Here is a 288,358-nt window from a genome sequence, read left to right as displayed (position 1 = left end):
GCTTCATGCTCTCTTGATTTCACTTGCCATAGTTACAGAAAATGTACCATATAAATTTCCTGAGAGCCACTTATAACAAAGAATATATTCCTTTCTCTCTTCACTGTTTCCCAAATCCCTTCTCTAAGTGCAGTGAATTTGGAGCTGTGGTATTTTACATCTTGTGAGGGCTTCTGTCATAGGACCTCCAATGCTCTGATTTCTGTCCTCCTTAAAGGTCAAAACACTGAACAACTAAGTTTTGAATTCTACCTAGATAACTCCTGTAAGTTGCAATAACCAGGAATATAGATTCATGTAGCATAAGCACATTTGAACTGAAAACCAGAGCCAAAATGATGTTACTTTAGTCCACATAGAAGCATTGTGCACTTTCAGCAGCAGAGATTACCTATAATATTGTCTTATATATATATATATATTTTTTTTTTAAATTTTTTTTTTTTTTTCAAGCATTACCTAATAAACATAAGAAAGAATAAAACAGATCTTTCATTGCCCATACAACTGTACTGATCCTGGTTAACCTTCTCTATAATTTCCTTTTGCTAGAAGCACCTTGAGAAATTATTTTTAACAAGTTTTATATCATATACTAAGTGATATGAATACAAAAAAATACACAAGTTCTTAATTCCCAAAAGAACAACTCTGTACTTCACTGCATGACAGGCAGAACTCAGAATAAGGAGACATAGACTCATAGAGTCACTGTCATTGGATAATGTTATCAAGATCAGAAGTCCAGCCATCAACTTAACACTAAAAAAGTCCACCACTAAGCTAGGTTTCTAAGTGCCAAACTCATACAATTCTTAATTGTGATGATGTCTCCACCACCTCTCTGTTCAAATGCTTAACCATCAATTACATTGAAGAAACTCTTCCTGACAACCAGTCAGAATCTTCTTTGGTGCAGTTTGAAGCTTTTGCTTTGCATCCTGAGAATAGAGACTTACCCTCCTCACTGCAACATCCCTAGAGGTAGTTAATGGCAGATTAACTAATGCAATATACATTACTTATAATGGCAGACCATCTGAGCCAGTTCAAAGAAAATCTATACATAAATATTCAAACATATACAAAACATGTATAAAAGCATCTTTGCCCTTTCAGTACCTCATTTGATTAATATTTGTCCATTCATTTATTTATTTATTTTTAAGGAAAAGAACATTCTTGGTAAACATAAGACTTGTCAAACTTTAAAATCTCCTAAATTTGATCTCCTTTATGTGTCCTTCCCTCAGGCAATGTTTACTTTCAGTCTCTGCTGTGCAGCTCTGACATCTATGGAGCTGGGCAAAAAAACATTTAACTAAAAGATACATGGCTTCCAATGCTGGTCCTGCAATAGTCTTACTGTAGAACACATTAGGCCTCCATGTCTAACTCCAGCTCTGTTCTTTCAGACACCTCAACATCTTCATCGGGTCTATGATGGAGAAGAAGCAGCTAAAGAATTTTAGATTTTAGCAGGATAATACACTCAGACCAAGAAAACAGTCACATCTTTTCAAAGGAAGAATCAACATTTTTTGGACAAAAATCTGGAGCATTTTGCAGAAACTATTATAACAAGGTGATTGTGGCTTTGTATTCTCCCCATTTCTTACAACATCATCCTAAGTGAATTATTGTTGAGTGACAAAAATGTAATTAAAGTCCAGAAGTCATGTACTTTATCTGAAATCTTGATAGAAATATAAATTTAAGGACATTTTGCAGGCTCTCTTTTATTTCACATAGTGTTTATCTCAAAAGGTGTTCATTATAGCAGTGCTTCCTGTTCTGGCCCCAGGTCCCTGAGGAACTCATCAGTGGTCCTTCAAGAATCAATAGGAAACTTTTACTTGACCATGAAACTGAGATACAAATTATAAACTGGGGTCCTTGTAGGACAGTGGAGGTCATTTCTGGGGAGTTTTGATGTGGAAAGAAGGAAATCAATATGTAGTTTTAAAAATAACTTTGTTCAGAGGAGAAAGATAGCAGTCATACAATGGAGAATTTTATAATTGTTTACTTGTGCAGTACATCCAAAGGCACAGAAGACTTTTCAATGTTTTTTTGTTTGTTTGTTTGTTTGTTTTTTGTTTTTTTCCTTTTTTCCCCAATTGAAACTACATAGATTGCTCATTTCTGTGGAAATACATGGAGTACAATAACACTGTTTGATATAGCAAATTCCCAGCTACAAAACACTACTTTTCAACACAGTCACACCAACAAGCACTTTCACCAATGATTAACAAGAGTCTGCATGATACGCTCATAAATATCTGAACCAGCAGAGGTGATTCACTGTCACCATCGCCACTGCTCAAACTAACCTCCCACTGTCTCACTGTACTCACATCCATTGTTTGGTCTCCATAAATGTTCAGCAAGTGTTGATGAATATCAGCAGGTACCTTTTTTTTTCTACACAGAGAAATTCAGTGACACATCTTTGCTTCACACACACTTTCATGACCATTCTGCCAGACTGCCCCTCTGCTGCCATCTGTCGCATGGCAACAACATGTAATGATGTACTGGTGGTAAAGGTACAACTTCTACTGCCATAGCACCAACAACTATCCCTGTGATTGTAGACCCTCATAATAAAATAGGAGTCATTACATTTGGAGCAGTCTTTATAATACTTATAGTTGCTATACTAATTTATAATGTATTTCAGATACAATATATTACTTAAGAGAAAAAGAAGCATCTAACAAACATGGAAAGGAAATGCAAAATGACATGCCATTACAAGCTCTGGTTTCAAACACTGCTCCTTCTACTGAGATCTCTTATAACTACTTTTCTTCACTGGACAGAGGGCTGCCTCTCAAGTTTACAAGGGAGAAATGTGTGTCCTACAACATGAAGACTATACCAATTAACACCGGATTTTCATAGATTAACCACCTCTCACTTGGTCATGTAAGTTTTGACAAGTGTTTAATATTTCAGAGCTCTAATTTTGGAAAATAAAGTCCTCTCCATTTCCAGTTCCCTGAAATTTAAAAATCCATTGTTAGATGCTAATCAGTGCCAAAGCTCTTTTGAAAATCTGCCCCGACCACTGTTCAAATCACAGTAGCGTGCCTATAATCTGTTACACAGACATTCACAGGCAGAACATTTATTAAAAAACTAATTTAGTTTTGAAATCTTTGCAGAGAGTAGCGCTTTCAGGGGAGAGGGGGATCAAATCTCTTAAACTGTGTGGTCAGTGGAAGCCTCTGTTACAAAGATCCTTGCAATGACTCCTTCATCTAGGCTGGGCAAAGATCCCCAAACCATTGTTGCTGGTCTTAATGTTACCAAACTAGCACATTCACAATCCATGGAAATTGGCTGTGTTAAACTACATTAAAAACACCTCTAACACACAAAATTCCTACATGACCTTTTCTGCATCCGCAGGAACAGTTTTTATTAAGTTGTTAAATTTCATCAATTTTGCATCAGGAACTACCTGGGGAGACTTTTTAGAAAGAAGATGCACATTCTTCACCATGGATGTTAATCACATTTAAGCACACAAAGTAGACCAGTGACCAGTATGAATAGTTCTGTGGTTTTCTTTCTTTTTTTTTTTTTTTTTTTTTCCAAGCTCTTCATTAAATTTAATTATTTGAAACATTTATCAAAGCATCATTTGAATAGAGCTGTTGAGAAGCACCTGTCTGAGCAATACAGTGCATGTTTTGTCAAAAAGTATGCAGCCAGGAAATGTTAGGAAACCTAAGATACCCGTTGAATTCAGGGAGGCATACTTAGACACATATAAACTCCTCAACTTATGCATCACATCAACCAGCTTCAATTCACCACATCATGGGAATTACACTCATGCATTAATACTGTTTAGCAACAGCTAATATTATAGAATCATAGAATGTCTTGGGTTGGAAGGGACCTCAAGAATCATCAATTTCCAACCCCTCTGTCACAGGCAGGGTTGCCAGTCACTAGATCAAGCACTAGACCAGTTGCCCAGGGCCCCATCCAACATGGCCTTGAACACCTCCAGGGATGGGGCATCCACAAACTCTCTGGGTGGCTTGTGCCAGCACCTCAGTAAAAAACTTCCTCCTGATTTATAATCTGAATCTCCCCTCCTTTAATTTAAAACCATTCCCCCCTATCCTACCACTACCTATGTAAAAAGTTGATTTCCCTCATGTTTATAAACTCCACTGAAATAATTGAAACCTTCAACAAGGCCTCCCCACAGCTTTCTTTTTTCCAGGTGGAACAAGCCTAGCTCTTTCAGCCTGTTTTCACAGGAGAGGTGCTCTCCTATGCCATCTCTGTGGCCCTCTTCTGGACCTTCTCCCAGCAGCTCCACATCTTTACTGCATTAGGGGCCACAGACTTGGATGTAGTACTCTAGCTGGCACCTCAGAGTAGAGGGGGACAGTTGCCTCCCTTGCCCTTCTGGCTATGGTATACCAGAGGAGAGCAACTGTATGGGTTTTTAGATTGAATAATGTCTGCATGCAGTTAAAGGGGACAAGGATTGTCTATGCAGGAGTAGACACTCTCTGTGAACACTGGAAAAAGTCATTCTTAAGGCTGAATTCAGTAAGCTTCATGTTTCTGAACTGGGATGAATTTTCATAAGTAGTTTATGCTAATCTAGGCTCATGCCACTAGAGAAAATGAAAACTAAAAACTTTACCCTAGGTATGTTCCTGTCCTTTCTACTTTGGTCAACACTGCCCCTGTGTGAAGCCAAGTTGTGGGCAGGACTGAATATAAATACTCATCTAATGGATCCAATTTTGCTTAAAGTAATGGTCTAGTGGGATTTTTAACACAACTACAAGAGAGTCCCTGAAAACCTCATCAGGTAATACATGGTATAACGGAGACCAAATCTGAAAGCAGAACAGAAGAAAAAGATAAGGATAGAAGGGAATATGGACGATTGCAGAATAGAAGTGTAACAGAAAACTAGAAGAAATTATGCAAGGAGTTTGTCTTCTCTTGCAGCCAGGTGAAAATATACTTTTTGGCTTTTTACAATGACCTTTTGGAGAACCAAAATCTGTGTAGAAGCCTACAGCAAAATGAAAGATATCAAAACCAGTTATCAGTTTAACCCATAAGTTTCAAATATATGACTCCCTGAAAGAGAATTTTTTTTCTTGAAACTGAACAATTTCATCTGGGAACACCAAGATGGGAAGAAACATGTGGAAGAAACCTGTGAAGCCTTTACAACAAATCTGAAGCTCAGTCCAACTCCTGTTGAATAGAAATCCCTGAAAAATCTGAACTTAAACAGTAATAGCTTTAAAATCCAGGCCAATTAGTAAGGTTACTAGAAACAGATATATTAATAAATTACTTAAAGAATTGATTACATAATAAAATAAAGCAGTATCAGAAAGAATAAAGTGAAACTGACAAGTGGAAACTAACTGATGGACAGAAAACAAAGCAGTGTCTCTAGTTAGTAAACATTAGGGGTTAAGGAACGTGAAAAAATAAAACAGCTGAAGGTTAAAAGGACATACCTGCAAAGTTTTATTGAAATTAATTGATGTAAGATGGCACTAAACGTAACTCAAAATTCTGAAGATGACACAAACCCTTAGCAGCATTTTGTGCTTAAATAAGGTCATTACACGGTTGCAGAAGCCTGCATTCAAAGAACTGAAGCTACCTAAAGAGAAACAAAATATGAATCAAATGCACGTTGAACAAAGAACTAAATTTTATTACAGGAGCTGCTCAAGATAAGGCTACACTGAGAGTCTTTCTATATCACCTCAAATATGAAAGGTGCTCTACGACTTACAATTTAGACACTGATACATAATTTAATATAATCTCTTGTGTTTCCTTAAATCATGTTGATAAAAAGACAGTCATATTGAACGCAGAGAGATAAAACTCAGCTTGCATAGTGGTAAAAACACTCCTATTGTAAATGAACATATGTATTTTGTAGAACAAAATCTTAAAAAGGTGGTTTGTATTGTTTCAGGAAACGGTACATATACCTGGATAGAAAACACAGAAAAGTCTACAGCTCACTGAAATAAATACTTTGGAATTAAAAATGGTAGCCAAAGTGCATTTTAAGAAAACAAGCTTCAGCTACATATATTCTACAAATCTATAGAAATGAAAGAATTAAGGAATTTGGAAAAGACCTTCAAGAACATTTAGTTCAACTGTCAGGCTGACCTAATCAGCCATATGACTAAACCATGTCCCTGCCTGCTGCCAGTATCAGTATGGCAAAGATCAGACTTTTGTTTGGCACCATGTAATTGGCATCCTCAAGATGAGAGTAGCTTCTTGATATTGAGTAACTGTCCAATAGAACTCTTAACGGGAGACAACCTGATTATACAATAGCAAACAATATATTTTTAGAAACGCTATGCCCACAAAAAAGAGCAGGAAAAAAAGTACTTTTGATAACCAACTGCCTGAGTTAGATTTTGCAGCCACAAGAAAATTCATACAATACATACTCAGAGCAGCTAAATCGGAAACAGATGGAAAGACTACTTCTTGTCAAGTCGCACCTGACTTCTACACAGAACAGAGAAACCACTTTCAGCTTCTTCAGAGGAAAAAGATGGAAAAATAAATGGGTATTCAGAACTGATGCTGAGTGCTCAGGGGAGGAGACGCTGCAGAAAACAGACAGGAGAGTGTTTTAGCACCTAAGATAGTTTGTATGCTGCCTGACAGGGTCATTTTAAAGACTGGCTGCAACACCTTGATGTGAGGCTCAGGATACCAGACCTAGCTGACTTTCTCTTTTATGTGCCACCCTGAGATGCAGTCTCCCATGTGTCCAGCCTCATCCACTGAAGGTCAGACCATGTCACTGCTTCCCTACAACTCCTGCTTCTTTCTGACTGCTCTCCTTCCTTGCTTCAGGTGTAGCAGTTTGGCTTTCTTCAAGGAGGAAGATCTGTCAGAAAATATGTTGTCTGAGTCTGTTTAGTAGCAAATCAAAGAGCCAGCTGGACAATCTCAGGCCTACAGGACCCTACTGTTTAACTAATCTGATCTATTCAATGTGATTTGAGAATGATCTCCACATAAGCATATATGGCTTACTGGTTTTGTACTCAGACTATATCACTGGAAAATCTATAACAAGGTCTTTATCTAAAGGGAAAAATAGTCACTCACCAAGAAGGAAGAAGGGGTAGAGGGGAATAAAAGAAAACTAAAAATGTAAGGAAACACAAATCTGTTGACTGAAATTTCAATCACTGATTTCAATGGCTGAGATTTCTCTAAAGAGTTCAGCACTGGCATTGCTCCTTTCTTCACTAAAAACTCCTGTCAGGGTATTTAATAAATAAAATTTACCCTGGCACAAGAAAAGGTGAGCAGTAATAAGTAAGCAGCATGCATATTTTGGAGAAATTGAGAATAAGCATACCAACACACAGTTTATTAGAAATTGGTTTATCCAAACGCAGTCACCTAAGCAACTTAATTATGCTGTGCATGCAATCTGCTTCCATTGAATGTTCAATACTGATTATTTTATGCAATCACTGTAAACAGAGACATAGACAATACCTGGTGTCTGGATGTGTGCCATGTCTTTCTAAGATAGATGAAGTTTACTATTATTCTATGCAGGAGAATAAAAAATTATGAGTAACTCACATTCTCTCATTTACCACTTTGATCCTGTATACTTTCTTCCCAATGGCTATGTAGAGAATATAATTACAACCTGTCATATTATTTTTTTTTCAGCTACGAAAAATGCAATTTGGTTGAAGCAAAATGTTTTGTGAAAATGAATCAATTTCAATTAAACATTTGCTAGGATTAATTCTTATGCAGAGAAGGCTTCAAGGGAGAGCTAGAAAAGGCGAGGCTGTGGAAAGAATCTGTCAGATCCAAAATAACAATTGTTCAAATGTAAATAGAGAAAAAGTAACAAAAACCCTTTTATTCCTAAAGAAGAATAGTAAAGAATCTAGTCCAGCCATCTTCTGGCTGAACTTCCTGCTCTAAATGCTCAGCAGTAGATTCTTCTGTGAAAACACAATCTCACAATCATTTTACTGTAAAATTAAATGAACTTTGAACCTTCAATATATCATAAAATGAATTGCTTTTCTGCTTTAATTAAAATAGTGTCTTACTTAGAATGTTGGCCAGCTTTGTGTCACCACAGAACCATGTTTCAATGGTCCTTCTCCCTGTATGCCAATTGGAAAGATGTAGGCCTCAATAAGCCTCTGTTGAGTCAATCAACAAAAGAAAATCTGTGCATGCACAGTAACATTTCTGCTTGCAGTGACATTCCTAATATTTTATTTATTTGAAGAAATGACTGATCAAAGAATAATGATGAACTTCGTAGATGAGCAGAGATGTTCCTAAAGAAAGGAAGGAAAGGTAGAATGGTGAATAAATCAGGTGAGACAGAAACCTTCTCCAGTGAGCTAGAATAAATATATTCCATTTTTAAGACACAAGATCCAGTTCCACACTGTTTCAGCTAGCTAGTAGTTGCTTTAATACCCACTAGGTCAGATAAAAATCTAATTAGCATCAGCCCACTGCTTGATATGACTGTGACTAAAGTCCTGTAGTCCAAGTTAGGAATTCCAACCTAGAAATGTCAATGTAGCTGATAATGTTTATTAACATTTGCTCTATACACATTTATAGTAAATTTCAGTTCTTACCACTATTGTGAAGTTAGAAGAGAAGATAAATTAATCTAAATCGATGCCTTCTCTAACTCAGTCCTCTCAGTGTTTATCAGAAAAATATTATTTTGATCATCTTTGCTTTATGAAAACACACACACACACACACAAAAAGCACTACTGCATAATCCCACTATCTGGTAGTACATTACCTACTAGTAATGTAAAAGGATCTGTGAAACATTCAAATATTTAATACAAAAATTTCTGTAATAATATGCTTTTAAAATAAAATAAATTTAGTAATGTGAATAAATAATGTCACTTCTCTTTGAAAGTCAGTGCCAGGCAAATGATTTAGTCTAGTATGAGTGCTGGAAAAGTTTGTGAAGAGACAGAAAGAACCATCCATATGAATACCTAGTAAAATGTGGAAACAATTGATTTTGTCCTTTCGCTGGTTACACTTCAGCAAACTTTTGCATTTGACCATCACTGTAAGTCCATATGAGCTATGAATTCATATAGCATATTTCATTATCAGATTGATCACACAGTAAAAACTGTGTGGTTATACACTTTAAATGACACAAGATACAGCTATGTATGTAATTCCTCCTTGTGCCAGCTCAGTGTGCTATAGTACAGGCAATGCACATCCCACTATTCACTCTAAGTTGCATATATGTATATACACACACATGTATACATATATGTCCACACAGCTCCTCAAATGATACAAAAAGATATTGTTTAATTGTTCTCTCTCGGTAGAGGAGCAGAGGAAACATTATCTAAGAGACCCACAAATAATCCTGAGAAGCACATCCTACGCATACTCATGCACCGCATTCCTCTGTGCTCCTGGGGTCACAAGTAAGCTCTCCAGCCCAGGTGCAGCAGTGACACACTAGCAGGTAGCAGTACCTCAAGCCTTCCCACCACACTTTCTGTGTAGTGTTCCCCCTCACCCTGCTCACCACCTACCCCCTTTATTTAATCACTAAGTCTGTAATACATACCCATATCTTTGAGGCAAGGCAGTGTCTCACTCCAACTTACAGGAGGGAGAGGAGGTTCTTTGATATATGTACATCCGGCATAAGATTAAGAAGCAACGGTTCAAATGTTGGTCTGACCACTTTAATAAAAAACTTAATCAGGAAGATGGGGAAGCGGATGACAGCCACTATTATAATTAAAGGTGATGGGGAAGGGAAGGTTGACAATAAAAAAGATAGAAAGAGGCAAGAATTGTGAAAAGTGGGGATAATCACCTCCAGGATCCAGCAGCAGTCCCGTTGCACGAAGTTCCAGTAGTCCAGGGCAAATGTGCAGGGGGAGAGCAGCAGCAGAGTGGCCGGCCTTAGGCAGCAGCCAGGTAGCAGGAGGAAGCCACAGGGTAAGTCTGTGAGGGAGAGGCAGGTTGTGGGCTTCACATGTCAGCAACCTTTTTGTTCTTCAGCATGTAGGGCTCAGGTCATGAGGAATCTGTTGCCAGAAACCTAACTAACTTCATGGTTGCTAATCCCTCTTTTATCCTTCTTTTTTCCTGCCTATGTGACATCCCTGGGTGCTTGGGTAAGAGTCATGTGCAGCATCCACTGAGATGGCCACCTTCTTTGAGATAAGCCCACACAAAAGACTGCTTCCCAACCACGAAGCTGCAATTTACTTGTCTCTCATTGCCCCTGGCCTTGTCCTTCTGTGTCCTGCAGACAGGATTTCTCAGCCCTTGTCTAGGACTTGCTTGGACTAGTTCATCTGTGTCCTTCAGCAAGATTTGAGACAACAGTATAAAAGAGTAATCTATTACAGGCAGAATATCAAGCTGTTCCCCGTGATCATTCCTTTTATATCAAATCTATGAGTTTTAGCAGAATATACAAACTATGCAAGACCAGTGTATATTTACCCTATTTCCACCATGCGTGAAGATGTTTCATCCTTTTTTTCTGCAACATGCTGATGCTTCTGAGCAATGTTTCCTATTTCCAGACGCTGCTCTGTTCATATCCAAAACAGTAATCATGAAGTGTAGCATGTGCTGTGTCCTGATTGAGAGAGTGGAAATGTTAGTAAAGCTTGCATTTGTACATGCATCTGGGGAATTAATGAGTAGCATCACACATGAAATACAAATAAAACATCATACTAGCTTGATACTAAGTCAGATCTAATCAAAGGTCCGTATGGTTCAGTATTCTGCCTCAAGATAGGCCAAAAGAAAGGTAGTTAGAGAACACAAGACCAAAACAAGTGCACAGCAATGCATACCCAAAATGTCATGGCATGATTATAGATTGGGTTACAAATCTACACTGTTTGTGTAGATTGTATGTGGTGATTTAATTTTATGTCCCCATGTACTGGGTGCCCAGTCCTTGGGGACGTTCAAGGTCAGGCTATACAGGGCTCTGAGCACTCTTAATCTATCCCCTGTTCATTGCAGAGGAGTTGGGCTAGATGACCTTTAAAAGTCCCTTCCCACTCAAAGGATTCTATGATTCTATATTGCCATACTAAAGAAGGTGGCAAACATTTTCAGTCATCTCCCATCCATTCATCAGTGCACAGTGCACAGGTCTTTGCCATATTCTGGCAGGCCCTTCACTGTAAGTTTCCCAGAATTAAGAAAAGATACATTTTCATGCCATCTGTTGAAGTTCTATAAGTAGCTGGGATGTTATACATGGCCCTTAATAGCAAATTCCTAACAAGCTCCATACATCCCCAAAGTGGGTCAAAGCTCCTCAACATTTTTTTGGATGGATGCTAAGCTTTAGCCAAGATATATCATACACACAAGTAAACTGACAAGAAATACACTGAATGCAAATTTCTCAGTATTCCAGAATGAAGAAAAGTTGTTGGACAGCCGTTCAGTAGCACAGTCATTTTGCTGAAGAGGGAAATTACCTAACTCATCTAAGTACTTACAGGTATTTGGTAAAATTAGAAAACTTAAAAAAGAAACAATAGAAATTTAATGTTAATTGTCACAAGTAGCATCTTGGCATTAGCAGAAATTGAACTTCCAAGATACAAAAATATCTGCTTCAGTCAACAATATCCCACTAAAAATACTGAAGAGGTCAAAATATTGCTATCAACTACCTGTTTTTCCTAGCATTATGTAAACAGTAAAAAAAAGATTAAGATATAAAAGATGTTTAGACTTCCATCTTTATACGCTATCAGTGGAATTTAGACATCTAGGTATTTTTTACAGATCTGCCTACAAGTGTTTATATTAAGAATTTTTAAAAAATTAAATAAAGATCTAGAATAGTTTTCACAGCTTTGAGGCTCTTTTATCTGCTACCTAGAAATGCTCACTCTTTTTCTGAATATATAGAAAGAAAATATAATTTTATGTCATAATTTGTTACCTTTGAGTTATAAAAAACTTTTTGTTTCAAAGACATTTTAAGTCATGAGGAGATCTAAAATAATTGGCAAAGATATCAATCTTTTCTCTGTCCCTAGTGAGTGATATAAGGGCTGCAAAATAAGGAGAAAATTGCACGATAATTGAAATGAAATGTCAACCAGAGCATTTATAGAGGACACTGTTTTCATTCTGACTAAGAATTTAAAAGGAAAACGTTGCCTTTCTTGAACTTATAAATCAGTATATAACAGTGTAAATAAAATAAGTAAGCCACGCTATGAATTATCTTCTCTGTGATCAAATACATCATCTGTTCAGGGACTTCCTTCCTTGCTAGGTCACTGAAATCATGAGATTCAAAACCATATCTTTATGATGATGAGGTAATAGAAGAGAAATCAAACAGAGGTTGCTGTTTGCCTCCACCCAGACACAGATGATCACACGCATCTGGTCTTTCCATTTTCAACTTGCTCTTAGAAGAGTATAAACTGCACTATAATAAGCTTTACTAGATGACTCCAGGTCATGAGAAATCAGGTTCACCAAGCTATAGTAATAAAAATTGTTGAAGAGTGGAAATTAAAATAATAGAACATTCCAGTTAAATCATAAGTCTTCATGAATAAAGAACATAATATTATATAGATGAGTTATTCAGAAATGTAAATATCTCATGACTCAGAAATGCTCAATACTTTGATTACAAATTGGCAAAAAATAAAATAAAATTCAGAAAAGGAGTTAGCGGCAGTTTCAGACAGATATAACTTTCCAGTTGTCAACAGTTTACGGGCTAGTTCGGCTCAGTTCCGTGACTAGTGGGGCAGAGGGATCTGTAGATCCATGCCTCTAGAAAAGGGAAAAAAGGGACCTCAAATAATTAAAAACAGCAGCAACGGTCTAAGGAGAAACAAACTGATTTACTAAATATGGTATCAGAAGATGACACACTATAATACAGTATAATTAGAAATGAAGCTAATAAATCAAATATAATGAGAGAGAATATCTAAAAGGTGGAAAGGCCTCACCATAATGCTGAGGTGAGATGGGCAGTCAGGTTGAGAAGCAGAGAGGAGAGCACAAAAAGGAAAGGAATGGTCAGGTGATCTACAAAAGCTTGTATCCCCTCTCTGAATGCAAAGTGTTCCAGGGTATGTAGTTCTTCTTCTCTTCCAGACAGGTGCTCAGAACTGGAGCATTAACTTTTTAACTCCCAGTGCACTACGTGATGTTATGATGTGGAATACCAGTAACCAAAAATCATAAAACTGTGACATCAGTATTGAATTCTGCACAGGACAGAAAAAATCACTTGACCCCTATTTCTCTAAGGTATGAGAGATTTTTTTTTATTTTTTTTTTAAAAAGCCAACAATAATAGCAATGAAATGGATAAAAATGACATTAATATAAACTGCAGCTTTACATAATGCTTTCTAAGTCATTGCTCAAAGAGTAATAATTTCTAACATCATTTCTAAACCATGCAGACATTCAGTACTGACCCAGGTGATGTAGTTCTTTGCTACTGTTGTGCACCAAAATATTTTGTAGGAGATCCGTATCCAAATTCTTCTCAGGCCCCTCCTCTGCTGAAGGTCTCATTTCTCATGAGATCACTCAGTTCATGAAGTATGACAAAGAACAGTATGGATTTCTCTCTAAGCTTCTCTTCAAACTGTGAGCTGTCAATCTCTGAAAGAAAGAGCAAGCAAGTGAGGGAGGTAGAGGGAAAGGGGGAAAAAGGCATGCACGTTTGCACATATGAAGGAGATAGAAAGCATTACTGATGATGGATACATAAGACACTGCATTCTGAAATCAAATCCCCAAATTCACCCTCCCCCTTTTCATCTGTCTTTTATTTATGTACAGTTTGTCATATTCTGTTTTCCCATCTGGTGGCAGTTATGTGTGTCTGATGAATCCTCCAAAAGTTTCAACTTTATATTCTTTACTTTCTTAGTGCATTTATGGATAACTTCCTGAAAGCTTTTCTCAAAAGCAGTCACTTGGGTAACATGCTTCTACTTCGCAGGTATTACTGCTACCTTGTGTGTTGCCTGCCCTGTTTTGAGGGCCATTTTTATAGCTCTGTGATTACAACAATAGGTATACATTATATGAAATAATATTCACAAATGACCACATTGTTCAGTATACTGCATCCCATATGTTTACTTGTGGCAATAAATCCAATCACATTACTTCAGCTACAGCAGATTTATATCTGCTTCCTTTCAGTCAATGCATTGACTTTAAAATTTTGTTGGGAGTTTTTCATTACCTGTCTGAAACATCCCTTTCATACCTATCAAAACTGATCTCCATTTATACATACCCTCAGTCCCTACTTTCTAATAATAAATCTCAAATTCATCAGCCCAGTTGTCAGGTCTCTCATCTGTGGGTAGCAGAGCATTCGCCTGTTACGCCCCTGAGCTGTGGGATTCGCTGAACTGGTCTCATCTCCAAGTCCCCTGAGCTCTTCTAATCCCTCTTTGATTCCCACTTATTAAAAATTACTTTTAATATTTGATCCACTACTGACACATTCTGTAGTCTTTACTGACAAGAAAATATTTCTGTGTTCTTTACAGAGGATGCTGTGACACTTTCAAGACTAAAAATGCAATTATTTTTTGAATTCCACATGGATTACAAGTCTTGCTTTTCTCTGCCTTTCATTTCTGAAGTTAAACATCAGTTCATCTGCGTAGGCTGTGGTCTCCAGACCCCAGATCTAAAACAAACAAACAAATGAACAAAGTGCTGTTGCTTTTAGTAACCTACCAGGAATGAAATACTGAGTACTGAGAAGGCACATTGCCAAAGCTCTCCTAATTTGTAGTAAAGATGCTTTATAAAATATCTTTTAATGAAATCCGAGTATTTTTTCTGGCCTAATCAAGTACTGTACTCAAGGAAATGGAAACAAAGGGGACATGTTGAAAACTACACCAGACCTTTTGTAGAAGATCCCTGATGCTCCAGTGTCCAGACTCTGCTTTCTCAGCAGCACATAACTGTGTCTTTCCTGCCTATGTTCACTTTGTCTCAGTCTGCATTTTATCATTTGTGGAAAGATTTCTTATTTCAGGAGCATTACGTGGGAGCAGTAAAGTGAAGTACACACAACTCTGAAGCAAACTAGGACTGTAATTCCTGAAGGTGGATGCACAGAATCCTAGTGACCTAAGCTTCATCTCGCCCCTTCAGGGTATAACAAGTGATAGCTTCAAAACCCAAGCAAAAGCTGAAAAGAAAGCATATTTATAATTTGAGTATTTACTGTTTGTTTTTTTCTAATCCTTCCAAGTATGTTTAATCCCACATATAAATTTGTATACATGATCACGCACACTCTAATGCTGCAGAATTGATGCTGTATCGCTAATAGCCCATTTAAGAATTGCTTGGAGAAGTCAGTAGGGCATTATCTGACAGTTTGTGTAAGCCCAGTGGGGATCAAATATAAAAGCACATTTGTGGTATGTGAACATAAGAGGGGGATTTCTTTTCTGATCACGAGAAATGGCTGCACTTCTGATTATACCTATTCCCTGACTAAGTTTCATAGAAATCTTAATAAAATGCAAAGATGTCTCCTACTTTGCATACCCTACTGAACATCACGCATTAGGGCATTTCTGAGCTCTGGCTACAGTGAGTGCAAGCAGATTTTCTCCCTGCAGCCTCACAGAAGAGCCATGAGTGATGGGAAACATTGTCATGTACTTCTTGTTGCTGTCCTAACAGCATTAGGCCAAGAAAGAATCCAGGCAGAACAAAGCACCAAATGATGATGATTTCAAGTGTACGTTTACATCCCCCATACACAGTTAAACGGTTTATCACAGTAGGCTACATATATTTACTGATTTGAGTTCCATAACAGCCTTTCTGAGTTTTGGCGCAAGATTAATGTCAGGTTGCCAACTAGACTTATTGCAATATATTTTAGCTCATAAATTATTGGTACATTGAATTTGTTTCAGTACTCTGGAACTTCTTCATTGTTCCATAGTTTATTTAAAATCAACATTAATGGTTCAGAGAGTTTCACAGTGAGCTCTTTTAATACTCTTGGGTGCAAGTTATCAGGCCCTGTCAATTAAAAAAAAAGTTTAGCTCTGACAGTTGCTGTTTAACACCCTCCCAGTTTATTGATTGAATAGGAAGTAGTTCTTATCACTGTCAGATATGAGTATATCAAAATGCTTTGTTCCAAATCGGCATAGAAATATATAGTGAGTCCTTCTACCTTTTCTGTGCTATGGTTGATACATTTACTATCCTTATCTAGTATCAGCTATACACCATTGGTAGAATTCCATCTTTCTGCAATACTGAAATTATTTCTTCCTCTTCATCCCACATTGTGTTATCCTTAACTATTCATATGTATCTGTATTTCCTAATTAACGGTGTATGTTCCTTCAACAGTTTTCTGTTTTTCCAAATGTTTTACACTAGCTTTAATGAGGACTAATTTTCCCTTCCTAGCACCATTTTGGAGTAAGAAGCTTTTGAAGCTTTCTTATACCTTTTTGGAAATGTATGTGTGTTGCTCTGAAGGTAATGCCTCCTATTTATTTCCATAGAATCTTCAACAGAAACAAAGAGTACAATAACACTCTTTGATGAAAAAAAAATTCTCAGCTACAAAACACTATTTTCCACCATTAGCTATGCATTTTCATCAGGAATGAACAAGAGTATACATGCTGCTCTTGTAAAAATCTGCACCAGCAGAAGTGATCCACTGCTACTATTACCACTGCTGAAACACATCACCCACTACCTCATGGGGTTCACATCCACTCCTTGGTCTCCATCAACATTCAGCAAGCACTGATAAATGTCAGTGGGTGCTGGTCACATTAGTTACTCTCCTGGAGTATGTCTATTATAAATACTTTCAGAAATAAATATATATATATATATATATATATATATCTTCTAACATTTTTAGTAAAGAAAATTAGGTTATTACAAAATAACTAACTTTTAAACAAACTTTACTTTTTCTTTAATAAGAGTGAAGCATGTTAATTTTACCACCCCTCCCTTCCCTTTTCATCCTCTCCCATCCTATACCCTCCCTTCCCCTCTCCTCATCCTCTTCTCCCTTTCCTTTTTCCATCTTTTCCCAAATCTAACAGAGCTCTTTTGTACCTTGGCAGAGAATATGGTTAAAGACTTCCTCTGTGCTTGCTCTGAAAGCACTTTAATGGAGAATGGTCACAGCCAGTAGTAAGTAGCTTGGCTCTTCCTGCCCCAGCTTCCACAGCACTCTCACCTGGCACTTGCTTGTGAAACAGATGGGAACTGCAGGCTTTTAATTTCCTCAAGCTATTCGGTCTCACCTCAACTTACTCAGCTTAGGGAGAACGCTGATAGGTAAAACTAGCCAGAGAAAGGTGTCATTTTTACAAGGCTAGGCAGTATTTCAATAAGTGTGAGATGTCACATGTTTATCTTGCCTCTACCTTAATATGCTGCCTCCTCCTCACAGAGTCCACTCCTTTCCCCTTTCTTTCTATTTGTTCCTCATAAAATTTACTCCTTTTTTTTTTTTTTTTTTTTTTTTTTTTCTTCCTAAAATGCCCTGAATTCAGAAACCATCTTGCTGTTCACTACTTCAGCAAGTCATTTTTTTTTCTTTTTCTGTAGTGTTTATTTAAAATGTATAGGAGGGAGCTGTCTCTATCTTATCACTTTATTATATCTACCAAAATAAGCCAATATTTTGTTTTCTTTTCAGTTGGATCAATTAGAAGTTGTCATACAGAAGGAAAAAGAAGCAATATATCTATTTTCTTCCTTTTTAAATGAAAATGGTAAAGCATTGATCAAGTACACACCACTCATCACAAAGGCCTGTTGAAGAAACTCCTTTATGCACTGAGCAGAGATACATGCTTTAAATTGATAGTACAATGTGCCATAAGATGATTAGTAACTTATCATTGTGGTCTCTTCAGTTACCTACCGCACCAGCCCCCAGGGTTTGGTATGATAAATGCCCACCATGAGTTACAGAGCTTCAGGGAGCTAGTTACTTATGCTAGGGACAGTAAGCGAGGGACAACAACAATATTTCGGGCTTTGAACTCAGAATTTAGAAAGAGGAAAAGTGGAAAGTGCCTGTTTAGTTTAAGTTTCTGGCTGGAGAAGCTCCTCCAAGCATGACAGGCAGCACAGGAGTACATACAGAAGTGGCTGTTTAAAAATTTAACGAGTAGGCAGTGGAGGCTGCTGTAATAGGTTGATCAAAGGCAAGAGTCAGCATCTTGACAGTGAATGAGTAGTAATAGCTACAGCAAGGTTGGACTCTAAAGAACCTGGAAGGCAAAAGCAGTTATTTCTGATGCAATATAGAAAAAGGAAAGCTGTGAGAGAGGGATACCAAAAGAGAGTGATCTTTTCAGCAGTATCCTTCATGGCTACAAGTGGAGCAGAACGCTATTTGTCAAGGCCAGGGTGAAGGATGTTGCTGTAGCTGAGATAAAAGAAGAGGCTGAATGAGCTGGATAGAAAATCTTCTGTATGGAAATATTTTCAGAAGTGCTGCAAAGGAAGAAATGGTAAGGCTGAGACACTGTCCAGAAGCCTCACTAGTCAAAATGAGCAGACCCCAGGCCAGACTGACAAGTACAAGTGGGCAGTGGGCAATGAGCTCTGCAGTTGTACTGAGCCTGCCTAATGGCTACCTATATCAATGCAGTAAAGGCAGTAAAACAGGCTAGTTAAAGTTAAATATATTACTAAGTAAATGAGAGGAAAGGGAACTAAACTAGTGTTTGCAGAAGGCATTATTCAGAGAAATGGAGACAGAGAGATGAGACAAATGAGAGCTTCTGGTAAGCAGCTACAAAAAAACAGGAAGGGGTTAGTTGAGTTAGATCTGTTTGTCAGTGAGTTTGGCCCTGATTATTGAAAGCCCCATCAGTTCAATTACTTAATTCCTTTGGCATTCACTCATACTATACAGGCCTGCAGTGGAACAGTCATCTCGTGGCAGGGAGCACCAGAACCTTTTTCTGCCAGGCTCAAGTGGGGCTACCAAAGCAGGCAAGAAACAACACACTGGAAGAGCTAAGTCCATCATCTGCATTCATTTGGCCAAGCAATCACCATAGCTTAGAAAAAAACAATCTGCAAAATGGAGAGAATCTGTGAGTCTTCTCTGAAATGTAACCTACTGCCTTTTGTTTTTAATGCACCATTCTTCTTCTTTGCCTATTTTGCTTAGTCATTCTAAAATGTTCCCCATCTGTTTAGTTATACACCACATGGCACAGTGGGAGTACTGTCTGGTTAGAGACTAATTCTAAAAGCAATTTAAATCAATGTGAGTGTAATTTACCATGTATAAGTCTCTGACATTCCCCTGTCAGTTTTACCCTTTATTGAAATCAGGGAAGCATTCTGTTGCAGTTCCCTGTTTTTCCACACATTACTATTTTAAAATAATATCCTTATCCTCTGAATGCATATTAGAAGTACATATGATTCTTTCAGAAAACTAATCCACTTACATCTCTAAGATTCATCCCGTGAACGCGGTAAGCTTAACTTAGCTTAAGTTTTTGGCTCTATTCTTTCTTACTTGCATTTACTACAAAAATTATACTGCCAAGAGGGAAGATGAGGAAAATGATTCCCTATATTTTTTTGTACTCTGAAAGAAAACCTCAGAGGACAATCTGTTAAGAACCAAAGAAAGAAAGTCTCTGAAAGAAGAAATCCCAGGACAAGTATGGATGAAACTATGAAAGGCAGTTAGTAGTTCAAGAAATATATTTGGGCTACAGTCTGCAAAGGATTGAAGCTAAATTTTAGAAGAGCTAGAATGAAAACACAGTTGATATACCCCAGACGGAATCAAATGGGACACCTGAATTAATTTAGAATAGGAAGAAATTAAGCAAAGGAAGATGAGGATGAAATACCAATGAATGAATCAAGAAAAACAAAAAGAAAAAAAAAAAAAAAAAAAAAAGAAAAGTAAACCAATGAAACAACCAAAAGCACTGAAGGAGAACAAACCAGAGGGACCAGAAAGACAGTAAGGTCACTTCTGTCAGTCTTTACATAGAATAACTGTTCAAGAACCTTTGAAGAGGGAGGGGATGAGTCAAGTTTTGAGACTGCAGCTGCAAATTACCACCCTACCACTGAATTAGAAAATTTGGCAGAAATGGGAAAGTAATCAGAGAAAACAGTTTGATGCTGGAAGAGGATTGCTACCTGTGATTGCTATAGAACTAGACAGTACTGCGTTATTTAAATAACATCGCTCCAGTTTTTTTCTGAAATTATTAGCAAATTTAACACAAAAATACCAAATACCAAAAGAGAGGGCAAGATGTAGAACAGAATCTAAAAATATTCCACTCTTCTTTTGTATAGAGATACAAAGTGTTCCTAGGACACTTTCATGATTTCCCAAAGAAAGCTGCTGCTTCATTTGCATAATATCCATTCATTTCTACTGCATTAAATTCATAGCTAAAGACAAAAACAATATATATTTCTCCTACCTCAAATGTGCATAATATACTTAGAAAGAACATTCCCAGGCCTTTGGATCTCTCAGGCTTTAGCTTTAGTATTCATTGCCTCTTTTGTCCCTCTGGAAATAGTCTGACCTCCAGATCCTGTTGGTAACTAGAAGGTAGGACTAGGAATTATTGTCATATATGCAGTTACTTCTTATCAGAGAAAAAGAATGGGCTAAATTTATCCTCTCTTGTATCTTCACTGAAGGTCAATGCAGCACCACACAACAGAGCAGAGCAATCCCTACTAATCCACTTTTCCACTTTAAGCCAACCAACAGAAGAATGCTTTTCTGTTCTAACCTAGAAGTTTAGAAAAGACAGGAAAAGCATTTCCTGGAAAACTACGAGCAATTAAGTGCATTTCAGTATCAGGCACTATATGTGGGGGAAAAAAGAAAAAAGAAAAAAGAAAAAAGAAAAAAAAAAAAAAAAGAAAGAAAAGGAAGGAATGTACAGAAGTTAAATGAGGCATTTATCTCAAGAGGTCCCACATTTGTTTCTCTCACCTTTTCTATCATAAAATGTCAGATTACACCTTTCATTACCACTTCCAAGAACTATTACAGAACATAATTGCATAGAATATGGATTGATGCTTTGGATTGCTAGTTTTTAGCAAAACAGTTTCTAACAGAAAACATCAAAGAATTTCATAGGGAGATTGGATTCCTAGTCAGAAGAAGAGAGCATAAGCCCAGTGCTGAGCTTTGTGACCAGAGCTAACTACAGGATGGCAGATACAGGATCTGAGCCCAGTTCAGAGAAGAAATCTGAAAGTGTTCATCTCATCTGCAACCTCTAACTAGCAGGAGATCTGCATACAGCAGGGCAAAACAGAAGAGGAGGAAAAAGTGATTCTGTCTTTTGCAGCTTGTCTCTACTATGCACACCATGCCAGCACCTCAAAAAGCAAAACCCCTGAAAGTCAAACCTTCTCATTCAAGTACACAGGCTCACAAGCACATTAAACAACAGTAAGCTCTGTCTTTTGATCACAGGTCATCACAAAGTGCATGCCAATAAGCTTCCCCTTTTGTAGTGGATCATGATATTCCATTCTTTAAACTTTTCAAAGCTTTCTCAAAAATTGCCAGCCAGAAACATAACCAGAGGAAAGAGCAGAGTGTTCTTTTAACCAGGAGCATCCTGCTGTCCTTTGTTATATGCATACTTAAAAACAGTGCTGATTCTTTTGCTCAGCTGCAGGTATTACCCAGCGTACAGAAATATGTTCCACGTGTTTCATTAATGTCAATTATATAGCAGCAAATTTTCCCACTAGGTACAGGCATTTGATCTTACTTGCAGGAATGCACATATAAAGACAGCTTTATCGGTTCAAGTGCACTGCTAGAAAGACCTGAGCTCATGTCTTCAGACGTCATTGAAAAGAGCAGACAAATAATGATTGCAGAGGTTATCCAATTTGAACGCAATGTGTGTGTCACCCAGCGTCACTTATATAAAGCACAGGAAGCATTTATTCCCCACAAACCTGTTTTCAAAATGTGTCTGTGGCACAAGATTAAAAGAAAAAGAAATCAGAGCAAGAACTCAATAAGGCATGAGAAATGGTACTCCAAAGTTAAACAGAAAAGGAGATTTTGTGTGATTCAGACATTTTATTATTTTTTTTTTAACCAAGATCCTATTCATTACATGCCATAGAGTTGTAAGGAATACAGCTTTCACAGAAATTGTTTCCAATTTCCACTGTCTTCTCTTCCAAAAGAGATGCCAATGTTTTATGTCAAGAAAGCAACCAAGCTTTTTTGTTTCACTGAAAGAAAATGGTAGATGAAATGGAGCACAGTGAGAATCAGAGAAACAGCTATTTCCAGTTCTAGCACTGAGAGTGCCAGTGCAACCCTACCGTACTCTTTCCGTACTCTCAAAGAAAGCCTCTTGATCGCAGCCATTTCAAGCAGGGAGCTGAAAATAAGCAAAGAAATGCAGGATATTTAAGGAGAAAAGAGTAGGTTATAGTAAAGCCACAGAAATTTTTGAGCCAATCTTTTGCTATCAAGCAGTAATGATATTTCCTCATCTCTGAGTGGTAGCACAACTCTCTGTAACAAGTGGTACAATACAGAAGAAGCAGCCAGTGCGTGCCAGATCAAGGAATACCTCCAGAGCTGACATTCATACACAGAAATAAAACAATGAGCACTTGGGTGACGCACACCAGGCTCCAGGAATTTAACTTGATGCCTGTTCATCAAACAGTTTGAATAATGCTTCTTTAGACTTGTAGATTGCTTCTCAAAAAGGAGATATATATATATTGCCATATGCATATAAGTGTATATATATATATATTTTTTTTTCCTTTTCATGCCATGAGAAGTGAAAGTGCACTTTAATATCTGATTTCAATTATTTTCTTAGTTTAGTTACAGCAGGCAAATAGATAACACCCTAAATTATCCAAACTCTTATCATTGCTTTGTAAGGAAAAACTTTCTCAAGTTATCTCAGGTCATCCATCGTCTTTGTATTTTGGAAGGTACTGAGATTTTTGGGGGCTCTTTTTTACCTCGTTTCTTTCCCTTAGAATGAACAACAGCATAACAACAATCATACCAGCAAACAAGCCTTTCCACAACTATCAACACAGAATGAAAATAGCACATTTCTATAGAGGAAGATACTGAAAAATAATCTGTTTACTTGTATACAAAGCAATATAATTAACAAAAGACAACTTACATGACAATATGGGTACCCTGTTTTGTTTTCACATTCCTCCTGGAACTTACATCTTTAAAAGATACCTCTGAATCACCATCAAATGATGAAGTAGCCTCCCTTTCTCATGTCCAGGGAAGAACTTTTAGCTGAAAGAAGGAGAAATGGATAGATAAATAAGTAAATAAATAAATAAATAAAATAAAAATCTTGATTAAAAAAATGAATTCTAGAAACTTTTTGTCCATTCTGGAAACTTTGTGTCCTTATGGCTATTTTAATAATTTATCTGGAGAGACAATGATTTGCTTGAATGTGTGTTAATTACTGAAAAGAACACTAAGGCAGTATAAAATAAATTTGTATGGTAGGAATTCACACCCTTTGTATGTTTTCAGGCCTACTGAAATAGAAGGGAAAAATGTCTTATGAACAATAAAGTAGTGCAAGGTTGCAACTTTGAAGGTGCAGATAGAAAACATTGCTTATTTCCATTAGAATTAGTATTGTCTTTAAGCCTCAAAATTACCATTACCACTACAAAATGGAAAGCTGTAGGGTTTTTACAGTAAACTAAAAGTGTTGCAGAAATTTAAATGTCCTTAAGCTCGTGTAGAGGTTTCAGAAAGTCCTTGATTTGAAGTGGTTCTTCCATACTAGCTAATTAAACTAACTGTTCTCAAGGTTTAGCTAATTACTAGCCATGTACTTTTTTTTTTTTTTTTTTTTTTTTTTTTGTGCAGCTCAGATAACTTTGGAGGATGTTGAATTTAGGCCAACTTCCCTCTCTTAAGAAGTCTGAAAGAAGAACTGAAATTAGAACCAAACTTTACTAAGTATGAATCTCAAAGTGAAACTTGGAATTTTCACACATATCAACTGAAAACTCTACTAGAACTGAAGACAGTAAGGGATGAAAAAGTAAAAATAAAAATAAATGAAAAACAAAGTAACAACTGTAGAGCAAATAGGAAGAAAATCACTGTGAACCCAGTAAAGAACACATTAAATGATGTGAGACTCCTCTGCACCTATGGATCATAACCCACCATCACCAGCTTGGTTTCCCATGCACAGTTGCAGTGAGCTCCTGCAGTTCTTCCTGCTCCCTTGCTAGAGCAGCCCACCACATACCTCCTCCCCTCCAAGATGAGCCATGTACAGGACAGGACATAGCACCCTCAGTGCCAGAGGTGCTTTATACCTGGGCAGCCAAGCAGAGCAGGTAGTCACCAAGCCACATTGCAGCATTTCTGTCTTAGAGGATGTGAAATGCAAGTCACCAAGGTGACTTTGAAACATATGAATAAGAACATGGTGCTCCCAAACCTGTTGCCTGCATGCAAAGATCTATCACAAACAGAGAGGTGGAGAGACTGACACAGAAAACCTGCACATTTTGTTGTCATGAGGAAAAAAATAAAAATAAAAATGCTTAGAGGGGAAAATTACCAAGTTTCTCACATTTTTCAGTCTTACAATATATTTCTCTCCACTTTCAGCTATCAGTTCATTATTTCAAGTCCAGCACTACCTGCCATGTTATTCAAGTACCATACAGTAAATTCATGCTGGGTAGTTTCTCTGTACTCTGCTATTCATATTTCCTAAGGAGACAGCACAGTTCTTGCAAGAACAGGCATTTAATTCACAGCCCTGCCATGGGCTCCCTGCCTGACCACAGACAAGCCACTTAACCTTTCAGTGCTGTGGTTTTCTCAGCTCTAAAAAGGGAAGAATAACGATTCATTTCTTGCTTTTTATTCATTTTGTCTGCTTAGACTGTGTGCTCTTTAGGGTGGAGGTTATCTGCATGAAGTTATAGTACTGCAGTATTTATCAGTATAAGATATCAATTGCCCACATAAAATAGTTCAGAATTTATTCTTTTTATGTGAATTGAAGTTCATCACTATTAGAGGGAGCACAAAAGGTTCAAACGCTTTTAAAAAGCAAGCAAATTTCTCCACATTGTCTGTATTTATAGATACTGTGCTGTCAGCCTCTGAAGTTAAAGCAGCATTGCACATTTATCCTTGGTTTCTGACAACTGGGAATCCTACAGCTGGAAAAGGGATTAGGATCTGCCTTGACACTGAGCTCCCCAGCTTTCTTGTTCAGCACATAGTAACTGCAATTTTAATGTAGATTTACCACTATTTTTTTTCTGTTTGTTAGAAGTGGTGATAATATGCATAGTGGCCAAGACACACATATATTCCCGTTTTCAGACCATAATGGGTAATAATATTATCATTTACACTGTTAGACTGCTAACTTGTTAATCTAGCCACCTACTTTTGTATGACAAAGAAAAAGAAAAAGCATGTGTATCTGCTTGCAGAGATTCCTAACTCTGTATTGAGAAAAATCTAGAACCAAGCATAGATACTACACCTTCAGTGAGATAATTTATGACACTTTTTGAGGGTGAGTGAAATGGACACATGTTGAGACACAACATGGAAGACAGAAGAACTACCTGATAACCTTATGGTAATGGAATTACATTTGTTTCTATACCATCAGTGACATAGTTTGGCCTACAGGCTTTATTTACTTAAGATGTCATAGATAGTGAGGTTTTGTTCATCACTGGGAAAGTCCTATCCCTCCATTTAATGGAATTCAGCAAGGCTGATTTACCCTTTCTAGAAAATGATAATAAAAATCCTGGGGAAAGCAAGAGGAGAAAGTGAGTGTGGAGGCTGCGATGAAGAAAGGAATTTCTTCAAACCACCTACACTATTAATGAAGTGCTTCCAAAGAAAAAAGCATTGCTAATTTGCTATGTCACTGCTATGAAAACTTTTTTTTTTGTGCTATTCTTAGGGCATATGGGATCTTCATAAGGTTGAAGTTTTTAAAAAAGATCTCGAACTATCCTAAGATATTTTCCTGATTTTTTTACTTTTTTTTTTTTTTTAAACTTGCACATTCAGATGTACTCAAAATACAGATTTACTGGTACAATCTGAAATCTGTGTCTGAGGTTATGTCTTACATTTGTAGAAATAACAAAGTTTCAAATCACAGTTTAGATTTATCTTAATACTACCTACTGCTGATTGCTCAGGTGTGTCAGATACTTTTTTGTCAGACTTCCCTTCTTCTGTCATCTGTAGCATGACAACAAAATGTGCTAATATTGGTGGGAAGGTTCAGTTTCTACTGCCATATCACCAACATCCACCTCTGACACTGTAGACCAACATAATGAAATAGAAGGCAGTACTTTTGGAGCATCCCTCATATGTATGCATATATTTACATATGTATATGGTAGCATGATGGCTTGATATACTAATTATAGCAGAGGTTTTCTACCTGCTAAAAAGTTGAAAAAGCAAACATTTTGTAGAAAGAGTACATGCACGCATTCACACATGGTGTATTTCCATCACAAAAATATGTTACTCAGTATTGCAGATAATGTTAACCTGATGTCCTGCCTTTGTGATGTATCCTAGAAACTGTAGGCATAACAGAAAGATCTTTTTCTGTTAAATGGGAAAATAAATGAATAAGGTATTATGAGTTTTCTTCTCAATGGAACAGCATCGTTAATACTGTGTTACTTCAGACATAATTCCTAAAGAAACCCTTGAGTTTTATATGCACCAGAACCACAACCAAGGCCATTTTCTATCAAAACAAAACAAGAACAACAACAAACATAAGGCAAACATATATTTCTGAATATTTAATTCAAACCACAAATTATCAAAGGAAAACTACTTGAGCAGTAAGAGAAAAGCTGTTCATTTAGTAAACAACTGTAGATAGTAAAATGTAATTATCACAAAAGCAAACTTTGCTAAGGGGATAACGGTGAAAGCTGTTACAGTAAAAGGTCTCTTTATATTTCTATATTAGCGGCATGAGATCTCTCTGGAGAAAACTTCTTAATAAAACCATACATGCAGAAGACCTTTTCAGTCCTTGCTCTCCACTGCACCTTTGCTTATAAAACAAATTAAGCTCATTTGTTTGCAGTAATGACCACATGCAGAAAATGAACAAAAGACTTTCTCAGTATTTCTTGGCAAAATAGTGTAATCAGATTTTAGGTACTAAATCACTCTTGACTTACAGGATGAATGATTAATCTGAGCTCCAATTTTAGTTTCAGGCTTTCATTTGATAAATCTCTAAACTCACTTTTTGGAACTAATCAAGAGGAGAAGTTAAAATCAGGTTTCTTTTGAGATCAGTTTTCTAACCTTAAGGATAGGGGTAAGATACAATTAGATAAAGTCAACAGTAGACTCTAATAGCAGCCATACACATACAGTTTCTTCTTATATTGTCCCTCTTGAGTCATTTTCTAAGGAGTATATTCAACACTGTAAATAGTATAAGTGTTCATTTTAGCAGGGAAAACTAGTCTCCAAATTCTATTCTTTAATATATTTTCAATTATTATTAATTTAACCATACTTATCTCCAGCGCTGACATACTACTTTCTAAACTAATTTTGACAGATGCTAATTGGCTTTTTTTTACTTCTTAATCTTCAAAAATACATCATATGTAAAATTTTGTCCAATAAAGAAACAAATGGTGAACAAAAGTCTACATCCAGGATGCTCTTGGCTTATGCCCCTTGCCTTAGGGTGAAGATATTCTGAAAAATGTGAGGAGACACACAGATATGAAGGATCAGAACTACAGATTGCAAAAAGACAAAACAAACAAACAAACAAACAAACATACAAAAAACAACAGCTGATAGTTGATAAGAAATATTAGAAACACTTGTTTTGTTTTTTGTTGTTTTTTTGTTTTTTTTTTAGCTTGCCCAAAAGAATTAAAGTGCAATATTTGAGGACTAGGATGTTTGGATAACAAGAAGGAATCTATACTTCCACTTCCTTACTTCCCTGGGGAATAATTCTGTAAATCCCTGCCATGCATGTCAAAGCCCAGTCAGCTTTTTGAAGGTCTAAAAGGTCTTCTGAGAAAGAAGGTTATCTGGTTATCGTTTCATCAGTTTAGTCTGTTTGTTCGTGAACATGCAGCTTGTTGCTCTGAACATTCATTTCTTGCTTTCCCAGTCCCCAAGGACCAAAAGCTCTTTGAACCAAGAAATCAGTGATGTTGCCTGTGTAGTTTACTTAAAGACCAATCTTCTCTTGGTGAGTGACCTTAGTTCAGCACAAATGTTTGATTAATAATTCTGATGACATCGCTCCACGTTTTGTACTTGATTCTACTCTACCTTTTCAGGCAGAGCTCACACTGAAATCAAAAGGAATTACACTGTGGTAAAGATGGCTGCTTTCAAAGTAGCACGTTTCTTTGCATGCATATTAGTAGTTTGTTTGTGATATCTTAATCACCCTCTCCATATGATTAAGGAGCACCCATTTTCTTACGTTTCACGGCTATACCATCGCATTGATTTTTAAGCAAAATCCTCATTGATTTCAGTAGGAAGTTCTGTCTTGAAAAGGAAATAAATAAATAAATAAATTAAATCAAAGATATGTCTCTTAGAAGGTAAATAGTCTACGGGAAATCATTTGAAGATGTTTCAGGCATTGGAAAGGGAGTTTGTTTCAGAACATGAAGAAATGAAACTGGTGCATTGTCTGAATTTTCTTATTGATCTCTAAGAACAGAGAATTTATAAAGAACACATACTCAATGTTCATACCTGTCTCATGGAAAAATACATTCAACCTACAAAAATTATGGTGCTGATCATGTCCAGAGCATGACTATAACAACAGTTGCTTGATGAAGAGCTCTGCAAAAGAAAAAAGTGACTATAGTTTCCCTCATGTAATTTATTTCTCAGCTAGACATGAACAAAGAAAATGTCTTTCTTCTAACCTACAACCACTGGATTTTTTTTATTTTTTTTTAATTTAATAAAAATTGCCACTCGTACAAAAATTTAGGTCCAGAGCATATTTGTTTTAGCAAAATTAGGGAAGTAAACATAGAAAATACAGAGAAAATATTCTGCTTCTATAATTTCAAGATTTTTCAGGAATAAACAAACAAACAAACAAACAAACAAAAAAAGCCAACAAGGCAAAGAACAGAAAAAAATCAAATCAAAACAAAACAAAAACCCAGTTGTTCACTGAAAAGACCTCACAAGGTGATCCTGCAGTTTCATTTCTTGCTGGACCCTTGAGAGATCACTGAGTCTCTAGAAGAGGTTGTTTCTCTACTACAACAGCATTTCCAATGGTTTCTTTCTCCACACCTGACAAAACTTTATGGCACATTAGTCTGTCAAAAAAAATCTCTGAAACAAAAATCTCTTCATTCCTTGTTCACTTAGCTTCACTACAAAATAGCTGTCCTCATTAGGTTATTCCTCACTCCAGTGTATGTAATTTATTGTGATTACTTATCCTCTAAAACTATCAGCCAAATGGTTTATAGATATTGATACCACCCAGCAAGAGCAGACTTGTACCTAACTAAGCACACAGAATGAGAAGAGGCAGCTTGAATCCACCTGCAGCCAGCCATGCATGCTGTATCAAATAGCAGTTAGATGCACTACCAATCTCGTCCTGATACCTTCTTCCTCCATTTGCTGCTATTTCCATTACAACAAAGAGTGAAAAAAGGGGCGTAGTTGAGCAATATGCAAGTCCTTCTTTGCACAGTCTATAGCATGAATAAACACATTTAATCCCTTGCATATAGACTGAGGTCACAGCTGTCAAAGTACAGTTGTATTTGTAAAGCTGAAAATTTAAGTTGCTACTGTCCAAAACAAAGAAATAAAGTCTCTAGATGGGACTATAATAGACACACTCTGTATATTGACATGGATAGATCTCTAACATATGCTCAGCAATAGGTTACATGTCACCACTGACATGGTCAAACACAATTATTCTCTCCACTTCCCCTTCTTTATCTGTGCTAGGATACAAGATATTTGATCTTACTTCCTTAGGAAGATCTTCCTTCCTTAGGAAGATCAAATTCACATTCAAATTACAGCAAGAGGAAAAAGATTCTATCCTCCTTTGGTATGGTAGAAGCAGCCAGAACCAGGAAGGAAAAGATTTCTCTCTCTCCAGAATTCCCTAATTACCTTTCACCTCTATGCTTGTGGCAAAAAGTTACTGAAATTTAAAAATGTGTAGACTGTACAAAATAAGATGTTAAATAATATATAAAGCTATTAGTTATTTTGTCATTTTGTCAACAATTCAACAAATAAATTAAGATTTTTCTTAATGCATAAATGTAGCGAAACAATAAATGAATCTAAACAAATGTCCAACTGATTAAAAAGAAAATATATGCAATCAACTTCACCCCATGGAGATATTTGAATGCCTTTGTGATAATTTTTCTCCCTGTCCCAAGGGAGAAATCATTGATTTCGATATCAAACTTTTTCTCCCTTCTAATCAGCTGCTGTGATTCTCCTAGCTGCCAAACAAGAGGCAGTCCCCACACACACATACATGACTTCCATGGGCCACCTTTTGTAAGAAAGAATACGATCCCCAAAATGGGAGAGAGGCAGAAATTACTTTGCTAACAGAATGGCGATAAAGCTACCTCAACAGACCTTTCTTCAAATGGTATGCACTGACTATTCAAGGGGAAAAATAAAAATGATTGAGATGTTATTTTTTTCTCAAAGTGAGTCTGAAAATGCAGTACCATCTCCTATAAAACACTCAAGGGGATTTTCAGCTTGCAGTCTTAGCACACATTGATGACAGATGAATAATCCATGGCTCCCAAGGTCTTTACAAATCCATGGACATGCTATTCCAAGGCTTCTCAAAATTAAAAATAATAATAATAATAAAAAAATAAATAAATAAAGCAGAAAGAAGTTTTCATTACTTACCGTGTTATTAGCTTATAATGTACCTTTTGAATGATCTTTTAATGGCAGATATACATAACAGATCATAACAGTTCCTAAAATGCAGGCTAGTCAGACAGGTAAAGAGAATACACATAATACATATTTTAGGACTTACATATCAGTTTTGCATTCACCTGAGAGATTCAAATGGTTCCTACAGAGCAATTATGACCATCTAGAATCATAGCACAGTCTGGGACAATACTATGCTAAGAAAAAATGGAAATATTCAGAGCACTGTTCACACCACAAGAACCTAATTCAGAATTCAGGTTGAAGCTGTGTCCTGAATGCACTGCACTGGGAGATCAGCCTTTCCTGCTGGTCAGAGACCAGCTGAAAGCAAATCATAGCATGTGATCCTAGGGGAAGAGGAAATTTTATATACACTTGTTATTCAAAACAGAATTCCCCTGAAACTGTCACTGTAAAGTGACCCCTTGAAACTCTTTAAATTTCAAATGTATCTCCTTTCTCAAGTAGTAGCTTAGTACTTAATAAGAGGAAGAAAAAAGTGATTCTATTTTTAAAAATACTTACAGTATAGGTGGTGAATTTCAAAGCACTTTATATTTCTCTACTATTATCTAGAGTGCAAATGTCACAGAATAATTCTGCTGTTATTTTTCCACATTATTTCTTGAGTTAAAAGACCTGACTGCTATATACAGTCCAGGGTTGCTGATTTCCATTGCAATTCCTCTACTTTCAAGCTTACATAATTTATACTGCTTTGTCTGCTACCTTCATGCTCAGCTGCTGTCTACTTAAGTATTCAAGGAATATGGGGTGCATTAAAAAGAGAGTGGCCAGCAGGTCGAGGGAGGTGATCCTCCCCCTTTACTCTGCCCTGGTGAGGCCTCATCTGGAATACTGTGTCCAGTTCTGGGCTCCCCAGTACAAAAAAGACAGGGATCTCTTGGAAAGAGTCCAGCGGAGGGCCACAAAGATGGTGAAGGGCCTGGAGCATCTCCCCTATGAGGAGAGACTTAGGGAACTGGGTCTGTTTAGCCTTGACAAAAGAAGGCTGAGAGGGGACTTGATCCAGGTTTATAAATACCTGAGGTGTGGGAGCCATAGTGGCGAGGCTGGTCTGTTTTCAGTAGTGCATGGGGACAGGACTAGGGGAAATGGGCTGAAACTTCAGCATAGGAAGTTCCACAAGAATGTGCGCAAGAACTTCTTTACAGTGAGGGTGACAGAGCACTGGAACAGGCTGCCCAGGGAGGTGGTGGAGTCTCCTTCTCTGGAGATATTCAAGACCCACCTGGACACCTACCTGTGCAATGTGGTGTAGGGAGCCTGCTTTGGCAGTGGGGTTGGACTCGATGATCTCTGAAGGTCCTTTCCAACCCCTATAATTCTGTGATTCTGTGATTCTGTGAATATAAGCAACTTTTAGGCTTGCTTTATACTAAAAACAGTACAGCATGGCAGAAAAAAAAAAAAAAAAAAGACCTTGTTGTCAAGACTAAAAATCAACCATTTTACTTATTTCATTTCTGTTTGGGTCTAAGATAAAGTACCCTGGCATATATTCCATTGTACTGTTTGCATTTGAAAATCACAGAGAAGCATTATCAAATGGCTCTGTAGTCATACAAGATGATCTAACTGAAAGAGAGATCATGTAAGCTATTGTTAGAAGCAAAGGACAGGTTAGCAGAACATGATAAAACAAATGAACAAGCGAGGCAGCAAATGAATCAGAAGAATTACCCCATCATAGCGTGTCTGTCACTGAACTAAGGTTACATAGCAACAACAGAACTGTCTTCAAATAATCCGCCTTGCTAACATTGATTCTTCAAAAAGATGCTGCTCTTTGGGGACTATATATAAGTGCTGGTGTTCAGAGCATCAAAGCTGTTTGCTTCAGAAAGGATTGCTCAGGTGGGTTAAACAATTCCAAGACCTTCTCAAAAGACTTTCTGGCCTGTTAAGGAGCTGGTTGGTATTTGCCGTGCAGTACAGGGATTTGCGAAGGAATCTCCCTTGAGATTATCACAACAGGAGCTTTTGACTGATGATAGACCTGACTGGGGCCTGGCACCTGGGTCCAGGACAGAATAAGGAATCTTTGCAGTGCAGAACATTAGTTGGCACCAAAGACAGATAAAGTGGCAAAGAGGCACTTGCAACAAGAAAGAGACTTTACAGAATATGAGGTCATGCTTCTAAAGGAGAAGTGACAGTTCTCCTGCTCTCATCAAGGCTCTGTCCACTTAAAACAACTTCTGGCTGAAAATAACAGAGATTAGGTTTACTCTGCACCAGCTTCTATAATTCATGATGGGTATAAGTAGAATACTAGAATCTGAAGGTGTGTTAGCCTTTTTTTTAGCTGCAGTTTAAACAAAGTTTTGTTTAGATTTCAGTATCTCTGGAGTAGGAAAATCTACACAACAATTAACTCACAAAGAAAATTAGACAAAGAATGGAAAGTTCATTGGAACCTTTCTTTGAAAAGGGTGATCCTCTCAGAGTTGGATGTTTGATTTGGATACATGTGCAATGAATAACAAGCAAAGCTTACCATTTCTTCGATCTCACATACGAATCCCTCTGATTTTTCTAAAAGAGAGCTTGGTATTGTAGAAATGGAAATCTTGATTTTTTTTAGTTGTTATTTGTTACAAGAGAGAGGGAAGGACTTTCAGTCAGTTTCTTTGGATTTCAAATAACATAGAAGAGAAAGATGAGATCTGGAAGCTAATTTCTACCAATGTCTATTACTTGATTTTTTTTCCGTTTAGTTGATAATTAGGAGAAAACATAATCAGGTCTTATCGACGGTGTCTAATTAATAGTTATATTCCTCTTCCCTGTCTGTTCAGTGTCTAACTGTTGCTGTGCACATGCATGGAAATGGAGAGAGATGGTATAAACAATGTCCACCTTAAAATATGAAGGGCATTTATTTTTATTCTCAATTAGTATGTCCATCAGCAAACAGGACCAACGGAAAATTATTTTTATGGCAGCCTCCTAGTTCAAGATTTAATGGAGAAAGAGGAGCAGAAAAAACTATTTTTCTTCAAAAGGAAAGAAATGTACACCTGGGACAGTCATGTTTCTAACACAAACAATAAGCATTCAGATTCAATTATGGCATAGTAACACTTTTAATAGGAATGGATCGCATTTCAAGTCTGCAGCACTGCTGACGGGACTAGCCTCTTCTTTCAAAACAAGTTTTAAAACAAGTGAAGAAAGCGGCATATTTTGAAATGCTAGCTATTTCATAAAAGAAAATCTGAATAGAACAGCTGTGGCAAGGCTAACTTCTCACAGTTATACAGCATCACAAAGCCCCTTGGGATACTTATTCCATTATATTTTATCGTTCCTGAGTTCAGTGAAATTCTTTACAGAAAGCATTTTCCTAATCAAGCTAACAGCAGTTCTGAAAATGTTGCAGTAATCTGTATTCTTTATTAAGCATATATTTGCTGACTAAACAAATGACTCTTGTTTACTTCCATGAGATAATAGCTCTCATGCTATGTTTTCCTGCAAGTCTAATATATGATTTGCTGTCACAAAAAAAGGAGAATTTTAGCAATGAACATGATCCAACTGCTGAACAAAAACTTGTTTTTGTAAAACTCACCTGATCACATCCATAAAATGGTAATATTCTGGTGCTCTGTGTTAACAAGACTGAGCATTTAAGTCTATTAAGATGCATTTCATTACCTCTGCCAAATGCAAATGACTTTCAACCTTTTCACAGCAGTAAAGATTTATTGTACAGTTTAAAGAACGATTATGCCTTTCTTCTTATACAAACAGGATTTGTTTTCATGACTATGTTCCCAGCAATTTAGTAGCTATAATTCATTGGGCTTGATATTCTTCTGTAAATGTTTGTTAAGGAATTTGAGTAACAGCCCAGGCACATCCAAACTGATTTATTGAGAGATACTTGCAGGAATGCTGCCACGTATCACAGTATAGTTAGCATTGTCACTAGTGGAATATTTACTCAGTTATCAAATACCACACAATACAGAGATAAATACAGTCTGTAACTCCTCTTAGAAATAAGATGTATATTTTTATAATAAGACACAGGATGAGGGTTATGGTAGAAGGTAATCTTTATGAATACATTTTCAACCTCAGACTTTGATGTTTATATATCAAAATAAGTAGGTTATAGAATTAATGAGCTTAGCGTAAACATATGAATATGTCCTAGAATATGTAGATCAGGAAGGAAATGAAAGTTCCTGTTCAACCAAGTTCAGCATACATGAAATTATTTGTAGGACTTTGGCCTGAAATGTTTATTTCCACATTTAAATGGAAAATTGTGTGTACTACTAAGGCAACAAAGCTTTCCTCAAAACCCAGAAAACACCACACTACTATAATCAGTTCTGCTCAACACCTTCTGTTCCTTGTTCTGTCATGCACCATTACAATGGCAAGCATCACAATGCTGCAGTTGCAGCTTCTTCCATCCATCACCTCACTGTCACTGACAAACAACAGGGTAGATGAGTAAATACTCGAGTACAAAATAGATACTTATTACCAAACACTGACACAGGTGTTCCTCAGTTACTACTTGGGTGAATGAGTAGTAATCCAGTGATATAACAATGTGCATATGTATATAGAAGACCATGATGCTGATCTCACAAGTTCAGCATTATTTTTCCCACATGTAGTTACCCAAAATGATATTAAGCCTTTAGTAATACTTCTTCAAAAAGGAAATTCTTTTTGTATTAAAGTAGAGCCCAGATCGGTGTACAATTATCTGATCTTCCAAACTACATCTTTTATTTTTTGTTGGCCTCAACTCAGAACAATACGTGAGGTCCTAAAAAAGCAGTCTTTTGAAATGAATAAGGCTCTGCTTGTATTGGAAAATAATCATTTTCACATAAAGGTCTCTGACTAGGTTTGAAGCAGTAATTTTAAGTAATATGAAGGTAGATGAGTAATATGAAGAAATACCTGGAGGTAGTTCTACTTATCAGTGGCCTGTCAAAGTTGTTAATTTATTTTGTTTCCTCGATCATAGAATCATAGAATTGCTCAGGTTGGAAAAGATGAGATCATCAAGTCCAACAGCAGCCTAACCATTCTACCCTAACTCTAACAACCCACTGCTAAATCATGCCCCTGAGCACCACATCCAAATGGTTTTTAAACATTTTGGGATGATGATTCAAACAAAAGAGCTTAGAACACAGTTTGCAAGCCTAGAGGACAAATTGTGTGTGCAGTGTCATCTTAATTACTATGAAACTGTTCAAAGATGTTAGCATGGGAATTATTTGAAGTTAGTTGCACAAAACAAAGAAGAATTGGGCATTAAAAGGAGTTAAACCAACACTTCAGCACCAGGAAGACTACAATTACTAAGCACAGGTTTGGGAAAAATCTGTTTCTTTTTTAATATCAACTTTCTAGAATTGCTATGGTAAAATTCCACTTGAAAATAAATCTGATCACCCACTTAGAATCCAGTTCAGTAGTAGAAAGGCTGTGGACTCAGAAGGCATACAGTTTTAATACATAAGAGTTAGTTACATTGACAGTTAAGTCAATAATTACTTCCCTGATAAGCTCTCCTGGCTTCAGATTACCTTTTTCAAAATACCTTCAGCTCTTTTTTTTTTTTTTTTCCCACTATAATGAGATGCCTGGGGCAAAAACATATTGCTTAGTTTGAGAAGCAAATGGCAGCATAGATCTGTCTGGTTTTCAGGAGGATCGAGGAGGTTTGGGTCATCAAAAAGTAGCCCAGCCGCTTTCCACTAAAACCAAGGATAAGGCAATTCCTTTTTCATCCTCACTGTTGGATTCTTCACATTTGGTAGCTTTCTGGAAAGACCTGCAGTTACCCCAGGTCCTGAGCAGCACCCAAAACTGGTGATGTTTAGAGGCACAGATGGACCCTGCAGACAAGCCCCACATCCTTTCATGTGCTCTGCCTTTTGGCTGCAGATAAAACCATCAGTTAGCAGGGGACATTCTGAGTCCTCAGCTCACCGGTAGGAAACAAATTCTCCTTCCACTGAGAGGAATGCTTTCATGTATTGGTAGAAACCTGATTTTCAGAGAGTTTAAGTTCCTATTGGTGTAACTGCAGTACCAGTTAGTGTACCTCTGAGAAGATCAGTCACTAAAGCTTTCTGGGAACCCCACAGCCACCTCTGCCAATGAGATCTGAAGCAGAGACTTCAAGATATGCTTCTGATATATTCTAGCCAGAACATAAAACTGTCGATAAATGTTACACAGTTAACGTGTGGAACTTTGGAATGATAAGAAAAATTTAGATTTCTTGAAGGGACAAAAAACAATGAACTTTTTCCTGAGAAACAGCGAACAATAGGATTTCTCTGTGGATGCATAATCTTTTAACCCAAACTACATTACAGTTTTTATAAGAAAAACTCACACAACTCACTGCCTCTATGAAGCCATCTTTTGCTGGATCAGACTGCAATAATTGCCAGGTACACTATGCTTGGGTAGCAATTATGTGAATAGAAATTTAGGCTATTAAGGTAAATGCTCACAATAGAGAATTCTACAAGAGAGCACTACTTGTATGTCCAGCCACCTTCATTATGTTCTGGCTTTAACCTGAAAGTGATATTCTTTCTTGGAATTGATGTTTTTCTTTCTTTTTGCTAGTGAAAGATTGCTGATATGTATGTATGTGTTTCTTTTTTTCCTATACTTGATATGTAAGTATACTTTACACAGTGAAATTAAGCTGGTAAATATAAAATACACATATTTACAATGTGATATACAAAAGTTTTGAATAATCTCTCCTTTAAATAAAAGGATTCCAGGACAGAATGAATTTGAGTGAAAAAATCTGAACACTGCACTTTGTTAAGAAGAAACAATTTACATGCTGTTTAAAAGTGGACATGAATACATGTAATGGATTTTTCCCCTTTTCTATTTGAGACACTCTTTTTCTGGCTATTCAAATTATTGTTCTATTTTTGTAATACTAACTACCTGTAATTTATAACTGTACGATACTTTTTATAATAAAATAATCTATGGTCACTAACAATATAAATACTATTACAACTTGAGTTGTGTATGCACTAGACATCACAAATCACAAAAGGAAAGAGAAAGGGGCAGGGAAAGGAAAGAAAAAAATGAATGAAATTTACAAGTTCAGCACCACTTCACAAGGTTTCCTAAGTCATGTATTTACATCAGAACATGCTGAGCTGGAGATAAAGCAGCTCATATTCATTCTGTAATAAAGACACTCACCTGAAGTGCGTCCTCTACCCTGCAATCTCATTCTCATCCTAGAAGCATATTTTTTAAGTTCAGTAAAAATTTTCTGGAAAAGCTTTCAGAGATCTGCTTTAACTTACCACATACTTCCAGAGTAGACATTGTCTTAATATGGTTAATAAAAGAGAAATTATGACCATAACAAAAAAAGACTCTTTTGCACTCTGCCTCTGGGGAGTTTCAAGTGTTGACACCAGATTTATGTAATTCTCTGTGAATTTACAAATTTCAAAATACTTATAAATTGGAACAGTTAAGTCCAAGTTAAACAGAGACTTTTGGTTTGTAACACATATACGACGTGAAAGCAAAAGTGAATTTGTGAAACTATATTTTATATTCCATGAATTTCAGAATCTGAATGTAAGATTTTAAATATACAGGTTAATCTTAGTTATAGTTTTTACATTCTAAGCAACAGAACTGGCCAGTAGATATCAATGCATATTGCCAGATGGAGATTTTTACATATCTGCATAAAAGCACTGGAAAGACATACAGTTCTCCATCCAAGCTGTTCCACATACTGACTCCAGCACAAACTTTTACTGAGGAAAATGTAAGAGGTTGTGAAAATGAGGTGCTTGAATCTCTTAAAGGGAGTCAGAGATAATTTGGAGACCTGCAATATGTCAGAGGTGCAAAGTTTCACTCCTAGAAAAATGAGGCATGAAGCCCATTTCTTGATCATCATGAGGATGCTTGGCTAGATTATGATGAGAATGTAAGAGCAGAAGTGTAACTCAGTGACAAAATAAGAATCCAAAGTTTTCTAATTTGTTAGTAATGTCACATTATTTCCTTTTTATCTAAATGCAATCATAGCCCTGCTCCTTGTTCTCCACCAATGAAAAATGTAAAATAGTTTTACTTTCAAATTAAAGTATGATTATTCATTATCAAATTATCAAAACACAAATGACATACGGTATTCCATGTATTTCATGACAGATGCCTGGATTAAAATTTCCTCATGTAACCATATTAATTCTCCTGGCACTCAAAACTCAGAAATAGAACAAACTGAATGCCATTACTTCGGAAGTTATTCAAAACCATGCAAACCAGATACTGTCTTCTCAATCCAGCAAGCAAAAATGGTACAAAATAGGTGCATTTGGAATGACAGAACAAGACTGTATCTTTTAACTTTGCAAAACATAGGATTCTAATAGGTATCACAAGAAGTACATTCTTGTATAATATTCAGATAAATAACATGAGGCACACATCAGTTCAGCTTAATATGTTTGCTATTTGAGGGAAACAGACTACAAACCCTCACAGAATTAAATAGTGTTAAAAAAAACTTGGCTAAGATTCAGAAAGATAGGTCTTACAAAGCAAAGCAAAACAAACCCCACAAAAAACAACCAGAGCCTTAGTTCAGTCAAACACTTCACTATAAAGATAGATATAATAAAATGCATAGTGATGGTTAACAAAACTCTTCTGAACCAAGAAGCTTGCCACAACAAAACATTGTGCTCTTTTCAACAAGAATGTAGTTAGATTGACCAGGAGAGGGGAGAAAAGGGAAGAAGGGAAGTGCAATTTCCTAGTAAAGCATTCAAAACAAAGACATTGCTATCTTGTACCTATCATTTACATTTTAATGCAGGGAATGCAGTTCTTAGTTTGAAGCTACTAAATTTAGTTCATTATCACTTCACTATCATAAAAGAACTAAAATGAATGCTTAAAAATTTTTATGCAGACTGATTAGCATTAATCCAGTTCAATGAGCTCAAATGAAACAGTAAAGGAAATTCTTACCTTTTCCAACTTGGTTCTGACTGAGGCAATTGGAGAGTATCACTCAGAAAACACTGAAGAAAGCAGGGACCCAAAGCAGGCATAATCCAATCAAAACGTATACTTTTTCTCAAAGTTTCTATATCATGGTACTGCACAAGTTTAATATATATATATATATATATTAAATTTTTCTGCTGTACTACAGAAAATCAGAAGGAATAATAGGATGATGATATAACACAACAGTCCATGGATTTTAACTTTCCATAAGACAGCATTTCTTACACATTATTCTTACACCACATTCTGTTCCTTTTCTACCTGCCTGTTAGAGAACTTCTAATTAGAGAGCTCCATATTCCTCTGAGGCATAAGTAGTCTGTGATACACCAGCCCTGCCATGATGGCCAAACACATCACAATGATGGGACTTCATCAGACTCAGGATCTCAGCATCCCCTGATTTGGCCTTCTGTTTTCAGATAGGTAGTTGTGCTCAGACCATGCCAATGCTGCCACTACTCCCATGCTGTTGCAAGGTCCGGAAAAGTAAAGTCATGAGTTTCCTCTGCTTCTGTCTCGCTCCAATTTGTAGGAGGGAGGCAAGGTTCTTTGATATGTGTATACCCAGCGTGAGATTAAGAAGCAACGGTTCAAATGTTGGTCCAACCAGTTTGTTAAAGTCCTAGCTGTTTTAGGGAGATGGGGAAGGGAAGGTGGGCGATAGGAAAAGTAGGAAAAATAAGCAAGGAGTCTGTAGAGGGCAAAAGAGATAGTCACCACCGTGGGTCCAGCGAGGTACACAGTAGGTCCGTTGATTTCAGGGACTCGTCTGATCACCGCAGGGGATGGGAGAAAGTCAGGAAGCTCTGCAGCAAGCCGGCCTTCCGAAGAGGTTTTCCCCTCAGGGAATTCTCCGTCAAAGGTGTCTTTGGGAGTTCGTCTCCAAAGTCCGCAGTTTAGTGAGGGCCTTTTATCCCCCATTTCGGTTGGGTTGTTTTTCTTTCTTCTTTGAAGTTTGAGGATTACAGCTCAGCATTTTTGGGAATGTATCTCGAACAAACACTGAACGTCTAAACAAGCATCTTCTGATGGCAAACACTCTTTGTAAAATGGTTTAAAACCAGCTTTTCTGACATTCCTGGCCCACAGATAAACCAGCAAGGAGGGGTGCCTCTGTTTGTCAGACACAAGCATTATCACCTTCTGCAGTGGTCAGCTCCTTCAAGCAGCACCCCTGAAAAAGACTGCTTGTCCTGTCTCTGCTTATCTTTGCAATCATAAGCAGAGATGGCACAGTAACAGCCACCATTCACCCTCCTAGATAGTTAGCAGTCGCCAGTCAGAGTCTTATAATCAGAAAAGTCTCACAAAGCAATCTTTAAGACAATAAAAGAAAACCAGTTCTGTCCTTCACAGCTTCTGGTTTGTATTGTCTGTACTTTCTGCCAAAGCTTTACGAGCACTACCTCACCTTCTAACCGCAGTCTATCCACATCAACAAAACCCTGATCAACAAGTCCTCAGCAAAGAAAAAGAGAGATTTTTCTTCTTTCACACATATGTTGCCATTTAAAAGCCACTAACTTAAAACTTTAATTTAGGAATACCATCATAATGGAGTTTACCAGAAACTGCTTTAGAAGAATTCATCAGTACTGGTTGATCCTTACCTAGACTTGTTTCTGAGATGTCTGGACTGCCTAGTTACATAAAGGAAATAATTATTTATCACCATTAAAGGGTTATGCTGTCAAAACCTTAAAAATATATTGTATCAGACAAATGAATCAGAGTAGACTTGGTCATTCCTGTATACAACAGCTTCCTTGAAAGCTAAATTTTCATATTTGCAACAATTGAATTGATTCATTGTTCATTTGTTAATTTTTAAAATATGTTCCATGTTCATGTTTTTATTCTTCACATCCTACAAAGTCTTAGAAAGCATATTTTGTCTGGTTTCTGTGTGATGATGTAGAAACTGTTGCTGAAGTTTTAAAATATATTATTTCATTTATCACAAACATTATCACCCACTGGCAATACCACACAGGTTATTGGACTCTGCAGGGCAGAGGGTAAATCTTTCTGGATTTCATCAAATGATCTGCCAACATGGAGCTGACGGCAGCTGATCTGTTGCTGAAGGTCCTGTGACAGCCAGAACCAGTCCCCAAGCAAGAACTCTCTCCACTGCACCAACAAAACATTCCAAGCCTAACATCATAAGCTTAGGGAAAGCTGAAGGACACTGTTCTTCTTTTTGTGAGACCATACAGCCAATGCTTTGCAAATTCATTTTACTGTGAAGTTATTCAAGATACATGACAGAACAAACAAGCTTGCCTTTCTCAGACCTCACCAAAGATGCAAAGATTGCTTTTCTACCACAAAGAAAGCTAATTCTCTCCCCAGCCCATGTTCAAATACCTTTGTAATTATACTAATCATATATGTAAGCCAGCGTGGCTTAGAGAAGGACTTAGGGTACCTAGTCCTGTCCTTTGTGTTCATAACAAAGCTTCAATCAATGAATAACTGCTCACTTTTATCATTAAAAATAATGGAATACAAAGACTTAATTTCTTTAATCCTACAGGAATTCTTCAAAGTATGGTTGTCTAGCATATCATACAATGATTTTTAACCCAACAAACGCTCTTTCCCTACTGTTTTGGGATTCTTTTTTCTTTGCCAAAAAAACAATACTTGATAACTGCATAATTCCTGATGGAACTGAACATAGTTTCCTCATGTGATACTGTGTGTGACCCAGATATGTAGCTTACTGCTTTGCAAAGCACATTCTCCTATACTGACAGATAAATCAGTTCCTTGTGGCTGCTTAAAAATAGCATCTAGCTGTTGGAGAAGTTCTCTGCAAGTACAGTTGAAAGAGGAAATTGCAAGAGTAATCTTCCACACTCTTGACAAGCCCAAGGAGAGCCTGATTCATGCTATCGCGAGCCCCACATGCAACCCCACTGGCAAAGTGACAAAGCTGAAAAACCCTCACAGTACAGTGAAGACTGTCAACAGAGTTAATATGATTAGTTCAGGGGATCTGCTTGTTTTCCTCACACAGATGTGATGTGCTAATGTGGTTAAACTTAGGCACTCTAGTTAACTAGGTCATCCCTGCTGTAGGCCCTAAGTAGACATAAAAGCCATCAATCCATGCTGACACTGTCAAAGCTAGCCTGTCACTTTTCCTCAGGTGTCTGAGCTTGACCAAGAGGTAACTCAACTATCTGTGTATATACCATAGCTTTTAGCCAAGTGCACTTCACCATTATGCCATCTTCCACTACAGACAAGCTCCCACATTAGTCCTGAATGGTAAAAAACAAAACAAATTAACAAACAAAACACACGCACACACGCACACACAAATTGTCTCAATTATATTTTTCCACACTTGGAATATTAAAGACTAAACAGAGTGTCATGGTTTTATGATTTTTGGTTACTGGTATTCCACATCATAACATCATGTAGTACACTAGGACTTAAAGTGTTAAAGCTCCAGTACCTGTCCAGAAGAGAAGAAGAACTACATTACCCAGGGGGCTTTGCGGTCAGAAAGGAGATAGAACTCCTGGCAAGGTCACCTGATCGGGCTTTTCTCTTCATCGCTCTTTTCCTTCATCTCTCCTCGCTGCTGTCTGTCCCAACTGTGCACATCACTTCAGTATTACTGTTAGGCCTGCGGCTTTCAGGTACTCTTTCATTATATTTGATTTATTAGCTTCAATTCTAATTATATTGTATTATAGTGTGTTATCTTGTATTATGATACCATATTTAGTAAATTAGTTTGTTTCTCCTCAGATCATTGCCACTGTTTTTAATTATTTTGGGGTCCTGTTTCCTTTTTCCAGAGGCACTGATTTCACTAAATCCCTCCACCCCACTAGTCACGGAACCAGGCCAGACCAGCCCGTAAACCACTGACAGAATGCTAAGCAGTCAAGAAGAAAATAATGTCCTCCTCCCACATCTGACTTAAGATAGCATTTCTTCACAGATGTTCCCTAAAATGTTTTTCAGTTAGGAAATTCTAAAATATAATGATCTAAATAAAATCTTAAAAGAACAAGTAGTAGTAGAATTGGCTTCAGAAACTGATCGAGTGAGAGGATCTCAGCTGCAATTTGTCATCTAGTCAATATATTTCATCTATGCCACCTGTAAAATTATTATTCTCTGCTTGATTTTAATTCCATGAAACAAGAAGGAAAAAGTAAAAGAAAGATATTGGTAATGATGACTTCCTTACCCTCTTTTTCATGCCAAAAATTAGTATTTGGTTATGCATTTTATGCATGAAGGCTGCTCTAGAAGTAATGTCTCCTATTTTCTTACGTTGGCCTGTGATATCAGAGGTAGATGTTGGTGGTATGGTAACAGAGGTTGAATCTTTCCACCAATATTCCATTATATTTTGTTGCTATGTGACAAATGGCAGAGAGGGGCAGTCTGACAAAAAGGCATCCAACATGGAAGTGTCATTGACATGGTATTGAATTCCTCCATGCAGAAAAAAAACAGCAATCACTGCCATTCAGCAGTACTTCTTGAATGTTTCTGGAGACTAAACAGTGGATGTGTGCATGGTGAGGCAGTAAGTGGTGCATTTCAGCAGTGGTGACAGCAATACGAATGGCAAGCCATGTTCTAGACAGCCATGTACATTTTTGTTAAGTTTGGCATGCAGACAACTGTTCATTGCAAGCAATGCATAGCTAATGGTGGTAACTACATTGAAAAATAACATTTTGTAGTTTGGAATTTTCTCTACCAAAGAGTGTTATTATGCTTTTTAATCTGTTGTAGTTTCCATGGAAATAAATAGAAGGCACTAATTTCAGAGCGACCTATATAGATTTCATGTCTTTGAAGAGAATGAGTCTCATGATAGATGTGTTTGACCTGTATGAGTCTCAAGTGAAAAACCCAAGATAAGCAAAATAAACATATTTGGAATGGTGAATTTTTTCACTGTAGTAATTATGGTGAATTTTTTCACTGTAGTAATTAGGTCAGCATGAGCCATTCTCGAGATGTTCTTAAACACATAGGATGAGTGTGAAGAATATGTACTAAAGAACAACAATGCTATGTTGATTGATTCTACTGAAAATATCACATTAGACTCAGACTAATTAACCATCTGACTTGATGGATATGGTTTCTAAATTAGAGCATATTTTCCTGCAGCCTCACATATCTTGAATATTCACATTAAGCTGGTCAAGGAGATCTGAATACAGTGAGATGAAAATATAATCTTCTTAGAGTTTTGTGATATATGTTGTAGACAGGAGATCTAGCTCTGATCAGAATGGTCTACTCTGACCTTAAGAGCCTTTTCACATACATGTGAAAATACTGGCATGCCTAGGTTTTTATCCAAACTGAATGCTGTCTGTAGTGAAAACTTTCATATGACTCTCCAACTACCAGGAGCAAGATTTTCGGCTACTTGCCTGTCCAGTCTTTTTTTTTTTTTTTTTTTTTTTTTTTTTTTTTTTTTTTTTTTTTTTTTTTTTTTTAAATAAAAAAAGACTTAAAAATGAGTTAAAAATAAATTAAATTAATGTTGTCCAATGCACTTCATAAAACAGCAAAAAGAAAAAAAAATCTCAATTACAGCATATACAATTTTATGAAAAATGACAGAAGATAAATATTTCTTCTCTGCTGGTTTTCATTGAAAACGCCCTTGTTCTTTAATTGCTTTGAAGCTTTTTACACTACATATATTTTACACTGCACATTATTTTACTCTGACCAATGAGATCAGTCAGCAGAACTCATTTCCCCATGGGAACTAATTCTAACAGTATATTCTCGAAATCAATTAGAAGCAAGCCAGATTTGACCAGGAAGCTGCAGTCTTGTGAAGTTTGATTCAAACTGAAATGTGCTGTTTCTCATCCAGTTTGTGGCAAGGCCACCCCTGTACACATATAACGGTACAGAGTCTGGGCATGAGCTGAACGGATGCATGACTGCCTCTGCACAGGGATATGAACTCACTGAAAATGATGCTGAAGCAGTACAAAGGCTGAATATTTGTAGCCTACTTATAAGTCAGTTTTGCTCAATAGGACTGGCATCCTTAGATGTCTCTACAAATACTCCTTTCTGCAGCTCTAGCCTTAAAAGTCTCCCTCCCTTCTATGTTCATATAACTAACTTTCTTGCTCCAGTAGTTTCCCCATGTCAATAATCAGTTGGATTTGTGGGAGTCATACAGAAAGCTTCTAATTAAACTGATACTGCTACTGCAACACTGGTGCAAAGGTGGCCTTAGTGGTATCCAAGCAATAAACTAAAAAGGAGGAAGAGTAATTGCTGAAATTAATTGGTGCTTTAAAATGGGAAAGGAGGAGGGGGGCGGGGGGTGTATAAAAGTGCACTTATTCCTGCTATACTGCGAATACCAACTAATGTTACCAGCTAACTTCAGTCCTTGTCAGAGCTGTCTCTGAACTCAATAAAAGCAGGTATAGACCTTTTGAATGCAGGCAATCACTTTCATGATGAGAATCATCATCTCCAATATCATCATTAAGATGATTAATGGGAATAGCTTTGTTGCTAGCATCTCACTTCATTTGTAGCAGCATCCAGAGCACAGTGCTACTTAAGATAACTCCATTTCTTGGTCACTGCATGATGGGATTTGCCTTTAACTTACTGTTCTGATTTCTGTTGAGACAGTGCTAATAGCACACTGATATTTTGGTTGTTGCTGAGAGATGGGAGCAGGGCCATTCTGCTTTCCTGTCTTAGTAAATAGTTTTTATCTCAACCCACAAGTTATATTTTGTTTCCAGTTCTCTTTCTCATAGAATCATAGAATTACCCAGATTGGAAAAGTCCAACCACAGCCTAACCATAGTACCCTAACAACCCTCTGAGCACCACATCCAAATGGCTGTTAAACACATCCAGGGACTATGACTCAACCACCTCCCTCAGAGAGCCTATTCCAGTGTTTAACTACCCTTTCTATAAAGAAGTGTTTCCTAACGTCCAACCTAAAATTACCTTGGTGCAACTTGAGGCCATTTCCCCTTGTCCTGTCATTTGTCACCAGTGAGAAGACTTGACTCTCACCTTTCAGATACTGGAAGAGAGCAATAAGGTCTCCCCTCAGCCTCCTTTTACCCAGACTAAACAGCCCCAGCTCCCTGGGAGGGAGAGGAGAGGGGAGGGGAGGGGAGGGGAAGGGGAAGGGGAAGGGGAAGGGGAAGGGGAAGGGGAAGGGGAAGGGGAAGGGGAAGGGGAAGGGGAAGGGGAAGGGGAAGGGGAAGTAAAGCAAAAAGAGCATTCAAAAAAAAAAATAATAATAATAACAAATTCAGCACACAGGCAAAATGTGCAACTTACTTTGGAACCATCTGCTTTGATGCTCTCCAATGACTCACTGGAGTGGCCAGAGTTTCCAGAAAGGGAAAAAAATATCAAAGTCTTGCACCTGTTGGAGAGGTACTTACATTCATACTGCACTAAAGGAAAGAAAGAGAGGAGAAAATTAAGTGCTGTGTTTAGATATGTAGTAGATGATTTATATAGTAACTCAAAGTTGTGTAAAAAATCCCCAAATCTTAAAAACTGTGACAAATTAGGCTAATTTTATCTCCGAAATTTGTATCTAATAGAAAATGTAGCAACCATATCAGTCAGTTTAAAACTAATCGCTTTAGGGAGTGATCATATATTTTATTTTTCTGCAGCTCTGGAAATACACATTAACTTCACAACTCCATTGACTGCACAACTGCACTGTTGTTCTCCAATGTTAAACATGCCTACAGCAAGACAGATCTCAACTTATTAGCATAGATTTTAATCAGTTCCTCCTCTATTTTCTCTCTCTCTCTCTTTTTTTTTTTTTTTTCTTTTAAATTATTACTTTAAAAGTGCTTTGTTTTTGTTGTTGCTTTTGCATAAAATTTAAGTTGATGCAATACATAAAAACCTGCGCTATACCAACTGGCAATAAATACATTTATCTTACAGACTTGTTTCTTTACTAACCATGTGTTCTTCCCAAGTTACACTCCAAGGTTTATTGTAATACATCTGGCTAAACAATCTTGGTTTATTTTTCAGTAAAAATATGGATTCTTGCTGACAGTGAAATTTTACTGCAGAACTATTGGAAAGTAATATCTGTTCACTATAACAAGATCCCCTGAATCTGTGCTATCAACCAGAAACCTGTTATGGGCCATTTGTTCTCTTTTTACTTCCTCTCTCTCTTAAGCAAGTGTAATTGGAGCAGGAACAAAAAATGTAACCTTGAAGGACAGATCTCAAATGGTCAGCCTTCAAAAGCATTAAGCAGTATACATTGCCTCTTCGGATGCAATCAGTCAGCACACCTCAATTCCCACTCATATGAGAAGACTGCCTGTCTTGCATTTCTATTGCATTTTGACAGCTTGAGTTTCCTTTTAGGTCAGTGAAATGAGAATGTTCCATGACCCAATACACGTACCTTGCATTAACAAACTGATACACACACACACACAAAAACAAAAACAAACAAACAAACAAAAATAATAACCCACCAAACACACACTAAAAACACAATATATTTGAGCAAGAAATTCTTGTTTACCAAGACAAGTCATCCTTCTTGCACAGAAAACACAGTCTAGATAGAACTGATAAGCATCAAATTTTAGAGAAATACACTGGTTCAAATTCTTTCTTACATGTGACAAATTTTGTATGGAAGGGACATATATTCCTTACTGAGCAGACTGAAATACATATTTAACTGATCTAAACTACCATCACAGTGAGAGTTGGGAGCCAAAAGAAAAAGTGAGTGAAGTAAGTCAGGAATGGAGGAGGGATTAAATACTCATTGTATTTAATGTAATTGTAGCAGTACTTAAAAGATCAGCAGCAGAAATTTAAAGAGGAAAGTTCTGTCATAAACAGGTTAGCTGCTTAATATCCCCTAACATCAGTAAGATAAATTTGCCCCAAGAACCTCTGGAGAGATGATCATTGGCCTTAACTGAAACAATAAATAGCAATATGAGTTGGCAAGTGGTTCGTCTTGTCTGGAGACAGGAAGAACAGAACTTCCTCCACTAAAAAACATACAGACAAACAAACAGAAAAAAAAACCAACAGCAACCCCTGCTCCCCCCAGCATGTATACAAAAAGTAAAACCATAAGAAAAAGCACCAGGGTTTTCAGACCAGCTAAAGCCACCAGCGACTGAATAAATGAGGGAAGTCTAAGTGGCCCACTGGACTGACATTACCTTATACATAGCTGACTAATCACTCTAGGACAGCTAAGCATTAGTTCTTAATCTGATTCAACAATACACTCAAGTGCATTTCTTTTTGTCTTACATAAATGACAAAGTAAGAGAAACAATAAGATGAAAAAGAAGATGCCTGTGAGCTTATGGAGAATATTTGGGAAGAAATCTCATAAGATTTAAGAATAACTCCTTGGACTGTAACAATGATGCTTATTGGTAGTAGTCTTATGCTCCAAGACAAATCTGTCTTAGTATTCATTTTACAACTCCTCTGCCCCACTGGCAGGGCTGATAGGGGTTGAGGTTTAATAATATTACAATGACTGGCATTTTCCTACACAGATATTGTTCTTTTTGACACATTAAGCGATTTTACTTCCCTTGCATCTTTTAAATGCATACGATTACTATAAGAGATAAAAGCTCATTCTCAGACAAATTCAGCAAATTCAGGAGTTGAAATCCTCCCCACTCAAAGTGGTTGACAGTTGTACTGGCTGTAAAGAATGTTTAAAATACATCTTTAGAGTGTGCCCAGGAATCAAAACACAACAAAGTACTACTAGGAAGAAAGTTGACTGTTTGTCATCACCTACTTATAAACCGTATTTGTTTTCTAAACATTGTTCCTCCTTTAAGTATTTAAAATTAATGTGCTGTTACAATGTCAACAAGCGAAAGCTGCCCTTCCCTTTTCACACTCTTAGGAATGAGAGGAGTTACAGCGATGCCTTTACTCCAGCAAATATATCAGGCATGAGGCCATTGGCAGGGGCCCGTGAGCTCAGCTCTGAGTGGCTCTTGAATGTCCATATGACCTTGATAGTCATCCTAAAACAGATCCCTAAGATTATACATTGTTCAGAAATTGCATGAATGGCATGCATTTGTCCAATACCTACCAAAACTGAGCTCATCACTGTCAAGGCCTTCGGTCATGAACTGAATACAAATAAAATAACTGCAGAATATGCTGCAGGAACTTGACTCTGCTGTTACAGCTTGGGCAATTATAGCCCTCTGTACTTAGCAGCACTTCACCATATTCCGAGTATTCAGCCTTCTGTTCTTTGAGACTCTCTCCTTGCTTTGTCCCTCATTTTGGTCTCCCCAGTTGGTTACTCTCTCTACGCACTTAATGTTTCATATAGGGGAGGGTAGAAGACCTTACAGCAACATGGTGCTTCGTGGATATTTTGGTCAGAGGTGACTGATTGTAATTAAAAAAAAATAAATAAATAAAAAAAAATCCAGATATTCTGCAAATATCTGCAGTAGTGATTGAAGATGTGTTACACAGTGATGATGTATGGCATGTATAAATACTCATGAAACACACGTATTTATCTATCAGAGATAACTGTTTCTTCAAAGAAATATAGATGTGACAAGTTGATTGTGACATCTGTGGAATCAAAGAGAAAAACAGAAAATGCTGAAGAATAAATTTCTTTCAAAGAGGCTTTGTGTACTTTGTCTCCAATCTTATTGTAGCATAACAGATATGCATCACTGGGAATCTAGATACAGAGCCTTTTTATATGCAGTTACAGATATTACTCAGACAGACTATTAAAGCAAATTTTTGTTGTTCTTGAACATGCTTTCATCAGTTTGAATTCATGCACTGTCATGACTTGCTTCAGAATCCTAGAACTATTTTCCCCATGTTTAAGGTCAGTATACCAGAGTCAGAACTTATTATGAAGAGTCTCGTTTTGTCAAATATTCGCATTAGAGGAGATGATGAATCCAGAGCAACACTGATACATTCTTTAAAGCCTTCAGAAGCATTGATCATGCGGAGTTCAGGATGAAGATCCACATAGAAAAGTGAAAATAATGACAAAACCGGGACAGTAATCTTGATACAGTAGGGGTAAAGTGCCTCACTGAAAAGCAAGATTACTTTTTATCTAAGGAATAAACATGCCAAGAAAAATTTTAGGCTGATATTTAAAACTAAAAGGAGACTCCCAGATATCAGCATGATTATACAAGAAAGTCAAGTTATTTTTTTCATGAGATATGATAAAAACAAAATGATTCAGATATCTCCTTGGATTGGTTTTTATACCTGAGAATATAGATCACGTAGAGGTCAAAATGTCATCTGACATCCTCATCCCCATTTGTTCAATTTTGCTTGGGAATTTCATAATGAGCTTCTAATTTACTTCAACCTGATATAGCTAAAATGTCAAAGATTTGTCTTAATATATATTTTAGCCTGTACAAATACGAAAGGCAAATGTACTGGATTATGAGTGTCAGAACAGTCAGACTAAACCCAGAATACCTTCTACACTATAAACAACATAGGATATGCCACTGACCTTTTTCTCTCATGCTGCTTTACTCTGCAGTCAAAGGGGAGCAGCACACTTGAAGGCCAGTTTCATCAGATTCAGAATGCTGGCCATTAAAGCAGCATCACATTCAGGAAATCCACCTCTAAATCAGGATCTGTTTGTTGATACAGAAAATATGTATTTTTGAATTGCAGATATCTACTTTAATGCTTACCAGCCAAGCCTAAGATGGAACTGATGTTCTACTGCAGTATACAAGCATCCACTCACTCTAATGGGGAAGAATTTAAGGCACTGAAAATCTGATACTTATCCACTGGTCTGGATCTACTTGCTAAGAGAAAAGTCCAATGCACCCCTGCAAATATAACTAGAAAATCAGGTTGATAAATCTTTCCTGTATGAATTCTAACTCATTCTAACAGAACAGGGAGCAATGGATTCTTTTGAACTGAATCCTAAATGCTGTTGACTAAATCTGAATTCTGAAGAGGACTGTAAAAAGTGGTAATTTATTTCCAAGTTGCTTAAGAGACCCTTAATTTCAAAGATTCTAAACAAAATTTCTGGAGAGTTTCTTGCTGATACTGTACATATTCCAGATTATGACACCAAAACAAAACAAACAAACAAACAAAAAAACCTACAAAAATCTACAAGATTTATTAACTCTAATATTGATCTATGCTCAGACAGTTAAAGGCCTGCCATTCATCCTCATTAAGCCTAAGAAAACAACATTTGTATCTTTGTATCTCTTAGCATAGGTATAGAATCCCCCACTCCTAAATACTTTTAATTTGTAAAAACCATTTATGAATTAATTAAATATTTGAAGGCAAGGTATTTGCTCTTTAATAGCAGAACGTTTATACATAATACAACAGATGTTACTTACGTAAACTGTCCAGACAGTATCTGTTTCCTCTTATCACACAATGAGAGTTATTTGAAAGTTCCCCTCTAGTCCTAAAGACAGTATCAGTATTATCCAAAGGTCCAAGCTTTTCTGAGAAGTGGCCCTTCATCATCTTCAGTCTTTCAACATAAGTCTATTTCAAAGTCTCAAGGCTTGCAGTCTTACACATTCAAATATTATTTTACGCACCAAGAAGTGCTTCGCATGGGGAAAAAAAAAAAAAAAAATGCACATGGAAAATAATTTGCAGCCTGTCTGCTGTCAGCATTCTTTTCCTAACATTATAAAAAGAAAAGAAAGGTGGTGTGACTTTAATGTCATAGCTGTTTGAAACATTCACTTTTCACAGATGGCAAGGCATTGCTGTTAATAATTTTACAGCATGATTAATATCTTACATTAAATTTGACCTAAATGACTAAATCAATGCTCTTTAAAATCAGGGTGATGCCTTGATCTGGCACTTGATGAAGTCACACACCTAATTTCATGGTGGTGACTCATCCTCTCCTTTGCAGTGAGGCTGAGTCTACAAAGAGCACTGCGGTAGTATGGTTGAGACACCGAGTTCATTGCTAGCACAGCACACACCTGTATAGAACTCTTGCATGTCAAAATCTTTGCAGCTGTGTTAGAAAAGCATCACAGTTTGCTGAATGGAGGCACCACTTCGAGTTCTCAAAGGAGAATACCAACACTGCTGCAGGGAGGTGATGCACTTTGCTGGGGAATTTATTAAGGGACCTAAGTAACAAAAATCTGATGTTGTTCACATTTTCATTTAAAAGTCCCGTCTGAAATGGAAAGTGACATCATACTAGTATATGACTTGAGGAGTACTGTTAATTAGAAGAGCTTTAAATGAACCATTTCCCTGTGGATTGCTAAATTTAGCAACTTTTCAGATGGTCATGCTTAATTCAAGGTTAGTCTTTGTTAACACTAAGTATAATCTCACAAGAGATTTTTGTTTTTTGATTTTTGTTTTTTTCAAAAGAAAGGCACTTACTGTCTTAAAAAGTTCTGACTAACCCATGATATATTCTTAGCAAAAACAAATAAGTGCTTCTTTGACTACAGGTCATTAGGCCAAGGTACACTGTAGTCTTCATCCCAATGTTTACCTGAGCCTAATACTAAAATGACAGCTTTTACTAAGATTTCTCTTGTGTTATTTACTCTATTATATAAGGTCTATCAAAGCCTTTTTTTCTACTGTGGGTTTGCTCTGTGTATTCAGTTCCAACTAATACTGTCTTTGTTTACTCAAACAAAGTGGCTGCTTTAGCATCAAATGATTTTCACTAAAGGGCACGAGCACTGGGCAGGTCCCACACACTGCCTACTCCTCCAGCTCAGCAATGAATGCAAGAGCAGAAGCCTCGGCAATGGCTAGCAGATAAAAAGCTGCATCAAGTTCTGCACGGGGTTGTAGATTTCATACTATGCACAAGGCATGGAAACTAAACAAGAAAAAATCTTATTCGAAGCAAGAAAGAATAGAACAAACTAGCAAACAAAAATTCCTTTAAATTTTTAGCCCTATTTGTCCATTCTGTATGTAAAACTATCTGTAGACCTAACACCTAAAAGTCCAGCTTTAGGGTTGTTTTGTGTTCAGCCTTCCAGAATACGATAGTGTGCATTTATATGTAGATTCAATAGCAGTGAAAATCAGGACAAGATGCTGCTATTCAGATGGCTGACAGAGCCAGCCCAATGTAATTATAAATAGAATTAGGAAGAGTAATCTAATTCTTCCCATTTATTCTGGGATTTTATTAGGGGAAAAAAATAAATGCTAAGGAAGGTAAAAAGCATGCTGAGGGTCTCTGTGAGGCATTTCTTCAAGTGTTTTACACTGCAACCTATTTTTAAAGGTTCTCTTTCAAAACTGCCTGCCTGCAATAACTTATTCTCTTAAAAACAATTGTGTATACTTAGGACCTAAAGAGGTAGAAAAGCCAAACCATAAATTATAGAGAAATGAGCTATTTACTACAACACAGTAATGGGTAGACTGAGGTTTCTCAGTGTTACCACTTCATGCACATATGATGATCCCAGAAGAACAGCCTATATTTTCCAACACCACACAAAGCAAATTTCCAGCAGGGCTACACAAAGATTGAAAAAAATCACCTTGCAACACAGTTCACTTTATTTTTAAAAGCTCACCAAGGTCACGAGCCCAAGGAAAGCTTAATTAAAGTCGATGGAAGATGCAGAAGTGAGGCGGAAAGAATAAGATGGCTAGAAAAATCATTTTTTAAAACATATTAGATTATGTGAAGCCAGAGAGGCTTGACACCATCGATTTCAGAAATGGGTTAAAGATAAGGAACTGAGTATTGTAGGAATTACAATGAGGTAAAGCAGGCTGGGAACATCTGCTACACACATCACTTTCTAATTCCAAAAGATAAAATGAAGGCTAAGACTTAAGGGTGCCTAAACCCAGCAGGCTTTCATTAGGAGTTGTGCACTTAACTCCTTAGAATCAAACAACAAACAAACAAACAAAAATCCTAGTAAAAATAAATATACAAAACCAACCAACCAACCAAACAAACCACAAACTAGACCATGGCAGACCAGTCATATCACATTTTCAGTCTTTCTTGTTGTTCACTGCTTTTAAAGTAACAAAACATTTTCCCTTCATAGATCATGCTATCTCAGTGTTTTATCCTGTTCCACCTTGTCCATAAGTCCTGGAAATGATGTAAGTAAAATTATTTCCCATCCAAGAAAACTAATAAAGTTTCCCAGCAAGGCCGCTTGCTCAGGAAAAAATAGAAAATGAATCAACCCACAAGCTGAACTGGCACTTATTATGCATAAAAATATTGGCAATACATAAACTTTCATGAAACTTTCTCATCATTGTGCAGCATTAAAAAACAAAACAAAACAACAACAAACAAACAAACAAAAACAAACAAAAAAAACAGAACAACGACAACACAGGTAATACAGAGATATGAAGCTATGTTTAAGGCTGTCTTTTCTACAGCTGCATCCTAAACTGACTTAGATGAATATCTCATTCATAAGGCCAGTGCCCAAAATTGTACTTCTCTTCAACAGAGAATTTCATTACCTGAGAGAAGATTTTGCATCTTAACCTTAAGTCACTCAGACCCTCTTAGCAAAAACATGGCAGTTGGGAGCCCATGCATTTCTGGACTCTGGGGCCGGGTGCATTTGTAGAGCTGAGACTGAGAGAGGTTCTTACCCAAGGAACTCCAGAATAATTCTCAGGAATTTTTCAGAATAAAGACGAATTAGGACAATTCCTTTGGTCTTCCACACAGCACAACACTCATAGCTTGTTTTTGCAAAGCATTTAAAAATGCACTTCAGTATTTCATAACACAGAGTTAGAGATGCTAGAGATGCTGCTAGAAGAGCTGTCTGATTCTAACACATTAACTGCTTTTTACCTCGAGGCAGTGCTGACTACAGGAATATTAGATTTGCAATCAATTTGGCTAGCCCCTCTCTTGTTTTCCAGATGTGCATATTAAATGTTATTTGAATAAAGAAACAGTTTGAATAATGTAGGTGTAGTTAGGAGTTATACAGACTTTTAATTGTTTTGGGTTTGTTTATTTTAAATGTGTATTATCTAAAGTATTTTAGGTATATCAAAATCTATGACACCTGTTACAATGCCATTTGCCTGCAGGAGACTGCAACATTTGCTGGATAGCCCCATGAAGCAAAAACAATAGAAAAATTACACTCAACTGAGCATACTAGAGGACTTTCAAATGACGTGATTTCAGAATTATATGCCTGATTATTGGTGTCAAGGAAAGAATTCAGTGAAATACAAATATTGTATTAGCTGTAGAATTTAGCAAAACATTAACATTGTAATGGATTTAATACTGCTAAATTTATGAAAAAAAACATTCTCATGCTTAGCTTAGGCATACTGTTTTATCATGTTCGCCACCATTCAAGGTCTTCACATTACTACTGAAAGCATGTATCTGCTTCTAAGTAAAAAAAGCTATACATTTCCTAATACCACTTGTCCCACATACAGGCTATATGAAGCAAACAATTAAGAAAATGAATTGTTCACAAACATACTTTTATTTTTATGAATCTGACTGCAGCCTATAATTATTTGGAGATCTTATGTCAGTAACATTTGGCCTATGACATGCTTGCAAATTGTGTTTAGAGAATTAATGTGGCTGTTTGTATTGGGTCACCTTGGGATGTTTTTCTGCTCTTCCTTTTCTCAGTGATACACTTCATTATATTTAAGTGCATTCACAGAGGAAAGAGAGTGAAGCAAAGGCAATTAAAGGACTGAGGTTAATGAATTAAAAAGATACAGATGGGAGGGTTCTCCTTTCAAAATGTACCCAAGGTATATCTTTCTGGGTTTCTGAAATATCAATTGACAGAAATTTTGGATTATTCTAAGTAAATTTGAATCCATAAAGGAAACACTTAGCTTTCTTTTGTTGCAAGGGTATGTGGTTATGTCACTTAGAGGCCAGTCTCCCTCAGAGCTTTCTCCTCCAGCTTCTGAGAAGCTGAAGGAAAGCATCCATAGGTATTACAAGAATATCTTTTTATAGAACTTCTGGCAAAGTTCATTTCAATTATACTTTGCTTGGTTCTGAGCAGCACTGTTTTGCTTCATATCTCTAAGTCACTGGCACACAGATATCATCTGCATGCAAAATGACAGGAAGCAGGAAGGACAGGGAAATATGTGGCAAATAGGGAAGAATTTCATTAAACAGATCCTTCTAGACATTTTACAAATATTCAAGATAAAGGTTCAAATTGTAATCAACACCATGTCTCTCTGTCCATCAAGAAAGCTCTGACTGGGAAGAGGCATATCAAAGACAGTCTGAAAGAAACAGAGATACTGTGGATTAAACACAATCAAGGTAGATCACAATCAACCTAGGAAAGGTTACCAAAGCCTTTTTACAATGGGATTGTTAAAAAACAAACAAACAAACAAACAAAAACAAACAAACAAAAAACAAAACAAAACCCTCTGAGTTATATGGAATTTCCTGCGATTATTCTAAAAGGAAAATATTATGGATGTTTTTACTTCATTACTGGAAACATATATTTGCTATATGGAGTATTGATTGAGTGGGTACATGGAAGCATGCAATGGCAGTGCTTGGGAAAGCATGGAACTGGGCTTCATGGACCTTATTTATTCTGTATTCTACCTAAGGAAGAGAGACAGAGAGTAGGGGAAGACAGAAAAGACTCTTCTGACAAATTGAATCAGAAAACCAAATAATTTAATTCCATTTCATCCAAAATAGATTTGGTTTACTATGAAACAGATTTCAACTTCCAGTTCTCATAAACATTTGTACAAACAAGATTTTACTCGCTGAAACACAAATATTTGAGAAGAGATGGACGTGAAAAGAAGTAAAACATGGCCAGCTGTTCCACTTTATGGATCATCCCAAATATTCATTATTTTTGTTACTATTTGCCCAGCTTTAAGTTAAACTCAAAGTCTAACTATTCACCTTAGGGGAAAACACAAATATTCTTGATTTGGGTCTACAGCAATGCCCTTAGTTTAGTTCACAACAAAGAACCTTTACGGTTTAATTGGCTGAGCTCTCTAATCATTTACTAAAGTCTGGATACAGCACCTTGATTAAAATATATAACCTTTTAATGACACTGTGGTTTAGTTTATAAATAGTAGGCTGCCACAGAAGACAGATAACTTTGCTTCTTATGCTTCTTACATGACACTTTATATAAAATCTCTCAAGTCAGGCTCAGGCAGTTCTTGCGGTACTGTGTAATGTGAAGATTTGCCACTGGGCACTGCCCTTACAACTGTGACTCTTATCAGTGATGATTAGATGAGGAGAGAGAAATTACACATTTACTTGGTCTTAGTTTTGATAGGGTAATGGATTCAGTATAATCTTAGTGAAAACCAGAGATTCAAAACAAGGTTTGATCCTGAAAGTCATTCCAGTGCCGGAAACAGATGCTTTTTGGAATAATGCCCAGTGAACTGCAACTTTCATAAAGTCGAGTCTGTCCTATTAAATCTAAAAGGTTGGTTTGGCTGGTATACAGTAGATATTAAACTAACTACAAAAGTCAGGCTGACTTATTGAGACATTTAGCTGCTGGAAAGATTGTTCACCTTTCATTTGCTTCTGCTGAACTACCTCGCTTCTAATCAGATCCATATGCCTATGGAAGTAAAAGAGTGCCACGAGGCAACATACATCCCAAGATGCATGACAGAATTATTAACATTTATTTTTCCCTATCTAGGAACTAAAAACACATGCAACATTTAAACACTTGACTGACAGGACTGTTCCTTTCTTTTCAGAACTTACTCTTATTCTGTGTGACCATTGTGATCAATTCCTCTCTCTGGCACAAAGTTTCCTGCATTGTTACCCACACTGAATCATGGGGAAGAAAGCAGAAAATGATTAAATTCTACCAAAAACACTATATGTTTCAGAGAGAAAAGGGGTTGCTATGAGGCAAGTTACTTTTTGTTTGTGCACATCTGTAGAGAACTTAGCCCATTCCAGGATGCTGTTTCATTGGCTCCCCTCAAATAGAATTTTATACTCTATAACATTGTAATCCTTTTCTGAAATGAAGAAGGACACATACATCAACTTCTTTCTCCAGCCCTCTCCTATTTCTGCAGAAAAGAAATCTTGCAAATCATACAAGAGACATATAAGAGCTGAGGTGGTGATAGAGGTTACAGGTTGCACTGTAGAGTGTGCTCGAAGTTCATATTTGACAAAAATTATTGGACTTGGTCTTATCCTCTGTGCCAGACACAAAGACATATTATTCGTCCTCCTAGGCTAGCACCTCACAAAAATAATTGTTGCAGAGCCAGGTATTGCCCTTACTTAGTAGTCAGAAGAATACTAAAATTCATTTGATTTCACAGATATTGGAGATGCCACTTGATCCTCTCCATCCCCACTTTCCTTCAGTCTCGAACTGAAAATGAGAATGAAACTGAAAGAGAAAATTAGCTCTTTGGTCACATGTATAGACATGTGAATGGAATCTGCATCACCAGTGCAGTTTATTTTAGCTCAGCCTTAAAAGCAGTCAAGAAAAGTAGCCCCACATTCACAAACTTTGTTCTTAGTTTTAACGAGTAAGAGAGAACAACACTGAAAGGACTTGTACATTTCAAATCACAAAAAATCAGGCTGTCAGAAACACTGGAATGTTACATTGGAATGTTTAGTCTTTTTAACTCACCATAACACAGTCAGTACAATTACAGTGATGCAGCAAAATGGGGGAAAACATATCAAGACTAAATTAGTGCATCAGAGCTATAAAATCTACATTACATGTTGTTCCATTTCCTATTAAAATTAAAGGATTATTATGGAATAATTAAATAAGGATGTGATTTTATTTTATTTTTATTATATCTTAAGAAGCTCATTTCTTTTGTCTTGAAGCAGTGCAAATACTTTAGTGCACTCATGACCACATGCAATACTATCAGCAACAGGGAAAAAATACAGGAACCCAGGTTAGACCTGTAATTTTAAAACCAACATGTAACAACAAACAAATCTGATGGAAAAAGCCATTAATACTGATCTTTTTGCTTGCAATAGATATGATGGTAGGAAAAAACACTGGATACAATTAAAAAGGTGAAAACACATATGCATCTCATAAGTGCTGATTATACCCATGACTAAAAATAATGAACAGTATATAAATTGAAAAATCTTACCTCCTTCCAGTTTCCAGGCTGAATTCATCTGCCTCAGCCTAATCAGAGTGGCTCAAATGCCCCATGCAGTTTTTGGATATTCAATCACCGACAGCTCTCTGTCATACTAAAGATACAAACCTAAAGGAACATGTTAAAACACAGAAGTAAAAGAGTAAGACCATATTTGTCCTCATCATTACTGTCAAGAGGAGAAAATATTAGAAAAACAGGTAGAGATGACGTATTTGGAGGTTTTTCTAAAATTAATCTGTTGAGAAATAATATATGTTGTATATTTGACAGAAACTCTATTGTTGAATTGGAGCTTGACATCTTTTTATCTGTAGGCTTTTCATTCTTTTGGAAGCTGTAAAATGGGACACTGGTGGAGGGTGAAACCTTAAACACAGTTTACAGTTCACAAATATGTCTCCTAATGATTGGTGTAATATGTAAGTATATGCATAACATTTTAAAAATAATTAAAAACAACATCAGTAACCAAAACCAGACTTATTTCTGTCAAGGTAATAAAATAAATTATTTCTAAATTCATTTGTCCAAAGTTTAAAAAGTTTAAACCTGAGAACCTGAGATAAGTGGGGGTTTTTTGTGTTTTTTTTTTTTTGTTTGTTTGTTTGTTTGTTTGTCTACATTTTGATCCTGAAGGATTTTGCAATGAGCAATGGGTTCTGATCTGCTGACCATTCCTCATGGCTGTGTTCTCCTGCAGCTCTAGAACACATTAAGTAACTCAGTATCTGGAAACATATTACTGCCTTAAGTGTTGGTTTGGTTTGGAGTGTGGTTCCCCTTATTTTCAGTCTAATGGATTAGGTGTGAATCCACATAAATGCATCCAGCTGCAAAAACTTACCTTCTGATAGTGTTTTTGTAGCTCCAGTGATTTAAGGATGCAAGAAAGACAAAGCTTTTAAGATTGATGTTATATTTTATTAGGCTAGTATTTACCTATACATCATTCTTTCCAGACAGAGAAATTGGTGCTAGATTTGGATCCACAACTCAGAGCTTCTTCTGTTGGTATATAATTGGAGGTCTTTCTCTCTGGTAAATCAAAAACACTTTCTTCCTAGAACTTGAACAAAGATACAATTAGCTATTATCAACAAACACAAATGTTGACTGAATCAAGGAAACTTGCTCTTTGCTACCATAAACAATGAAGTAGTTGCATGCAGTTGTATATCCCCATTCCTGGAGGTGAAGACAGGAAGTATCTCACCTGACTCCCTTCAAGGTCTTATCTCACCATGGTTTCATCACCACAAAAATACATGGAGTGTAGGAAAGCTCATGCAGAGTGTCACCCTTCAAAGACTTTGCATGAGACTGAGGCACATGATCCAGGAGCTGAGCTCTCCTGGTGCCACACTGTGGATGAATCTGTTTCCACATGTATCAATTTCAAAACTGAATTGAATGAACATTGTTTGCATGGATGAACTCTGCAGAGAGAGGTACTTGTGTGCCACTGTAATGGAAGCCACAAAATTAGCTAAAAACAGTTGCTCATACAGGACATACAGGAGCATTATTCACATGGGTATAAAATAACCGAGTCATGGTTTTTGTACATTTCCTTTTAGGATGTTTAAAATAGCTTTTGTTAGCTCTGTCTGATACCCTCCTGTTCAAAAATGTATATCCCAGTCAGATAAAGCGTCTGTTTCTGAGCAATTATATCCCTGCCCATGTTAGTGAAGGCATTGGTGAACTCCTTTCAAGGAGCTGCCTTCAACATCACATTTGATCAATTTTATGTACACCATGTTTGAAAAGCAAATTCAGTCTGAGGTGGATAAAACTTTTTTTGTAGATACTGCTAACAGCATTCCATTCCAACTGAGAAAGATCATATTCTTTCTGAAGTATTTTTCTCCTTTTTTGGTTATTAGCTATAGAACGAAGTAAAGTGCATGATGTACCAAAATAAGAACACTAAGAGGTTTACAAGTCTTAGTAATTAATGAGTATTTTTATCACAGAGAATATAGACTACCTTCTTATATCTATCTGAACCTCAATATAAGCCTCTATAAGCTTCTAGGCTGCATAATTGGTGCATTAGGGCCGAAAATCAGATGGAGGATATAATACAGCTCAAGTAATCTTGTATTTAGCTGAAATTGAACAGTGAAGAATCTAAGCATCCAGAAATGTTGTTTTCATTAAGATTTAAAGCCAGTCAGCTGTTACCTTATTTAGTGTACTTTAATTATTTAAAATAACACAACTGTATATTTTTTATCTCTAGTAAATTAAGTAACTTCCATGCTCTTCCACATTTTTCATAAAAGTTCACTCCAGAAATTACTTCGGTTTATAACAGCCTGGAAATGAAGAAATTGCTTATACCTTCTCTACGCAGTAGTTGTAAGAAATAAATTCTTTTGAAAATCCTAATGGGTTTATAAAGGATTTAGAGAACAGGAACACTGGAAAAGTTTATGTAGCAGTTACAATTTAAGATTGTAAGGCAGTGCTTGATATACAGAGAAATGATGCAATCTGTGTGGTTGGGATTTACTATCCAGAAACTATACCTCAGATTTTTAAAAAATAAATAAAAATAAATAAAAATGTATAAAATGAAAGTAAGACATCAACCTCATCTTCTCTTTTCTTTACACTTTCTGTTGAAGACAAGATTAGAGCAGACTGATGAGGACAATGACTTCATTATTTTATTTCTTTATGTCAGTTATTGGTCAATGATACACATAACATACTGTGTATCATTGGAAACGAATCCAGTGTATGGTGTTCTGGCTGAAATATGGACATTTATTTTGTTTTTCTTTGATTTTTACTTTTTCTTGGCTTCTCATAAATTTACAGCAGATGCAGTGCAGTCTGTTACTCATGCTTTTGGATAATGAATATCTATTATTATTATTATTATTATTATTATTATTATTATTGTGTGCAAGGAGCCCAGCAGAGATGAGCCCTGAGACACCACTGTAAAACAGTCACTGAAATTTTTGGCAAGGAAGAAGAAATCCAAGTAATTATGGTACATCTTGTATCCTTGATTCACTTTCAACCTAGAGTCCAGGTCTTGGTCTGTTGGAACTTCACCTGATTACAACAGAAAAATCTCATTAATGTTTCTGCCATTGCCACAGACTTACTGTGTGTGCCCTTGGGACAGTTAAGCTACCATGTTCTCCTTTATCATCTGCTTCTCTAAAATAAGAACATGGATTTTCTATATCAGGTAAATGTTGTATGCTTTTACTAAATATACATTTTGACACTGTTGGACTTAAAATGATGTGGAACGATAGAGTATTTTTATTACTCTTTAACGTAGTTGAACAATACTTTCTATCTTCTTTCTTCATGACTCCTATTCTGAAAGTGCAATCATTTCTTATAACAGAGAGCTGGTAGTCAATTTTTAGGCAATGTTCTTCATCCAAACAGGCAATAAGCTCTCACAACCCATTGGCCACAATGAACCTTCTTCTAAGAAAATTGCTCTCATGCTCCAAAACATCCTCCATTATCACCTGCAAAGACCCTGACATTTTGCATACTTTTGATTTTGGCCCAGGCAAAACATCAGTCAAACTTAGGAAAATTTAGTTTCAAAATAGCAAATATGGTGAGGCATCTCAGCTTTTGTTGATGAACAGAATGGCCTTTCTTTGATATTTGGATGTACTTTCACCCATGACAAAACATGGATGTCAGAAGGACATCAATGCTCTTATATTCATCTCCTATGTGTATTATATTTTTTATGTCTTGTTTAGAAGAGTTCAAGGATCATGCAGTCCAACTGCCTGACTACTTCAGTGTTAGCCAAAAGTTAAAGCACATTAATGGGGGCATTATCCAAATGACTTCAATACTGAGGGATGGGACATCAATCACCTTGCTAGGAAGACTGTTCTAGTGTTTGAAGACTCTCGTGGCAAACAAAGATCTATGTCCAGTCTGAACACAGGACACACTGGGAGCTCATGTTGAGATTCTGCTGAGCTACTCCATCCGCTTTTCTCCCAGTCTGTACCTTTTTCCCAAATTACTCCATTCCTTCGTTGATTTTAACATCATTGGTAATTGCCCAGTGCTTCAATCTATCTACGATCCTCAGCAAGACGTCTTTTCACCTCAGTGAAAAAACAGTCCCTTCCAGTTTAGTATCATCAAACTTGCTAAGGATGCTTTTTACCCTTGTATCTAGATCACTGACAAAAATGTTGAACAGAACTGGCTATAGAAATGGGAATAGCACTAGTGAATACCATCAAACAGATAGATGTAGCCCTATTCCCTGCAATCCTTTGAATCCTGTTAAACCACTTAATTGCCCAGCAATGCATAAATATGTTTATCTCAGAGGTGGACAAATTTTCCAGAAGGGATTCATGAGGGATGGTACCAAAGGCCTTACCAAAAACTAGGAAAATTAGGTCCACCACTTCTCCTTCATTCACCAAGTGAGTGATCTTGTTATAGAGTTATATACCAAATTACTAAAACAGGATTTTCACTGGATGAAGCCTTTTTGACTGTACCTGCTAACGGCTTTTTTCTTTGATTGCCTTTCAGTATCACCCAGGACAATCTTCTCCACGACTTCTCCTGGGACTGAGGTTAGATTAAAAGGTGTAGCTTCCTGGATCTTCTTACATGCAGATTGGTATAACACTGGCTAGCTTGCAGTCGGCACAAACCCCCACCATACTTCTGCAACCTTTGTTACATAAATTGTTGAGAGGTGTCCAACTAGAACATCTGCTAATTCCATAAGGTCCTATGGACTTACAAATGTTGAGCAGAGAAATTTTTCCTTTACAGTTTCAGTGACTACAGATGCAAAATCACTTCTCCCAGTGGTCTGCCAACTCTAAGGTCTAAGGCAACTTGAAATTTATCATTATGCTTGAAAACTGAGCAAAAAAGAAAAGGCATCAAATGGCCCCATCTTATTGTTCTTGTTAGGATTGTTTTGCTTTTGTAAATTACACTACAGAAGAACTGTTACATATTACTCAAAAAGATAGTATGAAATGTTTGGGTAAAACTAGTTTATCACATTTACATTTAATCAGTGGTACTGAATAATTTTTAGTATTCATTGGGGCATAAATAAATGCTTTTCCTTTTTATTTTAAAATTTTACATTTGTCCATCATCAGTTTATAACTGCTTTGCCTGACTGCTTTCTTCAACCCTCCAATAAAGTAGGAGTAGGGGAAATTTTGTTAAGATGGTGATTTTCTGAACCTCAAATTATTTTATTTGATACACAATGCCTATTTGACCATATGAAGCATTTCCTCCAGGAATTTCAGACCACTGTTCTTGTGAGGAAACTCTACTTGTAAGAAACAGGTTTGTGAGTTACAGAAAGTTTTAATGATATTTCAGGAGCTATAGGTAACCAAGGGAATAGAGATTTGGTTAAAGGAAATACAGTATTTCCACAGAAAGTCTTCAATTATAAATAAATAAATGAATACATAAGAAGAAGGATTTAACAATCACTAACAGAACAAGTGATAGAGCTGTTTAATCTCTTTAAATTACTCATCAGAATTTTCATTTTATTGTTAAAGTCACCTCTATTTGGCTCTGTAGTTCTTTATATGCTTTCAATTTTCTATTTGAATATTCTCCTTTTTACAATCATCTCTTTCTTAAGAACTCTTATAGAAATTGTCTTCTCCAGATCACATAATTTATTTTTCCATTTCATTCTCATTATTTTCATTTTGTTTCCTCTTTATATTAAATGTTTTTAAGAACAGTTCTCTTGTAGTGTCAACATTATAGCTAACAGTCGTAGGAGGATGCACAAGAACCTTTAGCACTGTCATATTGATGCTGACCATGTATGATGATATTTCTGCCTGCTTATATATACATGAGGCTAATGGTTTTTAACATGTCCCACATTCTAACGTGGAATGTTGGCCCATTATTCACATCTGATAGCATATAGAAAGAATGCTTATTACATCCAAAGTTGTTGCAGGAGATCTTGTCTTTCAAAGCACTTTTCTTAAGTCTGTTTTATAGACTTCAGCTCACAGTTAAATGTAGAGTTCATAAACCTTAATAATACAGAATCCTGAACCAGGTTATCTATTTCTTAATGTCATGCTACATTTTGGAAATTGTGCCACCTGCCCACAAGATAATGTGTACCTGCATTTTGAAGCAGACTGCTTGCAGACCAGTGTCACCAAAGACATGTTTCTCACATCAGGGTGGAGCTATGGAGAAGAAAAATACAGGAAAAAAACATAAAAGATTTGCAATCAGGAAGTAATAATGGAAGGATATATGTTATTAAAGTCATAGTTGCGGTATCTGATAAGTCTATGGTCTGAAGAGGTGCCAGCATGTGAATCTGATTAGATCTGTGCTTGAAACTGACCTTAGAGGCACAAAAAGATGGATGCTCAGGGGAAATCAACAAATTTGTTTTCCAGCTTAGTGCATTCAGTCTCCTGCAATCTTATAAACTTCCTCTGTCATACTGCAGGATAATGAGGACTCGAGCTGCAACTACTTTAACATTAGTATGTCTGTGACATAAAATCTGGCCTACAGGAGTGGCAGTCCAGGTGGGCGTTAATAAACCTGCCATTGTTTATTACCACATGTACTGTTCCGTGGCAGGAAAAGCAAGGAAACACTATGCCCCTAAGGAGCCAATACTCCTATGCTTAGCAGGAGTGATGCAGAAACCAGTAGGGAGCTAGTGCACATTCCCCAGAAAAAAGGCAAGTTAATTTGCTTTGGGGAGGCTATAGCTTTCTGAAATCATGCAGTCACTGAGGTTGAAAAAGACCTTCAAGACCACCAAGACCAACCATCAAACTGACCAAACCCCTCAATAAACTATATCCCTTACTGCCATATCCAAACCTCTCTTAAAATTCCTCCAGGGATTTGGAATCTGTCTTCTCCCTGGGCAACCCCTGCTAATGCTTTATCATCCACTCCATAAAGGAATTATGCCTAATTTCCAATCCAATCATCCCCTTATACAACTTGAGAAGGTTTCCTCATCTGTCACTTTCTCACCTGAAAAAGGAGACCAATACTCTCCTCATCACAACATTCATTCAGGTGTTCAAGTCATTTTAGAGGGTGATGACTCTTCTTTTCTGTACTAACCAGCCCACGTATCCTCAGCCACTCCTCATACATCTTGTTTACTAGTCACTTCTCCAGCTTCATTGCTCTTTTTTGCACCTGCTTGAGCAAGTCAGTATCCTTGTGCACTGAGACATTCTTCTTATTTTGTCTGTTTTGCCCAAGAATGGTGCTTCTGAATAGCCTGAACTGGAAAAACTGACTTCTGTGATATCAGTGTTTCAGACCGGAGAGAACAGATCTTTGATCAGAGGGAGGATGGAATCAGGGAGCCAGCAATGGAGCAATCATTACCTGGATGACAAAGGGCAGCAGCTTTCCCCCCCACAGTAAGTGCTGTGAGGTAGGCCTACGTGCTTCTGGGCAGCAGGTCTGCTTACTGCAAGCAAAATGACAGAAGGAAAAAAAAAAAAAAAAAAAAAAAAAAAAGGGTAAAAAATAGAGTAAACAACCAGTATTTATTTGTGTAATTAAAGGAGTCTAAAATGCAATAGAAATATCTAATCTCCACAAGAAATCCCATAACCAATTTCCAACATGATTAAACTCTCATTGTTGTGAAATGAAACAATCTAATCAACCTTCTGTGTTCTAATTATGTCTACCTGATCTTGAAATATTTCTGAGCTTGTTTATATCCCCAGGCCCTTTTATCTTGATGTATTGTAAAATCATTTCTAAAATGAATGGAGTAGCGCGTTTTTCTTTCTGTGGCAGGTACCGCATGGTGAGCGCAGGGAAGTTCAGAGCCTGCTGCTATGTGATGATTGAAAATCTCAGGCAAGGAGGGAGCAGTGGAGAGAGAAAGGGAAGAGCTCAAGGGGAAGAAATGTGTTTAGCACTGGTATAGAAGAAAAAAAATCACTGTATACAAATGAGGGTATAGCAGACAGACTGTTAGGATGAGTAGGAGCTGTGCAGAGCAGAATGAGAAGGAAGAGCAGGAAGATTAAGGCAATATAGTCAGTCAGAGGCACCTGTAAAATAGAATAGACATGATAGAGAATTCATGACTCTTTTCAAGTTACTATCAATTAAAAAGTCTCACTTCTAACTTTTCCTCACACTCCGCTGTTTTATTCCTTTGAACACTTCCCCAAACCTGATTTTTACTCTCATAACTGTAAGAGCTCAAGAGGTAAATAACAGTTGTTAGAGGGAGAGATGAATGAGAGGTGATACATGAAAACAGTACAATTGTGAATACTGTAAAACATAAATTACATTACCTCTAAAAGGTAGAGAAGGACAGGAATTTTGGTGAGTGGGAAGAGAAAAAACATGTCTTCTTATTTCACAGCGTAGCAAAGTGCATTACAAGGTTTTGATCCCGAAATAGGCTTCTGGAGGCCACTGCAACATACAAAATTGACAGAGTTGCTATGGCAGTAGGAAAAGTGAACACTCCTTAAATTATAAAGACTGGATTTGGGAGCCCTAGGAGTTTAACCAGTAGATTAACCACACAAATGATGAGAGGGAAAAAGAAATGCAAACTTTCAAATTGTCTTAGTATTTCTTTTTATTATAAATTCTTATCAAAATCAAATTTCTTAAAAAACATTTCTCTGCACACATACACATTTTAATTCCAAGGAGATCATTTAAGTTAAGGAAAGTTTCTTCTTGAAGTTTGGAAAATCAAGTAGATGGGCAGAGTCCCAATTAGAAAAGCTCCCATCAGAACACTACACACCAATGCCCATCATTTCTCTAGTAATAGGGGCTTACCCCAGGTATGAAAAGAGTTTGTTACTTTTAATCAACATGACAACAGCAAGACCATTTGGACAGGGCAAAAGGCACTGAAGATACTTTTTCACTAATGATTATGAAATGTTCTGCCCTTCTTGTAAAGGTGAGCACTCCTATGTTTTCAAAACAATCATAAGCACTTCAGAGGTTCACTGTGAAACACCTCTGGTTTCTTGGTTCTTTGGGTACTCAGAAGCAGATACAGTGGGAGATTTTTTTCTTTAACATTTCTGGAATAAAATTCACTGCATGAAATGTTTCTAGCTTTAGAGCCTCAAGATTACACGTCTTTATTATCAGTAGTCATTGTTAATGATAACAAGACTTTGTTACTTGATCAATACCAAGGAGAGCGGTCTGCCCTCAAGGAGAAGATGCAGAGTTCTGAAATTTTGGCAGGCTTCCTCTGAAACACATCTAGTGGCCTCCCAGTGCAAATAGGTATTCAAAGACGCAGCACCAGCTGAAAAACTGAAAAGACAACAATTATAATTTTGATAGTGATCACTATGTCAGGACTAAAGAGAAAAACAAACAAACAAACAAAAACAACACGTTTCCAGTTTTCTCTCTCTCTGTGGTGTCACAGAAAAGCCTCATGCAAGCGGCTTCAGAGGTAAAACAGAGGAAAGGCCTAGTTCACACCTTCATATTTACTTTGCCCCAATCAGAGCCATGTAGTAAGATTAAAACAACTTCCTGCATAAACTAATTAGCTGCATTACAAACACGCTGAGTTTGTAATGTACTGTATAACACATAAGTTCCATGGGAGATTTTCCTAAGGAATGAAATACCCAAGGTGCCTGATCCAAGGGGAAGGGCAGGAAGGAACTCAGAAAGCACATCCTTATGGGAGAATGTGAACAGCAGTGGAACAAAGATGTTCTCATGAACAGATGAAAGAGAGAAATAAAATGGAACAATATATATAAACACAAATAAATAAACTTTATATAAGTTTCTTATATATGTATATATAACATATATATATACTTTATATATATACATATAAATATATATTGTGACATTAAACAAACAAACAAACAACAAAAAAACCTGCAGTTCTGGTACAAGGTTAGTAATTTCCAAAAGTGCTTACATGACCTATATATCTTTCATTAAATATACCGTTGTCCATAATACAGTGTAGAGATCAGAATACCTTTGAAATATGGTATGTTTGATCACAGATAAAACCCTAATTGTGACTACACAGAGCTCAACGTCTAGCCTTTTCTTCTTTTTTTACACATCTCCTCTGACTGTAATGTACGTATTACTTGAAGTATCTAAATCTCATTTATTTCTGTCCTCCATCTTTAAGAAGCTTTCTGAACTTACAAGGCTTTGCAGTTTCTGGTAACAGATAGACAGAAGAAACAGGCTGATTATAAACTACCAATTATGCAAAAAGTTGGTGTGGTAGCTGATGATTTATATGTTGCTTCATCTTTTATAGGTCATCTTATAAGTTAACATTTAAATTATTTGAGAAATTCTGACTCTTAAATTGACTGTTCTAATAACATCATTGCCGCTGACTCCCCTGAGTGTTTCTGCTTTTACTTTCCTGATTTTAATTATTAATTCACCACCACATGTTGCATTTCTCTGAAGCAACAGAAAAGTTAATATTCATAACTGATATTCTAGGTTATTTTTAAGGGTAGGTGAGGAACAGTGGAGGGAAAGGTGGAGAGAGGGGGAGAGGGAATCAATTTTTAATTACTGGTTAATATTACTATCTAGGTTATGGAGCTGATTGCAGCTCTGCTTCTTTCCAGCTCCTTATGTGCACACAAGATGTGCAGTTCCAACAGAGGCTTAACACAGTTCTCTGCTATTTCTACCATTTGCACATAACCTCTGCACCAGTTGCTCCTACAGGCTTGTGACCAGCAGCTTTTGTAAGACCAATCTGCTGAAGTGATAAATGAAGCAAAACATCAGAGAATGATTTCATAAAGGAAGCACATACGTGCAATATCACCTTATGCTTCATCATCACATAAACAAGGCTGACTGGCTTATTTCTTATTTTGGAAGGGCTAAATCCAGCTTCCACTTCTAGAAAGCCACTGGAAACCCAGTCTTCTCTCCAATTTATTCATTAGTGTCTGTAAAAATGATTTTTTATCCTGAGATTTTTTAAGATGCTGGTATTTGCCGTACACCTGCATTCAAAAAGTCAGTTTTTTCTGTGTTCTACCTCAAAAAGATGAACCAAATAAAAGCTGAAAGTCTTGCAATATATATAGAAGATAACAATTCTGAACTATAAACTGCAAGTTCATTTTAAACTGCTTTTTCGGAGCAGAAAAATTATGAAACTAACCTCAGTTTATGCCTTGCCACCAATCAAAACATACACATGCTCACAGTTTCATGCAGAAAGGTGAGTTTCAACTAGAATCCTGTACAGCTGAGACAAAAGACAGAGTGATGCTACTGTGGCATTTCTCTGAAGACCCTGAACTGTTATTTTTGCTCTTTCAAAGACCTCTAGATGGCATACTTTAGTAAACTTTAATGGTCACAGACATTTTGGCCTCAGTAAACAGTTTACAGTGTTCTCACCAATGCTTTTGAATTAATCTACTGTAATGACCATCAGTTTAATGAGTTATTAAAAGATATTCACGCTTTTGTAGTGTAAAGTGTAGAGAAAATAGAATAAATAACATTTCATTTATTACAAAAGTTCCTAGAATAAAATATTTTTCTCTGTCTGAACTGCACTGCAGACATTAGGGGGAATAAAAGCAACAGTATTTTCAGACAATAAATTATTTTTCCAGAACAGGACATGGGCATGCAAAAGTTATTATAATCAATTTTCCTTTTGAAGTAATTAAATTTTTTCAGAACTTTAATAAATTTGATTGGCTTATCAAGTAGAGATCTGAATATTTTTACAAGCAGAACAACTAATAACAGAAATGAAAACTTAGTTCTAGGATCCCTGTACATTAATCTACCTGAATATTGCATTACTTTCAAGTAGATTCCCAAATACAGGTATAACTAAATCAAAAGATACAGATTTCTGTATAATACAAGGTGTCTGTTACTGCTACTTGGAGCCCATTAATTTGCATTTAGATACAACCTACCTTTCAGTGCTATGCATTTTACAGAATCAGATCCTAGCAGTAAGGCTGTCTGTCTTGACAAAGATAAGCCAATATGTTGCTGAATGTCACAGCCATCAGACAAGCTACAGTCTCCCACTCCAAGTTCTTGTATGTATACATGATCCAAGACATTTTTGTGCTAATTCAGCATCAGAACTGGACACAATGTGATTACTACATGGTTCTTCTTCCTTTCATCCTACATTATATCTGGAGCTTTCTGAGTCGAAGAAAATCAATGCAAGCACAAGAACTGTTTACAGATGATCTCTAGAGGTCCCTTCCAACCCCTATAATTCTGTGATTCTGTGAACTCTAGGGCACATGACCTGGTACATGGGGTCAGCTTATGCCAATCCAGATCTCTTACTGAATAGTCTGGGCTGGTTCCTGTATGCCTGCATTGCTTTCAGACCCTCACTAGTGAAGATGGACTGAAGAGGATGCACATGATCTCTTTCTGACTGTTTCCAGACCATAAGCACACAACTTGCTTTTTCTGCAGGTCCACAACTCTACACACTTTATTTTAGGAATATAGTTGTGAGATTGGTAGATTTGAAAACCAGCCCCACAAGACTGAATCATTGGTTAATTATGTTTGATCCAGTATAGGTGTTAAGTTTTTTTAACCACCTCAAACTAAGCCCTGCATGTTCTCTCTGTATATACTCTAGTGGGTGGATGATACTGCATATTTTATTCAGTATACCATTGGAGAAGGGAGAAGAACAAATGCTATTCAAACCAAGAACAAGCAGAAAGTACCCTGGGGTTATTGTAAACTCCAGCAAATTTTTTGCAGGTGTTCTAGTCTTCAACAGCACAGTGAGACTTTTTCATTCATGTTTTGCCTGCTTCCTGGAAAACCGTGCTGATGTGAATATCCAAGCTAAAGAAAACAAAGCCCAATGTAAATTTCAAAAAAAGAACTGGCTTTATATCCCACAGATTATTATATAGCTGTGTTCACAAGCTGTGCCCAGGCATCACAGGCATGTTGAACTATTCAAGAATAAACAGAGCCAAGATTATTTATAGTTCTTTTGTGTCATACTGGATGAGGCTGTTTTGCAATTGGATAAATAATAGGGCCCAAGGTGACACATACTATAGTATTGGTAGAGGGGAAGAGGGGGAAATAATGAAACTGAAGTGCTAGAAAGTCTACAAACTATAGCAAGAGCAACCAATGTCATGAGAAAGTCATTCCTCTCTCACATCACGTGGTTTTGGGTTCCTTTTAATCATTTTGTCTAGCTGTGTACTCTGTTTTATGATGGTTTAATTGTAGCTGTACTTCAAATGTGGTACGCTGATGGGGGACAGCAGGGGAGCATTAGGCATAAAATTTAACTGCAAAGCTCAATGCAATCCTAATTATGGTGCTGCTATGACACCTCCATAATTACTCTTTCTTATCCACTGGCTCTACTAAAATAATTCACAAGACAAAAAGCAAGCTGAGAATGCCAGCATTGTCACTACAATCCAAATCTAGACAGGACTAAAGTATGGTGATGGCTGGCTTTTTGACATGCACATCCCTCCACAGAATTTACAAAAGATTTATTTTAAGCAGCCAGTTTCCATATAATCCAAAAGACATCTAAACCAGCTGGAAGGAAATGCAGATGAGAAGTGCCTAAAATCTCATATTTCTCAGGCTACTCTATGCAATTTGAGTTAGTAGTTTTTTTCTGAAATCAGGATCTACAGTACTGCAGGATGTAGGAACTTTCTGAGCACATGCAGACTGCCAACACTTTTCCTCTTAAAAACAGCAAGAAATAGGAGTGGAACTTGTACCATTATTTTTCTTTCTTATAGCAACCTAAAAGCAGTGCATTTCATTCATGGACAAAATGAATAAGTATCACTGTGCTTTACTCCCTCTCTAGATCAGGAGCGCAGTGACAGGGCTGGCATTCTCAGCTTGCTGCTTGTCTTGTGAAACACTCAGTGAAGACAGTACATGGGGATGATTAATGATAAATGTGTCATAGCGGCACAGTAATTAGGATTGCCCTGAGCTTTGAACTAGATTTGGGAAGCATAAATCAATCTTCAGTCCTCCCTTTGCCTTATTGCAGGACTATGGAAGCATATTCCTCTTGCAGACTCTTCTTTTGGACCCATTAATTCTCTGTTTTTAAAGACTATTCAATCTAGTCCCTCACTTTTCACTTCAAATGCTCTCATAAGGAAGGGTGAATGAGAGTCTGCATTTTTGAGCAGAGGATCAATTCAAGCTCTGACCTTTGCATTATAATGCAGCGGGTACCAGGCATGAAGAACCCTCTTAGTACTTCTCCCTCTTCCTCTGGCCCCAGTTGCAATACAAAGAAATCTAATCAAGCCTAGGTAACCAAATACTTTTACCAAGAGAGCAGTAAATTTTACCATTCTCAATGACAAAACCTGCAGCTACCTTGAATAGTCCACTATGAAAACGCAGGTGCACATTCACAGGCCTTTCAGTCTCAAGACTGCCATTCTGTGCTCATCACTCTTGTATTTGGGTTCCACTTTGCCTGTCTTTGTGTCTTACAGTTTATATCTCAAAGTGTAACCAGAGCTGGAGGATCGTTGTGACTCCAAATAACCTGTAACACAGTGGTGGTACAACAGTATCAATCACATTATCATAGTAAGATTAAACAACTTTTGCTTTTTGGCTCTACTTAGGAGGTTGAGCAGAACTGCCAAAATTATCATTGCTGTACTTCTGTCTTTCAGTCCTTCTAATTTGAGAGCAGTTTACATAGGATACAAAACCATTCAGTGGACTGTGAAGGATGGGATCCTTACATTTGAGAAGGGTATCAACACTGATACAGTTTTCCTCCAGTCCTTCCGTACTGATAATTCCAAATCATCTTGAAATCATAGAGCTTGGTTTGAAATAATAAGCTTTAAAAATATCCTGAATATGATGCAAATATTTTAATGATGTTTTCCCTCTTGAAGAGCAAAGAATACAAATTTTAAAAAAACAAAAACACCCCACGTAAAGATTCTTAAGCACCAACATGCAACTATGAAACTAGAATGAGACATCACATGCTGCAGGAATTTCAAATAATTGAGTCTGCAGCATTGTCCCTGCTCAGCTAATGCATTTCGAGACTGCAGGGTTAGGTGACAGATACTGACAGCAAAGGTTAGATCAACTTCCCAATCTGCTTAGGAGGGTGCTTAAAGGATTACTGCTGAGGGACTTAATGCTATTGAAAGTACTTGATTCTCTTTGCTACTTCTAGCTTATTAGGAGGAACTTCTTTCCTCTGCCTAAACAACAGCAAAACATCTCATCAAAGCTAAAACCAGGCACAGTTATTTCACTTACCTTCATGGCTTATTTCTGAAGACTAAGAAGACCCATTTCCCTTCATCAAATCTGTGAATCAATCTCCATAGTGCGCAACTGCCAATCAACACGTTGGAACCTGAGGCCAACTTACACATTAGAAGAGAAATTGTTGACTCTAAATGTGGTTATATTGAAACAAATGCACACATATTTATAAAGTAAACAAAACATTTCTGAAAAATAATAATAACATCTAGACCCAGGATTTAGTATGTATGCATGTACATATATGCATAAGCATATACGTATTTACACATAAATATACAAACACACATGCATGCATATATGAATCCTTAGTGTTAACTGAAGTTGTATTGGACTTATGTGACAAGGTTTTTATAGCTGGGGAGATGCAGCTGGTGATCTCTGTGAGCAGTGATCAGCTCTGCCCCACGTCAGAGGAGTATGGACAGTTTCAGCTGCTCCAACATGCACTTGCTGCTGTCAGAGCAGAGCTATGAACAATGCTGGGCGTGCTCATGGCAAACCAAGAAAGGCAACTGACATAATCTACCTGGACTTCTGCAAAGCCCTTGACAAGGTCCTCCACCACATCCTTATTTCTAAATTGGAGAGAGATGGATTTGAATGGTGGAATATTCAGTGGATAAGGAATTAGTTGGAAGGCTGTAGCCAGAGGGTTGTGATCAATGGCTCTACATCCAAGTGGAGGCTGGTGACGAGTGGTGTGCCCCAGGGATTTGTCTTGAGCTGGTACTCTTTAATATCTTTATCAGTGACATAGATGATGTGATCAACTGCCCCCCAGCAAGTTTGCTGATGACACCGAATGGTGCAGTTGATTCAACAGAAGGAAGGAATGCCATCCAGAGAGACCTCTATAAACACAAAATGTGGGCCCAGGTGAATCTAAAGAGGTTCAGCAAAGTAAAGTGCAAGATTCTATGCTCAAATCAAGGTAATCCCAGGTATGTACCCAGGTTAGGAGAAGAAGAACTTGAGAGTAACCCTGCTAAGAAGGATTTAGGTGTCCTCATAGATAAAAAACTTAACACAAGCCAGCAGATCACACAACTGCAGGCTGGAAGGTCAATGGTATCCTGGGCTGCATCAGAAGAGGGGTGTACCAGCAAGCTGAGGGAGATGCTTGTCCCTCTCTACTCTATCTTTGTGAGGGTCTACCTGAAGTATCATGTCCAGGTCTCAGGTGCTCAACACAGGAAGAATGTTGAGATTTTGGAAAGAGTACAGAGGAGGGTCTCAAAGACTATCAGAGGGCTGAAGCATCTCTCCTATAAAGACATGCTGAAAGAACTGGGCTTATTTAGCCTGGAGAAGAAAAAGTGACAGGAAGACCTCACGGTAGTTTTCCAGTAATTAAAGGGAGATTATAAACAGGAGGAAAATCAACTTGTTTACATGAGTATTTAGTGACAGGACAAGGGAACATGGCTTTAAGCTAAAGAAGAGGAGGACTACATGTCAGTAGTATCACTCAGAGGACGGTGAGGTGCTGAAACAGGTTGCCCATAGAGTCTGTGCATGCCCCATCCTGGGAGGCACTTAAGGCCAGGTGGAGTGGAGCCCTGGGCAAACTGATCTAGTACTAGATCCATTGATTGAGGTCCCTTCCAACCCAAGACACTGTGTGATGACTCTATTAAGGAGCAGAGTTAAGGAAATGAAAAACTGCAACAGCAGCTGGAAGAGAGGACTGAGAAACATGAGAGAAACAACCCTCCAGACACCAAGGTCAATGCAGAAATAGGGCAGGAGGTACACCAGGTGCTGAGCAGAAGCTCCCTGCAGTGCAAAAGACATCCATGAAGGAGCAGGCTGTTCCCAAAGTAGATCTTCATGTGCAGTCATGGAAGAACCCACAGTGCAGCAGTAGCTGAGGCTTGAAGGAGCTGCAGCCTGCAGAGAGGAAACCAAGGTAGGACAGGAGGTCCTGAGTGAGGGAGTAGTATGGTGGAACTGAGCTAGATGCTGGTATAAAACATCCAGAAGTGTTTTCCTAACATGAACTAAAATGCAAAGACTTTTTTTAATGCATATTGACAAAGTGAGGCACAGGCAGCATCAGTGCTTCTTTCCCTGAAGTCAGACTGAGTCATCTGATTATTTGCAGACATCTATAACTTTGTCAGCTTGACTTTTATTATAGTGAGCACTGCAATTTAGGTTTATCCAGAATATAATTGATCTCAGTTGAAGGAAGATTAAAAATCTAGATTAAAAATCTGGTAAGAAAAATATTTTTCTAGACTACTTGAAAATTCACTTCACAATATGAGAAAATAGCAGCAAGTTTGCATTAAGTAACAAGAAAACAAGTGAAAATCAAATATGTTCAAAACTAAAAGTATGAAATTCAAATCTCATTTGCTTTTTCTTAAGATCTAAAAATTGAGTACTAAGTCATCCATTAAGTGACATCTTGACAGGTCTCCAGATTTAAAACATATGTAGAAATCCAAAAGTTGACTGACTAAATTTTATTTACTCTCAGAAATGTCATTTCTGATCTGAAGCCAACCATGGAATACATTAAAGAGAAAGAGATCTGGCTGAGGAAGCTGTGGACAATTGAGGTGAGAGTGGTTAATGGAACACAGACTTGAATACATTTATTCTGCATCAGCACAAACTTAAAGAAAGCTTTCTAAAAGTATAAAATGGGAGGGGAAAATAGCTAAAACAAACAAACAAACATATATATATATATATATATATGTATATATATATATAGGTTTTTTTTTCCCCCTCCCCTCCTCTCTGAGAACATGTGAAATACCCACTTAGTGACTGTTATCTCCTGCAAGTATAACAGGGCAGGACTGGATGACTGAACACACCCGTAGCAAAGAGGATCACAAGGAAGAGCTTACAGATTCATGCGGATACCTTCAGAACGAGATCATGCAGAAATACAACATAAAATTACTAGAATTATGTTTTTCCTACAAAATAAGTTATGTGATGTCAGTGATTTGTTAAGGGTGTTTTACTTCATTAATAGTTTATCAGATAAAAGATAATGTGCACGGAAGAAAGATCTTAAAGGTCAGTAGTTTTGGTAATGTAGAACAAAAGTTCACGTCTAAGTCTCCATATGTCATTTATTTAGTGGAGAAAGGCTTCATGCATGATGTAAAAATATTTATAAATACATAGAGGGAAGTAACAATTATTTTTGTGACCTCTGCTATTCATCTAAAAGGAAAAATTAGATGCATAATAAACATATAATTTTTGTCTCTTCTATAGGAACAAATTATTCTACTTGCCCTTTAACAATACATTGCAACTCTTTTACCATCAGCTTATGCAAACAGCTGAGGGAATTTTTCTAATTAACTGCAAATTATGAACTGCACAATTCAGCTGTCAGCTTGCTTCTTCTTTAAAACAAAGAAATACATCAGAACGTTCAAATCCTCCTGTTGACTTTATCTTGTATTTCTTAAGGAAAACTGAGGTATTTAAGATCCAGAATAAATATTGATAGTACCAGCTTCTAAAAGCTAATGGTTGATGCAGCCCCATGATGCTGGAAGTGAATGCCAGAATACTCCAGCAAACTAGGCCATTAGATTTCCTATCCTCTACACTGCCAATAACACAAACGCAGTGATTTCATTTATATAAATAACTGCTGCTGTTCACAGATAATGGAAGCTTAAGCTACTCAGTGTGCAGTAGGCCACTTGAAGAAGTGAAATAAAAATAAATCACACTGTAGAAGTACGGAAGAGCTGTGCAATCACATGGTTACCTTTACAAAGAGAGGGGCTGTGATTTCTGGCTACTGGAACAAGCACAAAGATGAACAGATAACTACATGGATAAACAAATGTTCTAATATAATTAGGACACAGGCAACTAGCCCACAAAACAGATCTGCACAACCTTGAATATAACAGGTTTTCTTTTTTTGTTATTTTTTTACTTTACTTTCAATGGCTGCATGTACTAGATAAACTCATGCTACTCACAGGCAGTGACTAGAACAAACGAGCTGGTTCAAAGGGCCATTGTGAGGCTCTCAGTTATTTATACAGGAGTACCATTTTTCCTTTGTATGCTGAATTCCATCTCTAATCCAAAGCAATTGCTCTGAGGTGCCAGATTTACATGCATCACGACAGCCAGCAACAGCAAATAACAGCAGTGCCTGCTTCCTCCAGATACTAAATGCTGCTGGACAGAAAGCTCACTGTATTCTGCCTGTGGTCCACCATTCCAGCAGCAGTCATAACCTCAGACTCTGCTCCTCAAAGAACCACAGTGATTCTCTAAGAAAAAGGGCAGTAAGGAGACAAAAGTAATGCAGATTAATTCAAAACAGAATGTAACATTAGGGAGTTTACGTCTACAGTTTTGGACAGTTCTGAATACTGAATTTTTGCCCTGCCATCACATCAAAGATTTAACAGATGTTAAAGCACTCCGTGAACCACCACAGTTTGCAGTGCAGAGTAAGTGGCATCAGACAGTGAAGTTATTCACACTCTGCAGTTGAGGGTGGTTATATCCTCGGCCATCTCACACTACTCATCCTCTAGTAAACATCCAGGGGACAGGATGAAAGGAAATATGAACTGGTAATATTTTCAGAATCTGCTGTTTGTCAGGGGATCATAGGACATGTCACACTTTTAAAGAAGCCAAAATACTAAGAAAACAGTGAATGAATCATCAATTTCTGTGACTGCATGTCTGTAGCATCACTAGTGTTTAACCATGGTTAGAAGTATTAAATATTGGAAACCATTTAAGATTCAAAACTGCATTTGGAAAAATGGCTGCATTGGTACCCAGCTTATTGTAGTACCACAAATGAAACAACCCCTAGGAGCCTGTAAAGAAATCTCCAATTTAGGATTATCAATACTCTCATAATGCACAGAGGGACAAAAGCGAGTCATGAAGTTATCTATGAAATGTTCAATACTGCCAGTGAACTACTATCTCACAGGAAGGCATTACCACTTAAGAACAAGGAAGTGTTCTTGACCTCCTGAAATTTTATCATTTTCTCCCAATAAATATATATATCTCAAACATACAAAGACACCTTAGATTAATCAGACCTCAGAGACTTCTTTCACATAAACATAAGAAAGAATAGTCCATCTCCAGGCAGAGATGGAGATGAGCACAAGACTTGTTGCAGCATCTCCTTATCAGAGAAATCAGGGGCATTAGGGCACCTGTCTGCACAGCCCAACCTAGGCATCTCTCTTGATAATGCACAATTCTGGAAACTGAGTCAAACTGGTTGAAAATTAGCACAGCAGCACCAGGTATGCTGCAGTTATGCTCTCAGTAAAGGTGCTCTTCCCAAATCTTGAACATTTTTGAACTAGAGAGACCAGCCATGCCATCATACCAGTTAAAGCAACAAGAAACAGTTGGGCTCACATGATCTTAACATGGGAGGAAGATTCCAGAAGCCAGCATCAGCAATCAAAGCACAACTGCTTATTTGTTCAGTAAAAGTTCTTGGGTTTTGGTCATTTATTTGAAGCACTGCCATTGGTTGTGACTGAGGAAGAGTCACTTCTTTGCTTCATACCTTTGTCTTCCCACCTGTGAAACATCTTGAGAGCTGCTGCTTATCTCCACCTGCTATCTAAAGACTACATATCATTACTGTATCCTTCAGTCTTTTGTAATTAAGTGCGATGAATGTAAATTTGATTTAAGACACTGTGTTTTAAGTCTAGCACATATCTCAACAGAAGCATAGCATTTATTTTTAAGAAACACTTCAGTCCTTTTCTGTTAATCATACAAGATGTAACTGCTCCCCATTAATGTCTTTGTGGTGTAGAATTTACTTCCTACCATTTTCCTTTTAATTATTGCAAGACATCTATGCAATAAACTGAAGCAACGTATTGATGGGACAAGCCCTTTAAATGATGAGACATAAGAATTATTAATTACAACTTAAAAGTCCCCAGGATAACTTATTTGCTATAAATACCGTCTGACTTCAAAAGCTGAACAAAGGCTAGTATTATGCAACAGTCAATTAATTACACATATACACAGATACTGTTGTTAATGAATTTGCCTGTGAATATAGCAACTCTCAGATTGAAATACTGACTCAAGTGTTAGCATCCATATATTTTTCCAGGGATGAATATATTAGCTCACACAAGCCACCTAATTACATCACAAATTATTATTTTTCTCTGATATAGCATTAAGTACTTTATATGTTGAGTTCACATTTTTACACTTTTACAAACTGTGCTTAGCTATGTGGCACAACTTTAAATCCTCCATAAAGGCAAATATCTTTTCTCAGTTTTCTGCATAACACAACAAATTTTATTGTTAGCTTGAGCAGGACTGTAAAATAGCATGCCTGTCATGAGTAAATCAACAGAGCACCCTTCTTATAGCATGCTATGAAAATGCTCAGCAAACCTCTGTCTTAATTTCAAGTGCTTTTGGGAACACGTAATTCATTTTCCAAAGAAATTATTCCAAAGGTAAAGAAGTTTTTGCCAGTTTTGTGAAAGAGATTTTAATTACCTTCCTTTAATCAATTCTTGTACATACACATTGCAAAGCAATTTATGAGGTTTATGGAGCCTGCAGCACAGCTCACAAAATAAATCATTCCTTTTGCAAGATACTTACCCTGCCTACTACTGACTTGGAGCAATGATTTCCTGCATTGTTTTTATTTATATATTTGAAATAAAAACAAAAAGTACAGAGAAATGGTCTTATGGTACCAATGACATCAGTATGGGACAGGGTTTAGTGCATGTGGTCAGAAGAGGACAACTGGGTTTTCTTCCCAGATGCACCAGGTAAGCAGTAGGAGACAGACCAGTCTCATAGCTTGTCATTCAGAATTCACATTGATGTGTGAATTAGGTCCTTTTCCATTTCCATTATTTATTATTTAAGAACAGGAAAAACAAAAACTGCCAGTTCGGAACAAAATGTTGGGTGACTGCTTTGTAGAGGGCCAAACACTGCCCTGTGCTATGGCAATATTAAAAATGCTTTTTCTAGTTTGCTACTATCTGCACATCAAAACTAGCAAAATCCAGCAGTTTCCAACCATGGTTGTAACTTTTTGCAGAGCGAATGGGAAGGAAAGACAAGTGACTAAATCTGTGTGGAAAAAATGAATATGTTTGAATTACAGTTGCACTTATACCTCCCTGGAAATATCAGTAGAAAACTCCCAGTGTTCTGATGTGTTTCTTGGATGGGTAGGATTGGGGAAAAATAAAAAATAAAAAGAATAGTTCTAGGACTGTTTAGCTTATCACTGTTCTTAGCTGTCTCTTTGTTTTTAAACCAGACATTAAGGCCATTTTGTGGACAATAAGTTCATAAAATACATTAAATTTAAAGTGTTAATCATACTGAAGGGACAGCTGCTCCTGTGGGCTCCTAAAATTTCATGTCCTAGAAGGATGACACAGCAGTAAGGAGGTTTTGTACCATGTTGTTACCTCACTCAGTGTGTACTAGAATGAATAACTCTAGGAACATTTGCAGTACTAACTGTAAAACAAACTGATGACTTCTAGCACTGTGAGCAAAGCAATGGAAGACATTGACTGTATGTTCCTGGATGATGTATGTCCTCCTGATACTTTGCTCATGACCCTGTGAAATTCCTATGCAAGTGAAGATTAGAATAGGTATAAATATAACAAGTGAAAGGAAAATTATCAACAAAGCTGGTACAAGACTGTGGTATAAACTGTACAGCTATGCACACCTCCCAAAGAATTGCATACTAAGAACGGTGCTAACTCTTTCTGAAAACTTCAAGGCATTCCCACTGAAAAAAAAAAAAAAAAAAAAAAAAAAAAAAATCCAGAGACAGAAAGACTCCTAAAGACATTTCTTCATAGTTCATCTCACTAGCACTAATTAGTGGGAGATATTTGCATTGAAACAATCCTTTTTTCTTCTTCATTCATTTGATCAGTTGCTTATCCCTCACCTGGAGCCATAATCTCTTGTCTGTTGCTTCATAATCTTCTGCACTGCTAAAAGGATTAGGTATCCAGGTGAAGCATAAACAGCAGGAACAGATGATCACATAAGAAACAAAAACTATTCTGACTTTTCACATGCCAATTTCCCCAGTGGTAATTAAAAATGAAGTAAAGAGGAATCCTAACCATCACCATCTCTCAGGAAGTTAAGCAGCAACCTTAGGATACAACTTTTTAACTAACTCTCATCAGGATTAAAGCTGCATGAAACTACAAAATTAGTGGTAGAGAAAGAGAATGTATAAGAAGATTAAAGAAGAGAGACAGAGACGATTCTAACGTTTTATCAAAATTGCTGCAAACCTTTATAGTACAAATATTCTCTATCTTTAACATACATATATATATGTATATATATATTTGTCTTAGCTTTCTAAAAACGAATAGTGAGGTTGAACTAGTGCTGGGAAGATTGCACTTTTAATCTACAGTTTTCAGTGAGTAAAACTGAAAATGGCTATTTACAAACCATACTTATTTCTTTCATAAAATTATACCACTTTCCATGCAGAAAAGTTCTTTAAGCCAGCACAACTACTGAATAGTATGCCATACATTTCCACTGTGATTGAAAAAGACCCTGATTAGTTGCAGTAATGAAAAAATACAGAGATAAATATTTCCAAAATTCAATTTGCTTTTTAAAAGATTAGGGTTCTAACCTAGCTGATTCATGCTGTTTTGACCCACCCACTTTACCTGATATATATATATCTTTTGTTTTGTCCTTTCCTGTTATAATGTTTTCCTTCTACTAGACTTCTGACATTAAGCTCAAGCAGGGCCACTGCTAACACACCGCACAACTGGGAATCTTTCAGGAATTGAATTGCATACAATTGTGAGAAAAGAATACAATGCAATCACAGATGAAAATGGCTTTCTGATTATTCAGTTGTTCTTTGTTGTGAGAATGGAGTAATCTCCCTCCTAAGTGGACAGATTCACCCAGTAGAAACAGCCACTGGAGAAGCATAAAGGAAAGTCAAGCTGCTCAAAAACATATACATCTTCATATCTCCCTTCTTCCCTTCCAGTTACCACCAGGTTCTGTTTATTTATTTACCAATATTATTTGAGGGTTAGCAAAGCATTGGTTCATTCCCAATCAGTTTAGTGGGCAATACATCTTCTTTTCTCCATTAGTAACGTATGGAGATTTACAGTAAGTAAAGCAAGAATACAAAAAAAAAAAAAAAAAAAAAATCTACTCTCAAGAAGTTTACCTTCCCTTCCATCAATTAAAGTAGATTTTAGTAAGAGAATGGATGTAATAGATAGCATAACATTAAAGGTTTTAAAACATTAAGGTTTTAAGGTCTGCAAAAAATTCCTGTCAAATATATATAAAATTTATGTGTTTGTTTGTTTTTCCTGTGGACAATGTGTAGGCAGCATCTAGAGAGCTGCCAACAGGCTCTAGCTGACAAACTGTAATGAACCCCTGAGCCATGGGAGCCAATGTTTGCCTACATCTACATTTATTCTTAATGGGTTTGTTAAAAACCTACCATTTAGCAAAACCCACAGAGACTGAATACTCAAAATGATGACAATTCAAACTTTATCTGGTACTCCCCTTTACTATACTGTACAATACATGTTCAAGCACTCATGTTCAAGCATGGATATACCAGGACATGAAATTGGCAGTAAAAGTTCAAAATGAACACTCTAGAAAAGTTCAGGCAAGACAGAATATGCATACTGAAGATACAGCAAGGATTGCACCTGGTACTTCAGTTTAAGGGTAAGCAGATTTCAACACAATAAATCTGCAACAAAATAAATTGAATGATGAAGATAATGCAAAAAGACATCCACTACGGGGAATTTTTCAGCCGTGAAAATGACACCAGGCTCCCAGGAGTTACAATCACTCCTTGGAGGTGTACATGGAAAGTTACCCTACCAAGTAAATTTTTTGGCATGTAAAACATCCTCCAACTACAACTGCAGTCATGAATTTGGGAAAAGCTGTGAGTAGTGTTTGTCACATGGGCATCTCCAGTTCTGGTCTTATCTCCCCTCCTTCTCTGGAGCAACCCCAGGTCACTGACTTCAGGAGCAAGCTGAAAAGATTGTCTTTTCCCCTGAGCAGCAGAAATGGACAAATGATATGAAATACAGGAGCTGGGACTGAAAAAAACTGTGATACATAATGGGCTACTCTCTTTTACATTTATATTCATTACTTTAATCACAGGGTGCATCAGAAAAGCCCAGTATCTAAGACAGATGTGTTGAATTTCATATATAACTCCAGCCAAATAAATATTTCAGAAAATTGGAACATCAGTGATTGCTCAGGAAGCAATTAACAAGGAAGGTCAAAAAATGACTGAAAATGTGCTATTTGGACAAGAACTGACTGAAAAGAAAGCCATTGAGAAGATAGTAGATGTGTGCTAATGGAATTATGAACAAACATTTCTAGGGAACAAGCATCTAGGAAGAACACCATTATGCTTTCTCAGATTGACTCCAATAACAATAGACGTGACAAATTTAGATATCATTATCAATTAAAAACTTTTGTTTTTGAGCAGTAGAGCTTTAAGATATTCTTCCATAAACACCAAAGAATTAAGGTATGAGAGCATAGAAAAGAACTTATTTAAAATTGAGTTTTATATTAATATAATATTGCCCTTTAAACATCTTTGTTGATGAGATAGATCATGGGATCAAGAGCAACCTTAACATTTTTGCAGACAACACTAAGCTGAGCGGTACAGCTGATATGACAGAAGGAAGGGATGCCACTCAAAGGTAACAGGACAAGTTTCAAAAGAAGGCCCATGGGAAGATAATAAGGTTCAACAAGGTCAGCTGCAAGATCTGGCCTAGGGCAGATGTCCCCCCCATGGAGGATTTAGGGGGGTTTGGGTAGACAAAAAAGCCCTCCATGAACCAGCAGTGTGCTCTTGCAGCCCAGAAGGCAAGTTGTATCCTGGGCTGCATCAAAAGAGAGGTGGCCAACAGAATGAGGGGGGGAGGAAGGGGACTGTCCCCATCCACTCTGTTCCTGTGAGGCTTCACCTGGAATACTGAATCCAGGCCTGGGGCCCCCAGCACAAGAAAGTTGTGGAGGGGGTCCTCCAGGGGAGGACCACAAGGATGATCAGAGGGCTGTAGCAGCTCTCCTATGAAGAAAGGTTGAGAAAGTTGGGGTTGTTCAGCTTGGAAAAAGAGATGGCTTTGGAAACACCTCATTGCAACCTTCTAGTACTTGATAGGAGCTCAGAAGGGGGAGTGATTTTTATGCAGGTAGATAACGTAAGGAAAAGAGGAAATGGTTTTAAACTAAATCAGGAGATTTAGATTAGTTATTAGAAAGAAATTCTTTACTCAGCGTGTCAAGGCATGGACACAGGCTGCCCAGAGAACCTGTGGTACCCCATCCCTGAAGGTGCTCAAAGCAAGGTTGGATGGGGCACTGAGCATCCTGAGCTGGTGGGCGCAGCCCTATCCATGGCAGGGGCTTGGAACTAAATGGTCTTAAAAGTGAATTCCAACCCAAGCCATTCTATGGTAAAAGAAGAAATTGAAGTTATAGATGAACCATTTGACTTGAATATTCAATACTTGCACAAGATAAATAGAATTTATCAGATTTATGTTGCTAGAGAGCAGATAGTATTATTGAGCATCAGAAGATCTTTCTTAGTAAAGAAGAAACAGTTTCCTTATTGAATCTCAACTGACTTGTGCTATTTTGCTGCCAACACAGACACAAACAACAGATTAGTAAAAGGAAGAATGCCTCTTTTATATATCTCAGGAAAAAATGTGATCTATCATCCATGAACACGCTCTCTGCATCTTAGTTAAGATTGCCTCTTGCAACCATCTGGTACAGAATGTTTCCAGTTTTTGTGTCTCACTGGACACTCTGACACTTATTAGAGCTGTCTGGGCTTTTCTTCGTGCACAGTGAAGAAAATTTGGCTCAGCTTTAAGTGAAAACAGAGAAACGCACGTGCACAGAGATGTATAAGAAATGAATAGTGGATGGAAATTATTGAAGAAAGAATGGAACATGCAGCGCATGGAGTTATGCTTCTCATTCTTTTTTGTTTGATTTTAACCTTGACAAACGTCATGACAGAAGATTTTACCATTTAATTTGGGGAGGTTCAATTTCTGACATGTTACCTTTGGTCAGATGACTCAAAAGTTATCCTACTTTCATACATCAGTCACAGTCCTAACCAAGCAGTCCAAAGTTTCATCAGAATGTTCCTGTCTAGGTTGCACAGAAGCACTAACCTACCAAAATATAAGGCAAGGCACTCAGGGTCTTGACACCAGAAAAATGATTAGTTGTCATTTAATCTGTTTCATAAAGTCATTAAAATAATAAAAGTACTGCCTTGACTGGATATTAAATAACATAACTAACATTATATAAAATAGCTAACATTAAATAACAAATGTCTACTCTTTAAGAATTACTAATTCTGACCAGTATAACTTATTCTGAGAGTACACTAACATACTGAAAATAAGAACGTATACAGAGAATGCATTGATAGTTTGTAATAACAGTAACAGCTTTATATGCAGAGTCTTTTACCAAGGATTTAGGAAGATGTACTAACATTTGAGGAAAGAACTAAACAATTCTGAAAAATACTCTAGAAGTTGGTGTAGCAAGAAACCTTAAAGTCAACATTTTGTGTCAGCCTATAAGTGGTATCTCCAGGAAAACAGTGAAAAGTACCAACATTTAATCCAGTCTAAAGACCCTGCAAATCATAAAAACAAAACAAAAACCCAAACCAAAAAACAAACAAACAGAAAAAACCACAACACTTTCTACATTTTGAAACTATACTGGCCTAATAGGGGCATGGAGCAGATGAAGTAAATCTATTTCCAACATCTTAGATCAAGGCACTAGAAAGCTCAATTTCTAGTTTGTTATGTGAAATTGTCACTTACTAGCTCAAATATTTAAGCTCTTTTTTTCCTCTCAGTTCAGAAATGTTAAATTTTGTAGTCCATCAAACCAACTATCTCAGAGTTGCTACAGAAGCTAGAGGACCTTAGGAAGGAAGGGGAAAAATTAAAATGAAATTAATGCAGGAAGATGAGATAAATCAAGTAGCAAAGTCAAGAGTAAATTATTCTAAGATCTTTTATCAAAAAAGAATAAATTTTTCTACTTCAAGAGGAACCTATTAATTTTATTCCCCCACACCCCATTCCTTGACATGATTGTAGTTCTAGCAGCATAATATGAAAATAGACTTATTAAGATTTGAAATGTGTTTAACTCATCATAAGCACCGCAGTGCTTCAAAAATTAATTTAAAAATATATATAAATCAAGAGAACATAAAAGGGTTTGCACTTGGCAGTATTTGAGGGGGAAAAAAAAAAAAAAAAACAAAAAACATTTTTAAGTAAAATGGAGCCAGGAAATAAATGGCACGGGCTGGATTTGACAATCACTGACAGCACTGCAGCTGCTTTCATTGACTTTAAATGAGGCTTGGGGGTGTTCCCTATGGAGTAAGTCTATGTTTTTCAAAAGACAAGATATAGGAGGTCCAGCATGATTTAACACAAGTAAAGAAGAGAGATTCTTTGAATATCCATACCCCAGTTCTGTATGAAAGTGAACTCTCCAGTCCTGGTAAAAAAAGGAAAATAAAATGAGAAGCATACAGCATATACTCAAGTTTAAGGCTTTTATCTCACTAGCATCCCTCATTTACTACAAATTAAGCAAAATGCTATAATTGCTTTCTAGATTTGCCAAGGCGAAGCCAGGGGACATGGAACCACCTACTGGTGGTATGTAGTACATGAATCATTTTATAGTGGCATGTACCACATGTAGACTTCTTAAATCTGGTTATTCATTGAAACACCATTCTGTGCAACAATCTCCCCATCTTCCTTTTCTGAACTAATTCCTAAATGAGAGGCCAATTAAAATGTCCTCGCAGTAAGGCTCTCTCTTGCTAAAATTAACTTGCAAGGAATCAGGAATATCTGCATATATGTGAAAATACAGAACCAAAGACTGCTACAATAAGGACAGACTTCAGGAAGTTAACAAACTGTAGTAGTTAACAAACACCCCATGCTAACAGGCATAACACTGGCAGTGACTTCTGTGGACAGAGCTTCTTGAAACCACTTGCAATAAAATAATTAGATAACTCCCAACTCAACAGACTGATGATACGAGAACAGTCCTAGGAATGGTGATGCCGAAGTAATCTAATTAAAAATGTAAGATCTGATAATGAGAAAATTATCAGGAGATATATATTAATTGGTTGACTGATATATAACTCAGGATATAGAGAAACAAATTCAATTTCATAATTCATATGCAGTTTGATGAGGTAGGCAGAACCTTTTGAGGTCAGAATACTGAAAAAAACCTGACTGCTCAGCCTAGATAACACCAAACACGGGCATGGCATGCAGGTAGTACCTGGGGGCAGCCCTGGGGTTGGAACAGCAGATGCAAAGGCACCACAGGTGCGGAGTCTACAAGTGCAGTGCTGAGGTGGCAGGACAAATTGGGTGCTTTGGTATCCCGTGCATTACTAGGGCAGAGAATCATGACATTTTTCTGAGCCAATCCACATTTGAGTATTTCGTATCATCCTCATCAGACTGGAGCCTGTATCACATTAACACAAATATCTCTAGCTGAAAAACTCTTCTTTTCCTAACACAATTCAGATCTGACCCTTGGCAGAACTCATCCATCAGTTCTATTCTGTTCTTCATCTGTTCCCAAATTAATCTTGTTATTTTAAGTCAAAGGAAGCATTTCTAGTACTACAAAACACTAAGATTTACTTCAATAACAAGTGATAAAAACTGCTAATATAATCTTTAAACATTTGTACTTTATTGGTGTGCTGAATGAGGCAATAAATTCAATTATTCACCCAGAAAGGAGGCACTGAGCTCTACTTAGGAAAAAAAAAAAACATTTTAGTTATTATAGGATTTTTATGAAAACTGAAGGATGACTTTTCCCTGGAGGACTAGAGTGAGAATGACAGCTTTAATACATTTGCTTAACCCTCTTAAAGTTTCTTCAAGATAAATTTTTTAAGCTTTAATGGGAGTTAAAATGTATTTATAAATAATATTCTTTCTGTGGTAGCAACTGAATACATAAGCAGGGATTACTCTATAAGCAACAAATATATTTAAAGTCAGTATTTCCTACTAAGTTGCAATCTGTACTCAGCAAGGTCAGAACACACTACTGTACCGGAGAAGTTTGTCTCAGATTCCTTACAGTAAGTGTGAATTACCGCAGTGCTATTATTCAGCCAATGTACCTCTAAAAAATTCAATGTAATGGGACTACTTCAACTGTCAAAGTACTGAATTCTATGTGAGACCTTCCAGTGAAAAGAATAACATTTCCACCCCAAACTCTTCTATAATGTTGCACCTACTACCTGGTACAGCACTCCTACCGTATATATGTGCTTCAGATTAACATAGATGTAAATTTTCATCTAGGTTACCTAGATATTTAAAAGAAATTAAATTTTTGTTCATGATGACTAATATTGGCCATGCAGGTATATTTGGTTTCAGTATAGTGTATAGATATCCACAGTAGCTATATTTGGTCTATTTACACAGAAAATAAATAAATAAATAAAAATGTTAATGCTGCATAAATTAATCAAGGTCTCATACACAGTGCTAGAGAAAACATTATCTGCACATCCTTGTATATACAACTTATGCCTATTTGAATTGAAAGTTTTGTGCTTAGTGACATGCATCACAATTTCCCTGATGTTACTGAAGATCCTACATGTCAGTAAAATAGAACTTTGCACTAGTGCAAGCTGCTCCAACAAAAGGCTGTGCAACAGCAGGAGAAAACTTATCTGCATGATGCCACAATTGCCCACTCCTCTGCAATGGCACATCTGCTTCCAGGACATTGGGACAGCATTGCCCATGCAGTCCTGTTGAAACCACTGTAGGACTCAGCTAAACCCCATGGGCACAGGGCACATCCTGTATGTGACTTTTACAGCTGAGCTCCATGCTGATGACACTATCTTCCTCTCAAGCACTTAAAAACTGACAGGATATCACAGCACAGAAAAGCATATCCACATTTAATCTCCTCAGGTGTCAGGCAGCAGCTCCAGCAAGTCTTAAGGAAAATATCTGTTCCTCCCATGAATCCAGAGCAGTTCTCCCACACACTTTGTAGGATGACCCACATCCCTTAGCCCCCTGGTGCCTAGGTGATGTATGCTAACATGGAATGAGCACAGGGAACACCAAGAAGTCTCATTTTTCTGCTCATATCTATGGGAATTATGGGATCAAAGAGAGGTTGTGCATGACAGAAAAGAACAGCTGAGTCCAAAACTTCACTGAGGAGCTGCTGGGAAGCTCTAAGAAGGGCTGACGTGGTAAATACCACCATACAATCATTTACATACATCAAACGCAGAAATTGGTCTCTCTAAAGCAATGATAAAAGTACAGGAGAACATACACAAAATAAAGCATATGTAGAGCACCAAGGGCAGTATTTGGCCCATTTAACCCACAGGTAAGCTCTTCCTCAGTGCAATTAAGTAAGGAAGAACTTAGTAAGAGAAGAGCATTGAAAGACCTGGAAGAAGCGAACCCTTGTATTACCAAAGCACCACCAAAGTATGTCATGAAATACAAGTTCTGAGTGACAGATCCTTGCCTGTAAAATGGGACATACCACTTTTATTTCCCTTGTGCTAATCCTCATGTGAACATTTGCTATTTCTTTGTGCTACAAACCAATCTCAAACAGGACTGAGATTCAGTACCAGATATCGGATTTGAGTTTACAAATGTACAAATGGGAACGGTAACCCCTAAAGGCACTGAGATGGAGGAAAGAACTGACCTCCACTATGTGCTTCTAAATTAAACAAAACAACAACCAAAAAAAGCTATATAAGTTCTTATCTTAAAAATCTGCTGGCGCATGAAGACAAATTAGGATCAGTTAGAAAAAAAAAAGAAACAAAACTACAAGACCAAACTACAACTGCCAACCAAATGTCTCATTGGTAATAATTCTGTGCACTGAAATATTACATATACTGCTTCAATTTATAAATCTGCATTTCAGATGAAAAAGTGCAAAATAAGCTTCAGCAAATTAAAGATTTTGCTATGCACTCTGGTTTCTGTTATATTAGACAAGAACAGTGTCTGCCTTAGCGGGCTGAAGAGCAATGACTAAAGGCCGTTGTTATGCCAGAATAGCTGCATTAAGATAAGTGTAGAAATAACCATAGATTCACATCATCAGTTCTGTGTAAGCATTTTCTAAAATGTATCTGTATCTTTGTTTTGCAGTGCTACATAAAAAAAACAATGCTTAAGCCATGGAACATGGAATGACAATAGTAAAGTCTTGTAAACTTAGGCCAGTACCATTCTTCTATTAAGCTACATCTGCCTTAGCAAATATGTTAGGAAGAGAAGATCTAAGTGGCTAATGCCAAGCTCTTCACATTGCTACTACTTATGATACTCCACCTGTAATTTGAAGCCTTTTGGCAGGGACACACATGAGATGTCAGTGGGAAGTCCTTGCAGAAGGAAGGGACCACGCACAGGCATATTAGGATCTCAACAAATCACACACCCAATAGGCATTTGGAGTGCTTTTGGAGAATAAACTGCTGTTTAGTTCAATTTCTAAGGAACAAACATTGTTTGCTCCCCAAAAAGCGCTCAGAACCAAGTTAGCACACAGTAACTGGAGTTCCTCAGGGTACTTGCCTCAGAATTATTACCTCTCTGTTTCAAATCATGGTTATAGACTCAGCCTTACAAACAAACACAAAATCATTTGTAGTACAGCTCAGAAAGATAAATATGCTATCACTTTTTGTTATCGTTTCTAAGACGCTCAGGTCTTTCAGGATGTACATTTAGAAGGGTGTCATGTAGTGTTATTACATATCACTTGATTAAGCAGTATCACTTGTAGAAGTCCTGTGCAGCAGTGGGCTGCTGGTGCTAATGATGTGACCTAGAGATGTCGAAAAGATACAAAGATACAAAAATATTGCTGAATGAATGTTTAAAGAATAGAGCTCAACTTTTCAAGTTTCTGTAACCACGAGATATATTAACAGAAGATACAAAAGCAACAGCAGCTTCATTGCAGATATCTACCTGGTATATTTGGATACTTGCTCCCTTACCACAGCTCCTTCTCTGCACAGATCCATATCATGTCCATCACCAAGCAAACCTAGCCCTCCCTTTATGCAGGATTATCACTTAAATACCTACTACCGCCTCCTTGCATTTTTTGCCAGCAGAGATCACTGCGAAAGGATGAACACCTGTTTGATCTTAGTAAGAACCATCTGCGTGATGCGCTTTAGGTTGCATACCCTTATTCACATTGGCCTTTCTGTTGTCAGAGTTCCTGCCATTGCACTTGTAATTGCTTAACCATACGGAACATCTGTGTACTGATATGGGTACAATGGAACCTCCTTGGATGGTAAGAGGGTTTATATGATTATCTCAAACCAGCAGGTTGTGAGATTCTCTCATCCTGAGTAAGTCATCCGCCACACTGGCTTTTCAGAGCAGAGGTGTATGGGACACAAAATGGCGCCAATCTCCCCTAAATATATGCAAGAGTGTGCTCAGACCTAGAATTTTTGCTCACAGGGAAAATTCCCTACCATCAACATGCAACCACTACTCAGCAGATGACACAGAAAAGTAAGTTTAAGAAGTTGAAGAAATGGTTAATTTGCACATCTCTGATTGAAGTTTACATCTGTGCTGTTACAATAATTGCTGTGAGCACAATAGCAGAAACACTGCTATGAAGCTTTTCAGCTCAGGCAGACCTGAAAGGGGGAGGGGGGTCACCAAACTAGAGTGACAGAACTCATAGAACCTGGGGAAGTTTAGAATTTTAGAAGTTTAGAGTTAGGAGCTGGGTCCCCTCGAGACCTTTAAAGATAGGGTGAAATGGGGGCCAGTGCATTTATCTCTGCTGTAATCCTCTCTGCCTCTGAGCACCTGAGATATTTGGCTCTGGCAGAACTTTCAATGGGTCAAAAAGCCTTGCAAGAACTTTACCAACATAGCCTTGCTAGGCAGTGGGGATTAGGGACAGGACACAAGGGCTGCTCAGCATGCAACTAAAAACTTCCAAGACTAAGCAAGGAAAAGTCCTGCAGGGTGTCAGAACACTTTAAGGGTCACAAGCCCACTAGGCACCAGCCCACATAATCCAAAATAAACAGAAAAGTTCACAAGCTCTAGTCTGAAAAAAGCAAATGCAAACAAGACAGGCTGAAAGCTGTATCTAGCATCAAAGCATGATGGCTTGACACCCATCAAGGCTGTTAATACAAAAGGTCAGTGTATTTAATTATTCAAAGGAATGAATACGTATGAGTTACCTCCAACAAAACATCAGCAACTATCTTTCATGTTTAAATATCCTTGTAGTATTCTACATAACATGCTGTGTATCACCACTCAAGTTTAAATTGGGCTATTACAATCAGCCTACATAAAAAGTACACAATGCAAGACAAGAATTTCCTGAAAAGAGATTCTTTACCAGTACCAGATTTATAACTCAGGGATATTTGCTCCTGTCATGTTTCATACCAGAAATAACATGAAGATTTCTGAAAAAAGCAACCCTGTTTGTGTAGTGATGGAAGATTAGGACTCTCCTCCACTATACCAGTACTTCAAGCCAACAGCTAACTGGTTAATTTGATAGGAGAATAGCTTTCCTTACTTAATTGCTAGTTGTGTATCAATACAGCTTTGCATTCCTTTTAATATGTGTGCTTGGTGATAGCATTTCTAGGAATGCATTAACCACTGATATCCTGTGCCAATTCTGTCAACAGGTAGAAGGAAAAAGCTAATAATGCACTAAATGAACACAATTTCTCCATTATCACTTCCAACCAGGTACCCCTATCTGAGCAGCTCATGCTCAATTTGCTTAAAAATACTTAATTATGCTACTAACTGATTTCTTAGGGTCATTGTTATGAAGGACACCCAGTTACTGTGTTAATCCATGCATATACATCGCATTACACTAGTTGTCCTGAGGAACAAGGACAGGTTTCTCTAGGTTATTGAAAATTAGAAGGAAGAGTTCTGTGTCACAGCAGTTAGTGACACGGGACAACTAGAAAAAAACAAACAAACAAACATACACATACATATTGGATATCACATTGTCACCCCCCAACAAGATGCAGAATGACTGAGACACCTATAGCAAGGAGCCCATTTTCAAACTTTGGTTACATAAAACAACAGCTAGGCCCCAACTCGTGACCAAAAATAAATAAATCATAATTGGCTGAAAAATTAACTAGCATTCAGATAGGCTGTGGAATGCAGAAACATTTAAAGAAAGTGTTGTGTTTGGTTGAATACTACTGCAGTGAACAAAACAAGAAAACACCACAATAAAAGCAACAGCCAATACATGAAAGGAACTTCCTACAAAAATAGTGATTAGAATTTCATGCATTCTACAGAACAGATTCTCACCTTAGTTCATTTTCCATATCCCTGCAAAGTATAGTCATTTGATATAATATTTGCGTCTAACAAAGAATATACTTTTACAAAGCAATTTACATTAAAAACAACTTTTTCGAGTAGAAAAGTTTTTCTTTACTTTTTTAAACAAACCTCTTCAATAAGAATAGTAACGTGCCAGCAAGTTGAGATCTATACGAAGAACTGGTCCAATAATTTTTACCATTAAATAGTCTGGATACATCAACTTTGTCTGGTCACTCACAAAGATGGCACTTTAACAGCAGGATAAATAAAGTACCCCAGTTATCTTGCACTATAACTAAAGTTAACACAGAACACATTGAGTGCTTTTTGAAAGGCAGCTAAGGTTGAGTTTTACCCCCTCCAATTTCCTTCAATGAATTTTAAGTGACTTCACCTAATTTCAAATTGCCAGCTAGCTTAACAGGGAAAGTGAAAGCTGTGTACACAAGCTAAATGGGAAAAGCAATTTATTCATGACTTGACATCAGGAAGATGTCCAGACACTTCCTGGTTTGCCTTTGGGCAGTTCTGTGTCAGCTCTCCTGGCCATCCTCCCACTTGCTGGGGTGGATGAAGGCAGGGAAGAAAACAAAATCTTGACATTGTGCAAGCACTGCTCAGTAGTAGTCAAAGCACTGATAATGTTATAAACACCATTTTAGCCTCAAATCTAAAACACAGTACTATATGGCTGCTATGAAGAAAGTGAACACCATCCCAGCCAGACCCAGAGCACTAAGACAGCTAGCTGCACATACCCAATTCCTTCTCAACCATAAAAAGAGTAGAAAACACAACAAAGCCATTTTCTTCACTACAAAACACTCAAGCAGACCACTGGGAAGTGGAATAATAAAAAACTACTGTGGAGAAAACAGTATAATATCATAGCATTTACCATTTAGTTTCTTCAGTGTTTACAGACATAACTATTCTTCCAAAATGCACTCTATTTTCTTTCATAAAGATCATACTTATCCTGAACAAAGATTGAATATTCAACCAATTAAATTAACATAATCTTATAGACTACGCTCACTCTATACATTTAAACTGAGTTTTGTGAGGCACAGTCAGAAAAAGTAAGCTTAGAGGGAGTTCCCTGAATTTTTAGCAACACTGAAAATCACCTTGGAGTCAAATGGCACGAGCAATTAGTGTTGCATCAATTTTAATACTCTCCTAACTCCAAGAAATGATTGTCTTTGTCTTTCGAAGACAGGTTTCAGAAAAAGTTCAATTAAACTTGGATCACTTCCAGGGCTCAGAATAGCTTTATAAAAATGCAGAAATACCAGCTAAGCTGAGATCTATTATTTCAATGCCTGTAAATTCTTACATTTTCTCTTAATTCATTTTAAGCTTTAATTTACCATGAACATCCACGAGTTATTTATATTTACAGGGTACATATTGTACTCACAGGCATGAAAAATATAATTTGTCTCATCTAATGACTCATAATTAACTTTTGTTTTTACCTTTCCATAAGCAGAATAGTTTCAATATATTCAACTGGAGTTATTTTTATGCCAAGATTTATATAGGCCTTTTTAATAAGACAGTCACATGTCAGACTCTCATTATTACTGCAACTTGTTTTCAGATAAAGCAGAAATGAAAAAGCCCACATAAAAGAAACACTGCATGAAGAAAAAAGTATTTCTCTAAACCAAGTAAACAAGACCAGAAGAGTTATGGATTTTTTAATTTTCATTGAATGCTTATGAAACTTTTGGAAAGGTGCAGTTTCTTTCCTCAAGAACTTTAGTAACACTCTAAGCAATCTGGAAGCTCAAAGAATTAAGAATTTTCCATCCTAAGAGACAGCATCCCATTACAGTAAATAACTTCCACTCCCCCTTTCAAAACACTTGCAGCATTTACTATGAGGTCTGAAAACATACACATGCACAAAGTTAGCCTTGGCAGAAAACTTTCTGTTAACCCCAAGGAAGGTGCCACTTTCAGAATGAATACATAAAACTGAGATCCTACTTCAGGGACTGTGAGAACATGCAATGGCAGATATAGATGCCTTAAACCAGTTTCAGATCACCTTAAAAAAGCAGAGGCCACGATCCAACAATAAAGAAGGAATCACTTACCCCTTTCCCAGGGTCAGGGCTCACCAAATGCTCTGAAGAAAGCAACCCGAGAGTAGCAATGTTTCCTTTGCACCTGTCAGCCCTTAAATGAGGGTAGGGAGGGATGGAGACAGTGTGCTCCCCTTCTTCTCACACAGGTGAATTGCTTCCACCTATGTTCCCAGTGTTGGCTGTGTCCCTTCACCAGGTGCTCAATCACTGTTTCATGCTGTGACCTAATAGTTCCCATACAGGGACTAAATAAGAAAATATGTAAAACTGCTTTGGCTTATTAGCAGTTGACCTAGAATGGCAAAGAGTTAGGAAACGTTAGTCAATGAAGAAACTTTTAAACACCATATATTTAAATTAATCAAAATCAAATTATGGAGGAGAACAATCACAGACTTTCATGTGTCTGGAACAGAATAGCTATATTTTATTAGGTTAAAGGAAAGGTTTCTGTTGTTCATTCAGATAACTCTCCCTTTTCACTACCTAATTAATTAAGCTATTTCTGTCTATGAAAATCAAGACTTTTAAATAAATAGGAACTTTATTTCTTCATCCATTGATGAGAAGTTGAGAAGAACTTGGACTCATGAAAAATTGAGGCAACTACAACTTATTCAGCTGCTTAATCTTAATTTGGAAGCTGAATTGTGACTGACATAGTTATACAGAAAGTATCACCTTACATTATGTTCAAGTACCACACAACAACTTACCTACTGTTTTCTTACTGTTTTTACAGCTGTTTATACCTGTTAATAAAGGACTCCCACTTTCAGAGGATTAGCTACAATGCATTCCAATCTTTCAGAAAGCTTGGTTAACAAACTCTTTACTAAATTGAATATAATGTGCAAGACAAATTTCATAGGAGAAAAACAAATGGAAAGGTCAAACAGATTTTCCATGATGATCTGTTTTTTAGAAATACTGACCAAGTTGATATAAGTACTCCACTCATTATCTTCAAAATAAAGTTCAGGACAAGGCTTGAGTTTGTCAAAGAAGGAAGAAAAAGCAACAAAATTAAAAGTAACTGCTCTGAGAATATACCAGTCAAATGGATACCTCCCTGTCATTGTAAGAATCACCTGAGATGAAGAAGAGAGAAGAGAGGTTATCTTTAAAGGTAGTTCCTCCACAATGCCTAAATCTCTGTGGAAAGCTATTTACCCACAAATGAATGACCATGGACAACTTAATTTATTTCAGTGACAGAGATGAGCTATCAAATTTGACTGAAGAGTGCTGATTAGAGGTGTACCCTCAAGGTAAACCAGTCCAATCATCAGCCCAGAAACACTATGCCCACTGACTCATGACCTTCTGTCCCACATCTACATGGTTCTTGAACATGGTGACTTTGTCACCCCTTCCTGGACAGCCTATTCAAATGCATAATCACTCTTTCTGAGATTTTTTTCTTAATATCCAACCAGAACCCCCCACGGTGCAACCTAAGGCTATTCTGTTTAATCCTATCACTACAACCTGTGAGAAGAGGCCAATCTTCACCTTAACACAACCTTCTTTCAGATAACTTGAGGGAGCAATGAAATCTCCTAAATCTCCTCCATATTAAACAATCCCAGTTCCTTCAGCCACTCCTTCAAAGACTTGTGCTCCAGACCCCTCACCAGTTTCATTGCCCTTCTCTGAACATGTTTCAGGACCTCAATGCCTTTCTTGTAGTGAGGGGCCCAAAACTGAACACAGTACTTGAGGAACAGCCTCACCAGGGCTGAGTACAGGGGGATGATCACTTCCCTGCTCCTGCTGGCCATGCTATTTCTCATACAAGCCAGGATACCACTGGCCTTCTTGGACCCCTGGGCACGCTGCTGGCTCATGTTTAGGTGAACTTCAACCAACATCCCCAGATATTTTTCTTCTGCATAGCTTTCCAGCCACTTTGCCCCAAACCTGTAGTATTGCTTTGGGTTACTGCAACCAAAGTGCAGGACTTGATCTTGTTGGACTTAATCTCACTGGTCTCAGTCCATCTATCCAGCCTGCCTAGATCCCTCTATACAGACTTCAGACTCTCAAGCAGATCAACACTTCCTGCCTGCTTGGTTTAATCTGCAAACCTATTGAGGATATTCTCAATCCCCTCATCCACATCATCAATAAAGATATTAAAAAGGGCCAGCACTAGTACAGAACCCTGAGGAGCACCACTCTTGACTAGTTGCCAGCTGGATTTTATTCCATTAAAACACAATTTCCTGAGCTCAGCCATCCAGCTTGTTGTTTAATCAGGGAAGAGGAAACCTGTGAAAGCCATGGGCTGCCAGCTTCTCCATGTGAATGCTATGGGAGACAGAGTCAAAAGCTTTATTAAAGTCTAGGAAGATTACATCCTCCAACAAGCCGGTCACCTGGTCACAGAAGGATATTAGGCTGGTCAAGCAACACCCGTGTTTCATTAACTAATGCTGACTGGGCCTGGTCTACTGGTTGTCTTGCACATGACCTGTGATCACATTCATTAAGTTTTGCTCCATAACCTTTCCCAATACTGAGGTCAGGCTGACAGGCCTGCAGTTCCTCCCTCCAACCCTTCTTGTAGATGAGTCACATTTGCAAGTTTCCAGTCATGTGGGACCTCCCTGGTTGACCAGGACCACAAATAAATTATGGAAATCTGCTTAGTAATCACTTCTGCCATCTCCCTCAGTAATTTTGGGTGGATCCTGTTCCACAGACTTATGACAGTCCAAGTGAAGTAGCATGTTACTAACTGGCTCCTCCTGAATTGCAGGAGGGTTTATTCTGCTCCCCATTTCTGTCTCATATCTCAGGGGGCTGAATGTACATAATGACTCCAAAAAATTTCCTAATTATTATGCTTCTTATATTTACATGCTTACCTTGCAAATCTTGTAATTTGCTTTTATTAGTCTACTACTGCAGAAGAGTGATATGCGTATGTCAAACAATACACCATTCTCCACAGATTGTTTCTGATCAAGACAATTAACTGATTCCAGGACAGTTTTTGTTATTGGTCTATCCAGTGTTAAGACTACCACACATTCTTTTCACAGTACAAGCAATGAAACATATACACATTTGTATTATTCTCCTCAGTTTATTTGCACGTAATTTTACAGTTTTTTCCTTCACGTCACACTTTTATTCCTTCTCTTGCAAAAGGTTTTGACAAGGGGATTTGCCTTCCATTACTTTCAGAAACCTGGAGCTGGTGTAAATAAAAACAAGAAAGCAAAACCCCACCTACTGAACACCTACTAAATAAAATAATGTAAATATAGCATACACATTAGAATTTCCTAATTGTTTCAATACCAGGAAAACAATTTGGAAGAAAAAAATAACAAGCACATCAGTTCCAGTTGCTAAAATAGTTCAGTGTATTTTCTTTCAAAGACTTTATTTCAAAATTTCAGTATAGAAATGCTTTTACTTCCTCACTACCAAGCAGATCAAACTGGTATAGTGGAAAAGGAAGCATGATAGCCGATAACATTGTAGTACTCCACCACAATACAGAATTCTCTTTCACAATGAATATAACAGACTAGGGATGTTCATAAAATCCCTTCATTGTGAACACTACCAAAAGACTGTTCTCCATCATGCCACAAGATTCCATCATGTATCTTACTTAGCTTAAGAAGTAAGCTATATAGAAGTACAAGTAAGCATTTCAAGACCTGTGAACAGATTTTCAGTGTTGGCACAGTTTTTCAGTAATTTACACAATGATTCATGAAGTAAGCTGGGTAAAAAACAAGAAACAAAGAAAAAAAAAAACAACAAACCTTTCTGAAATGGTTATGGGCATCTTTCTCTTTGGCTAATTTAAAGTCGCAAAATTTAAACTTGTATAAATGAGACATTAACTTCATTCCTAATTCTAATATGCCTTTGAGCATATTAGTGGAACAAAATAAAGTACATTTCATTAATTCAGGATTAATTTTTCAGAGTATTCCTCAATACATTCTCAAATATAAAGAATCTTAATTGTTACAAAAAGAAAGTTCCACTTACTAATAATTCTCTTGAACAACCTTAGCAGCATTCCAATAATTAACTGTCTTGATTTTATCAAAAACACCAAGAACAACAACAAACCTTGATTACTGTACTTTGAGACAGCTTTTTCTTAAAACATAAACATTTTAGAAGTTACAAAAGTGCAAGAAGAAGCTCACATTCCAAGCTGAAAGGCAGCTTCTGGAAATGGTGAAATCAGTATTACAAAGTCCTAACATCACTGAAATTAAAGCACTAAGATGAATTATGTATTTAGAACATTTTCCAGTGTAACGTTCTTCTTAGTGAAGACCTTAGAAGTGTAAATACAACAGTAAAGTTTTGTTTTGTTTTCAGCTGTAGTAAGTGAGGTGCACAGACTAAGTGATTTGACAGAGAGCAAGTAAGCAACCCAGCAGCATCAGCACATCGGCAGCCTGTTGTCTGCCCACTTGGTTCTTAAGCACCTTTTTGCAATTTTAATCAAATTAAAAAATGGCAGAGTACAACACTCTTAAGGATCTTCTCATTAATTTGGATGAATGTCTTGAATTGCATGTTAGAACTCATTGTAGAAGAGGAGCCTCCAATTAGGTCCCACGAATCCTTAAGGCTGCCTTTCAGCCAAAAATCTTTTGTTTTATTTAAGCAAACCACTATTAATAAGCAGCATTTACATATAATGAGCATTTTAACTCACTTTTTGAAAAAGAAGATTTCAAGAAATTACAAACATAGGAGCAGGATCACTTTTGGTAAGAATGTTATTCCTCATAAAATTCTGTAAACAACATTTTAATTGAGAATACTTGCTGTTTTGAAGTATTGTTAGCAAAAAGTTTTGTTACCAAAATGACAACATTCTTTCTCTTCCTTAAAGTTTCCTCAAAATTGATTCTAGCAAGCACAGACCTTTGAAGTTGCATGTGAATATTAATCTTGTGTCTTAAAAACATTAATATTACTAGATTCAGCTTCAGAAAGATTCATCAGAGCTAGTTTTGTTACACTTAGTAGTAGTACAGTGTATCAGCACTTCTATCACTTGCTTCTTCAGTGATAGAGATCTTCACTGTGGGACATCCATATTCTGAAGCACAATTGCCACTCTGCTTGGAATGTACACCTAGTAAAAAGATGATAAGAACAAGGAAAAATCCATGAACATCACAAGATTCATTTTCTAAAAAACAGTATCTGAAACAACATACATCATACTTAGCCATTCAATATTTCTTATTTTTGCGATCTTGCAGGTTATTCTAATTGTATTTTAAATGTGACTGGCTGCTTAGTTCCCAGCACTTGAGTTATACAAGATAATCTATAAGTTTAAAAGATATCTTAATTCCAATTTCTTCTCTTTTCTCTTTGTATAAATATTGCTTTGAAAGATTTAAAGTGGCTACCAGTAGAGGGCCTCATATGACTTCCAAAGTCTGATTTATAATATTTGAGGACATCTAGGTCAATAGGCTATGTAATGATAAATGAGAAAGTTTTACAACAGCATTTGAACACTCCTCTGCTGTGAAGTGGCCTCAAGGCATTTGATATCATTTCATAGAGGTAAGTACCAGCATTACGACACAGCTTTGCATTCTTCTCAGTCTTGGCATCTATGGAATTTCAGTGCCAGTTGCTAAAAATTACTCTAAAACCTAGATATAGATTCATATTAATCATTACACTATTGCATTTTGCTTTTCCCTTTTTTATCTGATTACCATGAGAAAGATATGCAAATAATCAAAAGACTTCTCATAGATCACAAAAGAGCTTGTGGCAATATATTTTACATGACATTCCTTCTAAGCAAAGTAGAATCACAATCTGAAAACGAGACTGATATGCACTACCTACCAATTACCTTGATATATGGTACTCCATCAATTGTCAAGTGTATGAATGTGTTTGCTGAACAAGTCAATAAAAATGCAATTATAAAAGGTAACACAAGATTGAAGATTATCGGCTTCATTCTGACAACATCCTCCTTTAGACTACTCTCCATCCCTGTGGAATATCTAATATCCCACAATTTCAACTATGTTATCTGCAAACTAGAGCTTGATGGCATGAAAGGCTTTCATAGTTTTCAAAACAGAATGAAGGAACAGAGCAAAGAGCTTTAAGAAAAGGAGAAAAAAGAAAAGAATAGCTGATCTTCATTGAATCAGACAGAGCCATGTCCAATGCTTCTTGAAAGGCAGTGAACATAATGATTTCCCCTAAGGTTTCAGTGATAAATAGCTCCACTTTTCAGGGGAGGAAATACTTAATGAACTAGCTCAGAATGTATAGATAATGCAGAGATTTTTAAATTGTGTATTGAGAAATTCAGCACTCCTAGCTGATATGATGAAAATGGAAAGGAGCTAAAGGGAATCATTTTTTCTAAGAAAATATTCATAAAAAGTTACTTTGGTTAAGGCAACAAAGATCGACATTAACAGAGGATATATCAATTCTGTTATAGCCAGGTCAATAATATATCAGACCTTATGAGAAATGTATTATCTCTGTTCCACTGGTACAAGTCAACTTGAATCTGAGAGCATTGTGGAAGAACTCCACCAGTACAATGTCAATCAAAATTTTAGAATTGGTTTTAGGTACAATTTTGGAATTTGTGTAAAATATAATAATATAATTATTAAATAAAAATATATATTATAATAACATATATTATCTTTTGATTGATTTTCTGCTTGAAAGAGATTCAACTGCAAGTTTATTACATTAGTCACACATTTCTTTCCATACCTTGGAAAATTAAACATACGTTCTAGTGTTTACTGACTTGGTGGGCTTTTTACTGAAACACAGAAAAGTCAGCTATGACATTGCTTCCTAATCTGATCAACTTATGTCATTTATCAGTTTAAGCACCTCTAAAGGCCTACATAAAAGTACAAGAAATATCAAAACTGCTAGGGCATGAGCAAGGAATACTTTCAATTGAAGGTTAAATATTTCTTTCACTGGTATGAATGCATTATTATTATTTTTTAATAGCAATATTACACAAGCATTAGATAATTCCTGTTACTTTGTTTAAAAAGAATTCAGAACATCTGGGTGAAGGAGAGGTTAGAAAAAATGTGAGCGAAGAGGTTGGAAAGATTGCCCACCTTTCATGAGGTGAGATCTGGAAGACTATTCACTCAAGATCCAACAAAATTTTCAGCCTTCCCAGACCAAATTTCTAACATTTACTCTTCCTGCTTCTGGCACTCAAAATCCAAAGCTTCCCCAGCCTTTTCCAGTCTTTTATCACATTTAAGTACCACTTGTGTAAAAATACATCCCCACACATTTCAGTTTATTTTCTCTATTCTTTTCCTGTTTTTCTCCTAGTCATAGACATTCCTCCTCCGTCCAGACTAATGGCCATCCTACTTGTAATTACTGAACTCTTCTGGCAGCCTGGCAGTAGTGGTGTATTGGTTAGATTACACACCACCTGTGTTTTGAAGAAAACAAAACAGAAGAAAAACAGAAGCCAAATTTTTGAAGTGGCCTTTACAAATTCTGAGATTACATATCATCTGTTGCAACTAGCAAATCCAGAGACAACAAGGAACAAACAGTTGGCATTTCAACTTCCTCCAAGAAATTCTTAATCATATTGAAAACAAGTGAGCAGCATAAATCTGTATTACAGAAAGATATGCTCTCTCAGAGTGAACTAAATTTATTATACTAAACCCCTGACATCAAGCTGACATCAAGATTTGAAAGAGGCTGTATTTGTATGAACTGCTCTCTTGTGCTTCAAGTTGACCAGAACAGTCAATACTGTTTTATCGAGCTAACGTTCTTTTGTTTGAACAGTCGCTTCAAGGGGTGTGAACTCATCAAGGATAGTCCATAAACAGCATATTATAAATTTATTTTTGGCTAGATGCTGTTGATTATTTGATACAATGTTCCCTTCTGTTTGCACTATTGCAGTGAAATACTCTTCAGCATGTAATTATCGTCTTTTAGAAAATATAGCTTAGTAAAGAAGGCAGCTATTAGAACAACATGAAAATACAATATGAACTCAATTCACATACTTTCTTCCAACAGTTAATAAGTTTACATCTTCAGATTGTTCAATGCTTCATAGACTACTTCATGTATTTTCTGAACTTACTGGAAATTCTTGACTGCTTTGTCAAAACTATAAAACGACACTGAATAGCAAAGTGTATTTACAATGAAGACATTAAGCGGGATGGGTCTAAAGTTGGGGGACTGTGCAATTTCATTTTTCAATTCAATTTTTCACCCGCAGAAATATGAGCTGCATTTATTTCTTAGCCTTTGTCAGAATATAGTTTGGATCTCTCCTTTGAAGAGGGGAAGTGGAAAATTTCAAACCAAGTATTATTGCTGTTTTGAAAGATTCATTTATGAAGGGTAAGAATTTTAAGTACACTATCAAGTTACTCTGTCTTTCACACCTACCTCTAGGTGGATCACAGCATCCTGCCTAATTAGTGATTATAAAAACTCTTGAACCTTAAATAATTCTATAAAATCATGATGTAGAAAAAAACCAACAGCAACAAAAAAACAACAAAAAACACATAAGAACTATGGTAGAAATAGTGATATATTTGAATTAAAAATCAGTGCAGTTGGAAAAGCTGACACAAAACTTAAATTATCTAGATTATTGGTCTCTTAGTAATTTACTACAACCCTGCTCCCTCTTGAATTTGTAATTCATATAACTCAATAATATTTAATAGGAGATAGCATGCAGCATATTTTCTGCTCGTGCTAGAATTTCTGATCGAGTGATACAGTTAAAAGAATAAAAGTAATAAAAAAGAAAGAAATCCATTAGTAACAAGTTAAATTGAAATGCAAACATCTGATTGTATTTAAGTCCATATACATTTGAATATATAAAGAATAGATAAATCATAGCTATAAGCAAATAAAAGCATGCCTTAATTAGTGACTAAACATATATTTTAATTTCTCAATCCAATTTAATTAAGAACTGTTTGCTTATTGTATTTTAATCCATTCATCTGATCATATCAAAACAAAAAGGTATCTATAGTACTCAGTATTGTAGAAAAAATAAATTTACAATAGCATACAATAAAGGGACAGCATTCCCAGACAGACACATCTATGCTTATACTGTATTACTCAGTTCTATCTTCTTTAAATTCTGGGGAAAAAAATGGCAACCATGGTTCTTTTTGCATTTCCTAAGTAAGCCACTATATGTGTTTTTTGTCTTGTTCACTTATTTTTAAGAAAGTCTGTGTTGTATTATTTTAACAATCACTCCAACACACTAAAATGCATTAATGAAGATGTGTTCTAACACTGTATGGTAAGTGTCTGTGACAAACTCCTCTCAATTCAATCTGGTATCCAGCATAACCACCAGTTCTTTTTATGAGGTCTCCTACTCAGCATAATGGTTTTCTAATCTTTATTAGTACATGGGATTCTTCTCCTGACTTCTCCTCATTGATTTCTCTATTGGCTAAATCCTCAGATTTATTAAGATGCATCTGGATTGTATCTCTAACATTCAATCTATCAATGACTGACCCTAATTCAGCATCATCTACAAATCTGCTGGGGGTGTGTTTTATGTCATTATTTCAGTTACTGCTAAAGACTCCAACAAACAGCATCAGCCCTGACAGCTATTCATACAGCAGTCTTCTTCATATCAGTCAACACCCAGATACTGAACCTCCAACTACTAAAACTGCAACACTCCACGAGTTTTCAGTGTGTGTAACAGTCTTCCCATCCAGCTTGTACTTTCAGTTGCAGGAGACAAAGCTTCAAGCTTAAACTACACTGATTGTAGTTCCCTCATGCACATACCTAGACATTTCATCAGAGAAAGCAAACAGGTTATCAGGTACGTTTTGCATTTACTAAATCTGGGTTGTCTTTCTGATCAATTCATACCTATCTCTTTAGATATGAATTCCAAGGGGATAAGGTTCATGAGCTCCCAAGAGACTGAGCAGGTAAGGCTCACTGCCCTACAAATCCCTTGGGTTTCTTTTTTTGCTTTTACTACAAGCCTTTCTTCAGTTGCCAAAATTTTACCCTGGACACGATGATTTTTCACAGATGTTTTCAGCCTTGCAACCATTCCAAAAATCTTTCCAAATCCCTGGATATATCCCATTTATCCAGCTTCTACAAGGTGTCCCTAACCTATTGCTCTGTTGCTGCTAGATTCTTTTTGATAGTGTACTGGCATACAAAGAGCTGGAAAGCAGTTTTTGCCCTCAGAGGCTGAGGTTTAAAAACAAAAAATCAAACATATTTAACTCCTCCTTTTCTCAAGGATCTTGCATTTTTTCTTGAGCTCTTCTGATATTTGTACACTTTCTGCATGCTTGTAGAACTCTTTTCTTGCCATCCTTTATATCTCTAACTAGTTTTTAACTCAAACTAGGTTTTGACCTCTCTGATTTTACTCTTGATAGTCTACACCTTGCTTTAATATTTCTTCATTACCTGCCTTATTCCCTCATTTTACATATGTAATTAAGTTTGCCAAGTAGCTTCTCATTTTTTTATTGCTGTGTTCAGCATACATGTTCTTGTCATTTATGACTTTACATAGAACAGTTATTGAGGTGTTGACTTTCAATTAACAATTATGACAATAAAACGTCACTTAAGAAGTGATAACTGACTTATCCTCAAAGGATGTTCTAAGAAAAAAACAAACAAACAAAAAAAACAACCTCAAGACAGACAATTTAAAGTGTTATTACACTACACTAACTCAGATACTTAACCTTTGTTTAGCCATAGAAATAATAATAATAAAAAGATTTAACAAGAACCGTTTTTTTCCCCATTTTAGCTCAGTACAAATATCTTAGCAGCAATATCCATGTTTTCCCTCTTTTCCCTCTTATTATTCTTCATGATGCTGGTCACAGCAGTTAAAAACTTGATATTTTTCCAGGCTTTCTTACCCTAAGCGAATCTCTTGAAAGCCAGGTGATGTAGACACTGAGAAATTAATTCTGGAAGCATTTCTTAAGATGTTCACCTCCTTGTGCACCAATTGTTGACTTCAAAATGTCTGTCTAGCTCAGATCATGTAACAGTATATAAAAGCATCTTGATTCGAAGCACACCAGGAAGTCCAGACATTTATCATCAAAAGAAATTACAGATAAATGCCTTTTTTCCTGATTTTCTATACATCATTGAGGAGAGTTACATAAGTATTTTCTAGTCTTGCTTTTCCTTTCATATACTTGTGCTGAATTATATAGTTTCAATTAACAGCTTCAGTTTGGTTTACATCATTATATCTTATATCCTGCCTTTCTGATCACAGATTTTATTTCATTCATGTCTTCATAATTTCAAACTATAGAATATTAAGGAGAATACATTCATAGCAAATCAACTTCCTGACTATCTTTCAATCATATCATTCTCTCAATGTTGTTTCAAGCATTCTGTGCTCATCCTGCAGGGCCTTCTAACTCCTTCCTCCCCTTCAATATTACAAACTTATTCACACTGGAATGGGCCTCTAGAGGCAGGGCCAGCTATGAGGTCAAACCAGGTTAGTCAAGGCCTTAGATATCTCAATGAATTGAACCTTCGTTTTCTACACCAACTGCTTACTTATGACCTCCTACCCACTGTGTTGTCACACTAACTGCTATTTTCAGAAGCCATCAAAAAACACGTCAGGATGGAGGGAGTGGAATATGCAGAAGGGAGAACATCATAACCTCTGGGGATAGTTAGAGTAACTCAGCTGTGAAAAAAAAAAAAAAAAAAAAAAAAAAAGTTTTTTTTGACAAAGTTAATTTTCAGATGTTTAGTCATCAAGTTATTGAAAGTCTTTTTATTCCCAATGGAGTATTCAGTGGGAATAAAGTGGAATAGTTGTGGTTGGCTTCACCAGCAGTATAGCTAACAAAGATGATGACTGAGGACAGAAACGTTTGTAAGTCAAATACATAGAACATGTTTTTCATTATCTCCTCTTTGACCTTCTCATACGACTTGTCAATTAAAAATGCCACAGTGGCAGTCACAATGTTTGCAATTAGGCAAATTTCACAGATCAGAGTTTCTAGCACTAACATAGTATAGCCAATATAACACTCACTTGAAAGCATTTCTTACAAGCAACCTGTTTTCCACCTGCATACATGGTGCTCTATCAAGATCATATTCTGTTTATGTGGGCTATTGTGGAAACAAGGAAAAGAAACTGGTCTTGCAACCATTTGACAGGAATATGTAAAATGCTTTTCAGTATTCAAATACTTATTTCAAGAAACAAGAGAAGAAAAAAGTAAAGAATACAGAAATACAAAATACAGGAGTATTTGTGAACAGCAGCAGTTGTAAGTATGAAGCTCACCTTAGGTATCTTAGGAGGGTTGATCTATATAGCAATCTCTAAATATATATTAAAACAAATAAATAAAAACAAAACCAAAAACAACAAACAAACAAGCCATGAGCAATAAATGTTACAAACTACACTTCTACTTTCAAATCCATCAAAACAGATTCAGTACCAGGTGCAAGCACAACTGAAATTGGCTGGAACCATAATGAACTACCCTTCATCCTACTTTGAGTGTTGGAAAACATCAAGTCCTAAAAATCATTTCAAGGTCATTTTGCAGCAGATGGAAGAATTACTGGAACTCAGAGCTAGATCAGGCACTGCAGAAAAATATTTGATAGTGCATATTGCAGCTGGTGGATGCAGAAGGCAATATCACAGGAATCTGTGCCAACAATTTTCCCAAACTTTTAATTAAAATGAGGGCTTTGGACAATCTCATGTCCCTGTATCACTACTAATTGTCAGACACTGAGACTATTCTGAGAATATAATTAACCATCAGTGAATAAGATACGATAGCTTTTACTTCCTGACTGTAACTTGTTATAAAGAACTTCGTATTTCAGATTTTATTTTGCAAGATATTGCATATGAAAAATAAGGTATGCTTACAATAATATGTAGCACTGCCTTCCAATTTGTTTTTCAATTTACAGCTGTAAAGCATGAATATGCAGAAAATCATTTCTCTGACTGTCTTGCTTCATTTATGCAAAAGATCTCCAGATCTCTATCTCAACATTTCTATTATCTTTTGCACTCTTCCTTAAAAAAAGGTTACTTCAAAAAGACAACAAACTCAAACATGCAGTCCAAAAAAATGAGACTGAATGAAAGTGGATAACAGACAAACTTTTGAATCGTTATACTTGTTTCTGAGTTACTGTTTGTTGAAAAATTAAACTGATTAATGAATACAAGCAAACTAATTTATCAATTTATTGTTAATTTATATTTATCAACAAAAGGCAAGATCTTGCTGCTATCTGAACTTCCTAGTTAGAACAGTCAATTTTCTAACCACAGATGTTCTGTCACATATTGTGTATATGTGTGCATGTTAAGGGAGAAAATAGTTAAAGATTACATCATTCTTTTAAAATTCAATACATAAATCCTTATCCTGAAAGTTTTCCAAATTACTATTTTCAAAGCTAAGGTCACTAAAAGCTTTTAGATCATTTCAGTTTATGTGAATATTTTTAATTTGTCAATAGACTCACGGAGACATGAAGTTGCACTTTGACACTGAATATTATACATTAAGGTCAAGGTTAAAAGGCCCAACTCAGCAATAAGGATATTCTTAGAATACACTATACAATTTCGATTTGATGTAATGAAAGGGAGAAGGAGTATTTCAGCTTCCACTTATAGTTTAGCTAATTGAACTGATGAGAACTACAGGAAAAGTAAATCTATAAAAACTGAAATATGTTAAACAATTGCACTTCTCATTAACTGCATACTGTTTTGCCAATGACACAACACTCTGCAACTTTAGACTGCTTATTACTCAGTTCTGTTGGTTCAACAAGTATAGAACACAGTGCTTCCATACAAATCCTTAATTATGGTGTATTAAGAAAATATAATATGACACACTTTTATATCTAATTACCTTTTCAATAAAAACCAATCAAGTCAAATGCTTGATAAAACATTTGGAATGATGAATGGGGCAGGTCTCTTCTCACTAGTGACAAGTGACAGGACGAGGGGAAATGGCCTTAAGTTGCGCCAGGGCAAGTTCAGGTTGGATATTAGGAAGAACTTCTTTACAGAAAGGGTGGTTAGGTACTGGAATAGGCTCCCCAGGGAGGTGGTTGAATCGCCATCCCTGGATGTGTTTAAGAGCCGTCTGGATGTGGTACTCAGGGATATGATTTAGTAGAGGTTTTTTTGTTTTTTTTTTTAGAGATGGGGTACTGGTTAGGCTGCGGTTGGACTTGATGATCTTCAAGGTCTTTTCCAACCTGGGTAATTCTATGATTCTATGATTCTGTGAATGTTATTAGAAACAGACTTTTTTTCCCCCACCCTCTTCTTGCCCCAAATCTAAGTTTCACATCCAGCTACAATAATCAGGTAAGGTACAAACATAAAGGAGCACTAAGATCTTAAAGGAGTTGAAACATGTCTGCAGCATGTAATTTGAAATGTGAAGACATATAAAACTAGAAGGTTATGCAAGCATTGAAAAAAGCATGCATGTTTCATAAAACATAGAATGTCTTGAGTTGGAAGGGACCTTAAAGACCACCTAGCACCAACTCCCTAACATGGACCAGGTTGCAGCCCATGAGATCAAGCTGCCCAGGGCTCCATCCAATCTGAGCTTAAACACCTTCAGAAATAAGGAAGGTATCCACAACAAACATAGCTCAAAAAGGAATATTAAGGCCTCTTTTTCATGGCAGCAATACAAACAAAAATGTGACAGTTTAGAAGTCCATTTGTACAATGACAAACAGGTTAACAGCTTGTTTTAAGAAGGTTTGATCACATGAAAAGTTATGTATATTTCATGTATTTGTTAACAACCCACAGCAGAGCAAGCAGCGAAATGGAAAAATGACATTATTTACACAGAATACTTTTGATATATTTTTCTACAGAATTTTCAAGGCATGCATGATGATCTTGAAATCTGGCCTTTTACAGAACCTGAATTACCATATATTCATCAGAAAAAATTCACTGTATCAAGTAGTGTTTACAAAGTTTACTCTTCATCCAGTTTTCTTCACTCCAGGTATTTCACATTTCTTCTCATTTTGCAATGTCACTTTGAATATTTCTTTTATTAGGTGATGCTTCTAGAATAAATTATGTCACGTCGAATCTCCTACTTCTATAACATGTTTGTGCACTATTTAAGCTTGACTTGAGCAGCAGAATTATTGCATGTAATTTCATTTTGTCATAGTCCTGTGGGCATGTTTTACTGCCAGTGTTTATCTAGCACACCTTAAGGGAGGTGCATCTTTCACTATAAAAAAAAGTATTTGTGGTTAATTTTGAAACTAGACACTTAAGTCACATGCAGTACACAAGTATAATAAGATAATTACAAGAAAAATCCTTTTCTGAATTCACTAGGGTGGTGTCACTGAAAAGAAAAATTAAGGGGAAGAAATCTGTTTGGATTTCTTAGTGTTAAACCAGGACTAAAGTAATTTTCAAGGATGATGGATTATCAAAGAACTGGAATCTAAATTTCTATCCATGATAAAACATTTCTGTTTTGTTGTAATATACCAGCTGCTCATATTCACTGCAACTTTTGTTCTTTCTTACTTGCCGCTGTATCTTGCTGGATTTGGTCTGAATCTCCACAATTTTTCCCCCCAGTTACTTTTCCTTTGTGTCCTCTTACTACCATTTTACCTTTATGAGGTGCTTGTGGCATCTTCTGGAGTGTTGGCTGAGGCTGGTCTGTGAATTGGACTGCTGAAGGACATAAAGGAAAGTTGTCATGACCCACTCTGATGGGTGTCTATCTGACTCTGAAGTGCCATTGCCATGCCACAGCTTATGCTGCAAAAATGCATTTGCTACTTTGCTTGTCACATGCTTCATCTTCCACATGCTCCTAATTAAGACGCATCTTCACGTTTTGTTGTATTTTTTCCATCCTGAATGATTTGCACTTGTCATCTAAAAGCCCTAATATGAAATATACACTCTAAATTACAGTTAATTGGCTTGCAAAAGTTAAGTTAGTGGCAGACAATTAAAATGCTCTCTAATCACTAAAGCATCATACTTGAATTGGACACAGGAAGCAAGAATTCTGGGAGCATTAATTTGCTGTATAACCTTCAGGAATAAACTTTTAGTTCTTCAGTTTCTTAGTGTGCTTATGATAATAGATACTTACCTATACTCTATGGGCACTGTCACATTCAAACACTTAAAAAAACAAAAACCAACATTCCCAAGATCCTTTAGGCCAAGCACAACAAAAGCATAATGTAACAAAACCGTTTTAAAACATGCCAACAAAAGAATTGTCAATACTCTGAATATAACAAAAGAAGGTATAAGAGAAAGCATGAGAGACAGAGATTAGAGCACATGGTAATTCACAGGAATTTGGATCTCACAAGAAATGTGAAAGTAGAAGATCATTTATTCATTCTGTCACAGAAGAAGAATGTCATATACATACTGGAATAGATACTCCATATCTGTAGTCTGTTACATTGAAAAACAATACACTTTAAATGTTTCTGTATACAGATATACCTGTGTATAGAGATGCACCTTTTCACACACATAGATGGTTTAGATATAAAAATGTCTTAGTATCTGTTGAACTTGTGAAAATACATACATGTGTGTAATACACACACACATACACACACATATATATTATATGCACACATGTATATGTATACATATAAAAAGAATGGGAAATGATAGATTTATACATTAATTGTGGTAAGAGATTATGATTTCAAGAGTAATGACAATAGGCACTATTTTGGTTTTGATTAGTCACCACCTCAGCTAACAGAAATTGTACATAGAGCAATACAAGAAAAGTAATTAGAAGTTGATCTGAAGTGATTTGAGGGAAGGTCTTTGTTCACTGTTTGTAACAATTAGGACCAACCATTTTTGATGTGAACAGAGAAAGTCTGTTCTATGTTTTTTCTGTAATCTGAGGAGGATAAAGCCAGCTGGCTTTGTGAAGTTAAGCAAATGATTTTAAGAAAGCAATGAAGAATTAGTTTCTATAGCTTTATTCACAAATAAAGCATGAAGATGGAGTTTTTCATTCATGAAAACAAAGCTTTACATTAAAAGTGGCAATTCAAAAGTACATTAGAAGGTTTTCATGCATATCATGTGGCAAGACAGTGCAGGATGACATGCAAATGAAAAGTTAATGTCAAAAGAAAATCAGTTAATATAATTAGACATCATAAAATAGTAACATTCCCTCTGATGTATTTATACACAAGCTAACTTCAGACAGTAAAAAAACCAAACAAACAAAACCACAACAGAAATACTCCTAGAATAGTCTTCATATTTGTATGAAGACTTTTAAAATTGTTCAATTATTCAGATTAAAAATAGAACATCTTTCTTACCATAACTGAATTAGGTCGATAATTGTGAGGATATTCTTCAGAGAAGTACTCTGTATTGTGGTCCAACCTTTGGTGCCCTCCATATTCTGAAGCATCAGAATCCATAAGGATTTTATACGTAAAAAGACTGTTAAGGTATTATGTGAAAATTATGTTAACTGGAAAGTAAATGAAAACGGAAATTCTGAAAGAACTGCTATAACATATTTAATGCCAACATACTCAATATATAGGGAATTTAAATATATATACATAAGTATGTATTCCTGTGAGTGAGAAAATATACACAACCTATAAAAACTGTATCTCTTCTTGGCATGTTGACTCTAGTAAATAAAGGAGCTTCCCACCTTTTCTGCAATTTTCAATAAATTATAAGTTTACTGTATTACAGTAGATATACACAGCAATTTTTGCAGTGATCTAGACTAAGGATACAACAGTAAACAAAGTAAGTGACTTTGATGTGAACTGCATTTATAAGAAATAATACAATTATGAACAATCATCAAAATTACAACTAATGTTTAACTGCCAAAGAGTCTGATCAAGTGTTAAAGAAAGAAAGTATATATATTTATAGGAATAAAACCTTATAATTCCTTTCAAAGTTCATAGAAGAACAAAAGAAAAGTTATATTTAATAGAAGATAAGAATTATTCTGACTGCAGTTGCTAAAATGGGGATGTTACATCACATTTTAGCAATGAGTTGGAATACCTGTATGGATGCATATAAGAAATTTAAAACAAACAAACAAACAAAAAAAAGTAAACTCCAAAAACAAGTGATAAAATAATTCTGAAGGAAGAAAATTAAAAAAAATAAAAATAAAAAATGAGGGAGGAAATAAAGAGCTAATGCTTATTCTAAAGTACAGTTCTTGTTTGGGACAAGAACAAATGGAGTACTTTATTATTTTTTGGCATCACTTCAGGTTTAGATGTTTATTACACAAGCTATTTAGAACCCTTGAATTTCAATAGGTTTTAATTTCTTGTTCTGGTATAAATAGAAAACCTTTTACCTCTTGAAGTTACAACAGAAAGCCTCAGTCTATACCCCTTATCTCCCTCTCACAAAAAGAAAACAAACAAACAATAAAACAAAACAAAACCCAAACACATACAGAGAAATAAATGAATGTTCTATAATCACAAACTGCCTTCTTAATTTAAAATCACAAAAGAAGCTTATTCTGACAGAGTGTGTATTTGTTAGGATTAGGGAAGAATGAAACAACATGTTATGCACTCAGGGGTTCTTCAACTGCTCTTGGACTTCTGTATTTGCTCACTCTTGAAAACAGGACTGATTAAAATCTGGGGATTTGGTATTTACAGAATTGTTTTTCTTACATTTCTCTATTTGTAACAGTTGCTGATGAACTTAGAAAAATTCCTGACTGCCACAGTCCTATCAGTTTAAAACCCCAACAACAAGAAAGACTGCTCGTTTGAAGCCTGACATAACACAAAAGATGTCTTCACAGTATCACAGTATCGTGCGAGTTGGAAGGGACCTTAGAGATCATCGAGTCCAACTCCCGGGATTCGAGCGCTCTGTGTAACAGAGCAGCATTTCTGCCACTTACGCCACAGGGGGGATTCGAACCCCAGGCCTCTGGAGTTGCAAGCAGCAACTTATACCACTGCGCCACCGGAGGCACACAAACTAAAAGTAAACACAAATTTATTCTGTGCTAGTTTAGAAGACCGGCAAATTGCACAGGTTTTGGGACAGAAGGTAGGAAAGAAGAAATACAGATGCAGATGAGGGAGAAAAACCAAAGCTGTCAATTAGCTGTTGAATGACTAATGTTATGTAATGTCTTCCCCAGAAGTATTTGCAGCAAAAGAAACCAATGTCCTAGCTGCTGTGCTAGCTTTTAATTTCTATAGGGTAGGTAATGAAGAGAAAAATGCTACACTGTCCAGCAATATTCTTGTTTGTTGCTTTTCTTGTTTCTCTATTAAGAAAATATTAGGAAAATTTTATTTCTTTAATTCTCAATGCCTTATGTGTTCACTATATATTCCCTCCCCTTTATTTTAAAAACACGACCAAATTGTCAGCCATTTCTTGCCATGCACAACATATCTCCAAATTAAAGTTCCAACTTTTCCAAAGCTGGTATCAACAAGGGCTGCTACTGTTCCATTGTATGTTTTATGAACATGGCAGGGGAATGTCTCCCTCAAGCACTTCACTCACTGCTACTATGATCTATATTATACATTAAATTTAATAATTTATCAAGTTTGCTGAGAGGCCTGACATCTCTAATGGTTCCTTTAAAACTATTTACAGCAAATGCAATTGTTATGGCTATACTAATCAGAAACAAATTATCCAGTGTCCTTAATCTACACTATCAAAGTATGACAAGCAGTGTTCTATAGCAATCACTGCTTCTCCACACCTTGCAACACAGCTTATTTGGAAGAACTACTGTTAACCAGATCCTGAAAAATGGGGACAGAAGCATTCTAAGATCTTCATAAATTAGAAGGAAAAAGACTTAGTTTGGTAAAAAAGACCATTTCCCTTCCAACTTTAACCTCATAAAGAAGTTGCATTCTCATTTGTGAATTTTATGAGCATTTAAGTTTTAGAATGCTACCTTCATAGAAACATGAAACAACAGTTTTGCATTTTAATTAAGCACATAATATAAATATTGTATTTTGCAGCGGATACTCTTGTTTCACTGACAGAATGCTGGAAATACTACCGCGATTCAAAAAAACACCAATTTCTGTTCAGTTTGATTCTCTGAATGTATATTTCTTAACTACTACAGTGGAGTAGAGCAGTAAAAGCAATGAACTCTTGTACAGATCAAGCTGGAAATGGAAAGTCTGTCATTATATACCACATTAATTACCGAATTGCCATGCTTTTCTAATATTTTGAAATACATACTTTAACACAGATTTTTAATTTAATCTTTTGCATGCTTAATGACACATAAAGCACCACCAAGCAAAGGCATGCTATAAAATGAAATAATTTGTATTTTATTCCTCAACCTCTAGTATTGAAAAAAGAATACCAGTATTAATTGTGGGTTTGATGGCTCTGCATAATTAGAAACTTTGCAGAAGAGCAGACAGGAATTTCTACTGGAAAATGATGTAAAACTTACTGAATGTGTTTCATCTATGATAGATGTTTAAGTAAAGTTGGGTCCTACATATTATACATAACAGTCTTATTAGAGTGATAACTTACACAACAGATTACTTGACCCATCATGTTAGAAAGTCTGATTATGACTGATTAAGACTGGAAATATAGGAAGGATAATTAAACATATGAAGAGACTATGCCATCCTGACAGTTGTGCCTCCACCTTTCATTATGTGTTTTAAAATTAGGATCAGGCACTGTTATAATTTTGATGTTATCATACTATTAAATGTTTAAGTGCCCACACTTCTGTTTCTGTGATGTTTTCCAGACAAGTACCTACAGCTTGAATGTACACATAAATATTTTTCAGATGTCTTGTTATGCTTCTCAAAATATGTAAAAAATATCTTGACAAGATTTCATTTTTATCCTTTGCTACCATTTCTTAGCCAAAAAGAAAAGGATATGGCTCTGACAATCCCTGTAGGACAAAGATAAGTACAGATAAGAAAGGATCAAAAACTACTTGAAACACTTACTTCATGGTTGTATATAGGAACTTTCAGAAAATGAATTTAGAAAGAAAGAAGGTTATGGAGAACAGACACAGGAACATTTGAAGAAGCCTTTGATCCTTTAAACAGTCCTGTGATCAATTGAGTCTGTTATAGAGACAACAGTAACACTGGCATGGCTGCACACTTAATTAATCTGTAAATTGTAATGTTATTACAAGATCAGATTTACTCATTCTCATTACATGCATACATATTGGAAGATTTACTCAAAAGAAACAGCTAAGGTACACTCTCCTATTTGGGATGTCCAAAGAAAAATTTCACAGAGAATCACAGAATCATAGAGGTTGGAAGGGACTTAAACCGAACTGGTAAAATTTTAAATTAACACATCTTCCTAGGTAATAATGCTGGTGAATGCTGCATGTTTACAGATGTTGCCATGTGCAAGAACATTAAGAAGTAGTGGTGGGAAGGAGAACACAGAAATAAAATGCTGAGACTTCCAGGAACTGTAATTTTAATATTACAGAAAGGCTAGAAGTACTGGATACTGTAGTACTCCTGTTAGGCAGCAACAAATTGACAGAATTTCTGTACATGTTTATCTAATGCACTTTGACTGAAAAGACAGAGAATTTAGGTCTTACTCAAGTTGGATGTACTGAAGTTTTTAATGAACATGCATTTAGCACCGTAAAAATCATCCTTAAGTGTAGTAGATGGAAATCAAGGCTGACTCTGTCTAATGCAAAGCATTAAACCGCTTTTTAGTACAATTAGTTTATTAGCTATATACAATGTGATTGCATAAGATTAAAAAAAAAAGAAATCCAAATAAAACCTTCAATAAGTTGGAAATATTACGACCAATCTAACCTTCAGACTATGGTAAAATATTTTTGCCCATCTGAAATAGGAATCAAAAGTCACATTCAAGTGTTGTACCAGCATTTCTCTTCTGTCTTGTTTTAGAAACTAGCATACAAGCAGCCTACATTTGAACTAAATTCAATATTGTAATAAGAGGATGATTAGAGGTCAGATTGAATATCTAGTGAAGTAGTAGGATGACTCAGCATTTAAAAGCTGAGTATACAAGTCTTTCCAACTTTGCTCATTAAAGAAAAAAAGTCACTCTAAGTCAGCAGCATAGAAATGACTAAGGGTCAACCACTGTAAGTGTGGATTAGAAATCTGCCATGAATGCACCAACATTCCCTTTCACTATTTTAAATTAAACACAAAAAATAGCGTATCCTGCTTTTTCAGTACTCTATTCAAAATTGAAAACTACAAGAGGCAAAATATGAAGTTCACAGATTTCACATTTCATTTGAAGCCTTCACAGATACCAATCACTACCATGAAGGTCATATGTCCTTAAATGTACCATTATCTGAAATAACTTTTTTCCTTACTTCAATACATTTTTCTCTTCTTTAGATACACCCAGTGGTTCAGATATTAAGACATCATGCAAATTACTACTTAAAGCTCCCAAGAGGTAGAAGTGAAACACTCCCTGTGTTTACTGTGAGAACAGGTAGTTCTGTATGTACCTGTTTACTAAACCTGAAGATGCAACCCAGGATTATTCTATGGATAAATGAAAATAGAATGGCTTCAATTCAGGGCAGTTCTTACAGTAAGTTGCTATCTCTTTCTTCAAAACTAAAACTGTTTACAAAAGGGATTAGAGAGGTCCTGTATTAAAAAACGGAAGTGCAATGCTTTAGAAGTACTTTTTTGTTTACCACAAATCTCCTTTATCTCCTGCATGTTTATACATACTCATTGTACATGGACAGATTCGCACTATCATCGTGAGACACAGGGAAATGAGAAGGTGCATCAACCTTAACATTTCAGATGGACTTGGAAGTACACTTTTGGAATAAATCTCATCCGTCAACCCTTACTGTGCTTTAATTTACAGTTCTACTCCATCTTGGTGTTCAAAGAATGCCACCTGTAGATCTGTTTTTTATGTATTTTATTTGTTTGTTTGTTTTTAAATCAGTTTAACAAAATTTGAAGCTGAGTACACATTCTTAAGTTAGTAAGACAATACTAAAAGCATACACAAACTTTCCCCCAGAGAAGAAATACAATTAACAAGAAAATACTTCAGTATTTTTTCCACGACTTCTGAATATTCAAGACTGAAGTTATGAAATATAGAATTTGACTCAGAAGCTTCTAAATGAAGGAAAACATCCCAGATTCATCAGGACCCTTATGAAAACAATATGCTTTTTTATTAACTGAGTCCAGAAAAGTCAAGAAATCTACCATAAACACAAAGACCTTTCCACGTAGAATCATTTACTTGCCTGGATAGGAAGGGGTCTCAAGGATCCGTAAGTTCCAAGTCCCCTGGCTGTGGGCAGGGTTGCCAACCCTTGTAAAGCACAAGATCAGGCTGCCCAGAGCCCCATCCAACCAGGTGTTAAACACCTCCATGGATGCGGCACCCTAAACCTCTCTGGGCAGGCTGTGTCAGCACCTCACCACCCTCTCTGTGAAAAAACATCCCCCTGACACCTAATTTAAAACATTTCTTCCTTTATTTTGAAACCATTCCCCTATGCCCTATCACTATCTACCCTTGTGAAAAGTTGATTTTCCTTCTGTTTATAATTTCAGCTTCAGTTCCATTCCACTACTTCAATCTATTTAAAATCATCTCTGAGAGTGGTCAGGCATTATCAAGAGTGTGTTTCCCAAATTTAAGTCGGTTCCAATTATTTACTTATGTTTACTCATCTTTAAGAGCTCTGCTGACAGAAATAACACAAAGCTGCTATTTAGGAAAACTACTGCTAAATAGATGCAAGTTAATCAGAAGGAAAACAACAACAACAACCAACCAACCAAACAAAAAAACCTCATCTAGGTAAAAGAGATAGATGCCCTCACTTAACCACAGGAGTTTACACTCACAAGAGTAGAAAACTGTATCAAAAGACAGTCTAAAGGAAAATAAAGGAAAACTGGGATAATCAAATATGTAGGTTGGAAGTAACTTCTTGAAGTCAGCTACAGGGTTAGACCAAGTTGCTCAGGGCTTTATCTAGTAAGATATTAAAAAGGTTACTCTAAAGATTGAGCCTGCACAGCCTTGTGGGCAATCTGTTTCAGCACTTGCTTGCCTATCTGCACCATGGAAAGTTTCTGTTTGGAAAAGCAACATCCCTGCAATTAGAATTGTAGGTAATAAAGTTGTACCATGGTTGTAATCTCCATCAAGGCTACTACAACACAGATTTTAGACTGGATTTACTGGAACCATGCCCTACTAAAGAGCAGAAGATATCTGGGAAGAGAATATCATTCTGGTTTTCAAAATTATGCAGAAAAGCTGTTGGAAAAAGCACTGATACGTGGAAATTGTAAGGATGACAATGCAGGTAATACGTGACTATTACATACAAACGTATCAGCTGATTTGAGAAGTCAAAGTCAACAGTAATGAACCAGGGCTAAAGGAAAATACTTACAAAAAGCAAAAACAGATAAGCTGTCCTGGCAACAATTTTCATTGCCAAAAATGTTACCACTTGAAGAAGATACCCTGTCAAAGAGTGAAGATAAGAAACAATGAAAAGGAAAGGAAAGCACCAGTAGAACTGAAAATCATTATTGTAACACTGAATTGATTTTGTAAAAGAAGAGCTATGGCCACAATCATAACTTATGAATTACAAAAATGCACAGCAAAACCAATAAATACATTCACAGATCATTATGACTAAACAATGAATGCTTTAATCACCTCAAATCCTAAAAAGCAGAAACCAGATTTTCAAATTAGATCAGGAATACCCAGGTAATAATAAGGACGTTAAAGGGACAAAATTATATGCTGGTAAGACACATTAAGTAAAACAAGAACTCATTTTTTAAATGCACCATGTATGGAGGAAAGATGAAGAAAAGAGAAGCCTTCAGAACAACTGTTAAAAACCCATATTTGTTAGGATCCCTTTTTGTTTGTTTTATTTTTAATTGTTCTTGAATGTCAATAACAAATTAGGTAATTAGCTTAATTTCAAGGCAAAGGGTATCTGTTTTCCTCCTCTAAACATGCTTCAAATTTTGGAGAGGACTAAGGTGTCAACTTTGAGGAAGAGCATATTATAGTTTTTAGAGGAGTTTTCAGATCAAATTAAATGTCTTGGCTCCATGATCTTCAACTTAGAATATTTACGGGATAGCCAAAGCCTTTTATAAGTTAACTAATGATGCAGCACTAAAGGGGAAGGGGACAAGTACTATACCTTTTTGCTTCAACCAAACATACATATGGATGTATATAAATCCATATCAGCTGATAGTCATGAAGATAAAATGCTAATTTACTTTTGTTGCAAGATAACAAACTTTGTTAAAAAAAATAAAAAAGGAAAATAAATATAGCATAATTTTAATGAGACCTCTGACATTGCAGAAGATTTAGTAAAAGTCAGCATGAAATCTTATGGGAAGAAAAAAGATTATTTATGAAATCTTTAAGAAAGTTGCTTTTAGAAACATCCATTCTGTCACAAATTCTTCTCTCTCTTATGCCAAATCACTTGTCCAAGTGTACACTACAAATGTACGATGCTTAAAGCAATGTAAGTTACTAACACTTCATTATGTCTCTTAGGTTCTTCCTGATTCATAATGAGCATGCAGCTACTAGACAAATCCTTTCATTCTCTGGAAGATTACAGTTGTTCTGAGTTGTTATTCTTTGCTTTGGAATTTTCCTCACTGCAGTCTCTGTAAGTGTTAGAAAAGATTGCTGTTCACTGTCTGCTTATCCTTGTTTACTTGCAATGTGTCTGCTTTCCTACTGTGCTAATGGGAAAAGGAATAGCATATGTTAAATCTTGTTGCCATCCCACTGCTGTTAGGATGCAGGGTTGTCTGACAAGTCAGCTGTGCCACAACAGAGACGGTGACACTTATCTACCCTCCTGTCTTGATAAGAAAACTGATTCCTTTGTTCTGATGCTGGGAACAACAGTCTCCATTATCAATACTGATCATCCTTTTAACTCTTATTTTGTTGTTTCTGGCAGTACCTTCACAAACATGTTTTCATTTGTACATTTTCTTCACAATTAGTAATACATTTGTTAAGAATCTGGTATTATTTTGGAGATGGTGAAATACAGATTTGCTTCAATTACACCACAGGACCGCAGTAAATTTGAGGACAGACCAGGGTGAAAGAAGAGAAATTCAGTTGGCATAAATGCAAAAAGCTACAAAAGTAGGAATAAGAATTATTTAACTGTAGGGAATAGTACAAAACGAGAGGAAGTATACAGTTGAAAAACACTGGCATAAACATCACACAATTTAATTTTTCAGGACCGTGAATCTTTATAGCTCTGTGGATTTGGTGAACTGTCAGAAGTATGACTCGGTTTTGACAATGAAGTTCAAGAAAGCCGATTCCAAAGGAACGGTTGAAAAATTTTAACAAGAGTAGATCAAAAAAGTGACAGCAGTATCATCTAAACAGAAAGAATCTCTCTACTTCATAAAAAATGGGACCAAGAATAAACAGTGTTTAAAATGTATTTGAACAGATTTCAATTAGGAAGTAAAGAAGCCATTCTAATAGTTGAGACAGTAACACACTAGAATAGATTTTACTACAGAAGTGGGAAAGTTAATTTGAAATTACTATTATTAACTTTAATGGAAATCAAAGCTCCTTTCCTTTTCCTTTTCTGCCTCCTTTCAGCCATCATCCTGCTCAACAGAGGTAAGTTTTACTGCACACAAGCCTTTGAATCAAATTAATCACTATACCATAGAAGAGTCTAGGCAAAATTAGGAAAAAAAAAAAAAAAAAAAAAAAAAAGGAAAAAAAAAAGAAGAAATTTATGAATGGTTTTTTGTTACCATTCAAAATTCTATCTACAATCAGAACTAGAGACAGATGATCTAGATGTTGATTATTCTTCCATTTCCAAACTGAAGCAAATTAGGCAGAAATAATTTGTTAACTCAAGCTGCTTGTTTCTCATGAAGAGGCTTCTGAAAGAGCATAATTTATGAGGTAAAAATCCAGTATCAGCACAGAAATGTTTTCTTCACATAAAAAAAAAAATAATACAGAAATTAAGAAATAGCATATGCTGCCCTAATAGTTACACAGATTCACGGTGCTATAAACCCATGCTTTTTCCTACTCAGATCAAACTTTTTCAAGATGCATTAGTAGGCTATATTTCTTATACACAGATATTAACCTTAACGTATGAACTACCTTGATAGAATTTGGCATTTGGCTGATCCTAAATTAAGTTCTTTGTCTTCATTTGGTGTATACACACTGAATTCTAATAGGTAGGGACAGTTACATAACTGCACTTCAAAGCAGCCTGCAAAGCAGCATCTTTGCCTTCAGCAATCGCACTCCAGTGACTCATTCAAGTGACCTTATTTGCTCATTAGTAGCTCTTGGTGCAGGTTGCAAATGTCAGAGAGACTGAATTACCTTTTTTTAAGAATATTTCTGCAGCATTTCAGTGACAATATCTGTGATATTTCAGGCTTCATCTAGCTACTTTCATATCAGTAACTCTGACTTTCAATATATGAACTGTAAATTCATGCCAACAATAACTGTATGACTTTTTGATATTCATTCTCTCTAGCTTCACAATGCTTTGGTACATTATTTTACATTAAAAATGGCAGTATCTGTAATGAGGTAACCATTTCTTTTCACAATTTTTTTTTCTCTCCTTGTATTTTAGAAGGTGTATTATATGACAACATAAAGTGTCAAGTCACAAACAGACATATGCTAGTTGAGAATGAGTACTGCTCAACAACACAGACTTAAATGTCTACATCCACTATTAAGGTCTCAGTCTTTGAATGTCTCACACTAGGATACGTGATCTTAGGCATACAAGATGTAGAACAGAGTAACTCACTTTCAAGGGAAATACATCAACAGAAGACAGCAGTATAAAAGGAAAGAAAAACTGACTTCAAGCTAGCTGTGAGTCTTCATTAAGCTGCCTGTTCAGAAAAAGAATGTCCAAACTAAGCAATGCCAGAAGGACTGTAATGTCTACTATTACTTCTCTTACAAAAGTACAAGTGAAGTTTGCTATGCCAACAGCCTACAAAGAATTGCTGAAAGAAGGATGATATCTTCAATGAGATAAGAACAGCCAAATGCCTACAAAATCACTGGCCAGAGAGTCAGGAAGCCATGTATCCTTTAATGTAAGTAACAATATACCTGACAAACTACAAATAGCAACACTGTTGTTATATATACATTTATTTGGATATGTGTCAAGGCCATCCACTTAATAGAGACAAATTTAAGACGAGTGTTACGTACACAGACCTCATTAATCCAATCCACTAAACAGACTGAAGCAGAATTAAAAAAGTTGGGGCAAGTGGAATGATCATCACTACATTTCTTACAATTCTCAGTGTCATTCAGATAAACCTTTTATTAAAAAGAATTTAATCAGTGCACTATAGTACTTGGCTCTTAAGGCTTATTCAGCAAATTGCCTTTCAGAGTACCAAGTAAAAAATCCACTCATTTCTTAAAATAAGAACAGCACGGAGTAACAATAAGCTCTTGTCTTTTAGTTTAGAAAACTCCGTCAAGAAGGACTTGCAACATGCTCAAAAGAAACGAAGATGCAGTTTTTAGGTCTCCTGGTTAACTGGGGTACAGAGAAGACTTTCTGTGGTCTTGTGTTGCTGACAACCGCCCCATACTTTCAGTTCTAAAAATAAAGGCAAATCCTTCCTGAAGTATCAAAAAACCCCCAACCCTCAACCTTGTTCATGTTCTAGAAATCACATGATTCTTTTCCTCTTCTGCACTGGTCACTTTTACAAGACTTAGAAAGATAACAGAAATAGTTCAAGTTAGTCAGGAGATATGAAATGAATACAGTATTTTATGGTACAAAATTTTTTGCTGGTACAAAAAGAATTACAAATATCATTTATTGACTTCTTATCTGAGAGAAATTAGGCCATTTAAATTATTTTTAATATCTCAAATTTGCTGTCAATTAGTACTATGCATATAGTCAATTACCACTGCTTGGTTAACCAGAAAATATTTAAGAAACTTCCGTAACATGATTCTGCTCTGGAGTTCAGATTCAGAGAAGTGTTATCAACTACACATACCATATATAAGCTATCACTAAGATTTCAGTAGTTCCCTAATATGCTGATCAAGCACTACCTGGTCATGGCACTTCCACAACTCCAGGGCTTTCCTTGGAGCAGTAGAAAAGCAAACTTTTTACACATAGCAATGGGATAATGGAGTGCTCTCAAATCTATTTACCAATGAAAAGAACATACAGATTGTGATTGTTAGATTTAAAATTACTTGGCTTTTTATGTATACAGAACAGGAACAAAAACCTTAGGTTTTTCAAGCTATTTATGAACAACTTACTGCCCACAGACTTTGCTAGGAACAGGTGCTTTGCAAAACACAGCTTGTAGACAGATAGAAACAAGAGACAGTGCACGTGTTATTTGGAATGATTTATATCTTTAAAATGCTAGATACTGAAAAGAAGGTTCCTGTTTTCAAACGTAAAAATACAACATTAATCAGGCTGTGATTCAGTTGGCAATAGCTAATTCCCAAAGTTTGCTCACCTTACTCATACGCTAAACTGGTGTAAAATAAAACTACCAGGGAAAGGACGGTTGAGAAGTTGACTGAATGGAAGAATCAATATTTGGAATTCTTGAATAAGACTACTAAATTACAAGAAGCTCACTAGTTCCACTCAAAGTTATAACCAGTACAGTACAGAAAAACAAGACAGCACTTTCTTAATCAAATAAACAAAGCCCTCAGGTAAACTTGCATGCTTGACAGAAAAGTAGTAGAATGACTGCACCGAGAATGCTCAGCTCTACCAGAGAAAGCAGCTAATGCAGCACACCAAGGACACAGAACTAAAAATTTCACTATTTGATTAGTGTGGTAGGGGTTAGTACAACAAAACAGCTCTAATAAATGCAGATGCAGTGTTAAACTGGCAGTTCTATTAGCCACAAAAACTTTAGCTCACTGAATGGAAAATTTAGTATGTATCTTTATGCCTTAACAAATGCCTTTTATACTCTCCCAGAGAGTGCTCAGGCACTGGAATGGCCTGCCCAGGGAGGTCGTGGAGTCACGTCCCTGGCAGTGTTCAAGAGGCATCTGAATGAGGAGCTATGAGATACGGTTTAGTGGTCTGCTGTAGCTACAGTAATGGGAGGACGGCTGGACTAGATGATCCTGTAGGTCCTTTCCAACCTTGTGATTCTACGATTTTAAACTACCTGCAACGTATTTTGTAAATAAAATTATACATTGCATGCACTTAAAAAGACAAGAATGTGTACTGAGACTAACATATTAAAATAAATATATAATTTAAACTGCAAATATGAAACATCATGGAATCACAGAATCATAGAATGGTTTGAGTTGGAAGGATTACTAATTAAGATCATCTAATTCCAACCCTCTGCTATGAATCACCTTTATTTTTTTTATAACATGCTGGTTTTATACATACTAGAGCTGCTAAGTTTTTCATATGATTACCAGTGAACTAAATTTTTTTTTTAAAAGCATCTGAAAAAATATGATTATCTACCACTAAGTGAAAAACAAACACTTCCCAGTGAATTTGCACTTGCTTAATAAAAATTTAAAAATCAATCTGCATTGACTGTGCTGCTCACAAAGAAACAGTACGGAAAGTTGCTTAAAGACCAGAGAGAACTAGTCTCAAAACAACTTACTGAAATCCAGCCAGGCCTTGTGATCTGTAAAGGAAAAGCAGTGAAGACCAGATTTTCCAGTTTGCTTCTCTACAACTACTATAGAGCAGTCTCAGCTGAAACAGGAGCAACACATTCAGAATTCTACACAAACAACAAATGCCTGAGGAGAAAGGAGATTCTGGTGCTGTAAAATAGATTTATGAAATGCTTTCAAAATGGCTGAAAAATTTAGAGCACTGGTAAAAAAAAGCCCAGAAGACTGTTTATATAAAATATTTAGTCAATAGACTAATCATAAAAATAGTTTCATAAGCATAAAGAAAGATCAAATAGTTTCAAAAATGCCTGGGTACAGCTCAGTGCCATCTTTGTTGTATGTGATACAGAGTAAAATTTTTGAAAAACTGTACATAGAGCATTTAAATACATGTGCAAAAATAAAGTCTGGGTATTTAATTCACTTAGTACAGAACAGAAAACAAAGCTAAGGAAACAGACTCATTTGAAACTGTACTTACACCCAGGCTTAATCAACACATTTGTTATAGAAGAAAGAAAATAAATGATATGAAGCTCTTGAGAGTGAGTTTTCCTGAAATATTTCTCAAGTATTTCTGAGAACTGAAACTCTACTGTGTTTGAGAAAAAGACAGAAAGTGAACAACAAAATGTGTTTTGGGTTTAACAGCATCTGTATACATATCACAGCAAGAAAGTCAAGCTAAATCTACTGTTACGTGTTATACTCTATAAAATTGATTTTACACCTTTTCCACCTGCAAACTCAAAGCATTTCATATGAGAGAGAGGAAGTACGTTAGCATCAACCAAAACAGGTGGATATCTGATGCCTATGACAGTGAAGTATTGGCATATCTCACAGCATCAGATTAAGATTTTACTAATCCAAATTACTAACTTATTTGTCTCCACTAGGAGCTCACGTATTATCATACAGACAGCAGAGAACAGCAATGAAGAAGGATTTGACCTGATGTTTTTAAACCAGAATCCTGCTATGTTTTGGAGATCCTGTCAGTATATTCAAGCAGTACTTAAGTAATAAGGTGCTACACTGCACGAAAACAACTCAAATACTGCAACAGTTTGCTGAAAATGCTAATTAAAAAAAATAAAACAAAGTTAGGAGCTGCAGTGCTTTAAACTGACACGGCAAGATTCATTAGACTTCGCTTGTCAATGCACTTGAAAAACTGGATTTGGACACAAGCAAAACCAGCCAATTACCCAAGATTAATCATTTACTGTTTCTCAGCTGAGCTAAGAGCACATTCTCAGTCCACCCAATTATAAAACAGAAATTGCACAATCTTCCTGGAGGTTTAAATTAATGCATTTCCTTGTGCAAGTGTGTGCATCTTACTGTTGTCAGCTTCTGTAACTTAAGAAGCAGGAGTTCCTTGCTTTCTATGCACTGTTTTGGGATGCAGGGGGGAGATTCACAAAGAAATTTTCAAATGGCACCTTTAAAGCTCTACTTTTGCTTGTGTTCTACAAAGTGATCTCATGAAGATGGTAAGCTTCTAATAGTCATTATGCACTAAGAATTAAAGCAAAACTGTACTGATGAGAAGTATGTGATGTCTAACCTTCTAGTTACAGTTTGCATTAATATTAGAAAACACACACACATAGATATATACAGACACACACACTAATCAAGTGAGTTTCTCTGTAGAAATGAAAGAGTAAGAAAAGGATATTTTCCTGGAACTTCAACACCAACTCTGTAGCCCACGTAACTTTCATATGGATGGAAATTGAAAATAAAAAGGAGACCAGCTCTCTCATATGCAATGACCTTGTTGGATTCATGCTTTTCAGTCACAAAAGCCTAGGAAGGGGGAAAAAAAAAAAAAAAAAAAAAAAAAAAGGTAAATCCAATGCTAAGAAATATTTTCCTTCATAGAATCAATAACAGAATAATAGCATGACTTGGAGTGAAAGAGACCTCAACAACCATTAAGCTTCAAACCCATACCACTGGCAAAGTTGCCAACCACTAGATCAAACACTAGATCAGGCTGAACAGGGCCCCATCCAACCTGGCCTGGAATACCTCCAGGGATAGGGCATCCACAGTCTCTCTGGGCAGCCAGTTCCAGCACCTCAACACCTTCTCAGCGAAAAACTTCTCCCTGATTTAGATTACTAAATCTCCCTTCCTCTAGTTTAAAACCATTACCCCCTGTCCTATCACTACCTACTATTGTAAAAAGTTGACCTCCCTCCTGTTTATAATCTCACTTTAAATACTGGAAGGCTGCAATGTGGTTATCTCACAGCCTTCTCGTCTCCAGACTGAACAATCCCAGACCCTTCAGCCTGTCTTCACAGGAGAGGTGCTCCAGCCCTCAGCTCATCTTTGTGGCCCTCCTGTGGACCCTCTCCAAAAGCTCAACATCCCTCCTATACTGGAGACCCAAGATCTAGATGCACTGTTCCAGGTAGGGCTTCATGAGGGTGGAGTGGAGGAGGAAGAGGGGCAGACAGAAGGACAATAACCTCTTTTGTCTTTCTGGCTGCCCCTCTTCTGATGCAGTCCAGGTTACCATTGGTGTTCTGGGCTGCAACAGCACACTGCTACTTCATGTTAAGTTCTTCCATCTACCAGTACCCCTAAGTCCTTCTCAGCAGGGCTGTTCTCAAGGAGTTAGTCTGTATACATACCTAAGATTACTTCGACACAAGTGCGGAACTTTGCTCTTCACTTTTCTGATCGATCCTCATTAGGTTGACAAGGGCCCATCTTTTAAGTTAATCAAAATCTCTCTGGATGCATCCCTGCCTTCTGTTCTATTAACTGCACCACTCATCTTCAAGTCCTTGCTAAACTTGCTGAGAGCACGCTTGATCCCATCCTCTATGTCATCTCTCCCCAGTTTAGAGATGAGGATGTTATGGGGGACCAAATCAAAGGCCTTGTAGAGGTCCAGGTAGATGACATCAGTTGACTTCCCTTTGTCTACAGATGCTGTTACCCCGCTATACAAGGCCAGTGATTTAATCAAGAATGACCTTCTTTTAGTGAAATTATGCTGGCTGTCTTTGATTACCTGCTCAACCCATGTGCTTTAACATGTCTTCAAGGAGGATCTGTTCCACGATCTCAGGTACAAATTTTCAAATATGATAAAGAGCAGCTAAGCAATCCCATCAACCCAGCTCCCTTAGGACTCTGGGATGCATGTCATCCAGACCCATAGACTTATATAGATTCCACCTCATGAGGTGGTCTCAGACTTGCTCTGCCCTTACACTGTGTAGGAGGAAACTCTCCCATTTCCCACCAAGAGTTTCAGGGATGTGAGGTTCAGAAATGTAAGAATCCTGGTTAAGCATGAAGACCAAGACAAAGATATCACTGAGTACCTCAGCCTTCTCTATATCTGTTGTAGCTAGTCCTCCTTTGTCATTTATCAGAGGAAGTACACTACACTCTCCCTGTCTCTTCTGATCAGTGTACCTACAGAAACCCTTCTTGTTGTTTTTAACATCCCTCATCAAGTTGAGTTCCATCTGTGACTTGGCTTTCCTAATCCCACCTCTGCAAGTCTGGACAGCATCCCTGTATTCTTCCTAGGTTTTATGTCCTTGTTTCCATTGCTGATACATCCCATTCTTTTCCCTCAGTTTGACAAGTAGATCCTTGCAAAGCCATGCTGGTTTCCCGCCTCCTCTGCCTGCTTTCTTATTCTGTGGGATGGAGGGCTCTTGCTCTCTCTGTAAGGTATTCTTAAAGAATAGCCAGCTTTGCTTCACTCCTTTGATTCTAAGGACAGCTTCCCAGGACATCCCATTCAACAATTCCTTATACAGCCTGAAATTTGCTTTCCTGAAGTTCAGGGTCCTGACTTCACTCTTTGCCAGGCCCATGTTCCTCAAGATCATGAATTCCACCAATCATTTTTAACAATCTCTTCTGCACCAAGTCCACAGCACTTCACCTCTGGTTGGTCTGTCCAATACTTGAACCAGAAAGATAACTCCAGAAGTCTGTTGGATTGCTTGCAACAAACTGCACTGTTTTCCCAGCAGATATTTGGATGGTTGGAATCCCCTGTCAGGCCTCATCAACAAATTCTTCCTGATCAAGTGGCCTGTAGTAGACCCTGACCACTTGCAGTCCTCTACTGGTCTCATCCCCAGTCTTAACCCACAGCCTCTCAGCCTGCCACAGTCTTTTTCTAATTGAATTAACAAAAATAAGAAAAACAATAACAAAAAACTTCTGCAATACCTCATTTCAAATAAAACAATAAAAGATTCAAGCAATATAGATATGAACATTAAATGTAAACAGTAACTGTTATGCCCACATAACATTATATAAAATTTATGAACACTGAACTGTAGCCTACTTTTTAAAAGGATATGTAAAATTATAGACGAAGAAGCCCATTTTCCTTGTGTCAAATCCATTTTTCTATTTACATGGGGTGAGGATCAGCATCACTTTTTGGTGTTTTTTTGTTTTGTTTTGATTTTTTTAATTGTGCCCAAATAGTTCTGATAAACTTCATAAAACACCTTTGCTGTATTTGCTAAAGCTATTAATTACTAGAAGCACAAATATATATATCTGAAGTTGATCAGGACTAGTATGAAATAGTTTAAAAACTGAGAAATTATAATTCAGTTGCTTTAATAAGTACAGTGCAATATTTAGGGGAAAAAAAAAAGGCAAATGCAAAAGTGACAAGTTGAAGACTAGGAAACTATACCTTGCATTACAGCTAATCAGAAGTGTTTCCTCAGTAATAATTATACATGTAAGAGTAACTTGTCAGAACAATTCACACTTTCCCAAAGCAATTCCTGGATTGGATTACATACAATTTCATAGTCTGCTTTATCCAATCTGCAGTTACTTAAATAAAATAGCAAAAATAATACTTCTATGAAGCTAGAAGGAGACTGTTTCATATTTCCATTATCTCTGAAAGATATTTCAGTGACAAGTTTTGACAACTTGAAATATATAGAGAGACATTACACGACACATCATAAAGTGCTGTTTAAAATTTCTACATGCAAATTTTGCATTGTTGTTATTCTGAACATGTACGCAACTGGTGACTAAAAACTTATCATTTACTATGTAAAGCTTACCGGAGGAGATGCAAGCCAGCCAAATTTTTCTTCCAATTTATTCATATCTCTATCAAACTCATTTAGGAATTTATAGCGAAGAAGATGATCATCAGTAAGATTGAACTGTCTTCTGGCATAGTGAAAGCTCTCATTATTCCCTTTTCTGGGGAAGTCAAGCCATTCTGGATGCCCAAATTCATTACCTGTATTTAAAAACATTGAGGAGCTGTGAAATCATGTGCTAAAAATAATAATATAAATAAAATACATTAAAAGGTATTTTCCTTCTACAAGTTTTAAATTTCAAAGAACAATTATTTGTACATTAATTGGTCTTTCCATTATTAAAATCATTTTTAGAACATTCATGCTTGGTAATAGGTTTGCTTGGTCAATAAAACTAGCAGAGCAAAATATCCATGAACCTGAAGGGAAATCTGAATTGATGGATGTATTTTAACCTCTGTGCTATCATATCACAATAATTTCTCATCACAATTCCTTAAAATAAGGGCAACAGGAATTCAGTCAGCCAGGATACAAGCTTCACAATTGCTATAAAACCATCACCATAGTAAGTTCATTACCTTAGAGAACTTATCAGAAATCAGCACTGCCAGTTTCCATAAGCACAGAGGCATAACTTTCCCCAAAAAAGGCATAGGACCAGGGACCCACTTTGAAAATCTTTAATCTTTCTGTTTTTTGTTTTTTGTTTTTTTTTTAATGGTGGCCATAAATACTGTCATCACTGTTTCCAGTGGTATAAAAATAACAATTAGAAAACTTTTTAGTTTTCTACTACTAAGAAAAATACTAATCTTTCTACAAGAAACTACTCAACTTCTGGCAATGAACTGCAGTTCTCTGGGCAAGTGAAGGACAGGAATGCTGAGTGAAGGTGTGCACTGTTTCCTGGATGGATACCCTGCATGTGTAGCCACCATCTGCTGTCTCACACAGCCTGCATTGCCTGGGAGGCTCTGAGGATAAGGCCAACAGTGACAGCTATGACTTTAGACTCTGAAAATGTTTTTTGTCTATATCCACGCTTCATCGGAATGAAGAAGTGAACAACGAACAAAAGAGAGGCTGCATATATATTTAGGAGAATCCTCTGCACTGGTACTTGTTTTGTAAGCAAGCTGACAAGTTGTAAATTAAATTTCCTGTTCAAAAGCTAAGCCACTGAATTTCATATTCAGCTCAGAACCAGAGACAAATATTAAAGAATCAGAATCACAGCAGGACTCTCAAAACAACCTTGGAATAATGCTGGACTGAGCTCTTAAGCAGCTATAACAGTAAGGTACAGAAATGAAGAAAAGATATTGCTGCAAAACAGTTTACCTAACTATACCCAATATTCTCCTAAGAGATGAACTAGGCATTACCTTTGTTCATGATCTACACACTATTGAAAAGATGGACTATACAAGATACTTAGTTAGAGAGCAAAAAGCATCAGAAAGCCAGAGATGATATGTATCTTGAAAAGATAGCCAGGGAAATAATAACTTTTCATTCAAGGAAAACATACAAATGGGGAAATAGGCAATGGAAGACAGTGAAAATAGACTGAACCAGCAAATCATTTGAATGGAGTATTTGACTAGAAGTGTATATCTTCATGTTTAGACCACACAGCAACTCCTCTGTCTCCGTCTCCTTCACCCACCACAGTAGCTAGTGTTGTTTATGTTTTTATGTTGTTAAAAAAAAAAAAAAAAAAAAAAAAAAAAAAAAGTTAATAATGTTCACTAAAAAATAAGGAATTGAACACAGAATCATAGCATCACAAAAACTGGAAAAAGATCTCTAAGGTCATCTAGTCCAAGCACATAGTCCCCATCGTGCCCACTAATGATGTCCCTTAGTGCCATATGAACACATTTCTTGAACTCCTCCAGGGATGTTGACTCCAAAATCTCCCTGGGCAGTCTGTGCCAGTGCCTCACCCTTTTACCTGAGAAGAAATTTTCCCCTTGCATCCAACTTGAACATCCTCTGGTGCAACTTGAGACCATTCCCTCTTGTCCTATCACCTGCGAGAAGAGGCTGACCCTCACCTCATCACAACTTCCTTTCAGGTCATTGCAGAGACCAGTAAAGTCTCCTGAGTCTCCTTCAGACTAAACAATCTTCGTTCCCCCAGCCGCTTCCTGTAAGACTTGTGCTCCAGACCCCTCACCAGCTTTCTTGCCCTTCTCTGGACATGCTCCAGGGCTTCAATGTCTTTCTTCTAGCAAGGAGCCCAAAACTGAACACAATACTCAAGATGCAGTCTCACAAGTGTGGAGTACATAGTGTGGCACCTTAATACCTTAATAACAAGACTATACTACTAACATTAAGGATGCCAGCAGGCCTTCTAATAAACTAAAATATGCTTCTGCAACTTGAAAAAGCATTAATACTACACATTCCTAAAGAAGAAACACACATCTTGTACTACTTTTTAAAAATCTTTTCAATTGCTTTTTGTTCTATTTTAACTCTAGAGCAAAAGAACAGAGGAGCTAGAAAATGGTAAGTAGAGGGTAACTGACTGATGCCTACTTCTAGCCAAAGGTATCAGTGAAGTACATGTTTCATCCTCTCCTATATTCCACTTCTCCTTTCTGATGAGAATCAGAAGCATTCGCTTCTTAATAACTGTGAAAACCTCCAAGCGTAGAAGTACTATTGGGATTTCTTTTCCTGTAATTAATTTGCTGTTTGATGTAAAGGTCCAAAGGACAGATTAACAAGAAGCCAGCTGCTATAAATGATGCAAATCAAGACAATGGAACTAATGTGGGGGAGGTTGAGAACAAGGCTGAAATTAACTGAGATTTTGATTAGAGAAACAAAACAAAGACAAATCATTGAAGTGCAATGCATACTAATTTTATTTAGGAATTAATTCAACTTTGCTATTCCCTACATATTATGCAACTTCATTGTGTACAAGATTTCAAGATCATAGTCCCAACAAAGGAATTAACACTATCACTATAATGAAAATTTACATCACACTTGTTTATTAGGGTAGAAATACATCTACAGCACAAAGTACTTATGATGATGATGATTACTTTGCAGCTGAGCCCCACAGGTCATTAAAGTTTTCTTGATCTCCCCTCTTAAGACATCTTTACTAGTTATTTCCTCTCAAAGAATAAGGCTAAACAAAACTGAGGGCATATTTGAAAGATGTAGGCAGTACTAAGAGATGCCTGGTATTTTTGTTTGCTTTTGTTTGTAGCATTTTTATTTTAAATAAATTATGGCATTAAATATTTAAAAGTAGTTTAAGCAAGTAGTCTGCTTCATACATCAAAAATTAGAAGCTTTAGTATGTGTATAAAGTTGAATGAGTATATAAATGATCTAAAATACAGTAAAAAGATCCTACTTAAAGCAGATGAGCTAGAGATCAGACACACTGAGACAGATGCACAGCTGCTCTACCTTAGTACATTTCTACCAAAGTAAGCAGGAGTTTAAACAAGCCAGGTATTCAGTTCATTCATGAGTTATAACTGATTTGAATTTAAGTGAACTACCTTTGTGAACACTGATCACAATATAACAATTTGCACAATACAGAGACAGTGTAAATCAGATCAACTCTATGATTCTAGATGGACCTGTTTCAAAAATAAACATTTCAAATAATTAATTCTCATTTTCCCTAAATGTGGAGCCCTTGGATATTATGCAGTTCTAATAATTTCTACTTATTCATTGCTGCACTGAATCTTCTTCAGCCCCCTAGATAACACAACAACATTCTTATTACATGAACCACACAAGAAACTCTGCCTTTCCTTCAAATTACATGAAAATGAGTTTCATCATTACAAGCAGTCATTTAATGCTGTAATTCTTATGAAAATATAATAAATTCCAAACTTACTGCCATTGAAACAGGTCCAGTGGAACTTTCTCATATGTGCAGTGCCACTTGCAAATATTTTTTTGAAACACATTTCTGAAGGCTCTGAATTGGTATGTCTATTCCTTATTAAAAACAACAACGACAACAGCAACAACAACAAACCTTATGCAAAAATTACCGTCTTCCCTTGGCATAAGAAAAACCATGCAAGATAAAATTTGCTGGAAGCTAAAAGCTGTTTGAAAATATTTAGTGAAATAATCCATTACAGTGGCCTGGATTAACATATTTACTGTTATGTAAATTTAATCGATATCAATGTGCGCTTACCAGAAGTATAGCATTCTAGACAAGCTTAACTTTTGATAATGTCATAAGAAGTACAATATATTAAATCTAATTCTACAATATATTACAGAAAAGCATAATTTCATTCAATCAGAAACTTAATGTTTGTATGGAAAAAAAAAAAATGATAGCAAACTAGACTATTTTTTTTAGTCTCATTTGCTTTTTTTTTCTAAGCATGGATACTGCACTTGCTAGCATCAAGCTTGGCAACACAAAGCGTTATTGTGCTTGTGCAATAGTACTCAAAAGATGTTTCCCGGCCATTCCCAAAGTCATATGAGTGTGTGGCAATTCAGGCTGACTGAAAATCAGCATGAAGGGAGGTGATAAAAGGTAACAGACATTTATTCCTGTTGCAGAGTATAATAATACAAGATAATATTTGTTCAGCTATTTACGGTTAGTAATCGATACTGATGCTGTTTTGTTATTAAACCTTTGCTGCGCTGTATAACTGTGCACACACATATACACATCAGTTATAAAATCTTCTGTTGGGATCCTTGACTCCAACTGGAAAATGCTGTCATCACTGATTTGTTGTATATGAATCAGCTGGAAATGACTCAAGATAGAATAAACAAGGGGTCACTGCCTGCATTACAGGAGCAAAAGAATGCATCTCCTCTGGTGTTAAAAAAACACAAGCATTTCTCCAATGTGCCAAAGGCATAGAAAAGTACTTGGTCCATAAAATGGTTACCCTAGCTCACATCAGAGATACAGTACTCTACCCGAGGTAGCTGAAATGAATCAGGTCAAGTACTCAATGATTCTTTTTGTAATGGAATCATTAAAATAAATAAATAAATAAATAAATAAATTTTTGCTCTGGCAAAATCTTAACTAAAATAGGGCAGATATTCTCCATGCCTTTCTTTGATGCTAAAATACTGGACAACAGAGAAACTGCTGCTGTATTCTGTCTGCTTGAGAAAAAAACTAGGGTGTCAACTCTGTTACGAGTGTTATTGTTCTCCTCCCTTTCCTTATCAATCTTTGGCTGGTTTAACTAACTCAAAACATTTCAAAAATTGTGAAAATTGTCTTCTTTTCTTACTTTCTAAGCACTATTACTATGAATATTCAAGTTGGGAAGAAGAAGGTACAGCATTAAAAAAGATATATATTATAAGCCTATGAAAACTACGTAGACAAACATACTATTTATGACATGTAAAAAAGGCATCTGGCAATCAAAGCTTCTTCTGTGTGGAGGAAATGGTTGTCGGTTGATGCTTGACTAAACATGAGCCAGCAGTGTGCTCAGGGAGCCAAGGAAGTCAATGGCATACTGGCCTTTATCCGAAACAGTGTTGCCAGCAGGAGTAGAGAAGTGATTGTTCCTCTGTACTCCGTTCAGCTAAGGCTGCACCTTGAATACCATGTTCACTTTTGGGCTCCTTGCTAGAAAAAAAAGACATTGAAGACCTGGAGCATGTCCTGAGAAGGGCAGCAAAGCTGGTGAGGGGTCTGGAGCACAAATCTTACAGGAAGGAGCTCAGGGAACCGAGATTGTTTAGTCTGGAGAAGAGAAAACTCAGGGGAGACTTTACTGGTTTCTATAATGACCTGAAAGGAAGTCGTGATGAGGTGGGGCTCAGCCTCTTCTTCAAACTCTTCCAGCAATAGGACTGGCCTCAAACTGCATCAGGGGAGATTCAGATTGAATGTTAGGAAAAACTTATTCTACAAAAGAGTGGTCAGGCAGTGGAATAAGCTGCCTAGAGAGATGTTTGAGTAACTGTCCCTGGAGATGCTCAAGAAACATTTAGATGTGGTACTAAGGTTTGTGGTTTGGTGGGGAAATATTGGTGGTAGAGAGATGGTTGGACCACGTGATCTTGAATGTCTTTTTCAACCTTTGTAATTCACTAATTCTACAAAAACCATACACATCACTCAGCAGGAAAACATTAGCTTTACAAGTTATCTTCATCAGTCTAAGGATTTTATTACTATATATATATATATATGCAGTAATAATAACATATAGTGCAAACATATACACACAATTATTTAAAGATCATTCACTGGTTGCTGACCTTTTCTCCTCCAAAAGAGATACATTTGCAGTATACGTCACTTACAATAAATGTCTTCTTGTCAAAGCAAACAGATCTACTTCATCATTTTCTCAGTCATTAAGGCAAAATGCCACAGGTTAATACAAATAAATCACCCAGAAAAGCAAATATACTGATATCAGAGACTTTGTATTAATAGTAATCTATGAAGCCTCTTGCATTTATATTTCATAGAAGCGAACAAATGCCTACCAAATCTGTGATCTTGCAAGATATTGTATTATTTTTCTATTATTATTAAAAGGTTTAGTATTCTCGTATTTTTTCCTATTTAATATGCTGACCATTTTACATCACATTAGGCTATTGCAACAACATGGGTTATCAAGCCTAGACAAATACAGTTAACCTGTACCTGTATGTAGATGCTATAGAATTTAGAAGAGGACCTCCATTTTTAAAATATACTGCAATTTGCACTATTTAGCTTTTATTTTTCTTCTGTCTTTATTTTTTTCCTCCTTATATTAGATAATCACAGTACTTTCGAAGTTCATGAGTTCATGATGACAGATACTATGAAAGATCCTCTTAAAATTTTATGTATTGTTATCTATTCCTTATGCAGTCTACTTGGCAAATAAGAGATGAATAGAAATTCCACTAGAAGACATTTCTCACAATGCAACATTGTTTTTAAGCTGGAAAAATAAATGTTTTGAAATCTCAGTAGAATTCAGGATTAAAATACTGCTGTAAAGCCAAGGAAATAAGCCATCATCCCAGACTTCTATATGATGAAATATATTTTACTTGATTGCTATTAGATCTATATGCCACAAAAATGATACAGTTGACACTCCAGTTCCCATGTGTCTTTCCAGGGCTATATCTGGATTATCTAGGGAAGTCTTTCAGGGAAAATGGCTGTAGTAGAGAACTCTGCAGGAATACATTAAGATCTTTGTGCATGACATACATTTGCATGACATGGAGTAGAAACACTTGACCTCTAGGGGTATCCATGCTCAGGATCATTGCCCATGTTGCCAGAAGCTAGGCAGAGATGTGCTGGCTACTTCCACACAAGTAAAACTCACTGTTTTCATTCTCCTACCTTTCATTATACTCCCCAATCCTTTTGCTGTAGTTCATGATAAAGAACAGTATAGCTAGTAAAGCATACTACTATAGCTAATAAAACATTCACACAGAGAGAAAGGGTCCCATTCTTGCATAATGCTTAGGCATTCCTAGCTTCTCAGCTAAGAGCTTACTTTTTTAAAATGAGTGCAACTAATCCTTAACACCCTTATTAGGACAGAGTCACATCTGTACAGCATCAAACACACTGAGAGTGCTCAAACTTATGCTATTTAACTTTCTTTATACTGTGTATCTGATGAGTTTTGTAACTTCCCTAAGTCACTTTAATATTAAAAATAGTGATTGTTAACCTGACTCATTCAAACATAAGCTTGCTTTGCAAGAAATGAGAAGTAATGTCTCAAGTACATTTCTTTGTGTTTTATTATTGCATAAAGGTTTACGTTGCTTTATAATAACATTCTGTCTGTTTTTGAGTTTTGTACTCAACAGGGATATTCAACTCTGTAGTAAGGATGACAATCCCAGGCGCAGATTAGAAATATGTTCCTTTACAGTTCTGCATAAATATTCAAAAGTAAATAGTCTGTGATGGCGTGGAAGTTGTCTATGACTTTGACATTATCAGTAAGTACATTACATGTGTGTTATAAAATCATAGAATCATTAAAGTTGGAAAAGATCAATAAGATCATCTAATCCAACCCATCTCAACTCATTCTACTCAGAAGCACAAACTCTTCAGATCTGTATCTAGGAAGGCAGGACAGTGCTGGATCTTTCTTACATAGAGGAACAGCTTGGTGTAGGCAACAGTGGACAGAGCATGATACTGTACAGTATGATTTACGTTAGTTTCCAACAGAGGAAAAGTGTGTTTGCAGTTAGTAGTTCTGCATTTACTACACAGGAAAGTATTTCCCTGGAATAAACATTTCATTTACTCACCTATAGTGTTCCATCAAAAGAGTATTCAATCAAATATTATTACTGCCATTAACAATATTCAGTTTCCAGGGGCAGACAAATGTTTCTTCTTAAATGCTTTAGCAAAAGGAACTCAGGAGCTTTGTCAGGTGATACCACTGACCAAAAATAAGAGGACTAACAGAAGTCCATTGACATCAGATTTTACTAATCTACACTTAACAAATTCTAGTCATGAATGTTTGTATTTCAGCACCCCCTCAACAGCGTAGAATAACAATTTTTTGACATAAAACTTGACTCCAAGACCACATACTGCATTTAATAAACTGACTAACAATGCAAACTATGTGTGTTACTGTGACACTGCAACGGTTTTCATTCTGTTGTTTCCTATTAGCAATATCTGAGCAAAACAATAGACTGACATGGAAACTGTGACATTTCCACTACATTGCATGCCTACTCAATGATATATCTTTTCCTACTACAGTGTTATTAAAACAACAACAAAATACTGAGGGATAAAAAGCTGCAAACAATCTCCTCCAAAATGAAGCAATACAAAACTTGATGAGAAGGAACATTCTCCAAACAGAAGATGTCAACAAAGAAGTTATAGCTAATTCTTTCAGTGTGACATACTGCTAGCTATTGGTGAATACCACAATTAACAGGTCAACAGATTTCAAAAGAGTATCAAAAACAAGACTGTAACAGGAAAAGGTCACAGAAAAATGGCAGAATTTTTTACCATAATACATTAAATAAATGGAAGTGTTCTTACTGGCTCCAGTTCAGAATTTCATCCTCTAATTTTCAGATAACAGATAAAGGATTAAACTAGTGAAATTAAATGAAAACTAAAGGAAAAGACTACTTGAATAAAATTTGATAAAAGAGAAGGTTAAAGCTTTTCACATGGGGTAAGTCAACAATAAAAGTTTATATTGTTCAGTAACATTCAGCATTTGCAATAGAAGAAAATGCAGTTAAAATTAGGTAAATATGCATTTTCTAAGAGCACCAAATTATGGAATTTGATATGACTCCAAAAAAATAAGAAGAGGGAAAAAAAAAAAAGAAAACAAAGTCAACTTGCCTTTGGAATTTGGGGAGTCAACAAGAACAGTTACACCAGAAAGAGGACTGCAATGAATGCTGACAAGAAACTAAGCTATCTGGAAGCACAACTTGGTTAAGAAGGTACAAAACAACCCTGCCAGATACAGATATTTCTGAAGGCTTGTCCAAAGGTCCTATTGCATTATGTTGGCCTATGATGCCAGAGGTAGGACATTGGTTGTATGGAGATAGAGAATGAACCTTCCCATCAATATTCCACTACATTTTGTTGCTGTTTGACAGATGGCAGCAGAGGGGCATTCTGACAGACACATTGGTGTCTGACATGGAAATGTTTACAGAGCAAAGGTGTGTCACTGAATTCCTCCAAGTGGAAAAACTGGAACCCACTAACATTCACTGATGCTTGCTGAAGTTTGAGGAAAGCACACAGCGGATGTGAGCACACTGAGGCAGTGGGTGGTGCATTTCAATAGTGGTGACAGCTATGTGAAAGACAGGCCATGTTCTGGACAGCCATGCACAACATTCACACCATTAAATGGAGAGTGTCTCAATCACCTTATCTATACAACTTGGCTCACAGTGGTGACAATGTAGAAAATTAGCATTTTGTAGCTGAGATTGTACTTTACAAAATAGTGTTATAGTGTTCTTTGTATCTGTTGCAGTTACTATGGAAATAAATAGGAAGCATTACTTTCAGAGTAACCTACATATATTGCACAAAATCCTTCATACTAGCTGACACTAGAGAGTTGCTAAATTCCTTAAGTCATCAGGAAGGTAGAAATAATGCAGAGAATGTCAGCCTTCTACTCAAATGCATACAGTATTTACTTCAGAACTGACATATCATCTACACTAGAAAATCAGTTCCTTTCTTGTAAATATGCCTTTTGCATATATACATACCTGCACAACGCATGCATCATACACAGAATTTCAATAAAAAAAGAAGTCAGATAGACACTGGATTATGAGCTTGATTATGAACAGGCCAGATACTATTACGTCAAATAAACAAAAAGTAATATGAAGTCTTGCTTTCTTGAAACTGTAGTTTCAATACTTCTAGTTGCAGCACTGAAACTCTTTCTATTTAATGTCCTCAAAGAAGTACATTCCCAATATCCCTGCTATAATCACACACCACTGCTTTCAGCCCACATCAAAGCTTCAATCAGCTGCCTCCTGCTTACTGCAAGAGTGTGCAAAAAACACAGCACCTTACTGCTATCTACTCTACTTTTCTCCACAGAGATGGAAAACACCAAAAGCAAGTAGAGCACCTGAGCACCTCTACACACCAACAATGTGATGCTGTTCTTTAAGGGTCAGGATACTTACCTCTGATATGCCAGTCTCAATGCTGTGGCTACAAAAGCTAGACTTCTGTAATTTAAAATACCAAAAAACCAAAACCAACCAACCAGCCAAACACAACAAAGAAGCCCAACAACAAACAAACATAAGTATCTCAAGTTCACATATGTGAGAGCCCTTCTTTGTTTTCTGTCTCAAAGCTTGCTTCCTGAGGTATTTCTTGTGATAAGACTCTCACTGATTTATGGAGGAGGCAAGTGATGGGTGCTAACTGTGACAATCAACATCACTTTGTGGGCATTTGAAAGCACCTTTCTTCAGAGCTGTTAGCCTACGGAAAAGAGTGTTCAGGAGTGTTTACTGGTGGAAGATCTGACCTGGGACTAAATATCTCCAGCTTGGTATGGGAAAACTGGGGAATGATACCATCATGTCCTGTGAAAAACAGAACGCAGATGGGCATCCCTGGTACTACCATTGGAAATTGTCACCGTCATCATCAATTGAACAACAGCGTCTGATGACCCACCACTACTGAAGATCAATGACTGAACTACAAACCTCACTGGATCCATGGTGGTGACTATCTCCCTCTTGCTCCCTACAAAGACTCCTTGCTTCTATTTCCTATCTTTACTACTGGCTGCCTTCCCTCCCCCATCACAGTATGTGACAATAGTGTCCATCCTCCCCTTCCCCATTTCCCTTATTAAGATTTGCAATAAACCGGTCAGACCAACATTTGAACCTTTGTTTCTTAATCTCACGCCAGGTATACATATATGAAAGAACCTTGCCTTCCTCCTACAAATTGGAGCAAGACCATATACTAGATATATCTCAATGTAATTAAGGAAACTGATTTATTCCTATTCTGAATGTTACATAAGTAACTTAAGAATTTAGACAATACAAACAGTATATCTTTTGCAGGACTTGGCACTTCTTCAATGAAGTCTACTACTGTAATGCCTCCCTACTGTTATCTTGTATATTTATATACATTTATATGTACACAGACACACACAAATATATATATAAACGGCCCAGAGATGTGGTGATGTAGCAGATCTCCTGTCCCTGGAGACATTCAAGGTCAGGCTGGACCAGGCTCTGAGCCACCTTATCAAGCTGAGGATGTCTGTTTATTGCAGGGAAGGTGGACTAATGACCTTCAAAGATCCCTTTCAACTCTAAAGATTCTATGATAAATATATACACAAATATAAATATTTAATATACATATTTAAATGATCGATTTGTTTCTAAACAGAGTTCTCTAAAACAGCTGAAATCTGATGCATGACTAATATGTAACTTGAGCAACACTTTAGATACACAAGCACATTTGTTCAGAAATAAGTTGAACAATCAGAAAACAGGTAAAATCAAGCAGAAGCAGCTACAGAACAGTATGTGCCCGGTTCTGAAATATTACTAATGTGTCCTCTTCTGAAATGTTTCCAATTCGTAGCATTCCTCCTACAGAGGATTCCAGTACAATGACAGCAGCATTATCCTGCCTACTCGCCCTTCATCATCTCAGTGAAATTGCATATGCAACAGAAATTCACATGGATTGATCATCCTTGTTGTTTTCAAATGCATATTTTACAGATTTGTATGTGGAAAGCCAAGCAAAAAGCATGGCTAGCACTTCACACAGAAGATAGCAGAATTGTGATAGCCCTTACTTGAGGAGCTTATCTCACATCCTCTAATTGTTTCATTGATATTGATTCCTATAAAGACCTGTGTCATTTACAAAGATACCTTGGAGCCAGAGAAGCCTGTTTGTGCACATGGTCCTTGACAGGTCTTTGAGATCCCAGATCATGCCTTAGGATACCTGGACATGCATGACAAACATTTGCTAGCACCACAGATTCCTCTGTGATACAGAATAAAAAAAAAAAAAAAAAAAAAAAAAAAAGTTGTGCAGAACTCCTATACAAAAGACAAAAAGTAAGTCTGATGTACTGCCAGCACATCTCATCAAGGCATGCTGATTGGCATATGAATTTCCTGTGCTTTTAAAGCCTAGGCTTTAAAATCCAGCTGAATTCTGATGAATTTGTAGTTAACTCATCTCCTGTGAGTGACTGCAAACCACCACATAATTAGGTCTGTGCCTAGTTTAGTCTCTGAAGTAAGTTAGAAAACTCACTGCCTTATCCGACTACTCGGGCTGAGAGAGAAGGTAGCTTCTATCATGTACAAAAAAATCTTCTAGACGGCACAGAATTTCACAATATTAAAGTGTAAAAACAAAAACAAACAAACAAACAAACAAAAAAAAACCCACAGAAAAACGATTCTCAACTAAAACTAAGTCACATATGTCACATTCAGTATGAAACTTTTTACATTAACATTCTTGCAAGTTCCTAACTCAGCAATTAAACAAGATGGGTGCATATGTCAAAGAAGTTTTTTGAACATAATCACATCTTCCAATCATATATCCTTTGGAAAGAAAAAAAAAATAAAATAATCTGAATATATAATGTCTGTTTCTTACAAAGTGTTCATTAGAATCTTTTAATTAACCGTTATAGAGTTTGACGACACCATTCCATGTACTGCTTGGCTAGCACATCCAAGCTCAATGTTGGAAAGAAAAGTAAAAGATTTGACCCAGTGTTACGTTTTAACAATGATTCAGAATATAGAAAGCCTTCCAAAATGAGAAGAGTTGCAAACATTTTTTAGTCAGGTTTCGTTTACACAGTTCTCTCAAAAACAGACTTGCCTCAGTGAGCTGATAAAAAAAGCGCAGTCTTGGCAAAATTCAGCATTCCTACTGTTCAGCACAGCATAATTTCTTTCTATAACAACTTCAATTCCACTACTTAGCAGGAAGACATTTGAATTTTTATTGTATTTCTTCTTCTCAGCAAAATAATATAGAAGGTTGATGTTAAATAATAACGGACTGAAGATTTCAGGTTAGATCACTTTTTTTCCCCTTAAATACACACAATAGATGAAAATAAATAACAGCCACTGGAAGCAAAAAAGAAGTTTGTCCAACTCTTCCCTTTGCTTCAAGGCTACTGCTGTGCTATAAATGAAATATTAGACATCTGTAAAATTCAAACATGCTGGAGAAAAATACAAAGACAAAAATAAAATTTTGAGAATTGTATCTTTAGATAACAGTTTAGAACAATCCTAAGGTAACGTTTATCTAATCAATATAATTTCTTGTACAGTTATCAAAGTAAATGAGGTACATATAATTAACAAAATTAATAATATGCATGGATAAAGGACTCTGGGCAAACAGGACCAAACACTTAATCCTGCCATTTCCAAATGCTCATAGTAAATTATTTTTGGAGAGAAATATACTGAATGAGCTGTAGAAGAATCCAAACACCCCATATGCTTGACTTTAAAAACTTACGACTACTTTGTGTCATTGAAGTCATCTAATGCAACAGCACTTTGAAGAGAGAAATTGTTAAGGCTGAGCAGGTCCAGCAGAAACCAGACAAACACACTTACAGGAAGGACAAGACCTTGTAAGAGTCAGGAGTGACAGAAGCCCTTACTGAGTCCAAGAACAGCTGAAATTGGCCTATTCCACTGCTTACACAGATTGAGTGGAAAAAATTCCAATGAAGTTCTGAACTGACAGCCACTGCCTTCTACAGATTCATGGTATCAGCTGCCCCATGCTACCTTGTTCTGAGATAGACAACTCTGCACAAGTCTAGCCTCATCCACCTGGTAATGCCTGCAGTGATGGGCAGAAACTGTTGCTAGTCCTCCAAAGACCTTGCAGCGCGTCAGTGAAACAGTAGTGACACTGCTTTCCAATTTGTAGGCAGTAGTTTCACTTCAAGTCCTGAACATCACAGTAAGTTTGCTTAAGACATTCTCTTGGAAAAGAGAGATAAAGTTTATGTCTTAATTCCTAATACAAACATTGCTGCAATGTTTATTAGCTCTACTTAGAGACAAAATAAACTTACCAACCTGATTATGTCATATTATGTATTGCTCATTTGGCATTCCCACTCAAACCACAGCAATTTCAGTTAGATTTGCTGGGGTACAGAAGTAATTTTTATCTAATAATTTAGGGATAAAAGTTGAGGCAACACAGGAAGCTTTGTGAGTTTCAAATTCTCATTTGCGCTAAACCAAATTAAACACTACATTTACATCTGATTGTTTTTCATTCTGCATACTAGTAAATAAATGCATTAAAACAGAAGTATAAACAGCTTAAATTCTGTCATTTGAAACCCAATGATTTTTCACCTCACAAAATTCTGACTTGTCATTCTAATTTGAAAAGAACGCTACCTTTGAAATATACTGGTTTTCCAAAGAGTGAAACTCTTCCTTTGCAGAGAGCGTTCCATAAGAGGTATCTTCAGTAGTTCATAAATATTTATGCTGATATGTACATAATTAGCCTGCAAATCAGAAAAACTTTCCATCAATCCACCTACTTTGTGCATTCACTGCTTCTGAGTCTCCTTTTTTCCTTTCAAATTCTTCACTGTTACGCTGAGGGTGTTATTTTGTTTCTGGTTTTTGCTTATTTGTTTGAGACACACTTACATAAGAGATGAAAGAAGGTGACTGCTTATTCAAAAAATATAATCAGACACTTAAAAAAAAATAATAATAAGTGATGGTTCTTACCTTTAGAGTATTTCCAAAGTGCTAGTATAATAATTGTATGATAACAGCACAGTCTGCTCCAAGATTCTTGTTCATTACAGTCAATCAGAACAGCAATGCTTAGAGGCAAAATTATCTTTATGCTGAAATCTTTGTTCCTTTATTTTGATACATGGAAAAGGATACTAAAGCCTTCAAGTTTGGATTTTCACTAAGAACATTTACACATCCGTAGGTTGAGTCTCTGTATGTAGTCAGGCTACAAAATAGGCAAGTTTTAAATACTTAAAACTCATATCAGGCAGTTTATTGAGCTGACTGAAAAGTCATCTGGGCAGTCAGAGAATGGAAAATGTACAGTGTGAATGGTCTGTATATATGTTCTACTAATGAAGATGCATGGAAGGCCTGTATTAATTCACAAACCTCTGTTCATTTAGTTCTGACCTCAGTAATTTCCCTGGAATTCACTTCCCCTGCTCTACGGCATGTGTCTGCTCTGGGATGGCATGCAGCACAACAAGGATGCTATAGCAGACCATTACAAGTGTCTTGATAAATGGATAGGATATATTTACAAGTGCAGCTTAAACATAGTATTAACTTGTGTTAATCATAGTATTAACTTGTGTTAATAATTTAATCAGCATCAGCACAACTGAGAAATGAATGATGACACAACACAGGAAAGAAATATATACATATATAAGAAGAAAATTAATTTAGCAGGTTTAGGTATAACCTATCAGGCAATTGTCCAGCAGGCAATAGCTTTGGAAGCTAAAGTGAAACATCACCTCTTGGAGAAAAAAAAAGGAAAGTAGTGTAGAGAACTGGTACTGATGGCAACTTCACTACAAATAGCAAGTGATTTATAAAATACCATACCAAATCTGTAAGATTAGAGAAGAACTGTCCTGTGAGGCATTCATCATATGTTTTGTTTTTGGAGTGAGAAAAGAAAAAAGAAATCACTGTAATACTTGGAGAACAAACTCAAAACATGATCTGTTCTAAATTTTGCCAAACATAAGGAAGCAGGAAAATTTATATGGAATTCTGTAATTAACAAACTAGATCACAAGTAAATGATACCATATTCTTTCTTTGAAAAATAAATTGCAGCAGAAAATGTCCTTTGAGTTCACAAACAGAAACAGTAGATACCTGCTAGATTTCAAGCAAGAGTAAGAGTTTTTAGTTTTTTTTTATTGTTTTGGTTTTTTTTGTTCTTTTTTTTTTTTTTTTCCTTGAAACATCTAAGAAAAGCTAGAAAAAGTCTAAAAACTTTATTCAAATGCAAGAAACAGGCAAATAAATAGTTTTTAACAAATAGTCTAACTGTACAGACCTATGAGATCCAGTTTCCAAGAAACTGGGATTTACTGTGAATTAACTGTTTTCATGAGGGTAGATCATAGTTCTTTATCTTCTGATTACAGCTACTTTGGTTTTGGAATTCTAGAATTTGCTATATAAGTAAGTGGTAGTATTCCTCTTGTACTTGAAACACAGCCTAGCCCTAAGATTCAAGATTAGGTGAACTGGGATCCTTTCAAGATGCACCTAACTAATGTTTTTAGGTCTTCCTTGTGACACCAAGTTAACACATACAGAAAATTACACTGATAAATGAGAACTGGAACAGATTATAGGTCTAGATTACATTACAGCTGCTTAAAACATAATTTAATTTTTGCAACAAATATTTCTGAACTAGCTGTATAAAATGAATAAATTCATTTAAGTAGTGATCCCCAACGTGTTTTTTCTTGAGTAGTTTTTTAGTACAAAAATGTTTCTAATATGCACACCTTCTCCAACTCCAAAGCTTGTGTACTTACTGGAATTTATTTTGTATGCATATATTCACTATTTTATTTTAAAATATTATTTCTAGAACTATTATTCAATCCTATTGTTCTACAAATATAAATGCAACTAGTAAATACGCAAAAGTAAATTTCACAGTTTATCTGAAAAACTGCGATGAGTAAAAAGTTAAACTCAATTTAAAATGGTTTTCATCTTCTTAAGAGGCTGCCTGCTTCATTATTTTTAATTGAGACCCCCTTCTGTCCCATACACAGGAAGAAAGGATATCAACTACTAGCTTGTTAAATTTCTAAGACCAATCACAGCTAACACTTTAACAACAGCAGAGCCCTATTTATTATTTTTGAAACTATAAAAACAAATTTCATATAATGTAGAAGTCTGCACAGGTAAAGTCCTTTTTGATGGAATAACAAAGTCAGTGGACAAAGCAAGAGCACTGACATCATCAATCTGGACTTATGCAGAGCATTCAATACTGTCCTGCATAATATCCTGGTAAAAAAAACAGGAGAAAAATTGAATTTATGGATGGACCACACGCTGCATAAGAAACTGGATGGATAGTCGTGTTCAGAGAGTTGCAGTCAACAGCTCAGCTGGAGACCAGTGATGGATGGCATTCCTCAAAGATCGGTACTGGGACTGGTGTTATTTAACATCTTTGTAGGGAACACGGACAGTGGGATCAAGTGCACCCTCAGCAAGTTTGCAGACAGCATCAAGCTGAGTGGTGCTGTTGATAAGAAGAGGGAAGAAATGCTATCTAGAGGGACCTGGACAGGCTTCAGAGGTGGGCCCATATCAACCTTGTGCTGTTCAACAAGGCCACATGCATGGTCCTGCAGCTTAGTAGGAGCAAACCCAAGCATAGATACAGGCTGGCTGAAGAACAGCCTGAGAACAGCCCTGAGGAGAAGGATTTGGGGGTGTTGGTTGATGCAAGATTCAATTTGAGCCAGTAATGTGTGCTAGCAGTCCAGAAGACCAGTCATATCCTGGGTAGCATCAAGAAAAGCATAACCACGAGACTGAGGGAGGTTATTCTTCCTCCCTACTCTGCTTTTTCAAGATCCCACCTGGAACACTACATCCAGTTCTGACGTCCTCAGAACATGAAGGACACAAGAAGTATGTAGCCTAAGTTTGCATGATAAATTGTAATGACACAAAGCCTGCATAGTTTTAAATTTCAAACTGAAGATCTCAAGACATATGAGAGAATTAAGAATTTATAAAGCTTGTTTTAATATACTTTCCCTTGCAGAATTTACCACTTCTTATGAAAATTTGCATAGAAAATACTTTGACCCTTGAAGATCAATGCAATGGTGTTAAAATTCATATTCTAGTAAATTTATGAGTAAGTGTCAGATTGATGACCTCAGAAAATTAAGACAATTAACAGATTTTAAGCTAATAGGGCTTGTGAAAAGAGCAAGTTCTTGAACTCAAAGACATAAGGCTTTATTCCAGCGTCACCACAGAAGGTGTTCGCCCAGTTTAAACTACATTGCTTTGGGGGATTTAATGATGCTACTGAGAAGAATTCATTTAAAATTACCACAACAGTACACACTAAAACCCTAATGGGAATGTCTGCTTAAAGGTCTGCTATTCGGTCTTTACTAATACAAAATGTCACCTGTTCAGTCATGATTCAAAATAACAATTTCTTACTGTGTAACCCACACAGTTTAATTTCATTTGACTATTCACTGCCCTGTACCAGCCTTGAAGAAATTGTCATTTTTTGGTACACTGTTTTGGGAAAATAAATAAATAAATAAATAATAATAATTTATATATATATATATATATATATATATATATATATATATATATTTCACTAGACCATGCAGTTCTTAAACATTTTCCAGATCATCTAACAGAAAGACTGCAAAAAGCAGAAGTAAAACACATCTGGCTGTGATAAAAGGCTGCTGTAGTTGTTTTCAGGGTTGAGAGTTCCAGAAATAAGTAGCTTAATAAATCAAAGTAATATAAAACTTGACTACTAACAAATTATCAGTATCAAAACTGTATGAAGTACCCTGAACATTAGTGAGAGAAAAGACAAACTTTAACATAACTGCTTGGTTTCATTTAGCAGATACAGCTTCTTTCATCAGAATAGGTATGGATGAGACACAGTTCATAACAGATGAATTCTTGCATCCACCCTTGCTGATGATTTAAACAGTTCACAAACAATGTGTTTGTCACTGTTTCGACTGGGCACTCTTACCTGATGCCCTGCTGTTACACATAAAATTCTTCAAATGATGGCCTTGGAGAGACTTAGCAACTCCAGTGGGTTTCTAATCAGGTAGACTGTTTCTATAGATGCATGGCATTCTGAAAATGACTGGCCTCCTGTACTACATATATAATTAGTGAAGTTGATGAACTAGAAAATAAACATTACTCCTTGCTTTTGCTCTAGCCAGATAAGAAAAGCATATTTTATTACACAAATTTATTGGAGATCCAACTGAAGGGAAGAAAAGCAAGACTAGTTTCTCCCAGAAATGCAGACATTTATTTTAAATTTAAACAGGGACCTTAATGTTGGATTATGATCTTATCTATAGATCAACTTAGTTACACATAAGTCTAAAAATACTATTTTTTTCCTTTTGGTATTGTACAGTGTCTTCCAATTAAGAGCATAAGGGGCTGGTCTATAATTTCCCCCAAATAGCTTAGGTATAAAAATGATATCTCTCCAAAACAGTAACAGTTAAAGAAAAAAAATAAATAAATAAATACTAGAAATACATCCATCAAATCCCAAACATATATGGCAATTAAAATGTCAGTATGGACTACAAATCTGTCCCACTCATGACACTTGAATATCTGATACTCTGCAAGCTTGAGTCATATAAAAGAAGGAAATATCAGCATTGCTATGTTTTATGAAACAGTCCTGCTCTAATTGCTTCTCTCCTAGTTTCTAACATGTTTTGAGCAAGCATATAAATGAAATTTATTTCACTTAACTGTAAATGAACACAAGTATTCACAATTTGCACTGGAAGACCTTTTCGAACAAACTCTCAAAGCAATTAACAAAGCCTATCCTATACAACTGGATAGTCCCTCCCACTCCTCAAGTTTTGACATGCAGAGTAAAGCAGAACAATGTTGTAACTGGTCCATTACTACTAAAAAAGACATACATAATTACATCCTTCTTATTTTGCACCTTACGTGACAACCTTAAAGGTCTTTTCCAACTTAAACGATTCAGAGATTCTAATTGTTACTGTCCAGCTGCCAGGAAATTAAAACACCTAGCAGAACTGGCAGAACAGCAAGCACATTTGCCAGGAATACTAGCATATATTAAGAAGAATGACTTCAAAATATCTATCCTAATGCTCAATCTTTTTACCACCTGACAATTTCAAGACTGTTTATCTAAAAGAGTTGACTAAAGTGAGCCAGTTCAAGTAGAATCTGCTCTTGCAAAAGGCCATTTTTTTAGGTCACAATAAAAAAGTCACAAGGAATACTGAAACCAGAGCACAGCAGTAATAAGCACAACAAAATTACTAGTGGTTTATTTACAACATCTCTAAGAAAAACAAAAACAAATAAACAAAAAACCCTTATCTTTGGTTTGAAATTGATATCCTTCTTTTGGACAAAATTATATTTCTTGTCCAAAGTAGTTCTTAAAAAATAGCATTTTAGATTTTATATTGTTAGACTATAGATTTTGCTTTAAATATTACTACTTGTACTTTTTATTTCAAACTTGAAATTAACATTCTTCAAGCAAATTGTATGCACGTTTCCCACTATGACATTGGTGCTATGATACTGATGTTTTTGTACCACCCCTTGTTTGTTAACATACTTTTGCCTAATAAATGCCTTTTTACTATGAAATGCCTTCGTTTACAAAAATCTATGTTTCTTTCGGCAAAATGCTCACTTAACGGAACAGATGATGCATAGCATTTTTTTTAAAAGGCCCAGGAGAAGGCAATGTTTCATTACACCAAATATTAGAGAAGAAACTATTTAGTGCATTAGAAAAACTTCAGCAAAGAGAAAGTAGATAAACTACTGTCTAAATGAACTAACAAGTGGGAAGAAGAAGCAGCTTAACAGATTGATTTGATGGTACTAATGAAACAGAGATAAATGTCAACTCAAATAATAATACCATCACTCAATGATCATGGCTGCAAAGAATTCTGTAGTTACTGAAAATCATTTTCTTACTTCTACATTAAAAAAACCATTAAACAACCCCCCCCACCCCCCCCCCCAAAAAAAAAAAAAAAACAGAAAAAAACTGCAGGAAAAGACAGACATGGCCTCTGGAGCCCTAATTAAGAGTTATTTTACTATAGAAAATCCATGCAAAATAGTACTAGAGAGATTCATGTTGGGATTAATCTTCCTTTAAACCAATAGATTTGAGTTTAAGCCAATTTCAAATGAAGAAGGAAGCAAGCAAATGATTGCTAGCCAGCTGAAAAACAAGATCTTACAGAGGCATAAAACAGTGGATATGATGACTGCGTTGAAAGAAATTCCTTCTAACTTACTATGTAGGCCCACAACGTCAGAGGTGGATATCAGCGGTATGGCTGTAGTGGCTGAATCTTCCCACAAATATTCTAGTACATTATGTTGCCATTTGAGAGATGGCAGCAGAGGGGCCGTCTGACAGACTGGCAGTCTGACATGGAAGTGTGTATAAAGCAAAGGTGTGTCAATGAATTCCTCCATGCAGAAGAAAAATGGCACCCACTGACATTTATAGATGCTTGCTGAATTTTTATGGAGACCAAACAGTGAGTTACCTCCACTGGTACAAATATTTATGAGTAGCATGCAGGCTCTTTGAATTTACTGTAGCTTTTATGGAATTGAATGGAAGGCATTACATTCAGAGCAACCTTCACATGTGCAAACATAAATATTTCTATTCCAATAGAGGTGTTACCAACATTGGCAACAGAAGAATTACTTCTACTGTATAGCATAGACACATACTGTGAATGCTTTGCACTCTTCTTTAAAGTGTTATTAAAGGTCAGACAACCATGTGTGTACGATCTATATATATCAGCATTTTCATGGATGCTTCTCCATGGAGGAGAGAATGCTGTGGCACTACTTAGGCACTGCACAAAAGAACTTGAAACTTTTGTGATTTCCTAAACTCTTGTAATGTTTTCTGACCAGCAATGGCCCTTCTCAGTATTAAAATCTCCATCTAAGAAGAGCAGAACTATAACAGTAGAATTGCTGTTCCCTACCTGCTTTGAGAGAACAAGAATCAAAACCATTACTAGTTTAAGATGATGATTATTAAGCAAACTGTCCTTCCTGAGTGTGTTCATTCCCTAAAACAGAATGTTAATCACTGTCATACTCATTTTTCAGCCAAGCATATTAAGTTTTCCTTTCTAGGTTAAGACTTCCATTCCAGATGGGCAAAAGAAACCCCAGAGATTACTTACAAAGCTGTATTAGAAACAAAACAGAAGCAACAACAAAAAACAACAGAAAGAAGATAAGAATACTAGTGGTTTGTATTACTAGGAAAGTAACTTGCTGACATGACAAAATGTTTCCTTATGTATTTAAGTTTCCCTATGCCACTGCTTGCATATACTAGGCCTTCCTGGATTTTTCAAGAGAACTTAGACAGTATTAACATCAGGAGAAACCATTTCATGGGCACAACCTTCTCAGAATCAGCTTGCACATACAAAATACAAATGATATTTCAGCACAGATGTAATGAAATATTACTCCAGATATTAAAAGAGCAAGTCAAGCATATATTTGAGCATGCACAATTTTCTAACCCCATATATAGCTCTGCTAAAAAATACTTTTAGAAGGGGTTTACTTTTCTTTGAGGTAAAGAAAGTAATGAATAGGCAGCATAATATTGCTTTGGTATCTCCATTTTCAGAAAAATAATATATATATATATATATATATTTATATATTATATTTATATTTAAATATATATATATTTAAATAAACCTAAGGATGCACAGAGGCAACCAGAGTGCCTTCCACAGTTCTGAAAAGAGATTCCTTGTCTTCTTCCACCTCACTTGAGCCTTCTCTTCCTAACTCTTAGCTTTCTCTCAAAAAATAAAGTTAGAGAGCTCATTTGTCATTATGTTTGCTTAACATAAAGCATAAAACAGCGTGTTGCAATGTGCATTTTAAGTACACTAAGTTTATACATTTTTCTCATCCAACATTCAATTTTTTCTCCTTTTACATATAGCATAATAATTTATTTACTGAAACATTTCCAGAACTGAAGGATACACAATATTAATTGTTCAATCAACCAGCACTGACACACTGAATTTAACATGCCACATTGAATTACTTATTGTTTCTCTAACCTTATGAAGTCAATCTGAGCCAGAGACATCTGCAGTTCAGTAGGGATATTTTCTAAACACCTGCTTACTCAACTACTGTAGTATCACTAGTTTGAATGAAACAGCACAAGTCATCCATCGTACATTTTGTGGCCTGTCAACAGCACTCACTTTTTTTTTTTTTTTTTAAATAATTCTTCACTGTAGGGACAAAAATCTGTATTTTATTGGCAGCGATATTTTTGCTAGTGTAGCACATAATGAAGTTTTTAATGCACTGTACTGAAGTTACTCTAGTTATTGAATAAAAAAGGATTTGAATAAAAAAGCATTTCCCTTTTTAAGGTTTTTCTTTTTAATTAGAAACATATTAATATATATTATTTTAAACATACTATTAAGAAAAGAGAACAAAGTACAGCTAGTTCTTCTCAAACTTGATAGTAAATGTCATTTACTAACAAAAACTAAAGGCAATATTAAGCTAAAGCTTTTATAATTTTCAAGTATTTTATTGAAAGTCATCCAAGATGACCGCTTTCAGCATGCTTTCACCCTTTTTTGCCTCTCATGTGACTAACAAAACTGCTGTATAAAAGTTGACCTAACACATTACAGAATTATAATTTTATTTTTCTTTTTTCTAATAGATAACATATGGGTTATTTTGCAAAGAGGTCATCAAGCATAACTTGTTTCAGCACTGCATGTAAATCTAATAACATTAATTTTTTAAGACCACCACATGAAACTGTAACTGGCTGATGAAATGAGAACTGTGGGATGGGGATGGCTTTGTAGCATTAGTGTTTAGGAAGCAATGCAACAGTTGTATTTTAGAGTTAAAGAAGAAATAAGTACTGCAAGCTCTCACTATTTCCCTGCTTCCACAGCAGATGTGCCTCCTGTCTCTGATTCATCCTTGCCTACACCTCATTAAATTCCTGCTCTTCACTTGGAAGCAATGAAATATAAAACAACTGATTCCAGATTACTTTCTTGTGCTAATTATTTGATACTGAATAACTGAAATGACAGCTATCTTCAGTTATTTCAGTGCTATCCTACAAATCTTAGGAGAGAAGAGACAAAAGACAGCCTGGTTTTGTAAGGTAAGACTTACACAGACAGAACCACAGAACTACAATTAAAATACTCACTTGAACGATAAATATGAGTAACTGGAAACTTTAAAAATCTTATTTCTTTTTACAATTAGAGGCCCCACTGATTTTATTTTCTTGTTTTACAATACATCTTAAAGATAGAAAAAAACCTGTTACCATTTGTGCTAAATCTTCATTAAAAAAATAGTACAGCTGTAAGATGGTATCATATATTTTTATTTCCCTCTGTAGATGAGAAAATGAAAGACATGCTCCTAAGATTACTTACCCATGAAGTTGAGATAGCCTTCTCCTCCAAGTGTGTGAGTAATGAGGCGAATCATTTTATGAAGCTGGATTCCACGATCAATAACTGGAGTAAGAGGTGTGAACACACTCATGTTTGTGTACATCTCTGCATCCATCAATCGAAATGCCAATGTCTTATCACCAACAAGTGCCTATTGAAAAAAAATAAATAAATAAACAAGAAGAAACCCCTTGGAGTACTAGAAGAGTTTCTAATTTATTTATTTTTTTATTTTTTTGCTTTTTTGTTTTTTCTTTGTTTTAAGCTAGTTTTCTATTCTGTAAGGGGATAATTTGAATAGTCTGTGAGGAGACAAAAATATAGCTTGGTGAACATGACCTAGTCCTAGCTTATAAAGCAAACAAATTGCCCCTACTTATGACTATAAGGTTACAGTGAGCCCAGTTTTTAATTACTGCAGCAATTATATTTTTTAATATATACCACACCCATGTGATCATATAATCTGATGTCAAAAAGAAAAGTGTAACTTGAGGCAAGGACACATCCCTGAGCTGAACCCTGCCCAGATCCCTGATCTAGCTGCAACTCTGCTTGTGTGTATACAATCAACAAGCACCATCTAACTCCAGCTATGGTATTACGTTTTACCTGATGGTATTGAACCACACAGTTAATTCTGAATACATTTCTGTAGATCAAATATAAAATGTTAGTTTCTGCTCAATAAGCCACAAGTAGCCCATCATTTTGGATTTTTTTCTAGGAAAAACATAAAATGAGAAAGCAAACACCTCAAGTACCTGGGATGCACAAATGAAAGACTATTAATATATTTGATTCAAAGATACAGAAAGATTGTGAAGCATTCATTTATATGCTATCAAGAATATGATTTGTTCTCTGATTTTACACAAGGGAGCAATATAGAGTAGTATTTCTACCTAAAAACAGCATCCAAATTACTAGCTTGCTAGTTTTTTCAGTACTTAAGAAAGGCCAAGCAAATCTTTTTAATAACAAGGATTATTCTAATATATTAGCATACAAGTAGTTGAAAATGTTTCAGAATGTCTGTGTGTAAATCTGTAATTTTTGTTCAATCAGCCTAATCCTCATTTTATACTCTATTATGAAAACTTACTATGTTCCACAGAAACAGCTGAGTTACAAACAGGTGTAGGTGAAAAACTCCAACGTCCTATAGTTTTCAGACTGACAATATAATGTCATAAATAGATAATTCCCCCAAAGTACTCTCATTCCATTGGGGGGCATGGAGGGGGGAGGGGGAAGAGTGCCTGCCTAGCAATGGATAGACTGCAATGCTAAGAAGTCTTGTATTAAGCAGACTTGTATTAATATGTCTTCCATTTGGCTCTAGTCTTTTTGTCATTAATGAATATTCTTCTAATTCAATGAAGGAGTTACTTGACACAGATACAACAAGTGTAGTACAACAGACAGCAGTCTATCTGGCTTAGTACACATCTCCAAAACCCGCCAATAGCAGATGTGAAAGAACAGAGCATGAAGGGAGCCAAACTTTAAGCGACACTTCCCAAAAACACTATCACAAAAACAACAGACAGATGTTGAGACATAATGTTGGTATTCGTAAGTCTTCCAGGAATATTCTGTGAAACAAATTCAGACTCTTTTAAAATTATGTAAACGTGGTACAAACATAGCATAACATGACAGAATTTGCTTCACACTGGAGAACGGGGGGAGGAACAACTCTTCTCTTCATGCAGATTCTGGCATTTCTTCATTTAATTTAACATTCCCTAATATTTCTCCTAGAAACCAAAGCAATTCTTCACTATTCACATTTTTTATGTCATTGATGACTTTATAAACTGATGCTCTTCCAATTTTAATGATCTTTTATTTTCCTGAAGAGTCTTGGTCTATTTCGTTTTCTTCTGGAAGCTGTTCCATACATCTAATTGTTCTTACCAACTCTGTCAACTTCTCTTCCAGTTATGCTGGTTGACTTGAGATACAGGACTACACCTGTCCACAGCATTCAATATGCAAGTAAACTATGAAAGGCTACAGTGATGCTGATTTTACTCTTTGCAATCTACTCCTTTTATAATAATTCCAAGAAAAATATATGCTTTCTGACTGCTATTAGCATTGAGTTGCTATTCTCATGTGCGTATTATAATCACAAGGCCCTAGAATCTGACTGTTTACAGTCTGCTCATAAACCATTATTACATGTAAGAAATTGGAATCATTTCAGACCCTTATATGCTTCACTGCATATCATTACATCACATTTTAACTATCACCTCATTTTGTTTCTCTGTCCTACTTTTCACCTTTTCACATATCATCCTGGCGTTCATCTGCAATCCACATAGCTATCTTCCTGTTTAAATTTGAAATATACATACAGATCTTAGTCCAAAGAATAAGATTTTAAAATAAAAATACACTGTCACATGAAAAAGAATTCATAAAACCCAGTATGAAATAAAACAAAGTAATGCTATATGAGGGCTCCTTCAAAAGTAATGCTTCCTATTTTATTACATTGGCCCACAGTGTCAGAGGCCGTGATGGTATGACAGTAGAGGTTGACCCTTCCCTCAAACACTCCACTACCTTCTGTTGTCATGCAACAGATGGCAGCAGGGGGGCAGCCTGACAAATAGTGTCTGACATGGAAGTGCGAATGAAGCAAAGGTGTGTCACCGAATTCCTCCATGCAGAAAAAAAAAATGACACCCACTGACTATTGTAGATACTTGATGAATGTTTACAAAGACCAAACAGTGGGTCACCTCCTCTGGTGCAAATATTTATGAGAGTGCCATGCAGGCTCTTGTTTATTGCTGGTGAAAATGCATAGCTAATGGTGGTCACTGTGTAGAAGAATCACGTTATGTAGCTGAGAATTTGCTCTATCAAATAGTGTTGGGCTCTTTGTATTTACTGTAGTTTTCATGGAAATGAATGGGAGGCATTACATTCAGAGCAACCTTCACATTTCAGGATGAAGACTCATCTTTTATAAAAGCATATAAGCAGAAAAATATGCATTTTCACATAATACCTCAATTTTTCACCAGGATAGGGACTCTGCTCTTATGCTTTGTACGAATGCTATGTAAGAATCTCATAGATAAGAAGGCAAATAAGCACACAAAAGTGAGTTGATAAATTCTTATTTTAAATGACAACATAGATGTTATTTTAAGCACTTCTGTTGACTTACTTACGTAATAGATGGCATAGAAAATATACATCAATCTCTTATGTAAATGAAAGCGTTGATAAAAGGTTACTCTAAACCTTTTATTAAAAAACTATTTTGTCTTTTTTCTTATTTTTAAGTTTCTAATATTAAAACTCTCAACTATCATGTTTTCTGTTACCTCAGAAATAAACAACTAGAAAGACAGTGGGAATTGAGTGTTATCTAAACTAATCATTATTTTTTTGTTTTTCTGTATACAGAATAACTACAATTGCTGTGCTTTGCACAAAATTATTAAATAACACACCATTTAGATCTCAGAATAGAATTGGAGTTTGCAATCCTTTAAGAGATGAAACATTTTTCTGAAGGGAACACAACCATTTCAGACAGTGATTCAGTAAGTAAATTTGCTAACTTGTCATGTTGTTTATGCTTATCATAAGCAGTGCTTCAACCTACCTTATGGAAACTGGATTTTTTGAAATTATAAATTATATGCTTTCCTATGTCATCTGACAGGCAGGCAAAACTAGAAGCCAGACTTGTTTATTAAATTACAAAACTGAAAATTAACACCACCCACCCCTGCAAGTGAGGATCAAATAAAAACCAAATCAAAACAAACAAACAAGCCAGAACAAAAATGCCTACAAGCAGTATATGAGACCTCCCCACGTCTGAAGCTGTTGTCTATCTTTCTCAAGTCAAGGCACAATTTTAATAGCAAAAAATCAACTACACCTTTACGCCTCGTTTTTTGTGTATTTATAAGTAATAAATAAATAAATAGGCATTTTCTATCATACCTGGTCATGACTCTCTGCATATGCAATATATTTCTCATCATATCGTCTGTTTGTTAATGTATACACAATATTGCCCATATTCCAGTCTTCATCTTTCAACTCCTTAATTATCTACAGAAATAAAAGAAAAATTGATGAAAAGTTAATGCTTTTTTTTTTTTTTTTTTTTTTTTTTTTTTTTTTTTTTTACTTAAAGCACAGTACTACCTTCCTTTCTTCATTATTTTGGCACAGAAATTGTCAATGAACGGTGAACTAAATTTTGAAGTTATGGAGCTTTCAGCGATGATCCAAAAAGACTTCTGTTCATTACATTCAATTCAGTAATTCATTCATTATGTTCAGTATATTATATGTATATGATATACAGACAAACAAACAACAACAACAACAACCAAAAAAAAAAAAACAGCAGTGACATCAAGAACACTGATGTGGTGCTGTAAAATTTAACATTCTGATTGTAACTCGCTACGCACTCCTCAACAACTTTTTTATTCTCATACTCATACTCTTGTGGCAGCTATCATGTTGTAGCAGCTTTATGCAGATCCATCAGAACAAGTTCAGAGCACGCTGAAAATCTTTCAGGTCTAAAACTTCTTTTAGGAAGGTGCTCAGAATAACAGGTGATTAAAACATGTATCCTTTAGAGCTAGAGAGAAAAGTCAGCAAGCAACTGCTAGCCTGCAATATTTACCCTCCAAATCATTGTAGCCTTGCTTTTGTTCCGAAAGTGTGGTAACAGACTAAGCACATTACCTCTTTCTTAACTCAAGGTCTTCTGTGTTTTTGTAAAATCAACACACTCCTGAACTAAAATAAGAGTAAGCTAAACTAAGACACCACAGCAGGAAATGCTGTAGAAGATTATCCGTCCAGAATAAAAAGATTCAAACATTTTGCTTCTAAAAATTTAAGTCTTTTTTCTGTACAACATAAAATTCATCCACATGCATTTTACCTATGCGGAAAAATCACTCATTTTTGTCTAGGTGTGGCAGAGAATTTTAATTTATAATGGAAATAAATAAATAAATAGATAGATAAGCAACATCACAACAGGTCATTACAAAATTATGTGCCTACACCATATTCAGGATCTAAACTTCTTCCCACTCCGAAGTTCAGTGATGCTGTTACAAAACCTGGCAAGTTTGTCTTCCACATGGAAAGAAGGAAAACTGTTTTTCAGTTGATCTACTCTTTACCTCCTAGTTACAAAAGCAAAAGATTCTGAAGATAAGTTAATTCACTTTTTATTTTAAGCTACTCACTACATTTACTGGGGCATTAATGCTCGTATAAAACATTTATTGTTTTCAGATTATCATGATAGCCCCGGGGATTTGAATGCAATCTTATATCTAACTGAAAAACATTCTCTAAAACATTAGTAAAAGCCTTTTGAGATTGTTCCATTCTTTTACTGTTTCATTCTCTTTTTTTTGTGTGTGATTCTCTGTAACAAGGTAAAGGTGATTTTAATCCTTATCACAGTCAGTGTTCATTAGCATATTATTGTTCTTGAAGAGCACTTACAAAGTTATTATTCTTTTGTTACCCCATGCTGTAGATTGTTGATGTTAGAGTAATTAGCTCTTGTTTATTTTGGTTAAATTTTCAGCTCTAACTATGCTCAGTGCCAATTGCTATGCCCAATTCCAGAAGACTTTGTTGTCTGTTTTTGTTTGTTTCTTTCTAACTTATGTGCATATGGTTATCTTATTATTTACCTGTTTACATTCAATATTGACTACACATTCTACTGTTGCTCCAAGTTATAGGTTACTTCAAATAAAATGAAGTCTATGCCTGTTGCATTGAATAAAGAAATGAAATAAGCTAAAATGCAAAGAACAGCCCATAATCTTGCTCATCTTCTCAAACCTGAGATATGATATCTGACAGCTCTCATTTCAACCACTAATATCTGTGCTCAAGACTGTCAGAATTTATTCTAGTAGGGCATTAAGTTAATGGATGAGGGAGACAGTTATATTCATCAGCAGAATTCCTAGAAGTGTTTCTATATATGTGTGGTCAGAGAAACATAGCACTCTGAAGAGCAGAACGTAGTTTTAAAACACATTTTCTCACCTTTATCCACTTATCTGGAATAGCCATGGCTAGTCGATAATCAAATCCCCCTCCTCCCTCTGCAACAGGACGGCAAAGAGCTGGCATTCCAGAAACATCCTTAAATAATACATAACATAATTTGGCTAACATAGTAATTATTTGTTCAGCTTTTCCATCATGCAGTTGTACTTCACTATACACAAGTGCTATAAACAGGTTCTATGATTGACTGGGGGAGACGGGGATTAGAGAGGGAAAGAGAAAGAAAAATCTATGGGTGATTGCAGCATAGACTTACTCTTTGAATGCAAGCTACAGGGAAGCATTATGACTTGTCTCAAGTATTCCACTATAAAGCCTTGGTATAGAATAGATTTTTGAAGAGAAAGAATAGATATGTGAAAAGAGACCTCAGCAGAAGAAGAATTTGAAATAATTAGCTCTCTTGAGCTTCAAGTAATCAATAGTAAGTAAAAAGTAATCAACAAAAGACAAATGAAACCTTCATTTTGTTTATTGATATTCTGCATAAGGAATGGCATAAAAGTAAAAGGCTGAATTAAGTACAGCAAGGAAGAAAAATACAATCTCTACTATTTTCCTAAACACATAAAACTACTGATTCAGCTAGCCCTGGAAACTAACACACTCAAATTGCATAGTTCTCCAGCTTTATATTCATGGAGGCTGGTCACTCTTAATTTCGGAATTCAAAGTTCTTAATACTCACAGCATCATTATTAGACAGTTACATCACAGTATCTTTCCTATAAAGTTAGATTATCTAAGTAGAAAATGCAAAACTAAAAATAATTGCAAAATATCTAGCAACAATCAGTTCAATTACCTTATGTAAGTGAGAGTCATTCCACCACAATGGCTATGGATTAACACAAACATTTTTTGTGTCTACTCAAGTGTTTATATAGAACTGAATTTATCTTAAACTAGAACATTATTTCAAAGCAAAATCTGTAATAAAATCAAAAGATGTGGAATTTCCTTCTGAATGAAAAAGGTATTTGCACATGAAGTTACACATATACACTTATAAAACAACCTCAGGAAGTTCAGCAAAGGCAAATATCAAATCCTGCCCATGGCATGGAATAACCAAGGTATGTTGAACACTGCAGCCACCCTCTATTCCAAGACACCATGGTGGTAGCTCTATCCCAATGAGCAGCTCTACCAAATTCAGACAATGCACCCATCTCCCACAACAACCAAATGTCAGTGTGCAATCGGCACTCTCTGGGCTGAATCCAGGGCAAGGGGCGAGCACAGTGCAGTGCTAACTCTGCTTAGGGCAAATGAATTTTGATGTTACGCATTTTGATACACTGACTAAACACAGTTCTGTGAACAATGTAAAACATGCAGCTGTGCTTTCCATTCCAATAAAAGAATTTGAGGTTAGGTTTCAAGATTGACAGAAAAATCATAAATTGTTTTGCATATTCGTGAATCCATTTTCAGTCAACATAAATATGTTAACCGCAATTTTTCAAATGGAACATACAGAGCTGCAATCAGATATCCAACTCAACATTTTGATCATGTCACTTTACCAGACTTTTAAAAGACCTCTCTTCCCAGATAAAAAATTCCCCCTATTCACAGTCATGCCTTACGCGTTATCAATTTTTGGCAGTACGTACATTTGTGAGCAACTCTTTTCAAGGATGAAGCACAGGAACAGTAAAAATCCCGTTAAAAACCCCTGGCAAACACCTTCAGAGAACATTAAGAATTGCAACCACTGCCATCAAACCACCCTGATGCACTAGTTTCACAAAACAAGGTCAAACAGCATACTAGTCCAATTTAAAAAAAAAAAAAAAAAAAAAAAAGTGTTATTAGTTAAATATATTAAGTATATTATCTCTTTTATATACCACTTGACAATTCCTCTTCACCCAGTGCAACACAGGCAAGCCAAAAGGTTTGACACACATGGACTAGCCACTTTCATCTGCCAAGCCAGAGAGCTGCTCTGCTGAAGAGGCCCTGGGTTGGCAGCATGCTGAACAGGAGTCAGCAGCCTGTCCTGGCACCAGAGATGTCTGGCATCAACCTCAGCTGCATGAACAGACAGATCAAAGGAAGGGATTATCACACTTCACTCAGCAGTCATTAGACCACAAAGAAAACAGCATCTACTTTTTTCCCCTGCCCAGTTAAAGACAGACACTGCCAAACCAAAGGGAGTTTTATCAGGAGGTTAGCAGGACACCAGGCTGGAGCCCTTGCCCTCTAAGGGCATGCTGAAGACTGGGCCTTGTTCTGCCTGGGCAAGAAGTGACTGTAGAGGACCTAACAACAGTCAGTGCCTGTGGGATTACTGAGAAGACAGTCTCCATAATGAGTTAAGCAGCAGGAGAATAAGTGACACAGGTGCTACATCAATACAGAGATGATTTTAAATGAGTATAAGGAGAAATGCAAATCACCAGGAGGTTGAATAAACAGACTGCCCAGAGAGGCAGTGGGAGACACGTCCTTGGAGGATTTCAAGACCAATTGAAAAAAAGCACTGAGCAGCCAAACTTGCCTAAGCTCAGTTTTGAACATATTTTGAGCAAGAGGCAAGACTAGATTATCCTAGTTACCTTCCAACATGAACAAATTTATGTTATTTCTCTTTTGAAGTATTATTCAAACTGTATGTCTTTATGATTTTCATATAAAACTTCACTGTTTCAATATATTGAAGAAAATTAATAGAAGAGTTAAGTTTAGCAGTAGCCATACTGAAGGGAGGTGCACAGCTTTAAAAATAAGACAGGCTGTCAAAAGAATTTCTGTACTATAACAGTATTTTCTACAATATTCAATCTCTTTATGTAGGTATCTTTATGTCAAGGTAAATAAATATAGAGATCCCATATGTTGTAAATCTCAAAGTTTAGTAAAGTGCCATTTCTTTCCACTGTAGACACTAGAAAACTAATTTAAACAGTTCTCCTAAATCAAAAGAATGACTAATGGCCTCCAAGACATCTGACATTTTTTTCTCCTTCTCATTATACAAAGCCTTAATCATAGTTTTATTTAAAAGACAAAATGAAAAACAAACATACAGACAGAAATACCTAAAAATTTAGAAACTACTCAGATCTGGAATACACAGAACATTAAAAAATTGTAAAAAGTATGAGAAAAGTAATATATAATATGATTAGTTATGGTTATGCAAAAACATATTTTACTACTATGGCATTCACTCTATCATCATTATAGGCAAACAAATACTCTTCATTATCTTTTCTTGTTTTCATTTATGCCAATAGTTTCTCCTTTTGATCCATTTGGATCAAATTTGTCTTCTGTACAGTGACTCCCAAACTGATGCACTGAAACAGAAGCAGTTTTCAACACAAGCAGAAGAAACAGATGAGGGAACTCATGATAAAGAGTTCCTAAGCCTGGAAATACAGGCAGATAGAACTCAAAATTTCATTGGTAGGTATACTTATAATCTACAGCTTCCTAGAAAATAAGCCTTCTCATTTACTCACAGAATAATGAGACCATTTATTATTAATTGCTTACCAGATGTGGTTTTGATAGTCTTCCACTAAGCTTTTAGCCTATAATGTAAACTTACCATGATTTTGTTTTCTGAAAAGGAACTAAGAACTCTAACACAAAAGTGTATCATTAACAGTCTATATAGTCCCATAATTATATATACATACATATATATATATATATTTAATGAAAATAATTATTTAAATATAACAACAGAAGAATCCTCAAGAGAACTCAAACAACTTAAACAAAGCCTATATACTCCCTCAGAAACCTGAAGGAATTTAACACTAAATATAAACTACCATACACATTCAGTATTTATAAATTTATCACATTTATTATGAAAGTTAATTGTCAATTATGCCAACATAATTCAAAATATGCAAAACAGCACAAGGGCTCTTAATTTTTAGTACCATGAGTTGCTAGTGACAAATAGCAATCATGAAAAAGTAAAAAAAACTAATAAAAACAAACCTCATTACAAGTTCAAGAAAAGAAGGAAAAAAAGAAAAGAATATAAATATATCTTCACATTAGTTAATGACTGGTTTATGTGGAAAAAATTCCCAGTATGTGTATTCCAGTTGTTTTTCCCCCTCACAAGGCACAGTCTGTCCTCTAATTAATATTTACCAGTTCATGCCACTCCCTGAGTCCCTGAAGGATGACTTGATAATTACCAGGAAATCACATCCAAAAGCAAAATTATCAATAGTGAGTATGAAAAATTCTGATTTTACCTCTGCTATTGTTATGCAGTCTGGATGCAACAAGTTAATCATGTGGTTGGCCAGCATCAGATAACACAAAGCATCTTCATCCACATCTAGGCCAAAATATTCATTATAATCCCCACTGAATTCTTTGCCTATTAAGACAGGAAGTTTAAAAACATACATTTTAAAAATATACTTTGTAATATGTAAAATTGTTATTCAAAATTTCAAATCTATCTTCATAGCAACAGAAAAAAGTTACTGGCAAACCTAGATTAGTTTTTGAGTATTCAGTTAATTTTTGTAACACATTTTCCACAACAGAGCTGCAACAGGACTGCTTACATCAGAACTGATTAAATTACTTACCAATCCCATGGTCGTGATACAGCATAGATGTAACACCATCAAATCGGAAGCCATCAAAACCATAATCTTCGATCCACATTCTCAGATTAGACAAAAGGAATCTCAAAACTTCCCAGCTGAAATAACATGAACAGAAAATTTTAGAAACCTTGTAAGGAACTACAGTTCCTTACACAATGCACCTACTTGAATATACTATGTACACTACTCAGAGTGGACATTTTATTTTTTCTAATGACCTTTTTCCCATTCCTTGAATCTGTGTCTCTTACTGCACTGTATTTTAAGCTACTGGATGAGAGCTAGGAAAAAAATTACAATCTATCTGCACATACATATCTTAGTTAGTGTTTTAATGTATTTTCATACAGAATGTGTTACTGTATGCATGGCTTGCATCTCTAAAACTAGTTATACTCTGAGAAAATAGATTTAATAAAAATGGAAAGGAAGTTATGTTAGTTAAGATTTGCTCCGCAAGATGTTATGGATCTTATGGCAATTTCTAGGCCCAACAGAAGTTCAAAAACTTCTGTGTTATTTTTTTCTTCCCCCCCAACTATACATGTAAATAACATGTCATCAGTAAGTCGTTAGCACCATATCACATACTGTGTTATAGAAATTGCTTAAAGCACAAACTAATGGAAATAAAAGAGAGATTATTTGCAATTCAGAACAATGGGAATGAGATGTAATAAATACACAAACAAAGCAAGGACAGTAAATTGAAAATATAAAAGAAGTTCTAAAGTAAGCACAGAGGCATTTGTAAACAAAATTTGTAACAAAGAGCAGAAAAGTTTCCAAAAGTCTTCCTACTCCCAGCACGTTGACCTCAGTAGTTTCAAAACCACTCCTATCTTGTTTCCACTGGTTGTGCCACTGTGTTCCTGTACTCTGATACCCTCAGTACAGGCTGCAACAAGTGCATCTCCTGCAAGCTAAGGTTCAGGACAGCTCATCCACCTCAGCCATTCCCATTAAGTATTTTTTGCCCATGCATACAACATTTGACAGTAGAGCATAACTACAATCCCACCCACTACCAAATTTGAGCTCAGGGAAAAGAGCAAGATACACAGAAGCTTACAGGGCATGTCACTCATCACCCTCTGGCAGGGTGAGGTGGAAGGTGTACCACGTAACACAAGGTGCACTTGTTAGCATCACTACGTAATTTATCTATGCACATACATGGAATTAACCAGTGAAGGAGATCCTTGATCTTTTCTGTTTTATTTAGCAGATAATAGAGGCAGCACACTCATAAGGCTATTACAACAAAAGGGACAAACTCTATTCTGACAAAAGAAACATTTCCACCTTCATTCCTCCCAGAACCATCCCCACGTGAAAGCGCTGCTTTAAATAATAAAATACAGCAGCATCCTAGATGCATTATAAACCTGGTAAAATCCTAATCTCATTGAATAACAAACTCTCGTTTCTCATTTTCTTTGCATGCATTGCATATAAGTGTTTGTGCATATAGAAACAGAAATATTACTAAATCAAAAATTCCAAAGCTGGAAATGCAAATCAATGTGTTGCCTCAGTTCAATCATTTAATACCCTTTTGAGCATGTATTACATGATAACTTTTTTCCTCAGAATTATTTAATTTGCAAGATAATATTATAGTAGGAATATCCCAACTTCTTGTCTGTAGAACTTCTTAGATATTTCTTATTTTTTAGGTGAGATGATTTGCAATGAAAAAACAATAAAATAAAGATAATGCTCTGATGGTGAAAAGACTAAGAAGATATCAACATTCTCATGAACTGGCAAACTTGTTTCTTCAAAATGCACCATTGTGCCAATGCTTGCTGAATCTTTTCTTGGCCAGCATCAAGTATGCAGTAAGCTCTTTGCTGTAAGCTAAGCACTGTGAGTCACATCAACAGTAGCTGCACAGTGATAAAAATAATCTCTCATGATTAAGATAAAACATGTACAAAGACTAGATGAATTGTAACAAGCACCAACAAGTCTTAGAAAGTGGTTTTCCCCATTACAGACTGCTTGACTTTATAACCTTTTCGCAGTCAATGAATAGGATTTGTAAAACATACACAGAATTCCCAAGATGGGTCACATGCAATTTTTCCCACGTTGTTGGCACTGAAGACTGATCTTTTGAAAAAGATGGAAAGGAAGTATGAAAATAATTTGTAATTACTTTTACATTAACAAGTGACTACAGAGAAGAGTAAACAAGATGAATTTGCTGAATCAAAACATTAGTTAACAAATCAATGACTTTAAAAACCTGTGTAGGAGCAGGAGGTGTTTTCCAGCCATCTGATTGCACATAGGAGAGAAGATCATGAATAAATAAATAAACAAGAAAACAAACAGATGAAATCTGTTTCTCATATAAATTTGAGGGGAAAAAAAAAAAGAAAAAGTTTGAAGAAAATTTCTAGGGTGCAATTCTAGGCCATAATTGTCACCCTATAGGGTGACACAGCTCCAAAGCAAGAGCCAGAAGAACAGCTTCAAAGGAACAAGCAAATAACAAATCATACAGAGATTCATTATTTCATCCAATTCAATTTGCTTATGGGAGCAGCAGCACTAGAAATAGAAGATGACAGAAGTAACAAAAAATTGTGGAATTGCAAAACCATAGCATAAATGAAACATCCAAAATATAAGCAATAATTCAGTAACATTTCTAAAATAAATAGATCCCATAATTTAACAGATATGCAAACAGGATAGCATTCATTAAAAATGTAATTTCTTTTGAGGAAAAGTTGTGCATTAAATTACATCCTAACAGTTTCTCACAATTTTACATGTCATAAAATTGAGAAAGTTCTTTTATTCTTTGAAAGAACTAAGAGCGAGAAAAAATATATGCTGTATTTGCATTTAACAAAATGATTTACAACATAAGAAATTTAAGCAATTGAGAATTCACTCAAATATCATTCAAAACAAAGGTGGTCTTTGCAGGGAAATCTTGTTTTTTGTCCCCCTCCCAGTGAAAAATAACTGATGTATTTCAACTGAGAAATCCGCTTTTATTGTGAAATGAGCACACATCTGCTTAGATGACCTGGTTTTACAAGGTGATAAGGAATTTAAACAACTAGGTTGTCAGAAAACCTGTGAAAATTCTTGTAAATCATTCTCATTATCTACTTTTTTTCATCCTTTGGTAATAAAGAGAGCAAATAACAATTCACTCTGGAATTCCAAGGCATTATGCCTCCTAAGTGAATTGTGCAGAAATCAGAATCCAAAATGAAACAAAAGCCAATACTAAAACAAAACTGAAGTGCTATCCTCCTGGAGCACACAGTAATCCAAGAGAAGAGAACAGCAATGACATGTCATTTCCCCTGTATCAGTCCCCAGAAGCAATGAGTTGACTATTCCTCCCCCAGTAACAACCAGAGAGGCAAAGCATAGTTTCCAAAGATAGGATTTCTGGGAATGCACTGTTATGGCTGCCTTTTAGACAGCCTTTTAAACAGCTAAATAAGCCATTACAGTTCAGTTATATTTAAAAACTAACACAAAGGAGAAAGCACCTTCTGACTACAAAAAATACTAATTAATCTTAGTTGCAAGTGAGAAGTTACAGAACACTAAAATTTTACAGTTCAAAACGCATTGAGTTTTTAAGATTATTTTAAAATAAAGAGAAGGCAATTGATAGAAGTTCTGAGGACAGACTATTATAAAGATTCTACATTCAAGTTAAATTCCAGTTACACGAGAATTTAGGTGATAGGATTCTTCAAAATGAATACAGCCCTTTTGCAGAGTTCTTGAGCTATTCTTTAGCATGACAGTATTTTAAATATCATTAAATGAATACGGACAGATTAATCTTTTTTATTTTAAAAAGAATTCCAATGTAGACTATCAACTCAATAGACAAACAGTGCTGCCACAATCCCTTTGTTCAGGCAGTTCAAGATGTTGTATTGTGAAAGTGAGTTGAGAGCCAAGGGAGAACTTAAGAGGTTACATGAATAAGTTGGAAAGTTTTTACTTCTGTCCATCTGTCCATCACAATCTCGTACATGGGTGAAACTTGAAACTAACACTTCCAACAACAATACATCTTTATTTGCACAAAACTTGAAAAGATGCTACTCACATTGCATCCATCATGATTATATTTTCTTGGAAAGGATTAGGAACCACCTTTTCTTCCCATGAAGGCTCTGAATTTAAAATAAACATTAGCTCTAGATCTAGCCCCAAAGTTTTTTTTTTTTCACAGTTAGAAAACATGAGAGCTGCTCCAAAAGTAATGTCTTCTATATTATTATGTTGGCTCAGGACATCAGAGGTGGATAGCAGTAGAGGTTGAACCTTCCCATCACTATTCCATTACATCTTATTGATGTGTGACAGATGGCAGTAGGGGGACAGAGTCTGACAGAATGGCATCTGACTTGAAAGTGCACACAAAGTAAAGGTGTGTCACTGATTTCCCTTCAGAAAAAATGGCACCTACTGGCATTCTTTCATGCTTGCTAAAAATGTTTATGGATATTTATGAAGAGCAAACAGTGGATGAGAGCATACTGAAGCGGTGGGTTATGCATTTCAGCAGAAGCAATGGCAACATGGAAGACAAGCCACATTCCAGACGGCCATGCTGATTTTTTATGAGCACAGCATGCAGGCTCTTGTTCACTGCTGCTGAAAATGCATAACTAATGGTGGCAACTATGTTGAAAACCAATGTTTTGTGGTTGAGAATTTGCTCTGTCAAAAAATGTTATTAAGTTCTTTGTACCTGAAGTAGTTTCCATGGAAATAAATGGGAAACAATCTGCATAGCTTAATTACTGCCCCACTGTCTTTTCCTTCCCCATTGTCCTGCCTTTATCAGTATTGCATAAGATGATATCATGTAACAAGCTCTTAGTACTGGAACACGGTGCCAGAGAGCTGCACTTTCTTTAGTCAGCTCACAGCACTCTCAGCTATTTGCACTTCCTGGGTCTTAGTAGCATTGGCTATTCTTACATGAGTTTCAGCTCCATGAGAGGAAGATACACTGAGAAAGTCCACAGTTCCCAGAAGCCTCCAGTATTCCCCACAAGTTTTCCAATTCTGGGTAAAAGAGGCAGGAGAGCACAGCAACAGAAGAAAAACCCTCTCTTCCATTTATAGTAGTGCAATGAGCAACACGGTCTAAACTTCTCTCTCTCCCATTTATTTGATTTGTTACCTGTAACTCCTTTTCATGTCATATTGTCTTACATTCTCTTATCATCTTAGTTATTAGTTATCCTTCCTTATATTGGTTACATCATTCATACTTCTTCCCCTCTGGAAGAGGGAAAAAAGGGGCAGGGTGTGAAGCCCCAGCACTTGTGAAAGAATCAACAAAACCACAAAACCCACTTACTACTTACAGTCATTCATCACTATCACTCTGCTCCCTGCAATGTGAGGTTCTGTTTGTTTGTTTTAAAGAGAAACAGATCCATCTTATGACCTTTTTATTTCACTTGATTAGATTATGCTCACTTTGCTACCTGTATGGAATTCATAATACTGAAAACATACAATTTATATTCTGAGATACATGGAAGATGTTGACAATGCTACAAGACTTACAGCCTTTGATCTTTACTGTGTAAAATAGCTTTATCTTTTAAATGCTATTTCACATTAAAAAAGCATCACACTAAATAACACCCGTAATACTACAACTCTCTGATTTTTATCTTTCCTTTAGGTCCAATATGACAAGCAAAATCTTCTCAACTGTGTATTCGATAGCTTAGTCTAAAGGTTTCATGGCCAGCTTTCCTTCCAGCCCTCGCTAAAAAACTGACTGACACTGCAAGATCTTAAGACACAACTGTGGAACAGTGAGCTCTCTACTGAAAAAGAATGCACATGTGTCACTGCAAGAGGATGAAAGGTGTTGGCAAACCAGAACTGCTATGCAGTAAAGTGATTTCCCAGCTCAGGTTAATGCACAAGTTAACAGTACTCTGACACCAGAATGAAAAGAAAGACCTTCATTATGGACACATGGAAGAATGACAAATCAATAAAGAAACAAAAATCCTACACATCTGAAATCAGAAAAGATGAGCAAAGTTGAAGTACTCAGATGCAAACATTTGACAGCAAAACAGATCTTAATTTCAAGAGATGCAAAATCCCTCTGAGGCAGTGCTAGATTGCTTGACTAGTTTTAGTTGAAACTATTTTATTCAACTAAAGGTCTCCCCCCTCTCCTTTATGAGTAAAGAAAAGCAACAGAAAAACATCTTTGAAGATGCAGAGGATTTTGCAATTTAGTTTTAGACAGAATTCCAGAGTCCCATATCTGACAATGTCCATTCTGAAAGCATGTCCTGACTCCCATGAGTTCGCTGTTATGCATAGAGATTAAACTTTCAGTCACATCACTCTAAATGGTACAACAGCAATATGCACTTGTTACATTAACAGAATCACAGAATTGTTTGATTTGGAAGTGACCCTTAAAGGCCATCTAATATAACTCCCCTGCAATGAACAGGAACATCTACAGCTAGATCAGAGGTTCCTCAGAGCCTGGTCCACCCTGACCTTGACTTGATATACATTCAATAATTACTTAGGGAATTTTTTTTTTTATTTTTTTTTTTAAAGTAGGTCTGTCTTCCATTCAAATAAAAGTAGTTAATCTGAAAATATTCCTAAGTAGCACTTTTCTAAAATTGCTACTTCATCTGTTACTGTAAAGAAGTGTTATTCAGTGACGATCTGTTAGTACAGAATCTCACATTAACTAGAATGCATCCATATAATGCTCTCACACTTTAAAAATTTGAATTCATACCTATATCAGAGCATCTCCTCATCTGCAAAACAAGGAAAGAACTGAACCTATGATGACTCCAGAGCTTAGAAAGCCCATTTGTAATAGGAATACAAGGGCATGGGGGCAGGCTATTCATTCAGTTCCTAAGAATAACAGTATAGGAGGAGAAGAAATTCAGTTGTGTAGTGCTAGATGACAGATTTGTGGACACCTTCCATTACAATCATGAAGTTGTTGAAATATATGGAAAAATCACACTCATGAGCCATATTTCTTTGAAACTTTAAAAGGAGAGCTTATCCACACTCCACATTTTCTAAACATAACCTAAGTGATTTTGAAAATAAACTTTAAACAGATGCCAATTCCAAAATACTTCTTTGAGAAATTACTTTTATGCTGTAAGGTAAATGAAAAGTTCAAGCATGCTACAGATTCAGTCTGTATCATTACATTCAAAGTGCTGACAGCATAAATAACAGCACCTGATTTATTTTTTCTAAAATCCATCAAAAAAATCTGAGGGATGCACTTTTCAGATGTGATTTTGTATCTGAGCTGTCATTTCAATAAGCTGCGTTCTCTACCCTTTTTTCTTCAGAGCTACCACATACTGAGATCACAGTGTGTTCAATAAGGTCTGTTTTACTGGTGCTGAGAAGATGAATTATAAAAGTTTGTTACTAATTACTTTTAACTTATAGAAGTTGTGTGGATAGAGTTTCTGATGCTTTACCTTAGTTTAGAAGTTAAATTAAGACGATTATGTACTAGGTAAATAAACAAAGACTCTACCCTTTTGTCTAGCTAAAATTAAGAGATGCTTAGGACAATCTCGTCCTTCTTAGAGGTTCTCCCAAAGTCACTGTTACTGACTCTGGTGATCCAATGCTGGGTCCTTATCAGATAATTTCTCTCGAGAATGAATGAACAGGAGGAAAAGAAATGCTAAGATATGTGAACTCGATTCTAAGTATTGAACACTGATTGTCTATGCATCTAATTCCAAATCAGATGCACTACACCTTGATATTTAGGCATTACCTAAGAGGTAACACATGTATACACTTTTGCATTATATGCACTCTTGACTTTTGGAAAACTGTTACTTCACATACAGTATTTTAATAGTTATTTGTTATCTACTTACTATGGTTCTTAATTATTTTGCCCCATTATTATCCATTTTGTCTCTTTTCAGCAATCTTTCCAAAATCAGATTGCTGAAATCTGTATGTTACATAAAACATACATTAGAGTAAAAAAGAAAAAAAAAAAAGAAAAATTAAAAAAAAGAAAAAAAAAAAAGAAAAAAAAAAGAAAAAAAAAAAAAAAAGAAACAAACAAAAGACAAACTGACAGTGTTCTAAATGGTCCCTTAATGTTCATATTCCTTTGCCTTGCATGTACCATGTCTAATTTTTCTCCAACTTTGATCTTCTCTGCATACATCACTACTATGATAAAGCCTATGTTCCCTACTTCATGTGTGATATTTTCCATAACACCTCTTCTTAATCTCCAATCTGTACAGCTATCACTCTTTTTCCTCTCAACAGAAAGGTCCTATTCATAACAGATTCACTGCACCTGTTAAACAGCTCATGCAAAAGAAATCCTGTGAAATATGTCAATTTAAGTGTGGATTACTAAACGTAAGATCATTATGACATTTAAATGGATAAGGAATGATTCTTTGCAGCATCTTGAATCTAGCCTAATTTCAGATCTTTACTGAAATACTGTGATTAACTTCAGGTAAGAGTTATTGTGTCTATTCAAAAGAAGAATTAATTCAACTGGCTACCAGCGGTGACCTCTATATTTTAAGATTGACTACTTTACAAAATTTAGAACAATTTCTTGCAATTTTTCAGTGTGCCTCTTGCTCTCGTGTTAATTTATTACTTAAGCACACATTTCAGAAACTTCATGTAAAGCTTGCACTGCAAGTTACTATAGGAGACTGGATCCATCATGGAAATTTATATATTCACAGCTGATCTTCCAAGCTTCAGAACATCTGTGTCTTTAAAGCCTCTTTGTCATATCAGTACAGTGCAGTAGAACAATCAAGCTTCCAGAAGAACATTAATTAAAAATTAATTATATATATAGCAAGGCTAGACTACATATATTCATATGTTCATGGCTGGAACATTACAGGGCACTATTATTTCAATCATTTCAAATATACTGCACTTAATTCCACTGCCTTCTGTTGATGCTTTCACTACTCCTTCCCATCAAGGAATTTTTTAGCACCACATCCACAAATATGCAATTGAAAGTGCTTTCTTGCCAGCATCTACAGTGGTAACCAAAAGAAAGAGAACAGAAAGAAACCAAGATTTTCAAAAGCATAGGAGCATTTATGTCTTTGTAAAGTAGTTTGGTGCTTTTATAGTCACCTAAAAAAAGTCCAGTCTATTAGAAGTAGTGTTAAGGACACACAGTTGTTCTTTTTTTTAATGACACATAGTTTTTTTTAAAGGCCATTTTATAAGAAAAATAAATATATGAGTTTTCGGAAAAAAATACTAATCTCCCTACTGCATCACAAATGGTGCTTTCTTAAAAATGTTAGTCATTAAGAAACAATCTTTGCTAGTCAAATCCAATACCAATGCTAATGCATACTATAGAAACTGTCAACCCAGAACTTTCCTGTACTTAATGAAAGAGAACAGATAGAATACAAATTGAAATAAGCATAGTTGTATCATGCTGTATAAACCTTCAATCTACACTTTTGTCCTATGATAATTACCTCACAATCAACAATGTACATTAAAAAATATATACATTTAAAAAAGCAAGTACCTAAGCTCACTGACAACTGTTTCTGTATTACATTTAATTTTGTCCTTAGTTTAAGCTAGATATCTAAGACATCTCCTCAGGAAAAATACATTTGTGATAAACATGACCTGCCACTGGATGTCATTGCGACTGCATAAATGCAGCTGGAAGAATATTGACTGTATTTGGCTAAGTCCCAAAAAGGTGCAGGAGAGAAGACTTTAGCCACTTACCAGCAATTTGGAGAATCCTCTCTTTTGTTTACAGTAAATAAACTGCCTTGTAACATTCCCCTACGCTTTTTCCTCTCCCATTCCTACAAATAGAGGATCAACTATGTCCCAAATCAAGAATAGATTAAACTTCTAAGGAAATCACATAGTTGAGAGAAAGTAGCAAGGAAGGAGCTAGGAAAGGTAAGAAATGAGAAGTTATGCACAAGTTTGTTAAGAACTGCTCAATGATTCAAGAGGAAAGGTGCAAAACTGTAAAGGTATAAGAGCAATGAATGAGAAGAGGATTATCCAGCACCATCAAAGGTCTTTTCTAACAAGCAGGGGAAGATTCCCTTCTCTTAACTGACTGATACCTGCCAGGCCAATGACTCCTCATGTGTCTTAATGGTTACTGTGACTATAAAAGCAAGTTTTAAATCTTATCTATCCAATTTATATGATAATTAATAAGTAACAGTTTGCATAGTTTACTATGGTCATCACTGCTTTCTGTAAAACATAGTTTGAAGTCTATACTAGATTTAAACACTGGGTGGCAGAAAGGGCCATTGTCTCAGCATGCAGACATAAGTGCAATATGCCATTTCAGATGCAAGGGGACTTCCAAGGTACCTGCATGACGTTGGAACATGGTATATGGAACAAAACTGACAGATGCCCCACACTATTTTGGTGAAGCAGCTGGAGAACAACCAGTCTAAAAAATAGTGAAGCACATATTTGGGGATCTGAATCACACCCCAGGCAGTTATCCTATTTCTGCTGTACTGTCTGCAGGCTAAAAGCTGTTTCAGAACTGCAGTAGTTTATAATGAACTTTAAGAATAACTAGAGAAAGAAGAGGGGGGGAAAAAAATACAAAAAACATATACATGCAAAAAAAAAAAAAAAAAGAAAAAAAAACAAAAAACCACAATGAACTCTGTAGTGAATTCTGTGGAGTTCAGGAGCTGCTCTGTAAATGGTTCTGAAGACTGCAATGGAGAAGATAGTTTCAACCAGAATAACATCCTTTGTTGTCAGCTGTATAACAGTGTTTATACTTTGAACCCTACTTACTTCATTTTGAAGCATATTATATAGAACATCACTTGAGTTGTATAATATAGAACCAAAGAGGGAGGAATGAAGAAAATATGGCTTAGTTAAGAAAATTACCATTATTCTACAACATTTACAAGGATTTATTAACAAAATAGAGGATTGTTACCAACAAGTACAAAAAAGACAAAAGCTGTAGTAGGTATGGAGTTCCCACTCACTGTTGGTTCAGGTTTGGTGCCTGCACAGAATTTGCACAGGCTCACATTTGGTCCAAAATTTTGGTTCTAAAAAATAGAACCTCAGAAAAGCCTGAAGAGACTCTAAGGAAGTCTTCTGGCCCCAGAACCTTGTAGCTAACATCATCTCTTATTGCAGTGCTCAAGGAAGCGACTCATTAATTAAAAACAGGTTTAAATCTAACTTTTGCGCCAAATTACTCTCAAAGCCTGAACAACTTAAAGTTTGGGTTAAATGCTCAGATGTCAGAGTATTAAAACTAAACAAATAAAAAATTACCTAGAGCATCCTATGATTTTTGCCAAGTTTTACTTCTACCGTTTTCCTAAAGGCACACCTTGCACATAAATATATCAGGATACCTATTGTCACTTAGATTAAGTGTCAAATCTAACAAAACCTAACGAGAGAAAGAAAAAAAAGTAATTCAAAATAATACTCTCAGTTTTCAACAAGCTGAGAAAAAGCAGACTCATTTACAGCCAAAAAAAAAAAGGCAAAAATCTTTGCTAGCTAAAATCTTGCTCTCAATTATTTTTAAATTGTTTTACCTAATTAGTATTTTAGACACATTTGCTATTTGGAGAAATGAATATAAATCAAAACACAATCACCTACTCTAGTTGTGATCCCACCTGGTCTACAGGGTCTACAGTGACACTTCTAATGAATTTGGCAGCTGGATAATGTTCAAATACAATTTGAGGAGGGAAGAAGAGATACACTTAACTTGTGTTATGCTAATTATAAGCAGAATCCTTACTTAAAATGAAGATGGGTGAAGAGAGAAAATTGGCTTTTTGCATGCATTTTGAGTGAGCTATCTCAAACAGAATGACAGTAGAGACAAGGCATTTAATTTATAACACAATGAAGTAGACGGTGCCAGGTAAAGTACAGATCCAGAGTATTTGATACCTCTGCTACCTTAGAGCATTATCCCCACTTTACTGGGGATAGGAAAGCCCCATTTTATTAGAAATCAAGGCAAAGAATATAAAAAGTAAGTTTCTGTCTTAAAAATCATTAAAATGCTCACTAAGAGTTTGTTAGCTTAGCTTTTGGTTTACTTTTGATTTCAGACAAGCTTTTGATTTGAGGGACACAAGAGGAGAACAACAGGATGAAATAAAAGAGTAGATTCACCAAATTACTATATTTTAAGAACACAATGCCTTGATCCAGATTTAAGAAAAAAAAAAAAAAAAAAAGAGACAAAACAATAAAATAAAATAAAAAATAATCAGAACTGTGAAAGTTTATTTCTGAATTGATTTTTTGGGGTAGTTGGTTTTCGGGGGCTTTTTGTTTGTTTTTCACATTCAGATTTTCTTTTACCCAAATAAAAGTTAGGCAGAACATACTATTTTGCTGATCCAGTTATTTTATCTGTCAGTATCTTTCTATGAAATTAAGGACTTTTTCCCTCATATCACACCACTTCAGCTAATTTTTAGCATGTCTATAGTTTACAATAGAAGTCTTGCATAAACATGTTCATTAGGTATTGCTGTGAAGTCCACAGTACAAAATCCACTTTTATCTTCCTAAATTATATTACTGTGCTAGAGATGAAGCACAAGTTTTAATACCACTTTTATTGGACCTTCTCACTACTTACATGAATGTAACTAAAAATATATTAAATACACCATGAACATAGTTTGCATGGATGTAGATCTTTGCTACCTTCTGCTGTGGTAAGCAGTCACAGTCACCTTCCTAGACAACTAAATAATCTTGCAAATGTTGCAAGACAATTTCCTTATACCTTGGCATTCAAAGAAAATGTAGACAGACTAAAGTGATAAAGCAATTGTTTTTTCTATCTCTTTCATGGCAGTGATTTAGTTTCTCTCAATTCCAAAATAAATAGAGTATTGTCTGTATTTGATGTTTAAGTACATATAGATTTGACTTTTTTCACTACAGAACAATAAAGACGCTATTCTGTATGCTATTCAATAGGTTATGCTTGGCATCATTTATTTTCAACAAACTTTGAGCAACTGCAAACAATCTGAGTCTATCCCACAGATTTTTAGCCTCAGTCAGAGGGCAGTTGCTCATTTACCAGTATGGAAATCTGCATGCATCTCAATGAACCATAGATGGAAAAAATAATATTTTCAGTTAGAATACTTACCCAATTTTGTTTGCAATCTTTATACACATACACACACAAAGAGAATATATATTTTTAACAATTTCTGAGCAACCTAGAAGAAACATGATCATTGAACCTTTTAAGCATTAAGCTTTGACTATAAGTACATATAGAGTATTTAATGTTTCAGATATTAGGACATTAGAACATTTCTGACTAAACATAGTTCACTGCACAGAATCCTGTGCTTAAAGGAGAAGGATGGATTTCTCTAAACATTCTAAAATGGAGAACTGAACTCATTATCGTGTTTCACTAGAGGACAGGGATTGGGGAATGACATACAAGGCACCATCAGACATTCAGGACATCATTTTTTTCTCTTCAATAGAAAACATATTCAATTGCTCTGGTCTTCACTGTTTTGTATTCTCTTCTGACTCTCTCACATCTCCTCACCTTCTCCCTTTTCAGCATGCAGTCTAGCATCTATTCCAGTCACATAAAAAAAAGAATAATTATACAGTGGTGGCCCTCCTTAACAAATAAAAGGATACAACATTAACTAAAAAGAACAGTTTAAGCAGTTCTTCAGCTCTAAATGTGAGCTTAATATTGTCTATGTCACCCAACCTATGTCACTCGGAAAGCAGCTTCCTGTTTCTTTCATCTACAAATCCTTCTTAAACACTCAACAGCATCACCACTTTGTTTACAACTCATCTCTGCTCAGAATAAAAGATATATAACTATTCAGTTCAACTTATCTTCATACTGGAGAGGCTGGTGCCACCACACAATTGTTTGATTATACAAACGTATAAAAGGTAATAAAATGTGAAGCATCATTATATTATATTCAAGCTTTAAGATTACCTGAAATGGAGTTTACCTGAACATAGATTCAGAGATTAATAGGAAGCAACCCAAACAAGAAGTGGTTATGTTGAGACCCACTAAAATGCATTAGTTGCAATTCAAATAGGCCCTCTGAATTCATCATAAAATTATCTCAGATAAAAGAAATTAAATTCATAACAGTTTATCCTATTAAGTAACACAGTGTGTAAGCCACTTATTACATTCATCACTCAGTTTAATTAAAATTGCAAGTTATGATAAGAGAGTTTCCTTTAAAAAAATGACCTGTTATATAGCAATACTTCTTAGAGAGTGACATTCTTAAACAATTATAATCCTCATTAGCTATGAAACTGTCAGTCAAGACTACAGCCTGAGTACAATACATATAGATTTCTCTATCTAGCTACAAAAACATATATGTACACTTTTTTTTTTTTGTTTGGTTTGTTTTTTTTTGTTTGTTTTTTGTTTTTTCCACGGGGGGCACTACATGAACACACAACTCTGATCTAACATTTAAAGACATCTGCAATGTAAACATAACTAGTTAGTGGCAACTATAGATAAGCTAGGGAGAGAAATGGGAGTGAAAAAACAAAAAAGCAGCTAATAGAACTTGCAGGCACACAAGCCCTAATAAATAACATATTAACAAGAGACTAGAACTCTTAAGTCACTGCCTGATGAGCTGGTGAAGGATCTACTCAAGCAAAACCTTGAAGAGGATAAACCAGAACTTTGTAATTGATAGCAAGATTTAAAAAAAATAAAATAAAATAAAATGCATTTCAGGGGGATGTTTAGATGAAGAACTGAAGACAAGAAAAGGGGGAAATCAATATGGTTCAAGTAAAAACATGCACAGCAAAACAAGAGGAGAAAGAAATAAGCTGGTTGCCTCTCTCTCTCTCTCTCTCTCTCTCTCTCCATGTAAAACAACTATAAATATTCAGTACACAAGACAAATCTCTCCCAGTTTCACTATCTTAGAGAACACAAAGTAAATTATATTAAATGCTAATCATTATCTGGCATTAATCTGAATCTCTACCAAAAAACTAACTGTGCCCAGACAAGGTCTGGTCTCCAAATTTAGGCCATGCTATTCAGAACAGGTTCCATGTATAAATCCTCCAGTCTGTAAAACAGGATGCCTGCATCCAAACTGCCTACTGAAAATGACCCCAGCTTTGTATTACCTGATGATCTACCTCTGGAAAGTTTTAGAATATAGCTAGCCAGGTCCACAACCTTTACTGAACTTTAACAGTCTTACAGTCTGATAGTAGATTTCTGGAGTTCACAAGTTTTCTTCAGTTTTCCTTATTCTTTTATTTTATATATAAATATATTTTCTACATAATATAATGCATATATAATACTTACAAGTATATTAAGTGTATACATATATATAGGTAGGTATCTATGTATTTTAACATATACGTGTATTTAAATATATACACAAGATTTATATAACTACCTATATTTGTTCATACATATAAAAAAGTTACATAGTTGCATAAGCTTTGTAATTATGTACATATGTAGTCATAGATCACAGAATAACAGAAACTGAATACAATTATTTAATCTTCAATTTTAAACATTTAGCAAACCAGATGAATTTAACTCAGGGTATTTTAACCATTAAGCAGTCCAAATCAGCTTGGCAAGTACTGAAACTTTAATATAACTGCTAAGGGATTATTATCTCTAAAATACTTGAAACTATAATGTATACTTACTTTGCATAATCAAAGAGCCTGCTGTCCCAGATCCGATGAGTTCCTCTAGGACCAGAATGGAAGAAACAAGAATCTGTACCATCGAATTTGTTGAGACCATCTTCTGAGTTTTTTGACGCATGGCTGTGCACAACATCCAGCAGAACAGTGAGACCCATTGAATGAGCAACGTCAATCAATTCTTTCAGATCATCTGGAGTTCCATAACGGCTATCAGCATAAAAAATAAATGTGTTATGAAGGGAGCAACCCAAATTTAAGCCAAAAACAGTTAACATCAAAGTACATCATTGTCACTAGTTCTTCATCTAGATTACAATTGTATGTAGATTTGGGGTTTTTTTCATCCTCAGAAGGAGTGATTTCAAACTGACAGTTAAATTTTTTTTTTTAACTATGAAATGAATGAAACTATGAACCCACATATGCATGCAAAACACATGCAGGCAGCTGAAATTGGATTAGATGGAATATATTGTGATGGCTAAAGTTACTTGCAACTTTTGTTCTTATGCTAAGTGTTTTGAAATTGCAAATGCCCAAGTCTGTGCTTTCTTCTTCCATTAAACTCATACTTGCAATCAAAGACATACTGATTTTAGCAGATGGAGAGAAAGGTAAAAGAACAAATGAGATTAAGCACTTATACCTACCTTGATGCTGCAAAGAAGCTTGTGACCTGATAACCAAAACTAGCGTAGTATGCATGTTCCATAACAGCCATCAGCTGGATACAGTTATAGCCTATAGAAATATAAGAAATAAAAAAATACACCCTTGCCTCAAGAATGGTTAACCAAAAAATTCAACTCCTGTAACTTATCAGTTCCAATTTGTGTTATCCTTTTGCTATTTTAGCTGGTTTAACTCTCATGCATAGTTAAGAACTAACCACAGATTTGCTCTCTCTCAAGAGGTAACTCTAATAGCTTATACTTACATGACCTTCCTTTGAAAATGGAAGGTTCAATCATCATCTTTCAAAAGAAAGAAAATACACCAGTAATGTGGTTTTGGTCTGAGTTTACCAAAGAGCCAAAACAGCACAGAAGCACAAGTAACTCACTCTCTCTTGCATTATCTAAAACATTCCAGAGAAGATAAGAGGGAAATCTAAAAGAGAAACCATGCACTAGTAGTGAACTTACTTACTATATGCCTCCCTCAGTCTATCATCAATATCAGCAAATAAGTGCCTCAGCTAGCTAGTAAATAGGAACAGTCAACAAAAGGTAACTTTCAAGTTTAATGTACAATCTGCTGAGACACCTATAACTACATAGCTTCTCTTTATTAGTTTAACCAAGCTCTTCATTCTTTAGTATAAACCAAAAACTTTTTGTTGTTGGGTTTGTTTTCAAATTTCGCACCCATAAATGAGCTAGTTGTTAGTAGGTAGTTGACATAACCTCTGCACTTAGAGAAAAGATCAGATAACGTGATGTTTCATAATTCAAGCTCATTGCTTGAAAAAAAGAGAGAGAGACACAATTCCCACAAAGCTTACTTATTTAAATAAAAAAGAGAACTACCTATCATATTATGAATATGCAGCCTAACTTTAAATTGCTTTTATGGCATATCAGTCTTTTCACAACATTTCTTCTCCTCCAAAAAAGAAACAGTAAATAAAAAAGAAAGTTGTCATAATTCCATTAAGCCTATTAACGTTCTGGAAAGAAGGAAGTACTTTGGCTCCAGGAAAAGAAACACAGGTATTTAACAGGCATTCCAAATGAATTTTTGAGGGCATTTAGATTTGCAGATGGCAACTCCCATTATGCTTTGTGAAACATTGACTGAACAAATAAGCCTAGAAGAAAAGCATAGAACTTCTTCAAGCACCCTGATAAATAAAAATCAAACTACAGATAAGGACAGCCAACATCTAAAAGCTATCCATCATGAATGGCAAGACTATGTGACATTTGAGTGTAACAAAATATATATTTCATCACAGTGAGTGAAAGTTAACAAGTTATAACATTGTCCATTGCATAAACAGTGCAACTATGCCACAAGAATTTAAAGAATATATATATCATTCAACAGGTTGAGGTGAGCAGTTTGCTGTGCTTCTTAATTTAGTCATGCCAGCTGTTTTACATATATGCTCCACAATACTAGAAGTTACATTGAAAGAGAGGATTTCTCATGTTTAAAATTTCCATATTCTGACACCTCATAACAACTGTCACAGCTATTAAGGGATTAAAAACAGACAAAAAAACAAACAAACAAACAAAAACACAATAGCACACTTTGTATGGCAAACAAAAAGGACAATCCTTTCTATTCAGATATTTCTTTAACTCTTGTAAAAATTAAGATGTTCATTTGCAGAGCCAATTAAGAACATGGTATTTTCCAAAGACTAACACACAACAGATCTGTTTTCAGACCAAAGAAAGCCATGCCAAAAGGAAATTGCCCTCCAACAACTGTCCAAATTTCTAATATCAAGTTTTACTTTAAAATCTGTTGAATGGATTCTGATTCAAAATTATACTTCCGTCCACTTCTTTATTATTTTTTGCTCTGCCTTAAGAATTTATCTCTCCATTGCTTTTAATTTGAAAATACAACAAACAAACAAACCAACAAAAACTCTCATAATGATAATTACATATTCTAATAAGAGTACAAGCACATATCTGCAAGCATCAGTGTTATTACTTACCAAGATCCCTTATTCTGGGTAGTACGTTATATGTGAAATTTTTATAAGAAGCTATTTTCCCTTCTGGAGAAGCAATTCCCACATGAGATTCATAGATTCTCAGGCTTTTTAATTTCTTGGGGGAACGATGCTTACGCTATGAAGAAAAATTAAAACTGACTGTCAACAGTATACAATAGGAAATATGAGAAATTTACATCTAATAGGGATTTTCTTTTTTAAAAAACAAAAATCTTACATGAAGAAACAGATGAACTATTGTTTAAAATATGCTTTTCCTCCAAGGTTTTTTCTCTTCTAATTTCTCCCAATTAAAAGAAAGAATAATAATGTTGCAAGACTTTATTTTCTATTTTTCTGTTCAGTGAAATCTACATTAGAACAAAACCAATTAAAATGCTTGCAGACATACATATTTGCAAAGAGTAGGCAGAAGCTTAAGTATTTCTCTTATTCATAAAGAGTCAATTCCTTTCATCTAACATAACTCAGTAAAGGCTAGTCTACAATCTATATGTTCTTGCCTCCTTTTTACTCTTGGCCATAAAAACTCATCTATTTCCATCTGTTGGAAATAATCCTTTTCGACTTGAGTAACACTTTCAATGCCATTTCTCATAGTAATCTTCTGGACAAAGCATTCAGAATACAGCTTAACAAAAATATAATTTGATAAGTGGACAACCAGTTCATTGGTTGAGCTCAAGGGGTTATAGTAAATGGGATTATATCAGGTTGGCAGCCAGTCACTGGTGGGATTTTAAAGGGCTCTTTGTTTCAGCCAGTGTTCTTCAATGGTTTCATAAGTGACTTAAATGCAAGACTCAATGGTATCCTAACCGGACACAGTGGATGACATTGGACTTGGAGGAGCTGTTGACTCCTTCAATGGCAGGAACACCTTGCAGAAAGATAGTGACAGATCAGAGGGTTGGGCAATCACCAGCTGCACGGAATTCTATGAGAGCAAGCACTGAATTAATCACTTGGGACAGGGAGACCCTGGATCTGAGTACAGACAGGGGAACAGAGGCTGGAGAGCATTCAAGCCAAGAAAGATCTCCATACTATGGCAGTTAGTTGTATCTGAGTCAACAGTATGCCCTGGTAGCCCAAAGGGCCAACTGTACCCAGCAATGCCAGCTGGGCGAGGGAAGGGGCTGTCCTGTTCTGTTTATTCAGTGATTCTGTAAGATTCTGTCACTCAATTTTTTCTTCTTGTACAAAAATTAGGAGATACAGACATGAAAAAATAGAGTGTACCAATCAATTCACAGAGATTGTACAATAAATTTGAAAGTTACTGCAGCTTATGTAATGTTTATGTTTAAAGAGACTCTACATGCAAAATACTCTTTCTCTGTCAAGCACGTGCTTCATAATTTGAGGTGGGTGCTAAAATCTAACTTGAAACAGAACCTGCAATATCTCTCATACAAAAAGCTGCATATTATTCTAAATCAAACAAACCCCACAGAAAACAATACCAAAGTATAAGACTATGCCAGTCAGAAGTTCTAAGCACTTTCCTAGTGTACTTATATATCAGAAGTTGTCAACCCTGTAACATACAGCTCTGCATGAAAAGTAAAGGGCTATAAAATACGTAAACAGATTTCCCCCCCCAACCCCAAAAAATGGAATAATATTGGAGCACAAGCACCCTATTTTTGAGTACTTTTTTCTGACTTCATACAGTATTAACTTACTACTCGCATTGAACTTCATACATATAGCTAATTCTAAACATAATTCCATCCTCAAGAGCAGAGTAAGACCATAACCACCTAACCCTGGAAGAATTACTAAACTTACCCATCATGTGGAAAGTCAAGGCAAATACATCATTTTAAGAAATAACCACTGTTTATACTCCATGGGGGACAGTGAAAGTAGTTCAGAAACATCCATCATTAAAGTCAGTTGTTTCTGTCAAATCATACCTCAAGTGACTATCCCAGCTAATATGTTACTCTATTTTCAAGTAACAACTCTAAATTTCCAAAATAGGGCTACAGATACGATGTGATACATGTTTTTATACACCTCTCAAAAATAATATTTAAGCCTTACTATATATGTCTGTGGTGGATTCCAGTGTACCCAGTCGTAATTTACTTTGTCTTCATAACGGACTACGTATCTTGCCCATGGTGAAATACGATAGAGGAGTTCGCCATTTTGAGCACGAATCACCACCTATAAAAAAAAACATCACATACCAATTCAGTCACATAAAATTCATGAAACATTCACTGTGTAAACCATAGCAGAGAATGAAACAGTATGGTACACAGAAATTTAATTTAAAGAATAAACAAATACACAATGCTAGTTAAGAAAGAATGACCCTCTTTGTAAAGTGATAGTGAACCAGGCATGTCAGACACACAAACGATATTCACAAACATGTAAACTTCATTAAGTGATGGGAAAATAAGCCTTTCCAAACAGATTACTGCTAGGTTCCCTTACTTCCCATCATGACTGTTTCATGACCACATTCTAATAATTTAAGTAGGCACATAGCATAATGTCACCGAGAACCGTGATTTGTTTACTATGCCAATTTTAATATCTTCATTTCTCTTCTTTTCTATGCTTCATGAATCATGGATGCATAGAAAATGTCTGTATAGATTAGAAACATGGATTTACACAAAAGGCACGGGAAAACTTCCAAGGCAAGAAGATGGTAAAATAGAAAATTAAGATTGCTGGATTTCCTCTGTTGCCTTGAGTTCCTTCAGTTGTTTTCACTAATCTAGTGCTAAAATAAGGGCAAGAACATAATTTAATTTACCTTTATTATTTGCTGCCACCTACTTACACAGAGATAAACAAAAAAAAAAAAAAAAAAAAAAAAGACTTTTTAATTACTCAAAAAAATCTCACAAAACTTCACTTTGCCAGAATATGTGATCAAACAAAAGAAATCTGTTTTGCTTATTACCATTTTACACAACAAAAGCAAATTTGAAATGATGGACAGCATCAGGGGCTCTATCTGGTGCTACACAAGCACAGGTGCTCAGCATCAGAAGGGATGCAAAAACCTGTTCACTATCTGTATTTCCCTTCTTATTCTGTCTTATTAAAGCAGTTAACAAGAAGTCAGTTGTTGTTAGGGTTTTCTTACTAAGATCCTGAAAATGTCTGCTTCATCCCTCCCACTCATTTCCTCTGTAGAACAAGTGTCACTCTAGTTTTGTTTGTTGTTTTGGTTGCCATTCGAGCAGTGACACATAAGATTTGTGGATTTAGAACCCAGAAACACACAAGTCACTGAAGCCTTTCACCTAAACTTCATTCTGCATTTGTTAGGAAACTGGCTGTATTTTTTATTTTTTGTGTTGGTTTTGGTGCTTTGTAAAAGAGAGGTGTAAACTTAGCAATGAAGGGTAGAAGTTGAGCTTTCTCATCTTTATATTTCTGAACAAGAAGTCTGGTTGAAGACAATTATCAGCCTATGGCAAGTTTTTTTAATTATTTTGATAGATTATCTCTATCTCCTCAATCCAATCACATTAGAAAACAAGATGAAAATAAGTATATGTGGCAGGCTAATGGCAGTTGGTTGAATAAAAGAAGGAAATATCTCTCAGTGCATAATACCAAAGACTACTGCACCTTAGCTTCACTGACAACTGAAAACAGGCTTTGATGAGAATAAGTTATTGCATAACTCTGCATAGCTGCATGAAAAATTCCTTCTGCCAAAGCGCTGTGCTAGAAAGTGGACTAGAAAGTATTTTTTGTAAATTGTGTCAACAATAAAGATCCTTTTGTCCAGTAGCATTGATGCAATTTGCACATTACTTCTAAAAACTACCTTCTCTTTCTGATTGCACACTTACGAGGACGTTATTGCTTGTTTTATTAAGTTTGTTCCTATTTATTAGAAATAATGTAATTACTGCATATAATAACTATAGCTTCATATTCCTTTTTTCTCCCTAATGCACTACTGGAATTTATACTATATAGGATTATGAGAAGTGGACACATTTTTATGAGGTAATTCAACTAAACACGAAACATCAGTCGATTAGGTGTAGGCCAGGCTTAATCTAAAAATGATCCTGGGAAGGTGAATGGGGAGAGAAAAAAGTTTATCTATTATGAAATATCAAAAACAGTCACACATACTCTTTAATTCATTAAGCAATAAAAAACTCATGAAAACAACAGGTTAGAAAAATTTAAATAAGATCACATAGCTATTTCCCTGTTTTTAAGTCACACTTCCCAGTTATGCTGCACATATGATAATTTAATTGCTCTCTATTCTGTATATCCCAAATTACAAAATTTTCTTTCTTCCACTGTCATGCATCTCAAATGGACCATACTTTTTTCTCATCTCTGAATTTATACAAAATTACTTTTGAAGAACTGATAAGTACTGTAAGTATCTATCTGGTCAAGTTTGTTAGACTTTTAATGAACTTACAGACTTTTGTAGGAACAATGAAAGTCCCTACGAGTTTTAATAGTCAGAAGTCAAACTGCAATAAGTAAAACTACTGAGAAGACAAGGTACAGATGAATTTCTCTATGCTGTGATATGAATAGTGACCAGTCATAACCAAGTTGTGCTAATATACCATCTTCTGCAAATGTTAGGCTTACACACTTAAATTTATTAAAGAAGTGACTTTTCTTTGCTCTTCTAATAATATCTAAACTTTTTGTCTTCATTTTAAATTTAGAACAACTCAGCTTACAGTAGGACTATACAAATATATTAACACTCATATATCCTAAAGAAAATAACTTTTTTTCAACAACAGAAGCAGTACAATTTAACTATGCAAATATCAGAAAACCTCTGAAGAGTAGGAATAAACACCTCAATTAGACAAGTAGTTAGAAAATACATCTGTTGCTTTCTTCACAGTCTTAAACCAAGGAGCATTTTCAGATACAGCCATGGCTGAATCTGGTTGAACCTTTTGAGGTTCACCATGATTACCTCACCATGATCACCTCACCATGACTACCACTGGTGAAACCTCAGCACCTCCCATGTGCTGCTGCTGTGTTTTAACGTCATGAGTGCAGTTAACTCACGAAATAAATCATTGCACTTCTAACATTAGTAAGTTTGAATTCACTTATTTACAAGAAAAGAAAGAAGGAAAAAGAAAGAAAGAAGAGAGAAGGAGGGAAGGAGGGAGGGAGGGAGGGAGGGAGGCAGGGAGGGAGGGAGGGAGGGAGGAAGGGAGGGAGGGAGGGAGGGAGGGAGGGAGGGAGGGAGGGAGGGAGGGAGGGAGGGAGGGAGGGAGGGAGGGAGGAAGGGAGGAAGGGAGGAAGGGAGGAAGGGAGGAAGGGAGGAAGGGAGGAAGGGAGGAAGGGAGGAAGGGAGGAAGGGAGGAAGGGAGGAAGGGAGGAAGGGAGGAAGGGAGGAAGGGAGGAAGGGAGGAAGGGAGGAAGGGAGGAAGGGAGGAAGGGAGGAAGGGAGGAAGGGAGGAAGGGAGGAAGGGAGGAAGGGAGGAAGGGAGGAAGGGAGGAAGGGAGGAAGGAAGGAAGGAAGGAAGGAAGGAAGGAAGGAAGGAAGGAAGGAAGGAAGGAAGGAAGGAAGGAAGGAAGGAAGGAAGGAAGGAAGGAAGGAAGGAAGGAAGGAAGGAAGGAAGGAAGGAAACAGTTTATTTAGATCTATTTCAAGTTATCAACCTATCATTTTCAATTACTGTTTCTTAAGCTTGCTTAACACTGTTCTGAAATTTACATGAATGCCATTTATGAATTTTTTCTGTAACTAGGTTCTATAATTCATCTTATTATTCCTCTATGTAATAGTACTAAGAAAAACAGACTCATAAATTACAAGTAGAAAGACTTAAATTCTATAAAATGTATTCTGAATATAGAACTCCTATACCATTATGTTTAGCTGAGGGATGACAAAACACTGCAAAATCTTGAATGGTGCCCCAACACAATAGAAATTCAGCCCAATTGATAAAATCACTTCAAGAAAATGGTCCAATATCTTGTTTCCATACTTGTCTAGGCATTTCTTGAAACAACAAATTAAAATGAAATTTTTTAATTACTTATTTTATAAAACATACATGTAAAACTAAAAGATGCATAAGTAACCCATGCTCTACATGGGTTGCACACAGTATTATTCATGATTCATTCTTTGCAGTGCTCATAGATAAGATGTAGCCACCACGTACAGGCTGCACATACTGCAGCAGGTTATACACATGAAGAATACTGAATACAGTCATTACACAATGTACCTATGAGTCTACTTAGCAGATACTTCATTTCTGCTCTAAATTTGATTTTTTACTCATTTAAAAATAATATTTAAAAGTTATTGTGCGTAGCCTAAGATAGTTACAGCTTAGTCCATCAATACTTTATAGCTGAGTTTACATTTCCTAATTACCTAACCAACGTTCTCTACAGGAAAATGTATAAAATGATGATGTTCATTAAACAGGCTAATTCAAAATGGTCTTGGGATTTACCTACTTCATTTTTAAGAGGTACGTTCCCATTCTTTGCTTAATGTATACGTGGAAGAACATTATACTATTTGGTATAGTTCCTGTAATCCCACTAATAAAAGCAACAAAATGCATAATACTATGTCAAGATATGAATTTGTAACATGGACCAAGCAAACTAGCAATAGTTTAGCTACTAACAACAACAAACGTTTCACAGTTACTCACTTTAAAGAAAATTGTAGATAAAAGCATTCAATATATTTACAATTTTATTACCATTTCTTCAAGTACTGATGACTTCCAAAATCATACAGCACTGTTTTGCTGGCTTTTAAGAACATGGACCAGTTGGAGCAAGTGCAGATAAGAGCCACAAAAACAATAAGAGGGCTGGAGCACCTCTCCTCTGAATGGGGGATGAGGGTGCTGGGATTGTTCAGACAAGATGAGAGTGCAGTTATGAACCTCTTTCTTTGGCTTTTAGGATTTAAATTCCTTTCTAAAAACCAACTATGCCAAAATGATCAGAAAAGAGATTCGTCATTGGTCACTACAGAAAAACTTCCAAGAGGTCAAGTGTGAGGGAATGAGGAAACTCAAGTTCTGTGTGCAAAACAATACATCTGCCACCATTTTATGTTTAAGATAATCAGTTAAGAAATAGCTGAATCTAGGTTAAGAAGAAATGTCTGTGTCAGAAGAGTTACATACATGTTGTCAATACTTAGGCAGAAAAGCAGAGTAAGCCAATAAACAAACAAACAAGCAGGTAAACTACTTGCCACCACCTACATTAAAACTTCTTTCTCTTCATTACCAATAAAGTATTATTTTATGAGAGCTACTCTAAAAGTAATGTCTGTTATTTTATTATGTTGGCCCACAACATCAAAGGAAGATGTTGGTAGTAGGCACTGAACCTTCCCATCAATATTCCATTACATTTTGTTGTCATGTGACAGACAGCAGGAGAGGGACAGTCTGACAGAACAGCATCTGACACAGAAGTGCATACGAAGCAAAGGTGCGTAATTGAATTCCTCCGTGTGGAAGAAATTGCATACACTGATATTTGTTGATAACTTTTGTACATTTATGGAAACCAAACAGCGGATGTGAACACAGTGAGGCAGGGGGTGGTGCGTTTTAGCAGTGGTGACAGTGATGTGAAAGACAAACCACATTCCAGACAGCCATGATTGTTTGATATGGGATTTTGTTGTTGTTGTTGTTTGGTTTTTTTTTGTTGTTTTTAAACAAATAAAACATTTTTACCAGCACTTGTTCATCACTAGCAAAAATGCATAACTAACATTAGTGACTATGTTGAAAAATAATGCTTTGTGGCTCAAAGTTTAGTCTATCAAAAAGTGTTATTGTGCTCTTTGTATAAGATATATTTCTTTCCATGGATACTACAAAGCATTACTTTCAGAGCAACCTACATACTACTAGCAAACTGCATAATACATAGGCAATATGTTACGTTTTTTCTGTGGAAAGGAGAATGTATCTCACAATAGGTAATCTACTGTGTGTTTGATATTTACAATGTTATACAAAAATTGTCTTCTATCTACTTCCCCATAGTTTTTGAATTGCCTATCCACTGGTAATTTACAGTGCAAAGTTCCAGAAAATTCAAAATTAATCACACAGAATTTGCCTACACTAACACTAGATATACTTCATGCATTGCTGGTGTTGTGGTTTTTTTTTTTGCTCCAGTGGTAAATACATTCACACAAGAAGTATAAACTCTGGCAACCGCAGAAGCCATAAGCACACAGCATTCAAAGTGAAATATCAGCATAAGTACACATTAAATAAATGCTCTCAGACAAATATGCAAATGTCAGAGAGGCGGAATGAAAGCATTCTTTAAAATTTGACATTTAAAAGTTACGTTGTTCAACAAATGTATGGGCACAGATATATAAATCATGTATGCGTAACTGTAGAGCAATAAAAAGCAAAGAGCTACTGCTAAGTTGCTCACCTCTCATATTTGAAGTTTAGAAACTGTGTGTTTTATTTACATTTTCCATTATAGACACATTTAAACATTTCTGTGCACACCTGAAGTTTAGCATCCAAAACAATGTGATTAGTGAATTAGATTTTGCATGTGAGCACACCCAAGGTAGCAAACAGTTGCCCTGGTATCCTGAGGCATCAATGCTACTGAAGCGATTAATTTTGAAGTAAGAAATTCCACATCTAAGTAAAATCACCATAACAACTGGAATGTGCAGCTGTAATAAGAGCAAATGTACATAAAGAAATTGCTGACCTTGAAGGTATGTTAAAATTGGTGAGCAAAGATATATTCCTGTTTTAATAATGCTGGACTAACACAAGAAAAAGTGAGAACTAAATCTCAGAATAATGTTAGCATCAAAATGACAAGGTGTCTGTCCCACTAGAGTAGAGATTTATGAAATTGAGAGTAAGCTGTAGGATAAAACTAAGTACATTCTCAAAAAGCAGTCTATTACAGTTAGCAAAAAAACACTCTGAGGGCAGCCTAGCCTTACAGAAAAGGCAATAACACAGTGGAGTAACTGAAAAGCTGAAATAGTTCCATTTAATTTAATGGTGCTTCCAAGGCAGGACAAGTGAGATTCAGTGGCCTCAATTTACACATACATTAAACATTTTAGAGCCTCTCAAATACCCCGCTATTCTTTCTGTCTCTCCATATGGCCTACAAGACATCTGCCAGTCCCTTGTAGAAGTCTCTGGTATTTGAATTAAAACTAGGCTCTTACACTCAGCCAGCTTTCCATCTACTCTGAGTTAGTGAAAAAAATAGGCTTTTTATGACCTTTAAACCATATATTTCTTTCTTAAATTATTTATGACAATGAGCAGTCTGAAAGGTTTTCAAGTCTAATACTTGTTTGCTGACAAATAAGAACTGTTTAAATAAAGTATAAAGCTACATGCAAAATAGAGCTTCATGTGATCGTGCTATTTTTATGACAGATTGAACTGTGCAACAAAACACTGTTTAAAATTCATACATGTTTATGAATTTCATTACTTTCTTTTTTCTTTTTATTACTCTTCTATCCTTATTTTCATGTTGGCTTTACTGGGCTATCTCACCTTCCTGTATACACACAAACTCAGATCTTCAGAACAGCATGACAGAATCATTCAACTGACAGTTACATACAAGACCATACACAATTTCTTTTCCATTTGTAGCCTCCATGCCCACTCATTTAGCTTTCAACACCTGCCTTGAAAGCAGACAAAATCAACATCAGTTACAACATGACTCCTTAAGTCATCTACCTCTTTTTCTCACTAATGGTGATGCAGAGCCAAGCACTGAGAACTGAAAACAAGGAATTACTGTTAAGATATCATGATTTGTACTTTTCAAATAAAAAACTTGAGATTTATTAAAAAAAAAAAAAAAAAAAAAAAGCAGCCTCGTACACCAAGACTTTTTCTAATAAAACTTATACTGTAAAGCAAGAAATACTTTAATTTTTATTTCAATAAAAATATGGGAAAAGAGAGAAAGCACCGGTTTACAAGGATAGAAAAGTATCTGAACCAACTCAATTTTATCTCTCTAAAAATTTGTACCTGAAACTTACTGGTACTGTAAGAAAACCTAGTCTTACATTTTATTTTATAAATGCAGTTTGGTTTCAAAGTCTACTCCTGTATTTGATCATTGATGCAATCCTGCTCTGAGACCATTTTTCATTTTTCTTAAATTGATCATCCTTCTGTCCTCAGCTACCTCAAGTTGCCACATAAATAGAGAACTGAAGTTTTATAATTAGTTGAAAATAGCTTTTCCCTGGACACCTTTGACTTTTACTCTACGGAACATAGCCGGTCCTCAATATTCAACAGAATAGATGGCTAAGATTATCTTCTTTTGCTAGTGGTTGATTCAAACCGAGCATATTTACAAGACCAAATGACCACCAACTCTGCATTCTGCATACACACATCGGAAACTACAGGGCAAATAATACCATTATTTCTACAGGTCATACCAGTTTGTGAGCAAAGTACTTCTACCCTGCATCTGATCCAAAAGTAATTTTCCTATTCAGGAAATAATGTATCAGATATCCAAAAAATATGTTTAAAAAATAAAAAAAAAAAAAATAAAAAAAAATAAATAAAAGAAAAGAAAAAGAAAAATTTTAAAAAAAAACCCCAAATCCAGTCTGCTGCTTCCAGTTCAGCCATGTGTTTTTAACTAAACCTCTCAGAGCAAACTGACGCAGCTTTACAACTGGCAGTTGTTGCGCACCCATGAGTTTCATGTTCATGGGTTCAAACTATTCCAAGGTTGACTTTTCTCCCTATTCTGGAGTGAGGAATGCTTTTGGTAGGGCAATGCTAAATGCTGAGCACTACAGAACCAGAATGTGGGGTTTCTTGTCTTACACAGTTATCTTTAAAAGAGAAAACAGAGAAAATTCAAATGCCTGGAAAAAGACAACTGCACTGTTAAGAGCTTTATTCTGGAATTCAGCCTGATAAATTTCAAAGAGTCCAGACGAAGAGCAATGCAGAAACAGTACAGCAGTAGTGAGGAAAAGTAATATCTGCTTGTTCATTCATCTACTACATCTACTACTATCTACCAAGGCACTGCTCTCTTTAAACTCTGAAGTTTCAGAAAACACATAAAGGTATTTTTCATCAGTCAGGTTGTTCTTCATGAATTCCAAGTCAGCTAAAATGAAAAGGAAACGTAACAGAACACTCTAGTCACATTACTCCAGGTCTCCCCTTTTCAACTTACTACCAAATCAAAATTGGTAAAGACAAAGCTTCCTGCTTTAGAAAAATAAATAGGGATGTGCTAAGCAATCAAGCCTTTATTTCAGACATTGAAAAAAACGCTGCTTAGTTATTGGATACACTTGAATACTTCACAGGTGGATTTATGTTTAACAATAGTTCTGTGAAGAAGTATCTGTGGTTCAGAAGTCATTGTGGAGGGAATTTTTTGTGCGGATTATTTGTCTGAAAATATATCAATCACACCAGACTCTAAACTTAGCAGGGATACTCAGAATTTTCCCCTTCATCCCTCTCACTGTGAAAAATTAAAATAAATAAATAAAATCAAGATATGAAAGAAGGAAAAGCCTAACTCCAAAGTTAAGCCATGCACAGATTTTCCAAAAGAGGGAGATGTAACTCCATTTGTGAATTAAGCTAGTATTTCTACTTCAATAAAGAACCTAAAAATGTGTTTAACTAGTTTACTATTAGGTATTTACAGTCAATTAGGCTACTTCATAAAAAAGAAAACACTACATATTTACCTTGCAATACATCATTCAAACTAGAACCTACAATCCATATTTTGAAAAACTCTTTCAAAGGTGTTAATAAAACGAAAACTGGAATCTCTAAAAATGTAATTCAAGAAATACTTTTTCCCCACTGCAACTTCACCAGAATTATGTTACCATAACAACAGTGATGAAGATTTAAAACTATAAAAAAACTTTATACACAATATAAAAACATTCATATGTATTAAATAAATTAAGAGGCTTGGGACAGCATGATTTGAAAAGCAATCATAGTTACAAAGCAGATTACACACAATAAGTGCAACTTATTGGAGTTGTTTCAAGCCATGTCAAGTAGAAAAGAAGCTACTGAAGTACATAATTGGCATACTAAAGCATTATTACATACCCTCTACTATAAAGTATTTGCGTAAAGGATAACTGATGCATAATGAACCTTGCGGTAGGGGGGCTGTGGCATAGCTGCTTACTTTTTGGTGCTCCCACTCAGAGTTCTTTCAAAGCGATGAAGAAACATCTTTGGATGAAGTAGCAGTTTCCTGTGACATATTCACAGTGTTTTCACAGATGACTGAGGTAGCTTTTGGCAATGGTCCTTTCACTGTCTGCTTGTCTTCCTGTAATTTCCCTCCACAACAACACAGTAGTCTTGATCATATTTGATCACAGCCTCTTTGGTGGATAATAGGGAGAAAATACAAACCATCCACTTTACCATCCTGATGTGTTTTCTGCATTATGAGTCAGCTCCCCTGAATCTCTCTGTACATTGTAAGATGCATTAATTTAGCTACTCTTTGATAACCTTAAAAGAGAATACCATTAATATTTCATTATAATGCCTCAGAAAAAGTCTTCTTCCACCGATTCCTGTGTTACCTATGGAGACGCCAAGAACAGGACTTGATATCAACTGTATGGAATAATTCCATTAGAATACTGAAGTTTATTCTCCACTTCAGCCTCCACCTACAATTTTCTCTTAACAATATTATAGAGAAACACAGCTGAAAATTAGAATTTCTAAATTACCAGTAGTCATGATGTAGTATTAACAGCTTTAACACATTAGTGACTCTATCCTAAAAACTAACATGCAAACAACAATGACAAAAAAAACCCAAACAAACAACAAAAGAAAATAATATCTATGTAGAGTTAACTCAGGCTCCAGATTCTAATTTGAGGACTTTTTCCTTTTTAAGAAGTCTTGAATTCTTTCCCCTAAAAAGAAAAAATACATTTTGCTCTAGTGCATACCCATTATCAATTGAAACAATTCATCTTTTGTGTGGCTAAACTAAATGGAAAGTTTTTTTTAAATGGCAAAACCTCCTACCAAGGAATTGTGCCGTCAACAAGTCACAGGAGAGCTCATTCTGCCAAAATAACTGAACAAAAACATTCTGAAGTGCTGGGCTCAATCTGAAAAAAATTAATAAATAACCCGAAAAAACAAACAAACAAACAAACAAAAAAAAAAAAAAAAAAAAAAAAAACACCCACAAAAAACCGAAGCCTCTAGACGGCTTTGAAGACCAACAGTCCAGTGTATCACAATGATTTATGGCTGGTACCACCTCTCCTATGTGCCCATGAGTAGTTCCACATTGCCTATTTGGATTCGATAAACAAAGTAAGAGACCATTTTTGTCCCATTGAGAGAACAAGTCCTCCTGCCAGTAAATTTAATCCGTAGTTAGCAGAGAATTTGACAATAACTTTCTAACAATCATGCAATTAAACAAAAGGCAGTGCCACACACTAAGGCTTTACTTTCCATTTAGCTCTGCTGAGGTACTGAATGCATCTCATTATAGAAATGATACGGAGATAGATAATCTACCCCAATCCTATTCTCTAGAGTTCAAAATGCCAGTGACACCACATCTGCTCCTTGCTGCACACAAATGATGACACTCATCTCAGTCACTGTTCAACTTAGCAGAGCTGGGGTTCTGCCCCTCTCACTCACTTGAAGACATTAAATTTAAGTGATGCTGCACTTAGGCTATGAGCAAGAATATTATCCCCACATGCAGTTGATGTGGAAGCAGGAAATATATTTGTACGTATGAGAAAACAAGGAGTGCTTCTTCAGTAAACTTCCTATGGCATTACCTCAGCTAGGGGTATCTGGGCTCCCTTTGTATGTGTAGACTGTTATCTGACTACATATGATCCATGTACATCTTATGTTTAAAGGGAAAAGCCAGCACATCCCTAACACTTTTATATCTAGCAACCTAGCCACAAAACTGTTTACCCCATTTATTCATGTTTACTATTCTTTCACGTTCACATTAAAAATGCTTTCACACTACTTGAAACATATGAGACATGAACTTGAGACCTGTCTTATACTATGCTACTAGATTTCATGATCAGTAAGGTCAGCTGCAACATCATCTACTTCATTATTGGCAGTAATTACACTTGATGAGTTTTACCAACAGTGGTTCCCTGACACTGATTAACCTACTTGCTCACCACATTTGATTCTTTTTCAAGGTTTCCATGTTAAACACAGAGCAGCTCTATGAGTTATTACATAGAGTGGTAAAATATTGTAGGTATGAAGTTTTGATAATATTCTTTCCAACCAATTTTCCTTTCCCCAGAATCTCATAGGGTTCACAAATGTACTTTCAGGTACCTTAAACATGGCTAGTGTGTGTTAAAGCATCCTGATGTAAAGCAGTTCCACCTCTGCACACATTATTAATGATAAAAAAAAATAAAATTAAATTAAAAAAAACAAAACAAAAAAATACCAACATATTTTAACTAGAAAACTATCCAAAATCATCAGAGATGGACTTGTATTTGTACAAAATAAGGAATTCTGACTTATTTGCCATGGTGCCAACCTCAATTTTGTATTTTGGATTTATTTTTTTTCTTACTGTCATCTACCCTTACAGTGTTTTAATTTCAAATACCTACTCAGCATGTTGTCAGTTAAAGCATCAGATAAATGTATTACATAAGATTCATAATCTGTCACTTAAAAAAAAAAAAAAAAAAAAAAAAAACTGTCACTACTTGGAAGTTTAATAATTATTACTATTTTAGTACTATTTAATTTTTCCAGCACACAGAAGAAAAACTTTGTTGTTCAGCTTACACCAACACCATACTAGAAATTATTTTCTATTCAATGTTCTGGGGCAGCAGGTAGTCCATAATCATAATTGCCAACATCTTATAAGTACTATGCTTTATTATTTATCTGTCAAAATGTTTTAGAACTTGATTGTTACTCTTTAATTTGGAAGACAATTTTCTCCAGTTCTGAATTTTTATTAGCTGCCCCCCAAGCCTTTGACACTGTTGCCCACAGTGTCCTCATGGAAAAGCTGGTTGCCCATGGTTTGGATGGGCATATGCTCTGCTTGATGAAACACCGGCTGGATGGCCAGGCCCAAAGAATTGTGGTCAATGGAGTTAAATTCAGTTGGTGGTCAGTCATGAGTGATCTCCCCCAGGGCTCAGTAATGGGGCCTGCTCCTATTCAACATCTTTACTGATGATCTTGATGATGAGATTGGGTGCACCCTCAGTAAGTTTGAAGATAACGTCAAGCAGGGAGGGAGTGCTGATCTGCCAATGAGGAGAAAGGCATGACAGAGGGACCTGAATAGACTGGCTCAATGAGCCAAGGTTAACTGTATGAGCTTCAATACAGCCAAATGTCAGGTCCTGAATTTTGGTCACAAAAACCCCAGGCAACCCTAAAGGCTTGTGAAGGAGTTGCTGGAAAGCTACTGATGGAAAGGGACCTTGGTGTATTGATGGGCAGTCAGCTGAATATGAGCCAGCAGTGTGCCCAGGTGACCCAGAAGGCCAGTGGCATCCTGGCTTGTATCAGGAATGGTGTGGTGAGCAGGACTAGGGAAGTCATCCTGCCCCTGTATCTGGCATTGATGAGGCCTCACCTCAAGTACTGTGTTCAGTTTTGGGTACCTCAGTACAGAAAGAATATTGAGGTGCTGGAGCAGGATCAAGGAAAGACAACAAGGCTTGCAAAGGGCTTGGAGAATATGCCATATGAGGAGTGACTAAAGGAACTGAGGCTGTTCAGTCTGGAGAAAAGGAGGTTGAGGGGAGACCTTATTGCTCTCTTTCAATATCTGAAAGGTGCTTACAGAGAGAGCGAGGTTGGTCTCTTCTCACTGGTGACAGGACGAGGGGAAATGGCCTCAAGTTGTACCAGGGTAAGTATAGGTTGGATATCAAGGAAAAAACTTCTTTACTGAAAGGGTTGTTAAGCACTGGAATAGGTTCCCCAGGGAGATGGTTGAATCACCATCCCTGAATGCATTTAAAATCCATTTGGATGTGGTGCTTGGGGACATAATTTAGCAGAGGGTTGTTCGAGTTAGGGTAGTATGCTTAGGTTGTGGTTGGAGTTGACCTTCAAGGTCTTTTCCAACTTGAACAATTCTAAGATTCTATGATTTATAAATAACAAACAAAAAGAATGAAGTGGAACACAGATAAATTCCTGTATGTGCATGACAACACAAGACTTAAGAAGCCTATCCACCTGAATTCTTCTAATAGCTTGTTGTATACTATAAAAAAGAAATTGGGAACACTGTCAATACAAGAATTGAGTCATTTCTGACAATGAAAGTAGGTAATAACACTCACCCCCTCCTCACAGATTAATTCCTTAGTAAGAGATTTACTAAACAAACAGATCCCATTAGAATGAAGAAATAGAGGTACACCAAAGTTCAACTTATTGAAGAAGAGGTGGCTTCTTTATTTGTTTAAACCTGTGCTAGACTTAAAACATCTGTCAAAAAAAAAAAAAAAAAAAAAAAAGGTAACTAATTAGAAGCTCTCATATGGACCTAGGAGGAATTTTGGAAATACCTAGTGGTATTTTCACCAAGTGACAACAACAACAAAAAAACAACATTGTTATTTTCAGACTAAAATGAAGGTGCCCAACTGCTCTAAGCATCCATTCCTTAACAAACACACACACAAATGCAGAAGCATAAGAAGCATGCTAGAATGCAGGACTTCATTGGGTTGGTTTTTTGAGTTTGTTTTTTTTTTTTTTTTAAACTCACCTTCTTTTATGTCTTTGTTTGGTTATGAGAAGGCTGCTTGAAGAGCTATAGTAGATAGTCTACTACTACTGTACATAGGAAAATGTTTGACCTCTGTTCCTCATTTATTTTCCTATAAAAAAATGTTGTGACCTGATCTAAATTAGTGTCACCAGCTACACTCCATCCATTTCCATTCTGGTTCCGAAATTACTTATTTAAAAGAAATGACCTTGTCACAATTTCAGAACTTGGCATTCGCCTGTGTAGAACTGAAGATGAAAATAGTGTAGAGAGAAGCTAAAGATAAGGACCTTCTGGAGAAACAGTTTTCCTCCTAGCAGATTACTCAAATCTCTATGTGAATGTCACAAGTAGACTACTTAAGTATTTAAGAATTAATACTAGCAAAAGAAATTTTAGAAACTTATGACACCCTTATGCTTTTTACGATAATGCAATATACATACACACCTTCAATATTATCTTTTTTCGCCTTGCCTATTATACACAGAGAACACTGCTTGTGTCTTTACACATTACCTCAGCAATATGCATTATAATTTCTATCTGCATAAAATCCAATATTCTTAGCTTCTACATGTATGAAAAACTACAAAACATTTTTCTACTACATCAGTTCTAATGATCCCCAAAATAAACAAATCCATGAATGGCTATAGTGTCTAATTAAGCCACTGATAAAAGAGCAGCAGTTTTATGAATCTGTTACTAGAGTGACAGCAGATAGAAAGATCACCCATAACATGTGTGCCCCCGGTGGCGCAGTGGTATAAAGTGCTGCTTGCAGCACCGAAGGGCCCGAGTTCGAATCCCCCCTGTGGTGCAGGGGGTAGAAGTGCCGCTTCGCTACACAGAGGGCTCGAAACCCAGGAGTTAGACTCGATGATCTCTAAGGTCCCTTCCAACTCGCACGATACTATGATACTATGATAACATGAGAATAATGTACACTCTCACTACATGAAATATTCCAACCTCACTTCAGGTTTTATGACGGATAAGCCATCTCAGAACCACCTTACCTTAACTGAAAAATTTTTCACACAGTAGTTTATGATACATAAATACACAGGAAGGAAACAACGATGTGTTAGATTCATAGGCCCCAGTAACACAAAAATAATCATGAAATATTTTCAGAAAAGTTACATGCAAGGTAGCAATGAATATTGTGTGGGTGAAGTAATCAGTTATAACTATGTATACTTCTATTTTAAATGCAAAGATTTCAAAATTTGATTCACATCAGGACATATGCATTCAAAAGCTAGTAAGACTCAGGGGCAGATAGAATAATAACAATTTACCTTCATGGACCTCTTTAGTAATTAAATGTTTTGAGTGTCAGTGGTAACTGCATATATCTTTGTTTAGAGCAAATTGCACAAAAGCACAATTAAGGACAAAAAGAAAAAAGCAAAAAAAAGGAGGAAACCAAACCCACATTCTGCTCTGACAGCCTTTTCAGAAGGCTCAGAACATCTACAAAACTATAGTGAATAATAAGACTAATATCAAGAGTCATCCTGGGTAGCCAAAATTCTGTATAGTAAACCAAATATGAGCGGTATTGTCTTTGCCTTACAGATGGTAAATGGAAAGAGAGTAAATACTATACAGATCTGCAGTTTCAAAGTAGAAAATATGACCATGATTGTACTAAAAGAAAGACACAGCTCGCAATTTTGCTAAGCATTCTTAGGAATACACACTACTTGCTAACAGTTATCAACGCTTCTCATCATTCACACCTTTTGTCTCTACACTGAGCACAAAACATTCTGTAGTATGTGAGCACAAAAATTTTGAAAATGCAACATAAATAGAAGGTAAATTTAGCAACAGTTAGAAAACTTAACTTATTCATCTCTAAATTATAGAAAATACCAGTAACTATTCTCTAATGTCATTAATTATTGTTTAATCACCACATTTTAGTTGCAGAAAACAGTTTTCTCCCCCGCTCTGCAAAATAAAATCAGCTTTCTTACACCCCTGAATTATTAAACCTAAATTTCAATCCATCCATATTTATTACTGAGACAATTTTATACCATAATAAACACAGTATTAAGCACACATATCGAGCAAGTATTTCCAGTGTATTTTTAAACATTTTTGTTTGGCAGATTCCATTTCATTAAGATCAGATTTTTAATGGAAAACTGAAGATTTTTTTTGATGTGTTGGTTTTGTTGATAGGAGCCCTGAGACTGTAGTATATATTTATACAAACACTCCCAGTTGATCACTTTTCTTATATATGATTTTATTATATTTCTTTCCTTAACTACTCATTACTGACCTCTGTTATCATTTGATATCTCTAGAACACAAACTCAAACTGCAACAAGTCAAATACTCAGAAGCATACCTCAATGACAGAAATCAGTACTCACATGTAAATAACCATATCCAGTGATAGCTGTTGTAACACATGTAATGACTCCAGGCTTAAAAATTGTAGTATTTGACAGCTCAAAAAACCTTCAGTTAATTTTTGAAAGACAGGACTTTATACTCATGAAATACAACTGGTGATAAGCCTTCCCTCATTCTGTATTTAGTTCAAATTCCTTAAGCTAAGTCCACTGATCAATACTCCTAATTACTAAGTGTTAAGAGTTAAGTTTTAAGAGGCTAGATATACTACATACAAACAGAACACCTGAAAAGTTATGGTCAAAAGCACAGCATGTCCCACCAGGGTACTAAGATTTGAATAGAATACTAAGTAGTTGCATGAAAAACAGACAAAGAAAACTATACACTACTGTTTCACCATTTAGGGTCACTCTGCACAAAAAGATAAACTGATTGTGTTTTTTATAACAACTACAGCATATTTAGGAGAAAACAAATAGGACAAAATGAGTAAGAAATGTCACAAGAATTGAAAAGAAAAAGGTCAGAACTAGCACCTTTAACTTTGATCCATGAGGCACAGGAGAAAAACCATCTTGTCCAGGTGGAATGAACAACTCCCATTTCCCATAATCCATTTTCTTATACGGATGAGAAAATGGATTCCAGCCATCTATAATAAAAACACAGAATTAAGTGTATTTATCTTAAAATATGACCAATTCAAAGACATAACAGCATTTTCAATCTTTTTCAGAATGCATTTCATTTTCAGCAAATACAAATACAAATCAGCTACTGCTGCACACTTCCTTTAGGAGATGTTCAATATGATGTTCACTGGGAAACCATACTCCAATTCTACTTTGACAATTTCTGATTACAGAAAAGGAAAAAAATATTATTTTAGACAAAATAAAAGCCATCTCCATAAACCATATTCTTAAATCAACTCTGGATATGGATACACATACCTATAGTTGCTTCTGTTTTGACTGATGTCCTTAATAACGCAAAATATGTAAACTAGGAGAATGAGGAAGGGGCAGACAAACCTGGTAGCAATGTCCACAAAACCACTTAATACTAAACACTTTGTAACTTTAGCCTTAAAGTCAACAGTTATAATTAATTAAATCCAGAAGAGGGTTCCTTTTTCATTAAAAAGACAAAAAAACACAAAACACATTTACTCAACCAAGCTTAGATTCTATAATTCAAGATTCTCCATACTGTTTTGACTCACTGAGTTCTGGAGAAGTGTGAGGTTAGTCATTATGACATCTTTAACTAAATAAATGCCTGCCAAAAAATTATGTGCGTTTCTATAGATGTTCGCAGTTAATTCTTACGAATGCAACTAAATATAAAGCTTCCAAACTGATTGACACAGGCAATGTACCTATTTCTGAACTAGAAGAAAATGGCAAGTCAAGTTTCAAAATTACTTCTTATTTTTTCCTTTAAACTTGTCCATCTCATATAGCCCACATCAACAGGTGAATCTCAGGGCAACAAGAAAGTAGTCGAAAGAGAAAACTGAATTGCAAGACATATCTTCCTTCTTCCTGATCTCTTTGCATGATTTCCTGCAGTAAAATGACATGTGGTTTTCATCTGAAGTACAAAACCATAAGCAGTCTTCTGCAAGCTCCTACATACATTATTACATACAAGATCTTAAGTAGATATGCTAACAGCTGATAAATGCTATGTTTACATCTTCTGTTGTTCTGTTACTTAAGCTAATATAAAACAGTGTTTCTACTAAACATATCAGTGGGTTGAAAGTAATTAAAAAAACAAAACAAAACAAAACTAGACATAACAACAAAACTTATTTCCATGCTCTAGTGGCAGCAACAACTTACACTACTTTGAAATCATTGCTTACTTGCTTGTTTACAGGTTCTGATTGCTTGTTCTCAGGGAAAACCTAACAAATAGATTTTCTTACTTCTCAGAATGTAGTGGTAGATGCCAAAGAATGAATTACTCGAATGCTTATAAAAAAATAATTAATTTAAGAAAAAAATTAACACTATTCATTATTCAACATTTCACTGTACAAAGCTCTGAAAACACTGGAATTAACAGAAATTCGTGCTTTTCATTCTCCAATTCAAATACAGAATTGTGTGCCATTCTGCCTTTTCCCAGAAGATATAACACTAGAAGTTATCCCATAAACAGGATTCCATTCCCTAAAAATGTCACAGAAAACTAAAAAAACAAACCAAAAAACCCACACACACATAATTTGAGCTAGAATTTTTTAATATTAAAGTTTTTACTGTCTGCACTATCAATTTTTACTTGTTTTCTATCCTTGAATATGATTAACTTAAAAGGTTAAGTAGCGGGAATTAGAATTTTGTGGTGTTTTTTTCTTTTTCTGTTTTTTTTAATTCGTTTTTTCTTGTCTTTGAACTGAACACCTTAGAGACTCCCAGATAATACCCAAGTAAACCATTATGAGAAAACACTGTGATCCATTTATCCAAAGCAAAACTAAAACAAGTCATGAATTGTCTTGTTTTTAAATTACACATCATTATATTTCAGCTTAAAATTGAAGAGCTGCTATTTTAAGTTTGGTATGCTTCCTTTTAACAGTTCAACCCCTCCTCCCTCCAGTACTTCAATTACAGTTTCCTCTTTATAAACCTGAGCTTTTATAAAAAAATCTTATTAACAGAAAACCTGATATTCAATTTAAATACAATATGATCATAAATGTAGTTTGAGACTTTAACCTGTTTGAAAACTTGAAGAAAGGTTAAAGGGATTCAGTTTTAATTAAATGCACCTGTAGCAGCCTGACTCTAAATCTTAGGGTTTTGCAACCCAATTTCTCATCAGAATATTATTAAAGCCACATCATCTGAATTGAATGACAATCTTCCATTCCTCTATGCTTTCTGAGTACATTATCTTCCCCTCTGGGAGTGAATACTTTACTATGACTGATGATGAATATGATATATAGGACAAATGCATTTTTTTCCACATTAAAGAGAACTTCATTTTTAGTCTTTTGACTTCTCACTGCCACATTTCATTAACATAGATACAACTATTCTAAGTCCTAAAATTCTGCTTCATATGATGTACTACATTAAATATATTTTTTTAATGAAATTGGTTTGTTTTTGTGAGTTTATTGTTGATTCCTTTGCTTTTTAACTATCTTTTCAGCATCAATATATGTACTCCCCTGCAAACTACACTTCAAGGCAGTTTACAATTTATATCCTTGTTTTAAAATCTAAGATTTAGCTGATGGTGTTCGATTGCAAACAGGAAAGAGAAAAGGAGAATTGTGTGTGTTTACAAATGTAAAGTTTAGCTTTTAAAATTCCCTCACGTAGCTGCCTTACAGTTACTATTAACAGCTAGCAACACTGTAATCAGTCAGGAAGTGAACTATAGTCATGAGCTGTTACTGAGTTTGGGAATTAAAAGATATATCTGATTCCTGTATTAAAATTCACATGCCATATCAACTTATTTTATCAACACCTATTCAAATTAAATGGCACAGACTGTTGGAAGGAAAGCTACTCTGTCATTCATTAGGTCAAACGGTATCAAATGGGACCACCGCTAAAAGCACTGTTAAACAAACCTTTCTGTTCAACTTCTGCATGAAAGACTTTCCTAAAAGTAATCAACGCCTACATGCTCAGATTACAAGTGAATAGCAGACACAGACTATTTAATCAAGTTCTTAAAAAAGGAAAATAATAATAAAAAACAATAGAATACAAAGCCTGACAATTAAAATAGATACAGTTTAGAACCGATGTCTGCGAACTAATGTACAATTTGCATATTTAACCATTTTTTTTGCATACTCTGTTTGTAAGTGTATCTTAGGAGTATTGAAAAAAAGCACTAAAACTAAGTACTATGAAATACTGAAAAAATCTCAAATGTATCTGAAAAGAACTGAGGGTAATTTACATGAATTTCTTTTTAACAGTTCACATTTTATTACAAAATCCTAACTACTGTACCACCAGATACTAGAGCTAACAGAATAGGCAAAGTGTCTTGCCATTTTAAAGTTATATAAGCACATCAGGAAAAAAAAAAAAACATATATATATATATATATATATATATATATATATATATAGTTGAATCAGTATTGCAAGATTTAAGAGCAAAAATGAACCTGATTTGCATTTAAGAGTTTGCATAACGTGACCTAAGTGTAGCTAACCTTCTGACAATGGTGCAAATTTATGATTTTGTCTCAAGCTTTAAGTAAGTATCAATGTCTTCCCAGTTGTCATACTAAGCAATACAGTTCTTCCACTGTGATCCCACCACCTTCCTGTTCTGCCAACACCATTCCTTCTTCTTTTCCCTGAAGAAAACAGCACTTTTCCAGGAGTATGTTCACGTAAGATTTGATATTACCATTTTGAAGCAGTACTTGTTTCTGCACTCTCGTGATTAGTTAGAATCACAAAGAGCCTTGGTTCTTGAACAACACTGCTGTTAGATTAGTAGAGAAGATAAATCTGGTTATTCCACTATTATTTTCTTCTTCCCTCTACACAATATCACAAAATCCTAACTGTAGATCTTCAGGGAGGTTATCAGGCAGTCTAGGCATATTCAGCTAATGTTACAGTGTGATCAGGCTAAAGTCTTTAGAGAAGTCATCATCCTATGGATATAAAAATAGAAGTACATAATTCTGATAAATAATTCTGAATTCAATAGAAACGCACGCATTATTAGGTTATTCTAATATGGAAGAAAAGATTATTATTTAAGTTACTAACTGCCATTACACTAGCAACACATAACATGTATTTTTGCTATCAGAATTTAATGTTTGCCTCAGCAAACATTTTAAGTGAAAAGGACACTAATCTAAAATACAGTGGTAGTGGAAATGTTCCTAAAATACTTACTGAAATCACCCGTGAGAAACACCGCTTCTGCACCTGGCGCCCACTCTTTGCAATATACTCCACCATCCACAAATTGGTTAACTCCAAAAGATTTGTAACTTTTTGAAAATTTATTAAGACCTCCTTCATTGTCGTCAATGCTCTTCAAGCGTTTATAAAACAGACCATACCTTTAAAAAAAAATAGGAAAAAAAAAAAAAGTTAGAATATCTGAGACATGACTCTTTACAGAAATAGAAAATAAATAATCAAACCACACAGTATTTACAGTTGCAACACAGAGAAAATATGCAATTTTCACTTCCGTGTTTTCCCTACTTCACATGAATTCCTTGCACTTTAAATCTATATCTACAACTCCTGATTGGCAGTTCAAGAATCCTGGTATTACAACACAACAGGAGAAATTCACACTCTGAACAGCCTAGCACTTTTTCATCTACTTTATTAATACTGAGCATCATACAAGGGCATCATAAGGAGAATTGCATAGGTCTGGTACATCTATCGCAACAAACTTTAATAGACAAACTCTGAACTCTGAAAAATCTGCAATACAGCATATAGCAAGCATGGAGGAAATAATCTGGCACTGCTTAAACAATTTCTCTAGAAAGACCACTGGCAAAATTACATAGTCTTCTGCCACTGGAACTAGTTGGAGAGAAGTATACACATTTACTTACACACACGCACACGCATTCAAATTTTATGGAAGTTTTGCAATGCCCTCTACTTGCCCCTGTTAGGGCTATAAGTGTAATAAACCTCTAATGCAAAAATTTTTTATTTACAGCTTAGATTTTTCCTGTTAGACCTTCCCAGCAATTCAGAGAAACAGCAGATGCTAGACAAATGAAAGGGTTACATTTGCTTCCCAAAGAATGAGCTACTATGTGGAGAGGCATAGCTAAAAAACCTTCAGTTCAAAATTTTATTAATGCTACCTGTAAGTTTATTTTATTTGCAAATTAGAAACGTACTGATGTTCTTCAGAAATGGAAAGGAGGCTTTTGAAATGTATAAAAACTAGAAAGAATTGAAGCAAAACCAACTTGTCTGCCTCATTACACTTACTGTACTTTGAAAAAGGAAAAACAAACAGTAGAGAAGCTAACAACATTATAGTATTACATGTCATTGGTTTAGAAAAAAAAAAAAAAAAAAAAAGAGTTACTTTGCCTGTAACATTCAGACTGGTACTACTCCTATCAGGTTTGTTTTAAGGTTTTGCTTCAGAATTAGACTTTGTTAGTTCAAAGTAGCGGATCAAGATATCAATTTTCTGCTTAAACAGGATAACAGATTAATTTTGAGTACTATGACCACTTTCAAGGTTAATCTCCCAGCAGATTTGTCATACAAAGACAGATGTTCACATTTAAAGAAAGCAAGATTTGAAAAATTTCTCAGGATTCACTACGGAAAAAAATATTTATAACACGTTGTCCATCTACTTGCACCATTCCTTTAAATTTACTCATGAGTCTAATCCTCAGAAACACATTACAAATAACGACTCTGGTAATCAATTTCATTTACAGTGCTTAGGGGAGAATATTTTCTGAGATTTTCAAATATAAATGTATAACCGATATATATACACCCAGCTGACTGAATTAAATTTTAATCAATTGCAATCATATAAAGATTTATGTAAATAAATAAAATGAAAGTTAAATACAGAAACAGAACAAGTGACTAGAACAGCCTCAAAAGTTCACCATATGGCATTTGGTAACAGAAACACTGTTCCCTACTAAAAGTATCTCTTTGACAAATAAATGTATTCTGATTTGTTTAGCTCAGGGAAGGAACGTAGTCTTTTTTGTTGTTTCATTTTAAGCTACTCTTTAAAATATAGCAATTATACAAGAGCATAGTGCTTTTGACAGAGCAAGTTCATTCAGACACAACTGCTGTGCCATCATTATAGAAATTATGAAAATTGAAACAACTAGTGCCCTCTGTGTTTGTTTTACATGATAGTCTAGAAAGCATTTGGTTTTAATTCTGTCAGTGACCTCCTGAAGCGATCAAATATAGGACTATGGGTTGTTTGAAGTTCATGAAAAAGCCACAGGCTTCTAAAATGGATCAATTACTTGTGCTGTGAACTATTCTGAAAAACTCATCTCAGGAGACAAAATGCATCTGGCCACAAAACAAAGTTATCTTCCCTTGAAGGTCCTGTAAATCAGAAGAGATGTGTATTTCTCTATCTGCTTTAAAGGAGATGATTCATTTAAGAGCATTCTTATAATCCAGGTGTAGCAACCTTAAGGTTTTGCTTTCACAGAATCTTCTTTTATTTCTACGATCACTGAAACATTTTCATCTTTCAGACTGAAAGCCCAGAATCACACAAAGGAAATGACAGGAAAACCTTTTTGTTTGAGCCATTCCAAAGGTTTGTATGTTCATTCATGGCACACAAGTGTTAAAAGAGGTAGATATCTGTCTGATCGTCACATTTAGCATTCCCCTCTGAACACTATATGTTACCATAGGCAAACATGCACACAAATTTCCATGACACATTTAGCTATGCAGACTACAACCAGACTGTGAACAGGGAACAATCTGAAGGTGAGAGAATCTTGCAAAATTCTAGATGCATGACAGGAATTGTATTCAGAGCAAGAAGCCAGGATTAGAAGCCAAATTCTGCATTCCCACCTCTTAAGCCTTTATGCCTTCACGAGCAACTGCAAATTCTCCTCAGATTTTTCTACTTCCTTATACTGAAGTTGACACTGAAGAGATATACCTAACTGTGGTTTTAACACTGTGGTACTTTGAAAAGTACTATTGTTACCCTTGTGACAAAGATTTTAAAAAAATAAAATAAAATAAAATTACAAGAAGATCCACATATTTTCAGGGCTCTGGTCAGAGGTAAGCAGAAGAAGACGTATGTTAGCTTCCTTCTTACAGGGACAGGGATGACAAAGCACACCAAGTACAGCTGACCAGGACTTTTGCAGTGCACTTCTTGCTCTAGGAATTCTTACAAAAAAGTAAGCTCATGCACTAGGATGGGATCACTAGCTAATCCCATTAAAAATGAGAGAAAGACATTAATAAATAAGTAATTTCATTATGACAAAATAAATAAATACATTTAAGCATCCTCCTTCCCAAACCTAACTGCCTCAGTGAAATATGACTTCCGGCAGAATACTGAAGAAGTTTGATGGGAAGTCATAACAATGAAATATGTCTCCACATAAAGCCCTCAGACCTCCAATTTTTAAAACAATTGGATGTATCTACTCCCCCCTAGTCACCCTGTGTTATATAATTTTAAACCTTTGTATTTCCACTAAATTTCTTAGGTCTCTCTTAGAAACTAATATAACCAAAGAGGTCTTGGCAGCATACATAATATCCTCATTTAATCACCATGGTGCTGCACTCTAACATGGATGCATAATTTCAGAACATTTTTATGCCCACTCTTGCACCTTTTTAGGAAGTCATAATTATTGCAGTTTATAGAGCAGTCAATCAGCCTATTTTAAGACCTGTAGTGTCAACACTGACATTAATCATTTTCATCTCTCTTCTGCTTATGATGTTCACATTTCAGTACCTGTTCATTTTCTAGGTGTTTGGTGTTTTTTGTTTTTGGTTTTTTTTGTTTTTGTTTTTTTTTGTTTGTTTTGTCCACATTATTTTTTGTGCCATAATTTATTTCTACAACATTGGCCCAATATTAATGCAAATTTGTTCAAAACATGAAAGTAAATAGAAGAGGCTTTGATGATGATATGTGGCATCCATATGGAAAGCCCAATACTGAACACACTGAAGGGAAACAAATAGGAAAGAAAACACCCAGTAAGGTATTCTCTGTAAGCAAATCCTCTCGCTTTCCAACAAATAAAAACATTCACAGGAATGTCAGTGTTAAAAATAAAGGCAGAGCCAAAAGGAAAGAAAATAACACCCTCAGCTACTTCAGTCTGTTATATTTCTTTCCATTTCTTCTAATGTAGGTACTGAAAGGACTGAAAGATAGAAGTAGAAAGAGCAGAATGTTTGGGAGACTTTATTTTATTGCTATTCTTTTACTTTTGCCCTCTCCTTTAAACAATAAACCTTAAGGAGGAAAAAAAAAAAAAAAAAAAAAAAAAAAAAACAGTTTCTTTTAAGAAGCATTTTTATTCCCTTATCCTGATCATAAACTTACTCCTGAAACCTCTTAGAGGAATGCTAGGTCTTATTTCCAAGCTTCCAACAAACAAGAAATTCCTAACTGCCATTGCTCCGCACTTTCACCAGTGTAATACTGTTTACAGATTACCCCTCCGTAGGATGAGAAATAAAACTCATCAGTCCTAAAGGTTTAGTTTTATATTAGATAATGTATTATTCAAATAAAGACACTTCAAAAATTGGCAAACCAGGAATTGAAGAAAAGTTGATTTTAGCTCTGATAGACTACTCCAGTGAGAACAACAGAAAGGATTAACAGCTGGTTTTGATTGATATATCAAGAAAGGCACAGGAGCTGCAGTTCCTTTCTGCTATCACAGACAGCCCATCTTTAAGATATCGATGTCCAAAATTTTGCAATGCTGTCATCCACTAGCAGTGACAGGTATCATTTAAGTGCCTACACTCACTATTTATACAGCAACAGCCTCTTAGAAGGAAAAAATAAAACACATCTTGACAGTCATGCAAGAAGAGAAACTCCATATCTGAAGATGTGATGTTAACACTTGGGTCACAAAATTCTATACAAAAGCAGCTCTGCATTCTCACTATGTGTTCCTGGAAAGCCAGAGTGGAATTACACACTTTCCAAGTAGTTGAAGGAGGAACATGCAGGAATATTAAACAGGACAATCACAAAACAATCACCACTAGTAACGTCCATCTCTATTCCTTCTATGCCCCCTACTATTTCACAGAAGGGGAAAAAAAAAAAAAAAAAAAAAAAAAAAAAAAAAGGATTGAAAAGATGATGAAAGTGTAAGTCAAAAGCATAGACTCAACATCTCTACATATTTCAAAATAAACAACATGGCTATTCACAGAGTACTTTTTCCAATATTGCTGATATTAATTTGTAGACATAGTTACACATACTCTCAATGACAGTCAAGCCCATACAGTTAGTTGTTGCTATGATTACTGAGTCCTTACATCTCAATTTCTCGTTTACTCAACAGTTTGCCATTCCCTAACACTGTCCTCATTCAGCTTCCTATAAGGGAATACTCTGAAAGAAGACAGGAGAAAAATGGATGAAATTCTTACCAAAGGAGATTTCTGCAGTTCAACAAATTAAGCACACTACGACTAGCAATGTGTGGCAAAAATATAAATAAATAAATAAATAAATCCTTTTTGTTTCCTCAGCAGGTATGGTCACTGGTGAGAGGATATAAAAACAAAAGCAACCGATTTAATTTAATTCTCTTCTTCACCTCCCTTTACTCACCGTTCTTTCATCTAACCATAGTATAAGACTCATAGAATTGTGGAACGCATTCAGAACCTCACAGGGCAATCTGTTCCAGTGTCTCACCACCCTCACAGTAAAGCATTTCTTCCTAACATCTAGACTAAATCAAAATTTCCCACAGACTCTAGCTATAATTATTAAAATTCTTCATTATATGAATACTTTGCCTCTTTACCTCAAAAAAAGAAGCAATGTAACACTGATTTTCAGCTAAAACAAAAGATTTCATAGATTGTCCAATGATAATCAGTTAATATTAGGTGTCATACAAGCAATTTGGATATACAGGTATATTCCAATAGGAAACTCACACAGTTAAATCATTGCTCTTCCTATTCCTACCAATAAGGGAGTGCTCAAAATTCAAGAACTGGTTCCTCTTTCAAAAAAAAAAAAAAAAAAAAAAAAAATTCAAAAGCTGCTTTTCTAAATTTTTCTCTACTCTGCAAATAATGAATGCCAACATGAAGAACACAAGTAAATGCACTACCTTGAATGTCTTTGCTATGTCTCTCCAGCTAGAATGAGACTGTAATACTAGAAGCTACATAAGAAATGAAAAAAGAAAAAAAGGGAAAAAAAAAGTTAAACAATAGGAAAAAAAATCCACACCACCTTAATTCAGCAGTCAAAATTCTGAGGCATATTCCATAGTGAGTAAAGGGATACAAAATCCCAACTCACCCTGGATGTCCTATTATTTCAGTATAAGGAGATAGCGCAGCTTTGTCTCAAACTAAATGTAGTATCTTAAACATTAGGAAGATATCTGCTTGGGATAATTAATGAGTAATTAAAACTTATTCATACGAGACAAAATAACTAATGGAGCACAAGCTTTTTTTTCAAAATATAATGCAGTGATTTGCAAGTCAAGGCCTAACAATACTATACAGCCTATTTTATGAGCACAAACTGTAAAAATTATCAGAAAATAAAGAGCAACTATAGAGATTTTCTCGACATCTTATCAGCAGCTGCTGTTTCTCACAAATGTGAAGACTAATAAATGAGAAGTTTAATAAAGACAAATTTCAGCAGCATTTCAGCAAGAAGATTATTTGCTGACTTATGTTCTGGCACAGCACTTTCTGCACAATAACGAGGCCTAGAAGCAAGCCTCTTTCCTCCTTCACACATTAGGTTAATTTAGTGACTTCACCAGAATTTGACAGCTGTAATATCTTGTCATCAGTCTCATAACAAACATATACATTGCTTGATTCAGAACCAAATGCAAGAGATTACAAACTCTATCAAATTCAAACTTAATGCAATCATTTAGTAATAATTCCTCCTCTGAATTATCTAAACCAGTCCACATCTAAGAATACCCTTCAACACATTATTTAGAGGTTACCTTACCCATACCTCATATGTGTTGATCTCACCCCCTTCAGTACTATTAGAAACACATGAATGCACCTCACAGAGTAGCTGTAGCAAACCACTAATGTTCAGAAGGAGCAAGTGGAATTGGAATTTCCCCCCCACCACATTGGAAGTCTAGAAAACTAGTTAAAGACAAAATCAGGAGATAAAAGTATACCCATACTTCAGCATTAACACTTCCTACAAGCAAGCTGTTTTACCTTTTTAGAGATAAAAGTTATACAATTTTTTTTTTGTTTAAAAACCTGATTGATTCCCCCCCTCCCAAAAGACAGATACTAACCAGCATTACACCTTTTTGGAACAAAAAGGCTATGTATATTCTGTGTATGCCAAAGCATGTGAATTAGCTCCCCCATCATAAAGAAACAGCCTGAAGAAATACTATTTTGCAATTACTATCTAAAAGCTCCAATTTGTGACTTCACACACAAATGACAAAGTATAAATTTACCAGTAGCGTTCTTTATTTTGTTTTACACATCTAAATAGTTGTCAGCTAAACACTTTAGTTATCCGATTTCTTCATTCACAGTCATTGTTTCACTATCTCTCTGCAAAGTAATCTTAATTACGCATAAATTATGCTCAAAAAAACCCCCTTAACTGTAAAACTTTGGATGTCATCTTAACAGAGAAGCAAAATAATCTGAGGTTGTGCTTTTTAAATTAACATAACTAGAGAGAAATTCCATGCTCAAGCAAAAAGCTGTAGGAATGTAAAGAGACAGATTTCTTTCTCAAAACCAGTAGACTAAGACTGTGTTAGCTCATGTTTCATATTACACAAGAGAAAATAAACTGAAAGGTCAGTTGAACAGTTACAGCATTGCCCTTTTCCAAGGTAATCAGCAGAGCATGTAGCAGAGACGTGACCACGAGCGTGACTAGAAAGACGGGTGCTGATGAAGAGGTGCTGCCACAGGCACGTGGGACACAACACCGCTCCCCATATGGCACTCCACAGGCCGTACGTACTTCTGCAACTCTGATTTATCACTTTTAGTTCAAATTAGCGTTCTTGCTAACCATTCAGGTTTTCACATTGCCAAAACACTCTGGAATAACTAATACTGAACATTAATCATGTCCCCAGGTAAACTACAGAAAAATCAGTTATTCATTTGTAATAGGGGCCCAATACAGACAAAAAATAAGCCATATGGATTACTAATGCATTTATAGTTTTGTTTTGTTTTTTTAAATCTTGTTATTCAGTATTATTTAACTGCAAACAGTAGAGCTCAATTCCTCCCTGCCTTCCCTCACACACACACAAAAAAAGTTCATTTTTCTTTTCAGAAGAATGCACTGGTAGAAAGCTTCAAAATTGTTTTTAATAATTATATGCTTAACCCCCTCCTTAAGCTGGAGATAACTCACTCAAAAGTTTTATTTACCAGAATAAACCAGTAAACAACAACATATCCATTCCCATTTAAGCCTATCATCAATAATTTTGAAAATACTTCCTTCATATTAACTAAATTAGTTAAGGGAGATTTCAGAAACAAAGGCAATGATTCCCACAGCACTAGCAACACACAGGAATCAAAAAACAGTCTAAAAGAAGAAGCTACATCAGAAAGGTTTCAGATACAGGTTTCAGAAAAAGACACAGGGACTTCTTAGAAAAAAAATAAACTTATAGTACAATTTTTGCTAGGCAAGCAGTACTGCCTCATGAAGGTCTTAATCAACTTGAAAGCATCAGTCAACCCTGTTTTTCATGCTGTTACCTGCATGGTAAGAATTTGACCATGTGTGTCCTATGTGTTTTAAAAACTCTGCACATCATGACAGGATAATGTGAACTTCAGTAACTATTTCATTTTGTTTTAGTTGTTAAAAAGAAGCCATTTCCAATGTACTCTTTTTTTTTTTATTAGCTTTCCATAGTAGTAAACATAAGAAGCCATCTGTTTCTTCTCAAATTTGGATTCAAAGTATGTTGCATCAGTTTGGCTTTCATATTCTTAGGAATACTGCAAGTAATTTTAATTGGCATAACTGAAACTCAGCACAATGCTATGAATGATTTATCCTTTTGAATAACCCCCAAGAAGATAAGAATGAAAAGTTTCAGTTGACTACCAAATTTTTGGCCTACCAAGCTTCTAGGTCAAAGTAACTCTCCATTATTTCAAACAAAACATTGGATATTTGTCATTACACTAGCCTCCCAACCTGCTTTAGAGGACACATTACACAACAACCCAAATTTCATAACAGAGCTAGCTACAACATGATTGTTTGCTTTCATAATCCTTACTTCATTTCCTATTAAAACCTGTTCAAAAATTAAAAGCAAACTCTTAACTTAATGGATCAAATCAGTGGGCTGTATATTCAAGCAGTTTACAACCTGAAAGTCAAGCCAGAAAGGTAAACAGAAGTCCTGTCATCTGCTGACAACCATAGAGCAAACAAAAGTCTTATTTACAGAGATGTTTCTTTACAAAGAAACACGTCAAGCTGTGGCTTGAACAGATTTAAATAGATAGCCAGAGTTGTCAAAATGTTGGCTTAAAAGAAGGGCACCCACAGCTGTGCCTGGGTTTCATACCACAGTAAATGTTGCTCCCATGCAACACTTCCTCTCATCAGTACTCAACTAAATTAATAATCCTTTGAATCACAGAATCATTAAGGTTGGAAAAGACCTCCAAGATCACCCAGTCCAACCACCAACCCATTACCATCATACCCACTAAACCATATCTCCACATTCCACAGCTATACACTTCTTAAACACCTCCAGTGGCAGTGACTTCACACCACCTGCCTGGGCAGCCTGTACCTCCTGCACCAGCAAGCATTCAGAAGCTGAGCCCCACACTCGAAGCAACCCCACACCTCCAGCCCTCTGGGTGCCCAAGCAGCCAACAAGTTCCTGCCACATCTTGCTACTCATTGGAACTGGAGCATTCCATCCTCCACTTGCAAAAACTGACAATTAAAATTAGTAATTTCTGTTTGCATTCAGTCTTCCTACAAGCGTATTGATTTTTGTCCATAAGAAACAATAAACCGTACCACTTCAGTCTCAATTTTGAGATGCACATGTATACCAACTGAAAAGCATTGTTTTCCTCTCACAGAGAAACAGATTTATTCCCAACATAAGTTTTATTTCCTAGCCCTTAAGTTTTTTATGATTCAGATTACCCCTCTGTATTTTGACATAACAAAGAAAACTTCACAATAATCCAGAAATACACACACATTATTTTACATATAAAGAATAGACAGAAAAACAGCTATTAAATATGGGATGGGAAGGAAGGTATACTTTTCCTTTTCTAGTTGACCACTGTTGCAGTTCGATCAGTCTTCACTGGGTAGATCAATAAGTCTTTTCTATTTAGGTTCAGTGGCTCTACACAACAATTCATATTGACTGCAGATTCAACTTACCAAGCAAGCCTGGTCTGCTAGCTGGGTTCCATGTTATGCCAATGAATAGCAGCCCATTTAGAATAGATTTTTGAGGAAGAAAGCGTTTCCTTCACAGACTATAAGATCCTAGAGGGATTTGGGGCCGGAGAAGAGGAACACCACAGAACTCCTTTATTTACTAAATAATTATGACAGCATTAGGCACCTTAGCAGAAGCACCATGCCATCTTTACAGCATGAGTTTGCCTACATTTAATTATTAACTGATTTCACTGTAGACAAGATCAACCAAAAAAGCAAAGCAGTCATAAACATTTGCACTGTATACAAAGCAAAATGCTTATAATTCAATATGAATAAACTAGAAGAACAATTAGACCTTGGGTATTTCACAAGAATTTATAACTAGACCCAGCTAATCAAGCCTATTCCCTAGGAAGATGAGCAATCAAGAAGCATGCATTAAACTATTCACAGAAGCAATCTTCAATACAAAGACTTACTTCATTCACAACCAAGCACTCCCACTCCAAAAAGCTCTTCCAAACTTTGGCAGCAAGGAGCACAAAGCAGAGAAATACAGGCCATTAAGTGAGTTGTACCATCACCTGGAGAGGCATGAACATCAAATTCACAACAGTATTACCCTGGATATTCACAACTCTTTAGAAAACAGAGGAGAAAGAGAAATATGGAGGCTGACTGTTCTTCTGAAACTTTGTGTCTCCTTCAACACAATCTTTTTATTGGAATAAAAGTACATGAAATGCTGCATGTCAAAAATCCGTTAAGGACTTCATAACTGCAGAGAGAGCATGACTCAATAGCTGTTGGGATTCATCTCCACCACATATCCATTTCCACAGGATTGGAGCTCTGAAGGACCTGACAACTTGGAAGACATCTGCCTTCTGATGGGACCATGGCTGTATTCGAAGCTACCAGACAGCTTGATAATCATAGAAGTCACTGCTACTTTGCAGCCTCCAAGCATATGCTGATTACCTGTCCATAATTCAACTTGCCTTCCACTGCATTGGAAAACTTACATTTCAAGTACTGAATTGATAAAGTTGTAAACTTTTAGAAAACTAATGTGGCACTACTGTTCAAGACTCACAAACTATCCACTGTACATAAGGTTCAAGACTCACTGAAGCTTACATCAGAGATTTCAACAGACCAAGCAGTGAGGTAGCTCAAAACACACAGAAGTCACTTGAAGCTAACAGTGGGGTAAGTAAGGAGAAGAAAAACCTCAACTCCACCAGCACGTGCACACACACCACTCCCCTCAGAAAAACTTGTATTGCCAGGATGAGTCACTCTGAAGTGCTGCACACCATCATCTGAACTTTTCGAAAGGGCTACTGAGAAAGCTTAAGAGATCACACTAGTATTAACACTCTTATAATGCTAGGAGTTACAAATACAAGATTAAGTACTTGGTAGACGAAACCTATTTTTACAGTTGCATATTCATCTCACCTGTACTAGCACTTGCTTTAGACAGTATGTAAGTTAGAGAAGATTTCATGATAAATTTTAACAAAAGCTTTATTTATGCAGAACCTTCTGTACCAAGTTAGTAATGTAAGTATTCACTTAGGAAGAATAAAGTTAAATGTCACAAAGGTTGAGCAACATAGTAACTGGCAACAAATTGAAAAGAACTTCCTTTTTAGTAATTTTCCACTCTGTGACTAATACCCGTTCTCCTGTAGAGAAATGTAGAGAATAAACTCCATTTCAAAGTAACTGTCCATCTCTGAAGTACAAACTAGGGAAAAAAAAAAAAAAAAAAAAAGCAATGCACTATACATACATGCACCTTCAGTCAAGAGTATGTGATTTTCTAAGTATTTACACTAGGTACTTAAACAAGCATCCCTTCCTTCCCCGCTCCCTCAGCTGCAGCAGGTACAAGCAAACATACAAGTAGTATCTTTTTTGGAACTAAGCCCAGGAAAACACCACTAGCTCCAATTCTCAAACTGGAGAGCTGCCAACATAAAGCCAGCCAAGCCCACCAAAGTCAAGTATCCAACAGTTTAGCCTCAGAGTTTCAGTTAGCACAGCCTCCTTGCACCAGGCCAGAGAAGAAAGGAATACTAAAGGGGAAAGCAAATCAGCCTAGAGCTCTGTTCACTGCTCACCAGGAACTTGATCTCTTGATTTAAGAGTTAGGTATTCAGAATAAATCTGGTACAGACTTCTGAGGCATGATGGAATGCTTCCATCACAATATATTAATGATAACGGAGTAGCTAAGGAACTTATTATTCTATAAGTACATGCCAATTGTATAAAAATCCCCCCCCCAAAAATTCTACACTTCAACCTTTTCTCCCTCTTCTGAAGAGTCTGGGAGGCTAAATATACTTCAGAATCCACAGCTGTGAATTCACACACTGTCAATTATAAGTCTCCAGTTGTCATTTGAACTGGTATAAGATGAAAGATCAAGGTGAAATGTATGCAGAATTGACATATGAGGTACCAACTAGAAAGAGAAAAAATAGATTCCATTAGGAATCTGAGAGATGCTGCAGCATCTGTGTCTTTACAGGTTTAAGATCCAAGTGAAGAAAATTCTAAGCAATCAAGTCTGAAGTCAATATTGACTTGTTTCTGAGCAGAATGCTGGTTCCTGCCAACCAGAATTTTCTATGAATATTTACTACTTTATGTCTTTTGAAGCTAGCCAGTTTTGCAACAGGAAAACAAAGAACATGGTAAGATATAAAAAAAACAATGCAGACAATGGATAAACACAGCAACTACTGCAAGTGTCAAAACATTCTAATATATCTTAGGTTAATGAGAATTGCATACACCTCTGTTGAGCTTGCATTCATTTTCTTTGTATGTGTATTTATGTACACAGATAACAGAATACTACATTGATAAAACAAAAAAAAAAAACAGACAAAACAACTCATACTCTGAAAGTTGTGCTGTTGATGTGGTTCGTATTGTTTTTCCCCTTAAATGTCTTATTAGCACAATTGCCATATGATTTAAAATCAGTTAAAGTAGTCACTGAAGCATGTCAAGCGATCTTCTACATCAATATCACTTTAAAAAAACATTACTCGTACAATTCCAGCAACCAGACTTTCACAAGGAATTGATATACCTGCTTATTTCCATTTTAACTTCTGTTATACATGTTAGATAGCTGTATGGTATTCACTTTACATATATACATATATATATATATATATATATATATATATATATATATAAAAGTAAATTTGTATTTATATAAAGTACTGTTTCAAAACAGTCTGGAACTATGACAACAAATTACTACTGACACAGTTATCTGGAGTTTTCAGCACTGAAGTATAAAACACTTTAGGAATGAGGATGTTATGGATACACAATTGTATTCATACTAGATATTACCCAATACTAAAGATTGCTTTTCCTTTGTCTTTCTTTAACTAAATAGTACTGGTGCAATTTTTGTGTCTTTCTTCTTGGGAAAGCAACTCAAATGAGAAGATCCATATTCTCTGAGCAGTCCACACAAGAGGGGGATGCACCATCAGGAAATGCAATGCTATCATGCTTCCTTCCCCAAGTGAAGGACAGTGTATTGTTAATGCAGTATCTCTACAAGATATGAATCACTAGTTTTTCCCTATCACCAATGTAATAGGTGATGTGAAGCCACCATAAGCTGCTACTCAGTATCTCACCTTAAATACTTCATAGCTACCCACCAACAAACTCCCCCAGCTGCTAAGGTCAGTCTCTCATTTGAGCCAGCAATGGGATTCTGAAGGCAAGAATGAGCCCACACACAACCTGTACAAAGATCAGGACCTTACCCCACCTTTCAGACAGCTTCTGGTAAAATTAAATTAAGTGCTGCAGCCCTAATTCTGTAACACTGAACTCCTTCGTAGAGAACTTCTCCCACTCATTTCTTCAGGATTTTCAAGACTAGTCTCCACATAAAAATGCTTAATTCAAAATGTTCAATACAGATGTAGCATTCTTTGTAGCTTCTGAAAATGTACCCACATCTACTGGGTAGAGTTGTGTTTGAAATGTCTTTCCTCCTTGCCAGGTCTCTGTTAAGACAGACGAGCATAATCTTGCATCACCAAGAAAGCACTAACTTTACTGTGGTTATCAGAATTATCAGACTAAGCATCTTACACAGCAAAAAGCTATTGGGTGAGTGTTTATCTCACCCAACGTAATGTTATTATATTGGCGTAGGCATCAGAGGTGGATGTTGGTGGTATGGCTGTAGAGGCTGAACCTTCCCACCAGTACCCCATTACATTTTGTTGCCATGTGTCAGATGACAGCAGAGGGGCAGTCTGACATAGAAGTGCATATGAACCAAAATGTCTGTGATTGATTTTCTCCATACAGAAAAAATGGCACCCACTAACATTCATCAACACCTGCTGAACATTTTGATAGACCCAAAATGTGTGTGAGTACAGCAAGGCAGTGGGCAGTGCATTTCAGCAGTGGAAAGAACAACATAAAAGACAAGTCACATTCTAGTCAGTTATGCGCAGCTCTTATAGCACAAGATAATGGAAATCTGGACCAGTTCATCCATGCAAACCAGCTAATGGTAGTGAGTATATTGAAAAATACTGTTTTGTAGCTGAACATTCCTTCTATCAAGTAATGTCGTCGTGTTCTTTGTATCTGCTTCCACAGAAATAAGCAGGAGGCATTATTTTTGGAGCAACCTGAATACTACCAGCTTCCAGTACAGCATTAGCAAACAGGAGCACCCTACAAAAAGACCCCTTTTACTACCATGCCTGTAGTACAGTTCAGATTTCTAAATGCAGGCCAGAGCCGTGGCCTCTTTCCCAGTCCTAAAATATACCACAGCTGGTAAAGGGAACAGTTCAGTCTGCTACATGGAGTCACAGGAGCATGAGAAGTTCATTCAAGGTTACCAGCACACGAACTGGAAGTGCTGCACTGTATAAACAAAGTAAGCAAAATCTCAGGTCCAAAGTGAACATTTATTTTATTTTTTTTCTTTCCTAGTGTTAACCATGTGTGCTGCTGAATTCAATTTAAAAAAAAAAAAAAAGAAAAAAAAAGTAATTTTCAACCTGCCAGATGACTGAGAGAAACCTCTTAAGAATACCAATTATTCCTAATTAAGGGTATACTTTCGGATTGCTTACTGAGAAAAATCCATGATAAGAAACAAAATTTTGCTAGCACAATAGGATCTGTAACAAGCAGCGTGAACAAAAATTGATACGGGCACTAAAAAACAGAGCTCAAATTGATAATTAATTCTTCTTTTACACCATTTAGGATTTGCTAGAACTGCATTTCGCTTAGAAATTGAGTGACTCTAATCACAACATGGCTCATATGGATTTCAGCTTGCGCATATTATATGGCAAGCCCCCCTCCTGGGGAAGAGATCTTTACTGAAGTATTGTTCTACCACACTGCTGTCTTTTTCACATGGCCTCTTACCCCAGCATACGCTTGCAGTGTAACATGCATTATAAACAGCCCTCCCAGTTTGCTTGTGCCCTCACACAAAGAACACTGCAAAGAGAACTCTGATCTTGAGAACAATACATTTTGTTTTTCTTTACCTATAAAATCAGAAAGCTGAATGCTCAGGGACAACACACAACCCAGGCTCAGTACACAAAGCACGTTACTGGAGTGTTTTCTTTTACAGAGAGGACCTGAAATTCTCTGACAGCTTTTACCCAGAGCCCAGGCAATGTAATGTACTGGGGAATACGGTAGATGAAAAACACACATCTTTACTAAGACACTCCAAGGCCTCCAGCTCCAGGGCAGGCACCAAGCCGGGGCCCAAAGCCAGGATCTGCTCTTTGCCCACAGCTGTCCTTTAACAAGGTCTTTTCCCTCCCCTTCTTCATTTCAGTCTGGAACAAAACCAAGCTTTGAAATCCCCAAGCAGTGGAGTCACATTTCTGCACGTAGTTCTAAAAACAAGTGCAACTGTCAGTGATGTAATTCTTTGCATCTAACACCTCAAACAGCTTGCACATAGCCACAGTTTAAGGCCACAAACATTAATGAAATCCATTCTGTTAAAAGTTTAAGGTAGCGTGAAGGGAAAAGCTGTTCTTTAATTAACTCATTATTTACATATTAAGCTATCAAGCAGAACAGGTAAACAGTTTTGGAATAAATATCTTGGCAGGGGTAAAAGCCTGTTAATTTGAGCAAAGGTGAACCTGAAGTATGGCAGCTTTTTACTAAAATGAACAGAAGGCAAAAACTACAATTTAAAACAAAATATTGTCCCCTTTGCTCATCAGTTAGCTCTTTTCAGCATCAGGTATGCTTTCAATTTAGGCTTGTGTTTGCAGTCTTCATTACAAACTAAGGCCTCATCATATCACCTCCATACACACTAGCCATGCCCTCTACTGCTTCATCTACAGGTTTTATCCTGTGTGTTACGATTAACGTATTTTCACAGCACCAAAACACTAGCAGTTCACAACAATGAAAAATGAAAAACTTATTATTAGGAGCCTAGGAGCCTTGAACCCCTTCCAAACACTGGCTTAAATGCCTCAAGTACATACTACAGATTTCTCCCAGTACAAGAAGTACGCAACCAGCAAATGCTTGTAAGCAAGATGAAAAATAGTTATGGTAGCAGAAGAAAATATGAATGTGGTAACAAATGAGAACAGCAAATAGAAGACGCAGCACAGAATATCTGTCAAGACACGGATACACAAAAAGTTAGCATATTTTACCTTTCCATAATACTTTCAATTAACTAAAAAAAAAATTACTACTCTGCAATAATCATAGAGCTTTTCTATTGTTAAAAATTTATCATGTTTTTTTGTTTGCTTTTTAAAGTAGAAGCTCTTCCCATAGCAAATGGCATTCAGAAGGCTATTGACGTGATGATATCCAGTACACGTTGTATCAAATAACACTGAAACTATTCTTTTAAAATTTGATGGTAACTGGTATTTCCAGCAATGTAACAAAAAGACATTAAAAAATTCCACCTACTAGTAAGAGTTTCTTAGTAATATCTAGTCAGGCAATCAGAACAGTAAGAACAATTGAAGTCACACTGAAATATAGAATTATTCTAACCAAAGGTTTTAAGTTATCTTACTCACATATACACGATATAATTATGCAGTTTCTTAAGTTCCCTGCATTTGACTAACTCTCCCATCAGCCATCCCAGCAGAGCATGAAGGAATGAGCCAGAAAATGCAACAGTCCATTACTTGTCCTCATGGGGGATTTCAACATCCCCAGCGTATGCTGGAAATACAACACAGTGCAGAAAAAGCAGTCTAGGAGGTTTCTGGAGTGTATAGAAGATAATTTTCTGATGCAGCTGGTGAAAAAGCCTAAAAGAGGAGCTGCCCCACTAGATCTGCTGTTCACAAACAGAGAAGGTCTAGTGGGTGATGTGGAGGTCAGGGTCTGTCTTGGACAGAGTGACCATGAAATGGTAGAGTTCTCAATTCTTCAGGAAGCCAGGAGAGGGAGCAGCAAAACTGCTACCTTGAACTTCCAGAAGACAGACTTCGAATTGTTCAGAAGACTAGTAGGGGGAGTCCCCTGAGGTTCAGTCTTGGAGAGTAAAGGGATCCAAGACAGCTGGCTGCTCTTCAAGAAGGAAAAAGACAGGCATGGATGAATAGGGAGCTATTCTTGAGGTTCCAGAAGAAAATCTACCTGCTGTGGAAGAAGGGACGGGCAACTCAGAAAGAGGACAGAGAAGTTGTTAAGATGTGTAGAGAGAAAAATCAGAAAGGCAAAAGCCCAGCTTGAAGTCAACCTGTCCTCTAGGGTAAAAGGGAATGAGAAACTCTTACAAATACATCAACATCAATAGGAGGACTAAGGAGAGTCTCCACTCATTACTGGATGAGGCTGGGAATGTAACCACTGAGGATAAAGAAAAGGCAAGAGGTTCTGAATGCCTTCTTAATGTCTGTCTTTAAAGATCAGACCAGTCATCCTCAAGATAACTCCACTCTCTGACCAGGTAGTTCTGGCTGGGGAGCAGACAAAACCCCTGATAATTCAGGAGGAAACAGTCAGAGACCTGCTGCTCCAATTGGACTGCCACAAGTCCGTGGGGCTGGATGAGATTCGCCCAAGAGCACTAAGGGAACTGGCAGAGGTGACAGCTAAGCCACTTTCCATCATCTATCAGAGCTCCTTGGTGACTGGTGAGGTCCCAGAAGACTGGAGGCTTGCCAATGTGACTCCCATCCAAAAGAAGGGTTATAAGGAGGACCCAGGGAACTACAGGCCTATTAGCCTGACCTTGGTGCCAGGGAAGGTTACAGAGCAGACTGTTTCAAGGGAGATCACGCAGCAAGTATGGACAACAGGGGGATTAGGCCCAACCAGCATGGGTTCACAAAGGGCAGGTCATGCTTTACCAAAACCTTAAGCCTAATCTCACTTAACAAGCCACATATTCATTGTCAAAGCACATTTGCAACAGAAGTGCCTTATCTCCACAAAGTTTTTTAGATGTCTATTTATATCTTAGAGCATTAGATTTTATATTGTGAGATGAAAGCTTATACCCCCTTGAATGTTGAGGTTTCTTCAGTACCTTTTTCCTTCCATAATGGAAAGCAAACCACAGTTGGTACATTGGTACATCACTTTGATAAGAGTATAGACTTCCCTCCTATCTACTCTTACAGAAAGCTGTTCATCAAGTCTCAGTGTCAGACACCTTATAAGAAAAGCTTTGTATGCTTCTTTACAACAATTTAAAAAGGTTTGTTAAAAGTCAAATAAGCTATTTTCAAGATGCTGTGGTTTGTATAATTATTTTTTTTTTTTTTTTAAACAGAGAAACAAAGTGTGATAAACATTCACAAAACCAGCCACAAATTACTGTTAATTCTTACTTTTCTGTCTCACAAGAATTAGTGGTTTCTCAAAAACAATAGCTTATCCTTATTTTTTTTCTTTTCATAATTATGAGTTTTGCCTAACTTGTTATGAGGTACTCTTTACTAGGGAGCGTAGCAAAAGGACAAGGGGTAATGGCTGTAAATAGAAGTAAGGAATGTAAGGAAGAAGTTATTCACTGAAGAGTGGTGAGGCACTGGCACAGCTGCCCAAAGAAGCCATGGATGTCCCAACCCTAGAGGCATTCAAGGCCAAGTTGGATGGGACCCTGGGCAGACTGAGCTGATGGGGGACAGCTCTGCCCATGACAGGGAGTTGAAACTGGATGGTTTTTAAGGTCCCTCCCAATTCAAGCCACTCTGTGGTTCTATGACCAAAAACATCAACATAGGGCTTGGAGCTCATGATCTTCTCAAATTGGCAGTACACTTTGCTGTGCCCAAAGAAACGTAACTGATCATTAATACAGCAGCAAATGCTGTTGCTAGTGAGAAATATTCTTTTTGCAGTTGAAGGCCTCAGTGAAGGAACAGTAAGACCAAGGAATCTGTCATTGCAAGTTCTTTCTAGTTTGGGGAGGGCATTGCATCAGCAACAGCTTGAACTACAAAAAGCATGCTCTTGCACCTGTAAGCTATACAGACACTCAACAAATAAATGCTATTTACAGCTACCTTCATTTTAAGCTAGAAACCACTCAAAGTCAACCATGACTGCTTCTGAGTGCTCAGTCTGATACCTACTTTCATGTTAATTCATTACCTCACTCATGATATTAGGAAAGAAAATGCACTATTCAACGTTCTGAGATTCAAAAGACCCAACCACAGAAATTTTTGGCCAATAATAAAAAGTAGGTTTTATTTTCATATGAGTTTGTTTCTACTACTTCCCATTAAGCAAAAAAAAACATTGAAGCCAAAAGGCAATGGCTGACAGTCATATTCAAACCTATCACTTGTTATAATACTTAGGTCATAGCTTCATGGTCCAAAAGAGATCAGAAGATACCAAGAAAACTTCAGTCCACTCATTCCTATTGTACAGTACCAACACTCATGGTTTACTGGCTGTGATACAGTAGTTGCTGTTCAAATTCACTAAATTTTACAGCAATAATGATCATTAGGTCTATTTCAGTACCTAAATTTTTACTAAACATTTTGCTTTATTTCCAGAAGTCTCAAGTTAAAGCTGAAACACATACATCACCATATGCAAACTGACTCCTTAATTTTACCAGTTTTGGAACCTAGCTTCACAATTTCCAGTAGTTTCTGCCAGCTAAAGGTGTCAAGGAATAGGTAAACTACTGTGTTATGAAAGGTACATTTTCTTTCTACTACCAGTTCCTGAGAAGTGGCAGATGGCTTTCCTCAGAAGCCAAGGGAGGCAGGGATAGTATTTTTTGTACAATTAGATTTCAAGATTGAGCCTTCTGCGGCCATTAAGAACTCCATGAGCATCAAGGAACTTCAATTACCTGATTTATTTTTTTTTCCCCCCTTGCAAAGGTTAAGATTCTACTGCTGAAATAGGGCAATTATTCCATAAATCTCAAAAGCAGAAAAGACAGCATGCACCACAAGCAGCATTTACTTTGTGCCACATTATGGTGATAGACAGGTGGAATTCGCATACGACAGTTAAGTTTTGCCAAACAGCATCCATTCTTGGCATTATCACACTATATATTCACTACTTCTTAAATTACATCTGGTAATTAACATCTCTAGCTTCACCAAGTCTTGTCCTCTTTAAAAAATGGTGCTAAGATACAATATGAATGAAAAGCTTTTAAAATGATCTATTTTATGTATATATTTTTTTCATTTTACACTGATACTATAATTCAATATAGTTTTATTTCAGGATGACAAGTAGGAAATGACTAGAAAAGGAAATCTTCTGTCCAGAAATGTTTAGACGATATTTGGAAAGTCCAAAGAAATTTGGCAAATAAATCTATGTACTAACACAAATAATTTATAATTTTCTATCTATAAGAGCTACTCATTATAATCACATTCAAATTACACTGCAAGAAAGAGCATTGCTATTAAAAAGCCTGTTTACTGTTATGTGAAGGGGACTGTTAGAAGCCTGATTTTTTTCTTAAATATTACCCAATTGTTGTAAACAAGCAGCAATATTTCAGAAAATAAATAAATAAATAAATAAATCTTTCAGATCTTTAAGACAATCCAGCATTAATGAGCTCATTCTTACTTGAAAATTCACAGATATGTCATTAAGACTACAAACTCCACAAGCCATTGTTGAACTCAACAATGAGCCCAGTGGAGGTTGGACACATGGACATGCTAGCTAGAAACTCTTTTGAAGGATAGTTAATATACTTAAGTGCATGTGTGCAATTAACAAAAAACACATCTTGTTTCTCTCAAAAGCTATAAAGCAAACAACAGGAAAAATCTTGCTTTCACTCTCAAACTGAAAGCTTTGTCACTGAAGGCTAAGACATAACCAACTACCTTGATTTTTGCACCAGCTAAGAAAGAGTTAATTGCAGATCGAGTGACATCTCCACACAAGATCCCCCACAATCACTTTAAAAATAAATAGATAATCCTCAGCACTTCAGATTTTACTCTCACTTCCCAAAAAAAAAAAAAAAACTGCTTAGAGCATGAATACAATCCAAAGTAGCTAGCCTAAAATGCTATGCTTTAGCTATGGTCTCCCCCTCATCCCTCTGAGGCTTGTCAATGAAAAGATGATATTCTTCTACTGATTCTATACGCTGAAATTAGTTCAGCATCCAAACAGTACCTGCTGCTGTTCTAAATAACTGCCAGTAGCAAAAAAAGTAGTGAGGAGCTAACCAAAGAAGGAAACAGAAGCAATGACATGGGAGCAAACAGATAAAACTGTTTTGTCTTCTGAAAACTGCACCAAAGGGAGAGGATGGAACAGACACCATATTACCCACAAAATGGAAAAAAATAGAAATAGAAGTGAGATTATTGCTGCATTGATCATTTTTAAAGCCCCACTCCTCTAAACTCACTTAAGTCAGAAAAATTCATAGAATGCATATGATTTCTTTTGAGAGAAAGAAAACTGAAAGTCCTCTGCCAACAGATTACACATCATTTTAAACCTCATATATGTGTTCAAAGAACCAATGCCACTGCCAGTATTAGATGCATACCATCTACACCATTTACTTGTAAAAACTAAAACATTTTATTGCAACAAAATCCATTTGCTAAACTTGAAAGACATGATGACTTATTAAAGTACCCAGGAATATTTATACCAGAGATATTGACCACAATAGAAATTAAATGATGTTCACAGCAAGAGTTACTTCCCTAAAGATCTATGGGCATGCTAACCCGAAGTATTCAAGATACCTACTACCACATACAACAGAATTCATGAAAATTCCACAATGTTTTACGGAATAACAGTTACAATACACTCAGGATAACCCCTAACGCTTCTAGAATGAGCCACTAGAGTTCTATGTTTATGCAATGAATTCAGTTCATTCTAGATTGGCAATTCATGAGCAGTTGTGGTAGTATGGCATGTTAGACAGATAAAATATACCAGGTGTATAATTTTAATAGGAGCCTTTTAGACAATTCCCCGAGCTTCCTGCTTCTCTCCAAAGCATCTAACCAAATGCTCACACAGTCAAATACTTTATATATGATGGGACTGCATTCACATGTGACAATGAGCAACACCTGCCCATGAGTGACAGATTACAAAAAACTGCCCTCAAAACAGATGTCTGGGCATCAGCTGGCACAGATGGACTTGCTTGGAATTAGCACTGCTTTGTCGAAAAAGTCCCCACACTAACTGCTTGCAGCAGTGTGATCAGTACTGTAGTATTATTTTACACTAGTCATTCCAATATAAAGAGCATTCTCTATAATTTTCCCAGGAAAAATAACCTAAGACCAGCTCACCCAACAAGGGTGGAAACCTCATACTTCCTGTTGTAATAACTGAGTACTCAAAGTTAATTTTGCATGACTAAGCATCACTCAATTCCTTTTGCAGATCTGGGCATCATTTTCTAAATGTGGCATACCTCTCAAGCAGAGAAACTCCTGGGAAAGGTGATCCACTTTTGCTGAAACTTCATAACCCTGTTAAGTTCTTTTCTCTAATGCTAAGCACAATGGCAGACATGACAGCAGAAAAAGCAGCAACACAAGCCTCCAAGAGTGTAAGGACATGTGGAAGTGAGGACACTGTGTCTGCAGACCCAAGGAAACGAGGAGAGCGTCAAACAGCATTAGAGCTACCCACAGCTGCTTATTGAGGAGGCTGACAGTAAGGTCTGTGTTTTCTTTTGTTTGTTTTGTGAGTTTTTTCTGTTTGTTGTTTTAACTACACAAGACAATAGATTAAAATAAATTCAGCGTTAGAAATACCTAGATTAATAAAATAGTCTCAAGATGTTCACATAAGTGAATATATATTTCAAACAAACTAGTTGACTTGTCTAATGAGACAGGTCTTCAGGCATCTATTCTGAAAAAACAGATCATACTAGATTTTAATTGTAAATAATGTGAAGATAACATTCATCAGTAAGGTGCCTCTGACAGCAACATGAGCAAAGCAGACTTTGTTGTTCTAGGCAGCCTGAGAGTCCTATGCTTTGCAGCATGACCAGGAATCATCACTAACAACTGGCCTTCAACTCATTAACATGAGATGCTATAAAAACGTCGAATAAATTGTCAGACAGTTGGGGAAGAAGCAAGCTGTTCTTTAGCTACAAACTTCTTTTTCCTTTTTTTTGCAGAAAAAAATATTTTTTGCCAAGGAAAACTGAAAGCTCATGTTTTAAACATTTTAAATACAAAAATCTTATGTTGTTTCACTTGACACATTGCCTTAAGACATTATTTTCTTTTTAAGCTAATGAATATCTGTATGAAGCAAAGCTTCAGAAGTACAAAGTAAACTGAAGCAGAAGTGAGACAGGTTTTAGATCTCTGACACCATACAAGTGGAAAGGAGCTGCCTTCATGGAAAGACAGGAGATGAAGGAGCAGCTAAGATTAGAAGGCATAGCGGGAGTAAATAGAAGGTAACAGGGAGGCAGAGAAGAAAGGAAAGTATGTATACATAAGTACTGAATGGAAAGAAAACACATCTTCATGAGATAGATTGTCAATTTAAGAAGGTCTTTCAGAATATGAACACTTTCTTTACACTTTAGGAGTAGTAAGAAAGCGTGCATAAACACTTGAATGTGAACTATTCAACATGACAAGGCTATTTCTCACTATTACAATGAGACGGTAATTAGACACCTGGTCACATACTCTATAGTTTCAGCATTCTGGCCAAACTCTCAGAATCTATCCAACTTTCTTGAACACACTGCTAAGTAGCAGAATTGAGGGGACCTCCAATCAGTTTTTCAGAGTACTCGGCTCTAATTAAAATATAGAGGCAACTGTCCTGTCCTGCTAACAAAATTTAGCATCTATTTCTAATTCTCTCCTGCCTTCCTATAGATGTAGCAGCTATTAAGCCAGTAGGCAGCTTGAACTTTCTGATGCAAACTATGGCAACAACACATTGTATTGTCCAACCATACACTTGGTTTTGCAGTCAGTAGGTGCCAGCGTGTCAACTCTAGCTCTAAGTATAAAAGCATCAACAATTTCCTAACATCAATTTAGCACAGTATTTCCTTCAGGAATTTCCCAACTTCTAGTTTTAGTCAATAATATTAAGACCTAGATTTGTGGCTCTCACCAATGTTATGCTCATCACAACTCTTTAAAAATACTAATTAAACCAGAAGCAGGGCCATTGGATTAAGTTTACTAAACTACCTCTTCTAAACCATTTTGACTACACTTGTGTTTCGGTTCACATCATAACAGTTTTCTACACCTGATAAAGTAAGTAAACTCCACTGCCCTGCAAAGTTGTACAACACCAGATGAGTAATAATCTGAGAAACAAACTTTCTAACATCTGCATGTACATCATGTGTACAGACGCATACAAACTATTCCCTCTCACAGGCTTAGTGCAATCAGTTGAGCTTGTCATTGTTATTAATTCTATTGCAAAAAATGATTGTAAAGTAGCATAATGCAGAAGCACAAACTCTATTATCAGCTGACAAGTATTGTTTTCTACACAGTTCTGAAATCATTCTGACTTGTTCAACAGAAATCCACTGTATTCAGAGTATGCCATAAGAAAAAAAGTGGAAAAAAGACAGCAACATACAAGATTTAGTCTTGCAGACAATACAGCAGGCTACTAGAGAACAGAGGTGATAAACACTTTTTCCCCCCTCCAGTTAGCGTCATCAGTCCCTACAGAGAAGGCAAACAGTCGCTGTGTAAATTCTATGACAGAGCTTATTCAGATTTCTACCTCACTCCCACTATTATCCGTGACTAGGATGCTACCTGAGGCACTCATTCAGCCATCATCCCCTAACTTAATAAACTCCAACAGATGCTTTCTTACTCAGCACTATCAAACCTAATTTTATACTTTTCCTTTTGCAAAACTTTGAGTACTCACTACTGTGAGTCTCTGAAAGTAGAAACAAAAATAACTGACAAAGCCATAATAAGGTACCCATAATCTAATAGTAGATACAAGAGGAGAATGGCAAGTATTTCCCTTGTGAAGGAATCAAGGAACACCACCAGAGACCTATGAGCCAGTTGACAGGTACCTTCTTAATTGATCCAGCTACTAAGACCACTAAGTAGATCCAGTCTTCTTGACCAAAAACTCAGCAACGCCTTAAAAGAAGTGGGACAATCCCCTTCTCTCACAACCCTTGCCAAGTGCTATGGCAAGTGTTTTGCCTAGATGAAAAACCAATGTACTTTCTGAAGCTTTAGTCAAAATAAAAACTAAAGACTACAGAGCAGTTCATTTTTACTTGTTTACTGTATAAACTGAACTATTCAATAACAATTTTTCAATGAGGACTATACAGTTAATAGATAGTGAAACAGTTGCAGGAGCTGGTAAAATATAATAAGCCATGCACGCTGTAACAACAGAAAATTCTAATGGGCAGCACTTTCTGATTCCAGTTTGTAACTCCATAAAATGCAATTACACCACAGGCATTAATGGTTTTAATTGAGCCAATTATGTACTAAGAGGTAAAAAGACTAAAAATACATACTAAATTATACAAAGTCTTTAGACTAAATAACACTTGGGAGTTAACAAAATACTTGTGGGAAAACATATCACAGATGGTCAAACAATTTAAAGCAGTGGTATCCCATGCAAAGAATATCACTTGGGGTTTTTTCCTATTAGGATTTTTTATTTTTTTTCCTTTAAAAAGTATATTCTTGTTTCAGCTGCAGAACCAAATGACTTTAGGTCAAAACTGAAGGACTTACTAAATATACTGAAATGATTCCTTTCTACCCTAACAACTCATCCCTACACAACTCACGACCAAATTCAGGTATTTGCTGAAAAAAAATAAAATAAAATAAAATAAAAATAAAAAATCAGCAGCATCAGTACATAGTCCATAACATCAAGGTTTGCTTAGACTTTGCTGTCAAGAACATTAACCAAAATCCTAGCAGACAGCTTTGACAGTCTCTGCTAATCAGGACTTAAAGCCCCCTCAAACACAATGTTCCTTCTACATAAACAAAAGAGCAATAATATCAAGACTGTGTCTGCAGCAAGTACATCTAAATGACTGTATGCAAAATTGTGTACAAAACACATCTTATCCTAACTGTACCACCCATGACTGGCCTCATTTTGTTTAACTGCCAGAACAGTTTGAAAGAATTCAGAGGCATAACACATTACATAAGCAAAGACATCCCTTTTAGCAATGAAATTCACAGTTGGATATTAGGAAAAATTTATTCTCAGGAAGAATGGTGAGGCATTAGAACAAGCTGCTCAGGGAGGTGATGGAGTCACAGTCTCTGGAAGCGTTCAAGAAAAGGGCAGACACGGCACTGAGAGACATGGTTAGGGGACATGGTGATAATGGACTGGCTGTTGGACTAGATGATCTTAGTATAACCTTAATGATTCTATGAATCTTAAAAGTCATGTTAGGCAGCTGTTTCTGAACACTGAGAGCTGGTTTCTTCTGACTAGAGAAGAAAAAGGTAAACTTGGGGAGGTATGGATAGCAGATGTTAACTTACAGACCCCAGCTACCAAAGGGACAGGTAAAAAAGGAAATGTCAAGAGAAAAGAATGGGCAAAGCTCATCCCCAGTGTACACAGAAAGAGAGCTGAGACAAGGGACAACACTGCAGCAAGGGAAGTTACAGAATTAAGACATTTTTAGTCAGGTAGCCAGGCACTGGGACAAGCTGCCCAAGGAGGTTGCATCAATGCATCTTCAGAAATACAGCACAACATGATCCACCATCAGAATTAGCCATTTTGAGCAGGAGAAAAAGCCATCATTATGAAGTTAACTATGTGTCTTTTATAAACCATGAAGAAAAAGTTATGAAATTTTCCACTAGCAATAATCCATGCTAAGATGATTCTATGGATAAACAGCAGGCAGACTCAAGCCCAAAGGGTGAGTCAACAGCTTGCTGATGTCACAGCCAGAAATAGAGCTCAATTCTTTCCCCTCCCTTCTTCTGTTAGTAAGGGAGGCAAAGGAAGGACTATTTTTATATGTTCTTGCACAAAACACAGCAAAAAACCTATCTTCCCAACCATGTTTGAAACAAAACATGGTGGTTGTTTTGTTTTGTTTTTTAATCTTTAATCCTGTCAAAAACTCCAGTTTTTTATTTCTCTAGGTTACACACAGCTGTAAGCCACAAGGTTTCCCATCAGTTCTTATTTTTTTTAACATTGAATTTAACATCACTGTACACTTTATAAAGAAATTTAGACTACTACACGAAAAGTACTCACATACACTGTATTTCACCAAGTCTGTTTCACTTCTTGCTTTCCTAACCCAAGCAAGAAAAGCTCTCTATGTATTTTCACTTTTTGCAAGGTGCCAAGCAAATCTGTCTTGTCCCCTTCACCAGGAACAACTCAAGCCTGTGAGCAGGAAAGCAACCTGCATTATTGTTGTTTAAACTGTTCAACTGGAAAATAACACCACAGGAGAGGAGGTAGAATCAGCAGCACAGGTAGGAAGGTCAGCCAGTTGGTTCACAAGGAACAGTGAACTTCAGTTGTATCATGTCTGCACAATTTTCCTACGCTGAAAAGATTGCTATTTCAACACACACTAAGAATAGGCCCTTCCTAGCTGTGACCACTACTAAGGCAAGCAGTTAACAGTCTATCAGTTAATGGGCAGTACTGCTTATCAGAATGTATTCCTAGCTGTCCCATCACCACCTTTCCTACTTTATTTCAGACATATCTAATCCACTGGTTTACTCAATGACCATGCCTCACAGTTGCAGGATCAAAATTTAAGCAACCACTTCAAATAACTACTATCCTTCTACAGGCATGAAAACATACTGTCAGAAGGATTCAAGACTATGTGCAACTTGATTTTGTTCATATACTTGAAGCTTCAAAGGTAAGTACACGTCTCCCTCTAGACAGCTTGCCAGGTTTTACTTTTCTTCACATTTTTACATGAAGGATTAGTTAAATGAGTGTAGTATCATTACATAACTGTATTAACCATAGTATTAATCCATACAGTACGCAACTCAAGGACTGTTGTCAGTTCTAATTCCCATCTCACAAGAGAATGTCACAGAAAACGTGGCGCAGACACATAAGTCACCTTACAACATCCAGTTGAACATAAGGATTCTTGAGCCTGGAACAAAGATTACAAAGCTACACACCGCTCAGGATCTTAAGTCACAGCGGAATTGAGCAGAGTTGCTCACCTCTTGCAGCACAAGAATCTGAGAGCAGAGAGTGAAATTAACACACTGGAGCTTCAGGACACTCCAAGGAACCAGTTCTTTATGCAAGTAGCAACTAGGCTAGGAAAATCATTTCTCCCCAGCATTCCTGAGGCAAGCTGTTGATAAAAAGCACACCTGGAGCTATTAAATACACTATCAATCACGGTTTGTAGAGCTGGGAAGAGTATTGTATGGACACCAAGAGGCATTTTGGTCTGCCTCCTTCCCCTGGGCATTCTCACCCATAGCACGAACAGCTGGACTGATTGGGCTTTGAGTAAGACATTTTGTTTATCGCAGATTGTTACAGAAATTGTTTCTCTTTGAAAAAATTAAAAAACAAAAAATTATGAGTTTACAGATTTTCACAATAATTTCATCATTAAGGAAAGGCTTGAGTTCCAGAAGAAAGGAAGAGAAGAGACAAAGAGGATCATCTGAAGTTCTGTATGCAAGACAGATAGACCTAAAAACACCACAGCAGTTCTGCAAACTCACTGTTTCAGCACAATCATGCAAGAACACTGCTCTCCACAATATGCCATTTAGATGGCAGGTGCATCCGGGCTTCCAAATTGTTTTAATGAGAGGTTTTATTAAGTCAGATCTGCCTAGTCATTACTTCCTATACACAGGCATCCTAATGAAAGAATCAGGTGCCTTACAGCACTGCTGTAAACGTAAGTTTGCCAGGAATCACTGCTCAAAACACTCTGCTATTCTATCATTAAGAGATTACAGTTGGAGAAAACACGCTATAAGCTAACATAGCAGTTTACTCAATTCTTAATCCCATTTTATAAGACCCAGCCATGCCACTACTCTGCCAGAAGCCCACAGGAAACCTAGCAGCCCTAAACCAAACGTGCTATTTGTAACACAGCAAGGAAGAGAAAAAAAAAAAAAAAAAAAAAAAAAAAAAAAAAAAAAGGAACAGCAAAATACCGATCAAACCTCAAACTCTGTACTGCCTGCCTGCCACACACACAAAAGCCTTTCTTATACTCTGAGGACACAGGCCATTAGTATAGTACTTTTGATTATTAGGGGACAGCTAACAAAATGGAAGGCATCGAGGTGTAGCAGGGAAGCCCCAAAATCCTATTCACAAACTGCCAATGGGGATATAGTGACAGCGGAACAGGAGCAGGACTAGAAAAGGCAATAGGGACACTCGGGGAACGACCTGTACCAGTATGATGCGCGGTCTGCTGCAAGCCTGAGCCTGGAAGGGAAAAATACACCAGAAAGAAAGAGACCCAAACGAAGTTTATTTACGGGTTACCACATCTGGACTGCAAGAACGTTTAATTAGCAACAGCGACCTTGCTAACTACGTCCACACTGTAGAACACGTTTCTTCCCCGCCCCCGACGCGCAGGAGCTCGCGAACCAGCCCTCCCCGCCCCGGCTGCGGGAAGAAGCGCTACCGCTTTCAGGCGGTACTATGGGGAATGAGGGGAGACGCCAGAAGCCAAACTGCGGCCACCAGAAGTGCTACAGGGGACGACCCAGCCCGGACGCCTGCATCGCTTGGGGTACCCGCGCAGCGTCCCCTGCCCGTCCTGAGACACCGCACCAGCGGAAAGATCCCACCACCACCTGAGCAGCTTGAACTGCCTTGTTCACGCCGGGGCCGGAAGCGGAGCGCGCCGGCGCAGGGACAGCCCACCGCCGCAGGGAGGGGTACAGCAGCCGCCCCCCGCCTGATCCGGCGCCCCCAGAGGCGGGCGGCCGTTGCCTGCCAGCTCGGAGCTCGTCGCGCAGGTCTAATCTGCCGCCATGCTTGGGGCCTGTACCTGCGCTGGAAGTCCTGCTCGAAGGGGGCCAGGTAGGGGTCCCGCTCCAGCAGCTCCGGTAGCTTCGGCGCCTGCGGGCCTTGCGTGCCGGAGGCGGCCATCTTACCGCGACAGCTCTGTAGTGCCGGGCACGGCTGCTATATACCTCCAGGCGGGGGAAGGGGGGGTCTCGGAGCGGGGCGGGCGGGCGGGCGGGCGAGGAGCCCACTGCCTCTCACCGCCCGGCGCCGCCCACCGGTGGGGGCAGCCCCGGGACCGGGAGCCGCCCGCCTCCGCCGCCACTCCCCGCCCGCCGTGTGCCTCGCGGCCTTGGGCGGGGTGGGAGGCCGCGGCTGTGGGTGGTCCTGGCCGCGACACCCGAGCTGCCAGGAAGGGGCATGGGGTACGAGCAGTGGGATAGAGTCCTCCGCCGAGCGGCGGGGCGCTGGGCAACTCACAGCCGAGCGCAGCGACGCGGCTCTGGCTACGTCTGAGCTCTCATAAATTGCAGCGTGTCTGGCAGAACGTTGCTTCGCTGGGGCCAGAGGAGGCTTCAACAACGTAGTGAGTTCAGTGGATCCTAAGGCAGCTGTAAATGCGGAACAGCACAGATAGATTATGAGCGACAGGGTATCAATCAGTGTGTCTCAATTTTGGATAGGCCTCCAGATATCCAAGGCAACTATTCACCAGCCTGACCGTGGCTGTAGGCCAACATCCAGCACTTTTTCAACATACAGCACTATTGCTTTGTTAAGACACATACTGACAGGCCTCTTTTTGAATACTTTTTAGCCACAGGTTATAAACTTTCTAGCACTAGGGTACTTGACATCGCTTCCACAACCATCTCCATGATTTCTGTCCTTGGTTTGTAACTCATCTCCCCTGCCTTGGCTTTCTCTGGATTTAGAGTGGCTTCCTTTTCTGCTGCTAGGTGACAGCCTGTAACAAACTGCAGCAGTTCATTTATAGCCTCTCCAAAAATTGTCTGCAGTGACAGTTTTCAAAATAATTTGTTACATCAAATGGTATGCATTTAACTATGCTGTATTTCCTTTCTTGCAGCAGCTTGTAACTACACACACAAAAATCCAAGTACCTTTGTCCTTTTGTCTTACAGAGAACAGAGAAATTTTTCTCTGTCTTAAGAATCAGTGGCTCAGTGTCTGGATGGAGATCAGTGGTGAGTGGTGTCCTTCAGGGGTCAGAGCTGGGACGAGTGCTGTTTAATATCTTCATGCATGACATCAGCAGTAGGATCAAGTGCACATTCAGCAAGTTTGTGGAAGACCAAGCTGTGTGGTGCTGTTAGCACATCTGAGGGACGGGATGCCATCTAGAGGGACCTAAACAGCCTTGAGCAGTGGACCCAGGTCAGCCTCATGAGGTTTGATGAAGCCATGGTTTTGTACCTGGGTCAAGGCAACTCTCTCTGTCAGTACGAGATGGCAGTGAAGGAATGGAGGACAACCCTGCAGAAAAGGACTTGGCAGTTCTGATGGATGGAAAGCTGGACATGAGCCAGCATTGGGCCCTCGGAGCCCAGAAAGCCAACCATATTCTCAGGTGCATCAAAAGAATAGTGGTCAGCTGGTCGAGGGTGGTGATGTGTCCAGATGTGTAGTCATCAGTACAAGAGAGAAGAGGACCTGTTGGAGTGTATCCAGAGGAGGGCCACAGAAATGATCCAAAGAATTGAACACCTTCCCTGTGAGGATAGGCTGAGAGAGCTGGGCCTGGAGAAGAGATTCCTCTGGGGAGACCTGAGAGCAGCCTTTCAGTATCTAAAGGGGGGCTGTGAGAAGTAAGGGGACAGACCCTTTAGCAGGGCCTGCTGTGATAGGACAAGTGGAAATTATTTCAAACTAAAAGAGGGGAGACTTAAGGCTCTGATACTGGTTGCACAAAGAGGTGGTGGCAGCCCTGTCCATGGGGACATTCAGGGTTTAGGCTGGACGGGGCTCTGAGCAACCTGATCTGGTAGGTGTCTCTTTTCATTAAAGGGAATTGGACTAGATGACCTTCAAAGACCCCTTAAACGATTCTAGGATTCTGTGAAATTGTTACACAACTTGCCCCATCAGAAGGCCTGAGCAGTTTCTGTTTGTTTTGTGAAATAAACGGCATTATGTAGCAGAGCTACCTGTCATAACCAGCTTACAATAGGATTTATTTTTATTTTGTTTCTCCTCAGTATCTAATGTTTTTGCAGTCTTGGTCAGGACTGAAAACCTGATAGGTTATTGTCTGTGTAGTAGTGATTTCCCTTGTCTGTGTTAAACCAAAGTTTAATAACTCTGTCTTATTTCCGACATCATGCTATGCACATTATGTTTTCATTTGCAAACTGTCTCTGCCATTCCCATAGTTATCTGGTTGGGTAAGCTAAAAGGGGAGAAAATCCAGCTGTTAATCAAGGGCCAGGAACTTGTTTTTCACAATAGCTAGCATTTTACCTGTACTGCTGTTTGAGGCTTCCAGCTGTAACTGAGAGGTTGCCTGCTGCTGAAGAGGAAGGAGGGGGGAAATCCCTGCAGTCTTTGAATATACTACCACAGGAAACAGGAGCTTCATTTTGAGCACAGTCTATTTGGTTTTCTTAATTATCAGAAAGCTCAACAGGTTCAGAGTGCCATTATTAGCTATTTGGCATAGACACAAGAGAGAGATTTATAAATTGGCATTAGCAATTTATAAACAGTAGGAATATTGCTGTGACTTCTAGCTCCCTGGAGACAGAGACCCTTTCTTAACCTTTGTGAGACTGTAAGCAGAAATAACACAGTATCCAGACTTGCATCCAAGCATCCTTGAATGTCAGGAAGTTAAATTCTTCAAGTAGCCCCAAGTGCTATATTTAATACCTTATGGATTGTGAAATTGATAACCATTCTATTTGTATCCATTCATGTTCAAGTTTACAACTGAGGTGTGATTTTATCTGCCTGCTCAAAGACACAAATACATATATTCCATTCCAACACAATCTGGCTGAGACTCTGAGGCCGAATTTGGCTCTGAGGACATTGCTATTGAGTATTCTACCTGGAGGCAAAAAGGGCACTCAAAATGATAAATGTTGTCACAGTAGATGAATGCTTCTTTGTGTATTTGTCTGACATCCACACAAAGATAGCTGCCAATAGAGACAGGACAAAGGGGTGGATGGTAATAACTGCTCTTTTGGGGGACAGTAATGGATCTTAAAGGAGTGGCATCTGAGGCATGTGTTGAGCACCCAGTTAGCAACAAGAACATAGTATAACAAACCACTCAATTAGTCTTTCAAAGGATGTTCATGATTAAATTGCATATACTTTAAAATGTTGCATAGCAGTGCTCTACAGTAACTAGTGACAATTCTTATAATAATTTCTGTACAAAGTTCAAAAAGAAATCAAAGTTTTGTATTGAAGAACATTCAAGAACTGACTACTCATGTAATGCACTACAACAATTTTCATTTTCTCGTATTTTACTTACTTGCAAAAGCAGAAAGAGATGCCATAGGAACAAGGTTCTTTGAAGAATTCTCCCCACCATCCTGGCTTTCACATTGGCAGAAAACCACCACACAATATTAGCCAGAGCCTGCAGGGAGACAGACATGGCATTTATCAAGGGTGATGTGTACCTGGTTTTCCTTCCAGTATAAGCATAAAGGGGACATTGCAAACATCCAATACGTTTCTTAATTATCACTAATCTACAGGTAGATCAGACATTGGCAGTTGAGATTAAACAAGTTTTGTTTTGTTTTGTTTTTTTTATCTCTGTCTTAGAGCTTTCCAAGGATTTGCTGAGATGCAGAAGGAGGAAAAATAGGCAATGTTGCACAGTTGCTAAATCTCAGCAACATGTAAGAGTTCTTCAATTAAAACATAGTTCTGCAGTTTTCGTAAGGATTCAACTGTTAGTTAATTACTTAGGAAGAATAAAGGATATAAACTTGAAAATTATAGTAAACAGTCCAGGAATCCATTAGTATATCCCTTAATTAGTTTATGATTTGGGGGTTTTGTTTTTGTTGGCTTTTTTTATCCTGTCAGTTTGTTTTAAGAAATGTATTATTCATTGAGATTGTCCTTTTAGGTCTTACCTTTGCCCTCTTATGGTAACAGGAGTTTTAAATAATAACACATCTTTAAAGATCAAAAGTAATCCAAAATCTAAACTACTAAAAAGCCAGTTTCAGAGTTGTCAAATTCCACTAAATGCTCTTGATATGAACACTATTTGCACTTAGCATACAGAACCAAAATCACACTCTTGCAGCATGAAAGCTCTAGCTAATGGCTGATTTTTGCTTTCATGTTATTGAAGTATTACTATGGTCTGTTGTCCTCGTGGAACACCTTCCCTGTGAGGACAGGCTGAAAGAGCTGGGACTGTTCAGCCTGAAGAAGAGAAGCCTCTGGGAAGACTTGATAGCAGCCTTTCAATGTCTGAAGGGGGGGGTGTAAGAAAGGACAGACTCTTTAGCAGGGTCTGTGGTGACAGAACAAGGGGAAATGGTTTCAAACTAAGAGGGGAGATTCAAGTTGGACATAAGGAAGAAGTTTTTTACAATAAGGAAGGTGAGGCTCTGGAACAGGTTGCTCAAAGATGTGGCCTTGGAGACATTCAAGGTCCTATAAAGGTCCTTTCCAACTTAAAAGATTCTATGATTCATTACTTTTTAGTAAGAATATTTCACTTCATGTTATTACATCACCTCAGTAATACTCCATTTCTTTTTTGTTTGTTTTGCTTTGATTTCATCTCTTCCTTGTAACAAACATAAACATTTATAATTTAAATAGCAGTCTTTGCAGTTAAACATAGTTTTTTTTTATTTTTTTTTTACCATAGTTTTGAGATTTTAATTACAATCATTTATAAGGTTAATTTTGACTTTTGTGAGGTAATGTTATTCTACTTCAACTGGAATTATGGATTGATGTTTCTCAGTTTTAAATGCCCTTCATTTTTTGGTATCTGAGTTTTTTTGTTAATCTCTCAAAATTCTCCCTGGATGTTGGATTCAGTCTCCTCATTCCACTCAAGAAATATTTGATATCTGATTTTAGTTTAACTTACCACTCTGTGCAGATATTTCTCCTATTCTGCATGATCTGCTTCTACAGCAGGGCTCTCATACCAGTTCTGGCTTCCACTGCTTTCATATTTCATCTTCTTTGTTAGCACTTCATTCTCTTTGTGCCTGCTTAATCAGACTAACCTTCTAAATTGTACAGATCTCAGCTTGTGCTAGTATTCAGTCTTTCTGCATTACGTTCTCTTCTCAGGCAACAACTATGCTCATCATTTTCCAATTGTCCATTGGTTCTATCAGGACAGTAAGCCTTCCCCAGTGATCAGATTGTAATTTGGAGTCTATAAAGGTGAAGTGTAAGCCTTTTTGGCTGCAGCTGAAAGGTATGAATAGCCTTTTTCCTTATGTCAGTCTTCAGTTGCCAATCCAGTGGAGACCTTGTAGGAGGTGCTGCTCCAGTACATTGAATCTTTTCCAGTTTCCTCACTGTATATGGATGTTTGTGCTAAGTTCAGCTGCTTTCTTGCTATGTTATTTCCTACCACTGCATATATGCACTGTCATCTCCCTTTCCTATAGAGGAATGTTTGGAGTGTAAATACTGATAAAAATAACAGTGTTACAGCTTCTGAGTCAACTGCTCACTTTGATATTTTTGATTTTGCTGTTTACTATCTATGATGGCTGATATCGCTTCTCCCTCTATATATGCTGCTAGCTCATTCCACATTGTTCTGGCATCTGTAGGCCCTAAAACTAAATACACTCCCAGTCATCCACTGTAGTTATTTAAGCATTTAGGCTTGTCAGTTTCTACTGTGCTGCCATGCACAAAATATTAATCAGAGCCTGACAACTTTTTCCTCCTTCTAATGTGTCTCTGCTTTCTTTTGGCTTATGACCATTACAGTAGTAAAATCATTCAAATTCTGGTCTCCCTTGTCAAGTTCATACACTGTTATGCATCCACTCATAATAATCACTTGCTAGATCTTTTGAAATAGTCTGAAGCCCAAAGATTTAGTCCCTGCTTAATACCGTTTCCTCACCTCATCTCCTTCTTCCAAAGAGTAGAAATAGGTAGATGTTTCTAGGAGCAGAGTGGAAATGTCCAGCAGGGGACTGTGTTTGTTTTTGTGCTTCCTAAGAATCACAGAATTACAGAATCATTAAGATTGGAAAAGATGACTAAGATTATCTATTTCAACTGTCAGCCCAATACCACCATGCCTGGTGAACCTTGTCCTCAGAGCCTGGATTCCCCCTGTCAATGGCCTTGTCCTTAGTATACTAATAAGCTGTAAGAAAAACAAAGTTTCTATTCAGCTGAGTCATGGGAAGGGAGCAGAGACAAAGATCTCTGATCACCTAGGACTATGATCAGAGTCTTATAAAGCAATCTTTAGGCCTCCATCCAGTGTCTACCTAGTGTCAGTTTGCCAAATTGCCACATTTTCTTTCTCAGATTTTCAGCAGTGGGCATCCACCGCATAGACTGCCACCTATCTAAAAGAGATTTGGGCAAAGTGAGCTGCAGCCAGCTCACTGAATGATTTAGCTACTGTTTCTCTTCTCTCCTCAGATCATCAGTGATCTTGAGTGACCCGGCTCAAAACTTACTTGTTACACTGTATACAAACTATTTATAGTAAGAGGAATGGTAGGATAACTGACAATTCATAGACTAGTGGATGCCCTGAGTCTCTGGAATCTTATCTGCTACTTACTTTGTGTCACCACTTAGTCTTATAACTCAATGTTCTAAGCAAAAGTACTCTTACATATATATTTTTGCTTTAATATCAACCACTTATCAATTTAAGGGGGTTTGTTTGTTTGTTATTTTAAGATGCAATACCGTTCTCTGTATCTGGTCAGTTAGAACAGCAGAAGTCAAATAACAGCCATATTAGTAGACAGTAAATGAGAAATGCTTTAAAAAGTCTTCCATGCCTTCATCTTTCTCTATCAAAACTTGGTCTCAAAGGCCACAGAGAGATTCTCTACTGTTATTTTTCTGTTGGTCTCTGTCTGGCTCTTTAACCTTTGCTGTTAAACCATTGGTTTATGCAAATAGATTTCTTCACTGATAAGATTGTTATTATTATGTTATTATTAGTAATGTTTATTTTTTCCCCCTCTTTCCCTGTTTAAGCTGCACATTTAAAATACTGAAATGCTCATACAGTTCACAAATTATCTGTTGCTTCTTGGCCTGTGAGATCTTTCAGCTGTCTCCTCAGTAATTCTTAGGTTGTCTTCTGTTTCAACACACACAAGAAAAACTCACAAAGGATTCCATCATGGGAGCTGAGTCATTCTCTAAATCAAGAACTGTCATTCTCTGTACATAAAATACTCTTCTCTAGACCTTAAGGGGAAGTACTACGTATATGATTTTATACTGTTGGGTTTTTTGGTACCTCTTACTTTAATGTACTTGCATATCTGACTCAAAATACCACATCATTTAGCTGTGTATTTTGTAAATTTTCTTTGCATTCATATAATTACATAATGTGTTACATAATGCCAAAACGCTATTCTTGTGTTCAAAAACAAGCATTCACATTTTCACTGGTTTTGTATTTATACCTAATTCCCTTGAATTTTAACTACTTTCCTCCCATCCAGGAAACCTCTAGTCCTCAAGGAACATGATCTGTACAATCACATTGTTAGTCCAGTCATACCTCTAGAAGACTGTCATGGTGAATTGCAATCTAGCTTTAGTCATCTGAGATAGCTAACATTTAAAAGAGCTGACTAACAGTGACATGTATTAGACATGGAAAAAACAAGACCAACTATTTATTTCTTACCCTTTTCTTAGCACTATAAATTACCTTACACATACTTTGTATTATTAAATAAACATTAAAAAAAAAAAATCTAAATTTTGTGTCTGTGATTGTCAAAAATAAATGCTTTAGTAGGTTGAAACCACTCAAGCACTATAAGTTATTATTGTTATGATTTTCCCTGTTTATGCCCAAATTGATGTGTGGGTTACAGCACTGAATGAGATTTACACAAAGATTTCTGAACTCCTCTGTCTTGAGTTTTATTATACTGCTTGAAATAAAACAGTTGATTTCTCCAGCACAGTTCTTTTCAGGTGTTAAAATTTCTCATGGTAGCTCTGTTTTTATAAATAATGCTTTTATTAAATTTATAATTTTCCAGCCTATTATGTTTTTATTCCCCTTTATTTGCTTGCCTACTTATCACTCTTTGTTTCAATGTGTTTTGTTTTGTGCCTTGAACTCTTTGTTTTACAGTAAGTCTTGTTGCACTGCTTTCCATTAAAAACTGCACAGAAGAAAACCGAGCCTCATGCCAGTAGATGAGACAGACTTTATGGCTTCTCCATGATCACACTACCTATTGGTATAAGCATGGAACTGTGAAATATGGGATGCAAATGTCAAAATATTTCTTTGTTTTTATAAGGAGTTACACAAGGAGTCACTCCTTTTCTGTACAATGAAGTATGGGTATTCATAACTGTAAAAAAGCTACACTGCCTAGAAAAGAAAAATAAATACAATTCATTGTTTTGTTTTTCTAATTTCCTTTCTGTAGAATTAATATTCTCAAAAAGATAAAAGATAAAAGCCAGCTCTAAGAAAAACTATCACGTTGTCTGATGTCTTTCTTAAATCTATAAGAGTTTTGCAGGTCTTATTTATGTCAATTGCCTTGCTCCAATTTTAGATCTTTAGAATAAACCTAACTTATTCTGGCTTTTAGCATGTGTCCTGTTGTTCACATGATTTTGTTTGTATGTTGGGAACCAATTTTTCATAAACATCAAGAGTTCTTTCAACACAGACACAATCGCAAGGAATTGAGGTAGGTTCTGATGTACTTCTGTAATAAATTACTGTACAACAAATTGAGTAGCTACAGGAAAAAAAGGCCTTTCTATAAGTTGGAAAATGGATACACTGCACATTTCAGGTTAATAACTTTTATATACTGCTTTGAGTGCAAGTTTGCATATTAACCAAAAGGGGACTGATTAGTTTTATTCTCTATATTCTTTTCAAAAAGTTTGGCTTTGCATATTACCTTCATTAGTAAAAAGTACGGAATGTTCTCTGATAACTTTCCATTAGAATCACAGGATAGCCTGGGTTGAGAAGGACCACAGTGATCTCCTAGTTTCAACCCCCCTGCTGTGTGCAGGGTCACCAACCACCAGATCAGGCTGCCCAGAGCCACATCTAACCTGGCCTTGAATGCCTCCAGGGATGGGGCATCCACAACCTCTTTGGACAACCTGTTCTAGTGCATCACCACCCTCTGAGTAAAAAACTTCCTAATATCTAACCTAAACCTCACCTGTCTCTGTTTAAAACCATTATGTTAGAGAAGATTTAGCAAAGGCTTAAATTTCTTTCGTCTTGCAGTGTAAACCTGGATAGTGAAAAAAATAAAATCATCAAAAATATGGTATCTGCATGTAAATAAAATACTGTTTATCACAGTTAGACATAACTATGCAGAGGTTATAGCTGTGAGAGCTATTTAAAAATCAGAAGTCAGAATGTAGTCATGTTTGGAAAAGTAATACATAAAATGTTATCCCTCAAGAACATACCCTTCTAAAGTGTAACCAAATAAATATAATTATTTCATATGGTGCTGTATAATTGATGTGACTTGAAATTCCCCCTCATATAACACTTTAGATCTAGCTGTTAGGCGTGACAGGGTAAGGTTAAATCTTTCTATCTCCTTCTCCTAGAAAAGACTTATTTCTAAGAATAGCCCATTAAAGGAGGATGGCAAGCCTTCTTGTCTGTGTCTTTATTTCCACAGGAACACCTTACCTTTAATTTTATTTTGCCCCAGCACACAGAAAACCAACTACTCAACTGCAGTTTCGTATACATGTTACTATGCCAGCTTCTTCTCAGTGTAAAATATTTTTTTACTTACCTCCCAGTGTGCAATCCAGTGTGAATAAGATACACTGCTAAGAAATTATTAATACATGCAACCTTACTTGACTTTCCTTTTAGTTGCTGAAATGAGATAATTTCTTTACAAGTCTGTGTATATAGATGTCTAGAGTTTATGAACTGTCGAAAGTGTGATTTAAGGATAGCTAGCAGTGCTGCAAATCAAACAAGAAGCTGCCCAGCACTGGGTAGTGACAGGGCTTGTTTAAAATCTGTTTGAGGATCCACTGTTCCTATTAAGATGTACAATACATCTGTAGAATTTTTCATATAGAACCAGCATCTCCAGGGCTTTATCATCACAAAGTTATAAATAAAGTATAGGAAGATTTCAGTATGCTTTCAAAACACAGATACTAGGAATAGATTAAGGAGTTTACTATTCATGATCAAAGACAATAGCCAACGTTGCCGTAGCAATGGTGAATAAAAGCAAAGTATAAAATCTCTGTTATTTCATACTTTTAATAAAAAAAGCTCAGTGTCATCTTAGAGCCTCACCATTTTTTTCCAAGAACTAATAAAAAATACCACATAATTATTTTAATACTTATTACCCAATCTGGTAATGAAAGGAAATAAAAAAGCATGAAGTCTTTCAGAAGCTTTTCCTCCATGCATTTAATATCTTTTCTATAAATTCAGAATCTGGTCTGTGCACTATTTTTGGTCTGTGAGTAATCCACAGATAACGTTGTACTAGCATTCATGTCTGGAAATTTGATATCCTTTGGCTTGTTAGACTGAAGTTGCATGATAGTCCTGCTGGATGTGGGTACTTAACACATCACTAGTCCTGTTCAAGTATTATTCCGAGTGATTTTTCTCTGACAGCCATTGAAAGTCATTCATTTTGTAAGGACATAATCATGGAAGAAAAAATAAAAAAAAAAGGAACAGTAGATGTCTTAGCATATATATATATATATAATATATATTATATTATATATATTATATAGCATATATAGCATATATATATATATATTACTGATTTGACCAAATATTCACACAAATATTTCTAAGCATTCACTAACTGGCAGACTAACAGTGCCTTTATATCCAGTTATACCATCTCATACAGCATCCTGTACTCTGTATTCCTGCATTTAAAACTCCTTCACAGAAACACATCCCTTAAATTGCTAAATGGTAGTACACTGGATTCTTTCTAGTATAAATGCCCTATAGCCCTAGCTATCACTTTTTGTCTGAGCTCCGAAGAGGCATTTCTGTCTCTATTAGCGTGGCAAGCCAAACTACAATTTGTCTCTGCATGATGCTTCTGTATGGTACTACACCAGTGCACAATGACTTGCAATCTCTCAAAGAACTGTTTTAAAGAAAACTGCAAAATATTTGTCCATCTGCATCTCTCTGTAAAGCTTACCTCTGTGATAAGCATCAGAAACGTGCCTGCCTTAGGTGTGCCAAGTTCAGTATCACAGATCCAGCACTCAGCACCCATCTTTGTGTTTTTCACTTCCCTTTGGAGATACTGGTTGGCGATCTCCTTCCCCTCCCATTCCTTCCCACACTGAGTTTGCCCTGAGTTTTAATTGCAAGTCTTCAAAATGGAAAAGCAAGGGTATAACCTGGAGATAGGCAAAGCGGGGCATCCCTAAATTAACAATTCTGCTATTTCCCATTCCAGAACTCTTAGTATGTCCTTGGAAATATCCCTAATCACAGTCTGGTTCTCTTCTTCATTCACTGATTATTTCAAGCAAATTCAAGATGAAAATATCAGGCAGTTAAACTGAGATGCATGTAATATCTATGAAGAAGATATCTCCCTGAGTTCTAATAAAGTCAGAGACACTTTTCCTGCTGGTTAATTTCCATTTAGTGTAAACAAGAATCAGAATATGACCCCATACCACAGATATTAGAGAAACCAAAGGCTGTTTATTTTAACTACTACATTAATTAAGCAGGATTATTTTTAATGGAATGACTGTTGAAAGCTTTACAGGTGGTATAAAGGAATTTCTGTAAGCAGTAACAAAGGAAAAGGACCTGATCATTTGCCACCCCAGCGTGGCTGATGTTCCAGTGTATTTGCACTATGAGGCCTCAGAAGAGTTCTCAGCAACGTCCTTAGAGCTTACTTCACAGATAAGACAGTTTCCTATAGTTCATTCCCTAAGCAACTTCCTGCTGGTCCTCAGTATTACATCCATCCATCTCATCCTCAGGGCTTCTTTCCGTTGCTTTTTCATCTGCCATACCTAAAGGCACGCTTCCGACCTCATTTAATCCTGAAGAGCAAGGATGCTAATTGAGTTGAAAATGGTAATGATGCATCTAATTTTCTCATATCTGTAAGCTTCCCCTCCTTTCAGAACACCTGACAACACCTGCATCCCAGAACAAGACCTTCAAGATGTGTTTTTCCGTGTTGCACCCAGCTACTCCCCTGACCTATTATCTGTAGCAAATTACACAGTGAATCAAACACGATTTCCTTCACATTTCTCTTCATTCTGTTTCTGAATAAGAGCAGATGTATGCTCAGGACATTTTTTGTATTTGTTGCCACGGTTAAAGCATAATTAGCTACATGAAAAAGAAGGGGGATTAACCAGCTCCCCTTTAGCTGAGACATCGTCACCTTTACATTTAAGGTTGCTATTTGGTTTTTCAGGTATTTCAATTGCCAGTCAGGGAGTGGTTTAAGCCCATAATATAATAATACTTGCAATTACTAGTAAATAACATTTTACAGCATTAACTAGCCTGTCCTTACAACATCCTTTCCAGGCAGGCAAATAAATGTTATTATCCTCATTTTACAAACACATTGATTAAGTGACTTGCCTAAAGGCCACACATCAATTTCGGTGTCAGTGCCAAGATTAGCACAAAGGAACTTCTGCATTGCAGTCACAAAATAAATAAATAAATAAATAATCTGTAATATCAAGTCAACCTTCCCCTGAAACAAGCAATCATTTTTCAGACACTCAGCCTAAATAGCGTTTCCCTGCTTTGCATCCCCCATCAGTCCTGTGCTCTGTCCACCTGTTAAGTGCTGCTTGTTAAAGACCCAGAATGGTTTCCAGCCTACCACCAGCAGGGTAAGATTTCCTCTCACTTGCTAGTTTCATCCCAGTGGCTGGCAGGTGCTGCCTCAAGAACCTGTGAAGCTCCCAGACTTATGGCTGGAACAGCACTCAGGCAAGTCAGGAAAGCTTGTGCAGCTTCTCAAAGGGCAGCCTGAATATGAGCACTGATTTGAAGAAGCAGCACTTGCAGCTGAAACACAATTAGGTAGAAATTAGAAGGATCTCCCACCATTTAATAGATCATTGGCCACTCCAACCGATTACATTTTCAATTTCTAGGCTGTGTACAGCCAGCACACTTTTCTATTGCTGCTGTAGCTACTGTTTGGAAATTGTGGTAGCTGAATTGGAAGTATTGGAAATTGAGCCTTCAGCTCTAAAATGCATTAACTTCTCTAGTCCTCGATCTCTTGAGCTACTATGTAAATTGCCCTATTTCAAAGCACCTGCTTTTATATTTGGAAGGAATTTTGGTTTTCATTTATGTCATTTGTTTCAGACTGAGGCATTATGTCTGTGTTCCTTTCCTGACTGATGACCAACGCAGACCTTACTGTATACATATATACTATGACGCATGGAAATATAGCAAGTAACACTGTTGTACACAAAAATCTAATAAACACTGTAGAACACTGTAGAGCTTATAATGGTATAACACTGTTCTGTTTGCAGGCAGTTATTGCTCAGAAAAAGGAAAAAAAAAAAAAAAAGCAGTAGCAATTGGTTGTTCCCCACCCCACACTATAACATATGTTTCCTACCTGGAAAGGCAAAACAGAGAAAGTCACTCCAACACTTTTAACAGCTAATTAAGGCCATTGAGGTGTTAAGGGTGGCAATGTTTTGTCCTGATTTAGGCACCATTTACAAGATCTCCATGACAACTTCTAAATTTGACAGAAAGTCAAAATAATTGTGGATCTTTTGAACTTCAGGAGCATTGTTTGTCAGCAGATTCACAAATCTGTCATTAAAGCCTACAGCATCATTTTCAAACACCTAAATTTGACCTAGTCATTGAAGCTGATACTGTGCCAATGTCTGAAAGCAGATACATTGAAAAATTGCCCAGCATTTATGATAGATACTGGTATTTCAGACCAGAGTCCCAGGCAACAAATTATATTCTTAATAAGCATACATAACAAAGTTAAATTTAGAAGTAGACTTTGAAATGGTTGCCAAGTTTTTAGCTGAAGGTCATTTGTACTTTATTTTTATCCCAGGTGGAGAGGGCATGCACATATACTTAAATGAAATGTGTAAACTTAAGTACAAAATACCTCAAAAACTAGCCACATGATTTTTTTTTCTTTTTTTGCCCTTTAGAGATCATTTCTTGCATTAAAACAGTATTCAATTGACTGCTTGTTAACCATCTATAGATTGTAGCATCAGACATTCATTAGGTTTATGCCTGTCAAATGTTAATGTTAGCCTCATTATTTTTTAACAGCAAAAAATAAAATGTCTCTCTAAACAAATGCATAACTGTGTGTGTTTTTAGCAGCTTACTGGCTTGACTTCTACACAACTCTGTAATCCTTACTCTTCTACTTCAAATTGTGTCACATAAATAGAGATTCATTAAGCCGTAATAGAGGGGTACTCTCACTGGTAGAAGAGCAAATCATGGTTTGATGGCCATAGATGTGATTGAGTTCTGAAACCTGATAAATATTTTATCATGCCACAATTTAAGATGCTCAAGGGCTTCACAATTTTAATTGTGTTTTAATGATAGCAACTCTGTTCAATTATGTTCTCTGCCTACTTCAAATACAAGCACTTCAGTCTTTTAAATGGCATTATTGCATAACTTACCTGCAGGGCTGCTGCAGTATTCGGGGTATGTCCTGTAACCTTCAGCAATAGTTTTGCATGCAGTTTCACACACAAATACATAATCAAGAATAAAACATGAGGAAGTACTACAGAATGCATTAAAATGACAGAAGACTGTGTGTTAGTATGAAAATGGCATGTTTTTCTTCTATTTATCTGGACAAGTGGTATCTAGTGTTTTGTGAGGCATGTTACACTGCACAGCATGAACTTCATCTGTGGTTCCTGATGAATGTGACTATTAAAGAAAATAAGTTTTCTTATGGTTCCTTCTGTTTTGTAATTTGTATTACTGAGCTTCTCTTAAACTCTATAGTACCTCCTTGCTAAAATAAATAATTAATTTTGAATAGGCACTTGGATTCCAGTCTACTAAATACTTAAATCCAGGCTTATCTTCTCAAACTTTTAACACTCTCATTGCCTTTGATGAATTTTCTCACATGATGGAAGTCATAAGCATGCTTTAGTGTTCCAATGAATTAAAAGACCTAGCCTCTTAAAACTGTACTACATCAGTAAAACTTAAACATTTTATAACGTTTCTGGCTCAGTTTTGGTACTCAAATGTTCACTGATAACTCATCTCTTTCATTCACTTCCAAAATTCACTCCTGATTTTAATCAGTCTATAACTGTGTGTAATGAAATGTTCAGCTGTGCTTTCAAAAGAAGTTAAAATTACCTAGTGAAAGACTTATTTTCATTTTGAGAAGCTCTTGCAAACAAAATTATTTGTGTTTGTTCAGAAGTGCAAGAACTATGGGTGAAATTCTCTTTTATTCTCGTGCAAAAAGTCAGGCTAGATGATCAAAACACTCCCTTGTGACCTTAAAAATCTCTGATGTGTTTTAAAGCTTACAATTGCCACATCAGATCAGTGAAATGTTATCTTTGTTTCCAAAGAATAAGTTTCTGTGATCATTGCTGCTCTGTTCGCTGATCATTCTAAATTAACATAGCACAAAACAATTAAAAAAAAAAATAAAATCAATTCATATTCTTATCACCAGAGTTGCAATTCTAAATGTGGGGGGGAAAAAATGGAGCCAGAAAATGGAATTTGCATGAATAAAATGCCTTATACCTCCCAACCACCTCCTCTATTATCTCCTGGTGCTTTTCAAATAAATGATTCCATGTAACTCACAACTTCTAAAGGGATTTGAAGGTTATTGCATTCCATTCACTTCCAAGTAGATTGGGTACTAAAAATAAAAAGTAATGACAGAGCTTACCTTTCCTGACTCTGGAACTGAAATGGTAAATTTTTAATAAGGGAAACTCAGTTTCCCAAAGTTTTGTTCATCTCTGTCTTTCTCTCTAATAAAAAAGCAAAATGAGTTTCTAAGCATATAGCTATTCCAATACCATACACATGGATGGTCATGTTTCTATCAGACAAATGCAAAATCCCCATCCTGCAAAAGCGTGAGGATTTTTAGTAACGAATTTTAGTAACGAAAAAAAAAATTCTCTTTTCAAAATATTCTCATTACTTCTGTTTCTGTACACTCATTTCCTTGCTTTAAAGTTTTTACCATTAATTCCAGATTACACTCAGGCTTACACTGTGAAATAGTGACTTCACAGCAGAAACACATTGACTTCTACCACTTCTTTTTGTGACTACAGGTTCATTTTACCCTCCAAATTATCCAACCTTCATTAAAACTGTTAGATCTCTATTTCTTGGCTAGGAATCCAATGTGTTATTTCTTCAGTCTCTCCCAAGACAAAGTAGTGATATTACCAAACTCTTCCAAACCTTGTGAACTACTCGCAACAATATCATTAATGTTATTACTTTTAACTATTCTTTGCAAAAATGGGTGATTTGGGAGTCCAAGTGTTAGAGGTACTGATATGAGTTCCTTCTTTCAGCCTAATAGTCACTCCTTCAGATGAGTACAAGACTGGTTCTTGTACTCCCTGATGGAACATTTTTGGTAGAGCTAATTAAACAGTGCCTGTAGCTCCAGGTTACAGCATGTCACAAAATCTGGTCTATTGTGTTGATTCTTTATTATTATTATTATTATTGCTTAGGTGTTTGAAATTGTAAGATAAATGCAACATTTCTTTAAAGAACTTCTGATTCAGCAGGCATACTTATCAAGTTATCCCTACATCTTCAAGCAAGTAATATTATGCCTCATTATGTTCATGTGCAAAATGAGAAAAAAGAATACTAGAATGACTTTAGGAGACTAAAGAGAGAATCCAATCTCTCTTCCCCCCAGTGTTGCTTCATTTGTCCCATCTCCTGGATCAACTTTCAAACAGGTTTGGTTGTTGCATGCCTGCTGATGTGCATTTGTTTGTATTGTCTTGTCAGAAATTTAATTTCACATGCTACCAACACAACCGTGTCACTGCAATTTAGCATGCATTTTAATGATGTGTTCTATATCTCATTAAAGTCTCATCTCTTTACCCAATACCATATGCTACTCATCTGTAGAAAAGCTCTTAAACATAATGAAAAAGGTATAATCACAAATGAGAAGGCAAATGCTGACAAACAACCCACAGGTATTCAAGATCCATGACACTACTGCAAGAAAAGCTAGTGCAACAGAAAGCCTTTTAAAAGTTTTAGAATTTTTACCTGATGAAAATAAATGTTGAGCTTGGAGGTACTCTTCAGTTACTCCATGAAACTCCATTGCAGCATTTTCAGATCACCAGACAGTGATGTACCAGTGTGAATGTAGGAGGAAGGCTTGTTTTTAACAGAGACAAAGTTTCAAATTATTGATATACAATACTGAACAATTAATGTTTTCAAAAGTGCTAATTTAAAAATTAAAATATTTTGAAAATATTTTGAATCTATTATACCTAGCTTTTCTTTTTCTCAGATTTTTTTGTTTGTTTGTTTTGAGCCACAATGGGAACTTTATTTTTTCCTGCATATAATCATTATGAAAACAAAGTTTGTGGTGATCAGCTGTATTGAGAGTAACAGAAGAGATAAGACAAGTTCTGTCCTCAGACATGTGAATATAATTGTCAGTAACCAATTGAAAGTGCAGCTGGGTTAGGTAAGGAATCAAATTTAGAAAGAGGAACAGAGAGACAATTTCTATCTACTGAGTTTTACTGCTAATACTTTAATTCTTAAAATCAGAGAGATGCTGAAAGGACCTCTATACATATATCATACTATGTTTACCATAAAGATACACTGAGATCTTAAAAGTTTTGCCTAGGCACGCAAAGACCCAATCCCAGACTGCTGGTCACAGGCCAGGACAATGCAGAAAGGAGCTATGCCTGGGCATTATCCAGAGCTGAGGACACCATGACAAATAAATGGTAGAAACACAGTGATCATGGCTAGGAGGCTGCCTAGTTGAGCACCTAATCCAGAGTGGAGAACAGCTGGATGAGGCCCATGAACAAATGGTTGATGTTCACTCACAGTCTTGTTCCCCACCTTTGGGAAATAAAAGCCAAGCACAAGTTTCTATAAGCAGTGCTGCTCTCAGCATTGATATATTGCCAAACTGTATTTCTCACAAATGGTGAATGTGTGATTGATGCTGTTGATGGGGGGCAATAATCTTGCTTTGATGGCTGACAACGACCACATCCAGTTAATCTGAAAGGTAGGCTTTCATAAATCAGAACAGCTGGGAGAGCCAACAGACAAGATAATTTTTACCTCTCCAGTGTTAACGAATGCTTATTGAAGACGTGTCTTGACTCCAGTCCATCTCTAATTAAATCTAAATTAAACTTCACCAAACAGAATTACCAGGGCCTAAACAGACCTGGTGCTAAATCCTTCTTCCTGATGCTGACTAGTATTCACTGAAGACAAAGATCCACTAACAAGCAACAGTATTGTCTGTTTGTGGTAAATTAACTCAAATCGTAACAACTAAGCTAGTAGGTTTCTTTGGATAAATGGTATATCACATGTTCATTTAGACATATACTTCAATTGCACAGATCATGAAATATATTTGGAATTAATTCAGAGTTCTTGACATGAGAAGATAGTCATGAATGCAAAGTCAAAGCCTTTATACACTTCTTCAGTGGCATCTCCTTTAAACCATTCTCATATCATGGACCTTCTCATATCAAAGCTCTATAAGTGGTTTATTTACTAATGGCTACCTTAGTCTCATGATTTTTATTTTTTTTTTCCATTTTTTTCTGAGAGTATAGTCTTTTTTTTAATCTACAACTTCCATCAGGAAATAATTTGCAATGAATCAAATGCACCTTTTTTAAAGTGCAAAAGTTAACATTAATTTTTAAATGAGCAGTCTCATTCATTATTTTTTTTCTCCTAGGAGCCTCTGAAGCTTACTCTTTTTCTTCTTGAATATACATAGATTACTGGCTTATTTTAGCTTTTTTATTTTTGACTCGCTTTGAACAAACTTTGATGATGGTATGAAAGTTGCTAAGGATCACATAATCCTTTCCTTCCATCTGTAAACATATGAATAATGGTTATTTTGTGAATCAAGCTCTGTAACATTCAGTAAAAGATAAAATAAAAAAATTAAAAGATTACCTTTTCGTTAATCATTGACAACAACTCAGTATTCTGAAAACAAAATGGCTGCATTCCTATGAAAATACCACTCTCTTCGTGAAATTTAGTAGTTGACTGAAATTTTTTTATGTCCCAGTTTCTGAGTGCCTAGCTTAAAACTGAAAGGCCCAGAATAACAGGAGAAAACAAAACTGTCTGAATGTAATTTATGTATCAATCTAATTTTGTGCATTGTGTGGTGCTTAGATATACAATGAAACTCAGTTCATGATACAATAAAAGGTCACTTCTGTGGCTTCCTTTTAATTCTCAGTCTTTCTCACAGTCTGTGGAGAGCATCTGCTTGTTCTTTGTCCAGGCTGTTAGACAGTCTGAAGCTCTGGAGCAATATTGCTTAGTAGTCATTAGAAGTTATTATGGATTTATTCTATAATAATGATTAAGAAATATCTATTCCAGATGTCTGTACAAAGCTTTATGTGCTAAGTAGATATACTGTGAGCTTTATTAGCTATTTCTCCTGAATGTTGCTACCAACAGAAAAGGAGCCAATTAATTCCACACAACTTTTATTATTATTTATAAACTGATTCTTAAATAGAAGTGCTTACATCTGCCTCTTGCTCCAGATGGTGCAATTTAGCTGCCTATGTTACTCATGAATCGTCTTTGGTTTTAAACAAATTCTTAACTCAGCAACTATCTTATCAATAATTCTCCATTTCTTACAATTGAAACCTAAACTGCACTGATGCTTTAATTCTCAGAACAGAGAATTTTCTGTCTCATGGGTCAAAAGTACAGGGAAAAAATATTTTTAATATTCCACTGCAGCAGTCACAGTTTTAAAACTGCCTGGTACTGTACCCTCAAGTTACCAGCAAAAATCCAGGCAGCAGACAGAATCCAAAATTCTCATGAGGTCTGTCCACATGCAGACATTGGGACAGACCTTTTATTATTATTATTATTATTATTTTCCTAGCACATCATCTGGTCATTGAGTTTACACATTTATGTTCCAGGCCCTATGAGTACTATTTCCAGCTTAGAACAAATGCTTCAGCATATATAACAATAAAAGCTGTCCAGGAGGAAGCAATGAGAAGGCTTACAGCTCTCTGCCAGGACAGTCAGGTGCTGGATGCTGTTTCTGTAGTTAAGATCTGTTAGGTACAGCTGCTTCCAGAGATACTGAGGGGAGAAGGGAACAAAACAAAACAAAACATACCAAAAACAGTAAGTAGGAATTATCCTGTACGAATGTAAATAGCACAGCCAGTATATTTGGGCAAGGTCCTAGCAAAGGTTCATCCCAGATCCACCATATCTGTAGCCCTGATAGAGACCTTCAGATGTGATTCAGCTGTCTACTGGAACAATAAGCAGAAATGACTAAAATACACTTCTGCTATGTTATGCCATGGGTATAATTTTTGCCTCGAACCTTTATTGTCAGTGGTGTGTTACGGAATGATTGTAGATGGTAGGATTATTTAGAAATATTAAATATGGAATTATTTCAATTTGTAAGTCATATTCTTAAAAACCAAACTTATAGGGACAATATATACAGACAATAATCTTAAGACTTTCAGAATAAAATAACTGTAGAGTTTGAGTTAGGCCCTTCAAATCAGTGACATGAAACTAGTCAGATTAAAAACAAAGCAAGCAATTGCTTTTCAAATTATTATTCTAAAAATGGACTGGAATAAAAGTAAATAAAAAAAACATAAATCTATGCATTCACAGAATTTTATTTGTGACTGATTTTTGGAGTCAGTTTGAAAGGTAAAATTTCATTTGAAAGGTAAAACTGAAAATAGGGTAATTTTGTATTTATGATTTCCGCATATGCTGCATTTTGGGGTTGGTTTTTGTTTGCCTGTTTTTTCTCTCAAAATTATGAAAAATGCTTGAAATGGCTTAAAACTTATTTGACTTTCTGCTTCTGTACCTCAGCTCGTATGTCCTTTCATTATGAAACCTTCCTAAAAGATTTAAAAGCTGTTCATAGCTTGTTTATACTTAGATAGAAGAGAGTAGCCATAACCTTACTGATAATAATCAATCTCGTGATTGTGTACTGAGTAGCTGAATTATTATTTATTTATGTATTTATTTTACCACAGTGGCCATTACCTGGGACTTGATCTAATTTTAACTGAAGCTACTAGCACAGCTGCTCCAGAGAAGACTAAACCCAGCAGTTGAGCTGATGCCTGAGGGATGTGCAATTAAAAACCATGTCACCATAGGCAACCAGCAAACAGAAGGTTTGCGATTATATTTTAGACTTGGTGATAAAATTTTAGGTCTGTTCCAAGTAATTTTCCTATGACTAAGCATTTAACCTGAACTACTGAAACGCCTTGGTGCAAATTTGATAATTCTTTGGGCTTTGTGGTCATGGTATCTTTATCTCAAACCAGACTCTCCAAGCTATTTTACCTTGTTTGAACAGTGAGTGCAAGTCAAGGAGCACTTCCAGGAACTCCTTCTAGTTTGCTCTTGACCATTAATATTTTCTTCCCACCTCTTACAGCTGACACTATAGGAAAGCACTTTAAGAAATGGAGAGCCAGCACAGCAGTGGGTGGGCCTTGTTCTCAGCTTTGAAGTGCAGGTTAGGGCACTCCTTGTCAGCTCAAAGGTGATGGTTAACCACCTAAGAGCTCTTCTGCTCCTCTTCTTTAGGAGAAGGGTTTGGGCCTTACAAAGCCACAATTCACAGCTGAGGCTGAAGACGCATAATTAATTATTTGCTGTAGGGATCATTTAACCTACTGATAAAGGCAGACACTTAGGCCCATTTGCTTGGGACCGTAAATTCAGAATACCTGAAGATAAGTCAAATAGTCTTTGTAAAAACAGTTTAAATTAAGATTATACACTATGAAAGCTTTTTATACAGCTAACAGTGAAAGAACGAAGGCAGAATTGCTTTCTGGAGGGATATAAGCTGTTATCATAGCAGATCCTTTCTGTCTGCATACGTTACAATTAAGAAAATTGGATTTCCAGATTCTTTTCTCAACAGAGAAAAGCTAGACACAGGCTGAAAAGAATTGTGGCTATGTCTCATGTTTGACTCAGCTTTTAGAAAATAAATGATTCTGATTTTTTTTTCTTACTGTCAATCTTCAGGCACTTTAAGAGTTCCTGAAGAGTTAGCATCCTGTCGCTAGGGGGACTCTCATTAATTTGATGTGCTGTGATACCCAGCACAAAATTAACGGTGGGAAATTCCATCCTTCTTGTAAGATTGAGGAGTCACATCACCAAAATGAAAATACATTTAGCAAAGTACGACCTGACTTTGCTCAATATGTTCACACAGCATCATGTCATCATCATTTGGCAGATACAGTTTTAATAAATCTGCTAAGCTGCCACTTCAAGCCATCTTCTCTAAATCTCAAAGATCCATGTGTTTAAGACTGAAAAACTGAAAATGATGACTTGCTGTTGTTTTTTGCTTTTTTTTTTTTTTCAGTCTACTTTTTTCAACATACCTTGACAGTAAACATTTTACAATCAATAAATGAAATCTAAAGCTACCACAGGAAACTAGAGTCATCCCAGATACAAATAGCCAATTATAAAATGAGGTTCAGAGTTGAATAAATTATTTTCTGACCCCTGTAGGTGATAAAGCGATAGCCAGCAGCACAAGTTTCATTATCCATATCTTTATCACAGCTCATATGACTGATAATGTCAGCAATTACTTTGCTAAGATATTCAAAGGAAGATTTTCTGTATGAATCTAGCAAACTACATTCTGATCACTTTGCTCCAGCGTTCTAAGACAAACATAAACACTCTGAATGACCATATATCTATTGATTATGAGCTTGGACAGAATTAACACTTACATGATAATAAGTCTTATCCAAATGAGTATTAGGATCAAAGACAGATCAAGCATTCAGCAATTGTACCTACCAGCCTCATTAGCTAACCCTGACCATCCTTCATACTTCACAGAAGAACTTTCTGCATTTTAAAATACCATTAACAGGAGGAAAAAAAAAAAAAAAAAAAAAAGTGTTTAGGATCCCAAATTAATTGCTTCCACATAAAATTTTTCTAGTGTATTTCTGTGAGCATTGCAAATATCCATTTATATTTCATTTAGGCTGTTTTCCAAACCATCAGACCCATTGCTACATACAATACTGTATCAGGTTTATTTTATACTAAAGGAAAAGTGCAACAGAGAGATGCCTAGGGACAGCTATTTTTAGAAGTGAAAGTTAAGACTTTGTTCATCTTCCCAGCCAGTGGATTCCTTCTATTTATTCACGTCCCAGCAAAACTTCCACTGTTATTCCCAACACACACAACTTCAAATCATCCATATATGAAAAAGAAGCATTTCTCTGTAATCATTCATTTTTTCATCACACTGAAAAGTAAATTTAACAAGACTTTGCAATAAAGAAATTATACAAAACATTGGGAGTCAGAGGAGGGGTTCAAATATTTTTGTTCATTTGTTTTAAAAAGTATTTACTAGGACCACAGAATCCTGCTTCATTGTGGTCAAGATAACATGTCCTAGGATTTATGGAGCACAGAGAAGATTTCACTTCCCTGTCATTATATATATTATATATATTTTTGTATACGTATGTATATGTTTGTCAGGGCAGGAACTTCATTGTGTATACAGCTTTTAAATCCCAGACCACTCACTTCTGTAGTTGCCAGGCTACAGATCATTAGAGTCCATAACTTTCACTGTACCCATTTCAGCTACTGGAAAACTATATGCTGTAATGACTTGAAGGGAAGCATTTTTCAAAAAATTTCATCTATCTTTAGCAGAACAGCTTCTGTATCTTTCTAGATATTACCAAAGAGTGGGAGATCCTAAATACAGTAGAAAGTGTTTTTCTGATGTTACAAGACTATAAATAGGACAGTGCAGCATGAGGAATGATGCCTACAATGGGAAGGTGAACTATTATTTTAGGTATTATACATGAAAGTGTCCCTTCTGGCTTGCCTCCATTTGTAAGAATGAGCCATCCCAAAGCTTGCTAAAACCTTTCAGTCTATGATCCTGCCTTTCTATGATTTGAAATAGTAAAACTTTGACATCCTTTTAAACTGAGTTCCTAACTGGCAATGTTTTATGAAAACTCTATTCAAGAGACAACTCTAAGAAGAACAGAACCAAGAAGTCTGCCAGTGAAGTGGAATTCTGTGGGTATGGGAATCTTGGGTATTATGTGATATAAGTTACTGAAAAATGAAAACAACCTCATGGTGCACAGCAAATGAGGCATGAGAGATTGCTGGGAAGAATGAAAGGTAATATACCACTGTAATAATTCCAACAGTTTAAGAACAGCCTGTGAACTGAAAGTATGTAACAATTTTACTAAGAACAAAGATTGAATGTCAGGAAAAGTCTTATCTATGGTCCTTTAGAACAAAAGGCATACTTCATCTATTAATAAAAGTTTGTCTTCAGCAGCAGATTTTAATCTTCAGTGCCAGACTGTCATTGATACTGAAAGTCAAAAAGCATAAATTAGTTTGCATACATGAAAAAGACAAAACAAACAAACACAGATTTCCCACTTTCATTCCTACTTAATATCTTTGCCAGAGCAAAGATTTGCTTTATTTTTTTCCTGAATAAAGAAAAAAAAAAGAAAAAAAAAATCACTATTGATCACTTATCTTTACTTCTTGCCTGGCATATGTACAGAATGGCTTTAATAGAAACAATAGAAAGTCTCTCTCTACCATGCTACTTATCCTGTGTCTAAAATGGGTACTGACACATACTCTGAGGCCCATTTATTTTGTGAAATATATGCTTAAGACGAGCACTACTTTATTATTATTATTATTATTAATTTATTATTATTTATTTCCCCACATATAGATATGGTGGATTGCTTCTTTACTCTTCCTTTCCCACAAACTGGGCACAAACCACTCTGGCCAAATGCACTATTTTTGAACAAACAGCATTGCAATGTATTCCCTGTACATAGGAATAAACAGGTTAAGAAATTTTTAACAGAGTAGCGTATTTAAAGATGGACAATACTTCTGTGATCTGTAGACTTTGTCTCCCACTGCTTTCTTTACCAGCAAATCCTCAAGGTGAAGAGAAAGCTGGAGAACAGCTCTGGCACTTACTCTCATGAAGAGAGATTTTTCTGTGTACTTTTTAATCATTAGACATGGTAGGGTTTCAGTCATTTGGGGCCTTGGTGGAACAGCCTCAGCACAGCAGCCTAACAAAAAGTCAGGTATTTGCTGCTTGTATGGGTTGCTGGGAGTCCCTCTTTGCAGATTTGATTGACTATTTTCAAGATTTGGTGACCTATTTTGCAGAAAGTAAGGGAAATGTTAATAAGTGGGAGAATGCCTGGTTCTGCCTCAGCATAGCTGTGGGAAGATGAGAGAATACATCCCACATAGTGGTAGGCTGCATGTATGCTCATCAGCTCATATCAGAGGTTCTTTCATTGTCTCACATTTTGTGACACCTGGATGAAAAGCATGTCTCTCTCAGTTCTGCAGGCATTGGTCTAGGCCCAGCCTCTCTTCAACACCATGGTTGCCTCTAGTAACCCACTGGGAAGATGCTGCAATTTCATCTTTATTTGTAGCACTGTGCTAGGGAAGAAGCATTTCCTGAAATCCCCAAGAAATTCCTGCCAATTGGATTCTTGGTTTCAAAGGATTGGACAGAAAGATAAGTTGGTGGAAGGATTCCATCCTCCCATTAATTTTTGGAAACCTTTGGTAAATTGTTATTTTGGAGCTGGCCGCAAGCAAGTGTTCTTTCTATGTGAGAAGAACAAAGGTCTTTTCTCCTACCATATATATATTTTATATATACATAATTATTTTTCCCTCTTCCTAAAGATTACATATCTAAACTGCTAAATCTCTGTCATTTCCAGGTAGTCCAGGAATTCATCACCATTTAGGAAATCACAGAGTTATGGACATTCTTTGTGATACAAAAAGGTGCTCTTTCCCCCTGGAAGCATTAGAAAGCAAGAAGATTCCAGTCAGTGCAGATATTGTTTGATTGGCTCTGTGAGCTGTCAGGTACCTGGTGAAGATGAGGCTGCCAACCAAGAGTTCCACCTCTAGCTGGATTCAGGTCATGGCTCTGCTAAACTTCCTCTTAACAATCAGACATGTTGGTCGATGTCCTCCAGTTGATGGTAGGCTTTAGAGTATATCCATTACACATGTATGAGATTTGGATAAGCGTTAGAGGGCCTTGCAAAATGTGCAGTAAGGTGTCTGTCTGAGAGCAACTCTTGCATTTGGGGCAAGACAGATACACCTATGCATTAGTTCCATGGTTGTCTTGAAACATGGGACACAAGTATGCCAGCAAACAGGAGTGTGACTCCAATCTTCAAGGTTATCAAACAACCTGGTTTTCAAATGAAGGATCAGGGATGTAGCATTATCAAAAAATGAAAATATCAGAAGTTTCTGAAATAATTCCAAATTTAGTTCTGAAGTAGAAAAGGATAAAAGAGGAGTACATGACATCTGACAGTGAGGATGAAAATGGCCAACATTACCCCCTGTAAGTTACACTTATACTTAAAAAATTACTTGCAAAAAAGCAACTGCTTGTTACTTACTGGGCAGTGAGAATGTTCCCAGCCTGCTCCCCTTATTCCAGGCACTGAAATAAAGCAAAACTAAAATGTTTTCTAAAGCTCTTCGTTATAAATCAGGGGCTTTCAGATAGCTTATAAGCGCTTGTTTGCAGGAGCTCATCTCTCATAAAAAGCTTGTTGCCGCTCTAGGGAGGAGTAAAATAGCTACTGATGACATTCAAATCATGGTCTGCCTTCTCAGCCATTAATTTTAAATATGATTCATACTCCATTATGCTCTGGAAACTAAAGAAATTATCCTTTATTGTGTCTAGCCATTTTTCATCACTATGGACCCGTAATGACCAATTTTACTCTTATCTGTTATAATATGCTTGAAAATATGCAAAAATTAGCCTAAATGTTTACATTTCCCTTTAATTCAGCTTTATAAGGATTTCCCAGTGTAAATATACATTAACACAATAGAATGGAATTATTAGCTTGTAACATATGTAAACAGCATTAGCTTTTAAATTGCTTAAATATTCATGTTTGTAGATCAGAAACAAGTTGGGTCAATCTTCAGTGTTGGGTCAAACACTACTGAACTTTGTGCTACTTAAACAGAAATCCAAATAAAAACATACATTTTAATGAATATCCAAGCCAGTTTTAGGCTATTAAAATAACTGCAAAGTCCAAAAATTAATGGGTTTATACTTTCTTTCTCATTTACAACACCAAATTTTACTTAAAGATAAAAAAAATAAAATAAAAGAAAGGTCACAGGGAAAAGGTCCAGGGTGATGTTTTCAGAAATCCTGGTGCAATTCCTTATTTCAGCTATGTGACTTTAATAATCTGCTGTCTCTGTCACTCAAAATCTCACCTGTAAAACCGAGGCATTTTTTCCCAAACAGAACAGGTATGCTGCAGAAAGAGGAAACAACCCCTCATTCACCTGCTAGGGACAGGATGCATCCTCTTCCCTCAGGAGGAAGATGTAGCACTGCATCCCAAACCAGGGCCAGATTCTTCCTCAAAAGCCTGCATGAGAATTTACTCTGCTGTAGCTCTCATTAAGCTTCACTCACTGTGTGCACAGCAGTTGAATGCTAGTTTCAGCATCCATGTCCTGTCTTTCCCCCCCCTCTCCCCCCCTCCCCCAAGGCCAGCCCCATGCTCACTGGGGGATGCAGGGTTGATGGCACAGGGCAGCAGTGGTCAGTGCATGACAGGGAAACAGCCTGACTCATCCACTGGAATATTGCTCAAGGAAAGGAGGAGTTATGGCATTAAAAAAAAAAAAACAAAAAAAAAACTTATAAATGCCTGCTTTGCTCTGCTTTTTGGAATAAGGTGGATAAGGGTTGCCAACCTTAGCTGGTGGCAATAATAAGTGTCATAGAGCTCTTACAGCTTGTCACAAGTAGAGCAACTCCCACCCTCACCCCCCATGAATACAAGCTTCAGGAAGCAAATTTTCTGCTTGATCAAAAAGATTTGATCTTAAATTAAGCTCCTAATGGGTAACTGGGGAATTCAGTCCTATTTTTAAAATGTTGCAGATGCTGCAAGGAATGAGGGATAAAGGATAGGTGTACAGGGCTCAGGTGTCCCATCAGTTTTATGGGGTTGCAGGGCTGTGCAAGACAAGGCCAGGACTGATCCATGCTGGATACAGACAGTTCCAGCCAACTCCATTGGCCCCGGCACAGGGTGGGGCTGGGCCCACTAGCTGCCCTAGGGTGAGGGAAGAAAGGGGGAATGAGAGCACAGCTGTGTGGGAGCTTGGCCTGAGCCAAGGTTAACCCAAAACAACAGGCCCACATGTTTTAAGACAATTCTTAAGTAAAGTTACTTAGAAGATGTACATACAATCTGAAGGATACACAGGAAGAGCATTAATCTAAAGACTGACAGAGCAAGGACCAACAAATTAGTTTAGGGTACTCTATAGATACAGAGGCCAATGAACTAATGGTTGCACTGCATTAATAACTGCATGAAGCAGCCAGACATGTGGAGAGCAAAAAATGAGACAAGATAGCTAACAAAGTTAAGACAAAGCAGAGAGGTGCTTCTGGAAGAGACAGTCCCATGGAAAGGCCAGAGGTTGTTCCCTTCTACAGTCAGCTTTCTCTGCATTTTTGTAAATTGCCTTTGATTATAACAGAAGATAACTGATGCAGATTACATATCGCTAATGAAAATAACAAGGCATCAAATACTAGCTACTTGATTAAGCAGAAAAACGGTAAAACCATATAATTTTCTCCAACCATTATTCTTATAATTCTAGCATCTACATGATGCTAGACTTTTTCAGTTTTGGCCTACAATATCAAACTTTCATTTGCAGTTTCCACGTCTCAATTTTTAAAATATTTTTTAAGGTATGTTTGCACCATTAAAAAAAAAAAAAAGTTGAAGATGTTGAATTTATCTTGAATAAATAATCCAAATTCTCACTTAAAATTGTTCCCTTTTTGACCTCTGACTTGTCAGCGGTTGAGTAATAAGCTGACAAGATGCCTGTGCTGCCCAAGTCATTTTTTGATCTGTGAAGGTCCCCTGTCCATTCCTATCCTGCTGTATTCATCTACCTTGCTTAAGGCCAAAAGTCTTGAGCACAAGTCAATTAAAATAATACCAGAGCAATAAAAAAAAATCACCTGCAGAAACCAGTAACATCAATTTAATTGCCAAGTAGAATTCCTGAGCTGGAAAACAGTACACAGATTTTGTATATAAATTCTTACGATTCTTTTGAGACACAGAGAAAAGAAAGGGAGAGCAAGCAACCAGGATACTCCACAGTCACTTTCCCCTCACCTTCTTAAATCCTGTCTCAGATGAATGGTACAATTAAAATGAATTCTGAAGCAACACAACATGAATCTATCCATGAAATTTAATGTCCTAAAGATGGTTCAGTCAGTTTGATCACAACTACACTGAGGGGAAAAAACATTAATCTAATTATAAAACTTCTGAGCATTAAGTTATTTATTTTGCAGATATTTGCTGTGTTTCTTTGCAAAGCTCTAGACAAGCAATCTAGGAAAAAGATTTTTTGTTTTTTGGTTGTTTGTTTTTTTTTTTTTTCCTGTAAAATGGCTGAGATAATTGGTGGTAAGACATTAAAATGAATTATATGGAAGTCGATGTCTAGTAACATTAGATGCAGTTCAGCTGTTGAAATTACCTTAGTATTGTAAGCTGTTAAAGAACACTTTTCTCAAGTGATTAACAACCAGAACTATATTTTTGAGTAATATGCACAGGTAAGAATCATGCTGAATTTTCTTCCATGAAGCAGCTCAAGCAAAGATATTCCGATACTCATTTAAAAAGTGACAGCTAGGATCTCAGCAGGTTAGAAGGCCACATGGTACAAAAAAAATTACTGTATAGAAACTGACCTAAGGATGACTCTAATTCCCAAGAAATATAACCAGAAACCACATTTTACATTAGCTTGCATTTAATATTGAAAGGAAGAAATATAGGACAGAGTATGTATGCACAGCATACTGTATGCCCGGTTATGAGTTCACTGTATTTTATTCTTTCCTTTTATGGTGGTCTTCAATAATGATTTCTTTGGCATCAGCATTTAATTTATGAAATACACAAAACTCCATAGAAACAATGCTATAGATTTCAAGCAGCATTGGATCAAACTTGTGAGATAATTGTATTTCAACTTTGAACTGACTCCGCTCCTTCTCTTTCTGTGATCCACTTCAGCTTAACCCTATCATCTTTTGTACTTGTGAAAGTTCATCCGTGTCAACAAGGCAAAAGCAAAACTCTGAGAACACCATTAATTCTTTTTCTTTACATGTCTTACTACAAAAAAATAAAATAAATAAATAAAACTTCCAGTTAAATTCCCTGTGCCTGTACTATTTCTCTTTTTATTAATTTTACTTAAAGATCATTGTATACCTGCATAAGAACTTTTAATTTGCAAAACAAACAAGCAAAAATTGAAAAACCATAGAAATAAAAATCTTCTATAGTGCTTTTATCAAAGCATTTCCACCCAAGCTTTGATGCATGTCTAACACTTACAATTCTTAACAACTTTAGCTCTTTATAACCTCAGTTTTTTCAGAATGTGAAAACACAGTAGCCATATTGCAGCACATGCTAAAGAGCACCCCAATCTGTCCTAGGATGCCAAAAGGCTGCGAAAAGGAACCATAGGCTAAGAAAACTTATACATTTTACTGAGAGAGAAGCTTATTGCCTAGAGTTTTGGTAAGCCATTATTGTGGCTCCCTCACTTTGACACAGAACATAAAAGGGTTTCAGCATCATGAAAATCAAAACACAGCCACCTGTTTGTTTTTTTTTTGACAATTCTCCCCTACACACAGAAAGAACAGTTAATCTCTATATACATATTTGTTTTGCATACTGTGGCATTCTCTTACCAGACTACTCAGTCACAGAAACATGTCAGTTAAAAATTATTTGTACTACTCACAAATGCATGTTTCAACTGGTACGTGAAACCATTAAAAATTTTGCTACACAGCATCTGCAGAACTAAATAATTTTCCTGTTTCTACTGTGAGGAGATACCTCTATTATTGTCAGTATGCTATGGTAAATATTGTAATTCTGAACACGCCCATGGTACCATGTGGCTGAGACTGCTGGAATGCTCCATACTGCAAATCCCATGTATCAGCCATCAGTCACTTCTAATGTCAATCTGTTGCCTTCTCCTGGAAATAACTGACAATCTCACTGTAGTTACTATTATAAGTCTGATTTGTCCATGTTCATTATGCATAGAAACTCCTTTGCATCAGAATGAGAACATCATAAAGGCAGATGTATTGATGCATACTTACCTATATACATACCCAAATACATGTTTGCTCGACAAAAGCACTAGTACAATGTATTATATTCAGCTTTAAACAGAACTTTGGTAATGTAGTTGTAGATATATTGCATACTGCTCTTGGCACTACTACAAATAAGTCATTTGGATTAACCACTTTCACAAAGTATATTTTATAACTGAAACATATTTATTCAAGTTCTCTTTTGGATTAATGCAATTTGTCTGAGAGCATGCACTAATTTCTGTTCTCAGCATAGCCTTGGGAGGTTAAAAATGTTAAATACAATTCCTTGCAAGTTTTAATACATCATTTTGCCTTATGAAGAGTTGATTATCACCACCCAGTGGCGCTTACATACTGACAGAATTCATGATTATATGTATCCAAAGTAGTACCAAGAGTACCATATAAAAAGAATTGACTATATTCTATATGAGTAGCTACTTAACTGTAGTCAATATTGTAAAATATTGACAAGTTCTCATTCTCTTAAAAATTGGAGCCTTTTGGTCAAGCAAACTGCTTTTCCTCTGACAAAATTTATTGCAGTAAGTTGCTGAACTGAAAGTTTAATTTAAGTTGTAAAATTGAAAAGCTCTTGTAATTGAAAGAGAAAAATATGGAGTAGTTTGAGTGCATGAATGAGGAGTAAATTACAGATAAAAGGACTGACTAGAGAGGAACCCATACGGATAGTTGGATGTTTACAAATTATGTTTTAATGCAAGACATAATTATACCTTTATTTTTCATCTTAATTCATTTTCATTGTTTACATGTGAACACAGTGGCAGTTGCACATGAAAACCAAATACAGTCTGTAGAAATTACTTTGGCCAAGTTTAAACAAAGTATACTGAAAAATCCTCATATTTTCACATGGGAAAACCTTCTATTTAGCTTTTATAGCTCCCTAGTGAAGCTCACAAAGGGAAGGAGTACCAGTAATTCATACTGCCAGTCTATCAAAATCCTGAGCTTTCTCTATACATTGAAAATACTGAGTTTTTGCTCAGTTAATAAATATATATGACTGCCTATCTTTTATGATTTATCCATTCACTTCTCACCAGTAAAAAGCTAAAACAAACTGACTTTTAATTGTAGCCTTGAAACTCAGAAATGAAAAGTATAAAAATAGGTGGAACCAATCATCTATTGCAGAAAGCTGAGGGCAGTTCTAAAGTTCAAGAAGCTTTTCAAAAAAATAAAATGAATGTAATCTTTATGAGAAATGTCAATTTTATTCTAGGCAACTGCAGTCAAAACATGAGAGTTTTAGCTGGAGCAGTTAAGAACCATATGCTCAGAAAACTAAAAGAAGGAAATAATAGTTTTGGAAAAAGGTTAACATCTTGACATTAAATTATGGACTTTAATAAAAATTATGATATGTTTTTATATGATCAGGTATAACTGACTGCTATGGCAGGTAATAAAACAGAAATGAAAAGACTCGTTTCATCTGTCAGTCTCTGGTTGCAGTATTGCTCTGCAGGAAACCTAAATGCATGGGTCTTTGAACTGAGCTAAATAGCTGTGTGAAATAAACCTGCTTTGCTTTCAAGTCTCTGTGCTGGAGATAAAAGTATCATATTCACTCTGGCTTGTTTTGTTCAATAGTATAGAAAACTTTAGTCCCAGTTTCAAACAATAGCCCCTGCCTTTTATGACCTGTTCTGCAGGCTTTTAATTGCATTTTTTTTATTCATTAAACTAATTACACATATGTTTGCTTCTATAATTGCAACGTGGCCCTTAAAGCATGTAAATCAAATTTGTCTTTATGGGATGAGTTTTATTAGATTACTATTAGTTTGGAGTGAATTTATTATTATTATAATTATGAAGAAAAAAATACTGCATTTGAGCAATCAATAACAGTAATTTTATAGATTTAAGCCTTTGAAATATATAGCAAATCACTAATTGCAAATAGGACAAACTTTTTCAATGAGTGCCTTTCTTCTAGGCATCTAAAGCTGCCTAGAAGAGTCTAATGGCTTTTTGTTTCCCTGCAATGTGACTAAATAGATAAAGTCAGTGGGAGATAAGTACCTAACTTGTTAAAGATCTTTGAAAATCTCAATTGGTGTTCATCAAAATCATTATATGGTTAAATCCCTTAGGGAATCTGGATCTAACTCTCTCTATAGCCATTTATAAGTGGCTGATGTGATGTATACAAAAAGTGTCAGTGCAGTTTCTGCATAAAGTAGTTATTTTCATAACCATGCACAGCAAAAGGTATGCCTTTCAAATCTCCTGCAATATTAGCATGGTTCCTCAACTGTCTTATGGCTTTAAATGCTCATACTATCAAAGTTCATTTCCACACTGACAGGAAAATAACTATACTGATATTGGGCATATGCATAATGGTGCAACTTCACTCAAAAATGGGATACCCATAACCCAGTAATTTAAAAACCACATAACAATCTTGCACACCAGTCCTATCAATTCTTACACTTTAAAGCTATTTGTACTTCAAAGCATACTGCTGTTTAATCCACCTGTGATTTCAGGCTTACAAATGTCAGGTATGTAAGTCAGTCAGAACTTCACCCCTCACACATAAGGGTGAAAACTTGTCTTAAACTGACATGCCTCTATTTATGTACATGGGGATTCCCTTGTTCAAAGAAAGAGGTTATAGTAGTCAAAGCCTTACACAGAAACCTTCAGATTTTTTATAGTGCTGCTATGCTTATGTGACAGAATACTGCATGATGACGGAAGATAAAAGCTAAATGGTGTTCCAATTAATACAAATACATAATTTTCACAAACCTTTCAAAAAAAATTCAGAAAATTAAATACATTTTACTTTTCCAGAGAGATTAAAAAGATCAGCTTTCAAGTGATATTTTTTTTCTGATTATTGTTGCCATAAAATGAAACTATAAAAAGGACAGTTATCCATTTAATGAATATTTCTCATTATGCATTACATTAAACAAGTTTGCTATCTATAAAAGAAAAGCCATAGTCGAGATCTTTGTTAATAATCCTTGAGAAAATAAGGATGCAAAAACTTTTTTTTTTTAAATTCTTGCATATTAAAGTATACCTTAAATATAAAATATATTTCTTTCTTATTCATTCCAGATCAGTGAATCAAATGCTGTTTGGTACTTTTATTACATCTCAATATCACAAAGAATTCCACCCAAAGAGAGAAAAATAAAGTGGTCCTATTTGCCTTTATTTATATCTGTGACTTGCTGAATCAAGCTTGCAATCTATTCCTAGCTGCCTAATATTACCTTATCAAGTGCAGCAAATATGTTAAGAACATTAATACTGACACTCTTGCAATGTAAATTACATGTCAGATATAAATGTGATATCACATGTTTACAACAGAGATTAATTTGGAAATTGCAAGATATCTTCAAAAAGAACTAGTAACCAAAAATTTTCAGGTTTTTTTTTACCTTCTAATGAAACTCCAAGTAAATCTGCTCTTTACAGCATTGTTCTCATTTTGTAATTGGATTTGATTTCCTTAAGTTTTTAATGTATTCTGCCTTTTGCTGGCTACCTAAATTGATGCTAAGACCAAAACTCCAGAAAAGATAAGGAGGAAAGTAAAGAAGAGTGATGCTGGTTGAATTTTCTTTTCCAGATATACAGAAGGAGCTACGTGAGTGATCTCCACATGAAAGATACCTTATCTATTACAATATATCAAAAACCAAATAGTGAACTCTGTTATTAGCTACAATGCTCTGAAAATATATATATAAAAAAATGAAACACTAAAGCACATATAGGCCAGAGGTGTAACATCACTGAAGATTACGTATTTTGTAACTCCAATGGCTGCCCTGATAGAAAACTGGAGAATAGAAATTAGAGACATCTACATACACATTCAGATTAAAGTTCCCAACAGTATTCACTGATTGTTAATAAGGTGATAACTAATCTTACCATATGGGTCTATTTTCCCTGTTGAACAAATAGCTAAAGATTATCTGTCTGTATAGTTAGTCTTTCTGATGATATGATACATAATTTTTGATTATTTGACTGTTCATCTCTTTCAGTAAAACAGAAATAAGTTGAGTTATGCATGTTGAAAAGATAACACCCAGAAAAAGAAAAAAAAATACATTTTAAGTGTCTTTATAAGCTGTAGAATGATAAATAATTTTTATGACAGAAGGTAAGGCCATTTCTCAAAGGCTGAATGAGAAATAGGTTTAAAAAATAAAAATGTAAGTGCTAGGAAAACAGTTGAAATACTCTGAGTCCTTTATGATCATACTGATTATATGCAGGTGATAGTCAGCATCCAAGAACTAACAGAGAGAGTGAAAGAGTAAAGTCTTTCTTGTGTCTCATGCCCTGCTACTGTTTGCATTTCTCTCTGAATCAAGTTGAAGATGACCATAAATTACAACTACATATTTCACTAGCAAAAACCATTTGAGTATTTAAAAGACCTTAATTTTGCTGATGAAGTTAATCAGCAGAAGAAATACCTGTGGTTAGTTGGGCTTTTTTGTTTGGTTGGTGTTTTTTTTGTTTGTTTTTTAATAAGGGTGTAGGAAATGTGTGCCTGTTCATACTCCAGGGATATAGCTTGAAATGTCAAGTTTTTTTGCTTACCTAGGTAGTTGTAGGTGCACTAATGGTGACACCAGGCATACAACAGCCCTTAACAAAACACTTTATAAACTTGAAATGTTTTGACCACAGTAGCATGACCTGCACTAACACAGAAATTTCCAATATTTCCTCTCCTTCTCTAGAGATATTCCTAGAACTTTTCCTAGAATTCATTGTTCCTCTGAGGAAAGACTTTAAAGTAAATTATAAAGAATTTACCGTATCTTCCAGAAGCCTTCTGGAGAGCAGATAAACTGAAGGCATCCATCAGATGCAAAACACAAATAGTTACACTGCAACTTCCACAACAGATTCAATCTAAAAAAAGAGAGCCTTCCTGAAGTCACAGGAATGGCAAGAAAAATGCCTTTGCCATCACAATGAGGTTCAAAAGTGTAAGGTAGCTAATCCAAGCCCAAAATATGTAGCAATGTGTGGTGAATACTCTTGAAAAACCACAACCTAAAGACAGACTTATTGAAAGCATTGTATGAATTTTTGTTAGCAATAGGAAAAAAATATAATTTCAACATGAGTTACACTTTTACTTCTGAATGTTATCCTTCCCCATATTGTGAACAAGAATGGAGATTAAAAAATAGAAATGATTCACAATATCATAAATCAAGTATGATAGTTCGCTAATTAGTGTGTAGCATAAGTGAGTGCATGTAAAAAGAACAACAGATTAAAATTCATCCTTTTGCAGTGTGAAGCTTGTGGCAGATTTTGGTGACAATTTACTTTAGTAATAAATAACAAACCAGACATTACCATGGCAACAATTATATTGGAGATGCAGTACTTCATGTAATTGTTGGGTTAAATGAACTTTCATAAAACTCACTTGGTTTGAAAGTTTCCTCATTACTTAGTCCTCTATTAAAAAACAAAACAAAAAAACCCACAAAACTTTAAAACAAGTGAAAATGTGAATACAGCTACATTTTTTATACAGGTAAGGCAGCAAGCTTGTTAAGGTGTATGGCTATAAATCCAAATTCTAACACCTCATTATTTGTATTGATGAGGCAGAATTTGGCTGGATGTAGCAATCGTCCCACAGGACATTATTTCCAGGCCACTGGCTCTAGTATTCACAAAGTAGTGGAGTTTAGCTGCCCTGATCTGATACAAAACATTGGCTCATTATGATTCTTGATACACTCCAGTCTTGCAAGAAATCTGAAATGTACAGATGCTGCTGCTCTTGTGGCAACAGGAAGACTGAAGGCCATTTTGACCTATCACCCTTGGTACAAGCAGTCCTATAGTTTCAAAACACTACCAGCATCCTTACCACTACAGTTATAGCCAGAGTAACATCTTTGACTTGGTCTTCTCTGTGTCTCAGCCAGACTGTTATTCTTCTGGTTCACATTTCTAGCTACATCACAATATTTGAGCTGATACTCTAGAAACTACAGACAGATGGAGGCAGACAGTGTACCCTGGGCATCTCATTTGGCACTAGTTGTCTGAGTTTTAGCATTGAAGTCCCATGCCTGATATTGCAGAAATGACCTTTTTGACCACTATTGTTTCTTCATTATTTTTACTTCCAATTTTGTTAATTTACTGATTCATACCTCTTGGGTTTCCTAATTTACCTTGTTCCTATGCATTAACTGCTCTGTGGATGTCACTTGCAGTATCAGAACAGATCTACAAGCATATACAATTTGCTTGATTCACGTACCATCATGTAGCCTCTTTCAGTAGAGAAGGGTATGCTTTTCAAGACAATGAATCCAATATCATGGTCCCAGTGTCTTGTTTGACTACAGACTTAACTACACCATGGACCTTAGTGCATGATTGAACTTTGGTGATTTGCTACCTTGTTTATAAACTATAAAAGTAATTCACAACTTTAGAATTTAGTAGAATGGATAACATGCAATAAACAGACACTCATAAAGAATCAGTGGATTCTTGATACTAGGGTTCTATCTACATCCAGTCTAAATTGGCAAGAGAATTGTAACTGGCATCTAAATGACAGAGAAACAGCTCTGAGAATTATAAGAGTGAACAAAATAAAAAGAGAAAAAGCATAGTTTAAAAAAAGAATGTGCATAGTCTTGGTAACAGAATTAAGTTTTTGGCAAGAAGTCAGTAGGCTGAATTTAAATGTTAATTTTGATCTGTAGAGTAGAATGTGCTTGGTAATAAAGGTTAGGGTTTTTTTGTTTTTGTTTTAGGAAGTACCCTATCACACAGTGTGATTTATATCCTAATTAGTTTATAACCCTGTAGCTAGTCCATCTAACAAACAATTATCTGAGAGATTTTCTTAGTCTAGTATTTTATATGGGTACAAGAATTTGGTTTTTTCCTCCTGTCCTCTTCATTGCTTTCCCCTCTTGTTAACAGCCTTAAAAACAAACAAGCAAACAAAAACAGCACAGGGATCTCCTGGAAAGAGTCTAGCGTACAGCCACAAAGATGACAACGGCCGTGGAGTGCCTCTTATGAGGAACAGATGAGTCACCTGAGCCTGTTCAGCTTTAAGAAAAAAGGACCAAGAGAGGATCTTGTTAATGTTTATAAATATCTTAAGTGTGGGAGTTAAAGTGACATGATCAACCTCTTACCAGTGGTCTGTGGGGACAGGATGAGGAGAAATGGCCATAAACTGGAACATAGAAAGTTATGCACCAATATGTGAAGGACTTCTTAACACTAGAGGTGATGGAGAACTGGAACAGGCTGCCCAGGGAGGCTGTGGATTCTCCTTCTCTGGAGATAACCAAGACCTGCCTGGATGCCTACCTCTGTAGGGGGCCTGGCCTGCTGTAGGGGGCATGCTTTGCAGCAGGGTTGGACTTGATCACTGGAGGTCACTTCCAACCCTTGCAATTCTGTAAAAAGCAAAACCTAAAGGGCAAAAACAACCCAAGCTGAAGATGATATTAAAGAATATAGCTTATAACATTGTAGCTTTTTCCTATGAAACAAGTTTGGACCATTATTTCTCAGATTACAACATCTCTGATTGATGTATGTGTAAGAATATTTTGTGCAGATAACAGTATAAAGATTATACAGCTAATAATGGAAAAATCTGATTCAATAGTTTGTGTCTGAGACATGAATAATAGCTTTATATTCTTTAAGTTCCATTCTTGGAGCTAAATTAATCACTTCTACTGTTCTGTCATCAATTGTCCATTGATATTTGAAAAATCACAGAGCCTACATTTTAAAGGTATTCTACTGTACATGTTGTACAACAGCTGTTAGACATTATTTTAAGAGGAAAACATTTCTGCAAACACATAAGACATCAGGAAATAAACTTACAGAAGCAATTCCTTTAGGCTAAAAACTGACATAGGGAAATAAGCTAATCCACACTAAAACAGATATAATAAGCATTTCAGTCAGAACAAATATAGCCTTCTTTCTTAAGATGAGAGCAAGAATACTGATCTTGGTAGAATAAGTGAAGTAAGAAGACATGCTTTGACCATAACAGATTCAAATGAGGACATACAGTATATTGGTGGTGTGCCAATTGCTGATGTTCTGAACAAAGACTAAGTACAAAGCATTCATAACCTTTCACAGTCAAGTTAGCAATTTAATTTGTGTTCAAAACTGACTTTGGCATCATCAGAAATGCACACCCACAAATCAAGTGTTTTAAAAATGGATTGTTCTGGTCAAGGGAAAAAAAAAATGATTTTATAGAAGGAAATTAACAAAATCATGAAATGAAAGTATATTTAAAGCTACTGATAATTATTTAAATACATTTCAAGGCAGAGATAACAGCAAAACTTGACCATGCTTGCTGATTCAAGGAATAAAAATGAAGAACATTTTTGTAATTACATTTTATTAATCTTCCCTAGAAAGCTTTTCCTGATATTAACCTAAGGCATAATTTATGTTTTCAGTTCAGAATATCCCATTAGTAACACACACTCAGCCTGTGATCAAAGTGTATCTTGTAAGGTGTAGATCATGATTTTTCAGTCAGGGTTGAATACAAAAAGTAAATTCCAAGTTTAAAAACAGCCCTCCTACATTTTGGCTGTTTCAATAACTATACCATAACAGTGGACTGATTTTGTGTTGAGCTACTAACATTTATGCTTCAACTCTCTCAGACTTAAAGCTGAAAAAAGTTCTTAAGAAAGTAGTTCTCATTTTTAAGCTTAAATAGCAAAAAGATGAGTCCAAACTTTTAATCACCTGACAGATGAGTATTTTGCTAAAAAGTGCTTTTGGAATCATTTATCCCAAAAAGGAATCTTTGACAAAGTTATGAATAGCTATTAAAATCACAATAACTTCTATGACATGATAAACTGTAACAGCTCCCTAGGAATGCTGCAATCTGCAATGTCAATAGCCTCTAAATTAAGGGCTTTAATCTGGTTAGAAAGAGATTAAGAAAGTACTGACATGACAGAATTAGTCTGGCCTCATAATTAGCCACAGATTATGGTATTTGTCTTTCCAAAATAGTATTAGTAGTGAAAGTAAATATATTAAGGGAATAGGCAGGTGCTATATAAAGTTGCACTACACAATACCACACCTCTCACTAAAGCCTTCTGCCGCAAAAAAATAATACTATCAGCCAAATCATATCAATATGTTAGCCAAAAGAAAGACGTGTTTAAATTAGGACTTCAAGCAAAGCTCTGAGGAAGGAGCAACACACAAACCTTGTCAGTAAAGAAGTAACTCTTGTAGGCATCATAATAGAAACACCTGATCATTAACACAAGCCTTCCTCTCTTTTTCTTTGCTTCTGACAGTAATTTACTACATTCCCATTGCAGAACCCTGTGCATTGGCTCATTTGTACTGTAAAAAGAGCTTAAACCAAGTTCTGTGTTTCTTTTTTGGAAAAAATGGGTGAAAGACAATGCAGCTCTGAATAATCAGTTCTCATGTCCTGGTAGTCCTTTGAGACACTTCCATTCAAAGCTGAACAGAAAGATGAGAGGCACTAACCTGGGACCAGTCAGGAGCAGTGGGTGGTCTCCTAGAGTGATGGCATCTAGAATAGCTATATTGGTGTAGTTGGCACAGAGCAAACTGCCTCTGAAAGCACTGACACACATACCTAGGGGCAGCTTTGTTGCTGTTTTCAATGGAGCTGACTAAATACACAAAGCATTATCCAGTTTGTTGTTGGATGCAAAAACAAAACTATGGCTTGTGCTTCATTCTATCTAGCAGTATCCTTTTTAGTTTTAAAGAATTCAAGAAGCAGAAAATTCAAGCTATTAACAGCTCCTCCTACATGGTTTGGGCATGATTTGTCTAATTACTTGAATAAAAGTACATCTCTGTTCAACTATATTTACTTGAAGATTTGTTGGATACTTAATCATAAAAGAACTTTAAGATCTCCTGCTATCCACTTTTTCTTCAAGAAAAAAAAATGAAAGCAATGTAAGAAAATTCAGAGCTTATGCTGTTGCTGTTGTTTTCTTAGCCATTCTTCAAACTTAACATTTATTATCATGCAGTTCCTTTTCAGTCATTATAGAGAAGTTGTACAAACACAGGAATACATTTTGTCTTATGAAGAAGGTGAACTTGGAATACTAAAAATTTCAAGTGAAAAAACTCCATGGTACAAATTAGGATTGTCAGCTCAAATGATCTCCCAGATGGAAAAATAATAACAATAATAATAAAATAATAATTATAATAAGCAAAATAATAATTAGATAGTCTACAGCATATAATTATGTGAAAGCCTGAGGAGAATTATTCAGATTCAGAATTTATGTTCCAATTTCAGCAGTATGACCTTTACTTAAAGTAGTGCAAAATACAAAGTTATATAATTTAACAGAATAAATGGACCAATTAAAAATCCTACTACAGAGAAAAATCCAGGCCTGTGACTTTAATTCCACTTTTGTTGGGACCAAGTATGTACTTTATTTTTTTCCTTTTTACAAATGTGCACTGACAAGTGTTCATCAATTGCATACTGAAACTAAAAAAAGATTACTTCTACCCTGAAATGAAAATAAATCATATATTCTATTGCAGATTTGACAACCTTATTTATATAGAGACATAGGAAATTGGGAGTTGTTTAAACTACATCCCACAGGTCATCTTGCATACTCTGATGTCAAGCAGTATTCTACATGAGTCACTGACTATCTGAATTTCTTTGGGGATGCTTTTTTTTTTTCCATTTGGATTTGTACCCAAATTCCATGTTCTCTTTCTTGTAATACATAGAAATCCTTCACACTTTCATGAAAACTATATATAAAGAAATCAGTTCAAAAATAAATGAACAAATAGTAGAAAACCCCCAAAGACACTGTAGGTAGCATAACTGTGAAAGAATTATTTATAATTACTGACACATGGTAGGCGCATGCTTACCTGCACACCAGACACTCCAGTGACCTCAATTACACAAAGACAGAAGACATTTGTTTTCTTCAAACATGGGAAATACATGCTTCAAATGTACAATATTTTTATACTTCTTCCCCAAGACTAATTGCTATTCTGATTGCTCCTGTCACCTTGATATTGGGATGAAGTTAGTCTGTACTTCAAGTACCAAACAGCAGGAGGTAATGTGACATCAGTCTTCCCATTTCTTGTGCTACAGGAGTGGGAGGACTTAGCCCAAACTGCCCCCTTTTGGTGCCTTCAAAACTAGCGCAGTTTATTACAGTGACTATGACAAGGCCAAAGCTTGTGTGTAGTCAGCCAGATAATTAAGCAGCTACCTTGGAAGCACATATCTTCTTTTGCTATTCCTGAAGGATCATGGGTATCACAGAACATATAGGCTCAGGTATTCCATGCTTTTTGAATATAATCTTCAGCAACACTTAAAATCTGTAACTATTTCTAGCTTGTCAGTAAAGCTTAAAGAAATGATATAGTCACCACAGGAGAATACTTTATTATGCTATCTCCTGAACCAAGTAGTCTCAACTCATTGGAATTCAAGTAATTAAATGCTCAAGCAACTTCTGCAGCTCTAGACAAGAACGCATGGACATATAGTCAAATACAAAGTGAGAAAGGGAAATACCGTTCCAACTTCTGCTTTTCCCCATCTGATAGTTAGTTTGGTCATTCTTTATTGCCCACTTGAGATAGTGCTGTGGAAGGAACACTGATGAATCATCTTTCTGTCTAGCAATACTATTGAAACAAATCAGACAGATCGGTATTTTTTGGCTTCAGTAAACTTAATCCTGCTTCCAGAAAAATATGACCAACGTTACACTGGAATAAGATACAGTATTTGGGCTCTCTGATGAGCTGGAATCTGAAAATTATTTATCACAGAAGGATATAGCTTTGCTTTGTAAGGCAACATTGGAAGCATGCTTTTACAAGGTAGACACCTGTCCTTTAAAGTTGCTTTGCATCTCTAAGACAGAGAGATGAAGAGAACATGAGAATCCTACAGTTGATATTTTTTAGAAAAAGTAAACTTATTATTTTTCAGAGTTTCCATGCCTGACTTTCCCTCCCCCCAGTCAAAATCACAATCAGGATCAAACGTTCTTAGAAACCTCTCACAAAGAGTCTTGCTTTTTGGACAAGAATTTTAAATATAGATTACTCAAGTTGGGTTCCCAAAGGCCATGTTTAGGCACCTGTTTGCTTTGAAGAGCACTGAGCAGCCAACCTCTCAACATGATTTCTCCTAGGAGCCTTGGCACCACAGCAAAGCAGACAGATGCTTAATTATAGCCTGGGGAGCTCCTTGTTAAGTTGTTACTTTAGAAAGTCGTGGCCTTTATTCCTTCTCACAGGTGGGAAATCTTGTCCTTTTTAGTTTAGTTTGGAAACCTTTGCCCTTTCTTTTCCCTCTTTCCCTCCTAAAATTTATATACACATGTACACACATAAGAAAATAGATTTTTTAAAAATATAT

At 36.3% G+C, this 288,358-nt stretch overlaps 1 protein-coding gene and 1 long non-coding RNA gene across 2 annotated transcripts; both read right to left on the bottom strand.

Moving 5' to 3' along the window:
* Positions 1-73,293: 73,293 nt before the first annotated feature.
* On the bottom strand, positions 73,294-76,034 carry LOC140250344 (uncharacterized). Its single transcript, XR_011903144.1, has 3 exons — positions 75,923-76,034; positions 75,005-75,179; positions 73,294-73,465 (listed from the first exon to the last, which is right to left on the bottom strand). It is a non-coding gene; the product is annotated as an uncharacterized lncRNA (long non-coding RNA).
* A 25,698-nt stretch (positions 76,035-101,732) lies between these two features.
* Positions 101,733-245,030, bottom strand: GBE1 (1,4-alpha-glucan branching enzyme 1). The gene is made up of 16 exons (XM_072332994.1): positions 243,945-245,030; positions 213,073-213,242; positions 208,699-208,814; positions 190,982-191,107; positions 188,909-189,044; positions 186,882-186,972; positions 186,229-186,438; positions 170,389-170,504; positions 170,044-170,171; positions 165,782-165,880; positions 163,682-163,792; positions 159,677-159,848; positions 134,736-134,920; positions 131,327-131,457; positions 116,148-116,265; positions 101,733-103,782 (listed from the first exon to the last, which is right to left on the bottom strand). The coding sequence occupies exons 1-16, from the start codon at positions 244,043-244,045 to the stop codon at positions 103,726-103,728; spliced, it is 2,067 nt and encodes a 688-aa protein (XP_072189095.1). The 5' UTR covers positions 244,046-245,030; the 3' UTR covers positions 101,733-103,725.
* Between the last annotated feature and the right edge of the window lie 43,328 nt (positions 245,031-288,358).

This window comes from Excalfactoria chinensis, chromosome 1 (genome assembly GCF_039878825.1).
Source record: "Excalfactoria chinensis isolate bCotChi1 chromosome 1, bCotChi1.hap2, whole genome shotgun sequence".
Classification (NCBI taxonomy): domain Eukaryota; kingdom Metazoa; phylum Chordata; class Aves; order Galliformes; family Phasianidae; genus Excalfactoria; species Excalfactoria chinensis.
This window is presented reverse-complemented; position numbering and strand designations above follow the sequence as displayed.

Coding starts and splice junctions, on each gene's coding strand:
- GBE1 (XM_072332994.1), bottom strand. CDS start 244,045: ATGGCCGCCTCCGGCACGCAAGGCCCGCAGGCGCCGAAGCTACCGGAG. Junction 191,108..208,698: donor CTCATGGATCAAAGTTAAAG/GTGCTAGTTCTG, acceptor TTTTTTTTATAG/GTGGTGATTCGTGCTCAAAA. Junction 189,045..190,981: donor ATCCACCACAGACATATATA/GTAAGGCTTAAA, acceptor TTTTCTTCATAG/CGTAAGCATCGTTCCCCCAA.